Source organism: Micromys minutus, assembly GCF_963924665.1.
Source record: "Micromys minutus genome assembly, chromosome: 6".
In the NCBI taxonomy this organism is placed as follows: domain Eukaryota; kingdom Metazoa; phylum Chordata; class Mammalia; order Rodentia; family Muridae; genus Micromys; species Micromys minutus.
Window position 1 is genome coordinate 29,347,323 of NC_137975.1, and position 220,447 is coordinate 29,567,769.

Consider the following 220,447-nt stretch of genomic DNA (forward strand, 5'->3'; position numbering starts at 1 on the left):
AAATTTGATTTGCAAATTACAGAATCAGGATTGCTTTGTAATTACCACTTCAACACTTCCATAGAGATTTTTTTTCAACCAATAAATTACTTCTCATTGAAAGGGTAGATTTTGGCATAAACATATATCTGTTTCCAGTGGTTACACATCTGCATTATTGGTATCTAATCTTGTACCTGCAATTGAGGCATCGTTCTATGTCTATTTTGGAGCATCCTGAAGCTTAACAGCGAACATATAGTTCCTCGCTTGGATTCCTACAGAGAAGACTCTCACTAGCGTCTAAGCAGCACGTTTGGAGTGTGCCGTTTCCGGGCAAGACAGGGTAAGACACGATCATTCAGAAAACCGCAGACAGGCTGACAGATGGAGAAACGACTCTCCGGCACTGAAGTTTCTAGGACTTACAACAAAAGCAGGGATATGGCATTCACTTGTCAACTCAGTGGTGAGTACTGAGATCATCCTCGAAATTTGGACGCTAACATTATGAGTGATTTTGAATCAAAACACCTAAAATTGCTGGCATCTAAAATATCACAGGAAGAAATAGAGAAAGGAGAAAAAAATAAGGAAATGAGTTGTGTTTTTTTTTTTTTTTAAAGAGCCACCGTATGCTTTAATGTGTGGTGTCAAATGTAATTTAACACTTAACACAGTTTGTCTTTAACAGGGGCCTGGCTTAATGCAAAATGATTGACAGTCTCTCCCTATTTCATCCATTGTGATGTTCTTCAATTGCCCGTGCGTCTCCTAATCAAAAGATGAGTACTACACCACCTTTGGATATCAAAGGCAAAGGTTTCCATAGCTATTACTGAATCAAAGAACTATTCTTTGAAGAACCTAAGGTGAAACACTGAAAAATCCTTCTGGGAGGCAGATGGAAAATGCCACGTGTGTTCCCCGCCCCCACCTCCCCACATCCTGTGCCATCCATCAAAAGACTAATGAAAACACAGGTCCACATGCACTTGCTACGAGCATTCATTTCTGCTATTATTTCTCTGCGTTGTCTGTGTGGTCGCTGGTCTTCCTCACGTGGAGTAGAGCAGGACTAAGGGAAACTGCCAGGGTCTGATTAATGAGTCAGGTGAGCAAGTGACCCCTGAAACACTTTCATTTCAATATGCCTTTTATGCTAAGGAGCCAGGCCAGTGTGTGAGAAGCATCCTCACAGAAGAGCTAAAGGCACATCACACATGGATAATGGCGAGATTCCCTGCATTGCAGCCTCTGCTATCTGTGGCCATAATGTCACTGGATGAAAGTTATTTAATTACTTGGTTCTGGAAGCCCAAGCTTTTTTTGATTCAAAAGAAGACATGCATAAAGCCTAGTGGGAATTAAGGTAATTAACACATACTCTGTTATTCTAAAGCTCAATCCCGTGAAACTAAATGATTATAAAATTCACATCAGAAATGACTCAACAATTTTTTTTAACCAGAGCCAATAAACAGTCTGTTTCCTTTCTTTAAAATTGTTATTATTTTTTTTTTTTAGATAGCATCTACCCATCTGAAAACAGAAGTTGTTAGCTTGCTCTGTGGATTTAACATCTGGTAGCATTTTCATCTTTTGCAAACTAGTAAAATGTTATAGTATTTTTGACAGTGGGAGGTTCAGTGCCAGGAGAAATTTTATCAGTACAAAGAGACTACAAAATGAGTTTCTTACTGGGCCACAGGGTTTCTTAATCCTTATCTTAGAGCATAAAACACTCACTGTAGGGAAGGGGCTGTTTGCTTGTAATTTCTCTAGGAGTTAATTTAGGGAGAGGCTCATGGCAAAGAATGGAGTATAACTATTCCCATTTACCGTGTTAATGCAGAGAATGAAATCTGCTGTTTTAAGGCTTTGGCTATTGAACAACTTTATGAGCACTGCTACTTTTCTGGAATCCCTTCACCCTCTTATTCAATCAATACATAGATCTTCTAATGGATCGCATTTATCATTCATTGATTTAATTTTAAAACAATGTTACTTTTATCACTAAGCAATATTCAAAGACAATCACAGTAAATAGCACCAGTAAGTTTTTTTTTTTTGTGTGTGTAGAAAATGAAAACCTGTCGGGACCACCGAGTCAAGCTCATTCCCGGGGCTCAATAATGTATCCTGCAGATGAAAACTGTTCTAACAATGGCGGAGCTGGGCAGCGAGCCAGTGAGCGGCCAGAAGTCCAGTTTGGGGTGTAGCGACCTTGAAGTCACATCCTTCTACTTTCTCATTTGTAAAACTGAGCAACTGAGATGTGAAAACAAGATAATTTAATAAAGAGCACATAGCATACACTGATCCTCAGTAAATGCTCATTCTGTAGGTGGCACTGTATAAAGTTTCAAGAGGAAGGACTTTTAAAATATCAACTTCCTCGGATAGACAGATGGCCCACTAGTTACAGTGCCCACTATGAAAGCATTCAGACCTGAGTTTAAATTTCTAGAACCCATACTGGAGGCAGGGGGCTGGGCACAGTGACACGTGCCTTTAACTTCAGCAAATGGGGTCTTTGTGACAGTCACTACTAAAATTCACTCATCAGCTAACTTAAGCCAATTGATGCTTCAGGATCGGTGACAAAAATACTCCAAGGACACATGAAAATGCTCCAAGGTCACATGCTCCACTGTGTCTGAAGCAGCCTTATTTATAAAAGCCAGAAGCTGGAAACAACCCAGATGTCCCTCAACAGAGAAATGTATAAAAAATAAAATGTGGTACATTTACACAATGGAGTACTGTTCAGCTATTAAAAACAATGACTTCATGAAATTCGCAGGCAAATGGATGGAACTAGAAAATATCATCCAGAGTGAGGTACCCAGTCACAAAAGAACACACATGGTATGTGCTCACTGATAAGTGGATATTAGTCACAAAGAAGCTCAGAAGACCCGCAATACAACTCAGACCAGATGAAACCCAAGAAGAAAGAAGATCACACCAAAGTGTGGATGCTATAGTCCTGCTCAGAAGGGGAAAGAAAATAATCTCCAGAAGTAGAGGGAGAGAGGGATCTGGGAGGGAGAGGGGAGGGGAGGGGGAAAGGGGGGCCAGTTCAGATATGGGAGGGGTTGGGGAAGAAGTACAGAGGGTCAGAAATTTGAAAATAGGTTTGTAGCAGTGGGGAAGGGGGAACTGAGGGAAGCCACTAAAATGTCCCAGATGCCAGTGACCCAAGAAGTTCCCGGGACCCAACAGGAAAAACATTAGCCAAAATAACAAATAAATTGGAGATAGAAAATGTAGAGACCATATCCAGTGGCTAATTACAGACCCTCGTTGAGGGATGGGGCCGTCCACCTCAAAAAGATAAATCCAGAATCTCTCCTGTCAAACAGAAATGAAATACAGGGAGAAAGAGTGGAGCAGAAACTGAAGGAAAGGCCATCCAGAGACTGCTACACTTAGGGATCTATCCCATCTGCAGACACTAAACCCAGGCAACATTGCAGGTGCCAAGAAGTGCTTGCTGACAGGAGCCTGGTATAGCTGGTCCCTGAGAGGCTCTGCCAGAGCTGGACCAAGACAGATGTGGATTCTCACAGCCAAACATCGGACTGAGAGCTGGGACCCCAATGGAGAAGTTAGGGCAAGGACTGTAGGAGCTGAAGCGGTTTGCAACCCCATAGGAAGAACAATATCAATCAACCAAAAGTCCCAAAGCTCCCAGGGAGTAAACCACCAACCAAAGAGTATACAAGAAACCCATGGCTCCAACCACATATGTAGCAGCGAATGGTGTTATCTGGCATCACTGGGAGGGGAACTCCTTGGTCCTGTGGTGACTTCAATTCCCAGGATAGGGGAATGCTAGGGTACTGAGGCAGGAGGGGGTGGGCTGGTGGGGAGTCAACCTCATAGAGGCAGGGGATAGATTGGAGGGGATGGGAGCTGTGAAGGGGGAACTTGGAAAGGGGATAACATTTGAAATGTAAATGAATAAAATAACAAAAAAAAAATGAAACACACACACAGGATCTCAGCCTCTTTATAGATTTTTTGAGCAAAAAGATGGTAGGTATACAAGCACAAAGTAAGTAAATATTTGAGCATGGGTATATAATATAACAGAAGAAACAAAAGTCTCCTTGGTTTTGGATGCCTCTGTATTCAAATAAATTATTAATCAAGAGCATCAATTACTTGATAATAAGTAAGCATAGATTACTTATCCAAGGACAAGAAGGGTCAGGCCCAGTATGTGTTACAAGTAAGGAGCTACAATTAGGCCTGACTCATCTGCTGTGTGATAGAAATAACTCATCCATCGATTAAAGAAAAAGAGAAGGGGAAAGGAAAGGAGGAAAAGGAAGAAGACGAGAAAGAAAAAAAGAGAAAGAGTTGGCATCTTTTCAACTAAGCAGAAATTATTAAAGTCTTGGAAAAAAAAAGAGTGGTGTCGCACATTCAGCATGTCCCCTCTAGTTCCCACATGAAAATACTCACCTACTTAGGTCTCAGGCACACATCAAAGAATAGCTTCCATTCCATTGTTATTATACTTGCTCACATTGTCAGAGGGTTCTTTGTTTACTGTGTTACTGTAGGAGAGTGCTGACACACCCCAATTCCCCCTACTCCCAAGAGAAGTGTCTGAGCTCTCCTCAGGTCTGTCTGAATGCCTTCTAAGTCAAAGATGTACTTCCAAATCTTTTCCTTAAGGCTCTATCAAATTAGAGCACCTAAGACATCGACAAACAATGAGACTTATTTTTTTAATGAAAAGATATCTGAATTTGCCCACCAACAGTATGTGTGCATTGCTACAGTTTTGTACACCATAGTTAAAGATGCATTTTAAATAAAGTGAAACACTCAAAAATACACAGTTATGTCTGGCAATAAAGAAGAAGGTAGTAGTGAGTGAAGCATCCACTTCAGAATCACAGCATTAAGGCAAAGAATAGAAGTAATATTTTGTTTTACTTCAGAACACCGCTATGAGACAGTACTGTGGCTTGAGCCTAAAGCTTTATCAAATCCAGAAATCTATGATGACAAATCCCTTCCATGTCACATTAATAGGAATAAAACTTCATTCCCTGATTGCATAATGCAAGATAGAAAGTATTGTCTTTCAAGCCTCGAGCAGGAAGAAAAGTCTACAAAACTTTGTTTATTCCGGAAAATTAAGAAGATCCTGTACTTCTATTGTTTTGTTGTTATTTGAGTATGTGCAGGAATGAGTGTGTGTGCGTGTATGTGTGCATGTGTGTGTGTGCATGTGTGTGTGTGCATGTGTGTATGTGCATGTATGTGTGCATGTACATGTGTGTATGTGTGCTTGTGTGCATGTGTGTGTGTTTGCAGGTTCATGAATGTACATGAAGCCCAGAGAACACAATCTTAAGGTATGGTTCTTCAGGCATAGACCACTTGTTAAAAACAAAACAGAGTTTCTCACTGGCCCACAGCTTAACAAATTTGCCACACTGACTAGCATTTACCATATCCAGTTGTTAGAGCACATGTTTATGTCTCTGGAGGTAAGTAATTTCTAGAATACACTTTAGTATGTGGAACATTTATGTGTCTGTTTTATATACTTACTCAAGCCTCTGGGGTCTGCCTGTGGTTTCCGGGAATTAAACTGAGGTCCTTCTATTTGCAAGGCAAGCACTACCAACCGGTCTCCAACCGAGCTATCTCACCAGAAAGCCCACTGGTGTGCTTTCTCAAGAATTCTGTCTTACACAAGAAAAAAAAAAAAGAGTTCCCTTGTTTCGGCTCTGCCTTGTGTGGATGGGTCACTCTGAGAGAGCTGTCTCACCCAGCAAAGATTCCATAGCTTGCAACGTGCTTAGACTCAGCTCAGATTAGCTCTTTTGTTAAATAAATCTTTGGAGTTACATAGGTAAGTGAAAATGTTTGTATTGTGGATGATAATTGAAATATATTGGCTGGCTCCCATGTGTCAAGTGATGAAAGAAATCCCTTTTGCTGAATGAGCTTACTTAATACTTTCAATAAATTTTGGTGGTGCATACCAGGTGAGAAAACTGAGGTTAGAGAAATTAAATCACTCCCCCAAGGTCTTGTCACTGATACACAGTGACACTGAGACCTGACCTGGGCCATCTGGCTCCAGAAGCACTCTTCTTAATTAGAACCCTTCAAACCGCTCCTCTAAACACAGGAAGGAAATCTCATCATGAAAGCACTGTGGGAACTGGTTAATGATAAACATCAAATGAGTTCCGAACGCAGCTGATTTTTAAATTAATCAACATGGAGAAGAGCATCTTATAGTGTCTTTAACTCAAAGGGGATGTGTGCGTGTGGGTTTAATTTTTCAAAGACCACCAATTTGAGTCCAGAATATATATATTCAAACTCTTGCACTTTCAATATTGATTTGCACCACTATAAACAGAGGCAAAGAAAATAATCGCATGGGTTAACCATGACCTAATTACGTTACTTTGCTCCCTGCAGAAACTTTCCATCTTAATTATCAGCTTCTCACTGGACTCTAGACAAGCCCATCTATCCTTATTTATCATCACAATACACACTTATAAATCCACTGATAACAGCAGCACGTATTGGAATCTATTGCATTCCATACACAACACACTAGCCCGAGGCTTCCCAAATTGTGTGAAGATTAAAAATGGTCCACGTACTGTAATTGCATATGCCAAGAACACAGTCCTCGCCAAACAAGTAAGTTGGTACAATTAGTTGCTGACCAGGTTTGCTTTTAACTGCAGAATTTCACAGGGCGATTAATATCATTGCTGGTATGTATACTGAGCCACTCCAAGAAGGAGATTTAGCAAAGTGGCCTTTCCCAGATTTATTTGGCCTTGCAGACTTCAATTGTTAGAGCACACATTTAGCCTCCTGAAGGTAAGTGATTTCTAGGATACATTTTAGTACATGGGACTTTAATGCATCTGTTTTAAATATAGCTTTTAAGGCTAAATACCACCATCCTTGTTATGCCACTGAAACTAATGCTAGAAATATGTAAAGTTTTCCTGAGATTGCGACTATGATGTGGCTGTGGATTTGAACTCAGTCCATCACAGAGCAAACTGTTCTGCCCATTCCTTTAGCAACATTTTCCTAAAAGAGCACATTCTAGCCCGGTGTGGTGCCCAATACCAGCACTTCTGGAGACAGTGGCAAGCAGATCTATGTGAGTTCAAGGCTAGCCGGGTCTACATAGTCAGTTCCAGGCCATGCAGGGCTATATAGTGAGACCCTGTTTCAAAAATAAAAGACAGGCTTCCTGAAGACTCCCAGCCCTCTGTTCCCTGCACTTCTTACCTGGAGCATAAAGCTCCACATTGGGATGCAAAGAAGAGAAGAAGCTCTGAGTGGTGACCTTGATGTTCTATCTGCTTCCACTTCGTGCCCCACTTAGACAGGTAAAATTATCCCACTGGTTTGACATTTGATCCTGAGATGAAGGATTCTGGGTAAAGGAAAGTCTGGGTCCACCAAATGATGCATACCAAACTCCCTTTCAAAGATCCAGTACTCCTGAGAAGCGTCCAAGCACACACATAAATTTCCTTCCCAGAAAGGGGGTCTCTGGACATCAGTGTCCCACGGTCAGAGCAGTCTCATTCATTAGGAGGCCTCAGTGACCCGGTATGTAAACTCCATTTCTTTTGAGTGTAGAACCCAAGATGTGCTGAGTTCTGTTGGTGGTGGTGACAGTGATGGTTGGTCGGTCAGTCAGTCTGTCTGTCCATCTGTCTGTTTTGTTTTGTTTCAGTTTAACAAAAGCTAAAGTCATCTGGGAAGAGGGGAACTGGATTGATGAATTGCCTCCAAAGGATTGCCTGTAGATGAATCTGTGGGGCAACTTTTTGATGAATGGTCATGGGAGGTCCCAGCTTACTATGGGTGGTGCCACCCCAAGGAACATTGTCCTGGTAAGGGTGAGAAAGCTGGCTGAGCAAGCCATGAGGATAACACCAGTTGAGCAGATTCCTCTGTGATCTCCCATTCAGTCTCTGCCTGCAGATTCCTGCTTTGGTTCCTGGGCTGTTGTCCATCGGTGACAGACAATGACCTGAGACTTATGGACTGAAAGAAACCCTTTCCTCCCAAGGTATTTAGGTCCTGAAGTTTTATCACAGAATCAGAAGGCAAAGTAGGTGTATACATTTTTATCCCTCTGAATATAGTATTTACTGTTAAATGGAAGCCTTCCTCTTTTTTACTGTGTTAATAAATGGGCTATTTCATACAGGTATAAAACTCACATAATTATGCCATTGCTGTATGTTTAAACTTTTCTCACTTCTACAGCTTCTATATTATCTAACATAATAATCACACACATTTGTTGGGCTTGCATTGTGTCAGATGATCCAACTCTCCTCCAAGCTCAGAAACAACTCCACTAGGTGTGCAAAAAAAAGAATTCTGGGTAGATTAGTCCAGGATTAAGCATAACTGTGAAATGGCTAATATTTATCTTTTTTACTCAATTCTATGATTCTTTAGGATTGTTTAACTCAAAAGTGAGGGTGGTGTGAGGTTTATTAAAGTTTGCACAAACTTAAAACTTTAAGTCTGGGGCAATTGGTGGGTGATGAAGTGTACCCTGGTTCTCACTCAAGATAAGTGAAGCCCCGGGAACATTAGATGAGATGGTTAGAAGCCTCCCAGTCTCCTGAGAAATCAGGCCCCTTCTCATGGCCATAATCACTACCCCGCCCCCCCATAAAGTGTTTTCGGCCACACCCCAAGTCCCTCATTTGCAGGTGAAAATGTGACCACAAGTCACTCAAGAAGCAGGACCACACCCCCAAATGTGTAAACAAGGTTTTCCCAAGCCCTCAGGCTAAGCCAATAGGAAGCACCTGTTGTCAGAGTCTGAACCATTTCAAAAACTGTATACATATGGAGGTTTGCTCAAGAGTAAGGTGGGTATGAAAGAATCAGTCTGCCATCTGAAAGCTACTGTTATAAGAGCTGTTAACACTGCCATTTGGGAAGAAATTTTCTCTCCCAAAGCTTCTTGCACCCCTTGCCAGAGCCTCAGCTCTGCACCTCCTAGCAGCAGCAGAAATGGGGACAAGCCTGACCCAGCATGGAAGCGGCAGAATCAGTTCCTCCTTTCCTGTTCAGTGCTTCTCCCCTTTGCCAGAACCCGAGCACCCAGCCGTACCCAGCAGCGGAGGCAGCAGAGGCGGCAAAAGCCACTCACATCTTTGACCAGAGATCTCTGTGTGGGGCATCACGCACTGAGCCCTGACCAGAGTCCCACATTTAAGCACAGTGCTCCCCCAGTGAAGCAACCTCATGATCACTTCTATTCATACAAGTAACTCTATTCATCTCAGGCAAAGGTACTATGGCCCAGAATTATGCCCAGTTTGCACCGTTCACTCAGCGTTTGTTCATCCACCACAGCACTCTCTCGTGTTGCCACTTGTGGATTTACTTTAGTGAAATAGATGTAGTTCTTTCCAAACTGCAAGTTAACCAAAGCCAGACCTTAAACATTATGTCATAAAGTCAGTATTTTTCTTGTTTCATGACATCATCATTTAGAGAGGTGGCATTTCTTATTTTCAACTCTGATCTGCCCTGAGCTTCTGAAATTTTGACAGTAAAGTCTTTTGGACTTAGACGGCCAGTGAAGGCTGGGAAAACATTCACGTGGCCAAACTAACTAAGCACATATCCGTTTCCAAACTGCTTGTTTGGGGGTTATCATTGAAAGAGACAGGGTTTGCAGCACAGCACAAGAACAGAAAGCAGAGAGCCTACGCTGGCTTCGTAGTAAGCACACAAAACATTTCCTAAAACGGAAAACAAAAACAAAAACAAAAAAACAAAAAAACCATATGAAGCTGTTTAATTAAGTTGTTAGCAATTTAAAACACCAGTTTGTGAGGACACATCCTGAGATCGCAGGTATCCCTGAAGCTGAGGAATGGCTTTAATGTTTGGCAAAATCTGAGTCCACAGTTTTCTATCAGTCTTTAGCTGCTCTTTAGTGTCATATTTCTCCTTCTCTGTGTCGAAGATCTCGCCCTCCTGATACCTGGGCTCATGCAGCTGCTTCTTCTTGAAGTAAGCGTCAGTCAGGTGTTTGGGGATTTTAACCTCTCTGATACCGACTTTTGTAGAGGTGGCGATGACAAACTTCTGGTGTGTTCTGCGCAGAGGAATGAGGGCAAGAGGTCCAGTCACTTTGTGCGCAGCACTTCACACTTTACTGGACTCCTATGTGCACAGCGCCCAATCAAGTGCCTGGAACTGAGGGACGGGCAGCTTTTTCTAGCCACCAGCATTAGTCCCCTATATGACTCAAAGCTGATAAATGGGACTAAAGTGAAACTTACTGGGTTTTGTTGTTGGGTTTTTGTGTTTGTTTGTTTTGTTTTCTGTTTCTGTCAGGTTACGAGAGATTACAAACAAGCAAACAAACAAACAAACAAGTCAGTGAACCTGCTCCAGTGGATGGAAAGGACTAACAACTGGACTCACTCCCAGTTTGATGAAGCCAACAGGCTATGTTCTGGACCATTTGCTAACGTTAGTGTTAAAATGGCAATGTTAGCTGGGGGAGGGAATGGGAAGTACAAAGAGAAGTCAGAGAGGTTCTCACAGTCCCCACAAAAGGCTCTGCATTTTACTAATAGATTCTCTACTATCAAGCATGGGGAGAGCTTTAGCAATAAAGTCCCATGCAAATATAAGTGCTTGCTATCTGATGATTATTATCTTCATCTACCTGAGGAAACACGAAAGCTGCTAATGACAATCCAAGTCTAATTATGTACCTAGTGTGCCCTCAATTTGAGATTACTTGCATTATGTTAAACACTATACAGACGAGGAGAGAGCACATTCCTCTCAAGAATCTGCCTAAGCCACATAAACCTGAAGAATAAAACAAAGGTTTATATTGGTGGGTGCTCAGACAAATAAAAACCGGGATGTTTAATATGAAAGTAAAAAAAATACTGTTTCTTCCAGGGAACAGACTTCCTTGGTAAGAAATGAATAGATGGGAGCAAGGGTGGAGTGGGCAGTACATGAGTTTTTGTTTTCAATGAGATTTGGAAAGATGGCATCGGTCTCCTGGTTGTTCTACAGCAACAGATCCAGTTACGGCTAACAAGACAAGAAACAGCATATTATACTAAGCTTCTACTTGTATGAGTTGATTGGAAAAAATGGGGAGGGGGAACCTCAAACATAATCCAAATAGTAAAAGGACAGGACAAGTCAGAGAGCTAAAATGAGAGACATGATTCCTAGGTGGAATAATAGAAATACATGTTTTCCAAGGAGACGGTAAGCTACTAAAGAATATGAACATATTGCAGTGTTGCATTTACTGTGAAGTTTAGCTCTTGGCTTGTGGAGCCCTTTTAAATTTTGGCTGGGGTATCAAACAGCTTTCACATTCCATAACAAAACATCTGACACATAAATGGGTCAGTAGAGGAAAGCCTTACTTCGGTCCCGGGTCATTGGGGATTTCATCTGTGGTCCTTTGGCTCTATTGTTTTTCGAACTTGGCTGCCTCAGGACAGAATGGCTAAAAAAGCTACCCACCCCATGGCATTCTAGGAAGCACAGAAGGAGAAGAAACAGAGAAGAAGACAGAGATATTAGGGAGGGAGAAAGAGAACCAAGTCCTAGTATTGTTATTCAAAGGAATACCCAGACTGCTTTTCTTCCAACTCAGCCCTGTCTCCTAAAGGTTGCACCACCTTCCAATTGTAAGCCAGTTTGGCAACAAAGTAGAACCAGTCATGACATAAAGTAGCCAAAAAAGGATCCCTGTGGTGCTGTAAGTTTTTAGAGATCACAAAATTAACTATCCTGACTGGATTCCATTACAATTAAGGTCTTCTTCCACCTGGGTTTGGCTTCTTTAAACTTTTGCCTACATTCTAGGTATTGTGAGGTGCCTGTCAGCATATATACATTATACTTAAGGAGAACTAAGATGATAAATTTAATTTGGAGTGTCATCAATCTGGAGCAAATCACCATGACAGAAATCCCACCATAGCATATGCAGGGAGATATTTTTTTTAATATCAATTTTCCCACAATTGGATGGGAGTAATAAGGAATTGGATAAGAAGAAAAAGAATTCTGAGGGAAGCCAGGCAGCCAGGGGTAGTGGCTGAGATTTGAGGATGGTCATTAATTCAGTACCAACAGGAAAACACAGTGAGTTCCAGCTTAAGTTGCAGTGTAAGATCTTGTCTCAAACAAAGATGGCAGGAGGGAAAAGAGTAACTCTGAAAAAATATAGAAATTAGCAACACACAGAACAACAGTGAATACTTAGGCACAGATAGATTGCCCGAGGAAGTCACCTAAGATCCAGATTCAGCTGGCAAAGGCTTTGTATGGTTTTCTAAATAACAGAGAAGTCACCATGGTACCCTGTTAGTGGAACATGCAAGAAACCAACTGCTGGCATAAAAAATATTAACAGAATGAACTTACAGGGTTAATACTGTCACAAGTGACTCAGTCACCTCCTTTGTTCGGTTTCTCCACACATCTGTTTTCACATATGCATTCAAATTACAGTTTGTCAACAAAATCACTTCATATTCTATCTTACAGGAGATGTCTGCCCTGTGTTTACAATGCTCCATTCTTTCCCCAAAATGAGAAGCACCACACAGCTGTTGTATCATTACTACCTTTACCAATTAGTATGGTTGATGTTTATATGCAGGTGAGGACAGGCACAAGATAAAGCAAGGCCTGTGATTATACAGAGAAAAAATAAGGCAGGCACAGAGATTTTGGAAGTCAGGAGAGATAGGAGAAGGAAGAGAAGAGATGGAGGATGAGTCAGGCCCATGTAGCTTTAATTAGCCACAGATATCTATGAATATCCTATAAGGGATGGATTATTACTGGACACATTATCTTATCTAGGTGGGTTGATTAGATCAATATCAATTGGCAGTAAGTTTACTGTGTGGATGTTTTGTAGAATGAGAATTTACTGATATAAATCTGATCAATAAATTACAAGCTTCTAGAGTTTTGGTTTTGCCAGGTTACTGGAATTGCGATAATAACTTCAGGGGACAGATGCTGGAAATGTGAGCTGAGTTTGCAGCAGAGAGCCAGCCAGGAGAGGGCGGCCACTGTGTGAGGCTAGCCATGGAGGTGGAGAAACCCCCAGGGACAGTGAGTAGCTGGGGTAGCATGGCATGGTGCTTTAGAGCCACGTGCCCCTTTTCTAATATTTACTGCTACACATTAATCCCTGTATTCATTTATAACCACACCGGAAATTCTAATTCATAAAGACTAGATTATAAAACCAACATTTTTACATAAAGTGAAAATAATGAGGAAAGGGAAGAAAAATTGCAAACAAATGTGAGTAACAGATGTGTCAGAAAAAGAAAGTCTAGAAATAGGTTTGTTTTTATAGTTGGTCCTGATTTTTTTGTTTGTTTGTTTGCAATATATGGCTCCTTTCTTTAAAGTCTATTCTATTCTTTCCTTGTCTGCAAGAAAATATTAGTTGACCTTGGGTCTTTGCCTGATGGAGTGATCCAAGGATCATTACAATGGGTCAGTTCCTCTTTTGCCAGCCTTGTGGTGATTGTTGTGGGTTTTGTCCCTCCACATGTATGATGACAGATAGAGCTGCTGAGAGCTCCCTCAAGAGTTCCATGAGCTCAGGACACTGTCCTCTCAGAGCCCACTCTGTAAGGCAGCTCAGCCTTTTCTAGATAGTCACGTGGAATCAACAGGACTCATTTTCATCTACTGGGTGCTTAGAGCTGCAAATGTCCAGGGGACCATTTTTCAAATTCATAAAATAACCGATGCATCTTGTACTAGAAATGTTCCCCTCTCTGAAGACTAAGAACTCTAAATCAGCAGAATTAGAGCATCTTTCCATCTTCCACATGGAAGCTTTATCAGTAGCTTTATACAGCGGATAGTTAGCTCATCCACTGTGGTATCTGCTCTTTGCAAAGCTCACAAAAAGGGCCCAGAAAGATGACTCAGCAAGTAAGAGCTTTGGTCTTTAATCCTGCCAACCTGAGTTTTATTCCCAGAACTCATGGTAAAAGAAAAAACTGATTTCCAAATGTCATCCTCAGACTTCTACATGGATACACATTTAGACATACACAATGTAATAAGAAGAGGAGGAGGAAGAAGAAGAAAAAGAAGGGGAGGAGAAGAAAGAAGAGGAGGAGCACATTTTTAAAAATCCAAAACAGAACTTTGTAGGTTATAAGTAGTGCAAAAGACAAAAAAACTGTTCACTTTGAAGAGGATATTTTAGTAGCTCTGGAATATTCAATTCTGAGAAAGCTCACTGGGGCATCAGATTCCTGAACGTCGACAGGATTCCACCTTGTCCTTCACATGAATCTGACTAAGTCATTCAATAACGTTGCTACTTCCCACTCATAAAAGCCAGCCTACATAATGGCAGTGAGTGGACTGCTTGATGTTTTGTGGAATACCATAAGTTTGTATGGTTTTTCAGTTACTTCAGTGTATATTGGACATAGAATCAATCACTCTTTTTTTTTAAAATGACTTTATTTTGCAAAACAAAGATAAATGTAAAGATTTTAAACATTTTTTGCTTAAAATTATACATTTTTGTCAGTACTGTTTTTTCAGACATTAAAATAAATTTTACATAAAACCATGTGAATATGTTTTTTAGTCAGTACTTGATTTTTTTCAAGGGCTTGACAGTATGCATTGAAAACGTACTAGTTGCAATAAGCGTAAAGTACATGCAAAACAAAACGCAACATGGAAATAGTCAAAGTCTTCTTGTTTTGTGAATATATGTATATTTTTTGTTTTCTTTATTTCTTGGACTTCATACAGTCTGTGAGTTGTTTCTGGGGGAGTGCAAGCCTCTGGGGATAGCATCCCACTATCAGTGACTGCATATTATGTCTGTTCTTTTGTGACTGGGTTATCTCACTCAGGATGATCTTCTCTAGATGCAGCCATTTTCTTAAGAATTTGGTTAAGTCATTGTTTCTGGTGGCTGAGTAGTATTCCATTGTGTATATGTACCACAATTTTTGTATCGATTCGTCTTCTGAAGGACATCTGGGTTCCTTCCAGCTTCTGGCTATTATAAATAGAGCTGCTATGAACATTGTGGTGCATATATCTTTGTTGTGTATTAAAGTGTCTCTGGGGTATATGCCCAGAAGTGGAATAGCTGGGTCTTCAGGTAGTACTATATTCAATTTTCTGAGGTATCGCAAGACAGATTTCCAGAGTGGTTGTATTAGCTTGCAACCCCACCAACAGTGGAGAAGTGTTCCTATTTCTCCACAGCCTCGCCAGCATCTGCTGTCATCTGAGTTTTGGATCTTGGCCAATCTGACTGGTGTGAGGTGGAATCTTAGGGTTGTTTTGATTTGCATTTCCCTGATGGCTAAGGATGTCGAGCACTTCCTCAGATGTTTCTCGGCCATTCCGTGTTCCTCAACTGAAAATGATTTGTTTAGCTCTGTACCCCATTTTTTAATAGGGTTATTTGATTCTCTGGTGTCTAGCTTTTTGAGTTCCTTGTACACCTTGGATATTAGGCCTCTATCTGATGTGGTGTTGGTAAAGATCTTTTCCCATTCTGTTGGTTGCCGTTTTGTTTTCTTGACGATGTCCTTAGCCTTACAGAAACTTGGCAATCTCATTAAGTCCCATTTGTTAATCTTTGACCTTAGAGCTTGAGCCATTGGTGTTTTGTTCAGGAAATTTTCTCCTGTCCCTATGTGTTCTAAGGTTTTCCCTACTTTCTCATCTAATAGTTCCAGTGTATCTGGTTTAATGTGGAGATCTTTAATCCACTTACACTTGAGCTTTGTACAAGGAGATAAGAACGGGTCTATTTTCATTCTTTTGCATGTTGAGTGCCAGTTGGACCAGCACCATTTGTTGAATAGGCTGTCCTTTTTCCATTGACCGTTTACTGCTCCTTTGTCAAAAATCAGGTGACCATATACATGAGGGCTCATTTCTGGATCTTCTATTCTATTCCATTGATCCACATGTCTATTTCTGTACCAGTACCATGCAGTTTTCAGCACAATTGCCTTGTAATATAGCTTGAGGTCAGGGATAGTGATTCCCGCAGATGTTTTTTTGTTGTTGAGGATGGATTTCACTATTCTAGGTCTTTTGTTATTCCATATGAAATTGCACATTGATCTTTCCAATTCCATGAAGAACTGGGTTGGAATTTTGATGGGGATTGCATTGAATCTCTAGATTGCTTTTGGTAGGATGGCCATTTTTAAGATGTTGATCTTTCCAATCCATGAGCATGGGAGATCTTTCCATTTTCTGAGATCCTCCTCAATTTCTTTCTTTAGAGGTTTGAAGTTCTTGTCATACAGGTCCTTCACTTCCTTAGTTAGAGTCACACCAAGGTATTTCATAGTTTTTGTAACTATTGTGAAGGGTACCATTTCCCTAATTTCTTTCTCCACATGTTTGTCCTTTGAGTATAGGAAGGCTACTGATTTGTTTGAGTTAATTTTGTATCCGGCCACTTTGCTGAACTTGTTTATCAGCTGTAGGAGTTCTCTGGTGGAATTTTTGGGGTCACTCAAGTACACTATCATGTCATCGGCAAAGAGTGATGTTTTTATCTCTTCCTTTCCGATTTGTATCCCCTTGATCTCCTTTTGCTGTCTAATTGCTCCAGCCAGGACTTCCAGTACTATGTTGAATAGGTAGGGAGAGAGTGGGCAGCCTTGTCGAGTCCCTGATTTTAGTGGGATTGCTTCAAGTTTCTCGCCATTAAGTTTGATGTTGGCTGTTGGTTTGCTGTATATTGCTTTTATTATGTTGAAATATGGGCCTTGGATTCCTGTTCTTTCCAGGACTTTTAACATGAAGGGTTGTTGGATTTTGTCGAATGCTTTCTCAGTGTCTAGTGAGATGACCATGTGATTTTGGTCTTTAAGTTTGTTTATATGGTGGATTACATTGATGGATTTCCTTATGTTAAACCATCCCTGCATCCCAGGGATGAAGCCTACTTGGTCATGATGAATGATGGTTTTGATGTGTTCTTGGATTCGGTTTGCAAGGATTTTGTTGAGTATTTTTGCATCAATGTTCATAAGTGAGATTGGTCTGAAGTTCTCTTTCCTTGTAGGGTCTTTGTGTGGCTTAGGTACGAGGGTTATTGTAGCCTCAAAAAATGAGTTGAGTAATATTCCATCTGATTCTATCTTTTGGTATAGTTTGGCGAATATTGGTGTTATATCCCCAATAAATGTCTGATAAAATTCTGCACTGAGCCCGTCTGGACCTGGGCTTTTATGCAGGAATAACCTTCAGATCTCACTCTCTACTAGCTCAACAAAAGACCACAAAATATGTAAAAGTAGAAGCCAACATTGGAAAATTTCTTACAGTCATTAAGTACATACATATGTTGAAGAGCAGAATTCAGCTCAAAAGTCAGTTAGGCAAATGAATTTCCTATTTGATGACAAAAGGCACACAGTTAAGTAGGCCTGATAAATGTTTTATTTTGTGAAAATTACACAAATTTTAGCATTTGGTATATAAGCAAAATAACAGATCTACCATTGGTCCAATCTGCCAGTAAATAGAGTAGACTCTTCCTTTTTTCCTTTCTTCCTTTTTTCTTCCTTTTCCTTTCTTTCTTCCTGTGTGCTTTGTTTACCCTTTCCAACACTGGATAAACATAAAGCATGTTTTATTTTGTTTTGTCCTTCAGGGAGCAATCATAGCCTTGCTTTAAAAAGGTTTGGTTTGTCTCAGGCTTTGATCTCAAGCAAGTAAGATTTAAGCAAATTTGACTAGCTTTATGGATGGGATTAAGCAAGTTTTTCCATTAAAGTGTTTCCCATGCTTCCTCACAGATAAACAGTTATTCAATATATGTGTGCCTTAAAAAATGTCTTAGTTCATAAACACTCAACAACCAAAGAAACTGTGCTATTCAAAGTATAAATGTTGGGTCATTGAGAGCCAATAGACAGGGAAAAGTCAAAGATAAAAAGAAGAAAACTTAAGATAATTTAAAAAATGCTTTGGGGTAAAGGGAGAATGATTTAATGAGGGGTTGCTTGTTAAATCAGATAAGAGGGGACTAAAGTCAAGAGGTTACTTCGAAGAGCATGGGTCAGGAAAGGGTTCTTTCAAAGGTATTCATCCTTCAGGACCAGGTGACATTTAAAGCTCCTTTTCTCCTTGGGGGTGGAGGGGAGACTTCTTGCGGTGCAATGTGACCTAACTTAAAGGAGGGATCTTGAACAGAAGGGAAATGTACAAAGAAGGAGAGGAGCACAGAGAGGAAAGATGGGGGAAGCTCTGTAGCTTGGGATAAAATAGAATAAATCATGAAGCTAAGAGGCAACCCCAAAAGTAAGAGACCCTACAAATCACTGAATGACCTGCTGCAGTGGGTGGGCAGACAGAACCAACGTATCGCTTATCTTCTTAAAAGCAAAACCAAAACAACAAAAAACCCAACATTCAAAAAACATTGTCTTTGGGAAGGAGTGGAGCGTTATGCGCATCTGCTGGGCCATGCCAAATGAAGTTAGAGGACAACCCTGGGTCATTGCTTCTCTCTCTTAACTATGTATAAACTGAACATGAAACCCAAGTCATTAGGCCTGGAAGCAGGGGCCTTTACTGCTGAGCCTTGTCACCTGACCTGTCTTTTTTTTTTTTTTTAAATGCTATAAGGGCCACTAACATCCCCAACTAATGGATATATTCTAAAGAGTACATCAGCCACAAGAGACAGACAGTCCTTTGAGGATATGCTAAGGGGGGGGGGGCACCACAGCCACCGCTGTCTGCCATTCTACCCAGGTATCTTGTGCTCATAAATAGATGCTTGAAGACAGAAGGATCTGAGCTGTGTGCTCTCCATTCTAGGGGATATGGTGCTGAAGGTACTTTTCTTTCCTCTCAGGGCAACACCAAGAAATTGACTGACAGGACCTGAGAGACTACAAAAAGAGAAGATTAATACCCACTTTTCTAGTTGGATGTCGCCTTTGTGATTATTTCACTACTCTGTTTGCATGCCTATTTGAACAAAGAAGAACTAAAAAAGGAAGGAGAAAGAGAGGGGTCCTTGGAGGCAAAGAAGAGGTCAACTGTAGTATAAAGGGTGTCAGGGTCTTGCAGGACGTCCACCAGAGAAACCTTCAAACAGATCTCTGCATCAGAGGACTGTGTGGTAGAAACTAGGGAAGGGTGGAGGTGAAGTTAGAACCAATCTCCAACACTGAATCATTCTTCCTTGCTTCCTTGGGGACCCGAGAAAGGAATGGCATTTCAATGTTTGTCACCAGAAGCATGTTTCCCATTAAACCAGTGAAACAAAAGCCTTCAAATCTGAGGAGACTAACGTTACAGTGGGTTGTTTTGGATTTTCTAAGGTAGAATATTACAGTAAGATGAATGAATGTTTGTGTTCCTGCAGAGTTCATAGTTGGCAGCCTAATTCTGAATATGCCTGCATTAGGAGGTGTCCCCTTTGGAGGTAATTAGGTCCTAAGGTTCTCGCAGGAATATACTTAATGTCTATAAGGAGAGAAGGTGAAGGCCATGTACTTTGGCTCCTTTCTTTCTACCATTTGAAGATGGAATTAGAAGCCAGCTTTTTCTACACACGTCACATACCAGTTTTGGTCTTGGATATTTCAGTCCCCAGAGTATGAGACATAAATGAATTAGGTATGGCAGAAATAAATGAATATGAGTGTAGCAGCCCAAACCGACAGCTCAGGCATTGTACCCAGAATCCCTGAAGATCATTTTATGTCTTAGTTATTTATGCTGATTGATTGATTGATTGTTACTGAAACTGCACACACATGCAAACACACATAAGTACGTGTTTACATGCCAGTGGAGGTCAGAGAACCACATAAGGGATTGAGTTCTCTCCTTCCACCATGAGCAGTCTGGGGATCAAACTCATATCTTGGGTCTTTCTCACTGGCTTTATGCTGCCCTCCTCTAGTTAAAAATATGCTAGGATGTAGTTAATGGATGTGGGGATATATTAAGTTTGGGGCGAATATAATGTAGTTATTTGATTCTCAATCACTCCTAGCCATAGTGATGTGATTTCTAGCCCACTAGAACAGAGGAGGTAATTTCATGAACACTTCTAACACCCAGTCCATGGATTCATCTGGTGCTACGGCATGAAGGCACAGGCTGAAAAGTACATCACATTCCAAATGCATTCTGAACCCTCCTCATGGTCACAATTAAGTAGTATAAGAAACATAAATTCAAAAGCTTTGAACCTATAAACTTTCCCCAGAATATAATCCATATTTGAAGAAAAATGGTTATCTTAAAATTTAGTAGGTATGAGTGAAAGTAAGTTATAACTCTAAAGAAAGCTTTTCTTACTAGCAAAAACAGAAAGATAAATCATTTTCTATAGAGAATGAGGAAAAAAAAGAAGTCGAACATATAGGGAAGGCAATTTCTAAATCTGTGTCATATGACTGATTATATGTTTTCTAACTCTGCTTCACATTTGCTATCTGTTGGAATCGTTTCTTTTGTTTGCTTGGTTATATTTAATGTGTGTATTTTTGTTTTGTTTTGTTTTGTTGGAAAGGATTTCACTGGGAAGCCAGGCTGTTTAACTCATAGGAACCCAAGCTGGTCTTAAAATAGTCTTAACAATTCTTGGCATTTCAGGCTAGTGACACCATACCTAGCCTTCACATCATTTTATATTATAATTTGTGATTTCTTTTCTATTTCAAATGAGTACTTATGTTCATAACTGACTTGTTTCTTTAAATAAGGACGCCCAAACTGTTCCAGCGTGCTGCTTCATTAAAATGTACATGGCACTTGCATGTATGTCCCCCAAAGGCCTTGGTGGCCAATTATTGTAGAGGAAAAAGAAGTATCACCCAGGAGGTCAGCACCATGAGTCACTGGGGACATGGATGCTGCTTCTCTGCCCCTATTCCGTGTCACACATCCAGGCTTTGTAAGAAGGGCACATCCTCAAACCAGCTCTGTTTTCCTCTTTCATAAGGAGCAGGTGTGGGGAAAGAAGGAAAAGAATCTTCACATCTTTCCTTCTTGACATATTTACTATCTCCAGACTGACCCTTAACTAAGAAATGAATTGCCTTTGCAATTAGTTAGGCTTTGACCCACATTAGTAGAACAACTGGAATAGAAAGATGAGAGAAATTCAAATTACATGAGTGAAATTGGGGGAAGGGTTCAAAAGAGAGGCGAGCTGAGGATCATAACATTTCTAGCTATGAAGATGGCAAGAATGTCAGTAATTTCCAGTGCCAGACAGAGGAAAGGCAGTAGGGTACACGTGGAAAGGTTCATGACTTTCTTCCATTCAACTCCCTTTCAATGATGAGTCTTGCCAACTTGTCTGTATCATTAGCTCTTTGTCACTCCCCAAGATTAATCTTCGTTTATTAAGCATACACCTCAGTGAGTTGTGCTTTGAGACTAATAAGAAAACATCCTCCAGAGAGAGCGAGCTCTCAGACACCAGCTGCATGAGCTGAGGCATAGAGGTTCCACGGAAACACTGGAAGATTTGTCCAAGTCGTTAGGTCCACGGTTTGAGGACACCTGTGTCCATCTCCTCTCAGAAGGAAATGCTGCGGTCATTTTGGCAGTTGGTAAAAAGGCAAATCCATAACTATGTCCTTTCCACCACCCAAATTCTACACCACAGAGGAGGCTGATCAAAAAACTACTTTGGTCTAGTAAATAGTTGGAAACTCAGTCACGTTCATCGGCGTGGAGAGTTGAAAAAGACTGTATGAATGAGTAATGTTTAGCTAACCTCCCAAGAAGGGTGTGATGCTTTGGTATAGCCTAAAGGCCAACTTTCTCTACTCAGCTGGAAATTCAAACCAGCCCCATCAAGCTTCGATCATGATGTCCTGTTCAGTGACTGCTCTTGTCTCACTTTTGCCAGAATGGAATTCAAGCATTTTTAAGGCTCCTGAAATCTCTTACCACCAAGATGTTTATTTACCCCCTGAAAAATAAAAACAAAGGACACAAATTTGAGGACTCTATATAAAGTTTTGAATTTTAACTCTATTGGTCAACATTCTCCAATGAAAGAGGGAGGGAAGAATGCACATGCACACAGACACACAGACAGACAGACAGACAGACAGACACACACACACACACACACACACACACACACACACATACACACACATATCACTATCATCTCACACAATTATGAAAGCTAAGATGTACCATGACCTGTCATCCACAAAGCAGAGAATCAGAAAAAAAAAAAAAAAAAAAAAAAACTAGTTTCATTATTGTGCTTCTGAGGAAGCAAGAACATTGCTACAGTTCAAACCAGAAAGGGGAAGGCCATCTCACCCCACCTCTACATTCTTGTCAGGCCTTCAGCTAATTGGATGATGCTCTCTACAATAGTGACAACAGAGTACCTTGATTTTAACACCAGTTACTCCCAGAATGATTCCCACAAATGTTTCCAGAAGTAATGTTCCGTCACCAATCTGGACATTCTTAGTTCAGTTACATGGACACATTCAAATGAACTATAACATAAATCTCGTTCTACTATGATACAGGCTATTGCTAGGAAACGTGGATTGAGGCAAAGAATGATGTGTGTGTGTGTGTGTGTGTGTGAATGATAGAGATGCTATTTAATCTGCAAATCAACAAGGATTAGCTAAAAGAGTATTCATTTCAGCAAAATTCATTGTTGATATAATTTCAAAACTTAGGTACAAATATATCTCAAATTCTAATTGTTCAAGCAAATAAGAATGAGGTGTGTTTAATTGGCATCATGCAATTCAACTAAACCTGCTATCAGTTTATTAATTTTCTGGTTCCTAATAACTGGTATAGCTAACACTAAGTGGGAACGAACATCTAGATGGCTAACCTTGTTTGCCAGCTTTATCGTATCTAATATCCACCCAGAGACATGACTCTGGGTAAGTCTGAGAGGGGATTTCTTGAAAGGACAGTTCAGGAGGGAACACCTTTCCCCAGAGTACTATCTCCAGCCTTTTTGCTGGAATAGCTGGAGAGAGCAGCTATTCGGGGGCTACTTCTACTGTTCTTCACTGACATTAAAAGCCAGCTCCTTCAGGATTTCAATGTGAACTGAAGGCCAATGGCACTCAAGGGATCCTTCTCTCTTCAGTGTTAAATTAGGACAGTGAGACACCAAGATTCAGGGGCTAAGAAGCTCATAGCTTCTCAGCCTCTGCTGTGTACAGATAGCAAGTGTTGCACTACTCAACCCATATGTATAAGCCAATCTGGTGGGTCCTTTTAATTATATGTATTTGTATATACTATATTTTTATAATAACACTTTCATTCTATCTGTTCTAGTCACCTAGAGAACATGATTGACATTCTCAAAACAGAATATGGTCTAGTTGTCCTGACTAATACACTAGACTGTCTTAAAGAAATAAAGTAAAACACACCATCACTTTGTTCTAAAATGAGACTCCACTTTACTGAAGGCAGACATTTTGCCTGTTTGTTGAGAGAATTGGAATCCCAAAATATCCACACAGCAACATTATCTTCCCCTTGGTGCAGCCATTATGCCTCTTCTTATTGGTTGTGGGTCCCACATACACTAAACATCCCTCTGTTTATCCTCTGGGATCACTACCAGGAGACAAATGTGAACAGCTAGAGAGATATGATTATGGTCTTTCTGTATAGCTAGAATCATGTCCACACTGACTTTCAAGAGTACATATTGTTATTCTAGAACTTCTATATATTTCATGTTACACAGTAAGGAGTCTAAGGGTAAGAAGGAGGCTCCTATTTATAAGACCTAGTTTGAAAGTTCGCACATTTCAAACTTTGTCAGTCACAAGACTGATTCAATGATTCAGCCATATTTTGCCCTCACAGTGAAACTGAAATAAATATTTTTATTCCTCTCCAAGAAGCAAGCATACCCTTAAAGAGCTGACAGGAGTAGCATATAGGCAGCTGAGAATGAGAGACCATCTGTCTGATTATAAAACCCATGCTCTGCTGGCACTCCATCGGGATGTATAGATGGTAACTATATTTTGAGAGTTCTGTTAACCACTTCAATTAGTGTGCCATTTAATATGTCAAAGGTAACCAAAAAAGAAGGCCCAAAAAAATGTATTGATGTCACATTAAGGAAAAAATAGGGGCAACTTCCTCTTGGATTAGGCTGACCAAGGACGGTCCTAAATTTAAATTCTCTCCCCGTGGTTTCTTTCTCTTGTCTGTGGTTACTGGAGTGTCTATTGTATACCTGTTTTCTGTCTCTGACCTGTCTATCTGTCTCTGTTGCCTGTTATGTTATGTTCCTGTCCCTAAAAAAAAGAGTTTTTACTAAGTTTCTTGAATAGCATAGAAAACACATATTGGAAAGGAAACAAGGGAATTTTATCAGAAATCTTTAATAGAGTTTTACAGTGGAAGAAGTTACTTTACTGACCCAGAATAACACTCAAAACCACAGACAGATGTTCTCAGCTTATATCTACATGTTGATTCTAGTACTTATGGTGGATATTTGTTTTGTTTAAAAGACACTTTCAACCCATTGGCTACTTTAAGCAAATGATTACAACACACACATGCATTATTCTGGAGCAGGGGCATAAAAGAGTATGTGATTAACATGAAAGCTATGCATTTATCTTAGGTTGTAAACACTGATTACACAGGAAATCCAAGGGATAGTAAGGATGGTTACATAATTCCCTTAATGGCAGATTAAACTTAAAACTGAGTGCACCATAGATAGAGGGTTCGGTAAAGGGTTTTAAATGATCTCAAGGAATATTTTTAACTTGGTTGTGAAATCCTGAAATTTTTTTTAGTCCTTTTGATGTCAAGAAGGTATTTTCAGAAAAATATATCATCACAAATTAACTGTTTGCTGTTCTAATTAATTAAAGTCCTACAATGACTCTGAACTACAAAAGTTTTTCTTTAACTTCCTGTTTGAACCAGTACACAAAGTTCAAAGGGTTCTGAGAGCACCTTCAGCATCTCCCAATCATTACAGAATGCACATAAATTACTTTAAAGGCATTATAGATCTCCAAAGACACGCGCATTGATTACGTGTCAGAAATGAAATATTGCATCTCAACTTCGTAGGCTTTAGAGAAGAAATGGGGACAATAATTGAGAGATCTGAGAAGTGCAGTTTACAATGCTTCAATTCTCGGGCCCCACCAATTGTTATTAACAATTTTAAATACATGATTTGGATCCATGGACTGGATTTTATACCGCATTGTGCCATCTTCTGATGATGTCTGAAGAAATCAGATTGTGTTTATGAACCAAAGAATATCTATCAGTAAGCTTTCTCCTTGTAAAATCCACTTGCCGTGGTAAGGAATCTAATCTTCAGTGGAACATTTTGCAACCCCCCTTGATCTCATCTTGAAATAAAAAGATTCTGTATAGATTCCTATGCTGAAAACAATGTAATTATCAATAAAGTGAGGTTGACTTGGGCTCATGGGTAGAGCCCATAGAATGCCAGCAGCCAGCATGGTACTTCAGATGTAAACGGGCAAAAGAATCAGAGAAGAAATCGCTGCCAGCCCAGCTTCCTGCCTAATAATACTTACTCAACTTCCCTGTTCAGAGACACATAGACAGAACTCAGTGGTCTCTAGGCAGCAGGTGATCCGTAAATTCCCTTGTCTGTCTGGATCTGCTCCGAGGGCCTCCTATTGAGTTCTGCAACATTGCTGTTGCACAATTTCCTCTACGACTTCTTAGCCCTTCAAAGGATAAGGAAATCAATAACGTTTCTTCTGTTTGTTTACTGCCACTTGGCATACAGTCCCTTCAAATCCTCTCCATGCGGGCAATAACAGCTGAGGGAGGGCAGACAGGTAGAAAAGCATTTCTTTCTCTAGGAGCTTCATTATGTCTTCCCTATTCCCTGTGGCTGAGTACAGGGTGATTTAGCAACACAGCACAGTGAGAGGGATGTCATGATGGGCTCTGACATTGCCTGCCTGGGAGGAAGCAAGGGCCAGAATCACCATGATCGCAGATCATGCAAGAGAGAAGGCGGACAGGCGCCTCAACAATGGGACTTGTTTGCCAACAAATCTTTGGCTCTTTAAATTTAGAGATAACAAGTCTAGCAACGATGCTCAAGTGTTGTCAGGTTAGGCAAACAAATAAACCATCATTTTTGACTGTTGCTGAAGAGGCTCTGAGCCGATGGCTCTCGGAAGTATTCCTGTGAATAAAGCCACCCTTGAAAGCAGTGTGCTTACACAACCTATCCTCTTGCTCTAATGGGTTATGCGTTAAGCTTAAGTCCCATTTTGTGTTTTAACAAGAAATGTTAAAGTCTGACCTCTGAATAATTTTTCTTTGAAGACAATTGGCTAACATGCACATAGCTTCAGTACATATAGAAAAGACGAGGCATCAGTTCCTCTGCCCCAGAAAATCTTCACATAGAGGGAGATTTTTCTTTCTGAGTACAGCTGTTGCATGTAAAATATCTCTTGCTGTCTTCAGGGTCGGCAGCTAGTATATAGCTCTTGACAAGGACTTAGTTATTATTTCGTCCCTTTTTAAACTGAGAACCATATTGTTCTAGAATACACTGCTCTTTGGGGGAAACTTGCTCTTGGCTGGAAGGCAAAGCAGGTATTAATAGTTTAGTACTGTCAAAGGTCAGGTCAAGGACATGTAGCAGGGTCTGCTATGGTTTTTTTCCTCCCTACAGCTCATGATTACAACTCCATGGTGCCTTAGGTCAAATAGGCAGAGAGTGTCTTCACTTTGCCTGCTCAACAGAGGAAGGAAGTTAAGAGAAAACAGCTCTTAGTGACAAAAGGTATGTCAGAGCCACAAACGAACATTAAAATCTCAGTGATTAAATCAGAGCAATAAAGACATGGTACAGTTGGTGTGCACCACGGATACAGTGGAAAGCCCCATTCTAAAATAAAAGGTTAGAAAAGGGAAAAGAGAACCCAGAATGGCTGCAGCCTGAAGATACAGGAGTAGTACATCCATATTTAACCACCCGAGCACGAAGATACCCAATCCAGAGCTCACAGCTGTGAGGCTTGCTGCAGTTAGCAATTCGGACCATCTTTAATTCCAAAGCAAATGTTACTGTGCAAATATGCAACAGCCAAGGGTGATTTAGCAGAGAGCCATGACAATGACCACAGAGATGTAAATTGGTCATATGGGTGGCCTTTCACAGTCTGGTCAGAAAATATGCAGGGGAAACTTAAATACATCTGTTCTACAGGCTTCACAAGACTTCGAGGCAGTGTTTAAAAAGAGGATTTCATTTCTCTTTTTTTCCTTCCTCTCCGCACCCGCGTGTGTGTGTGTGTGTGTGTGTGTGTGTGTGTGTGTGTGTGTTTTGCTGTTATTGTTTTGTTTTCTTCATTTTTTCTTTTATTGAAAATAGAACTATTATCTATTTATTTATTTGTTTGTTTGCTTGCTTGTTGATTTTAGCGTTTCTCTGTGTAATGCTGGGAGTCCTGAAACTTTCTCAGAAGACTCGGATGGCCTCAGACTTGGAGAGAACTGCCGGCCTCTGCCTCCTGGCTGCCAGAATTAAATAGCAGAATTACCGCTGCCCAGCTAAGATAGGTTATTTTCTTTTCTTACGTGTTATATTCGAATTATAGTTTCCTCGCCCTCTACTCTCTCCAGCTCTAACCCTCCCCTCCAGATCTCCTTTCTACCTCTCACTAGGAAGGGAGAGACTTCTAAGAGGTAAAAGCCAAACACCACTGACAAAATAAAATATAGTAAGATGAAGCAAAAATGATCATATTGATGGCTGGACATTGCAACCCAACAGGAGGAATAGAGTCCCAAGAGCAGGCCTAAGAGTCAGAGATCCACTCATTCATGCAATCAGGAGTCCTGTAAAAATATCAAGCTAATATACATGTGGTGTAATACATATGTAGAGGTCGGGTGTAGACCTGTTCTTGATGCTTCAGTCTCTGTGAGCTCATATATGCCTTGCTTAGTTGACTCGGAGGGATTTGTTCTCTGGAAATCCTCCATTCCCTATGGCATTTATCATCTCTCCACCTGGAGTTCTCTGGGCTTTGATGAAGGCTTCAATGGAGACCTCCAGTTTAGACTTTCTCTCACATAACATGTAGCTTTGGGTCTTGGCACCTGTTCCCATCTGCTGTGAGGGGAAGCTTTTCTGATGATAACTGGATAAAGCATTGATCTGTGGGTATAGCAGAATATCATTAGGAATTATTTTATTGATTTCTTGCTTTTAGACCAGTAGTGTTTGGTTTTACCTTAGATCTCTGGGCTATGTAGTCTCTGGGACTTGGTTACCCAAGCAGTGTCAGGTACGGTTTCCTTCTCACAGAGTGGGCCTTAGATCAACTTAGATATTGGTTGGCTACCTCCACATGTTTTGTGTCACCCTTACCTTAGAATATTTTGCAAGCAGGACAGACTGTAGGTCAAAAGTTTTGTGGCTGGGTTGGTGTCCACCTTCTGGCACCAAAGGGACTAAACATAGAGATGAGGACTCCATGTAGGCACAAGCTTAACCACTCTATATTCATGAAGTTGTGTGGGTGTTTTCTTCAGTGATGAAGCATCCCACTATTAGTTTACAGAGAACAGCCTTTTGTCAGCTTGGGTTGTTCCCGTTAAACCTTCTTGACCAATAGTTCATTCGAATACACTTTAGACCCTCTACTGGAAGCCTAGGCTGGTTACAAGAGAAGGCCAGTTGAGACTCCATATGCCCCAACACTAAGGGTCCTCATTAAGGTCACCTTCATAGACTCCAACAAGTTTCCACTGCATGAAGTTTCTACACAACACCCTGAACTTCCAGATTTTGTCCTACACATACTCCCTCTCCAACCATCTCCTCCCAACCTGATCTCCCTCTCCTCACCCCCACACTAGTCAGCCCATAAAATTTATTTTATCGGCCCGCCAAGAGATCTAGGCACCCATCCCAAACTGCACTAGATTTACAAATGTCAGAGAGTGCCTTGCTAACAAAGACAGTAACCAACTTCAAGCCAAGTCTTCCTCCAAGACAATGACATTTCTTCTTGGTGAATTTTGCCAGCAACCAACACCAAGGTCTGTGCTCTTCCCCAGATCTATAAATATTTGTTCCTCCTCTTCTTCTTCCTCTTCATCTTCTTCGTTTCTCCTCCTCATCCTCACCTTTCCTCCTTCTCCCTCTTCTTTAACTACTTTGGCATCACTGAAATTATTCTTAAGAGTTCGGTTATTCCAAAATTGTGGATACTAAAATGTAAAATTAGACCAAATGTTTACAAAAGAGTTTTAGTCATTACAGAAAGAAGTGTTGTACAGCTTTTAATAGCTTCACTGGAAAATTCCCAGATTTGTTATTCTAGTGGAAGCCAAAATATAACAACTATTCTGATGAGAATAGTAAATGAGAAATCAACATCTTGAGTCTATCCATGGGCCACAGAGTAAGTTCCTAGGTTTTCAGGTTTAAATGCTAGCATGCTGAATTAATAAAGTAGCAACTGAGAAACTGAGGAACTCTAGCTTCTACTTAGAAAAATATCTCTCTTTTCCAGAAAAACCAGTCAATACTGGTTCAGAAAGCATTATCCTTTGAGGTTCTATTGTTTCAGGACCTGAGGCTGATGTCTGCTCCTATTTTTTTTTTTCATTTGATGACCGTGACTCCTTCCTGTAGGCTAAAGATATGGTAGAGTAACAATGAACAGAAATAGAAATATGTCCAACAAAACAAGAAATTCTGGGGAGAATGACCGTCATTCCTCTGGAGATGATGGTGGAGCTCAGCATTATTTAGAAGTAGCTGGTGAGGTTTGGTGATGAAAACTATTGAGACATGGGAGTGAAGAGATGGTTTAGTAGTTAAAAGTACTTACTCACTTGCACTCCAGCAAACACACACTCACACAGATGATTTAGAATATTACAGATGAATTCTTTGTAAACAATGAATAAGTCATTTTACACAGTCTATTTTTTTAACTTAACTACTATTTGGTAAAATTTTCAAGATACAGATTTCTAAATCCTTTCATCCTTGCCTGCCAATTAAATTAAGATTGAGGACATCAGGCTGGGGAGAAGTGAACTGATTACCTAGCTGTGCCCAGTCTTGGCCTGGAAACCTTATAAGCATAGAGCCTCTGCAGCTGAAAAGAGTAAGAGAAATGGCAGGAATATTCTGGCTCCTCCTACTTCTTCTGGCTTTCAAAATGGAGGAAGGGGCCAGGAACTACGGGGAGCCTCTAAGAATGAAGGAATACAAAGAAATGCATCCTCCTGTTCAGCTTCTAGAAGGAGCACAAACAACCTAACCTCTGAGATTCCTGCAGAAATTCTTAAAACATCAAGGAAATAAGTTTATATCTTCTGGTTACTCTAGCAACAAAGAAAATGTCGGGGTATTACAGTGTGTTGTCCTGGGCCAGCGCCGGGTTAAATACTACAATTACAACAGTGCCTTTAGTAGAAATAGCTCTGATCCTATTGAGGCGATCAGTCTAAAAATTAGAGATGCTGAAGCTGATGAAATCTGTCTTACAGATGAGCTCAAGATCTGAACTGAGCCTCTTGGCAAATCACTTACCATTTTCCGTATCATCTGTGAATCATCAAGGTCCACTTAGGTCTCAGGTTTATTCCTCTCTGCTGAACATGAAGACCGCTTAATTTTTATATCATTTTGGGGATGGGTAGTCTTTTGTAGAGAATTGTTCATTTATATTATGTTCTTTGAGACTGGATATTATTTCTTGAAAGCCGCTACCCAACTCTGACTCTAATTTTGCCCATCAGACACACCTCCAGGTACTGCCAATGATGAGAGAGCAATAGAACCTTACTGACTGAAAAGTGCAGGCTTATATAGCTAGTGATTCGTGTGAATTAAAATCATATAAAAACATACCTACCTCTAGACATGTAACGTTTCCATTTTTATTATTGACATCATGAAGCAAAAGTCTTCCATTTGTAGAGCACAGGGGAGTCTGATCCTAGGAAATTGTGTCCCTTACTGATTGCAATGCGGCACACACGGAGCTATTACTGCACTGACCACGTTCCCTCTCTTAGCTAGAATTAGACATTAAAACTCCTTACCTCTAAAAATTCTAAGTAGTATTTTATCAGTCACTCCCCCAAAATAATTGAATGGGAAACATTCTAGATAAATCTAAGGATAGCTATATGTGAGGAAAAGCAGGCAAATCTAATAGAAAGCCCAAAATTACTTAAGAGGTACATCATCAGGAGTGAGACCTGAACATTTCACAAGACAGTAGGTTCAGAGAGACTTAGAAAAATGATAAAACTTAGCTCTCCAGCCAAAATACTGTTGGTATAATCCATTTATCACTCCTAGAGTATAAGATGTGGGAGGTACATGACATGCCACGTTAATTCTTATAAATTTTCCTAGAAAATAGTCCTAATAGAGGGAAGTGTTCTGCGGAGAAGAAAGGAGGAAAGAGGGAATTCCTAAAACACGACTGAGTTATAGATCACTTTCCTTATTTCTGAGATCAACATTAACTTTTATTTGTAACACACAATGGTAGTGGTTTTGAACAATGGCTTGTGTTTGATCTTTTAAATGAAGTCTTACTTTTAAATCTCTGGGTTTTTATAAAAGGAGTAACATACCTGAAAACAAACGGTGGCGTCCTATAAACTTCAAAGCTGGTTTAAAGCTCTAAAGACCCGCGGCGTACATGAAAGAACACAGGAGGCAGAGATAGTGCATCTCCGAAGGCAGACTGTGTAGTGTTCCCGGAACACCCCAGAGGAAGGAACCCTGGCTCTCTCAGTGGGTGAATATACTTAGAGAAAGGATGCTATGTAGAAAGCAGGCAAAGTATTCCCATGTGACATCCGCGTAACCAAGGGGGTTGGCAATAGGTTTGGTGTGCAGATCTGCTACCGTTTGGAGTGGTTTGCAGTTAACATTAGCAGAAACAAAAATGCTTGTTTTTTCATATATTAAAGAATTCAGCATCACAGACTAATAACTAAGCAGCAGTTAACTTTTCAAAAATTAGACCTTTTTACATATTTACCACCAAATACTCAGAGAGCACGGTTTCTCTAAGAATGTGGGCCAAATTTAAGCCTGCTCTTTTTTTTTATTTTATTTATTTGCATTTCAAATGTTTTGCCCCTCCCCAGTTAAACTCTTTTCCCCTTCCTCATGCCCCTGCTTCTATGAGGGTGCTCCCCCTCTACCCACCCCTTCCTGCCTCACCCATCTCAAAAAGATTAGTCCAGAATTGATCCTGTCAAAAGGAAATGTAGGGACAAAGAGTGAAGCAGAGGCTGTCCCACCTAGGGACCCATCCCATCTGCAGACACCAAACTCAGTCATTATCACTGAAGCCTGCTCATATTACATAGATGATTGCTGTATAATACATTTCAGGAAAAAAATATGTTTTGACATTTATGGTTTCTCTTCCAGAGAGTAAATATGTTCGAAATGCATTATTTTTAGGTTCCTATAATGATCTGTGTCATCTAATGTATAGAAAGGCCAGATCTTAGGCAGTTCCCTATATACAGACATGCACAGGGATACCTAGGAAGATTGCATGCTCTTTTCTTTTTTTGCCTGTGGGAGGTAGAAATTTGATTTACCAAGCTAGTGGACAGGTTGGCAATTGAAATAAAACTGCTCCCTGCCTCTCAAAATGTTAGGCATAAGGGTTGTTTCTACTGATTGGCTATCCCTGGAGAGAAGTAAAGAGAAGAGGGAGAAAACGCTGTGCCCAGATGCACCTGAGCTAGCTGTAGGATCAATGGTCAGTATCAGCGGGGCTCTACTTAATGAAGCTTACCCCAGTGTCACAGCCTCGCTGACAACAGTGGGTAGTGCGGAGGCCCGGTGTAGAGGAAGCAGAATCTATTGGAAGACAAAATAATTGCTTCATTTTGCGGTACAAAGATATAAATCTGATTTTCTGTGTACATGAGAGCAAGCTTTAAATCCTTAACTGGAAGAGAGCCTCACATGGAGCAGGGTAAAACATGACAGAGATGGGGCAAGAAGGCAGACTCTCAAAGCACCAGGAGAAACCCTAATGGGGCTTTTCTGTAGGGAATCAGTGACTGTGTGGGACAGCAGTACCCCCAAAAGCATGCTATCTTGGTTACCCGGGGTTGGGGAGGGGAAGTTGTTTTCATTTGTGGTTTCTTTTTTCTATGATAGTGTTTTGACGAATCAACAGAAGGAGGGAACAAACCCCACAGATGTGATTTACACCTAATTTGTCTCCTTAGTGCCTCGTTATTATTTGGTGGAGAAGCGCCTCAACAGGAACCCCCTCCCAAATGGGCTGTATTTGGCATATATTTGAGAGTCATAGGGGAACCGGAAGTGACAAGCAGGCCTAACTCAACATCCACACCTTGTTCAAATGTCCTTGGATTTCTGTACCTGCCTTGGTTCTGGCGAGCACAGTCACATGTTTCGAGGGTTAAAATGGAGCTGCAGTTTCTCTGGGACACTGAAATAATGCAGCCTAAAAATGAAGCCACTCATACCTGGGGGCTTTGTACATACATAATGAGCTCTCTAGCACTGACTGCCTGAAGTCCAGACCTGGTAAAGTGCATTGTGTTTGCTTGGTGACAATGGGATGACTCGGTACCCCACTGGACACCTGCAGATTGTTAGCACGGATTTGATTAGCTTTGAAGAGGACCTGGCAGGGAAAATGTGCAGCGGAGAAAGTCACTTGCCCTGCAAGCCTTGGTGGAAAGACTGAGTTCTAAGAGATGCTTTCCCAAATTGTATTTCAGGAGCCTCAAGGCCAGTCAGCCCTTTATCACCCACATCCTTTCCATTTGATCTGATTGTTTATAGTGATGAGGACTGAACTCAGAACTGTGCACATCCTAGACAAGTGTCCCACCACTGAGCTGCATCCCAGCTCCTCAAACTTTCTGAAAGAATGCATTCTTCTCTCAACATCACCATATGTTTTCAAGATCTCTTTTTTCCTTATTTTTTTTCCACCCACTGATTTGCTACTCAGGTGCTTATTTTGATCATCTCCTGGACGGGATGTCATCTTCACCCACTGTTATCAGACTGTGTGTCGTCGAACCTGTCAGTAATTTGAGTTTCTTCTGTCTATTCATGTTAAGGATTTGGAGAATCTTCACAACTACTTGGAATATTCTTGACAGTTTCTAAAAGATGAACGTAGGGGCTGTGCCTAAGCATCCTGCCTGGCGGGTAGGAAGGTCTAGCGAATGCAAGTTTAATAATTTGAAACGTGCTCCATTTTTCTATCTCCTTGGGTACCCTGGAAGAAGTCTCTATGATGCTAAATAAATTTTTTGCTGAGCTTTCTTCTAAGTCTCTCTTCCTGCCCCATTATTTAGCCACCATTTCTCTATCTCTCGGCCATTCATGGATCAAGATCTTCTTACCCACTGTGTTGGGTTTGAATGAAAATGCCCCCCATAGATTCACTGGGAGTGGCACTGTTTGGCTTTGTTAGAGTAGGTGTGTCACTGGTTTGGGTTCTGAGGTTTCAGAATGCCCCCCATAGATTCACTGGGAGTGGCACTGTTTGGCTTTGTTAGAGTAGGTGTGGTTTTGTTGGGTGTGGGCTTTGAGGTTTCGGATGCTCAAGCCAAGCCCAGTGTTCCATTTTTGATTCCTTCTGTCCGCCAATCTACATATAAAACTCGCAGCTACTTCTCCAGCACCATGTCTGCCCACATGCTTCTCACCATGACGATAATGGACTAAACCACTGAACTGTAAGCGAGTCCCAATTAAATGTTTGCCTTTATAAGAGTCGCTGTGCTCACAGTGTCTCTTTATAGCAATAGAAGCTCTAAGACACCCACTAATCACGAAGCTGGCTTGTTTGACTTTCCTTTTGCTGGATGCCTTCATCCGAAAACTACCAATGAGAGAGTGGGAATATCAAAGAAAATAAATGCCTCCTCTGGATTAGACTTCATCTGTGTGTCTGGAGAGAAGGGAGTATAGGCCGCAGCGTACCTGTGGAGGTCAGAGGACAACTTGAAGGAACCTGTTCTTTTCGACCATATGGGTTCCAGGGATGGAATTCGAATTCTGATTGGTTGATGGGCAACTTTCATTGCTGACCCATCTCACTCACCCCTGCCCTTTGCTTCTTAAAGGCGATTCTGAATCTTCTCAGCTCTCTTAAAGTCAACAACAGATGACAAAGTAGCCTGAAAGGTGGTCCTGAAGAACTAGAGTAGCGCTTGACTTTTTCAGCTAACTGGGGAGACCCCTTTCTCCTAGACCCCTGGGAACTCAATTACTGAGTAGAGGGGACAGCACTGGTATTTTGACTGAAACATTGAGAAATATAAATAAGTAAAGGATGTAAACACTCAGCAAATTACTCATAGGCACTCAAGACACTGCAAGTGTGCTGCAAACCCTGAAGATAGAACTGGGGTGATAACAGCGATCCTGCTGACAGCAAGCTGGTACACAGACATTAAATAATGGCCAATGGTTTCTTAGGTTACAGGGGTGCTGTGCCTTAAGGGAGGCACGCTGCACAGTGAAAGAGCGCATTGCAGTGGTTAGAAATGTCAGCAAAGGGCAAGTTCACAAAGAGAATGTGGTAAGTCTTGTTTTAGATAACTTGATAAGTTCAAGGCACACAGGAATAAATTTTGTTTTTATTTTTGGATCTAGAACTCATAAAACTGTGAAAATGGAGACAGATCTATTTAGTTGTTTCGCTCCATTTCCATTCTCAAAAGCTTCATTATGAAAACAGCCCAGTTTCAACTGCCTGTGTAGGTTTTGATCTGGGTGTGATGAAAGGTTACATCTCCTTCTGATGGGCAGATATTCAGATGTTCCTATCTGTCTTCTGCAGTTAAATACACAAAGGGCATTTTATTTCCCACTTTCAATGTTTCATTCATTCATCTATTTATCCACCAAAATAAGTAACTGTCTCTGTGCCAGACACTTAAGTGATCTCCAGTTCAGCAGGACAAAATTTGCAAAGCCACCAATTCCACCCATCTCCTGGTTCTTTCTCTGCCCTGGTCCATGCACTTCCTCTATTTCAGCAATGAGCCTTCCAATTGCCCTTCACTGAAAGCCTCCATTTAGCCAAATGTCTTTTTAATGTAAAGAAACCATGCCCTTCCTACTGACTTACTTTTAGACAGAGGGTGATAGCCAGGAGACAGTACAAATGTGAGCCTTCCTCGTGGGCTGCCCTTGCATTGACCTCACATCCTTTTGTCCCCTGTTAGTGGGGACACTACAGTGACCACCCATTTCACCCAATAAAATCTTCATCTTCTGACTTCAGATCCTGGGCTAGATCCAGATGACTACCCAGGATTTCCCTGCAGTGGATGTTTGTGGACAATAATCATGCAGGCTGGGCATTTGGGGGAGTAGGTGCCCTGAAACCAGAACAGTGTAGGACAGAACAACATAAAATGCTTCTTAGTATGTATGGCAGGCCTGAACAATCTGGTCTAAAAATCCCTAACAAGCTTGAGTTTCAGATTTTCTCCATGGCCATGAAGTGCATAAATGCCCTTTTACTGTCTTCTCTTCTGTGCCTGTGGCAATCCCACTCTTTTGATATAAGAGCCAGCCCCAAATAGATCACCTGCATGCAGCTTCACGTCTGAAAACAGTTTTTGAGCAGGGGTGCCCAGGACAAGGCCTCTCTGAGACTCATGCATATGTTTCAATATCAATTATGAAAGACTGATTCAAAAGCATGATGCATACGTTAAAGAGGTAGTAAGAGACAATCAATGATGTCAGGGATGCCAGCATAAGAGTGTGTAGTGACATCACTTCCATGGGATGGACCAGGAAGGTCTATTGAAGAGGGAACCTTGTACTAGTAGCAGTGAGAGATTAAGAACTAGCTGTGGCAGACTGTGTGGACAAAAAAAGAAACTTACCTTCGGGCAAAGGAGTGCGTGCAAGGTCCCTGTGGCAGGTGAGGGCTGTGTGTTCTGAAAATGGAGCTAAGTGCAGTGGAGTCCAGAGAGATGAGAAAACAACCAGGCACCCACTTGTTTTTCCACAAGAGAAGACACGGGGTACAGGAGCTTGCATTTTGTAGCTGATTAATTAACATGTTAGGATTTTAAGGAGAAAAAGGTGGAATCATGGGATGTTTATTACGAATAGATCATGGTGCCTATTGCATGGAAAACGTTAGAAGGCTAAGACTTGGGGCAGGTGACAGCCATTTCGACTTGGAGAGCTCTTAAGGGGAGAAATAAGGGAAGCGAAGGCATCTACTCCCTTGCAGACTTTGAAATCAAGAGCTGGTACACTCTGGAGACTGGATGAGAGCATCTGCAGTTGGAGATGAAGATTGCGTCTTCTCCCTGCTATGGAATAGCTGAATCTACCTTAAGTGGGACATACACTGAGGATATTATTTTCAAAAAGCCTGGGTTTCCGTATTTAAGAGACATTGAGCATAAAGTGTTTCTTATGCCAGGATTCACTTCCAAACATTTGCATCTTGGTTGGCACTGCTGAACAGGAGTGAGGGGGAGGGGCTCTGCAGAGAGCCAAACTCAAACATCCATAGGACTTGAAACATAAAACAGCAGGAGTTTATGATTTAGCTAACGTGCAGCATCATCTGTGACGCTAAACTTTATTCACATGTACAACGTATTTTCATTTCTAATTTAGCATATAGATAAAATTCTCTTATAGAAAAGAACAAAATAATAAAAAAACACTGAAAAATTCTAATGTCACAAACGAGAGTTGCGGTCTTAATATTTTCTGCACGTTAACAGATTGTTAAGTGAATACAGTATTTGCTGGCAAGGCATCTAGCTGCATATTTGAAAGCTCATGGAGAGAAGCCATTTGCAGGATCCCACCTGGGAAATTTACCAACCTGGCTTCATACTTCTGCATATATTTGCATGGTTGGGTAGCAGGTATATTTTTATTTAAATGTTTTCAAACATTTCCTCCTTTTTCCATTCCTTGCCTTTCTCTTAAACAAGCAATAACTTCATTTCTCCTCCTTGGAGACATATGAGGTTGTCGTGCTGGACAGGATTTAAAACCCAAGAGATGTGAGAGAAGGGTGGAGGAGGGACAGAGGAGATGGGGAAGCCAGCAAGCCTGATGCTGAAGAGAAATACCATCGGTAAGAGGAAAAGAACAAGGGTTGATGCAGCCACTGACATGAAAGTTCAGATCTAAGGGGAATATGGAAGTCTGTGGTAGGTGATTAGAGACAAAGGCTTTGATATAATCTGGTAACTTTTTTAAAGGATAGGTACAAAAATAGATATGGTTATGTGTATATGCAAGGGTGCACTCAGAGAAAGGAAAAGAAGCAGAGGGAAGAAGGGAGGAGACGGACACAGAGTGAGATAGAGAAAGAGAGAGGAGTGAAGAGGGAAGGGGAGGGAGAGGAGAGGAAGGAGAAAGACCGGCAGACAGAGGTCTTCTAGCTTTGCCATCCCAGTAGAGTTGAGGACATCTACATCTTTTAAATATCTCCTTTCCCTCTATTTGTTCAAATGTATTGTCCATAAGATGAAGGTTTAGTGAGCTATGTATAGGTGTGAAGATTGCACATGCAGGTGTGCATGTTCAGGTTAAATCCAACTCATCCTTTCCATGCACCTCCCACAAATGCCTCACAAGCAGCAACAGCGTTTGCTCCACCTCCAGGCCAAGCCTTTTCAGCTTTGGTGCACGGGAGAGAACACACAGAACCTTTTCTCGGTCACTTCCCTGAATTATCCCACGTTCTACTCCTGCTATGCAAATGGCAGTGTTTGCTGTGTTTAAGGCCGAATACTAATTATTGTGTCCATAGCGTGTTTTCCCATCATTCATGTGTTGAGCACCTATGCTGATCCATATCATAGCTACGATGAGCAGTGCCACAAGGAACACGGGCGTGCATGGTGGTGTTCTCTCTGGTGTGCATGATGCTGTTCTCTCTGGTGTGCATGGTGGTGTTCTCTGTTGTGCATGGTGGTGTTCTCTGATGTACATGGTGGTGTTCTCTCTGTTGTGCATGATGGTGTTCTCTCTGGTGTGCATGGTGCTGTTCTCTCTGGTGTGCATGGTGGTGTTCTCTCTGGTGTGCATGGTGCTGTTCTCTCTGTTGTGTATGGTGGTGTTCTCTAGTGTGCATGGTGGTGTTCTCTCTGTTGTGCATGTTGTGTACTCGGGTGTGCTGGTTCAAATCCTTGGCTGTATAGCTAATAAAGAAAGGGAATAAAATCCTGGATTATGCAATTGGTGTGTTTTTGTTTTCTCTAGTGGCCATACTAATATAATTTAATTTAATATAGTTTAATTGACATTCTAATTACTTCCAAAGGAATTCGTCTTCATGAAGTTGCCTTGCAGTGACCTGGTATTACACTGTAGTATTGGGCTGTATTCTCCAGATAGCCCAAGTATGTGTGTGTATGTGTGTGTGTGTGTGTATGTGTGTGTGTGTGTGTGTGTGTGTGTGTGTGTGTGTTTGGACATTACTGTTTCTTCTGTGGAAATAAAGTGTATTGAGATCATTTTTACATTGCACTAGGTGGGAGAGTTTATTGTTGTTGTTGTCTCCTCTGAGTTCTTTACATATTCTGGATATTTCTTTCTTCCAGGTAAAGAGTTGGCAAGCATTTCCACCTGTTCTGGGTATGGTCCCTTCATACTGTTGATAATTTCCCCTGCCCTGCAGTCTTTAGCTTGATGCCATCACATTTTTCAGTTCTTGCTTCTGTTTCCTATGTCTGCGTACCTGTTTAGAAAATGAACACCTTCTTGAGGCTCTTCAATCCTTCTCCTAACTCTTCCACAGGGGTCCCAGACCTCCATCCAATGTTTGTAGGTACCTTCATCTGTCTCACTCAGCTGCTGGGTACAGCCTCTTAGGGTGCTGCCATTTTAAGCTCTTGTCTACAAACACAACAAACCATCACTAATAGATGGCAACCCCAGAGGAAGACCAACTAGGTCAACTAACCTGGATCTCCTAGAGATTCAACCACCAACAAAAGAGCATACATTGGCTGGTCCTTGGCCCCAGCACATTTGTAATAGAAGACTGTCATGTTAGGCCTCTGTGAGGAAGGATGTGTCTAGTACTGCAAAAGACTTCATCAGGGTGGGAGAATATGGAGAGATAGGTGCTGCCTTCTCAAAGGCAAAGGGGAATGGGGAAGGAGCCCCTACGAGGGGAGACAGGAAGGGGGGGGGTCAACATTTGGACCGTAAATAAATAAATAAATAAATTTAATTAAAAGAAAAGAAAATGAATACCTTAAACTCTTTCCTTTCTTCTAGTTTTACAGGACTGAAACACGGGTTAGCAGGTCTTGTACTGAAGTATTTGGTTAACTTGAAGTTCATCTTGTATATGATGAAAGATAGCAGACAAGATTCAGTTCTCTGTATGTGGACATCCATTTGTTAGTGAGACAATCATTTGGGCCAAAGTGTTAAGAAACAGCTCAGAATAGCTGTTTGGGATTATTCATGGGTTCCCCATTCCCTTTTCTGTCTGGTTCTTTGGAGAATATAGTTGGTATTTTGATGGAGACACAATTTACTATATAGATTACTTTAGATGGTACATTTATTTTGACAACATTTATCATTACAACCCGGGGGGGGGGGAGTATTGATAAGCATTGATACTTCTGTTTTGCTCATCGGTGTTCAAGAATTCTTTTACATCATTAGTTTAATTTATTTCTAGAGTTTAAGTTTTTGTTGTACTCTATTGTAGATTAAATTGTGTGTATTATTGCTCCTAAAATAGCAGTTCTCAATCTATGGATCACAAGCCCTTTGGAAGTCAAATGACCCTTTCACTGGGGTCACAAATCAAATATCCTGCATATCAGATACTTACATTATTATTCACAACAGTAGCTAAATCACAGTTATGAAATACCAATGAAATCATTTTATGATTGGTGGTCACTAGAATATGAGGAACTGTATTAAAGGGTTGCAGCATTAGGAAGGTTGAGAACTACTGTCCTAAACAGTGATTCTGATATTTAGAAAAGGTTCTGTTTGCCCTATGTTGACTTTGTGTCATGTTACTGTACTGAATTTATCATTGCTAAAAGTTTTTGTCGGTGTCCTTAGGTTTATAACATCATGTTTATAAATGTTTATAAAATCATTTGTCAACAGAAATGACTTGACTTTGTTCCTTATTTTTATGTGCTTTGCTTAATTGCTTTGACTGAAGGTTCTAGTGCTTGGACAAGTTGACAGTCTCACGGCAGTGGATGCCTTCATGTTGTAACTAAATAGGAAGATGCAATCATTTTCAGTTCTGCTTCAGGTCATGGTTCTGTACAGTTGCTTTACTTAATCTGTTTAATGTTGAAAAGTATTTCTTTTGTACCTCATTTGTCTAGTTTTTTAAATCACATGCCATGTTGTTTTATTTAAATATTTTGCATCTCTTGAGATAATGTTTCACTTCATTCTTTGGATGGAATGTGTTACATTTATTGCTTGCAGCCCTGGGGTAAAACCAACTTCATCAGTATATACGATCTTTTTTTTTTTTTTTTGTACTGTTGAATTTGATGTGTTGATGTCTCTGAGCTGTCATTTTATAGCGTTTCTTCTCCCTATCTTGCTTGACCTTCTCTTCCTCTTTCTCCTTCTCCTCCTCTTCTTCCTCCTCCTCTTCTATGCAACCACTGTCTTTTCCTCTCTTTTCCTTCATTTCCCTCTTTCTTTTAAATATGATCTTTTTGTGAACAACTTTATTTTAAAAAACAAAGATAAAAGAACAAATTTTAAGCATTTTTGCATAAAAGTATATGAATACATTTTTTGTCAGTGCTTGGCTTTTTTTTTATTCAAAGGTTTGATAGTGTGCATTAAGATCTTACTAGTTACAATGAGCAAAAAGTACATGTAAACCAGGATGTAACCCGGAATTAGTCAAAGTTTTCTTGGTGTGTAAGGATTGTGCATAATGTTTTTTGTTTTGTTTTGTTTTGTTTTTTCTTGAACTTCACGCAGTCTGAGAGTTGTTTCTGGGGTGTTCAGAGCTTTCTGGGGTTAGTATCCCATTATCAGTGACTGCATATTGTGTCTGTTCATTCACTCAACAGTGTGTTTTTTTGTCTCCATGAATTTTTATGATTTATAAGGGTAATTTTGCTTTACTTTAAAACATTATGATAAAATGTTATGATTTACAAGTATTTGTGCTTTATGTTGACTGAATACTTTTGATAACGTGATCATCATGCAGAATGTTTTATCTCAACACCATTTTCTAAAAACAGTTTCTACTTGCTTTGCATTTGCCTTTGCTTGGAGTATCACTTCCCCCATTTTACTTTCACTGAGCCTTTAATTTTGAAGTGAATTTCTTGTGGGCAGCGTATTTCCAGGTCTTGTGGCTTTGTTTATGAAGTACATTTATATTGTATCTTTTGGAGACTTATGCTGCTTGTCTGTTCATTGTTTCTAATTTGTTTTGTTAAAAGGTTTTAGCTGTCCTAGACTGGCCTCCAATTCACTATTGAGCTGAGGATGACCTTAAACTTGGGATCTCCCTGCCTCTACCTGCCAAGTGCTGAGCTCTTATACAAGACTTTGTGCATGATAGGCAAGCTTATTACCACTTAAGTCACACCTCCAGCTTATCTGTCTTTATGTTTCAGTTAAATAATTTACTTTGTTATTCAGGATTATTATTGCTAGGTAAAGGCATTCCTGACAGTTGATTTTTCTGCTAGTGGTTTTGAATAGTTCTTAAATTTTATTTCCCTCTTGTTTGTCTCCATAGTTTGATAGCATATTTCATTTGTCAGGTTTGAGTATTTTCTATTCATCTTTTGTGTATCTGCAGTTCTAGGAAGATTTATTATTTTAGTTTTTAGGGTACTTCATGAAAGGAGTTAATTTTCTTTCACTTCTTTCAGCCTGTTTTGTAATGTGGGTGGTCAAAAATGTCCTCCATTTTTGGCTCATCTTAGTCTGCCTTTAGAGCTCCTCCTTTTCTGGAGGATGAATGTTCTGGGCATTATTTTCTTGGCTGTGATGTATCATCCCAATTCTCTGTAGCTTCTAGAACTGTTGTTTGTTTGGTTTTTGTTTTTGTTTTTTCCTGTTACTTGAGTGGGGATTTTGTTTAAAGTGACCTGATAGTTTTCTCTTTTAGATTTCCTTGCTGAATTGAGATCTTGCCTTATAGTTCAAGCTGGATTAAATCTCATGATCCATCTGCCTCTGAATTCTAAATACTTAGGTTATAACCATACACTGCCATCACGTGCAGATTTTAAAATTCCTTTTCTTATCTTTTATGTGGTTTCAGGATATTATGCTATATTGTGAGTCTTTTCTGCTCTGACCTAAGTCTCCAAGCCTATATGTCCACGTCTTTCCTAATAGTGGTTAATCTCTACTATTATCTCATTGAATAAGTTTTCTATTTATGATTAACTTTTACTCCCTTGCCTTTCAATATTCCAAACTTGTGGACATTTGTTCTACTTCTTTAAAAGAAAGAAACAAGGACAGGAACGACGAGTGGACTGAGAGGAAACACTAGAGAGAAACTGTGGAAAGAACTAAGATCAGAACTGAGAGGCCGAGTGCCCAGGGAAGAGAGGTGGAGTAGAAAGAGGGGCTCCTGCAAGCAGGCTGCTGCTCCAGCACTAAGTGTGGTTGGAGAGATGCTAATTGAGGATAGAAAGGATAGTGAAAATCACCTGCTGAATCTCAGGTCAGGAAGCCTTTCTGCAGGTTGAGGGTTGACTAAAGGACTGGAGATATGCTAGAAAGGAAGGCTGAGGGGTCAGTGGGAAAGCTAAGTTGGATCTGTACCAAGAGGCTGCATCTCCAGGGAATGTCAATAAAGTTGAAGGAAAGTCCCCTGCAGGGAGGCTGCAACAGAACCTTGAATAACTCTAGACAGACGAGACAGAAAGGGTTAGGGGTCTTTTGGTCCACACCAAGAGGTAGAGTCCTCAGGGAGTGGATTCCTTTGTTTTTACTGCTGTGTCTCTACATTGATATCTGCATCTATGGTGATATGACTTCACCACCTTTATTATGGAACTCTGTGAGAGAGCACTTTGCTTCTGAAGTGATCAGTTTTCATGAAGCTGGATCTCCACCTGTGTAGGAACACAGTGCAATCTCTATGTTGCTTCTTTGCCTTTGAGGACAGTGGGTACTATGTTGGGATCAAGTAGACTCTGTTTGTAGGGTAGACACTCTAGCAGTTAAGGAATATATAGTATACACACACACACACACACACACACACACTCACAGAGGTGAGCAGGTGTGATTAATTGGGATCATTATGCAGTTATGTACAGCTCTGAGTGAGGTTCCACTCCCTGTAAGGAACTACACATGCATGCACACGTGCACACGCGCGCACACACACACACACATATATATATTTACATATATATTTTTACATATATATATCTCTATATACATACTAGATATATACTACAGATATATGTATATACTACACATATATAGTATATAATACACATATATGCTAATAGAGATACTAATGGAGATTCCTGTTGATGCTAGCTGTGTAACAAGCAAGGGCCTATCACGCTGTTAGAAGTGTTAATAGTAAATTCTCTGAGGCAATTGGCTTCTGGGTAGTCAGTCATGTTGACACAAACCGAGGCCCTTACAGTGGCCACAGCACCTCTTTATGGTATTCACTTGTAGTCTTGGCTACAGTGCGTGATCCAATGAGCAGGGAGGGAAATGTAGGCAGTGTTTGGGAAGTGTGAACATGAAAGCACTAAAGAACCATGGTAACCCTTTCCTCTGGTTCTCTGGTCGTGCCTGACAGGGTGGAACCTCAGCAGAGCTGCACACAACTGTGTAATGCTCCCCACTAACCACGCCTGCCTGTCTGTAGAGTGAAAGCTGCGATCTGCTCTCCCCAAACCAGCTTCAGCTAAAAGGCTGGTCCGAGGCTGCGTGAGTCTAGGACACGGCTACGTGCAAACCAAATTGCTTTCAGCTCACCTCCAGCTCTGCATGCATGGGAACGGCAAGCAACCAGAATCAGTTTGGCTCAAGGTCACTTCCACAAGTCCTCATGGGTACAGAGATTACAGGGTGGTCAACCTCACAAACTATGGTCACAGAGTCTGTGGAGTCCCTGTGATGGCCATATGCACAAGTTTATGACCCGCTTCTGTAGTTGGAGTTCCCATTTCAAGGTGGTCCTCGGGTGTTCTTTAGACACAGCAGGTTATTACACTGATCTTACCCGTCAACTGTCAACTCAATGCAGCAACACTAAAGACTAAAAATTCATCACTTTGGTTGCTAGCAGCCACACTGACAGTCGCTGGCCTCTCACCCCTGCCAAGATCTCTGGATCTTTCCATGACCCTCTGTCATGCTGTTTGCCAGGGTTCTACTGCCACCACCGGTCACCTTGCAGGTTATGGATTTGCCTTTGTTTGAAGTGGGGATGGTGGGGATGCTGTTGCTGGAGACGGACAAGGATCAAGAGGAGGAAGATGAGGAAGAGGAGGGAGGGGTGCTATACACTCACTCTACATATAACCCTCACTCCAACACATGTCCATGTCCGTGTTTCTAAGTGCTAACTCTCCAAAACAGCAAACTGGGGAATTTTCTTTTTTAATGACTGAGAAAAAGAAAGAAAGAAAGAAGAAAGAAAGAAAGAAAGAAAGAAAGAAAGAAGGGAGGAAGGAAGGAAGAAAGAAAAAAACAAAGAAAGAAAGAAAGAAAGAAAGAAAGAAAGAAAGAAAGAAAGAAAGAAAAACAGAAAGAAAAACAGAAATGGAAACAGGGATGGTTCAGCAATTAAAGGTCCTTATGTCAGACCTAGTAATTTGAGTTTAGTCCCAAGATCTATACAGAAGCACAGCATTGAATCCTACAAATAGACCTCTGACTCCTACATGTACACAGTGGTACACAGATAAATGTAAAATAAAAATTAAGTGACTGAGAGTCAGATTATTCTCCTACTCTAGAGATGGGGAAAAGCTGTACTATAGACTTGTAGCCTCTGTCTGCCAGGAAACAACGAGTTGCTTACAAACTGGGGGTGGGGGTTAGGGGAATGGGGAGAATTAACCATGAACCAGCAGAAGCCAGCCTGTGACTCCCCTACTAACTAAAGAGAAATGTATGCATTCAATTAACGCTGAGAGTGGCAAATTAAAACCAGTAAGGTTTGGGCAGATGGTGGCAAAAAGCTATGCTGCAAACAACCTATGTTCTGTTCCCAGCATCCATGTTAGCAATTTACAACTGCCTGTATGTCCAGATTCAGGGATTCTGATGCCTTTGGCCTCAGCAGTCATCTGCTTTCAAATACCCTCACAGACACATATACATAACTATAAATTTTTTTAAAAAAACCAAAAACACATTGAACAAAAAAAATGAGGAAAGTGGGATTTAGTTTCATTGAGCAGAATGTCAACTACTAAATGTAAACATGGTGGAATTGGGGAGTCACTGTCTCCAATCACAGTAATTTTTAGAACAGGGAAGAAGGATGAATGGGTGTTAAAAACTAGATTTCTAGAAAACACCATATTTATGTACTCTCAACATGTCCGCTACATACCATTAAGTACTACAAAAAAAATAACTTGAGAGTTAAGGTCAGCTACTGCACTGGACGATGGAAATTGACATCACCAGCAATGGACAAATTGACAGTCTCACTTCATGGCATGTTGCCCCAAGATAAACTCAGCGTCACTTCTGTGATGTAACCGCCAGAAAGTAATCATGAGGAAATGCCAGACTATCCCAAGTTGAAGGGCATTGCACACAATAACTGGTTTGTACTTTTCAAAACTGTCAAGGTCATGAAAGAGAAAGAATATGCCAAGGGACCCGTTCAGACTGAAAGTGTATGAAAATGTGACAATTAGGCACATTTGATTCTTCTTTAATCCTGAGCTAACATATGGGATTAGACTATTATTTGTAAGGCAGGGTTTTACTGAGAGGCTAATTTACTAATTATGGCTCTGTGATGAGGTAGGAATGGCCCTCTGCCTTTTAGGAAACACTAATTGCATCATGGGTACCACTCTGAGTTGGTCTAAGGATGAACACTTAGGAAGAGACAAGGCTATACCAAGTGTGGTGTACTAATACTGAAGGAGACACTGCAGAGGAACAATGTATAGATGTCTCTCTTTTCACTTGAACACAGGAGTGGACAGCAGCTTACTTCCTATTGTCCCCACCCACCTCCAAGTTCATCAGAATGTATTACAGTAATACACATGTTACCACAGCTTCACTTTCTAAAGTAGAACCACACCTCTATAAGCCTGGGACGAGGGCAAGAAGTACTGTGAGCTCAGAGGAAAGATTGAGAATCAGTACTATTCCTATATAGTACTATATAGATCAGAATGGTTGCCAAATAATTAAAATACTTTATACAAACATCATCCATAGGGTTGTCACCCCACCAAATTCTTGGGCCACTGTGTACTATGGCTCAGTAAATATCTTCATAAGACCATTATAGAGGGCTCACTAGGTGTAGTTGGGCTTATCTTGGTAGAACAGACCCTGGAATTTGAGATTGGCATGTAAAATCATAAGAAGTATACATATTAATGGATTACCACGATTACCCTTATATACATACACACTGCACAGTTTAGATTAGGGTAAACATTTTTATCCTGTCTGACTCATTGTTTCTTTGTGGAGAAACCTTTAAAATACCCCTAGCTTTTGGGAAAGTACAGTACATTGCAGGCATTACTATAACACAGCTCATGTAACTACAGCAGTAAGTAGAAAAGATCTACATCTTCAGTAGGACCACTAGAACTTTCTGAGTTTATTGACCTCTCTACTGCTGATACACAGCTCTATTTGTACTGTTGGAAACTGTCAGTTTATTTTGTCCTTTGTTTGATTCTAGTTGCTAATATTTTTGCTCATCAATGTGAGGTCACCCACCTATGAATGACTCCCAATCTCCGAGTTTACAGTTTGTATTTTAATTGGATCAGTGGTTAGACATCTGTATACTGGATATAGGGGCACTCTCTGGTCAAATGTGACTTTTCCTTGAATCTTGACATATTTGAAACTGTAAAATGATTGTCATTAGTACATTAATTATATATAAACAGGATACTGCTAGCTCTTTCTTTTAAGTATATAAAAACATGCTCGCCATTAATCACATCAGAAAATACAAATCAGCACCACAATGAATTGTCATATTACCAAACTTCGGGTGCTATTTTTCTAAATTGAGAAGGATGTAGAAGGCAAAAGATCATACATTGGTTAATCATACCCAGTTCTTTCTTCTCCATTTTTTCCATCTTAGGTGCACACACATTTACAGTCCCCCAATAATAATGAATATTCTAGCTGCAAGAGAACCTGTGAGAAGGAGCATGGGCTGCTCCTAGCTCTTCTTCATCAGTAAACACTAACTGGCCAATTCAATCCCACGCATCCTTATTACTCTAGCAAAGTCCTTTGTCCCCTTGATTCTATTTTTGCACCTTGTGAGTCCAGAAAGTCCTTCATTTCCCGTAGGTCTTCCCATTTGCCAATGGGGTTTCTCAGACTAAGTCCTAAAGGTCTGTGGCATTGCTTGTAATGTCTGGTTTTCATCAGTAATTTTAACTTGTGTCTTTTACTAAAGCATATTGATTTTAGGCACTAGTGAGGTTACTGTGTTTCTGTAAATGAACACAATGTGCATTGATCTTAACCAGTTGCTCTTCTCCTTTTCTCTGTAACAGGGAACCACCATGCTATGCTAATGGTATGCACTCTAACTCATTTAACCAAATGATTAATGACACTGAGTGTATTTTCATTTATTTACTGCCTACACCTTCTTTGTTTTTGAAAACATATTTACTTGGATAATGTGTACTTGTAAAATTAGGATTACTCGTGTTTTGTTACCTTTCCACTTCTTGACATATTTAGTCTTAGCTCCTCTGATGATGTGATGCCAAGTGTTTGCATTATGAATTTTGTGTTTTCATTCCTTGATCGCTTGCCTTGCTATATAGGAATGTTGTTTTATTTTGTTATTATTTTTAAATCACCAGCTTTTTTAAAGTTTTGTTTCATGTCTTGTAGTTTGGAAGTTCCTCTACAACTGCCTTTGATTGCTCTTGTCATTCTTTGCTTAGTCAGTTTGCATCCTACACTTAACTCACTGGCTGATTTTAAGGTGATTCCTCTATAAGGTAAGAAATAGGAGTCAAGTTTTCAACAAATTTAGATTCCAGGGTCCTCCCCCACCCAGCATCATTTATTGATGCTTTTCTCTCCCAGTCAATGGCCTGGATATGTAGAGTCATTTCTTGGTTGTCTATTTGAGGCTATTAGTTTATTTGTGTTTCCCTACTTTTTTGTTTGTTTGTTTGTTTGTTTTGCTATGTTTATATAGTGTGTCTTGAAATCAGGTCTTCAATGTATTCAGCCTGTTTTTTTTTAATGTGTGTGTGGGTGTTTATTTTTGTATGTGTCCATGCCTAGTGCCCATCAAGGCCAGAGTACAGTTTTGAATGCCCTGGAACTGGAGATATAGGAGTTGTAATATACTATTTAGATCCTGAGCATCTTAACTCTGGTCTTCTAGAAGAGCAGCTAATAATCTTGATTACTGAGTTATCGCTAGCCCCCAGCCATTTTTTTATTAAAGGTTATTCTCTCTCTCTCTCTCTCTCTCTCTCTCTCTCTCTCTCTCTCTCTCTCTCTCTCTCTCTCTCTCTCTCTCTCTCTCTCTCTGTGTGTGTGTGTGTGTGTGTGTGTGTGTGTGTGTGTGTGATGGAAGGCTTTACTCTAAGAAGACACTGTTACACAATAGGGAACCTGCACAAAATCTGCATGCTCACACACACACACACACACACACACACACACACACAGACACACACACACACACACAAACGTGAAAGGGAAGAGACTAGATAGGAAGGAGAGAGCAGGAGTTGGATGGGGATAAAAGATAATAGGATTCACACAAGAAATTGTCAAAATAAGGACAATTGTTTTAAGAAAACAGAAAAATAGCATTTTTAATACATAAAAGGAAATAATAATCCAAGTAAGAAAAAAACCTCCAGAATGAACACACATATTTGCCAACTCTTGATTTGAAAATAGTGTTAATACTCAAATATGTTCCATACTTCAAACACATAAGTGCAAGAAATCCTCATAGAAAAAGCAGAATATAATCTAAATTGATGTTTCTCAAAAACTATAATAAGTGCTCGCTTTGGCAGCACATATACTAAAATTGGAACGATACAGAGAAGATTAGCATGGCCCCTGCGCAAGGATGACACACAAATTCGTGAAGCGTTCCATATTTTTAAGGATAATAGGAATAGAAGAGGGAGAAGAGTATCAACTAAGAGGCACAGTAAATATCTTCAACAAAATCATAGAAGAAAACTTCCCTACCCTCAAGAATGAGATGACCACGAGCATAAAAGAAGCCTTCAGAACTCCAAATAGGTTGGACCAGAAAAGAAATACCTCCCGACACATAATAGTAAAAACATCAAGTGCCCAAAGTAAAGAAAGAATACTAAAAGCAGTAAGGGAAAAAGGTCAGGTAACATATAAAGGCAGACCAATCAGACTCACACCCGATTTCTCAACAGAGACTATGAAAGCTAGAAGAGCCCGGACAGACATCATGCACTCCTTAAGAGAGCACAAGTGCCAGCCCAAGCTGCTATACCCAGCAAAACTATCAATCACCATCGATGAAGTGACAAAGATATTTCAAGACAAATCAAAATTCACACAATATCTGACCACAAACCCAGCACTACAACGAATTATAGGTGGAAAACCCAATACAATGCGGGAAAAGACAGCCTAGTAAAAACAAGAAAGCTCCTAAACAAGAAAACTAAAAGAAGAAAAAAACACAGACACAACTCAACCCAAAAAAGCAATAATGGCAGGAAACAGAAAGAACTATTCCTTGATATCTATTAACATAAATGGTCTCAACTCCCCAATAAAGAGACATAGACTATCAGACTGGATACATAAACAAAATCCAGCCTTTTGCTGCATACAGGAAACTAATCTCAGAGACAGAGACAGACACTATCTCAGAGTAAAACGGTGGGAAAAAAAACTTCCAAGCAAACAGCTCCAAGAAGCAAGCTGGAGTGGCTATTCTAATATCAAATAAAGTAAATTTCCAACCAAAAGTTATCACAAAAGATAAGGAAGGACACTTTTTACTCATTACCAGGGAAATCTGTCAGGAGGAACTCTCAATCCTTAACATATATGCTCCAAATAAAAAATCACCCACATTCATATAAGAAACCCTACTAAAGCTCAAAAAATACATTTCACCCCACACAATAATAGTGGGAGACTTTAATACCCCACTCTCACCAATGGACAGATCAGGGAAACAGAAACTGAACAAGGACACTGCAAAACTAGCAGAGACTTTGAACCAACTAGAATTAATAGATATATACAGAACACACTATCCTAAAGTAAAAGAATACACCTTCTTCTCACCACCCCATGGCACCTTCTCGAAAATTGACCACATAATTGGACACAGAACGAGCCTCCATCGATATAAGAAGATTAAAATTCTCCCATGCATCCTCTCAGATCACCATGGTCTACGGCTGGTCTTTAACAACAACAAAGACAACAAAAAGCCCACACACACATGGAAAGTAAACAACGCTCTATTAAAGGATAGCAGGGTCAAAGAAGAAATAAAGAAAGAAATTAAGGATTTTCTAGAATTCAACGAAAACGAAAACACAACATACCCAAACCTATGGGATGCAATGAAAGCAGTAATGAGAGGAAAACTCATAGCCCTAAGTGCTTCCAAAAGGAAGCTGGAGAGAGCTCATATCAGCAACCTGACAGCACAGCTAAAAGCCCTAGAACAAAAGGAAGCAGATATACCCAAAAAGAGTAGACAGCAAGAAATAATCAAAATCAGGGCAGAAATAGACCAAATAGAAACAAAAAGAACCATTGAAAAAATCAACAAAACAAAGAGTTGGTTCTTTGAGAAAATCAACAAGATTGATAAACCCCTAGCCAGACTAACTAGAGGGCAAAGAGAGAGTATTCAAATTAACAAAATCAGAAAGGAAAGTGGTGACATAACAACTGAAACTGAGGAAATTCAAGAAATCATCAGATCCTACTACAAAAACTTATACTCCACAAAATTGGAAATTCTGGAGGAAATGGACAAATTCCTAGACAGATACAAGGTCCCAAAGTTAAACCAGGACCAAGTAAACCATCTAAATAACCCTATAACACCTAAAAAAAATAGAAGAAGTCATCAAAAGCCTCCCAACCAAAAAAAAGCCCAGGTCCAGACGGGTTCAGTGCAGAATTTTATCAGACATTTATTGGGGATATAACACCAATACTCTCCAAACTATTCCAAAAGATAGAATCAGATGGAATACTACCCAACTCATTTTTTGAGGCTACATAACCCTCCTACCTAAACTACACAAAGACCCTACAAGGAAAGAGAAGTTCAGACCAATCTCACTTATGAACATTGTCGCAAAAATACTCAACAAAATCCTTGCAAACCGAATCCAAGAACACATCAAAACAATCATTCATCATGACCAAGTAGGCTTCATCCCTGGGAGGCAGGGATGGTTTAATATAAGGAAATCCATCAACGTAATCCACCATATAAACAAACTCAAAGTCCAAAATCACATGGTCATCTCACTAGACGCTGAGAAAGCATTCGACAAAATCCAACACCCCTTCATGTTAAAAGTCTTGGAAAGAACAGGAATCCAAGGTCCATACCTAAACATAATAAAAGCAATATACAGCAAACCAACAGCCAACATCAAACTTAACGGTGGGAAACATGAAGCAATCCCACTAAAATCAGGGACTCGACAAGGCTGCCCACTCTCCCCCTACCTATTCAACATAGTACTAGAAGTCCTAGCCGGAGCAATTAGACAGGAAAAGGAGATCAAGGGGATACAAATCAGAAAGGAAGAGATAAAAACATCACTCTTTGCCGATGACATGATAGTGTACTTGAGTGACCCCAAAAATTTCACCAGAGAACTCCTACAGCTGATAAACAATTTCAGCAAAGTGGCTGGATACAAAATTAACTCAAACAAATCAGTAGCCTTCCTATACTCAAAGGACAAACATGTGGAGAAAGAAATTAGGGAAAAGGTACCCTTCATAATCGTCACAAAAACTATAAAATACCTTGGCGTGACTCTAACTAAGCAAGTGAAGAACCTATATGACAAGAACTTCAAACCTCTAAAGAAAGAAATTGAGGAGGATCTCAGAAAATGGAAAGATCTCCCATGCTCATGGATTGGAAAAATCAACATCTTAAAAATGGCCATCCTACCAAAAGCAATCTACAGATTCAATGCAATCCCCATCAAAATTCCAACCCAGTTCTTCATGGAATTGGAAAGATCAATGTGCAATTTCATATGGAACAACAAAACACCTAGAACAGCGAAATCCATCCTCAACAACAAAAAAACATCTGCAAGAATCACTATCCCTGACCTCAAGCTATATTACAAGGCAATTTTGCTGAAAACTGCATGGTACTGGTACAGAAATAGGCATGTGGATCAATGGAATAGAATAGAAGATCCAGAAATGAGCCCTCATGTATTTGGTCACCTGATTTTTGACAAAGGAGCAGTAAACATTCAATGGAAAAAGGACAGCCTATTCAACAAATGGTGCTGGTCCAACTGGCACTCAACATGCAAAAGAATGAAAATAGACCCGTTCTTATCTCCTTGTACAAAGCTCAAGTGTAAGTGGATTAAAGATCTCCACATTAAACCAGATACACTGAAACTATTAGATGAGAAAGTAGGGAAAACCTTAGAACACATAGGCACAGGAGAAAATTTCCTGAAAAAAACACCAATGGCTCAAGCTCTAAGGTCAAAGATTAACAAATGGGACTTAATGAGATTGCAAAGTTTCTGTAAGGCTAAGGACATCGTCAAGAAAACAAAACAGCAACCAACAGAATGGGAAAAGATCTTTACCAACACCACATCAGATAGAGGCCTAATATCCAAGGTGTACAAGGAACTCAAAAAGCTAGACACCAGAGAATCAAATAACCCTATTAAAAAATGGGGTACAGAGCTAAACAAAACGTTTTCAGTTGAGGAATATGGAATGGCCGAGAAACATCTGAGGAAGTGCTCGACATCCTTAGCCATCAGGGAAATGCAAATCAAAACAACCCTGAGATTCCACCTCATGCCAGTCAGATTGGCCAAGATCCAAAACTCAGATGACAGCAGATGCTGGTGAGGCTGCGGAGAAAGAGGAACACTTCTCCACTGTTGGTGGGGTTGCAAGCTAATACCACCACTCTGGAAATCTGTCTGGCGATACCTCAGAAAATTGGATATAGTACTATCTGAAGACCCAGCTATTCCACTTCTGGGCATATACCCCAGAGACACTTTAATACACAACAAATATATATGCACCACAATGTTCATAGCGGCTCTATTTATAATAGCCAGAAGCTGGAAGGAACCCAGATGTCCCTCAGAAGATGAATGGATACAAAAATTGTGGTACATATACACAATGGAATACTACTCAGCCACCAGAAACAATGACTTAACCAAATTCTTAAGAAAATGGCTGCATCTAGAGAATATCATCCTGAGTGAGATAACCCAGTCACAAAAGAACAGACATAATATGCAGTCACTGATAGTGGGATGCTAACCTCAGAGGCTTGCATTCCCCCAGAAACAACTCACAGACTGTATGAAGTCCAAGAAATAAAGAAATCATAACAAAACAAAAAAAATATTTACAAAACAAGAAAACTTTAACTATTTCCATGTTACATTTTGTTTTACATGTACTTTAGCTCATTGTAACTATTAAGTTTTCAAGGCATACTATCAAACCTTGAAAAAAATCAAGTACTGACTAAAAAATATATTCATATAGTTTTATGTAAAAATTATGTTAAAATCTGAAAAAAAAGTACTGACAAAAATGTATAATTTTAAGCAAAAAATGTTTAAAATTTGTACATTTATCCTTGTTTTGTAAAATAAAGTTGTTTTATTAAAAAAACTATAATAAACACTAATGTTCATTTTATTATGATAACTGCTTAATCTAATTAGCTAACGGGGAAATATATTTCAAGAGCACCGTGAGATAACAGCTTATGACAGTTTGAATGGCTATTTAAGATTTATTTCCAGTTGCGTTACGTATGTGCATGTCAGTGTGCACATATGAAGAAACCGGAGGAGTCGGACTCGCTGACACTGCAGGCAGTTTTGAGCTTCACCTCTTGGGTGTTGGTGCTTGAAGTGGAGCTCAGGTCATTTGAAAGAGCAATCCGAGATATTCTTAATTGCTTAACCATCGCTTCAGTGTCTAAAATGGCAATTATATATTAAAAACAACAACCTACAAAAATTGTACACGGAAGATATGCAGGAAAAGGAAGTGTCACCTGTTATAAAAGGCGCTATGAATTAGAAGGGAGGGATAATTCGGTGGGTCAGGGTTCATCCTGCTTCTGCAGAGGACCCAAGTTCAGTTCCCAGAATGCATTAGCAGGCAAGCTCACAACGAACTGCAGCTCCATCTTTGGGGCATCTAATATACCCACAGGCTCCTACAGTTGTATGTACATATCCTACCACACCAAAATAATTAAAGACAAATAAATCTTTAAAATTAGCACCACTACCATAAAAAATGTAAGGAGGATTCTCAAACAACTAAAAACATGTCAGTTGGTACAAAAAAATTACTCCTAGGAATCTTAAAGCTGCATGAAACAATAGCCAACATCATACTAAATGGGGAGAACAGATAAAACCTTTTCCCTGGCATCATGAACATAACAAGAGCAGCACAGTCATGACTCATGTGCTATACATTATTAGAAGCTGTAGACAGAGCAAATTGGCAGAAAGATGGCATCATATACACAGCAGCACATAATTCCGTACATAGAAATACTTAAAGACTACCCCAAAAGGCAGTTAAAATGTAAACAAATTCCATAAGATGGGAAGGTTGTAACAGGTAAAAATAGCAACACTTATATATGCCACCATCAAATTTTTTTAAACCAGGAAATTCTTTCCAGATTGAGAAATCACCAAGAGGGGAAAGGAATTCCACAAGGAAAATTACACCGTGTTTATTAAATAAAATGAAGAAGTCACAATAGAGGGAAGGATCTATCTTTCTAGTTTCACTTATCTTGCTATGAAATAAACCAAACAACAAACAAAAACAAAACCCGAAGAACCCACCCTCACCGAAAACAGCTCAGGAAAGTCTCATTCCAGCTCACAGTCCTCTGTCAGCCCGTCAGTGCGGACACTTCAGGACCTCAGGTCCTCGGCTAGTCACACCACATCCTTACTTGAGAGCAGAGAGAAATAAATAGAGCATGCCTAGTGCTCAGCTAGGTCTCCCCCTTCTTATATAGTCTAGATCCCTAAACCCGGGAATAGTGTCACCCACTTTCAAGCTGGGTCTTCCTACACCAATTAAGCAAACAACAACAACAACAAATAAGACCCCCCAGACATGCCCACACGCCAATCTGATATAGATAATCCTTCAATGAGACTTTTGTCAGATCTGTGGCTGTTGTGTCAAAATGACAAATGAAACTACCACAACTATAAATTCATAAATTAAAATACATCTTAAGATGCCCCAACTACTACAGTGATATGTCTGTGTGATCCCCATTAAAGTACCAATGACATTCTTTACTAGAACTAGAGAAATCTTAAAATTCATACAGAAGTGTGTGTGTGTGTGTGTGTGTGTGTGTGTGTGTGTTTGTGTGTATGTGTGTGTGTGTACATGCAGATCTTGTACAGGTTCCCTCTTGTGTAACAGTGTCTTCTGAGAGTAAAGCCATCTTGGAGAGAAACTTCTTAAGACAGATACTAAAAGGAAAGCAAAATAACAGGGCATTTTAGGACAGATGTTTACAAGGAGGCAAAAGAATGGGGAATTCTAGGGATTAGACACTCCAGCCAGCCAGAAAGTCCATTAAGATAGGAAGGAAACAACACAAAATAGCTTTAGAAAGTCCCTGAAACTGATCAGATTTACTAGTCCCTTCCTTATGAGCCTTAAAAGCAGGAATATTTTGGAGATGTATCTTTTAGGACTGGGTTCCATTACTCTGCATTTTGAGCTATTGTGGTTTTCTGTTTTGGTCTCTGTTGCAAAGAGAAGTTTCCTTGATAAAGGGTGAAGACTATCTCTATCTGTGGGTATAAAGAACAGATATTTGTAGATTGTTGTTAGGAATCATTGTTATGGTGTCTTAGAAGAGTTGTTGTAGATTTTCCTCCACTATGACTTCACTAGCACTGTGTAGTAAAGAAGGCTTCTAGTAGAAGCTAGGTTTTCAGTACCAGGCATGCTTTCCCTCTTAATGAGCAGATCTTAAGTTCAATTAGAGAGAGAGTGATTACAACCAAGGTACGCATGCTACTACTTCACCCTTTGGGTTATCATGCCATATTGGTCATTGATGTGGTTCATTCACAGGCATCATAGCTGAGCCCAAATGTTGGCTGCTGGTTGCCTCTGTTGGAATATTGCATGACACCTTCTGGTACCAGGGAGGGGGCATTTCAGGACTGTTCCAGCTAAGGGATATTTGGGCCCTGTGTCTGAAATGCATGATAGCTTCAGCAATTATGTTTCTCCTTTAGGGTTTTGGCAAGGGCTACAGAAATGGGCTTGGATAACCCCAGCCAACAACTCAAATGAGAGATTTTTATGTCTAGTATTGGGAGTTTTGTTGGGTGATTTTTAGCTCTTGAAGGGAGCACAATCTGTCTGGTGATGAAAGAAGCTAATTAAAAAATATATATGGAGCTCAATACATTATCGGGTTTTATATAAATACTTATATAATTCCTTGTGACTTTTTTACACATCATTATTGTTATTTTACATGACATCTTTCCCTAATATATTTACCTCTTTCCCTTCCCCCAAAGACCTCAGCCTTTCCCATTTTCCCTATCAGACCACCTATGTCCTGCTAGTCCATTTTACCCCTGTCCCTGTTTCTTAGATTTTTACCCCCTCCCTATCCCTAAGGAACCTCCCATTTCCCTGATCAGATAGCTTGTGTCTTGTGACTCATTGCCTATTGCACCTCACCTCCCACCACTATCCTAGCAATGGATTCATTTTACTTTCTTGGTTTCTTTAGGTACTACAAGTTATTTACTTATATCTGAGGACTTGTGGCTAGGAGCCTCCAATAGGGAGGACAGGCTACATTTGTCTTTCTGGACTGGGATTCCCTCACACAATATGACTTTTTTTCAGGTTATATTCATTTACCAGCAAAGTTTATGATTTTTCTTTATAGCTTAATAGTGTGTGTGTATGTGTGTGTGTGTGTGTGTGTGTGTGTGTCTGTGTGTAATAGGATGCTGAGTTGTTTTTATATAAGCCAAGGACATAGACAGGTCACATGGTAGGTTGATTGATTTATACATCTTTTTTTTTGAGAATTCTTCACATTGATTTCGATAGTGGCTGGATCAGTTTTCAGTCCCACAGGTAGTGAAAGAGGATTCCTTTTTCCCACATCAACTCCTGAGCTTGTCAGTTGTCTCATTAATCTTTGCCATTCAGTCTGTGGAGAGGTAAAATCTCCATTTGTTTACTTATGTATGTATTGATTAACTGACTTGATTTGCAGTTTCCTAATAGCTAAGGATGATAAACATTTTTTGAGACATTTCTCAGCCATTTTTCCCTTTTTTGTTGAGAATTTTCTATTGAAGTCACAGGCCATATTTTTAAAAGGATATTTGTACTTTGACTCTTAGGTTTTTGAGTAATTTTTGTCTTTTGGGTATAACCCTCCATCAGAAGTATGGTTGACAAAGACTCCCATTCTATGGGCTGCTTCTTTACCCACTCATTTCTTAAACTTTTAGTTTCATTAAGTCCCACTTTGTCAGTTTTTAACCTGAATTCTTGGGCAAATGAAGTCCTAATCAGGAAGTATTTTCCCACACTTATAAGATGTAGGGTATTGTCTATGTTTTCTTTTAGGAGTCTCAGTGTTGCAAGTTCAGAACTTAAATCCATTTGGAGTCAGTTTTTGCACAAGGTCATAGATAGGGGTCTAAGTTCATTCTTCTGCATGAGAACATTCAGTTTTCTCAGCACCATTCTTTCAAGATACTTTCTTTGCTCCAGGTTGTTTTTGACATCCTTGTAATATTAAGTGGCTGAAGTTACATGTGTTCATGTTTAGATATTCAATTTATTCTATTGGTTTAAATGTGTGTTTTGTGATAATACCATATTGTATTTTTTTATTTTGGCTCTTTAATTTATCATAAGATCTGGAATTGGAATCCTTCCTGAATTATTTTTTCTTTTCTAAGAATTGTTTTGGTTATTTGGGTCTTTGTAGTTACATATGAACTTTAAGGTTTTTCTATTTCTGTAAAGAATGAAACCGGGTCTGACTGGAATTGCTATGAGTCTGTAAATAGTACAATGTCATTTTCCCAGTGTTAATTCCATCAGTCCACCAGCATGGAATGTATTTTCATTGTCTAGTCCCCATCTCTTTATTCAGAGGTTTAAAGTTTTGATTCTAGAGATCCCTCGTTTCCTTGGGTAAGTTTATCCCTAAATATTTTATTTTTATTTGAGGCTATTGTGAAGGGAGTGTGTCCATAATTTCTTCCTCTGCATGGTCATGGTTGGTGTATTTTAAAAAGGCTATTGATATGTGCAAATTGATTGTGGATCCTGCCACATTGCTGAGTTTATCTTTTCTATAAGTTTTCTGGTAGAATTTTGGGATTTCTAGTGAATACTACTATGTCATCTGGAAATAAGGATAGTTTGATAACTTATTTCCCTACCAGTATCCCTTAAATTTCCTTCTCTTTTCTTATTGCACTGAGGATAGTGGACATCCCTGTTTCATTCCTGGCATAGAGGCATTGCTTAAAGCTTTTCTCCATTTATGGTGGTTGTGATTTCCTTTTATATATCTTCTTTTTCATTTTTATTGGTTATTTTATTTATTTACATTTCAAATGTTATCCCCCTTCCTAGTTTCCCCTCCAAAATCCCCCTATCCCTGCTTCTATGAGGGAGATCCCATATCAGCCCATCTACTCGTACCTCAGTGTCCTAGCATTTCCTTTCCCTGGGTAATCAAACTTCCACAGGACCAATGGATCCCCTCCCAGTGATGCCAAATAAGGCTATCCTCTGCTATACATGCAGCAGGAACCATGGGTTTCTGCCACGTGGACTCTTTGGTTGGTGGTTTATTTCCTGGTAGCTTTGAGGGGTCTGGTCGGTTGATATTGTTCTTTCTATGGGGTTGCAAACCTCTTCAGCTCATTTAGTCCCTACTCTAACTTCTCCATTGGGGTCCCTGTGCTCAATCCGATGTTTCCTGCATATATTTGCATCTGTATTGGTCAGGCTCTGGCAAAGCCTCCCAGGGGACAGCTATGCCAGACTCCTGTCAGCAAGCACTTCTTGACACCAGCAACAGTGTCTGGGTTTGGTGCCTACAGATGTGATGGATCCTCAGGTGTGGCAGTCTCCGGGTGACCTTTCCTTCAGTTTCTGCTCCATTCTTTGTTTCTCTATGTCCTTTTGACAGGAATTCTGAATTAATATTTTTGAGGTGGGTGAGTAGCCCCATCCTTTAACCAGGGGCTGTGTCTATTCACTGGATATGATGTCTACAGGTTTTATCTCCCCTTTATTGGGTATTTTGGCTAAAGTCCTCCCTGTTGGGTCCTGGAAACCTCTTGTGCCCCCTGGAATCTGGGACTTCCCCCCACTGCTATACACCTACTTTCAAATTCCTGACCTGCTGTACTTCTCCCCCCTCTCCATCCATCTCTGAACCGAGCTCCCTCTTTTCCTCCCCTTCCTCCCTCCCAGATCCCCCTCTCCCTCTGCTTCCCGAGATTATTTTCTTGCCCCTTTTGAGTAGGACTGTAGCATCCACACTTTGGTGCGATCTTTCTTCTTGGGTTTCATATGGTCTGTGAGTTGTATTGTGGGTGTTCCGAGCTTTTTGGCTAATACCCACTTGTCAGATGAATATATACTATGTATGTACTTTTGTGACTGCATTACCTCACTCAGGATGATATTTTAAGTTCTAACCATTTGCCTAAGAATTTCATGAAGTCATTGTTTGTAACAGCTGAGTAGGACTCCATAGTGAAAATGTAACACATTTTCTGTATCCATTCCTCTGTTGAGAGACATCTGGGTTCTTTCCAGCTTCTGGCTATTATAAATAAGGCTGCTATGAACACAGGGGGTCATGTGCCTTTATTATATGTGGGAGCATCTTTGGGTATAGCCCAGGAGTGGAATAGCTGGGTCCTCAGGTAGAACTATTTCCAATTTTCTGAGGAACTTCTAGACTGATTTCCAGAGTGGTTGTACCAGCTTGCAATCCCACCAACAGTGGTGAAGTGTTCCTCTTTCTCCACATCCTCGCCAGCATCTGCTGTCACCCGAGGTTTTGATCTTAGCTATTCTGCCTGATCTTACCCTATAATTTCTCAAGTGTTATCATGAAGTCATGTTAGGTTTGGTCAAAGGCTTTTCCTGCACGTTATTGATTATATTTATTGTCTTATATCAATTGATCCACCTCTGCACTTCAGGGACAAAGCCAACTTGGTTATGGTGTATAATCCTTTTGATGCATGTCTGTATTCTGTTTAATTTTTGAGTCTGTATTCATCATAGTTATTGGTCGGCAGTTTTCTTTTGTTGCGTGTCTTTTAACTGGTTTGGGTGCTAAAATTATCCTGTTAACTAGGTCCTGCTCTATTGGTGAATGCATTTTTAAGATTTCCATTTTCTCCAAGTCTATGTAATAATTTTGAGAACACTTAATACAGGGTCATGTTCAATGTTGGAAAAATCCAAGGAAAATTATCCATTCCTGAACTTTTCCATGGAGATGTTGTTATGCTGTCTGAGTCTTGTTCATTGGACCATATGCTTTTTTAGTTCAAATTATCTAGATCTTTTTTCCCAAAACCTCCAATATTTTATCCAGCTTATTAATTTCTTATTTTATAACATTCCCTTAGTCATCCTCTATATTTTCCTGATACTAAATTCAATATCCATTTTCAATATTAATTCGTGTTTGACTTCTATATTGTTGCTTAGTTTTGCTAAAGATTTTATAATTTAATTTTTTATTATATTTACTTATTTAATGTACTGGGCAGAATGGGTAGGTGCAGACATGCCACTATATATGTTTGGAAGTGAGAAGACAAACTGGAAGTCCTGTATTTCTTTCGTTCCTGTAGATCCTGAAGATTGATCTCAGGTCATCATGTTTGGTGGGTGCACTTGACTTTCTAACTTGTCTCCCTGGATTTGATAATTTTCAGACTCCCTACTTCCAGCCCAGGTATTGTTTTCTTTTACCCAACTTTGGTTTATTATTATTTCTGATACTTGCTCTTTCTTTCCTTTAATGAATTATGTGATTAGCTTATATTTACCCCTCTTTCTCTCTGTCTCCCTCCCTTCCTCCCTCCCTCCCTCCCTCCATCCCTCCTTCTCTCCCTCCCTCCCTCCCTCCCTTCTCTCTCTCCCCCCCCCCCCCTGTGTGTGTGTGTGCATGTGCGCATGTGCATGCTATAGTACATGTGTGGAAGTCAAAAGACAAGCTCTGTGTCAGTCAGTCCTGGCCATCAACAATGTTTGAAACAAGATCTCATGGTCATAGCTTCAGACTGGGTGGCCTGCAAGATTTGGGAGAGGCTCCTTTTCCAACCCTATCTTACCATATTGATGCTGGGGTTACAGACTGGCTGCTATATCTGGTTACCATATTTACATGGGTTCTAGAAGTCTGAAAACTTATGCTTGTGTGCTAAGTGCTTTATCCACTGAGCTATCTCTTTAGCTCTATTATACCTTTATGATGATGTATGAGAAAATACAATTTTTCTTCTAAGTGAATGCATTTTGTGGGGATTGGCACTAGTTTTATAAACATTCCAGCTATAGAGGCATTTTGTTAGATTCCATATTTTGTCTTGTTGCTGTTCCATTTTCACTTGGTTTACAGGGTTTACATTTGCCTTCACATGGTATTTATTCAATATTGTATAACTCAGTCTCTACACATTTGTGTCATTTTCCAAACTTTGATTTCTTACTGACTTATAGCTTTATTATTTGTGCTATACTCCTCGGATTATGCCCCATTGAAAATAACTTGTATCTTGCATTTGTAGCCTAGAATGTTGAGTAGATGTCTGCAAGGCACATAAGGTAATTAAACTCTTCCCATGTTATTTGATCTGCATGAACTGTCCATTGATGACAGGTAGCTATCACCCCACTTCTATTGCAATGAAGCCCATGTCTCCTGTTAGATGGAATAGTGCTTGTTTTATTGACTTTGACTTCCTAACAGTTGCATGCAGACTTACAGTTCTATCTTCTTGTTAAATCAATTGTTTGATCATTCCATATTAGCCTTGTTCTTTTGTACTCTGTACTTTGTAGTTCCAGGCAACTTTGTTCAACAAAATACAGCTACTTCCATTTGATTTAGGTCTTATTTGATAGAACTACCATACTCAGTCTGTTTTTTTCTTCCAAAGTGAATCTCTGGTAGGTGGCATAGCATATTATTGGGTGTGGGACTTTTGTTTGCTCATTGATTGCAATTTCAGACATCTAGTTTCTACTGTTAAATTGGAGAATTTAGTAGATCACATTCAATGTATTCTCTTCCCCCTCCTTCATCAGCATCACTGTCATTGTCATTATGGTCACCATTGCCATTTGCATCACCATCGTCACCATCATCACCATCAGCAACACTTTTAGTGGTGTTGAAGATTAGATCCAAAGACCCGTGGGTACCAGACAAGCACTTTATACCAAGCTATGAAGTGGAAATTTCCAGTTGTGTCATGTGATAGACTCAGAATTATGTTTTGCTGAGGCAAGTAGGACTTAATGAACAATGACAGGGCTCTTGCATAGCCCTCTAATAACACTTTGTTAGTACCTGTCCGTCCTCAGTTTGTTGAGAGAGCCGTGGCAGAGAAATTCCCTTTGGTCACTCCCACTGACTTATACTGATTCGGTGGTGGCCTGGCTGCTTCTGTCAGATCATGCTGTGGCCACTGCTCCTGACTGGTGTTTGGTATCCTGACTCTATGGAACTGGACTACTCGAAATGCCCCCCACCCCCAAACTACTTCTAAATGGGACTACATGCCCTTTTCTTAGTTACCATCTTGTCTATCCTACCTTTGCACTGTGGGTTAGAAGAGGGGATTGAAGCATTTGAGAACCCTTATTAAATTAGGTTTTGGAAAAAAAAAAAAAAAAACAAACCTAAGCCTATGGAGTTATATTCTGAGCTCTCCAAGTTATTACTGGCAGGTAAAGACATCTCTGTGGTTTATTTTCTGATTATTTTGAATAATCTTATTCTTTGCACTCTTATTTTTGTCATTTGATGTTGTGATGATTATTTTGTTTTGCTTTTGTGTATCTATTCTGCTAGTGAGAAATTATTTCATAATTAGGTGATATCTTCTTTCACAACTGAATATAGAAGTCCCTTAAGACTGTTTTACAAATCTAAGCTTGGGGTCATGAACTCTCTCCATTTTTGCTGATCTTGCCATGTATCTATTTTTCTGCCATTTTATGTAGGTTAGCTTTGCTGGTATAACAATCTTCGTTACTTGGATGAAAACTCTTTGAGGACTTGGAAAATATTTTCCATGGCTATATAGTTCTGCTGAGAAACCTTTCTGCTAGTTTGAAAAGATGCTCTTAAATGTGACTCACTGTTCTGCACCAAGTTTATGGGTTTTGCTTTGTCTTATCTTTCTCACAGTAAAGTTTTTTTTTTTTTTTGTTTTTGTTTTTCTGTTTATAAATCTTTTCCAAGTGTTTCCTATTACATCATTAAATAGCTTTTCTGTGCTCATGTATTTCATTGCTGTGATGCAAAGCAAGAAGTTAATTTTGGTTTACAGTTTGAAGTTTCACAGTCCATCCTTGTGGGGAGGTTACAGTGGCAGAACAGAAGATGACTGATCATATCCCATCTGTAGTCAGGAAGCACAAAAGAAAAAAAAAAAAAAAAAAGGCTAAGCCCAATGACCCACCTCCTCTTGCAATGTCCAGCCTCCTAGAGGTTCTACAACCCTAGCAAACAGCACTAGTAGATGGGGTCTGTGTTCAAACAAAAGCCTATGGGGGGCACTCCATATTCTATCTACAACAGTATCTCAAAGTTCTTGAATTCATACTTCCACTTCTCAATTTCTTCCTTTATTCTGCTGTTCTTCCCTCTCTTCCTTTCCTCCCTTATTTCAAAAGATCCAGGTTTGTTTTTTTCTATATTTGTGTGTGTTCATAGCTGTGTATATATGTATGTGTATGCATGTGTGCCATTTCACATTTAGGTACTGACTTAAATTAAATGTCACTTCCTGTCTCAGTTGATCACTATCACAATGCTCCTCATAACTGGAAGTGGCCCTAGTAGTCCTAGAGGGATATTTAACAAACTCTTGGTGAGTGGGTGAAACCTTTCAATAGCTCTCACTCTTTACCACCTCCTGCAGACTCTCTCTCGATCTTGTTTCTTCTCAACATATCTAACTATTCAACTAATTTCTTTCACAGTTACTGTGCTTTCTTACCTGTGTTTTTCTTTCCTCATTAGTTATTCATGTTACATCCTACTCCTGCGCACCCATGCATATGGCCACCTTAAAGATCTTCCAATGTTTCACACACCAACTTCAAGGCTTAGTCTTTAGTCTCTTCACAAGCCAATGTGAAAGCTTCAAAAGCTTCCTTCTGGTTTAGCCTTCCATCTGTTCCTCTCATTGCTCCTTCCCACCCCTTATCTACCTGATCTTACTGCTAGCCCGAGGAGGCTTGGAGGTGCTTGCAGCATCACACTGGTCAGTTATGAATCCAACATAACTCTCACCAGTATGAAGGGGGCATGGTAAGTGTTGAACCCCACAAAGAAAAAACAGAGACTTGTTTCACTGGCATTTAGGATCAAGAAGAGAGAACGAGTAAGTCTCAAATGGAATCGTTTGGCTACTGTTAAGGTAGAACAGTGAAAACATTGTTATGTGGCTACTCCCCAAAAAAGAACACCGAGAGTCGGCTGAGGAAGAGTATTTGGAATTATTTTTGTAGAAAAAAAAAAAAAACAGATGAGTAGAAGCTCTATTGGAAAGAACATATCAGGGCATTTGAAAAATAAGGCTGTAGGAACGGGGATAGAGAGAAGAGATGGAGCTAAAGCCCAAGAAGACACGTGTGAATTTCATGTAATAATGGCCACATTTATCAAGCAATTGGGTGATATGCTCTGCTACACAGGGTCCTGCACATGGTGAGTCCACCTGGTTAGGATTTGCATCCCAATTTTACACTGAAAGTAAGTAAAGCCTAAGAAAATGAGGAATTTATCTACAGTGTTCTTGTGGCAGGAATGACTTCCTATGCCTCTCAACCCTGACATGGGAAATAATTTGAGTCCCAAGCTACAAAATCTGAACTCTAAATGAACAGTACAGGCTTTCCCATTCTCAGAAGGCAATCACATTTATCTGTCTAAAGAACACCAGGAAGTTCTTCTGATCATTTGAGGGACTTCTGAAATGATTTTCTATTTTGATTTTCTTTTTTAAATCAACCTCACCAATGTGTGATGCCTCAGCTGTGCCCGTAAAGACGTTAGAAAAGTCAGTACAAGGCATATATGTTTCAATGAATACAAAGGGCTAGTTGAAAATTTTTTAATAGTTTAAATATTGTAATGTGGTAAAAATGACTTCTGTTAGCAATTATGAACACACACCCATACTTACATAGTAAAACCAATGCTTCTTTTAATATAAGTCATGGGCTGTAAAGTCAGTCAATTAACAATTAACTTGTAAAATCAAATTTACCCTCCTAAGATCTTCTGTCTTCCAGTTGGCAGGCAGGGAAGCGATCCTCATTTAGGAGAACAGTATATATATACATATATATATATATATATGTATATATGTGTGTATATATATGTATCTATGTATATATATGCATATACATATATAGTATGTGTATATGTGTGTATATATGCTTGAGATTCTGATAGCAGCCCACTGCAGCAACTGACAAGGAAGGGAACATGTTGATTTAGATTTTAAATTCTAAAGATTCAAAGCAGGAAAATGAATATCCCTTTCTTAAGGTTTGGATGCCTTTTATTCAAGGACAGAGAGGGAAACACTGAAGAGACTAGTGAGCTGTGTTTGATGATATAATGCACACTCAAAACCACACATAAAAACCCAAAGCCTCCAGAGAGGTTGTCATTCTTGACTGTCTCACTGTTTGGGTTTCTTCAAGATTGCAAAGTTCTGGAAGCTTGTAAGCACTGTTTCTGCAGGTTCTGCACCAAGTGCAGCAATGGAGTGCGAGAGGGAGGGAGCCTGACAGATGCTCAAACTTACAGTACTTCTCTTTTATTTTCATATATTTATATTAAGATACTGTACAGTTTCTCAAGCTAATAACAGAATCCTTTCTGCATGTATATATAAAGCATACCAAAATAAAAAGTATTTCACAAGAGAAATTCTCATCTTACAGTACTATGGGAGTCAGAGGCGAAGAGGGCGCATTTGTGGGTCGTGAACAATACATTCAATTTAAAAGAATAGAACATCTGTGCCAATAACAGCTTCTTGGTTATAATAAATACAGAAGTTGGAGCAACAGCTGGCTACATGAATGGTGCTTTGTAACGGACACACTCAGGAACAGTAGAGCGCTCTCCACTTGGCGCTCGCGTCTCTAACTTTACAATCCTTGGACATTCTTGAGCACTGCAGATGAGGGTCCCCTTCATTCGCCACCCCGTGCTTCCGCATACCAACCAAACTTACGGCATGTTATCCCCTGGGCAATAGTACCAATGCTTAAATGGCTTTGAATCAGCCTCACCTTTAATTTGACCCATTACTCAAATCAATTCCAACATTTAACTTCATATAAAATTTATTCATAAACAGAAATATAAAGAGAATATTTTATTGGTGATTGTTAAGATTAGAACTTCTAATCAATTCCGTAATTATCTGCAAACTCACACTGATTTTGTTTTTGCACAGTGCATTCTTTGGAGGGAGGACGGATATGAACACTTGGACTTAATGTATTTAAAAGGCAGTGACCATCCCTGACCATTCACCTCTCCAGCTCTTTTTTTTTTTTAATTTTTATATTTTGGAGAGACAATTTTATAAAGCAAATCACTATTGATTTAGTTTTGGTTTTTTTGAGACAGGCTTTCTCCGTGTAGCCCTGGCTATCCTGGACCTCATAGAGATCCACCTGCCTCTGCCCACTCCCTGAGTGCTGAGATTAAGTGCCTGGCAGAACCCTGTGTCTTTAAAGAAGGAAAGAATCCTGTAGGCAGGGGATCCTCAGTCAGTCCAGGGACATTACAGTGGGCACGGCACAATACAAAGGGTCACCGGAAGCAGCTTTCTCCATGTCTCTGGGATGCACCCAGTTCAGCCTTCAAGACAAAACAAAAACAAAAAAACCAACCAGATTTCCTTTGTCTAAGACAGCATGAATAGCCAATTAAAAGATGAGCCAGTACTGTGAAAATTTACAAATGACTTGAAAATAACTATAAAAGACTACTTTGTGAGAAAACAAACCCGGTGCTCTGCTGGCCAGAGTACAAGCTGCCCCAGCAGCAGGATAAGCCTTCCCAGTGTCCTATCACAGCACACACCAGAGTGCAACAGCCACGGCCAGGCCACGCTGTTCTTTGGCTCCACAATTCTTTCAAGAATCTGGTTGGTGTTAAGATGAAGACATTCAGGGAAAACTTTCACTTCAGGGTTCCCTAAATAGCTCTCCTGCCTGTCCTCTTTATGCACAAATACAGTACTTCCCTCTCCAGACAGATTTGTCTTCAGTAAGGGCCAGTCTTCATGCCCTTAAACATGCTCCAAAATTATAACCCAGCCAAACGATATCAACATCCACAGGCACATTCTAACACACACCTCTTCTTCCTAACAAGATAAAACAGATGCACATACAATGGCCCAAAAGTTTTTTAAAAAAAAGTTGCAATCTAAGAAAGGTGTTGGCATACCAAATGTCTTTGAAAAAGGGAATTCTTTCTCAGAAAAAAAATCTGAAACATTTAATGGAAAAAATGCACACACACTATAAATAAGAAAGTAACTTGAATAAAAAAAATTCTGTAGGGGAACTGATCAAAACTTCAATTTGGTATATGAATAAAAATATATGCTTACATTACAGTGTATAGTTATGAGTAAAGTGTATTTAGAAAGAAATTGAACTATAGTTACTGCAAGATTATGCCAAGAATATTCTTCAAATGTACAATAAAAACACAAAGCCTTGGGCAATGTGCAACTTTAAAATGACTATCACGCCAGGCAAACAAGTCCTTAACCACTTTTTAAAATGGGTTCATTTATACCATTTAAACACAAAAAGGCTGTCAAAGACATTAAAACACAAGACTTTCTGGGCCCAACTCACATTCTGTCCTCTGTGTTTTCACATTTCATAGTTGCATTTTGAGTGTATAGACTAGAAATTTTAAATCTTTCTCAAATGTTCATGTCTGCATTTATTATAAGGATTATATTTGAAAATTATAATACTAAGAACTAAAAGCATGTACTTCAAACTTAAAAAAAAAATCAGAGAACTTCACAATCATGCCCACTACAATGTCCATTTAGTGACTTCAAAGCAAACAAGTCAAACGCTCAGGTCCTGCCTCAGGTTCCGCATCCCTCTTGACGTGTGCGGCGTACTCTTCACCGTCTGGTTAACAATTCTCAAACCTTACGCCATTAAAACCTCTTGTGCTTGTGTTCTTAATGCAATCGGAGCATCCCACAGTTGGGAGGGTGACTGAGCCTGGTAGAAAATGAAGCTCATATGAAAACTGGTTAAGGATTCAACACCCAGACAAAAGCGGGGAGGTATGATTTGCACAGAAACACTTTTAAGTTACGTAGGTTGCCGTCTTCGGGATCTTGCACAGTTTAGCTGCTTGCGGTACATGCGTGCATCCTCTTTGCCACATCATAAACGTAGGCGATGTCTGGTCGCTTCTCCGGATCTGGGTTGATGCATATGTTAACTAACTGTCTTAGCTGAAAAACAAAACAATTTGAAAATCAGCCTCCTTAATTTTGAACAGTGTAATCTTGAATAGTTAGCCGAAAGGCTTCTAGTTAACTGTAGATATGTGCACTCTGCCTGATCTAGAATTTTGGCTTTGACAAGCTTAAGTTTTCCATATAAAGTGATGGGAGTCCATGTCGATCAGATACATTTATCACAAGTCATTTTGTATAGGAAAAGTAGATAAAATTTTGTACTTTAATATTCTTTTGTCAGCATGACAAAGTATTAATGTTATTCTAATACTTAAGCATGCAAAGTAGTAAAGGTTCCCACTTTATAAGAGAGTTGAGATCTATATACTGGGGTGGGGGGGTCCCCAAAGGTTAAGACACCTTCCTTTCCAGACTCAATTCCAGTAACCTTTGTTTGGCAAATTGTATCTCTTTGTAAGAGCATATAGCATCTTTGTACTGACATCTTTTTGCTCTATACCTGCTGTCATTAGCAATACTTCGGACATTTTGAGAATGTTCTGGCATGCAGATTAGCATAGCACTTGGTGAGTTCCAAAAAGCCTGCATTTCCTCATGTCCTTCACTGCAAATATACTGGGGAGCTCTATCGGTGGAACCTGTCGGGACTGGTAAGGCTAAAACCAGGGAAATGTTATGGGAGGGCAAGAGTGGGCAGAAGGCTGGCAGGCATAGTGAAGGGGGCAAGAGACGGAGGCAGCAAGCAGCCCTGGCAAAGGAACCTTTAAAGAGTGAGGCTAGAGCTGATCATCAGGAATGCTGTCCCACTTCCAATTCATTAATTACAAATCTATCAGAATGATTAGCTTCAGCCTCATTTGGAGATCACAATGCTGGATGATGCAATGCTATATTCACGGAGCAATTTATGTTCCTTTTGAAAGACATTGCAATGGTACCGAAAGTGTTTTAATGACTTGGCAAAATGTAAGACATTTTAGTATGTTGATCTAACAGAACATATGTTGTACACAATATCCAGTTATGTGTAACACAAAAGGCTGAGGCAAGATTCCTTAAATGATGATCCTTATGTTAAAAAAGATAGCATGTCCTACCAGGTGACCAAGCTGTCAGACATTCTGTTTAGAAATAGGAATGAGAAAGGAGGGAGAACAGGAAGCAGGGGATGGTAACAAGGTTACAAAACATCATTGTAGTCAACCAAGATGATCAGTGGGTAGAGTAACAGTTTACCGGGTAACATTGCCACATCATACAAGCTAGTTTAGTTTCTGAGAGCTTCAGGGTGCTCTCTGTAGCCAATGAACAACCAGTGTCCATCCCTGATGCACTGAAGGGGAATCAACCAACAGCACAGAAAGAAAAGAACATGGCTTCAGACAACAGAGATCACAGGGGTGCTCAAAAGGGACAAGGGCTAGCAACAAGGAGAAACAGAGGTAGGGGTACCAATGGGCATCTGAGCAGGCCACCACCCAGATAACTGCTATACAGGGAGAGCTGGGAGGATTCAAGGGTAATGGTAGATGAAGGCAATACTGAATAAACTGTTTGGTCTGCTCTCCCTTTTTTATGTCCAATACTCACCAGTTAAAAAACAAAATGAAAAACTATTGCCACCGAATTTTCTTTGCCAGTGGAATTACTGACAGATTTATCACTGTCAGATCTATAAGATATGGAACTGGCAGACCTCAACATACTTACCAGTGACATTTATTATAAAACGTTTGTATGACTTAACATATTCAATCTTCCTAACAACTCTACAGGAATATTATCAATGCAGCCCAGTTTTATAAGCATCAGTGGTCTAAGATTAAAAGGCTCTAGAAGGCAGGAGGTAGATCTGAACTGAAAGGGTCTCACCTCAGGCATAGGCTTTCTAAGAAGTATGTGTTACTGTCCTAGAAAAATTCTAACTTGGTCTATAGGTTTCCCTATGACCACCTCTGACAAAGGGTGAGATAGCCTTTTGCAGGTGGAGGGCACACTGTAGGTCATTGGTTTCTCATATGATCACTAGCACTAACAGCCATTACAAGTTAGTGTTTCATAGCAATAGAAATTCTATGACCAAAAACAAAATTGGGGAGGAAGGTGGTTATTTGACTGATACTCCCACATTGTCCATTGCAAGAAGTAAAGACAGGAAGTCAAATTAGACAGGAACCTAGAGGCAGGAACTGATGGCAAGGCTATGAGGAGTTCTGCTTACTGGCTTGCTCAGCCTGCTTTCCTATAAAACCCAAGACTACTAGCCTAGTGAGGATACTATGCACAATGGGCTGGGCATTCACTCTTATGGCAGAGTTGCAGTTTGAAGTAGACAGGAGATCCACAGAAAGTCAAACAGAGTCAAGTAACATGGACACTTCGGGGCTCTCCAAGACTGAACCACCAACCAAAGAACATACATGGGCTGGACCTAACCTCCCTGCCCCAACATGTAGCAGATGTGTAGCTTAGCTTTTATGTAGGTCCCTTACAACTGGAGTGTGGGCTATCCCAAAAGCTGTTGCTTGTCTATGGGATACGTTCTCCTAGCAAGGCTGCCTTGTCAGCTTCAGTGGGAGAGGATGTGCCATCCACCCTCACATACAAGGGGAGGTAGGAGAAAGAACTGTGGGAAGCAGGTGGCCAGAATATAAAGTAAATAAAAAATATCCTTTACACAATTAAAGTACCCAACACACACACACACACACACACACACACACACACACACACATAATATGTAACGGTTCTGAAGTCACAGTTCATAGGACAATTTGGATTAAAACACAAACCAATCCATTTTTTTCTAGGATTTTGTAGATGGCATGAGAAAATCAGAGTGTCTTTTTACTAAAGACACTCTTAATTGTTGACACAAATGTGCTCATATGAATATTATGACCCAGCATGACCGTTTTAATTGCAACTTCAGTAGTCTTTTAAAAAATGACCCAACCATGAAACTAGCAGGAATGTCCTCCAAATAGAAGGTGCTTAGATTCAACTTAGAGCAATCTTGTCATTACATTATAAACTTAAATACAGAGGGCTGGAGGCACAAGACGTAGGGTATATTCACACTGGGCAGACTGGAGTTAAAATCTTAAGGGACTCTCTTTTTTTTTTTTTTTTTTTTTAATAAGCTCCAGAGAAAGGGGTATGGAAGCCCTTATATAATTTCCTCATAAAAATAAAAAGTGACACTAAGTGATCTCTCAAAGTCAGACATTAAAGATCAGAATAAGGTGATTATATGCAAGACCTTACTCAGTGTGTGCGTGTACTTTAAAGAAAAGCTGCACAGATTTTGCTGTCCAGTAGCTTGAAGCATTTTTCCTATGTCTGCCGCCTGAGTGCTGGGATTAAAGGCAAGTTCCCTGGGTATTATCTTTTAAAATGATGCTCTAGCTCCCTAGAAGGAAGCATGTTTTTCTGAAGTTCTTTAACAACCATCCAATGCTTTGCAATGACAGTAACTCCTATATTTTTAACCACACTAAAAGAAAATGGCTTTAGGATTGCTATCTCTATTGTGTTGTTGTTGTTTAGGTTTTAATTTCTAAGACCACCAGGCATTTGTTTGCTTAAATGTGTATGTCGAACCAAGACCTTTCCAGTTATCACCTCAAAGGCCAGCATCTAATTTATAACCTTGACAAAAACAAGAACAGATAATGTAAGCCAAAAGATACTTTAAGTACACAAAGCTTACTTCTTACCTTCTTTTTAAGGGCATGTTATTGTTTTAAGTACAGTATACCAGAAAGGCCAGTCCACACAAGAGCCTTTACAAAGCCATAGAAAACTGCTACATTCATGTGCTTCAGAGGAACACAGAAACATTTAAATGACTAAAAGCTAATAAAATGATTCTATATAATATTTGTAAAGTTATACATTTAATGCTTTCAAATGCAGTAGAGAAATCATTAATATATTTTGATCTATGTATTTCCAAAGAAATATCAAAGTATGCAGTCTAAAACCAGGGACATTAGAGAGAGTGTCAAGAGTCATTGTTCTCAGGGTGCTAACCCAATTACAGTTCAAGTTTAGCCACGCAGGGGTAATAACAGTCAGCTCTTTGTGTATTATTGCTTTAGGTCACCACCACTGCTCTCAATAGGACAATAAAGACTAATTCTATTGGTACTGCTTCTTTATCACCCCTATCTTAATCCCTCTGAGACCAATTATGCTCTATCAGCCTTCCAGATATGCCCAATTTCCATCTATCCAAGGACATACTTTAGAACCCCAATGTGGATCTAATACATTAAAGCCACTATATTTGGAGCTTTAGATATTTATACAAAATGACTAGGCATACCCAGCATAGACACCAAAGTGTCACTAATGATTGACCTAGGGGTAATGAGAAATGCCATCTTACACTGATGCGATGTCTGTATTTTACAATGGGAGATCATCCAGCATCTTCCCAAACTGAAAGTCTTATGGAAAGTTACATGGTTTTATAGGACCCCACAGGATCTATGAAACATAGGGCACCGTTTTGGATTCATGTCTTCAAGGAACAATTCCTCAGTGTCACTTCTGTAACCCAGGAGAATAAAGGGCATGAACGCACACAGATTACTCACAGCTTACTCCTGCACAGCAACCTTTAGTAAAGTGGCCAAAGAGCACAGAGCGGAGACTAGGAAATTTACAAAAACAATTTTTAAGAAGCATCAAATGTTCACAGTTTCTGAGATAAGACTGTATGAGAATTTAAATAATTTCATAGTAATATTCATCCAATATCTGCATACGCTATAGTAAATCTTTTCATCTCACTTGGACTATGACTACATTAATTCTAAAAAATTGTAAAGTCACTTGGCTAAATGCATCTTTCGAACCATGTGTGTAAGAAAGAATATAATGGCATTCATTTTGACATTATTATAAAGTTGTATTAGGAAAGACTTCCCAGCACCAATTTAAAGAATCCTGGCTTTTTTAAAATAATAACAACCCCTAAGTAATTCATAAAATTCTATTAGAACTTGAGAAAGTAGAATTTGATAAATAAATATTTGACTTATCAAATTCAAATGTTTTCTATTACTTACAGACTTCCACTAACTTCAGAAACGTGAGAACAAGACTCTGCCTGACATCCCCAGCTTGTTTTCCCATTTACACAAGGCATAACTTTATGAGCTCAAAACTGAGGTTATTGAAGTTACTGGACGTTTAAAGAACTTGCCTTAAAGATCTTTCTTAGGTATTCTGATGTCTAAAAGTTAGGAATTACTTGTAACATTAACTTAAAACTTGTCATCTCTAAGATTTATATATTTTTTCCCTTTGCAAACAAAGCATCACACGAGGATGCAAGAGACCTGATTACTCGGGGTGCATGCTCACTTATGAATTCAGATAACCCCTACTTTCCATAAAGTATCCCCCAGTCCTTCCTTCCGTGTCCCATGGTCCCTGAGTGGCCACAGGCCAGATGGGCATCCTGAGGCCATGAGCGCCCTCTGACATGGTAAGCTCAAGGAATTTCCGAGAAGGTGAAGAGGACAGAAGTCCACAGAAGCCCAGAACTGCCTGTGGCGAGCATCTGAGTATTTTCGGGGGCTGCCAGCTCCCTGCAGCACAAGCAGGCGGGCAGAGCACCTTCCTCGTCCACGGCTGTACATGGACACTGCTTCTGATACGCCAAGTCTACTTGATCTATATAAACTGGAACAAAGTCTCCAACTTAAGTTTCCTTGGTAAAAGTTGTCCTACTGATAAAAGGGCAGATTCTAAAAGTTGAAAAGGCAGCACTAGTTTTGTGAAAGCCAAATAAATACATCTGAGTCTCCAATAACCTATAAAATCCAAAAAAATAAAAAAATCAGTCATTTAATTAAATATTACTACAGTTTACTGTATCACAGGAAAACACTATAAACCTTGTGTTATTTTTTAAATGATCTGAAAAGTCGTGATTTGTATTTGTGTATGTGTGTGCATGCACGCAGGTCACACCACTGACATCTTTGGCCAGTTCTGATTATTTTTATGTGCGATGTCCCAAGAAGAATGAAAAGCAGCATTTACTGCCAGTTTTAACATGGGAGGGAAGCACCAGAGAGCAGTGCAGTGCCCAGGAAAGGATAGCAAACACAGCCCTGTTCTGCAGACACTTCTCTAGTTTGCCAGAAAGGAAGGGGAGAACATTCTGCTGTAAAAAGACAACGAAAATAACAGAACAGGGTAAAAGCAAATCTGGCTGCAGCTTTGAGGTAAAAGCTTACCGCTCAGTGCCAACCAGTTCTGCGTGGATACACCCGTCAGGTCCACGCCGCAGAGGATAATTTTAGGAGATGCAGTTCCAACAATCTATTTTTAAAACAAACTTTTCTGTCTGCCAGCTAAAGGTCAGAGAACTGTAAAACTGAGCAGCATTTAATATAAAACAAGAGACTATAATCTGAGAAGTGATTAATCGATTCTGATTTATAAACTGTAGTTTGGCTTCTTTGGTTATAAAGAGCAATATTAAGACTCACGAAGTCAGTAAGCGTTCCAAAATATAACTAGTACATACACTCTGTATCTTACTCATACTGTAAATTTAACACTGCCGAGCTGGGCCTGGTGGCTCGGGCCTCTGATCCCACTTGAGGGTTTAAGTCAGGGGAACCACCAAGCCAACACAACTGGTGCTACAGTGTGATTTTAAACTCAGCCTACAGAACTTAGATTTTTTATCTCAATTAAAAATAAAAAAGGGCCAGGCACATATCTGAATAAAGTGTCTGCCTAGCAGACATGAGGCCCGGTGGTCTAATACCTAGTGTTACCCAAGCAAAATGACTAAGCAATATCCACCATGCAATGAATGCATATCTACTGTTCTAACAACAGTCCACTCGAATAAAAAAAACAATAACCATCTTTTCAAGGCTTTCAGGTGTCTAATATTTTTTCTTCTCAAAGTACTGCTATTAAGTCTGCTTTCTGGGACCAAGATTATCCCATTTTCATTATATCTGTGAACCCTTTATTTGACATTCAGAACTTTTTTTTTTAACATCTAGATATTCAAGTTATTTTTTCCCCTGTGTCTAAAGAGACAACTAACAGAACAAATACATGGTTTTGTTGACGGTTCCAGTGTCTCTTCAAGAAATTGAGCACAGGGACAAAGTGTGTGTCATTTCCTAGTAAATGCCCTGGAAGTCTCATAGTTGATGGTGCTTATGTAAAAGAACGAGAAGAAAACCCATACCTGATACCATTGGGAAATCTTGTGCCTCTCTTGACAATTCTTTTGAGATATTTCTGTTATTCAGTTATTATTAAGCCATTAATTTTGTTTTTAATATCAACTCCATTCCTTCCATCAACCCATCACCCAACGTTTAAAATCCATAAGGTTTAGACAAGAGCAGAGTTGCTATAGATGCTGACGTTGCAGAGATGAAGGTGCATATGCCAAGGAGCAGCTATCATGGGCCATGACTGCCAAGGGGAGGTGAGGGAGAGCAGAGGCAGAGGAAACGCTACAGAAGGCGGCCAGCTGGCAACGCGAAAACAGCATCTTGTAAAACATGAAAACTAACACTCACCATGAAGGGACAGAAGATGTGGCCATGACCACTGAGTTTTAGGTAAGCTCAGACTAAGCAGGAACTTGACTTATGGTTCCTAATAAATCGCAAATGTACAGAAAGGACTTGCTTTGTCATACCCCACTTGACAGATGAAACTGAGAGCAATCTTAGGGAAGGTGACTGCTTTCAAGTACAGTAAGTCTCTACTCACATATGGATGAGGGTGTTCTAGGGATGAAAAAGACTAAGGAATACCAAATTTACATAGAACAAAATCATAATATATACCTTTTCTGAGAGCCACCGTGCATCGCTGAAACATTTTAATCTAGAACCTACATTATGTGTACATAAACACCATACTTCAGAAGGAAGGATTGGATTACATACTTATATACCAAAGCATATTGCTTTGATTTTTAGTGTTAAACTGTATTTATCTTGTAGGACATAACGTGGGGAAAATTCCCAGTTTTTAAGCTCTTGAATTATTTTAAATGTAAACTGTATTTAGACGTCTTGTTATTTTTCTTACCACTCCTACTGCTGAGGTATGCTGGCAAGTAACGCTTGAAGAAGTGTTCCTCTTTCATCCTTTGTGGGCAGGAAACTTAACAGTGGACCAATGTCTAAGTAGATCAACATTCTCAAAGTTATCTGTTTTCATTTTCTCTTCCAGAAACCCACGTTTTAACTATTAAAGACACAGGTATTATCTGAGTCACTAGGACAAGTACCTTCTCATGGTCCCTATTCTCTGCTACCCTAACGAATACCAATTTAGATTTTTGAACCATTAAACAGCCTTCATAATAAGCACTGGAGGGGTCACTAATGTCATTATGGCAGCACTAAATATGTTTAGGATTCACAAATTCGGAATAATTATTCTATCAACAAATTTAGTTCCTCGCTAAGGAGAGAAACACTTATTAAGAGCGCCAGCACTTCAAAGTCTTGTAGAACTCTTCGTTCCTGTTTGGATTAAAGCAACGCTGTTTTACAGACTGCATGCTTCTCAGCATAATTTTCAAGTTTGCTTCTTAAGAATTATTTTCCATGTTTACCAAGGCATTCCACCCTCCCATTTCATCAGGGCATGACAAAGGCTTTCCCATTACTAGAAACTGCACTGTCTCTTTTGGAAGGTGCACCACATAACATGATTTGCTTTACAGCTCCTTTTGGAACTGGTAACTGTGCAGAGTGAAGTAAACGGTGAGATCTATTTTCCTTTCCCAACTTGAAGACCTTCTATCTGGGCCAGACTTTGATATTTGCCCCTTGGCTGAGAAGCCGCATATCCAACTTCACACTTAGCTGCAGTGAAGTAGCCCTGCAGGCAGGCCGACTTCAACGAACCACTAGTGGTATCATCATTAAAATCCTGCTGAAGGTCACCATGGTAACCGCCTGCTGAGGCTTCGCGGCTGCACTCGGCATCTCCTAATCAGCTACCATGTGAAATGCAAATTCAGACAGTCTGAAAATTAGTCAAGAAGAATAGGGGATGAGGATGCAGATCCGTGAAATATTCATGTGCTTCACGGAGAAAAGAAGGCAGCCTGAATGACACAACAAAGAACTGCGCCTGACATTCTTGCTATCGCTTTGCATTATTGTTCGCGAGCTACTGTTTCTCTAGGCCTACAGTCCTGAAGTTGGTTTTGTGAAAGGCCATATATTTATATCCCGTACCCCAAATAGTAATTAAAAGTGGCTAACATAAGACCATTAGCATCAAATGAAGATAATACTTTAAATCATCACCATGGCTTCCTAAGTGTATATTCTAATTATCTAAATGCAATGCCAGGAAGCAAAAAAATGTAAGCATCACTCCTTATCGGCATCAAACTATTAGATGAATATGTACTAATTATATTCTGGGAGCACAAATGATTTACATGGAATAACAAAAAAATCTTTACAGATGTTTATTATTCACACTGTATGAACTCAGATTTCCTTGTATAATACTAAAACCAGATGCTGTTCATTTCACAATAGAAAGTATTACAAGATTACTTAATATGTGAACACTGTGACTGTTCTCCATTTTTCCTTTGCTCCTTTCTATTTTCCTGGGGCAAAACTAGCTATTGCTCATGAGACGGAGATGTCCAAGACTTTTGTGCTCTCATAGGTAGGTCCCAGGTGAGACGTCCCAAGGGAGCCTGTAAGCTCATCTTAGTTGTCCCGAGACACTGCTACTCTGTACGCCCCTCAAACAATGGTGATGTTTTAGGATAAAGTGGAGGATAGTGTGTAATGAAGAACTGGATGCTGGGTAAGTGCCAAAACAACTCATTTCAGCGCACTAGCAAGGCACACGGGATTCAGATCTCAAAGCCTTTGAAAACTGCCAGTCCCATTCAAAGTATTTTATAAACAGGTCCAGCATGGTAAACACCTACCCAGAGGAATGTCGCCGAAACAGTGAAGGGGTGATAGGACAGGCATTGCCCAAGGAGTAAGAAAAAAAAAGGTTCAGAGACAAGTGGCTGAGAGGGACATTTTTCAGATTTGGAAAACACCAGGAGCCAAGTTCTACCAAAGTAAGTTCTTATTGTTTTCTTGGTTTGACTAAGGACTCAGCCTGTCACAAGAGGACGAGGAACTAGTGCTGGGTCAGAATGCTTGCATCCGATGGGTACCCTTCACATCAGGAAAGCCAACTATTTATGGTTCTCCCACGCCTCATGGTGAGTTTGCAGAGTTAATCTAACAGCAAGACTCAGAAGATGTGAAGAATCAAAGCGCCCGCTCCGCCACCTGGACCATCCATCTGCATTTCTGAGTAAAGTAAAATCACTTAGTAAAGCATGTCGACAAAATGAACCAATGCATGGGCCGAAGAGTCCTTACCTCCTCCGAATAGTGGTCTGAGGGGAGAGGTGGGTAGTCACACTGCTCTATCTTCTTACACAGAGAGTACAGATTCATCTTGTCGCCATAGAAAGGACTCTGCAGTGCGGCCATCTGCAAAACACTCACAGTGAAACTGATGTATGTACCAAGTAACTCTAAAGGTAACTGCACCACTACAGGGAACTGAGGTGGGATATGATTATGAAATACTTCGAATAAAATTATATGAGCATTTTGATTTTTATGATTACCCTTTTCTGAGCATTAAGTATGAAAATTATTAATTTTGTTTTTTTTTGGGAAACATTTAAAATTTCTTAAGACATACAGCTAGCATGACTCAAACAATGAATAAAAATACTAAGAAATGGAAGCTATTGTGTGTGTGTGTGTGTGTGTGTGTGTGTGTGTGTGTGTGTGTGTGCAGTCATGCTTCATCACAAAACAGCTATCATGTGGTATGGCTCAACTATGTAATGGTCAAAGAGAAAGCTGATGTCAAACTGAATTAAATATGTCAAGGACTTAGGGAATAGAATGTATGTCATTTCATTATACATAGTATATGCTTTTAAAAAGATTTATTTTGTGAAAGAAAAGACATTTTTTATATTTCATAACGTCTCAGAAACATGTTTAAAAAAATCCATAAGTCCTAGATACAGCTCAAGGTATCCAAAGGCGATTTTTTTTTTTTTTTTTTTTTTTTTTTTTTTTTTTTTTTTTTTTAATGCAGAGGGGAAGAAAAAAAACATGACTTAGAGGATGATCCACTATAAAAGAGACATTACTGAATTCCAATGTATTTTAAGACAAGGTTTCAACTTGACATTTAAAAGCGCAAGCAGCTACTTGGTAAGCAAGGTTACAAACTAAAAATTCAATTTAAAATGTTCGCATCCTGTTCAAAACCTTCTAAGTCTCTGAGCCGCAGCCGCAAGAATACAACGCGGAGTGCCGAACTGCCCCAAAGTCAGTCACCCTTTTCTACATGTGCTAATAAGTTTGATTTTGGAAGGACAATGTGTACATTCCGCAGACAGGCAGAGTGTGTGTGGAACACGCTGGCCCATGCTGTGCTACTCAGTGGTCTGTGGGGACAGGACAAGCTGAAAATGGCTCTCATCTGTCTTCTGAGCAATAGGCTGAGCTTTTAACTCCTTCAGAGCCTCAGCCAGGAAGGGGACAGGATTAGGAATCCTGCCTAGAAAACAACTACACACAGTTTTACCTCAGTCACATTTCCCATAAAACCCACACACTCACACAGAATCACCTTGATGAGAGTTGTCCCACAAGGCAACATAAAGTAAATAACAATTTGAATGCCCTAAACACACAACACCGGGCAAGATTTTCTTAGAAGATTCACCATCATAAGCAACGTTTACATTTAAAATGTAAGGACACTATACGGTAAAATGGAATGTTTAAAAAAAAAAAACAAAACGCCACCTTAAAAATACACTGTCGATATGAACTAGCATCTCTCCACCTTTCTAAGACCTTAAGTAAATGGACAATCCATTTTCTATCATATGATAGAAGTTCATTATATTACTTTTGTCTCAATACTGCAGAGCGTTAAAAAAAATCTGAATGTCCCCTAAGGAGTTAAAGAGGAATAGTATATTTTCATGCATCTCCTGCTTTGACAGATGAAAAATGTCAACTGTCCTGTTTTTATTTTCAAGCTTTTGCACTATTCATCTGGTTCATTAGTGCATCTCGGCGCTGCCCCTGACAGCTGCTCGCCCTCTCCTCCCAGCAGCTGAATTTTTCAGGCTAATTTGATCCTCCACACTGAGACGATCGTGAGAATGATTGACTCGCTCCCTGACCTCCAGGGTCTGACTTTCCTCATTAGTATTCTGGGGGTGTGGGAGGGACGAAAGCCCACTGTCTGTCTCCGGGCCTGGTGGCAGCTCTCTTTTTTTTTGAACTGTAAGCCACCAACCTACAACCCTGTAAGGATGCGATGGCCGCACTGAACAATAAAGGAAATGTGTAAAACCTACTTTTTCATGTAAAGGTCCCTGTACCAATGCATAGCATCTTGATTTTAATTAGTAAAGCCTACTTTGTTGCATATCAATTAAAACCGAACTCCTAGGTTTTTTTTTTTTTTTCCAAAGGTTTTGGGTATATTTGAAAGTCTAATTTCCAGTTTAAAGTATGTTCTGAAAAGGGACTTCCTTCTCCTTCACTGTCAACGGTAGTTTCTTGGTAGATTGTGATGGAAAGAACATCTATCTGATGCTCCACACAGTTCTGAGAAGCAAAATGACACCAAGGATAAACGAGGAGGCATGGAGTATGACTGATTAAATGTTTTGTGAAAGTTGCCAAGTCCCACGAGGAGGGTTCGAAAAATGCAGTGAGATGGACCCTAGCAAGAACATGGTGAAGGCTTGGAATTAGCAAGACATGTGTTCCTCTGGGACGTGGGATGGTCAAATAAAGAACTCTTATTTTGGTGTTCATATATAAAAATGGATCCTGTCTCTCAAAGGCATTTATACAATGTGGATAACTGTTTCAGCTCTGATACGAGATTGTTAAGTCTTGAAAGAACCAATAAACTTCTTCCTCTAACACTACCCCAGCCACTACCTCACCTCAGCCTTTCTCCTGCCACTGTTTCACTCTATCCCATGATGTGGAACCCACTTCCTACCTTCTTACACACTGCTTAAAGGGAAAATATTCCTTTGATTTCAGATTAGGGTCTGAACTACTGTAATGCTACCTAGCCAGGTTAAAAAAAAAAATCACTTTAAAAAAAACACAGGAAGTGATTAGCTAAAAAAAAAATATTGTGAAGCCAATTCTTACCAATATTGCCCTCCCAAAATCAGCAAAATCCAGAGTGAGCCCAGGCCTCCTGCTAGCCCTGGGCACGTTAGGGTACACAAACAGACTGGGCCTCTCATGGGCCCGTAGACACACAGCCGCACGTGCACTGCTGCATCACTAATTATAATATTTCAGAGTCAGAGTGTGCTCATGCAAGAACACTGTGACATCCCTGAGCAGTCCTTTAGTCATCAGAGAAAGCACAAAACCAGAAAGGCCAGTTTCCCGAAATGAAGGAATCTGAAATCAGCAAAACTACAAAAGATCAATACGCATTTCACAAAGCACATCGAGGAGCTACTACCAAGTAAATGAGGCACAATCATCGAGGAGGACACTGGGTCAGGAGAACAAAACAGAAACTTCAGATTCCTTCTTGAAACACAGAAACGACTCTATGCACTGTGTTTCTTCAGTCCGGGAAAGCTTTCTTAGATGCTCACTGGTTTATAATTAGCATCTTAGACTCTGTATTTTCCTGATGTACAATTAAAATTCTATCCTAGGAGTCTAGCTTGGGATACTGTCAATGCCGTTGCCTTGAAGGATGGTGAAAACTACACTAGCTAGGCACCCTTTTCTACAGCTACAAGACTGCCTCTCAGTATTAATGGAGAACCTGTCTACGGGACACTAACCCCTATGCTAAAAACAGAGACTGAACCCAAGTGCTAACCTGCAAGGCTAAGCTATTTGGAAGTAATCCTTAAAGCTGGATTTCACTGTATAAATAGAAACAACATACTGATAAAGACTTAAATACTGTTGTGTCTTACATCTATGACGTTATTCTTCTGCAACACATTAAAAAATTCACCTATTTACCTCTCTTCTCCCTCCCTCCCTCTCTTCCTCCCTCACTCTCTTCCTCCCTCCCTCCCTCTCTCCCTCCCTCCCCCTCTCCCTCTCTTTCTCTCTCTCTCTCTCTCTCTCTCTCTCTCTCTCTCTCTCTCTCTCTCGTGTATATACATATGATAAGCAGAACAGCATTTTATTAAAACAAGAATTATAAAGTTCTTGTCAAAATGATATGTGAAAATATATTAGAAAAATAAGTATGTTGGGGCTTATAATAAGCCATTACCTGATGAATTAATTCATCTTGACAACAACAACAACAACAACAAAAAAAGACTGACTACAAAATATCATCCAGAATAAGTGAGAACTCTAACACTGCATATAAAATATTTGTGAACTGTATCAATGTATAGAATTTATCCACAGTGCCTACCTCATACAGCAGACAGCCAAGCGACCAGATGTCAGACTTGAAGTTGTATCCGTTTTCATGTATTCTCTCTGGAGACATGTAGTAAGGTGTGCCCACTGAAAAGACAGATCCAATAAAACTAGGACCAGAAAATGAAGATACAGCTACCTGAAGAAATTAAAAGCTGATTTGAGGGGGTAAAAGCAAGGTGGGGGAGGGCATGTGGTATGTGGGAGAGGTTGTAGGGAAGAATTGGAAGGGAAAAATAATGTTACTGATAATGGCATTTTAATTTTAAAGGCAAATAAAAATATTGAAAAATTAAACACAAAATTTTTAATTGAATAAAGAAAGTTAGCAAAATGTTGTTACACTCACCAGTATTTTTTTTCTGAGAATACTGTTTATTTCACCTTACTATATAAAAGAGTAGTGATCTTAATATCTATACTACAATAAAACAGTGGTGGTTTAAACTCATCATAGTCTCCCTGGATCAATCCAAGGGGCACATATGGAGGAAAACTAGGGTTTTGTTGTTGTTTTGTTTTCCAGAGAAAGTTATGCAAAGTCTTCACAAGAGTTCTTTTCTCTTTTCAATATGGCTTCTCTACTGCAAATAACTCACCATAATAATATTTGAAGCTAAATGTTAGATAAGATCCATGAAGGGTATACAGAAACACTGCATGCTCAACCTACAACAGCAGCCCTGAGGACACAGTCCTGGCTCCTGACACCTGGGATCAAACTGCTGATGCTGTGCTTAGCTACTGTGGAGGGAACAGAGGGACTGTCACACGTCAGACACTGTCCTTACCTAAAATCGGGGTCTTAGCACTAATGCCAAAGGACCCAAATTCCTGCTCTTACAAAGACTTTTAAAGATTATCTGGATACTTTTTGGTTTTGTTTTAAAGTACATTTTTCCTCTTTTCTGGTTATATTTTTAGAATACTTACATTATTTTTAAGAGAACAAAATCATTGGAATTATGCTTCATAGAGTAAGAACATTTAAGTGACTTTCAAAGTGAATACCTTTACTTTCAAATATCTCAACCATTGTTAGCTTGCAGCTCTTCGGTGATCAGCAAATCAAGGTCTGCACTTGGTTTCGCTAATCTTATTGACCAAAGGCAATACAATACACTTTGTTATTGACCTGCAATACACCACTGCTCGCGCAGAAGGGATATTTTCTAGTTTTCTATTACTTAAGAAGCGAAACAACACAAAACTAGGTATTTGCTATAAATCTTAAAGAGATAATTCACAGTACTGGATAGGGGACTTCAATCAGAAACACTATTAAGAGTCACACCAATAATGAAAGCACGGCCCTTGGAAGAAGTCAGCAACAGAATGAGGCTATGTCCTAAGATCTGTGTGTGGTACCTCAACTGTGCTAAGTAGGGAGGCATCACAGTTTTACCCAGAACAGAATCCATCTTCAGTGAACGGCCAGCCCTTACCAGCATGGATCTAAGAGTCAAGCACGTACACAAGTGGACAAGTGAATCTGATGAAGCAGGAAAATCAAATTTCAAAGGAAATCTGAACTACTCAGAGATAAAAACAAGGGGGAAACCCTTAAGAAATCAGTTAATTGTAGCTTGTACCTTGGGGGCAAGTTTGCATATTTCAGTAGTGTTGAAAGGAAGGAGCTGTTCAGGGTCTGTGTGTGTGTGTGTGTGTGTGTGTGTGTGTGTGTGTGTGTGTGTGTGTAGGAGGGAACATAGCTTCAAAATGTCATTACTGCAGGAAATTGACACAAGCCTTTAACGTTCGCAGCTCACACCACCTTCTCATAGTTTGCATAAGCAATCCCAATTACTGGCTAGACATACACGCTTCCTCTGCTGAAGGAAGGCTGGTGGGTGTAGTTGCAATAATGAGAGAGCTCCTCACAGGCTTCTGGTTACAGGAGGTAAAGTGAGAGACTGGCAGGGAGGGATGCAGAAAGAGGATTCCTGAAAACCACAGGGGGCAGCTAGAAACACCAAGCTTGAAGGTTCAGAGTTTACCCAAAGCAAAGGTAATTTTAACCAGGAGCTCTGGGAGGCCTGCTGATACATTAGGGGTTTGAAGTGTGAAAGACTGAAGACAGGGAAGAGGAAGAACAAATGCTAACACTTTACAGAGATTAGCCTCAGCCCTGCATAACACCTTAACCACAACACCAGCCTGCTCACCGCTCTCTGACAGCACCCCACAAGAGAAGGGTACACAGAAAGATAAAATGAGGAGCTCCAAACTACACTTTAAATTCAGTGTAGAGGTGCACCCTCTTTAGCACTGCTGCTGGGGGTCAGTGTGAAGTCGCTGATCTGGCGCTATAGTTTTAAGTGAAACGCTGGTTCTCCATCTAAACAATGAGCATCTTCAATGTTTCTGCATGTTTTATCACAAAGGCTTCCTGAGAATATATTGCAGCACAAACCCAAGCATGTTTACTACCCACCTCCTTCATGGCACATTTCCAACAGTCAGGATAGGGGTTTGCCTTCTGCAATATTGACAAATGGGCAAATGCATAATTCCTGATGACCAGAGGCCCAAGAGGAAGCTTCCAGAGTGCCTCTCTGACACGTTCCCTAATGTGCCCCTCTGCTCTGGACCCACCTGTACTGCTGGCTGAGCTGAGCAAAGATGTTCCTCCCCATCGCATCAGAGACACCCTTACTCCTCTCTCAAACAGAACTATGCTTTTAAGGGCTTAGGAGCATCTGCAGTGCATTTACATCCACTGCTATGTTTTCAACATTTCAACTTAATGGAGGCATAATCATTTCCTAAAATCCCTTCCTTAAACTCCAGAGCAGCTGGTTTTGTGTGGTGACTGTTGTGACTTTTTAAGCATCTGTACCAGGAAAGAGAACAGTGGAACAAGAGGACCAGATATCCAAACTCATCACGCAGACTGTGACAGATGGGGGCGCCCGAGGCAGCATGGTACACAGCTCTCCTTATCTTTCAAGAACTGATGGTTATGGGTACGATGAGGCTGCACAACCTCCTGACATGACCAACAGTGGGTTAGGGACGGAGGGTTTTCGTTTTTCAAGTGAAAAAGCTTGGCTTCAGAAGAAAACTGCCAACAACCGAAACGGCTATCTGACCTTTCTTTAATCTATCCAAATACTGACAAATGGGCAAATGCATAATTCCTGATGACCAGAGGCCCAAGAGGGAGCTTCCAGAGTGCCTCTCAGAAACGCTTTCCTGACAGGAGCTGACCTAGCTGTGAGTGTTGCACATGGTAATTACTTCACAAAAAGTAAACACACCTTAAAATTCACCCTGAATGAAGTGACTAGTTTTTTAGAAGTTCCACAGTAAGCTCAAGTAAGCCAACAACTCTCTCTGTCAAGGTGCAATCCCGGAAGCTGTAACTAATGTGGGGACATTTCTTTACAAGGAGCTATAATACAGAACATTTTCAATAGCTTAGCCAAAGACTTTGCATGTTAATCTCTGCAGTCTTGGAAAACAGAGAAAATCTGGCATAAGGAAAGATACTTTATTATATGATCGGATGCTGGATTCCATCTCTGTGCTTTTAATCAAGGAGGCAACAGAGACGTGGTCAGAAGCTGGGAATGTGTTTCATCCTTTGCCTCCGGTTATACACTTTTCATCTATTTATCTAGTGTTGTGTGTGCATGTGTGTGCACATGTGGAAGTCCGAAGAGAACTTGAAGGAACTCATTTTCTTCTCCCACCATGTTGAGTCTTGGGCCTGAAGTCAGACTGGCAGGCTTGGCTGCAAACATGCGTAACCACGGAGGTATGTGGGCTAGTGCCCCACAGGCCTACTTTCATTTCTTTTCTTAGCTGAGAGAAGGGATAGTTTTTAAAATGAGCTATCTCTGAGACACGGGCTACTCTTTAATTCAACAGCACTTCTTAACAAAAAAAATTTTTTTTGATCCATATGGAAAATTATATGCAAGAAACCAATATGGTGCTTTTTAGAACTGTTCTTTAGGTCAGCCAGATGAGAACGTTCCGAGAGAAATAAGCCAACGCAGCCCAGAAATGATGCTGCTTTTTCTCCAGAGTCAGAATAAACTGCAGAAGACAATGCCTTGAACGGTCTTTGCTGGGAAAACTAAAAAGACACAGGTCACCTTATCCATAGTTTGATTCAAACACACAAATGAAAGACAAAGCATTGATTTCCATTTTCTTTCTTTGTGGTTATGAATCAGCCGGAAATGCTGCTGGCAGACAAAACAGAAAGACAGCAAATTTATTTCATTATCATGAGTATAATCTGAGGTCAACATGAGATCAATATTTCTTCCGTCAAAGACACGCAGAAATATAGTCTGTCATCTGCGAGGTGTTCTTGATGACACTCTCGGTACCACCGAAGGAAGATGCGGTGGACTTCACTGCTTCCCTGTCCTGGACACTGCACTGTGTGTCCAGGATCCAGAGTCACTATGTGTGTTGATTGGCTTAACAAATGTTCAGGTGCTACCTGTGGCGCACACTGTTCTAGGCCTGCGAGACAGGAATAGACAGAGCAGCTCCTTACATCTGTGGGGCCACAGGAGAGCCGCACAGGGCTTGTTCCAGGGAGCTGTCTGAGAAGCTGTGCTTCAATCAGTCCCGAGGCCTGCCAGATCAGGCAAGTTGCCAAAGACAGAAGACTCACCCTGGCAGCCTGGAATTCAAGGCTATTTAGCAGACAGTTACTTCATTAAACTGACGACTGTGAACCGTGACTGAAAATGCTTATACCTCCCCAAACCACAAAAGCAGAGAGAAACAGGCAGGAGAGGCTAGAAATGCAGAGGGCTGCACGTGTACATTGCACTCTGATACAGCATTGAGGTTGTTTTAAATAAACACTTGTTATGGTGGCTGAGAGGTTAAATGTGCACAGCTTAAAACAGATAATAGCTTCTTCCCGGAGCAATTACTTAAGTCAACAAAGGACGGAAAGTTTAAAATAAGCCAGTGGAGGTGGTCTCAAGGACTGGCAGAACATATGCTGCCTCTACACTCCAAGCCGCCCCGGACAATGTGAGGTGCACAGCCAAGATGGACCCGTGGAGAGGAGCCAAGAAAGGTGTGGGGACAACAAGCGCGTGACCACAGGTGGCACCTGGCACCAGACAGGAACCTGTGTTAATGCCTTCTTCAGAGACACTAATTTTCTGAGCTGAAGTCTGAGGATGCATCACTCTTGGGAATAGTGTGGGGAACACGAATGGTAAACTCAAGAGACACCGGTGCGAAATTCTGGTACCGAGCCTGAATGGCAGGCGTGCGTTTACTCCGCCCATAACATCACAGAGCCAGAGAGTTGCTCGTCCCCTTTCAAAAGAAAAATGTGAGTTCAGACTGTCCTGTGGCACAACACAACAACACAATTTCTCCCTGGGGGGGGGGGGTCAAGTATTTGTCTGGCATAGACACCAACATTGGTGCAGTCAAGCTAGGTCTAAAATCTGTTTCATTTTAGGATATAGAACAAACAGGTACGCCAACTAAATTCACACTGTGCGTGCAGAAAACCCCTATCCTTCCTCTTCTCGGGGCACTATTAAAGCATGCACAACCTCATGCAAACGTCAGTGCACCGCACACCTCTGCGTTTCCAGGGCAGCAGGCCAGCAGAGCACTCTGGGTAGGTATGTCTTAGTAAGTACACTTTCTTAAGCAGCAGATAATGGCCTCAACTACATATACCAGAGCATGCAGAGTGGTGAAATTGTGTCTCGGATTAATTTTCTTAATTGGGCTTTTCACCTGTTGCTTTTTTCTCTTTTTTTACAGCCAAGAGCATGGAAGGGTACGTTCCCGAGAAGCATATCTGCTGGTGAAGTGAGAAGGCCCCCATGGCCTGAATAAACTTCTGGGAATAACTTTTTCACATTTTCACAAACCTTCCTCACTTCACCCTCTTCCCGAAAAAGAACAGAAAAGGGGTAAAAAAAAAAAAAAAAAAAAAAAAAGAAAAAGAAAAAAAAGAACACCACTCCATTTCAATAATAAAATTAAAACTATTAAACCATTTTCCCCCTAAGAGCCCTGTCTTTTACAATGGCTTGATGGACAGAACGCTGACACTGTGACCCTTCCTCGGTGTCACACTTGTTTGTACTATGAAGCTGGCAAAGGGCACTTTGCAGATGTAACGTTACACATGTTATAATACAGATTAGATCACCGTAGATGATCCGGAAGAGGCACAAGAGAACGGGAGAGATTCCAAATGTGGGAAGGCTCATATCATGGCGAGGGAATAGATCCCATTTCTAGAAGGGGGTAATAGCCTTTAACCACTAGGCAGTAAAGAGAAAGGGACCATGGTTGTTAACAGCATCCAAAAGCGGAGTTCTGCCAGGAACCTAAGTAGACACAAAACAGATGGTGACCTACAGCCTGCAGGAGCCTTGCAGGTAACACAAAGGTAGCTCACTGAGATAACCCTGGGCATGGACCTGTGAAACTGCAACATAGACAGTTCTATTGCTTTACTCCACTACGTTTGCAGTGGTTTGTGAAGGCAATCACAAGAAATCCTGCATTCTGAGGTTGAGTGAGAATTCAATTGCATGCGCGGAGGACACACTCTGCAAGACCCACAGGAGGCACCGTGAGGAGCACAGCAAACCATACAGGGCTTAGACCTGTGTGATGTCTTAGAGCTCACTGGATCCTTCTGTGGTTTCCTTGGTTTGGTTTGGTTTGGTGGTGGTGGGGAAGGTGGAAGAGTCAGAGAAGCTAATATACTCACTGAGGAAGAGAAAAAACTACAGTTTTCCTTGACTCAAGTGAGCTTCTCTTTGGCCATTCACTGACATGAATCTAAGTAATTATCAGTATTTCAGTAATTGGTGAACTGTAGAAAAACAGTTACCAGACTATGTGATGGTTAGTGCAGACTTTTTAAAGCTTGACAAGTAAAAATGTTAATTTTAACTGGGTAGATTGCTCAAACATAGTGATCTGCATAAGGGATAACTAAAGATCCCGAGAGTCATCTCCAGGGCCAATCCTCAGGGGAACCACAGCAAACCTCGATGCTCAGAGTATCCTTGTTTAGAAAGATGAAAATTCCTTAACGCCACACATGTCTTCATTCACAACTATCCCCATTTAAAAAGTTCATTATTAGTTGTCTAGAAGCTTCAATGATGCTTCGAAAACTAATACAGCACAAATATGAGACCAAGCGAGGCACCTTCCCTTTATCTCTGGGCATTATTCCTGGGCTCTGCGCGTCCGGTTTGTTAAGATGAGGCAGGGGACTTGTCCTGGATGGTGAATGTGAGCGAACTATACGTGTCACTGTCAAGCGGAAGGCTTTAGTTAGAGACCCAGTGACTGATCTTCATTCTCTTCCTCACCAGCAATCCCCAAACCAAAAAACAATGCAGGATTGGGGCTGCCTGAAATTCTGTTAGTGTGTGGATGTGCCTGTGTGTGTGTGTGTGTGTTGGCCGGGGAGCAGTAGAACTCCAAAGACCAAGTGCAGGCTTCACAGTACTCTGGGGTGACAAGAGATTCAAAATATTCCTGGGTGGCAAGAGATACAAAATTTTAATGCAAAAATGTTTTGCTCTTCAAAATAAACTCACCCATACTATCACATTTAGTTCAACTCACCCTATTATGCAAAACCTGTCCAGAGCCCCAGCTCCCAGCTTTGTTTCAATTTCCCAATTCTGGAAGAGACATGAGTAAATCAGGAGTGAGAAAGCAAACTATGTACCAGAATAGACTCGCAGGCAATGCCACAGCAGACTAGCCTAGGCAATTCCAGATTGAATCGACAGCCAGAAAACCATAAAATACGCAAGAAAAATGCCACTAAATGCTGTTGTAATGGAAAAGTAAATCTCTGTGAGAATTAATTCCAAACAAGGAAGCGGACGACCTACGCACCACGTTGTGAACAGCCCCGTCCAGCCCTCTTGTGTTTCCCTCGGTACCAGAACGGACACCCTCAGGAGTCTCTACAGACTGTTAGGAAGACCCACCGGCAGCAGCTCAGGGCTAAACTATGTTGGACCAACTGAACCGACCCTCTGGAGTATGTCAGGAGAACATTTCCAAGAGGAAAAGTGAGAACAAGGTGCACATGAGAGGAGCATAAACCCTAGAGAGCTGGACACATGGTTTATGAACGGCGGGCCAGGAAACTCATCAATGAATTGTGAAATCAATGCACCAGTTTGCCATCAGCATTGTTTCCAAATGAATCACAAGGTCAGAAGACTCCGCTCTTTGTGGTACAAAACATAGTTACGTATGTCTCAGCATACTTGATTCCAGCCCCGAGGGATCACGATTCGGTGGGGGTTACCCTTAAGTAATCTGAAAGCCACTGACCTAGTCAATCAGAAAGCTGGATCAAGAGAGAGTTGTGTCTTCACCATAAATTTTTAAGGATGTGAATTGATAGCAGGTTTCCCAACATCTGTGACATCTGAGAGGTGGACAAACAATATGAAAGGAAACAAGGCAAACTTCACAGGGACAAGTATACCACTCTGCAGTCTCCCTAGATACAGACATATCTCTCAAGCCATACCAATGTCAGAACACAAAATCAAAGTCCTAAAGTCACCTATGAAACAGAGGGGCAAGAAGATTGAACCTAGAGATCAGTCCACATTGCAGATCACAACAGAGACCAACCATCTTCCTGGTCCATAGACACTCAGAAAGGGAAAAATCCCAGCATATGGCAAAACTGCAATCAGCTGTGTAGACAACTCCAGACATGCTTGACCTGAATGAAGCCAAGGAAGGATACTGATGGGTGCTATCTTCAACTCAGAGCATGCTGTTCTGTTCATTAAAATCTTGTAAAAACTTGCCGGGGCAATACAGTAGGATTCACTACAATGTGAAGGCTCCTAAATCTGGCCCTGCCCCTCCCTTCCCCTGCTCCAGCAAACGGGAGCTCATCTTAAGGCTAAACACTCACTGCTCAGGCTGTGTGACAGAACCCTCTTTCTGATCCTTTGCCTGACTGGCCAGCTCCACTTGTTAACTATTCCCTTCCCTCTTCTGAGCACCTCAATCCATAATACTACTTCCTCAGTGTTGGGTAAGTGTCCCAAAGACAAACACTTGTCTAATTCCTGCAGCCCAGTATAGAATCATACAGCTAAATGCCGATGCCAAGCAGAGTGGGGGTAACACTGAAAGGCTTCTGAAAGCACAACCAAAAAAGTCAGTTCAAATTCAACCAGAAATGAAACCGAGGAGGATTTTCTAGTACCCCTTGCCCTCCATGTGGAAGCACAAGACATCCCCTGCAGCCTTGGTTCTAAATGTTCAAGCCAATAACGTCCCTGTGGTCACCTCTGCCAACTGGAGTGCTGCTGTAGTTTTGGTTCTGGACCCTCAAGTTGTAAGTCTAGAACATGAGTTCCAGAAGTGTTAAGGCATGGGCAAAAGTGCTCTGGAGCTGTGAACGCACAAACCCAGTAGTATCTAGGATACTATGGCATTTCCCATGCTCAGAACAAAGCAGAGGTAGGGGAGGCCAAAGTTAAGGAGGGAAAATAGAGTCAATCATAAGAAGAGGGTGTTAGGACCAGTGAACTCCAGAAGACCCCAAATGCTGGACCAAGGACAGGGAGGACCATCCTCTAGCAGCAAAGAAACATCAAACCTGGAAGTAACACAGAAAGGAACTGAAAGTAAATGCACTCAAGTGGGAATGGCTGAGATGATTGAGAAGAGGGTAAGAAGCAAACAGGACCATTTCCCTAGCCCATAATTATAAAGTGGTTAGAGAGTTATAGCTTCGCATGGGGTAGAGGAGGATGATGCCTATGGCTGGGCCAGGCAAGGCACATCAAGAGTGAGGCCCCAGGTTTGGCTGTTGTCTCACAGGAACTAAATGAATCTAGGACCCCCCACATCAGAATCTGGACTTGCCATTGCTAACCTCTGTATCCAAGGAAGCATTAACAGCACTAATCTGCTGTCATATTTTCAGAACGGGTTGTGAGTTTCCTCTGTGCTTGTGTGTGCTCCAGAAAGGTGTGAAGGAAGCACACAGCTCACTGCATGCTGAGTAGTTACAGAGCTGGAGTTTATACAAAGCTTCCAGGTGAAGACAGGTGAAAGACCACAGGCTAGCCGATCTCGTCTACACATTAAAAAAGAAAGGATTCCAGGAGGGTGTTCTGATTTCTCAATAAATGTGTGTATCTTGGGGGGTGGGGGTAGAGATGCTATGTGTATGGATGTCTTCCAAAATCTGAGAGCTTTGCGTTTATAAACTGAATCTCTAAAAACAAAACAAAACAAAAAATAAGTTTCTCGACAAAGTGAAATGAAATTCAGCTCCAGCACAGATTCCACTGCCTTACTCAGATAATTTCCATTGCTCTTTTTCTCTTCCTGTTGACTCTGCTGTATTTTTATGAGCAAAATGAATTCATATAGGTGGCCATATATTTAATTACTTCTCATGCTCAACAATTAGAGGTCAACACATCTGTTTATAATGATAAATGTATGTAACCAAGCAGAGTAATAATTCTCCAGACGTAGGAAATAGGGCCAACCTGCCATTAAACAACAGAAATGTGTCAGCATTCTATTCTTGTTCTATTGTCTCTATTATATACATATTTTTGGTAGCAGAGACGATCCTTGATTCTTTTGGTCCAATGATTATTGACAAGCTGAAGTTCAAACTTTAACAGGTAACTCAGCAGAAACGTGAATTGCACACCATCAGAATCTTCACTGTACACAAAAGATCAGCAATAATAAAAGAATGTTTTAAAAAATTAAGACCTCTCCCTTCCCCCCAAGGATGAAAAACAAAATTACCGAAGAAACTGGTTCATGACAGAGTCACCATCAAAGAGCGTTGTTTTCCTCCCTCCTTGGCTGTAGTTTAGAAGTGTCTACCATCAAAGAGCGTTGTTTTCCTCCCTCCTTGGCTGTAGTTTAGAAGTGTCCTGGATTCACTACACTCATGGTATCAGCATGTGCATACATAACATGACCCTAAAGGAGCTGATTTGGTAAATCCTTACTGAATCCTTAGTCTATTAAAATTCTCTTTATTCTCCATATCAGATCATTTAGACTGACACATTACCCAATTCTGGAGAGGCACTTCTGCTTGTAATCCCTACGTAGAACTTTTGTAAAGAGTAGAACTCCACTTCCGATTGTTCAGATTTGGATTTCAAGTTAATCGTTAGTTTGGTAGAACTAAAACAGCATTTAAACCAGACACATGTGTGTACAAGCACTTGCAATTGGTGTGCACACACACGCACTTACAGACTAGTGTTTCCAGCAATCAGATGAGGGGCACACAGTGGCGGTGTCTTTAGTATGAAGGGCCACGGCGTCTTCCTAGAAATTGCCTACCACACCCTAGGGTAAAAATTGTAACTTCCCAAAATAAAACTTTGTCAAAGTGTTAACGCCAAACTACTGATTCCTTATGAAGTTTCAGTTCAAAATCTTATATCTGGAAAAGGCAGTGTATTTATATATCCATAAGTGTGAAGTGTGATGGTAATTATTCCAGGACATCAGTGTGGAGCCGTATGTTCTCCATAACTAACAAAGTGAAATTCAGGGAAGTGTCAGCATTCCTACCACACTGTCCATCAAGCCAAAGTCTCTTCTTGAAACAAGATATTAATAAATAATAAATTCAAAGGCACACTGACTCTCAGGAACAATGCCAGAAGCAAAAGCCTGTAGATGTCTATAGTCCGTTGTTATCTGGATGCTTGTTTAACTGTTTGGTTATTTAGTTTAAATCCCTGGTCTTCAATAGCCCACTTAATAGCTCCTTGTCTCACATCTAGAGACTGCTTTCAAAGAATTAAAGACTTTCAAGGAAATTATGACAGCAAATATAGATACAACTAAATTAAGGCCAACTTAATTTTGTTTCTTTATTTAAAAAAAAAATCACCATTTCCTGTGTCTTATATGCACAAGAGAAAAGAAAGTGACTTGGAGAGCCTTGAAACAGTCCACTTTTAACATAATTTAAAAAGCATTTCTTCTAGGAATTTCTATTGTTTCTGATCCAAAAGGATTTTCTTCCCATTGCTGATGCAATGGTAGTAATGCAATGGTGGTTGGTAGGTACAGCAATTGTATTTTAGGTACAAAGGACATCAAAATAATGCCAACTCTAAAATGAATCAACTGTGGGTATTTCTTCCATTCTACAAAAAAGACAATATTTTTTTCTACCCATTCACTATGAACCATTTTTAGGTTTTCTCTCTTATACTTATCACAGATATATGCCCACTGAATAAATAAACATGTATGAATTATTACCTCTGGCTTTTTAAAAAAATATTCAGTGAAGACTTCTTCCAAAATGCAGTTTTTCATTAGCTTATCTCACGGTCATTACAAGTAAGATAAAAGGAGCTAGCTCTCTGTGTCAAGAACAAACACCAGGCGTATCAGCATTATTTAAAACACCAGCATGAACAACAAAACCTCAGGGCCTGCTGCTTGAGTTCAAATAATCAGAAGTACCCAAGCATCACGTAAAAGGTACCAGGGCACGGTGCGCACCCGACAGGAGCGGCTGATTACAAAGACTGCAATTTATGCAAATCCTGTAGCTGGCATACCTGTTTTAAACCATGACCAACAGGATCACCAACGTGACTGACTGAAATGGTGAAATTGTGTCTCTTACCTAAAGAATGTGCAGCTGTGGTTTTGGAGCTGAAAAACCGACCAAGTCCAAGGTCTCCGAGTTTTACTACCCCGGTCGCTGTGATGAACACATTGGCTGGTTTTATATCTGTGAATAAACGAAGAGATCAGGTGGAGATGCCGTCAGTTTGAGACTCTGAAGGGCACATGAAATTTCCTTCTGTGGAAGGATTCAAAGTGCCTATTAAATATGAAAGTCTGAACTGTGAACCACTCACTGTATTTTGAATCATTTTCATATAATTCAAACTTCCCAGTTAATATTCCAAAGAATATGGATGAAAATTTAGGACACAAAATAGACTTAAGCCCATTTATAACCTTTTTAAATAATAGCCTATTGCAAAGTAATTGGTATGTTTACACAAGTTATAATATCATAGCTTAACAATATTATACACACTGTATTTATTGGATGCCTTTAGAAATCGTAATTCCTTAAATAAATTGCTTCAGAATTTCTGACACCGTCAAATCAGTGGATCAGCCACTTAATGACTGACTGCAACATCTCTGCCCAACAACTGGACCTAATGAAGAATCCAGTAAGGACTGAGGATGGACACGGAAACCTTCTGAGAGCTGTGTACTTGTGTGAAGGAGACACAACAAACCCTTTTCCTTACACACATGCGCAGCTGTCCCGTAGCCCCGCTTTATTCACCCGTAGAACCAGCAAGGCATTTAGAGAAGTTGTGCAAAGCATAATTTTCATTATTTATAATCAAGTACGGCTTTACTTTAACACTTACAGTCCCACTAAATTATAATTTAGACATAGATTATCAAAAGCTGTAATGCTGTGGGTTACATGGAAGCTATTTTTTAGATGCTTGGCAGCGTACACCATGTAAGAGGATGCTGAGGGCGGCCAGGGCTTGCCTTACCTCTATGCATGACTCTCCGAGAATGCATGTGGTCCAGTGCACTGCAGAGCTGAACAAAGTATTTCCAAACAGTTCTCTCGGGAATTAGCCTCTTTTGTTTCTTAAAGTGCTGTTTAAAATATTTTTTTAAAAAATTAGTGATTCTGAAAATTCAGATTTCTTAAAGCCGAATTTCAGCATTGAGAAAGCAGGAAGTCAGAAAAATATCAACTTTTATTTTTCTTAAAGTATAGTTTTCTATACTAAGATGGCTTCAGAAATTTCACTTGACACAATAGCTTCCATTTCTTCCTGTTTATCCTTAAGCTATGGGACGCTATTATTTAAAAAAATACATCTATCTACAATGACTTATCTCACACTTCATTTCAAGAAAGACTGGCTTTTCAAACATGAAGACACATTAAAAGTAGAGTCGCTGAAACACCATTCTTGCCGAGTATGTGGCTCAGCTGATAAAGTGTGCGTCTATCTCACATGGAGCTGTCGTTTCCAGCGCCAGCACCACAAAAACCAGGCGTGCCTGTCACCCTAGCATTGGTGAGACAGAAACCGGTGGGACAAAAGCGCAAACCCAGCACTTGGGAGGTAGGTAGGTGCCAGAGGCCGGAAGGGCAAGTTTCTCCTCGGCTAGATTAGGTGTTTGTAGCCAGCCTAGCTCACAGGACTTTATCTTAAAAACTAGCAACAAAAAAACTGCTTCAGGCAAATGTCTTCAGTCTAGAATTGCATTTAAATTCCCAGCTACACTGGTGACTTGGAATACCACAATTTACTGAAAATTAAGTACCAGTATAAAAGTTTTTCTGAGTGCATTCGCTGAGCATTACAAGGCGAACCTGTCCTATGAAATTACATTCTGGAGAGTCAGATTGTCAGAGGGAAGCTGAAGCCGAAAATATCAACAGGCTGTAGGAGGGAGTGGTCCAGAGACTGATAGGGAAATTGCTAAACACAACCAGAAGCCCACGGCTACAGAGCAAGTCCATTTTCCTCTCTCAAGTTCTTTAGTAGACCACAAAAGCAGCAATACCAAGAACCAAGCTATCAGCCCCCGCTCGATACTCTGCATATAAAAATCATTTTTAAAACAAAAGCACAGTGGGTTTCCTACTGAAGAGTCTTATAAACTCCCAACAAGAAGAAACAGTGCCTTTAAACAGCTTTTTCTACAAAGCTTTCAAAAACATCTTAACTCTGTGAAGCCTATGTACTAACATGTCAAATTTTAAACCTGCTTTTTAGTGTATTTGAAAGCCACATTTAGAAAAGTTCAACCAATTAATTTTTTGGTATTGAATGCAAAGAAACTACATTTGAGGAAGTGAAAAGTCAGCCCCTGTGAGCAACACCTGTGGCCAGCTGAGGGCTGCTCAGAAGGCAAAGCTACAGGGCAAACACTGGACCCTTTCTCCATGGCAACAACCAACGCCTCCTTCCATTGTGCCCTCTGGCTCCACCGGATAGAGGAAGAAAAAAAAAGTCTTTTAAGCAAGCAAGCAAAGAAAAAAGGGTGAGAATACTAGGCGAACTTTTCCTACACGGTTGAAAATCAATTATTATTATTATTATTATTATTATTATTATTATTATTATTATTATTATTATTATTATTGCAATTTCATGAGCAATCAAATCAGTAACCTATTCTAAATTCTCAGGTAATAGTAAAAGTATAGCACTGTCTTTCTAAACATGGGAAAATGTCCATATTGGGTTTCAATGGGAAGGTTTTCTTTTATGGCAGACTGTGTCAACATCAGTTTCTACTGGAAGGGGACAATCCTGAAAATTCAGTCCTTCGCACACAGTTTTCCCTGAGCCTTGGAAATGATCAGAGCAGCCTGTGCACGCACTCCCTTATGCCACACTAACACATCAGAGGACTGAGGCGTACGGAAAGATGGCGCCAGGTCTCTTCCTTCAAAACTACACTGTGTCATAAAGACATTAGAACATGGGGGACAATTTAATGTTTAACCGAGTCTTAAATTCGTCACAACCACAATCAACTTAGCAGTTTATTATTTTAAACAATTTAAACAACTGAGACTGTAATATAATTACCTCATTTCCCTGTTCCCTTTCCTCCCTCCAAACACTCCCATGTATCCCACCCAATCCCCCTCCCCTTTTTTCAAATTCATGGCCTCTTTTTCTTTAAGTATTGTAATTGGTGGTAGTGGTGGTGTGTGTGTGTGTATTTTTAAGTCTTATTGCTAAAAGGGACAGTGAAAAACACTGGCCACAAAATGCACATTAGGGCAGAGACCTGACTGTTTGCATATATTCTTCTCAGACACCGTTTCTTATAACAAATTAAAAATGACGAAAAAAAAAAAAAAACCTGGCAACCATTTCCTGTCTACCTGGCAAACCTTAGGAATCTCACGGAAGAACAACATGAATTTGACCATCGGGCAACAAAGTCTGACTATACGACGGGTCTGCCTCAGTTTCTAAACTGTCTACTTCAAGGCTTGTGCTGGTCAAGCAGTCTTCAAATGGAGGGCTTCTGCTGTTTAAGGAACCAGCAGCTATAGTGTTGGAAACCTGTCTTTCTCATGGTGGCACTGTTGCCTGCCTCCTAAGAGGGTGAAGAGCCAAGCTTCAAAACCCTGACTTCTTTTTAATACTGTAAGGTTTACGTCAGCAGTGCTCAACTAACTCAGATTTGCACGCCTCTTTAAAACAGTAATTTTTAAAGCATTGCTTTTTAAAACTCCTACTCTCTGAACCCAAGCTATCCCTGTGATAATACTTAATTCTGTATTATCAAGCACCTAATTCGAACATGTAAGATTTAAAATTAAACATGCATAAACAATTAATATAAAGAAAGTTTCAAAAATTAGTATCAAAGTATTTACATGAAAAGTTATTTGTTGTGGCACATTTACCATGTTCATGCTATGGAACAGAATGTCTTTAAAACCCAAATAAAATATTTAAAGGTCTGACAACAAAAGTTGGTACTGAGGTTTAATGGATTGCTTGGATATAATTTTAGTATGGGTTTACTGTTTTTATAAGGAATGCTCACCTTGGAATACTATATGTATATCCCATCCACATCAACAACATTCGTTTTCACTCAGTAGAAAAACCAGATGTAACACAAAGCTAGTTACAAACACAAACATGAGATTGCTTTATCGCTGAAGTGATGTACTGGTGTGAGACAGGCTTACACAAGCAGCCCCCGGTCAGATTTTAAGAAAATGCATCCTAACAGACACCTTTGTTTTTCACTGAAAAGTATCCTACAATCTGAATGCTCAACACTAAACCCAGGCATAAATGGGCCCTGGCTAGCTCAGTACTATTCTTTGAACTCAGAAACCTTGGCTCCTGCCTTCTGGACACAGGAGCCCCAGGTACATCGCTTATGTCTCAGCCCCTATCTATAGCATCTTCAAGAAAATTCTCAAAAAGATTCAGTGAAAGTACCCAGCCTACATTCCTATCAGAGAAGGAAAAAATGACCCTTATTTGAAGCAGGTATGACTGTCATGTCATATAGCAATACTTAAGCCAGTAGTTGTGCATACTAATCTTTAAGAAGAACAAAACGTCACAAGGAAATACCTGGTGTTCTCAGAGGCAGTGTCATGGATGTGTATTCATGTTGGTTCTGTATCAATCACTTGCTTTAAGGACCCTTTACTGTTACCTCCAAGTGTTTCAACTGTTTTTTTTTTGGGGGGGGGGTCAAGGGGTCCCAAAATTACGTAGCTTCTTACTAGAACCTACATAAAGCAACTTTTAAAAATATACTAAGGTTAAATAGTAAAAACAACATCAAAGAGTGAACTGTGTTAGGTATAAGCAAGCGCTTCCTACTTGGAATGTTTAAATGTTCCTCTAACAATGCATTCCTGTCTCCAGAGCAGAACTGATTCTGAGGTTTGCCAATAACTATCCGTGTGACCTTAAGTCAGTCAGCAATGATGGCTGGTTTCCCTGCTACATTAGACAGAATTTGGGTGTAATATAAAAGTTCCCTGCACCTCTAAATACTGTCTATGGCTCAACAATTTCAGTAGCAAATAACACATAAATGTCTATTTGGCACATTTTCACACTTAAAAAACAGGTAAGTTTACAGTTCTGTCATATCCTTCAAACCTTGGGTTAGTAATAATGCAAAAAACAGGCTGGCAGATCCTTACATGGTCACTTAATATATACACAGTCACATGTGAGGTGTCGGCAGGTAGAGTCCTCTGCTGGCAACTTGTAATTAGGTCAAATATGTACCATCCGCAGGGATGTTAGATCTCCAGACACTTTGTAATTATAATGCATATATTTTTATAAGACAACACTTTGCAGTTATTATTGCCAAGAACTGAAGGCAGAGATGGGCTGGAGAAAGGACAAATTGTCTCCAAAATTGTCCCTGGCTATTTAAGTGCAACTTCTATTGGTTTTTCAAAGGAAACGTTTTCTTCTTAAGATGCAAAAAGGAACGGCCAGACTCAGATGTACAACCACCTGCTATACACATGTGTGTGAGAATTTCATGTGTAAAACCCCTATGAACTGGAGTTTCAGTCTTACTCTAATTTGCAGAGTGCAGAGACTCTTACTCGCTCACAGTGGCCAGGAAAAGACTCAGACACTCTGAGCTGATTTCCAAGATGTAAAGCACAACAGGAGACCACTGACCATGCCCATGGCATCTTGTGATTTACTCACTTTGCAAAATGTTTTCTAGCCAAGTCACAATGTCCTTCCATCTATACTCCATGTTCTAAACACAAGTATATAAGCACAGGGAAAATTTATTTATCATATATTTAAAAAAAATCAGTGAAAAATTAAACATGGGGAAAGGTTCCTGTGCTGCAGGTGAGCAACTCTTAGGAGAAGCATCTGTTGCTAAGGTAGTTGAGAGTGCTTCTAAGCAGCTCAGAGGTTTCCCGTATTGCATAGAGTATTCTAGGTAACGTCAGATTTTTAAAAACAGAAGCTGGGTATGGTGGCACACTCTCAGAATGCCAGGAGCTGGTAAGCAGAACCAGGAGGATCAGGAATTAGGGATCACCTCCCAGTCACACAGCAAAGCCACAGGAAGCCCCATCTTTAGATAGATAAATTATATCTTTCATATTTTTTAAAAAGTAAAGCGAAAGTTAATCTCCAAGATGACATAGAGGATCACAAAAATAAACAAAAATATTTATCATTGTTAATATTAGACCAGGCAACAGTAAGATACAAAGGTGATTTAATTTTTATGTGGATAAAGAAATACACAGGAGATGTAAGACTGCAAGTCAACAAAAACCTAAACAAAACAACTTAAGAAGTTTAAAACTGAAGAGTCAGTAGCCTCAGCTCTTCCGGTTCCTAGGAATGCTAGTAATTTGCAAAGGTGACTGTCATCCAGTGCCACACCTCCCAACGCTAGGAGCCATAAACTTGGAAAGTCACCCTTTCCCACGTACACACAGTTCAGAATTTACAGGCAACATTTTAGTCACATCACAGACAACACAACAGTCTTTATGACAGATCACTTTCGATGTAAAGAAATCCTGAAGTTCTGTAGCATTTTGCTATCAAACCACACAGTTATAAGACAATTCAAAAAATAATTCACATGTAATGTTGCTCTGTAAAAATCCTTTACAGCAATACTGTATCCAATAATAATTTATATGGCATGTGCACACAGGATAACCGCAAGGCTACGTTTGGGATCACTGGCAGGGTTTGGTTGTCTGATAGAGCCGACAGCCTGAAATGGAAGCGTGGATGGATGTCTTGCACATAATAAATCAGCCTAGCAGAGGGAGATTATGCTACTGGCAACACTTTATTATTTTAAGTGGGCGGAGGTCATGAATGTAAAAGACATTTCAAAATGACTTCATTTCCAATACAACCTTTACATTGGATCAGTAGAAGTGTATTTTGATGTAACACAATAACCCAAACAAGGAAGTAAACATGTTCTCCAATTTCTATTCTTACTGGCTAGGGTGGTGCCTGTAACCCAGAATTTGAGGCTGTGACAGCTCAAGGTCACCTTGGGCTACGCAGTACAATGCTGGTAAATTGTCCATGCTGTAGTGAGCGAACCCACACCCATCTGCATAAGGTCTATAGTATTGGAATTTCGGATATGAATGTAAGTAGTAATAAAGGAGACCATGAGGTTGGGAAGATGGTCTGGGGAGTCCTGGGTGAGCTGGGAAGGTGTAGCAGCAGCATAGCTCAGACTATTCTGTATACATGGATGAAATCATCAAATAAATAAAACTATGATTTCAACCAGTTTTACATGAATGAATAAAAGAAATATTGTTGCCAGATTACATGTTATTATATGACAGAATTACTTAGTGCAGATGTAATTAAGCTTCCAAACCAGTTGACTTTTGAGTTAAGCCAGAGGGACATTATTCTGGACTGACTTCACATAGTCTGCCAAGCCCTAACAAGAGGTCAAAGAATCACAACCAGAAAGATGTTTCTCCTGGCCTAGTCTTTGAAAAGGCCACATGATAGAAAAATGCAAGGACCTATCCAACTGAGTATGGCTGCCAGTCAACAGCAGTGACTTTAATCACATGCCTACAAGCAACAAAATTCCCTCACAGGGAGTGAACCAGACACACATGCAAAAGGCACAGAAACAACAGAAATACAAAGTCAATGAGCCAAGAATACAATGTGTCTAAAAAGCATAAGAAATACAGAAAAAGAAGCCTTAATTAATTACTTGGAATAATGACACACTCCAGTCTTAAGAGATTAATTCATTTGAATTATATGCATTGCATACTTCATTGAAAACATTAAAACAGTATGCATCTCATTCTATTTGTTAGCAGACAGACTTCTGAGCTTCCCTCAAAGAGATTAATTACATTAATTAAAAGAATTAATTACATGAGGTTATATTTTGTTGTACTGTACTAACAATATAGATTTAAAACATATAATTATACATGCTTATATTTTTCTATTTGCATCGAACTGACCTTCAAATATGCATTTATTTATATATTTTCAAATGTACAAATTATTATTTGTACGTAGAACTGCTCAATGAAGTATATTTTGTAAAAGTACCTATGAAAATTTCAAATGGACTGTAGTGATACCATTGACCAGCAGACATAAACACAACTCTGTTCAGATATTTAGCATAGTCTTGTTCCCTCACACCTAAGTCTGAATGTCTGTATCTTCTGAGATTTCAACACTGAAACAAGCATACAGGGCTCACTACAATGGAACATACTATAGTTCCTTTTCATCCAAAATACTGTGACTCAACTGAACTCAAACTCTTTTCTAAAACTGCTTTATTTTAGAGTTGTGATCACTGTTAATGAAGAAACCTATGATTAAAAAAAAAAAAAAAAAAAAAAAAAAAAAAGGAAAGAAAAGAAACCATCCCAGACTTTCTTTTATCCTCAAACTCATCTGGGAAGTATTTCATCTGACCACAGCCTCAGGTACTCCTCTGTCACTAATTAGAGAAAGACTGAATATTTCAACCATAAATTGCTTAATTATATTTGTCAGTCTGCTCTAAACCAATTAATTATTTACTTGTAAGAATCTTTGATGCAACGCTATCCAGAGGTTCAGCTCTGGAATAAAGACCAGGAGCTATACGTCGGTTTCTAACCCAATTAGGCTGAAGACTTGAGAGTCAAACGCACGCTGTGGAGCCGTGTGGTGATTTGCAGCATGGCTCACACAATGCAGGCCTTCCCGGCTTCCCTTTATGAAGTGGTAGGCCGCTATCCCGTGCTTTCACAAAAAAAGCAGCTTCTCTGTCAGTATCCTTGTACAATGTTTATGAAATCAGGGTGTTTAGAAAAGATCTTTGGAATTTTGGATCTCCACCCATTACCCACTTCTTCAACTGCTGCATCAGAAGGCTCTTCTGTCATTCGGCCCATCGCTCAGTAATGAGCATGTCTTGATGAGACCTGGGTATAGAGTCGGCCGCGCATGTCAAGTACTGGCCCCAGAAACAGAGAACAGTAGCCAAGGTAATAAATAGAACCAATTGCTGTGTACGGTGTGGAGTTCCTGATATCACCCAGGCACCTATCTAACAGAGGATAGCCCGGTGAAGAAAGAGGATTCAGTTTCTGCTCATCAAGAGAGCATTAAGTCTCAGGCAATATCAATAAAAGAATCACAATTGGATTGCATTCCTATATGCTGGGGAAACCTGGCACCCCAGGAAAATAAACATGTATGTCCGAAGACATTCAACACAAAAGCACCTTTGAGGTCAAAAGCAAAGGCTTGGGAAACTGGTATGTACCCACAGAGCTCAAGGATAAAGAGAGAGAAATTTGATCAGGAAGGAAGAAGGGTATCTATAGCAGAAGGAAATGCACACAAGACTGAGGACAAAGAACGTGAGATGGTCAAGGAATGAACGGCCCACGTGCAGAGAGGATGGGAAAAGCAGAAGCTCTCTCTGCTCCACTGTGGACACTTAAGTGACCATCCTAGATCAGGTGCTATTCCAGGACATGGACGCTGACCAGGCCAACTGGGATTCTTCCCTCAGAAAGCTCATCTCCCTAACCAAACAGGCTGCTAAGCTATGCAATGTCCATCCTCATTAAGAAATCCTTGAAGGATTGATTGGAAACAGAGGCTTTTCCTATTCTCCCGTGCTACCTAAGGACTGATTAAGAAATACAGATTTATAGAATGGATCCTGGGGGCAGCATGGGGGGGGATATTAAAAAGATCTCAATCTGTGAAAGAGGGATTTTGGCTAATTTCCAACTCTAGAAAGAAAAGGGACAATGGAACTAGACAGGAAGAGAAATCAGAAAAACACAGGGGGGAAAAAGGTAAGACTGTGTGACAAACTGAAATAGGTCAGAGAGAATGTGGTCAGAGAAGAGCTTTGGTCTCTGGTACGCTCTCATGCCGAGTGTCTGCTTACAATCGTATAGGAACGGTCTACAGAAGATCATCAGTCTGTTTGCAGGCACAAGAGAATAACTGAGCCCAGAAGCATCCATGACATGATCCACAGTCGGTAAAACTCAAAAGCCTGTTTTAAACGTAAAATTGCAGGAGGATAGGCTGTCTGGGTAGAGGATTTAACAGGTACAATCTCAGCACTAGGGAGGTAGCAAGGACTAAGAGTTCAAGAGCAGACTCTGCTACATAGTGAGTTTCAGGCCAGCCTGCTATATAAGACTTCACCTCAACCAACCAACCAACCAACCAACCAACCAACCAACCAACCAACGAACCAACAAGCAACGCCACACTACCAAAGGCAAGGGTGAGAGACTGGCTCAGTAAACAAGAGGTTAGCAGTCAACAAAACCATTTAGCACTCGGAGAGCCAAGGAGCACTTCACAAAGTAACAACAAAGAAGGTCCAAATGTTACTGGGTGATCGAGAATCAGAGCTGGAGACAGTGGCTTACTGGAAACGCAGGCAGAAGTGAGGCTAGTAAAAGCTGATCACTCTGACTCTCACAGTTCATGCCAAATGGAGGACTCTCTTTGCTTTTCTGCACTGTACTTACTAACCACCATCTGGCAAACCACAGACTTGACTTACTTATTATTTTCTTTGTCTTCCCCACCAGAAAACAGATTTCTTGAATGAGCGAATTAATAAGAAATATGTGAATAGGCCTGTATGTAGATATAGACATGTAAGTGAATATAGAAACAAAAATATTTAAATGGTAAACCCAGATGAAACCCAGAAGATGCACAACAGCTCTAGCTTGACTGGAAGTAATAAGACCTAAGCTGAGAAAGCAGAGAAAGAAAGGATAGAGACCCAGGTAGAGGGAGGGATAACCCTCACTCCTGTGGAACAGGAAGTGAGTGGGGTTGGTGGGGGAGCAGAAGGAAAGCAGGGTGCCACACACAGGTTGTCATGGCAGGCCAGTGGGAAAGTGAAGGTGTAATCACTTCTGTATGAGGACTATAGTCGCTGTGAAATGGGAAGGTAGACTTTGGGTAACGAAAAGCTGGGTTAGGTAGAATAACACTCGTGAGTCTTAAAGGGATTTAAAAAAGAATTGGGTATGTATGGAGCACCTAAAGGAATAAAAATAAATGTACTCCCCCCCCCCGTGTGTGTGTGTGTGTGTGTGTGTGTGTGTGTGTGTGTATGAGAGAGAGAGAGAGAGAGAGAGTGTGTGTGTGAGAGAGAGAGAGGGAGGGAGAGAGAGAGAGAGAGAGGGAGGGAGGGAGAGAGAGAGAGAGAGAGAGAGAGAGAGAGAGAGAGAGAGAGAGAGAGAGAGAGATATTCACTCTAATAACAACATTATAAGACAATTTACGGATATGGTAACTCTGGTTCAATGGCTGAAGAATAAGTCCAGGTCTTACAGCACCCCTTTTATACCCCTTTTATTGCCATCAAAGTTTTCCAATCTCACATCAGCTGTCCTGATGAAAACCATGCCTCCTTTATATACATTATTGCAACAGAAGTCACATAATTCTCTATGAGGATTGGTTGAAAAACTGTCTTTTGTGGTACATATTGAAGTCTAAGAAGGTATACGCCATATTCCTGGCATGCACTAATGACCAAGGAAAAAATGGAGATGGTTCTTTGCTTCGAAAACAAAAAGAGCTATAAAATGGCATAAAGTATTCAGATGAGTAAGGTGACTTAAAATGTGAATATCCTGTTTCTCGGCATTATTAAATAAATGTATTTATAAATGTAAACGAGATAATGGAAACAGACGGGCGTAGGGTTGTAACATGCTATGCCAGGCTTCAGACTTGAACTTTCTCTTCTTCTCTAAGAAAGTAGAATAATAATTACATTGTCAGTTGCCCAGTATATACATGTATCTTTGAACTAAATCTGTATCTAGATAGAAAACAATATGGAGGTTTTATGCACATAGAGTTGGTGATTACCTCTTGAAAATGTTGATGAATGCAAACTAGAGAAACAGAATAGAAGCCAGGCAGGCCTTTTGTATTTAAGACAGGACATAATCACAAAACAAAGCATGGAGGGTGGGGGGTGGGGAAATATAACTAGGTGTACTACTGAAGAGCATTGATCTGTAAAAAAGACACCTTCAAGTCAGATCATCCAAAGATATCCATTCCCCTAAAAACAACAAAGCGATTTGGTCAAGTCTCAAATAATATACTGGAAAACAAAACAACAACAAGAAAACCACACACACACACACACACACACACACACAGGATACCCAGGATTTAAAGTGATCCACTAGGAAATGACTTTAGCTATTCAAAATTTGTTACAGCTCTTATGCCAAAGATATCTGACAATATGCCTTTCAGGTTTAGAACTAGAAACCTCAAAGGACCTAGGAACCCTCACCAAGAAGGACTCATACCTCAACTAGACAGACACTGCCAGAACCTACAAGAAGGCAAGCATCATCCAAATCCTACACTCTAATACAAAGGAGAAGGGACAGAAGCACTACAATTTTACCAAAGTACATAAAGTTGTCATGCTCAAAAAGTTATAATGAGTTGATTAATCCCCTCTAAACAGTCTGCTGTTTCATACACATCTGCAAACTTTGGTCAGAAGCCTCAAGAGAACACTGCAGGGCCGTACCCATCGGTCTACAGAAGTACTGCCTATTCCACACAGAATCCCGCTGTTCTGAACCTACCTTAAAGACAAAGCTTCACTCTCTCTCCTTCCCATCCCACCGCCAGGTAAGTCATTAAAACAAACAAAAAGCTTGCACCTCAAAGTTCAAATAGTTTTATTTTATATATGTTTCAGTCCTTCATAAAGACAGCCTTTCTTTGCAGAAGTCTAGGTGGTCCACTACAATTGGACACAGAACACATCCTGATTTCTTTTTAAAGCTATGCCTATAAAATTTTATTGCTCTTTAACTTGCAAAGAAATCCTTTGGCAGCTGGCAGCGTAAGGATGTGGTGAAAAGTCCCGAAACAGAAAATCAGATAACCGGATGGAAGTAAGTGATTCACTTCAACTCCAGTGCTGGGCCAGCTCCCATAGCATAATGGCATTACCTTAACGTTTATTTTCCTGTGCTGGGAATGAATTCTGCTTTGCTTTATACAGAGCTCTTATAACTAGAAAACTCTAGCCAACTGCTCATCTTACAGGTAAGGGAACCGTAAGAGTGTGAGTGATACAAGTTAAGAGGCTGACACTGAAACCCTCTCAGGAGCTTAATTCCCTCTCAGGAGTTCTTAACTACACAGCCCATTGCTTAGAAAAAAAAACAGTGATGAGCTATGAGCTGTGAAGCCCTTTTGGGGAGCAGATGGTCAAGTACCTGCACCCGATGTTCCAACAATCTTTAAGGGCTCCTTTAAAGGGAATCACATGACAACTGTACCTAACAGACCTGTCACAAACTACCAGGTCTGCTATTTCCCAGCAATGGTACTCGGGCTCCTAAAGTGGTACGTTTACTTCTCAAGATCCTTGTGAGGATTAAAGGAACATGTTTGGAACTCTCCTTCCACAAAGTAGCTACAGATTATTAGTGATTTACCGGAATCTACATGCCCAAAGAAAGGCTCAGTGTACAAGCTGAGACTATCCAGACCACTCACAAAAATAGAAGTTGAAACACAAGCTGTCAGGAAACCACCACCTCGGGTCCATCTATATCTTTGCTATGTTAGCAGTCTTCACCGAGGGCACCCCAGATCCCTAACTCCTAACCTTATCCCGCTACCAGTCTCTGTCAAGATGGAGGTGACTACCTCCTTGGCTACAGAAGGCTCTAACTACCTTTGTTTTTCTCCTTTGGTTGGTTTGCTTTGGTTCCTCAGTAACAGAGGCTTAGCAGGGCACAGCCAGTGGATTACAGACTACATATCGGAGCCTGTCTTGTAAATATGTCCGTGAAACCACATTCCAGTCAAGGGACCGAGTCTCAATGTGAAACATGATTGTAAAAGCTGGATAAATGGACTTGATCACTACAGTATCCCTGTGGATTATAGTTTGGAGAGAGTGGTACAGAGAAGTAATGTGCGCAAGGATAAGCAGGCTTTTAACTTGCTGTCATTCCGTGGTTTCTATCACTACAAATGAACATAAACCCAACCCATACGTTTCTAAGAAAGAACTCTAAACAGCTTTTCAGTCAGAGATCCAAATTCTTCTCTGATGAGTCTTCTCTGAAAGGGCTCAGGCTGCTCTTGGGTTTCTTTCCTTTCTGTGTGCATCAATGGGTGTGTGCATGTGTGTGTACCAATGGGTGTGTGCATGTGTGTGCACATGCACATGGGATGTGTGTTTGTGCATATACTTGAACTGCATGTATGGGAAGAAGCCAGAGGCCAACTATTCAGCTCTCGGGCTAGTCAGTGAGTTCCGGGGATCACTCTGTCTCCATCCCCAATTGTACCCAACTTTTTACATGGGTTTGAGAGACCTGATCTCAGCTCCTCATCCCTGTATGGAAAGAACTCTCAACAACTGGACCATGTTTCCAGCCTTGGCTTTCTTTGTTTCCTTCTTCACCTGAGATCCAAAGACAAAGGACCAAGGATACTATCCTCAGAGTAAGAAGAGGAAAACTTATAACTTCAGAAGACAAATCTCCAAGCCCATTTCCATAGTGATTTGGGTGCACTTATAAATGTAAGCTAACTAGAGTTAACTCTGCTGTGTAGGGCAGCTTCATAACCATTAGTATCCTGGTCAGCTTTAAAGTAGCTTCCAACAGCCATGTATTTCATAGGCAAGTCTGTCAGAAAAGCAAATGAGCAAACTTACCTTTATCATTCGGGAGAGGTCACCAGCGTCTGCCAACTCCAAAACTATGTTCAGCTCATTATCTTCGATGAATGATGCATAATATTTAATTACATTTGGATGGTTGAGTTGCTAAGGAAAAAAGAGTAGAAAGCAATCATTTTAATTCAGCAACTCATTCTTAAATTACAAATATCTTGAGAGCCTATTTTTTATGGTCAACATTGAAATGCATAATTATTCAAAGTAAAACTAGATATAAATAAATGTTAATATTTAATAATTTATTAGATATAATAGTGTACTCAAGATTTTTTTAACTACTGCTGTGATTAGTAGGCATATAAGGCAATAAGTAAATGGAAAAACTGAATTACTAATTGCTCAAAATTATAACCTTTAAAATGAGGCTGTCGAACAAAAACATTAAACTGCAAAGCTATCTTCTTTATACTCCTTCTTTTATACAAGAGCTGATCCTTTACAGCTAGACTGCTCTAAACCACAATTATCATTTACTATATGAGATTATATTATATATATATATACACATATATATAGACACATATATGCACTGTCTAAATATAGTTTTTACATGGAGAAATATGGAATGTATCTATGTGAGTTGACTAAAACCATCCCTAATGGGAGAAAAAAATCTTATTTTGAAGAAAAATATGCAGCAAGCCATACACATTTACACGTTTTATGTTCAGACTTTAAACAAGTTAACACTAGACATAACCTCTTAAGAAAAGATTCTCATCAATTATAGGTGATTTTCTTTGTACTTGGAGGGTTTTCTTCCATGATGTCCCTAATATGCTATTTCTACTTTTGAACATTGTATGAGTGTGTATGTGTGCGCATGCCCACGTGTGCACATGTGACTTTGTGTACAATGTGTGTGAGTGTGTGCGAGTGTGTGAACTCATTGCATGTGTGGAAGTGTGTGTGCCTGTGTATTTAAAATAGTTACTTCAAATGAGTGGGAAAACATAGTTTTGAAATACTTTGGTTAAAACTGATACATTTCAAGAACATACACACAGGCATAAAATAGCAAGGGTTCCCTGTTCTTTAAAGAGAAGCTCTTGCTTTGTAGCCTGGAACCTGGGTTCTGCCTGCCTTAGCCTCCCAGGTACTGGGATCACAAGTGTGGGTCATCATGGAAGCTACACATAGGCCATTCTGTAAAAGAACAGCACTACCAAGAAAACATCATCCAGGTGACTGGAACCTTATCATACCTGCAGGGGGACAAGGAACTAAAATGTTCATTTCTGACATACACTCTCGATTCACTTTGTCTAAATCTCTAACCATGATTTAGAAATGTTTATAAACATGGAGCATGTGGGCTCGCCCAGGCTCTTAGTATGGCGTATATTGACAGGACAGCAATGTGCATGGGTGTCACAGTGAAATAGGTTTGGATAGAATGCTCTAGGAAAAGCTTCTCCAGTGTTTTGAGAGAGTTGACTCTGCATACTATTCTGATTCACCTATTTTATCTTAAGTCAAAATCACAATCTCTAAAATACACATGCTCCAACATGTGCACTGTTATTTGGAACCAATGTGTCACCGAGTAAGCCTTAAAAGTTGTTTTACTTGGAAACATAACATTTTGATAAGTCATTTTTATCAACACCTACAGAAATATTTTAAAATGATCCATAGGTCATTATTTACCTTAAGGAGATCTATTTCTTTGATACAATCAGCACGTGCTTTCGCATCCATTAAATCAAATATCTAAAAATGAAGTTTAGAATTATTTAGTAAAATAGGAACCTACATTTTCAGGCTAACATGTAAATTCTTTATAATAATCTCTCTCTCCCTTCCATCTACACACACACACACACACACACACACACTACTCATACAAATGAAAATTTTATTTGCATTTATTAACTGTAAAGGTCCAAAGGAACTTTATCTTATGAGAACTCAAAACAACAAAAACCTTAGATGCTTTCCCTCCAAAGACCAGCAACTTTGGTACTGGCCCTCACATGCTCAGATATCCAGGATGAAGGTGATGATCAACAGGATAATGCAGTGATAATCAGTAGTGTACACTGAACAGTTAACATGTACTGAGTATATTTCACAAACCATCTAATTCCCATCCAAGCCTTACAAAGATAAGAGTACCCCACGCTGTAGTTGAAGAAAAGGACGCTTGTAAAACTTGTGAGACTGACAAAGGGTCACATGACTCATCAGCCCGGCAAGCAGCATTTGCCGTGAATTATTTCACTAGCAGCCTAGCTCCAAAGCCATGTTGGTACAGTCAGTTCTAATTGGTCTAACCTGTATTCTTGCCAGGGGGTGATGTGGGAGGGAGGGGCAAAAAGATGTTCCTAAACCTTTGAAAATAAGAAATCTCAAGGTTCTATGTAAAAAACAATCTTTTTTTTTTCAAATCTTAGTTCTTATACTGCAAGCTGATTAAAGCTAATTCATACAACACTATTTTAATGAATGCTATTTTTTTAGTCGACAACTGACCTACTACTTCAGTCAGGTAGATGTGTAGGTTGGAGTAGTGAGGTAATCCGAATCTTTGTAATTAGGAAAAGGAGGCTGAACACCTCATATATATATATTTTAATATATATATATTAAATATATATATATTAATATATATATATTTAATATATATATATTAAACAGCAGTGGCTCAAGGTTAAGGGCTTGAGGCTAGATAATGGGTAACAAGATCCATAGCAGGTGCAGATTCTGAATGTTCTAGAGCACACACTGAAGGACAAAAACTACAACACAATAACCGACTTTACATTTTATTTTAAAGAGAAACTAAAAGAGGTGTTTGTAGCCCCCCCCCCCAAAAAAAAGACAATAATTATGCTCGTCTGATAACTACATATGGCACACATGTAGTCGATTATCAATGTACACTATAAGGATTTATAATTATGTCCCCATTTAAAAGACAGTAAAAATCGAACTGAGGATGTTAACTCAATATGTAAGACAAGCATAGCATCCATAAATCTACTCAACTAAGTAACAGAAGCCTGGCCCCTTCCATGTACTGGAGTGACTCATTCAGTTTTTACAGTTAACATAGAGGCTGGGAAAGAGCAGGAGGCAGAGGGAAGGGGGCGAGTGGGGGGGTGGAAGGGATTTGCCTGTGGTTAAGTCACTCTCAATATGAAGTTAAGCAGAGAAGGAATAGGTTGGCTACAAGTGAGCACCAAAGTCAGAGATGAAAACAAAAACAACCATTGTTAAAATGTATCCAGTGTCACCTAGGAAGAAAAGAGAAACCTGATACACTGTCAAGTTTGAGGTAATCTTCAACAATGGTTTTAAGCCAGTCTGGGAAACATTAGGCCCTGTCATATTTATAGATCGCCAGATGAGCACCAAGAGAAATGACTAATTCTTGCCTAGTGATTAATACTGACACTGTTCTTAGAACTGCTGGTCACAGAACTTGCTATAACTGAGCCTTATGAGTGGTATGTTGGGGAAACTGCCCACGAGAAGAGAAAGGAGAATGGCAACCTCAGTGCTTAAAGAAATGAGAACTCACAAACGAAGAGACACAGGAATAATCCGAATAACCAGTGCCTGTGAGATGGAAGAATGTTTTAGTAATAAATGCCTGGGAGTGAGAAGCATAAGAACCTTTGAAAATCATACACAGACCTGTACACAGGCTCCATGGAAATAATTAATATTCAGCTCAAATTATGTTTCAGCCAATGTAGAACTGTGAAGAGTTTTATTTTTAACTGACTCTTCAACAATATCAAAAATTGTTCTTTAAACCGACTCTTCAACAATATCAAAAATTGTTCTTTAAACTCTGGGGGAAAATACTCATCCCTGGCGCATTTAATGTGACAACACTTTCTGAACCAAAATATATTTACAAATAGATTTAACTGAAAATGTGCATCTTATCTTTCTTTAGTCAACATGTCAAGACAAAAAGTAAAGGCTGAATCTTTGGAATAAGTCATTCCCAGCACAGACTCAAAGCTGCCTGGCGATTTAATGAGCAAGGAAAAACAGAAAACAGAAAAAGATATGAGTTTTTGTAAAAAGAAAAAAAAAAACACTTTACATAACATGTACAGGGTGGGCCTCGGGAGGCATTTATTTTCAATCCAAAGTTTCTCTGCGCTTCAAAACTTATTTTATTCTTGGTAAAAGTAGAAGTTATTATTTGTTATATTATGTGGAATAGCTGATACATTTGTGGTATTCTTTGAATAATTTTTAAAAGAGTTTATCTCTCCAAATTACTCATCAAAAGTTAATCATCTTCCAAAAGATTCATTTGTGTAACTTAATAGAAACATCGCTTTAAAAACATGCATTAAACTACTATGAAATCACACGTAGAATGTAGTAAAGATGCATACACACTCACATATATACACATGTACACAGTATATGCATATGTATATATACATATATGTATGTGTGTGTATATATACATATATATTATATATTGAGCTAATATATACATATGTATGCACATGCACCTTGCTTTAAATCTCCCTCATACAAATCATCTCTTGGCTCCTTCTATTTTGAAGGACATGAATAAATGAAGTAGCTTGTCCCTGAACTGAGTAGCCTGTCTTCCCTGTGATAAATCCTCACTCCTTCAGCCCTCACACATAACCACACCTCAGCTGTTCTCTATGTTTTGCCCCCAACTAACTCTAATGTCAGGAGAGGCTTGCACTCCTTATTCAAGCTACCCAATGGTGAGCCAGTACCCTCAACCTTTACTGGCTGGGGATGTGGGGAAGGAGAGCCTTAATCAGGGAGCTCTGGTGGGTGGAGGCACTGAGCACAGTGGGTTGGGACAAGCTCTCCTCTGCTGGAAACCCAACACCCACTTCCCACTCTCTCCCTTCTTCTCTTCACATGCTCACCAACATGGCCAGAGCAGGACTTAAGACACAGGGTTCCAGATGCTGCTCCTGGATTCCATAGGATCAGCCACATGATGGAGCACACCTATACACCTGGTTGTGTCCACAGCTATTCCATAAGTTCTGAGATCAGTCGTCAGTGGGTGCCCTCTAACTTAACAGGCTTGTCTGACAGGGTAGCCTGACTTGCAGTACATCAGTAAGCTCTTCTTGGGTTTCCTTTGTTGTTTTCTTTGTTTTGTTATTGCTGTTGTTGCTTTTCAAGACAGGAGTTCTCTGTGCAGTCCCAACTATCCTGAACTCACGCTTTAGACCAGGCTGGCCTCAAACTCAGAACTCTACCTGCCTCTGCCTCTGCCTCCTGAGTGCTGGGACTAAAGTTATGCAACACTACCATATGGCTAGGGTTTCTTTTAAATTATTAAACTGGAAAAATATTTCATAAAATTAGAAACACAGCAAGCTTTACTTGGGGATAGGTTTGTTTACTCTTTAGGATGCAGCCTGATGGAAGTACACAACTGTGGAGGTATACAGCTGTGTGGAGGTGTGCAGCTGTGTAGAGGTCCGCAGCTGTGTAGAGGTCTGTAGATGTATACAGGTGGGCAGCTGTGTACTAGTGTGCAGCTGTGAACAGGTGTGCAGCTATGTAGAAGGTGAAGATCTGTGTATTTGTGTACAGCTGTGTAGAAATGTGCAGCTGTGTAGAGATGTGCAGCTGTGTACAGGTGTACAGATGTACACAGCTGTGCAGATGTACACAGGTGTGCAGCTATGTACAGGTGTGCAGATGTACACAGGTATGCAGCTATGTACATGTGTGCAGATGTATACAGATGTGCATCTGTGTACTAGTGTGCAGTTATGTGGAGGTGTGCAGCTGTGTACAGGCGTGCAGATGTATAGAGGTACATAGAAAGCTGTGAGAATGGGTACAGAAGGGACAGGAAAACCTAAACTTTTAACTGTGAGGACCAGCTGAGTTTTAAGGAGCTTCTGGGAACTAGAGTAACAGTTTCTCTGAAGATATCAGATGACAAATATATCAATTTAAACAAACTGGAAGGTGGGACAGTTAGCAGTGACCATAAAATATGGTGGAGAGATGTGCTGCTTGGCATAAATGCATGACAGCTGTGACTAAATAGGGAACATAGCCACACCCCTATTGATGTGAGGAGCTTCTGATACTGTGGTTAAAATATACTTATTAGAATTGTAAGGAATATTCTTCCAAAGAAAAGTTGCAAATTCCCAAGAAGTAACCTGAGCCCTCTAGGATGAGGAACCAGAAAATGACTAAAAGTGAACAAACAAAGCCTTGAAGATGGACACAAATGAGAATGCAGATTAGAAAGACAAAGAGGGACTATAGCGTGATAGCATCCACTTTATAATGTGTCACAATAAATGACCAGGAGCTAGAGACATAAGATCTTACAGGGTAAGATCACTGGCTGCTCTTATAGGGTCCTGAGTATCCTTAAAATCCAGTATTCAGCTCTTCTCAAATGTTTTGAATATTTATTTGGAAGTCTTCACAGAAGAGCCTCACTGGATAGCAATGCTCTTTTGTTGTAAGGAGAGCAGATGACTTTTTTTAAAAAATGAAGAACAGTGGTTTTCCTTGTTCAGCACAAGAGTAATCCTTCATAGAACTCAATAACATGTCTGACATGCAAATAAATTTCTCCTTGCAAAGCCTTTAAGGTCTGGCCCCTAATCAGATGAGCTGGGCACCGTTTACAGCATCATTTGCCTCTTCAGTACAAAGCCATGTTTAAGCCAGGAGACAGCACAGTACCACCCATTAAAGAAGTGGAAAGATTAAGCAAACTGATAGCCCCCCACAGCACCTAGGATACAATGCAACTCAGGGGCAGCCAGAAGCAGACATCAGAGGCTGGACAGAAATGCTACTGTGCGCACTCGGTCATCCTCCACAGCACAGAGGCAGCTCAGAGACTGCTGTAAGACTCTACAAAGCTTTGACTTCTTACCAACAGCGCAGCCTCCTTCTTTCTTCCTATTTCCAATAACAAGGTTCTCTAATTAAAAACTAATCACAGGAGAGAACTCGAACCCTGGTCCTTTTCTATTTTTACTGTCAGTGAAAACCGAAAAGAGAGCCAAGGAAAACCCTGAATTCTCTCCCTTAGCCTCCACCACCTTTGGCGAATGGTGAGGTCTTCTCTCCAGTGAGGTGCTGAGGGGGTGATTTGTTAACTACATCTCGAGAACAGTAACTAAGGATCTGTAGAGAATCCTTATTTGTCTGCTTCTCAAATTCCTCTTCCCATTTATAGCCTGGCTTAAGCTCCAGCAGCTCAAACTGACATCTCACCTCTGCAAAGTCTTATTTAACATGAGGCTGTGCCACAGGGTTTAACATGCAACTGTTTTTAAGCACTCTTTGCATGTGGTAGTCAGACATATAGTGGAACTTTAATAGAGTTTTAATATGAATTAAAGTCTTTAGTAGAGGAATAATCTTCCCCCAAGTCATGTGTTTCCTAAACACGGACATCTTTATTCTAGATTGTTTTCACTTACCTAACCCAGGCTGATCTCAAACTCAAAGCCACCCTCTTGCCTCAACCTTATGCTGCCAAGAAAAAAAATGAACTAGTCCAACTTTGGAAAACAACCCAGAATTAACGTATGGTGCACAACCATGCTCACGGACCACCTTTTCAACTTTTAGGCACAAATGAAAAAAAAAAGTTTTTGCATATGCATACTAGTAAAAACATACAACAATATCATGCAAGTGTTGGACCAGCAAATAACTGTAAGCAACCTCAACACAGCCACTAAATTTATAATATAGATACCTTTGAAGAATGAGTAAAAGGCATTAAAAATATGAAAAAAAATATTTTAATGTTAAATTCATAAGCTGTGCACTGGGCTTTAAGGACATTATAAATAGATGTTTATAATCTAAACATATGCCACATGGTTCTTTCATTTAAAATTTTTTTAAACGCTGGGGATCAAACATACTGTCTCACACATTCTAGGTAAGCACTCTCGTCCTCTGAGCTATCTACGCCCAGCCCTAACATTTCCTTCCATCTTGAAATATGAATGACAACCTGGCTTCCGTAATGGCTATGACGAGCTTGTAGATCGCATGAAAGGGAGAAGACTAAGTGCTTTCCAGGCTGAGGATCACCATTAGGACAAACTAAAGTTGGCGAGGATCTGGAAAGCGGGCATGCCTGGCGGATAATTATCCGTGCATGTTCAGTGGAACTAGAACACTAGGGTTAGGGCCAGGCTTAGAAGAGGAGCTGAAAGATGACCCACAAGTTTGGAAGGAAGAAAACTGGCCAACCAAGGTAAGAAAGCACCACCATCATTCTCCCGGCCACGGGGAACGTGGCTGGCCTGCCTCACTGACTGCATGTGTGTTATAAACCAATCACTTCTTTTGGTACCAAATAGAAGCAGAGCTTCAGTTGAGACATTCTGTCCAGTGAGTGACAATTCTGCTCTCCCTCTTAAGCACTGCCCCCACCCCCAGTCATCCTTGGTTATGGGGAAAGAGCTGTGAGCATTTTCAAGTCTGAGAGTAATGTTAAAACGGAACATTAATGTTGAGGTTTGGTCTACTGTTATATATAGTAATGTTAATTCTATACACAAAGGCCTACAAGTGACTTCTCCTGTTTACAAGCTTTAGTTGTGCAAACCTTGTTGCTTGATTTAAAACTATTGGTTAAAATAAAATTGGCCACAGCCAGTTGCTGGAGGAATTAGAGGTAGGAGGTTTGGAGTGACCTGGTTGGAGGAGAGACTAGGGGAGAAGGAGAGAAAGAACGGGAGATAGGAGGGGAGAGGAACCATAAGCACACGGCCAGGAGAAACAGCAAGAATCTGGGGTACACTGCTGGGGAGACAGCCAGGCCAGCAGTTAGAAGAGCAGATTAGTGGTGACCCCCCCCCCACCCAGTAATTGTCAAGCTAAATAAAATAACCATAGTCTGAGTCTCATCTATTTGTAAGCTAGCTGTGGATAAGCATAAAGTGTCTGTACTACACATTAATTTCTATGTATTAGAGCCACATATATACAGTGAGAAGTGGACAGATCTAGCTTGGACCTTGTGCAAACATGATATGGAAAACTTAATTTCTACCCTTGTATTACCTTCAAAATAAGTGTTTAAAAATGCAATTGTCTTTCTTAGGATTCTCAAACCATAGTTCCATGACCCAAATCATTCCAGAGATTGTTTTCCTATCTAATTTTTAGACACTACAATTTCACATTAATTTACACAGTTAAAAATCATCTTACCTGCACTTTTTTTAAAGCTACTGGAACTTCATCCAGGAGACAGGACGCTCTATAAACTTCACTAAACTGTCCACGTCCAATTTTCTTTTCTATTCGGAAGTTGGCTAAAGTATTGTAGCCCATATCTGGTCGTAATGCCTTCTGTAATTAAAAATAATACAAAAAGAGTTTCAATCACAAAACATACATAAAGGCATATGAATTATGGATATGAAGATGTGATGTACATGGTATATACTGCCTACAGTAAAGTTGCAAACATCCCACGCCAACGATATTTTAGTTTCTTGAAAATAGAGAAGGCAACTGAAGATGAAACTTCAGTCCTGGGGAATCTTATACTATAGGAGTTGTGGAGGGCAGGTACTAAAATGAAATATAGATAGATAGATAGATAGATAGATAGATAGATAGATAGATAGACAGACAGACAGACAGGCAGGCAGGCAGGCAGACAGAGATTTTATATGTATATATATTTTATTTATATGTATATATTTTATATAGATAGATAGTAGATAAATAGATAGATAGATAGATAGATAGATAGATAGATAGATAGATAGATAGATAGACAGACAGACAGACAGGCAGGCAGACAGAGATTTTATATGTATATATATTTTATTTATATGTATATATTTTAGATAGATAGATAGATAGATAGATAGATAGATAGATAGATAGATAGATAGACAGACAGGCAGGCAGACAGAGATTTTATATGTATATATATATTATTTATATGTATATATTTTAGATAGATAGATAGATAGATAGATAGATAGATAGATAGATAGATAGATAGATAGATAGATATTATTTAAATCCCAGCACTTGGAAGGCAGAGGCAGGCAGATCCCTGAGTTTGAGGTCAGCCTGGACTACAGAGTAACAGTCAAGGCTACACAGAGACACGCTGACCCAATAAGAAGAAAACAAACAGAAGAATGAAAAGGCTGAAAAAAAATAGTAAATCGAGGAAAAAGAAGACAGAGGAGGAGAAGGACTTTGATATTTTAGATAAGAATTTTCGGTAACTTGACTTTAGGTCACATACTATAGGTCAGACTCAACCAATCTTGGATTTCTCTGGTCCTTGTCCTCTTCAAAGAGTCTGAGTTGAAATGGACACTGTTCCCCCAGCCAAACACACACACACACACACACACACACACACACACACACACACACACATACACACACACACACACACTTAATCACCTATTCCAATCTGTCTACTAATACATACAACAATTTTTAAACTCCTGACACTACTTCAACTTCTGGAAAACTAATGAACTAGCTGAATTTGTAAATAAATGAATTAATAATGGCAGGCCGTTTACCATTACACTATTATATATATTATCTTTGTTAAAGAAACTGTTTCATTCTTTTCTCATTGGACATTTTAAAGTTTTTTTTTTTACACACTACATTTTGATCACACTCTTCCCCCCACCCCCATCCTCACAGATTCACCCTATGCTCACCCAACATGATGTTCTACTTTCTCATCCTCATAAAACCAACCCAAACCAAAATCTCCAAAGACAAGACCACCACCAAACCATAACAACTACAGAAGTGTCACATACAGAATAACCATGAAATCCATTTTGTGTTGGCCAACCACTCTGAGGCTGCCCTGGAATGTGGCTCATCTCACTGAAGAAAACAGATTGCCCCTCTCCTAGCAGCCATTCACCTAGTAACCTCTTGGTTAGAGGTAAAATAATTCTAAACTTTTTTTTTTCTTTTACTGCTAATCAGTCCAAAAGCAGAACCATCAGAGATTGTTTCTGCTCTCAAACAGCTTGCTGAAAATGTGATGAGAGAGACAACCAAGATTTTAGGCAGACAAAATGTAACTATTATCATCACTCCTTTGTGGATTGGCTCTACAGCGATAGGCGCTAACACAGCTAGGGACTCAGTAATCTGAACAATTAGTTACAATAAAGCTAAGCCTTAGTGGAACACCTGCTGCCTTCAGATGTTGTCATTCCTCCATAGTCATGGGCATCTGGCTTTGATAACTCCACCCATATATAACACAACATGGTCTGTTTAGTAATGGTCTGCCCTTTGGGGCAGTGAAAGAGCTTCTTATTTGGGAGTTATATAAGACTCCTAGATTACTGGGTAAGTCCATTCTCCCACCCATCTCACACCTTGCTGTAACTATGACCTAAGGTCTGGAAAATGCAGCATTCCAGTGGGCCTGCCTAGTCACCCTCAAATGAACTGAACAGTGCAGACATATTAATGCATCCAAAGATGGCACCCATTCATAAACAAACTGCACCCAACTCCAACCCTTGTGCTGTCAAATGAACTGTGGGTAAGGCTGATAATGCCATGTCCTGGGCTTGACATATGAGCAGTACAGCAACTCCTAGCCTGGTCCACCCTATCTTGTTAATTGCATCTCATTTATTATACTGAAGGAAACTGTAAATGCCTCCTATGGAATTCCATGACGTTAAACCACTCTTTCTCAAAATGAGGTAGAGGATAATTTGCTAACTGTACATTACTCTTACTGAAAACCTCACTCTTCTTTTTTTAAACACCATTTTTGGCCCGGGGTGATAGCTCGTTAGGTAAAAATGCTTGCAATGGATCCAACTGGGCTCCCAGTTGATCCCAGGAACCTATATGGTGAACAGAAAGAGCAGATAGCCTCAGGTTGCCCTCTGACCTCTGCAAGTGCCCTGTGGCAAGAACACTCACATACATACAAGATAAATTTGAAGTGTAATAAAATATTGTCTTAAAACATATAACGCAAAACATAAAATCTACACATTCATTTGACCAAAGACCGTAGGATAAATCGTTATGATAATAAAAGAAATAATAGCAGTATCTACTAAAATCACAGAAGCTCCACTGTAGTACTTACTCCTTAACAGTCCCTACACATGAGGGGTTTATAACTCCTCTAATTCACTTTCATGACAACCAATTGCAGTTCTTATCAAGACAAACCTGCAGGACCTGATTCCCATCACACAGCTCATACTATGCTGCCCTGAGCACCAAAAAAGCGCCTACAATGAGACACCACACTATGCAACTCCACCCAATAATTCAAGATATTTCTGATTTCATGTATATTGAAATTGTCTTTTAAAAAGACTTTAAAAGTCTACTGTAAGAAAATATATACAAATCAAAGTTAGAAATTTGTCAGACTGCTCCGTTTTGAATTTTTATTGTAATCCCTGATTTTAAAATGTCATTTAAGACAACATGGCACATATTTTACTATGGAAATAGGTAAAAGTATCAATTTCAGATACAGTGGATGGATATCAATGTTTTTAAAACCTCTAAGCTTTTAAAAAGCCTCATTAGAAGAGGGTATTTCAATTGTCGTTTCTTTCCTGATACCAGTTTTTTAAGTTACTGACGAGGGTACTCTTCTAAGACTTTTGACGCCTTCCCCTGCACACGTGCTGTATGAGCTAACTTCCCATAAACACGACATTGTAATTAGGGTCTCACTAGTGCCACCCCTAGTGAACTGAATGTTAAAGACCTATTAGTGCATGCGTGTGGTGTGCGTGTACATGCATGTGCACACGGACAATCTGCAGCATCCAAGAAACACAGTTTCCTCTTTCGTACACACAGAACCCATTCGTTCACTTGATGTAATATTGCCAATCTCAACTTCGAAGTACAGCTTCATTACCAGAACTTCACCCTCTAATCCATATACTTTAAATCTGGCTGGCAAGTCTAGCTTCTGTCTGCACAATAACTTGACAAATATTAGCATGAATTGCTAAGGCAGTGTGACAACCACATGCTGAGAGCAAAGTCTCACTAATGTGTTTTGGCATGCAGGTTTGTAATCACACATTTACATATGCAATGACCTACATTTGCATGTCAGATCACACACTGTCTTGGTTTATTAAGACTGGGCACCTCCCTGCGCTTGGCGGCCAGAGTGGCGAGAGAGGGCCAGAGGGCGGTGTTTTTTGGCAGTTGAGGGATGACCTGCCACCAAGGATTAGGCTGATACGGCCTGAGCATTAGACACTTCATTAGACGTAATCTGTTTAACAGTGGGCAGTGTATGTAAACTTCACAGCCCATTTGCCGCACCTTTCTCCCCCCATGGCCTTTCTTCAAAGGGCAGTGCGGGTGAGTGACAGCCTGTCTCATCCGCTCCCATGTCTTGTCACGGAGTGAAGATGTGGAGAGCTGATGTGAGAAGGGACATAGCTGCACATCGACAGCTACCCCTGGGTCTCACTCCCTCGCCGAGAATTGTATAGAAATAAACTTGTGTGTGATGCGGTCCCCTCCAGGAGGCCGTCAGACAGGTTGGCATTGCACTCTGGTTGTGGTCACATGACAATGCATTCAGTGCCATGCTTTATTCTGATGAATTAAATGCCACTGCCAATCAGATCATATTATTGCTTTAAAAAAGGATATTAAGCGAGTCCCACTAAAGGGCTGTTTTTAGGAGCTATCTCCTTCTTGCACGACGTTCAACTACCCGTCTCAACAAGCTAAACGAATGGGCAAGTAGGATATATGTATCCTGTACATGTGTGCATGTTAAGTTGTACTAGGGGTAACAATAAAACTGAAACCAGCAGGAACTGGAAGCAGGTGAAAGCGCTTGCACTGACTGCTGCTGGTTTAGAATGAAAATGGACTCTCCCTCCCTTCTAAGGTAGAGAAAATGGCACCGGAGTGGCATCCACTTCAAAGGCCTTCCACTTTGACCAGGGTAAACTACAGGATGCCTTATATGGGAGAGACCTTTTAAAGTCACCTGTGCATCCTGGCCAGGGGCCCCACGCACCAGCTGCACATAAGCTCTGGCCTCCCTGTGGTGGTGTGCTTGCCTGTTCCCACCCCTTCTGAATAACTTCTTCACATGTGGCAAACCACAGCTGTCTCTGCTCCTTAACTCCATCCTTAACCTCTGTGAGATAACTGCCCTCAGCTCTTTCAGGCAGCCTTATTTCCTGGGTCCTAAATAGAGCAGCCAGCCATCTTGACAGCAGCCATTCAGTTCCAGAAAGAATTAGCTCTACAAACTCAGGCCCTACAATAAATTCCAGATCAGCGGTTCCCAACCTGTGGGCGCTGGTCCCTTTGGAGGAAGGGACCACACATCAGATATCTTGCATACCGTATCTACACTATGATACATAACTAACAAGTAACAATTATGAAGTAGCAATGGAATACATTTATGGTGGGGGTTCACTGCAATAATGTCTTAAAGGGTCACAGCATTAGCAAGGTTGAGATCACACTGGTCTTTGGTTGTTTGTTTAAACACATGTGCTTTTCCCACTATACACGCATTTTTCAAAATTGAAGACCAAAACCAAGTTCTTAGTTTATCACCAGAGGCTAGGTAGGAGAAAAATATTTACTAAGAGAAGGTTCTGGGAAATGCTGAGTGACATTTCGGGGCATTAATGGAGACTTTAACGGTGGTCCCTGTTGGGGTGATGTGAGAAACACTGAACACTACATTTCAAACCAACCTTGCTGGAAAGTCTGGCTAACCACAGACTCCACCGTGTTTTCACAGAACTCACTGGGAAGGGTTCTGGAGTTGGTAGCAGGGCCTAAGCTCAAATCCTAGCTTCTGTTTTCATTCTAAGCCCACGTTCATCTCAGCTCAATTGCATTTAACTTGCAGGACCTGGAATCATCTGGAAGGGAATCTCAATGAGAAACATCTGGGTGCTGCCGTACTCTGGGCACTCCTATAAGAGCTTATCTTAGCTGGGTTAACTGAGGCAGGGCATCCCACTCTGACTGAACAGCATCACATAATAGGCTGGACCCTGGGATGAATAATAAGGCAAATAAATGGGGGATCAACAAAATATGGCAATTTCTTAACTGTAGAAACCATGTGACTATCTCCTTCCAGTCCCTGACATAACGGGCTGCCACCTGGAACTGTGAATGAAATAATCCCTCTGTCCCTGAAGTTGCTCTTGACAGAGTATTTTATCATTGCACCAGAAAAGAAACCAAGACAGCAAGTCGCCCGGATCTGTTTCCCACTTCTTGTTGAAGAGGCAAGATCCACCCTCAAAGTACTGCACGTGGATGAGTGACCAAACACGGGGCACACAGAGCAGGAGCCAGCATCTCACCAAGGCCAGAATCATTTGAGACTCCCCAGGAGAATGAGCAGGAAGAAAACACAGCCCCTCTCTCGCACTGCTGTGCGTTCACAGACCCTTGTGACCTCGTGCACGGTAGCTGTCAAGATGACCTCCTTCCCCTAGGAAAGTGGAGTCCATCTGTCCCCATGCTTCATATATGCCAATGGTGTTCAGAGCATCTCCTAGTTCAGTGCTGGGTCTTACAACCAGAAGATTCATTACCAGGTATTCTACCCTGATTGATGAATGAAAACAGCCACACCCCTTAGATACAAGACTACATGGATGGCAACGCAGAACACGTAACTGTAGTCATTCTCCCCGAAATCCGTTTGACACTTGCCGTGATGAAGCTTCCAGTACATAAAAATGTATAAAACTTTGGTGGTTATATGGTTGGAGACTTCGTGTGCCGGGTAGTATTTTCAAACATTCATTTTCGGAAGAAACTTAAGCTATAATTACCATGAGTAACGCATCCACCCCTATATAAAGTGCTTCTTAATATCACTTTATTCCTAAGCAACAGCCACAACTCCTTACTTATTTGGCAAAGTGAAACCTGACTTGGAAGCACTTACGAGTATTATTTTTATTGTAACTTATTAATTGTACTCCCTTTCCCTCTCTCCCCAGTATATGGTGTGTGTGTGTGTGTGTGTGTGTGTGTGTGTGTATGTGTGTGTGTGTGTGTGTGTGTGTGTGTGTGTGTGTACATTTACTCAGAGGCTATCCTCTGAAAGAATTCTTAGATCCCAGAAAGTCATAAAAAAAATCATATTCGGCAACTATGAGATGAAACTCTCGAGTGAACGGTACTTTTCACATGTTAAATATTCTGAGCTCTTGTTGAGGCATGTCTTGCTGATTCGAAACACTCGTTTAATAATCTTGTTAACGACAGTAATTACAATGGTCTTCCCTACTTACGCTGTGTTTCCTTCACAAGGATACTTTTCACTTCTGAAATAAAATGTATTCTGTAGTTCACTGGCTCTTTTTAAATAATAATTTCATACGATTAAATTAATTTCTCTAATTTGCTCTAAAATTTGAAGGCAAGAACATGTACTGAGCAATAGCTAATCCAGGGAAACATAATGATAATTCTCTGTGGAGAAATCAGAAGAGTCACAGCACGGACTCAATAAACTCCCTAGAGAGAAAATTAGGTCCTGATATTCCTTGAGGTATTAGCAATGATCTACCACACAAGCCAGTACTAATTGCAATAGTTAACACCATTAATAAGGTTTTTATCATTATTGCAAACTCCTCTTATTGATTCTTGCTTTACTACTTGCCTAAAGCAATGGATTGGTTTAGATTTTATATTAATGCTGTCAAGTATCCTGTAAACTGACAAAAAGAGCAAAACCCTGAAAGTCCACCATTTTCCTTTGTGGCAATCTATGCCACCATCTGTCACTGGTCTGTTTTTCTTTAAAGGCACACTGCTTACCTCTAAACCACACAAGTAGGAACACCTCTTCTGACATGGCGAACAAACTCTGATATATATTATTTCCCAGAGACCTCAGTAGAAACCAGAAGAGGAAAATAAAATGCCATGAACACTAGTGGTGCCCAACTATTTGTGATTCTTCTTATTTGAAAAAGTGTCTCCCTCCAATTTCTTTATGTCAAAAGCAACCCATCCCTAAAGTCTTCTAGTAAAATAGACTTGACATCTGGTTTTAAAGGTATGCCATTTCTTACTCTGTAGAGTTTGAAATTTAAAGAAGAAATGTACCAAAGAACAGGGAAATGACTGACAGGTACATCCAACATACAACTTAATGTTCTAAGACCTGGCATTTGCAGTGTATGAGCATTATCAATTCTATTACCCTTTATAGTAATTACTATATCCTACATGACTGAATGAAAAATACTGCATCTCTCCCAAGTTATCACAAGCAGGATAATTAAAGCCATTGGCACCATCTCCCCTACTTTACCAGCTACCGTTGATAAAACTAAACAGAAGGAAAAGCCCATAATACAAGCAAATTCAGAACAAAGCAGACTGTCTTTAATATTGCTCATTTATCCCACAATACAAGCAAATTCAGAACAAAGCAGACTGTCTTTAATATTGCTCATTTATCCCACAGATGTTGAACAATGAAGAAGCGGTAATACTGTGACATTAGAAACCCAGCACATACGTGGCAGCTTTTGATGTTTACTCTGTACATTAACACACTATGCAAGGAAACAATAACCTGGGTGCATCTGCCTTACAGTACACAATCGAGGGACCATTCTGCTGAGATTAAAAGACAGAGAAGGAGTCTAGAGGCCGAATTCAGTAGCAGGGGACTAGGTAAGCATGTGGTGGATCAGGGTCTGATCCGCGGCACCGGAAAACAAAACAAAAAGACTAAGTTTGATATGTTCGAGAAACATAGAACTGTGCATCAGAGCTATGACGGAGCTGCAAGGAGCAAGGGGAAAGGGAGAAGCATGGATAATATCCCTGTAAGTTTTGCCTGACAAGAATGTTGGATTTGGGTTTTAATCGTGGGAGCACTATGCTGTGTTCTAGGACACTGTGTAGATGCCTAGAGGAGGCTTTGTGGGAAAGGACCTGGGAAGCAGGAGGAGTCTGGGAAGGAGTATGGGCAGAAAGAGATGGACTAGGCCTGGCAGTCAGCAAGATGAAGGGTAGGTGGAATCAGGAGGAGCCAAGGGATCTGCCAGCCCAGAGGACCAAGAAGCAGAAAGACACCAATCGTACTGATTTGGGGTTGAGAACACTATGGGCAGGAATCATGTTTACTGAGATAAACTCGGCTACTTGAGAAACGGTGTGTATATAAGATTGATCATAAAAATGTAATGAAGGAAAATGTTCGCTCTAGCAAAAAAAGCAACAAACAGATGGCAGTAGTCTGTGGGCCAAGACAGTTACTGACACATGCTATAATCCCAGCGTGTAGACAGTGACATGGACAGTGGAAGCAAGATGGTCCGCTTCAGCTACGCAACAAGTTTGAGGATAGCCTCGACTCCATGACACACTGCATCAATAAACAAACAACCTGACAAATTTTTCCAAGATGTTAATATGTGTGTTTCGTCTACAAGCTGGTATGTGCATTGTGTGAGTATCTGGTGCCCATAAAGGCCAGAAGAAGGTGCTTGGCATTACAAATAGCTGTGAGCTACCATGAAGGCGCTGAGAACTGAGCTGTGTCTTCTGTGGGAGCAGCACGTAGTCATCTCTCCAGCCCCAAGATGAGGACTGTTGACAGCTATCACTGTGATTTAACATCAATACCATCAGTCACCCAAGGTTAACTATTGCTAAGCAATAGACAGACAGAAAGCTGCATTTCAACTCTGCAAAATAAGACTATTCTAATTTATTGACAAGGACACTTAAGTGAAAGAACATAAACTTAATCCTGGACAGCTCTCCATCAGTGCTCACAATACACACCCACAGGGAACAGTCTCTACTTCCTTCTAGTTTCTAACTACAAAATCAAACCACTCAGACTTGGGGGAGATGCAGAGATCACGCCTGGACCTTTTATCGTTGTTTGATAAGGGATCCTTCTCGACAGCTCTGGTGACCCTGTAGCTCAAGCTGAGCCGGACATTTCAGTCCTGTTTCAGCCTCCTGTGAGTATATACACAAGCACCACCAAGTACCGTGCTATTGACTTCTAACAAACCAATCCACACATGACACGTTGTTTTTCAGACTTCCTACCACAGGGAGATTCCAATTATTCTAGAAAGACATCAACTACTGAAGAGAAATTTTAAGTCCAATGTGACCATTGCAACAAGAGCTAATTAGTAAACCATATGCAAATTATGGGTCTTATAAAAAAACTGTATCTATTTTGTTGGGAAAAGTAACTTTATCGATCAAATAAATACATAGCTCTAAAAAATTCTGGGATATTCTTAAGCATCAAAATTGTCCTCAAATATACAGAGATTTCACTGCAGCGATTATTAAAATCATAATTCTGAACTTGGCTGGATAGTCTGATGACTACCAGTCTTATCCTTACCCACATCACTCTGAATGACTTCAAACTCCAAGAGATCAGACAAGAGAAGCTCAACCTCTAAAAGTCTCCCACACTTCTCAAAGCATGCCCTTTGAAATACGAGGAATGTTTACTCCTAAGTATGTAAACATGAGTTATCAATCAAAAATCAAAGAGAGTTCAATCACATTTTCAATATGTTGAAATCATCTTTCATTTGATGGACTTCTTAATATTGTATCACTGAGTACAATAGCTCTAAGCACTGAAACCCATATAATGTAACACTTCGGCACATACTGAACTGAAGAGGTTAAAAATGAAACTTTCCATTAGTGATAATTATCCATGCAATGAGCACATGCTAATTGCCTATCATCTTTCATTCATTAATATCAAATATGATATATAATGAAAACAAGCCAGGCCTTACCAAGCCTGTAATTCCAGCTATGTGGCAGGCTGAGACAGGAGGTTTTTGAAATTCAAGGCATGCCTATAGAGTGAGGTGAGGGCCAGCCTGGGCTGGTTAGTGAATGCCTGTATCTGAATGAAATATTCATAAAGGGCTGGACCTGTTACACAGTAATTCAGTATTTGCCTAGCATATGTAAGGCGTGTGATTCAATCCCTAGCACAAGTATGGAGTTTAAGAGATAAGACAGGACAAGAACTATATAAAGTGTGTGTGTGTGTGTGTGTGTGTGTGTGTGTGTATGTGTGTGTGTGTGTGTGTGTGTGTGTGAGAAGCATACTATCTTTATTGCAATGATCTTTTTATCTTATGAATTATCTAGGTCCACTCTTATAAGACTTCTGGAATCTCTGTTATGATATCATAGATTCACAGTAATATAAAATGTAAGAGCTACACTCGCTAGACCCCATCAGTGAGCACATATCCTTACAAACCACCTGAACCCTCACACTGGAGAGAAGAGAAAACATAGGTTTCACAATATGGTTGAATCAAAGTCCATAGCTGGCAAAGGCCAAGATGCATCGGAGAAGGAAAAGGTGACCACAGATCTGCAAAGTCGTATACAAATGCAGAACTCACTCCAAGCCACAGAACCCAGAAGGAGTATGACAATGTACGGTTTTAAAAGTGGATTCTTACTGGACAGAAGCAACTAGAAGTAATGAAGTGCCTGTGCTCAAGAAAGATCATAGTACTAAAAACAAAAACATTAAATATAGAGAATGTGAGAAGTTGGATATATCATTCAGGAAATTCTGAAGATAACTATAATATATAATCTATATAAAACATGATTTAAAGGTGACATTTGAAAAGAAAAAAAGATGGGCTGATTTGGAACCAAGCTTGTATTTGTTTTAAAAAATATGTATTGATTTACTACTGTGTCTACCATAAAACTAGTAACACAGTTTACAGTCTAAAACAAGAAAATCAAAGAGCAAAGTTGACAATGATAAAACAATAGATTTTATAGAAAAAAATATGAGAACAGAGGTGTATTCGATGGTTAGGAAGGTTCAGTTTCACTTCATGCTTAAAGAAGGTCACACAAATACAAACACACACAACCACTTCCAATATACGGGGAATGAACAAATGGGAAATTACATCTCGGACAAGCACAACTTTACACTGGTTATTGAATGCTGTGCGGAAGAGATGGAACAGGGCAAGACCACAGAGGAGGCTGTTTCAATACAACAGAGCCTCTGGCCCGGTGGAGGGAATGGAAGCAGTAAGAAATCTCCCAATTTAAAAGTGTTTTAAATATGATAAATCAAACATAATGAGCGAAAAAGGAAGAAGCCAGCGATGATCCAGCTGCAGCCGCAAGAAGGACGGACTGGCCACAACTGGTTTCCACACGGGAGAGGTAAGGCGGGTAGGACAGTCCCACCGTGGGAAGGCCGTTGGGCATATGAATTTGGGAGAAGCAGGATTCCGGGCTCAGATGATTCCGGGAGTCATGTTTGTGAAACGTGAAAACGGAATGGATAATGGGTAATGAATACAAATGGGCACAGAAGAGATGTAAGAAGTAAGCCCTAGGGAATCCATTATTAAGATGGCTGAAGATGAGGACAGAGGGTAACGGGAGGCCAGTAAAACCAGAGGGGAAAACAGATGTATGCAAGCCAGGAGAAAGAAGGGTTTCGAGCACTAGAGGATAATCAATTATTTTCCCGTGTAGGTAGCAAGATGGAGCAGCTCACATGGCCCAAAGGGGAGGAGCTTACACCCTGTAAATTGGAGGAAAGGAAGATGGAGACTTGAGTATAAACATCACTTTCTAGAAAAGTCTCAACTGAGTAGGGGGTAGTACAGGATCTAACTCTACCGAGCATTCTGCCAGGTGAAGGCAGTTCCGTAGGTTCATCCCCAAACTACAGGCAGACGACCTTGAGGCAGACCACCAGAGCACAGATGCTACCTAAGAAATGTGAGAGTGTTCAGGACCTGTCAGCTGAGAGTGAGGTCAGGGGATGATTTAGAGTTGTAGCAAAGAAGAACAAAAAAACAGGGACCGTTAGGAAGATGGATAGAATCTTCCAGACTAAGTCTGTGATCAGGGAGAAGCCTCAGGCTTTACTCAAGGATCAGACCACAATGCTCGATTACAGCCAGCAAAACTGTAGTCAAGGCTAACTTATTCTGTGTCTATATCCATAAAACCTGCACGAAGTGAGCACTTAGAAAAAAATGACATCACCTAAATTGCTATAAAGACTTCCCGACCTATAAGCTCTTTTCCATGCCTATTACAAATACCTTCACAGCACAAATTTATCAAAGCGAGCAGAATAAACCTTACTGCTCGGGGAATAACTGGCAGATAAGCTAAAGAGAAAAAAAAAAAAAAAAAAGGCAGTGCACTGATTGTGAGCAAACCCTGTTGCGTTACTGTGAGCCACCAGGGGGCTACCTTCCTCCTGCCCAGTCTTCAGCTCCTGGGCATGTAGCAAGGGGCCCCTGACCTCCAGCATCCTGCTCACTTTATACACTCAAAATCCCTAGTGGATACTAGTTGGTGCTGCCAGGAAGCATAAAACGATGGCTAGCTCACATTGGGGCTAAGAAGACTCTAAAATAGTGCCGTCATAGTCTGCAAACTGTCAAAGCACAGACAGTTCTTTACATACAGTTCTGGTGTATGTTTCCTTTCGCAAACAGCCCAGATATTGCAATATTTCAAATTATTTTTAAAAAGCAGAAATCTCCAGAACTCAAGCTTCTAATAATTACTAAAAATCAATATTCTTAGAACTTCTTAGAACTGCACTCTGTGATCGCTGATGTATAATGTTAGAATTAAAAAGTAGACATGCAGCATGACCCTTCTCGTTTAAAAAAATCTACGCATGAGAACAGTCATAAGCTGTCATAAACCTCTGCCAAAGTGTAAATATAAAACTCCACTATTCAAGAGTAATCTTTTACTTTTTCTGTCCCCTGCCTTTTATAGACTCTGTATTAGAGGAGGAAAATCTGCTGTCATACAAGAGGCTTGAGCAATGAAATCCAGAAGAATCAAGTGAAATGTGCATTCACTGTTCTCTAGACGGTAGTGCTTACTACCAAGGGAGGAGGAGAGAGAAAGCTAAAAAAAAAAAAAAAAAAAAAAAAAAAAAAAAAAAAAAAATGTTGCCTTAACGTCACAAGAGCAGCAGTAATGTAAAACATAAATAAATAAAAACACATAGGTTCCATATTCTAAACCTTAAGTACAGAGGGACTGATTCTGCACTAAAATGAGGGCACACATCCCAGGCTGTGTGTGCTCTTATAGGCACCTCTCAAACAAGGAAGGGAGGAGCCATGCTAAGAACGTACACAGCTCATCACTCCAGAGGGACTGGAGTCTGACACACAGAGGGTGCGGGCTTCTTTAGATTTCTGTTTGTGTCCACACTTCCATTAGCATTACAAAAGTGAAGGAGTCACTGGGCTAACCATATGTTTCCATATCACCCCCATTATTCAGTCCAATGGTGTGGAACAAAACAAAGGAAGGTTGTCAACCCTAAGCCCAGACTGTCCTTCCCTGTCTTTTAAAATGCTACGCAGAGCAGGAACATTTCCCAAAGACTTAATAAGCAATAACGCCTATAAGCTCTTGTCAGGTAATCTTTCTTGCGCTGTCTCACACCATCGGTCTGAAGGCAGAGAGGAGGAAAAAGGAAAGCTCCTCCCTTCCCCCCATATGCCACAAGGCAGCCAAAGCCGGGGATGACACTTGCCGATTTCCCACAGGGAAAGCAGTCCACCCACACAGGAGCAACAGCAGGAAGCAGAGACTAAAGGACCGGTGTGAAAAGAAATGCAGAACCGGCTCTAGGATTTTGAAATTTAGACTGTGTGGCTGCCTAGTGTCTCATAAGAAACCGATTACTTTCATTTCTGCCTCCTACTGCCGGCCGACCTTTCCTGGTTGGCAAGTCAGTAGGAGGCCAAAAAAAAGGGGGGGAGGGGGTTTCTTTGAAGCACAGGACCAGTCAAAACTGTGAACTTCAAAATCACAACATGAACTCCCTAATTTTTAGAGGTGTTCTTTTATATTGTCTTTGCTAGGAACGGTGCGTTATGGAATAATGGTGTCTCAGCGTCCATCCTCCTACACGCTGGCATTGAATTAGGTACAGCCAATACCATTTGCTTATAACAATCTTGATCGTGTAACTGAAGACCATTGCCAAGTTACAGAAAGACTTGATAAAGCCAATCCTGAAAGCAAGTGTCCTTCCTCTAAATGGTTTTTCTCAATACGGAAAACTCAAGGACAGAGAGCAAAGCAACACAAAGTATCCTGAGAACGAAGCAAACACGCTCCTTTTCAGGACATCCTGACTGGCTTCAACTCGGTATCTAACTGAGCCGCAGTACTTGTAAAACTAAGAGTTCAACGGTGTCCAAAGTAATGTATCCTTTCCCACAAGGTTTTAGCCTAATAAAGAGAGCTAAGGAAAATGCCTATACTGACAAACAAAACAAAGATAACAAAGACTCGGGAAACCCCAGAAGAGAGATTGAGATCAGCCATCAAGTTTCCGGGGAAGACCGGAAGATCCGACAGGCCCTATAGCCATGCTGACGCTTTAGCCGGTCCCGGAAGAATGGATCAAAATTTAAAAACTAGAGATCAGGAGGGAGGGTAGGACATAGATGACTTCACGGAAGCAGAAAAAGAGTTTTCTGGAGGCTCCGTGTCTGAGCTGAAGAGAACTGGGAGAAGCCAACAGATGCACCGAAGCAAATGAAACCACAGACCAAGCAGGTGTGGAGACCAACCTGGGCACTGCGCATGCTCGCCTTGAGAGCCAGCGCGCACTTCTCGGGGAAGCCGGAGCGGACACTGCCACAAACCCACTCCGCTTCAGACTTCACTGGTAAGTCCTCTCGGGTCCTCAACACTGAGAACCTCTGAGTAAAACCGCGGTCAGGCCAGTGGAAGGCCAGTGAGGACTGCTGTTGAAGACCTCTCCATAGGCGGAGAAGTGCCTGTATGAAGGACGGTAGCGACCATGAGGTACCACGTCGGAAAGTGGAGATCACGACTGTAACCATCCACTGCCTATGGGGCTTTGCCAGCTGCCGTAACAACAAATGCAGGGAAACTCCAAGTTGAATTTTAATTTGACATTGTTTTACAAAAACGCCCTTTCTACTTCATTTTACACTATAAGATATAAGGAATAACATTAAAAAAAAAAATACTTCCAGCCAGAGAGGGAAAGAGAGAAAGACAGAGAGAATGACAGAGTGAGAGAGAGAATGAGAGAGAATGAAAGGAGGAATGAATGAATGAATAATGAAAGTCAGAGCAGCTAGCCAAAGCAGAAGAGGGTATAAAATGCAGAGACACTCCCAAACGCTGCCCCCCCCCGCCCCGCCCAGACTAGCAGTAACCCTCAAAGCTAAGACATCGATGAGATGAAATTATGAGGAAGAGCTGGCCTCCTGTCCTGTTTTATATGAGGATGAAGCATTGGGAAGCACATAGAAGCCAGTAACTCTGACTACAACTTGGAAATCCAAAACGAACACTTGGCCGCTCCTTTACGGCAGCCGTGAATTTACCCCACGCGTTTAACAGCGAGAGACACTTATCCCTGCTTAATTAAATTACCTGTGGCTGGAACTGAGGAACAGGTGGCCCTTGCATTCCTTGTGATTGCTCATCCATCCTGACTCAACTGGGACTTCAGGATCCTGCAAAACGGAAACGTTGAAATTTAAATAACGAAATCATTACCAATTCACACCACTTCCACAGGCCCGACACGTGCGGAAACACGATAGATTCCTGCAACGCTTCCGAACGGCTCACTGACACTTCTACTTCCATTCCTGCTAAACCCAGGCTGTTTAGTTCACATAACCATACACCGGCATGCCGTTTCCACTCCTCCAGGCAAGCCGACCAAGGACAGCCCTTAGCATGCTTGAGAGAAGAGTAATAGCACTGGAAGCTCCCCAGACTCAGCCTCAATGCGCGGCAACCCTAAAATGTATCTATTCTTTACATTCTAAAATTGCTTTTCTATATCAAATCTTTTATTCATTTATTTTAAATTTCACTTTAGAATATCCTTTAAAGTAAGGCAAAAAATATTCTGGATATAGGTCATTTGTACTGAAAATTCAATCTTCAGACACATGCGTTGTCTAAAACCTTCTCAGTGGTAAACAGAAATTCATTTTAATGCAGTCTAGATAATCAATCTTGTCTCTGATGAATAAGCTATTTATGAATCAGTTCCCTATTGTTAGTTCCCCTTTCTATTTATTGAATTTAGACTGCTGTCTGAAAAAAAATATATATATTATAATATATTTTAATTATGTTATATAATTATAATATATTATACATATTAGTATATTATATATATATAATAAAAATGGTTTTTCTTATGAATGCCCAATTGTGCTCTTTTCAAACAGTGCCCTTCACCATGCCACAATGCCACTCTCTCATCTCCATCTTGTGTCAAGCAACTCTGTACACAGAGACATACTCTGTATTCACAGGGATATGTCAGTTCAGAATACATGTAGATATTTCTTGGCATTATTCCTTGAATACAGCATCATAAGCTCACAGAGTGTATGAGAAGACATGTGTAGGTTATATGAAGCTATATAATGGCTTGAAATACACACGCCCTAATTTATATAAGGTTTCCTAGAGTACCATCAGATTATGGTACCCGTGGCAAATCCGAAGATCCTGAAACCAATTATCCACCCGTGCCAAGGGGACCATATCTGTTTTAGCTTCCCTTTCCTTTCTGTTGAGAGACCTGTTTGTCTATGCTTAAACCTCCTGTCAATGGGCATCTGAACTACAGTGTATTAGGTCCAGAGCTACTGCCATATGTAATACAAAACACAGTACTAACTAGCAACGCTTTATAATAAAATAATTGGGGTGCAGGAGAGACAGGGTCTCTCTACATAGCCTTGGCTGTTCTGGAACTAGCTATATAGACCAGGCTGACCTTGAACTCACCTCCCTCTGCTCCAGAATGATGGGATCAAAGGTGTGTGTCACCATACCTGGCTTACTAAACAATCTTGATAATCAGGCATGATGATGCACACTCGTGGACCATACCACTTGGGAAGCCTGAGGCAGGAGGATCACTATGAGTTCCAAGTCAGACAGGGCTACATAGTGAGAATTGGTCTCAAAGCATATAAAAATAAAAGTCCTTATTCTGCTTACATATTTAACTTTAATATTAATTTCAGAATATGTCTGATTCCATTTCAAGTTTTCGAGATTCAATTCTGTAGTTGAAAATAAGAAACAAGCCAGGCAGTGGTGGTATACACCTTTAATCCTAGCACTTGGAAGCAGAGGCAGGTGGATTTCTGTGAGTTCGAGGCCAGCCTGGACTACAAAAATACCAAGGAAATAATAATTAAGTCTACAAACTTATGAACATAGAATATTTAATTTCTTGCAAAACTGGTTTTCAGTTTCAATACACTGGTATTTAATATCTTTCTCCACATTATTTCCTCTCTTATGTTTTTATTACATTGTAAAAGCTGAAGATTTTCATTGTTTTCAGAATTTATTCCATATGCTAAAAATGATCATATTGAAATAGATTCTTGCCTTATTGCAATAGCAGCCCCTCTAGTCCAATGAACAAAAATAGAAGAAAACATCCTTTTCAGTCCCTCATCTCAGAGGAAAGACATTAATAGTTTCAATGATGTCTGAGCATTACATGAAATGTTAGCTGTTTCATTTTTATTTCCTGTGTATACATATTTTGCATGTACACCACATGTGTACAGTACCTGTGTAAGCCAGAATTCCCTGAGACAGGAGTTACAGATGGGGCTGATCTGCTATGAGGAAGCCGGGGACTGAACTCAGGTCCTCTCAAAGAGCAGCCAACGCTCTTACCCACGGAATCATCTCTCCAGCCCAAAACTGCTCATTTTTACTATCTGCCTTGATCTATTTGTTTCATGATGTAATTATTTTTAATGTTGGCTTTGAGTTCACATACTAGTACTTGAAGAGGAAAAGAGAGAAGAGAGAAAAGAAGGTAAAGATGAAACCCAACACTGAAACCAACATTTCACATTTGGTGTCCACAGATGGTTTCTTAAGCCATCCCACAAAGAAACTCTCCTTGGTCAAAGAGCTCTATGAAACATTTGTTTGTAATATTAAACCGTCTCTGAGAGTCACAGAAAAAAACCCAACCACTGCTTTTTTTGTTTTTAATTTGAGGCTACTGAATCCTGAAAAGTATTATGTGAAATTTTTATTATCCCACAGCCTGACTGATCCAGTAATACACTGAGAAATACTGTTAAGTCACAATAAAGTATTACCATACACACGGATACCTGGCACTACCCATGTAAATACAAGTAGGAGAGAATGAAGCCAAGGAAAAAGGACCTTAGAACAACTCTGAAAAACATAAAGGAAGCCAATCAGAGAGTCTTCAGTTGAAAATGAAAATCTACAGGATATATTAAGCTCCAGCCAAAAGCACAAATGCCATGTCATTTTCTTTCCTGAGCTATGACATGGCTCACTGCGTCACTGAGTACCTGGTCTTTGTATAAGGCTGTTCCTGTGAGCAGGATGCGCATGTACCACATCAAGCCTATGGAGATCAGGGAACAACCTTGGGTGTGGTTCTCACTTAGGATATCGTTTGAGACAAGGTGGTTACGAAGGTACTTAGCCCTCTCAGCCACTGGTCACTGTCTCTTTCTGTCTCTCCCTCTGTCTCTGTCTCTCTCTTGTCTCCCCCCCCCATCACTCCCCCCTCTCCCCTCTCTTGCTGTTAGGGCTCTGGGGTTACCTGAGTTCTGGGTTTCTAAATTCAGGCCTTCACACTTGTGCAGCAAGTGTTTTTCACACTTAGCCTTCTCACCACTATTTCGTCTTCTAACTAATCCTGCATGACTGAAGCAAAACACGTCTAATATGTGAAATGTGTTTAATGTACATTTGATCTTCTAGACTACAAAGTCCATTTCAAATACTTGGCTCAATGTCTGAAATAAACAGGCAGCTGGGTGGATATTTAGTCAATCATTACATATGTACTTGTTACAAAGACATCATGTGATTATTGATCCTAATGAAGCATAAAGTTAATAATGAAAAAAAATTATCAAACTCAACTAATTTATCATTAATCTTTAAGCCAAAATGGGAAATGCTGTTACTAGAAGACCCTGGTTGACACTGAAAATGATGAACTGGAATAAGTAACAGGTTGAAATGAGAGCCAGAGAAAGAAAAGAACACATCAAAATACAAAACAAACCAAAACGCAGCACACTGTGCATGGAATTTCAAACTCAGATTTGAAATTCAAACTCAGTAATGGGTGATTACTGTCAGAGCAAAGGTTGGCTTCAAGGAAGAAGGAAGTTCACCATCAAGCTAGGCTGTGGTAGCACAGGGTAGCACAGGTCTTTAATCTCAGCACTAAGGAGAGGGAGGAGCAGGAGGACCTCCAGTATGGTCTACATAGTGTCTCAGACTAGCCAAGGCTCCACAGTAAGACTCGGTTTTCAACAAATAAAGAGCTCACCCTCTTTGAAAGACACTATAACAAGCAAAAAGGCTAGTTCACAGGCAACGAAAAACCCCTATGAAAGAAAGGATGACGTTCAGAAATGCCTCATGCAACGTAACAGCATTGCACACTTCTAAGTCCTCCACGTTTGTGTTTAATAAAGGTATGGTCTCTGGTTTGAAGCTCTCAGTAAATCTGTGGACTCTGAATATTATGCAAATGTGATCACAGTCAAATTTATATCTTTATGGTGATGCCCTTCCTAATCTCTGAGCTATAAATGGCTATGGCCAGGTGCCCTGCGTGACATGTCCACCATGGACTCTGTCTTCCACGTCCATCTTTCCTGTGTTCACACACACTAGTGTCGCTCACTCCAGCCCCACAAGTTACAAATATTTGTATCTCCTGACTTGACTGTCTGAAGATCCTAAAAGCAATGTGTGTATATAGATTACTATCTGCCTGTATTCTACATACTGAAATTTAAAAAAAGTGTTAAATATGTGCTAACTTATTTATAAATTATTCTACTTACATAAGATACACTGTATTTAAACATAATGTATTTTTATAAAAAAATGCTACATTTTTCAGAACCTTAGTCACAAGCTCAGCGTTTAGCTGTGCAAAGGTCTCTGATACCCACACAGATGTGGCTTCTGCACTAAATCAGGTGATGTGTTATTTATCTAAACAGTACTTAAAACCTAAACAATATGCAACTGGCTTTCCATAATAATTGCTTAATAATTGTGGTTGAAAAGAGAGAAGCATTCAACAGTCATTTTCTATTGGTCCTGGTAGTCACCTGTGATACAACATCAAACCTGACAGGCAATAAACTCGGGGTTAAACTACATCATGGATTCTGCACTCTAATCAATGAACTTCCACTCTCTGAAAATCCAGTTGTCCACCTTGCCCTCTGACACATAGATTTTTGTAATACTGGACATCTGAAACATTTTAAATCGCTGAGTTAGAGGGCTTTTCAGTGGCAAACATTCCTTTATGCTTAATAATTAAGATTAAAAAGATAAATAGCACCAACTAATTTAAAAAAGGGTTCATTCATCTTTAAATACCAGTATATTGTTACAATGATGAACATAAGTTTTCCAGTATTCTCACTAAAAGTTTGAATTTCAGTTGGGTGTGGTGGCACACACCTTTACTTGTAACACAGGGGAGACAGAGGCAGGTGTATCTCTGAGTTTTAGGTCAGCCTGATCTAGAGTGAGATCTAGGACACCCAGAGCTATGTAGAGAGATCCTGTTTCCAAAGTAACAGTAGTAGTGGTGGTAATAATAAATAATTAATAATAACAATAATAATTGAATCTTATTATTGGTACAAGTTAAGTTAGTAATTTGCCTTCATAATAACTTTCAAGAAAATATTTACAAAAATTTCTCAGGCTAATCACAGCTGTCAATCATTCCTCACCCCCCCAAAAAAAAAAAAGCGCTCCAAGAAAAGCAGCTGTGCCACCTGGTCACCTGTTCCTCAAACACCTGCAAGAACATCCTTCCTGGAGGCTGTGATCCCATCAAGTAGTGTTTTAAAGCTTTGTCTCATCACAGTGCATACTCAAAGGCATGCGGTCGAAGCTTGAGATTCGATAATACTCTCACCTTCACTTCATTTCCGTCAGTTTCTGCGGGGTACTGTGTTAGATCTCGAACCCAAGACAAATGTTCTTATTAAGCATATTAAAGCAGACCTAGGCAGCCAGGTTCTCCCAGCATCCCTCAGTCCCCACCTGTTACTAGTTAGGCTAACATAGTCTGCCCTCAGCTCTCCAGCCCAGGGCCTGGGCTGCCCTCCCCCAGCTGCTGTTCCTTATATAATCCAGATATTTGGTTACCTGGCCCTTCACTCTCCGGACTCCCTTCCTCCCCTTCTCTTTGAATTGCTCAGGTCAGCGCCATGTTCACGCTGGACTCTCCCAGAAGTCTCTGCTTTTGGCTGTGCTCTCCTCATATCTAAAAAAGCCCTTTTCCTCCACATAATCTAGGAGCAGTCACGTTCTTCCTTTATCGTTTCTTTTTTTCATTCAATTTGGAGCAGGAGGGGTGGGCTCATCTCTGGCAAGTAAATGTTCCAGTATGAGACACATCCCCGGCCAAAATCAAGAACAGTTTCAAGTAAAGCCTACATTTACAAAATAAGAGCTTACAGCCATGTAACAGATAAAGGACACAAAAAGCAGGGCATTTTGCCACTGAGCTGATAATGTCTTTTTAATAAAAATTATCTGATCATGAGAACCACATAAGAGAATCTCAAGGAACTGACCATATATATCTTCTGTCCACAGACAGAGTGTTCAACATGTTGGCAAGGGGTGCCCAGTCAAAAATCTAAAAGCCAAAGCTGGAGAGATGGCTCAGTGGTTAGAGTCCTTGCTACACAATCACAGGAGCTGGAGTTCAGACCCAGTTCCCATACAAGCCTAGTGTCTCCTGCATGGCTGGCGCTCAAGCACAAAGTCAGAAGACCAGAGGATCTCTGGGACTTGCTGCCTTCCATCCCAGCTGAGAAAAAACAACCCTTCATTCAAATAGAGATCCTGAATCAAAGGAAGAGGTAGAATGTCAGACACTAGGAGACGTGAAGCCCTCTTCTGACCCCGATGCACATGCAAAGGTAAAGGTACACGTATGTATACACACACACACACACACACACACACACACACACACACACGTTTGCACGAACGTACACAAATAAAACCCTATTTTAAAATCTCAAATCTATCCAGCTATCTCTCTCATTACTTTATCCTGTTTCCCCCCCATACGGAACCTGCCGTGATTAGTATTTTATCTCCAAGGTGTGTCTCTGTTTGCCTGCCTGACCCTCAACAGCTTGGCCCTACCCATCTAGCCACTTTCCACGAACGCTGAAATCCCTCTGTCCCCGAGATCTACTGATGAATTTCTGGCATCCGAGCCTCTTGTTTACTATCCTCTGGGTCCAGAATCTCCGAATACTTGGCTCCACACCAAGCGTACTCTAGCCAAGGTTCCACGGGATCCCTTTCCCTCCTGTGCATTTCTCGTATCCTGGATACTCAATTTCTGCACAGCCCTTTTAAGAATCTGTACTGCTACCCCTATGTTTGTTTACTACGGATCATGTCTATCACAATGCAAACAGCAAGAGCACTGCCATTTTGTTTCTTACTAGATTTCTCAGCTATTAACGGACATTCTGTGAGCATGGTCGTGTCTAGTGAAAGCGGAACGGTAATGTGGACCACAGCACAGATGTTGGCTTTCCTGCAAGGCTTATCATTCCGTGTCTGGGACTTGTAAATGATTAGATTTGGCTGGGAGTAGAAAAAAAGACTTACAATTGATTGCAAGATATTTGCTAGGAGGAGAGAGCATATGGTAGTGCCACCAACCAAGTAACAGATGGGAAGTAGAAGCAGGTGGGTGTCAGAAGAGCACAGAACTGGATGAGAACAATACAGGAAGACCATTCTGTGAATGGCTAGGAGAAAGCTCCTGTACAGAAAGCTCTGTATAGAGTCTGTGGAGAATCAGAAGCCAATATATTGTCTTGCAGTTTTCAAAAGCACTCCTGTTTGTTACTGGCTAAAACTTTCTTCTGTGGTTGAAAACAAGCCTTGATGTGCACTGAAGCTCCCTGGAAAAGCCATATCTGTGTAGATTACACAGACTGATTAGACCTTCTGACTGTCCAGAGTTAATATTGAAGACGATCACTCACTTCTGTCACAAAGTGACATGTCACCTAACACACCTTCGTCTGTCATGTAAAACCCTTAAATGTACTTACACTTCTTTTACCAACCCCAAGCTGTCTGGAGGTAATAGCGAAAACCTATAATAGAGTTTCCTCCTGCTTTGTTTCAATCCGACTACCACCTGTCTCCACCAATGTCCTGGTGACGAAAGCAGTGACTTACAACTGTCATTATTCTGTAGTTCACAGAAACACTTGTGCCATAAGACATGTCATTGGGGTCAACCTGAGTTTACGGTCCAGGCAGATGGCCGCCCATCATTCATTGGGGGAGGAAAAAAAATCCTAAAAGACCTTAGGTCCGATTTTAGATATGACCTTATCAAAATTATTAAGGAAAACATAATACATTATAAAGCAATATGGTTTCCTTCAGTGAAAATGTAACCATCTTACTGCCAATACTAAAAGAAATTTGTATCATTCCTTAAAATATTACTTTGTTCCCATAGTTAATCAATATACCAACTATACACAAACTCAAGCCCTGTGACCTTTACTAGCAAATTACATCTCACAGGAACAACTAATCACTACACTCGCTCTGGTGGAAGTCCTAAGTGACCCTCTATGTACCCACAGAGAATATCATGTTTTCAAAGGTTCTACTGTACACTGACAGAAATAAAATAAACCAATATATGTTCCAACTTGGTTAACAGAATTCTTGGCTAGTTACAAAATACATTCTTACATTATAGAATTTTTTTAAAGAAGAAACCTTGAAAATATATTTTTCAAAATATTTAATGAAATTCACTTCTAACAATGACAATATAATATCCCAATCGATACCCTGCCTCCTGATTCCCTGCTCACAGCCTCTTCCCCAACCCCCATCCTTTTCTATGATAGGGTAGAGCCCCCATTCACCTGAGATCCCCTTCCCTGACACATTAAGTCTCTGCAGAGCTAGGCACATCCTCTCCCACTAAAGCCAGACAAGGCAGCCTAGTTAGTAGAAGGTATTCCCCAGAAAGCAACGGCTTTGGAGTTAGCCCCAACTCCAGTTGTTGGGAGACCAACATGAAGACCAGGCTGAAAGTAAATCAATTTTAACAACAATGGTTGCCCATGGAGTCTATACCTAAAAAGCACTGGCTCCTATTTTCAAATATATTTTTTCATGATCCAATCACACAGCTTCCCAATGCAGTATAAACTGTTCATAGAGAATGTGCATGGGGCTCTGAAGAGAGGTTTCAGGTGTACAGGCTGTTTTTTCCTGAATTCGAATGGGTTGAAAGTACATTATCCAAACTTAAGTTTCCTTTTCTGAAATGAAATTTCCCTCTTTGATCTTTGAGGTAATGAAATGGTTGGTACCCCTTCATGATGAGTACTATGCTTACATGCCCAAATAGTCTATAAGAACATTACAAAGTCATTTTTAATATAATAAGACAACTATCATGAGGAATGAAATATGGAACCAAAGAGGAACAACTCTGCTGAAACAACTCTACACACTTCCCCCATCTAAAAGAGAGTTATTGATCTAGCTAGGTAAGTACACATGCGTGCACACACATGTACACGAATGCACATAAGTGTCAAGGGACATAATGGGAACTTTAGGGTGGCTGATACTTGGCAAAGCCTGAATATTTAAATTCAGTTCTAAATGTTTTTCTTGGCCCCAAGTCACCATTCAACAGGAATATTCTGACCTCACCCTGCTGTCTCCCTTTAAGTGACTGAGTCATCCAGGATTTCCCATAATGAACAAGTGACACATCCGTATCAGCCAAGGCAGAGAGTAATTGCTCAGAGTCAATAAACCCATTCATACATTTCTGTGACAATAAGTCTTTAAGAGGTGCTGGGATGACTACTGGACATTTGAAGAGAATGACGGATGTTTCTAGACCATCCCAGCCTTAAGATTTATGGTTAAGATTAATAATTTATCGACAAACTTGGCTCTCAAAGCCATTCTCCTTTTAAAGGAATTGGTGCTCTGTAGAAAAAGCAAAACAAAACAGGTAGTTCCAGAGCTCAGGCTGGGAAAGTACAAGCTGAGCTTGAAACATCATGTCCCAGAAATCAAAGCTGTGATCCAAGAACAATGGGGACATGTCAAAGAAATATGTAAGTCAGCTTGAAGGGACGGGACAGCATTTGTCTGGCCACACTCAGACATCTGAGTAGCACACTGTGGTCCCCTAAAGTGAAAGAAGAACCGAGGTCCAAAAGGACAACAGAGTGCCATCCATCTATCAAAGAGACAACAATGGGATTTCAAAGTCATTCACTAGTGTAGAGCAAAGGAGGGTCAAAGAAGACCCGGTTCCTCTCCTTACATATGCATCACCTTTAGCTAAATGCATCATTTTATAGGGACGGTTCTTATCAAGAAATGGATTTACAGCTCTAGGACTATGACACATCACAAATAAATGTCTCATTAGAAGAGCCCAAACACCAAGGCTTAGAACTGCAGGATCAGTGTTAGTCGTTGCTGGGCGGGAGGTCTGAGATTAGACTGTGGTCCTGCTTCCAGGGCAAACAACCACTGCTCTGTAATATTGACCCTGGAGTCTCCTGCTGTCCACTGGAGAAGTCTTCTGTGAGCACTCAGCAGAGTACTACGTTACACATGTTACACACGCCAATCCTAGAATAAGACATCACAGCTCCAGAAAAGCCACGAACTTCAAAACATGTGCCTCTTGTTGGATTCCAAAGCCATATTTTTTTTATAAAAGAGTATAACATTCTAATTTGCTCTCAACCTAACTGACACAAATACATATCTATATCTATAAGAAATAAAATATACTATTGTTAATAGAAAATATATTGATATAGTGATGCAAACTGGTATGTTACAAAACTCACAGGTAATATACACATCAGTGTAGTTACTATCTCACCTTTCAAAAAGAAATATAATAAATATATTTTCAAATTTTGTGTGTTATTGAGTACTATTAATCTCTCAACTCTGCTCTAAAAAACTAAATCAACAACCGAGTTTTAAATTATGTACAAGAATCTATATTACCAAAGTATTTAAATAAAACAAAAACAATTGGTAGGAACATAAAGGTTGGCTAAATTAAAAGAAGGGTCTCACAAGATTACTTGTGGCCAATCCTGACAACTTGAGTTGGATCCTCAGAACTTACATGGTAGAAGAAGAGAATCAAGTTCCAAAAGTTGTTCTCTGACCTCTACACCACACACAAATACACACACACACACACACACACACACACACACACACATTTTAAATAAATAATTTTAAAATTCAACAAATACAGAAAATTGAAAACTAAAACTGAAAACTAAAACACTTACTCATACCTACTGTGTCTTTAAAATGGAACCAGGATAATATGAAGTGATAAATTAAGACTCAAGAGGAATTTTTTTCTGTTATGTGAACGATACTACACATATGAAACTTTAGTTAACTACTTAATTGAACAGTTTAAACTATTTACCTATATATATACATATATATACATATATATATATATATATGCCAATATATAAGCCAAATAGAAGCAGAAAATTACCTATCCTACCTTGCCAAAATATATGTGGAACAAGGTTAGGATAGTAAGGTTTACAAAGTTCTTGAGGGGGCTAAATGTAGCAAATTAGCATTTGTTAATGTATCTAATGTGAATTTATTCAACAGGCCTAAATATGCTATAACACATGACCATATTAAATCAAAACTACCATTTGCCCTCATGTGTAAAATGACCATAATATTGTTTGTGTGTGTTTGTGTGTGTGTGTGTGTGTACGGGAACATTTTACTTCCATAATGACAAAGATGATCATCCAGACTAAACCTCTGAGGACAGTCAGTTAGACTGTGAATGCATGAATGCACCACGACACAGTTAAACATCAAAGGACAAGGATGTAAGGGATGGAAGGGAACCAAGGAGAGCTCACCTAAGCATGTTTCCCATTGAGTGCTGTGTTGACAGCCCAGAGACGGCTGAAGTGCTAAGAGGTGCAGCTTTTCTTCTGGCCTTTTAGGAACAGAGCACACCGAACTGAACAGAGGGCTACAGTGAGAGAGAGCCTCAGCACATGGGTGGAGACCTGGAGACTGGATAGCCTCAACTCTCATAGAGTTCTAAGCATTCACAGTCCGTTCAGATCTGGAATGAGGGGTCCCTGGGAACTACTGCCCTAAGACACCTGGCAAAAAGAACTGAAAACCTCTATGATTTCCCACTAGGAGCATCCAGCACGTGATAAAACATAACCAGAGACTTATGCAGTTAAGAACCCATAAACAAAACCAACAGATATAATATCCAAAATAAAATAAAGTGTTCTCAGTAGAAAGCAAAGCTGGAATAAATATTCCTATTAAAATGCGGACCAAAAAGAAAAGTAAAAATCAGCATATTTGTTTTTATTTTTAATATTATGCTTTCTACACATCTGACACACACAGTCAGTGGCATCAACATCAGATTCAAGGAGCCGTTACCATCCAGTTTCCTTTCACACTCAGGTCCTCCCCGAACCCTGGTGACTGATCATCCGCACTGTGTCTCTGTAGTCATGCCTTTTCTAGGGCGTTGTATACACGCAGCCTCTTTAGTACGGTTCATCCCCCGACAGCAAGCAGGCTATTCATTCCGATTGCTGAGCACCACACCACTGCATGGATGTGCACACAGTGCTTGCCTACACCTCAAATGACCGGCATCTTCATCCTTGCTGGTCCCAGGGAATCATGAGTAAGGATATTATACACATTCATATACAGTATAACTTCAATTCACTTGGGCAGATAGCCAGAAATGAGACTAATACTTGATTCACTAATGATGTATCTTTAAGAGGTCGACTCTGTTATAGATATAAAACGGAGATACAGTGTCTGCCCTGCCTGATTGCATGCCTTCTGCAGCCTCGGCAACGTGCAGTTCATCCATTAAGTCTTTAAGATCATTCCAAACGATTGGGAGATGTATTCTGGCCAATTCATCAAATGAAGAAGGAAGCAAAGGACAGGCGTTGTAAGTCTTTCAATTTTATAGAAAAGTCTATGCTATCTCGTGCTAGGCTAACCTTTCTTTTTTGAACTAAATCTTTACAGAGTGGCTGCTGTCCTTGAAAAATGTCCCATTAAGTTACCTCCTGAGGAAGGACTCTACAGTAAACACTGTGGTAAGGCTGCTCTGGACTGAAGCCTCGTGAGATGAAATCAAATTATGGTACTGATAAGACTAAGGGCTTTATTGAGGCTGATGGTTTTATTATGTTTCCTGCTGACACCTGCTGGTTCAACTTTACCTTCCTCTTAATATAGATGGGAATTCAGAGACCCCCATAAACAGAACCCTCAGGTTGATTCATTAAGAAACCACTGACCCAAACTCTCTTCCCAGCCCTGCTGGCTTTCACTGAACCATGTTACCACGGTGACCACCACCTCACCTTCCTGTGCTTTACCCAATAATACACACTCAACATTTCCCATTTCAGCTGTCTCATTTAACTATGAGACCTGACCCTGAAACCAAAGTTACACTTTTAAATTTAAACTGTAAAAGCCAGCATGCAATGCTAACAGAATTTTAAAGTGGGGAGGATGGGTTTTTTTTTAATATTATGCAGCATGACCTTCTAAATGTGTTTTTAGCAAAGTCCATATCCTATAGTAGGAAAGCTTTGAATGAAGATAATGCGGTCCTACTAAGTTCTCCTATGGTAGTAAGCTGTGAAAGATGATGTGGTCCTATTAAGCCCTCCAAGTTTTACTCCCAACTTTCCATCCTCCTTAACCTCAACATATTAAAACATAATATGAAAGGGAGTGAACTGTCATCTTCCTCCAAGTTTCTGGTTCATGATCCAAATGTAAATGACAAGCTATTATTTTAAGTGATGCCTTTTTAAGGGGAGCTGGAGTAGCTCCATGGAACACACTCTCACCAGCTCTCTAGTTTGACAAACCCAAGTGAACCCTGGGAGCAAGTTGACAAGGTCCGAAAGGAGTAACTCAAACACTTAGACCTTTGAACTAAGAATATATAAGAGGAAACAGCTGAAATAAAAACACTTAGCCATGGCGTGAGTGAACATGTTCCCTAACTATAGTCTACTGCTCACGTAAATGAATAAAGTTATGTAATAATAAATCATTCTGAGCAAAAATAATACTGAGCACATCCTATATCGGGAGACCTTAAGCTGGCTAGCTTTCAGAATGACAGAAGGTTTTTCATTTCTTTTTGTTTTCTTTTCAAAAATGTATCTTTTTGGTCTGCCCATTCTCCTCTCTGCATTGACTGAATGAAGTGTCAAGTGGAGCAGATATTTCTCTCTTTTAAAAATGAACACACATAAACAGATGCATGCTGCTGGAAGGTAACAGGTATAAGATCGACACAGTATGTTAATTTAATAGGTCGCAGGCTTTGTCTATTTTAAGCTTGGCTCTGTGCGCCCAGATGCAATCCCTTGGCAATGGCTGAAACGGCCCCTTGTGCTTGGCCCCACTAATAAAGCTGTTTCAGATGCAGGCCAGGAACATGAGAGTGGCAGCTCATGCCCGGGACCTTTCTGAATCTGACTTGAAGCCACATAAAAATAAGCCATGGACATTGCTGGATGGTTTAGTGGAAGCCAGGCAAGAGGGGAAGCAGGCCAGAGGCAGGCAGGAGCCTGGGCTGTCCTCAGGACATCTCTTTCATATCCACATAAATGACTCTTGTGCACTTCTTGCCAGTACTTTTTATAATAGTGAAAGTCAGCCTTACTTCAAAGCCATATAAAACCTGATTTATTCCCCCAACATATAATATTTGGGCTTGTCATATCTGGATCTGGATCTGCCTTTTTGAATAACAAATATACACATTTAAACTACTGAAGTTTTCAAAACAAAAATCAAGGACTCGAGCATCTGCCATCTTAAGAGACATGGCGTGCAAATAGGATGAGAGTTCGGCAAAAGACAGCAATGTGCCATGTTCCCATGCTCAGAGCTATCCCTCATGTCACCAAAGCGCCCAAAAGAATGCTGCTTTTCGGAAAAAGACCCCACAAGAGAAAATAAGAATGCTAAGAGAAATAAAAGAAAGCCCAATGATATAAATGTTGCGGTAAATGAAACAGACATAACCTCTTATTCCGACCTAGTGCCAGCACCATTAGGACCACATGGCACTGGAGGGTATCTTTATCTCAGAGGCTCCACACTCCCCCCAAGTACTCTCAGACCCAGGCTGCTCACCAGCCATCTCCCAGCTGTCTCCCTGCCAGCCGAGAACCTTGCTCATGTTCCCCATAGCCCAGTAAAATCATGACTCAGCAATCAATTTATTGAACAGATTTATATGTTAAATTCTCAATCCACAATGCATCCACACAATAAGCTTACAACCATTTGACAAAGATGTAAATCACCCACCTAGATAAAAACAAATTGGCCCATAGAAACCCCTAGAAATAATTGTATTTACCTATGGCCAGTTAAGACCACCTGGACCTAGAACCTCCTCCACCGGCTCCATCTTGATTCTCTCTCCTCTTCTTCTCCATCTCCTCCTCTTCCTCTCCTTTCCTTCTCATCCAATGATAGGCTCCTGAACCTGTCTTGTTGTATAATGACATCATCCTAAATATCAACAACTGGCCTTCTCTGGAATAGCTCAAAGAAATGCCTGTCTCTGAGTTCCAAGTATTAGGAAGCCCATGCTATGCCTAGATTTTACTCCTATTATTTCTGTGGGCTGTGTCTTACGCTCTCTACCCTACTTCTTCACTGGTTAGGGAGTGTGCTGTGTATTCAATATTACTTAGTCCTCACAATCCCTATTCAATATATGGGAATGAGCCACCAACATCATAAGTAGCACTGAGTCAAGACACAATCGCCTGCTCTTCTTTGCTAAAGATAACAAAGGCCTGACAGACTTAAGTCATGGTATCTCCTGCACCTGAGATCCTAAGTATTTTTACAATGTAACAGAGAGATCTAAATTGTGAGTGAGTGAGTGTGTGTGTGTGTGTGTGTGTGTGTGTGAGAGAGAGAGAGAGAGAGAGAGAGAGAGAGAGAGAGAGAGAGAGAGAGAGAGAGAGAGAGAGGGAGAGAGACTAATGAATATAGAAGTACGACTAAGTCAGGTGTCATTCCTTGGATCCCATCCAACTTGGTTTGGGTGTTTTGTTTTTTTGGGTTTTTTTTTTGGTTTTTTTTTTTTTTAAGACCAGGTTTCTCTCCTTGACCTTGGGCTCACCAATTAGTCCAGTCTAACTAGCTAGCAGGCTACAGGGATTACAGTTGTGCCCCATTACACCTTGTCTGTTTTGTTTGTTCTACTTAAACTGTCCTAAGGATCTTGTGCTTCCATAGCAAGGACCTTAATGATTTCATTCACTGCCTTCATTTTACAATGCATTTTTCTGCAACAAACAAGTCCGACAAAAACCTTCAGCGTTGCTGAAGGTGCACGTGGAAGACAGTTTTGAGGAACAGGCCTAAGAGACCAACAAGCTTGTGATGCTGAGACTTGACAAGTGAAACACTATACTTGAAAAACTGGAGACATTTGGTTATCACCTCTCTCAGTCTCTTACAATTTCTACTGATACTTTCCAATCACAAAGACTTTAGAAATTACCAACACATGAGAGGAAGAGAATTCAGGCAAACTTGCTGAAGATTTGACTCTACTCTCAATCAGATGCCAAATCCAGCTTCAACAGAGAAGTGTCAAGGCCTTTTCCCATCTGTTTACCTTGACTGCCCTGTCCCTGTCCACAGAAATTCCAGAAAGAGACCTGGGAGCTTGGCCACTGTCCTGGCTTCTGGCATTAGGGCAATGGAACAAGGAGAGGCTGGAAGCTGAACCTCACCTACCTGAGACGCTGCACACACAGCATTACATAGGTGCTTCCAACCCAAAAATAACAGCTTCGGCAGTAAGGAGTTTCCACACTAGACCTCAGATGTTCCTCGGTGACTGACAAAGGCCTGCTGAAGTGAGGGGAGTGCCCAACCAGACCTCCCCAATACTCCTCCTGAACAAAGACTGGGTCACATTGATTTTTTTTTCCAGATTCCCGACAACACCTACAACAGCATTAAAACTTTAATATGATGAATGATGTCTGTGAGCGTTCAAAGTCTAAGCCAGTGGAACTAATGTGGAACTCTAGTGAGGCTGAGCCTATGTCTGAGTTATTTCTGGTTTGGAAACAGACGTGGCAAAGTACCTCTGACTTTTTAAGACACAGCCAAAAAGAGTCAGCAGACTTGATGCCCTAAGATGAATGATTATAATAAACTGTCCTCAGACATGAAACCCTAGCTTGGTGCTAAATCCAACCCACAGGGCTCTGACTGCCACACACTTATACTAAAGGCATTTGCTGAACAAAGGGCTCCCCAATGGGACAGCGTTCAGCCAGAGTTTATATCACATACCAGTCTCAACATGCGCTGTAGCAATAAGAGTTTGATGAGACTTACACAGTGCAGTGTGAGATGGCACACCCCCCTCTTTACACTCTTTACTTATACTCAAATCTTCAGAGTGTATCTTTGTGTCACGTGGACTATTAGACCGTCCCAGGATCAGCTTCCAGAGAGAGAAGGAAATGAACATGAGTGAGCCATAATTTTTTTTTAATCATGAAGGCAAAAAGGAGAGGATTTTACTAATGAATCCTATAAAGATGTTTTGGTGGTCCTTAAAAGAGCCACGTGGTAAACACTGGAAGCGTCACGGGCATCTCATGGTCTCTTTGCAACTGCTCAATCCTATCATGGTAAAGTAGTCACTGACAACATTTAAAGGGCCAGTGATAAAAGCAATAGCTCCACTCTATACCTCTAGATTTCAACTGAAATTAATAAAAACAGGTCTACAAGAACGGAATACAAATCCATTCAATCTACACTAAAGCAAAGCTAAAGTATTTTGTGACCATCTAATGACTCTGGGAATTTGTCATTCATGCTTCTGTTGTCCTTTCCCCAACCCCAACACACAGAACTACAACTCTAAGAAATCCACCAGTAACGAAACTAAGGATAATATTTCATGCCTCACATGGTACAAGAACTTCTCCCTACCCAAAATTCTCTGGATCTCAACCACTCGATGCGAAAAAACAAATTTTTTCTTCTCCAGAGAAAAGGCATTACCAAGCCTGAAGCAATCCAGAAAGCCAGAGAGAACACAGCGGCTAAGGACTGGAAAAGAAATGGTCACAGGCTCATGGTATACAAGACAGAACTGGAATGTAGCTTGGTAACAATTCAAGAAGGACTGGGTAAATACTGAAGACCCCAGAGACAGACCAACCCTCTTGTAGTCAAAGTGAAAGCTGGTAGCTCAATCAGAACAAAAAAAAAAAAAACTGACTCTAGAAAAGTGGGTACAATATCCACAGCCTCTGTATGTTTTCATGGACAATGTCTGGTATACAAAAACAAACAAAAAGCCTGCCCAAGAAATAAGTAATATCAGGGGAAGGGGAATAATTCCACAAATGAACTAGATTTTGTAATAAAAAACTTTAACTACAGATTAATACCTTGTGTAAACTAGATGAATGTCCAGAGAGAAAGCTCATGAGGCCTTAATCCTAGACAAAGAACTACAGGCAACTAAGGAATGCTGGGAAAGGAACCAAGTTCTTGCCCAGGGAGGAGCACACCAGCAGGAAATCCAATACCAAACAGTCAGACCTGAAAACATGCATACACAGAAACAAAAAGCATTATATGGACTAAAAGAAACTGAAGGAAAAAAGAGTTGTATTTACAAATTTAGTAATACACTCAAAAAATTAAAAAGTATGTATTTAAAAAAAGAACAAGGCTAGTATCCACAATATAATAAAAAGTCCAGATTCAACACTGATTCTAAATGAGTAGAAATGTATGGAAATCTCTAGGTGTCTATGAACAGAGCAAGAACATCTAGCAAAGTATAAAGGGGGAACACAAAATGAGTTGATTTTGAAAGCATAAGGGACAGAAAGGAACAGAGAACAGTGGGAACACTACCAAAGGAATACGGATACAAACTTATGTGAACTAGGTCAGCAGCAGTGTAAAAACATAGTGAACCAAAAGCTCAAAGAACAAGGAAATAATATTACATCTTTCTAAACTTAAGTTGGTAAAACAAATCTTACATACTGAACCCCAAAACTGTTTAACCATTAAAGAGAAACACTATGTAGACAGTAGCCAAAGAAAAACTAATATAATTTCACAAAGGAGCTATTAGGACTTATATATAATAAAATTAAAAGAGTAGAGGAATCATTCACAAAAATAAAAGGAATGCTTCAAAGGACAGCACAATTCTACACGAGTAATACAGCAAAAATACATAAAGCAAAACAAAAAGACAAAAAAAGAAAAAGAAAAAGACAATTCGACAACTAAAGGCTGGACTGAGGTAGATACTAAAAATGGCAATAATTAGAAAAATAAGAAAAAAAAAATACAAAAGCAAGTCTCAGTACTGAAAGAACTACACCCATAAAAGTGCCCACCCAACAGCACTAAGTCAGCCTCCAGGCACCAAGCCGGAGACACACACTTCCCACCATGCAGCACAGGATGCTGCAGCGCGCTCACACTGGAGTTTCCTGTCAAGGCAATTGCACTGAATGACTATCCCGTGTCATGCTACGTAGGTCCTGGCTGCTTGCATCAACCTAAGAGGATCTTGAAGAGCTGGTCTGGCTCCAGATGTCCCTACCAGAGGCTGAGGCCTCTGTTGCAACCACACAGCCATTCAAGTTCCTCAGACTCACCCTGATTTCTTCCTTCCCAGAAGCACTGTGCAATGAATGGTACGTACGGAAATCTCCATCTCAGAGTGAGTGACTTGGGAAACACAGCTCGTTTCAGTTGCTGCTATAAGTAATCGAAAGTCAATTCAAAAATGGGAGTTTGCAGCTAAATCTGTTGATGGGCATTAGGGGACAGCTACTCCCAATCACTGATAGAGTCAAAATATGGGTAGACTGTAATAAAGTATAATTCTTTTGTCAGCTGACAAAAATCTAGAGGCACCTGGGAAGTCTTAGAGAGGGACTGTTTAGACCAAGTTGGCCTTTGGACATGTCTTTGTGTTAATAGAAATGGAAGCCATTACCTACCTAGGCGTGGGATCCTGGGCTGTTTAATGTTTAAGATCAGAGAGAGAAAGCGGATAGCAAGCATGTGCGCATACACTGCTCTCTGCTCCAAGTTCCTGCGGTCATGGTGACATAAGGGAACGTTACTTGCAATTGTGAGCCTTTCTTTCCTAAACTGGTCTGGTTAGGATATTGGACCACGGCAACAGGAACCAAACTCAGACCTTGTATCCTTTACCATTGCACAGGATACCGAACCAGTGGAAATTCACTGGGAGAGGGAAGAGAGTCTGAGTAGCAGTACTAACAGAGGTTATCAGCTATTGAGGGAGACATGATAAACTAGAGAGACAGAGTTACAAACGGAAAACAATATGGGGCATATGGAAAAACAAACAAAACAACAAAACAAACAAACAAAGGAAACACAGCCTTCTGAAGGACACAGAGAGAGCTATTCATTTTCTGTTGTGAGAAGTCAGGAAGACCCAAAGATGATGTCCAGAACTTAAACTTTAGGTCAGCAAATGAACAAGGGGTTGGAAAAACCTCAACACACACACTTCAGTGTCCTAGTTTCTTTTCCTGTTGCTGTGAAAAAAAAAAAAATACTTACAAAGGCAACTTAAGAGAGATAGGCTTTATTTGGGTTCAGTTTGAAGCTTCGGTCCATCGTAACAGGAGAGTCAAGGTGTCAAAAGCTTGAAGCAACTGATAGTTTGACATCTGGAGTCAGAAGCAGACAAAAAAAATGCAGGCAGGCTACTGCTCAGGTCACTCTCCCTACTCTTACTCAGTGCAGGATCTTCTGACTAGGGAATGACACCATCCACAGTGGACAAGTCTTCCTACCTCAATTAATGTTATCAAGATTACTACACAGAAATCACTTTAGTCTCCCAAGCAATCTTAGATTGTATCACATTAACAACTACAACTAGTCATCATACCTGACAAGCCTGCTATTTTGAGGTTAAATTCCAACTAGGAACAATCAAGACTCTCAGAAATGTACGAATCAAGAAGCTTGAAATCCCAAAACCAGAAATCACTTAAAACCCTGTGACTCTAGAAAAGGTTCCTCTTCCTTCCACTGATGAAAACATGAAGCTGCTATCTCGAAAGACTACCCAAACCTTCCCTCCTAGCTATCAAATCAATACCTAGGATCAAAGGAAGGAGGTCACGACCCAAACGTGATGCAAGGAACAGCCTGGCCACAATCTACACACTCATCAGCTTGGTAGTTCCATGGGTATGCTTGCTTTACATAAGTTTCTTGAGTTAGACACCTAAATGCAGTAAAGTATAAAGTATGTTAACATTTCAATAACTTTTTGAATTATTTTCTGTGGATGGGAATTCTAATTCTATGTGCTCCACATGCATGCCTAATGCCCATGGAGATCAGAAAAAAATATCAGGTCACCTGTGACTGAAGTTACAGACAGTTGTGGGCCACCATGCAGGGGGTGGGAATCTAGCTGGGTCCTCTGAAAGATCAGCCAGTGCTGTTAACTGCTGAGCTATCTGGCTTGCCCCCTTCAATAACTTTTTAAAAGGTAATTATATTCAATTTATATTTCCAAAGAAAGGGGCTTTATAAAGAAACTTCTGCAGCATATTGTCATATTTTATTGTATGTATAACTCTCTGGCCAATTAACACAACAACTATCCTTTATTAAAACCGTTAACTGAAAAGAACCGATAGAAAAACCAAACTCAACTACAGAACCTCCTTAATACCTGCCTAGCAAGTCAGTATATTTAATCACTGCATAAACCAAATGTAAATCCAAATTGATACCTTTATAGATTAGTGTGGGCAAATACCTTACATATGAGCATGTATTAATCAAACTCTCACAACCATTTTCATATATTTCTTCACTGACCAAAGGTAACTCAGAAATTATCTTGGGTGATAAAGGATGTATAGTTTAAAACAAAACCTCTCCCAGCGTCAGGGGCTCATTTACTATACCCAAAAGAAAGAGCTTGCTCAAGTTACTCAGAGTACCCATGGTCACGGTGGTATACCCTGTCTAGAGACTAACCCACACCCTACCACAGCCTTTCCCTTTGGTGTCTCCACTACAGAGGGTGTTTGACTGTCTGTTACAACTACAGTGGACCATGTAGTCTCCAACGGTTGAGACATAAGCAAAACTCCCTTGTCCTGATTAAAGCTTTTCCTCTCTCCTACATACTTCAAGCTGAAGAAGGCTTTTTTTCTTTTTCATGAGAAAAAAAAAAAAAAAGCCAAGAAATCACGTTGATTCCACTTGTGACTACAGTGAATAAACGCTATCGATGAAAATCTGGGTGAATGAGCAGCTATGGACTCCAGGTTCCTAGATGCACGAGTAAAAACCACTGGAGTCAGCCACTGACCGTCTGAAGGTAAATGTGCTCCTTAAAAGTGTCACAGAGCTGGTAAATGGGAGAAGCGGGATTTGAAGCTAGGTCTTCCTCCAGAGCATCAAATTGCATATCTTTTCTATGAAGGTTTATTCCAAACCATGTAATACATGGATGCATCCACCCAAGTGCTTATTCTGAAACCAGATGGCTATGACACACAGGAAAAGCGAGAGGACTCGTCACTCAAGAACGCTTTCTCTCACAGCTTAAGCTTGTGCCAACCCTTCCCTGATCTCTATGCACAGCTGTTTGGACGTTAGTCTACAAGCAAGGACACCCCTGGAAGCTTCTCAGAAGCATTTTGCCTTAGCATTAAGAACCATGAAAACTCTGAAGTTTCTATAAACATGTATATACCACTGGAAATGTTTGAAGAGCCAACCAAAACTTCTACACATTTTTTACCTATCTCCAGGAGCACACAACTTAAAACCAAATTAATAGTTATACCTGATCCATTTTTAAATAAAATATAAGCATTTGGAGAAATGAATTACAAAAAAAATAGAAAATTCTGTATCTAGTATAAGCATTTGTTTCTATAATACCAAGGTAAGTGGCTCAACTACTTCTAAGCCGGTACACACAATCTTCATTTAATTGTAACCATTTCTTGAAAGCAATTATGCTCTTCAAATTTCTATTAGTTACAGCCTACACGTTTTTAAAAGTTCGTCTTCTAAGGTTCTAGTAGCTTTTTGGGTATAATTCTAAATATAAGACTGCTATACAAAGAAATAATTGCTTTAAGCTACTAGGCCCACATAACTGACAGTCTTAAAAGCAAACCTGCCTTCATCTTAAAAGGCTTGTCCGTGGGTCATGAGATGTTTGTCCCTAGGCTAAGAAGCTGTACACCGTCTGTTCCCTGGAAAGAGCTTTCTACCCAAAGCTATAAATACTGGGGAAGAAAGGGTCATATGGAGAGAATGACCTAACTAACCATTGTCTGACCACTGTGCTTTCTTCTCAGTAGTTCCCGGCTTGCTCTTCAGAGTTGGAGACAATCCTTATTCCTTTTAACTGAGAACTTACAAATGCTCACACTCCTTCACTCACTGTTCTACGTAAGTGTCAAGCTACAGCATCAGCACAGACAACTGGGCTCTGACCGCAAACCCAAACAGAAGGCCAAGGGCTATTCTAACTCATCTCCCACTTGCTTCTTCTGTGTCACAACAAGGACAGGAAAATCTTACCTCAAGCTTATCTCCAAACTCTGTGGCAAGCCACCTACGAATGGAACTAAACACGAACAAGGGTATGTTTCCTCTGACAGGATTTTGCGAACTCTGCAGAGTAATAAGGACTGCAATTCTTAGCAGTACACAAGTGCTACTCATGCCCTCTCCTTCTCAGTTAGGCACGTTTGGTTCAGGGTGCGGGAAGCAAACAACACAGAGCTGAGGTCTGTTCCATCACTTCGAGGTCAAACCTGCAACGTGTACCACTTAACCTTCCAAATGCACCAAATTCCTTCTCTGAAAAATCCTCAGGATGACACAAAGTCCTGACCTACTTCACCAGGCAGTGATTCAGTGACATTAATTACCAAATGTCTTATTACCACTAAGCGTAGAACTCAGATGCAATATTACCATACTGTTTCCTGTTCACTATTCAGGAAAAAATTATGCCTACTATATTTTGGGTGTTTATATTATTAATAGCATCAGGAAAGCCAAAAGCTCCAGTAATGGCCTCACACAGCATGCCAAACTCCGAGATCTAACCTTACTCTCCACCTGGGCCCTTTCTGAGAAATAATGACACAGCCCAGGGACTGTGGACTAGCATCACTAAGATGTTCTCATTCCAAGGGTAGAGGAGACAGGTTTGTGGGGTGCTTTCAACAAGAGAGGTGAACTCTGTATTCCTCTGCTCTACCCCAACTCAGTTCAAGCACAGCTACCAGTCAGGCCCTGGTGGATAAAAGTAACAGCTCCTAGGAAGAGGCTGATCCTTCTGTGCTTGCAACAACTGTTACCCTGATCTACTGAGCTACAGTTGTCACCGATGAAGGTCTAGCAAACCAAAGTGCTAAGACTGTGAATAAGCCAAATACACTAAGTAAGAATACCTATGGCACCACCATGATTATTGCCAACAGCCATCTCTTGGTCCTTCGGGTACCAGAAGATCAGAGTCAGTTATCTGCAAGTGGCTGAGGTTTCCAAGACAGACTTCCGGACAAAGACAGGTAGGACTGACTTCTGTTATGTGCACAGATGCTGAGCTCTGGAAGAGTCCCCCTTAGGAGTGACTTGAATGCACTATGTCAGTGATAACATGCTGACCCGTAGACTCGAGAAACAGGTGGGCATTTAAGAGCAAATGCTGGTTCACGTGGTAGCCCTGGGGAGCTCACTGATCTTGACAAGTTACAGTGACAACCTATTCAAGTCAAATTCTTCAGCATCAGAGAGGCTACCCTGAGACAGTAAGGAAAAAATCATTTTCCAGCTCCTTGTACTGAGATGGACTATTTGAGTATTAAAATGGCTAGGGCATATTATCAGAGCAAATCTGTTTCCTACAGAACTGAAATGTTTCTGTGGCAATGGAGCTCATGCCTCAGAATAAACAAGGAGGAGCTGATCATCGCTTTGGAGGGTCTAAACGCCTTTGCACAAGCTCCATAGGTAATAACTTAATATAGGTAATAACTTAAATGACATCCTGGCTTAACAGGAGAGGTATGAACTAAAACCACCAGTCGGATGAAACCATTCACACAGCACATAAGAAAAGGCCCTAAAGAATCATCTGATATAAAACAGGCTGTCACTTTGGTTTGAAGAGTCCAGAATCCTAAGGAACATGGCTGACATGACACTGTCATCTGACCTCATTTTATTGATAAGACTTCATTGTGTACTCTATGAAGTAAATTAAATTAATTTGGTATTAGCAGCTGTACTGGCTGGTTTTGTGTCAACTTGACACAGGCTGGAGTTATCACAGAGAAAGGAGCCTCAGTTGAGGAAATGCCTCCATGAGATCCAGCTGTAAGGCATTTTCTCAACTAGTGATCAAGGAGGAAGGGCCCAGCCCATTGTGGGTGGTGCCATCCCTGGGCTGGTGGACCTGGGTTCTATAAGAAAGCAGGCTGAACAAGCCAGGGAAGCAAGCCAGTAAGTGACATCCCTTCATGGCCTCTGCATCAGCTCCTGCTTCCTGACCTGCTTGAGTTTCAGTCCTGACTTCCTTTGGTGATGAACAGCGATATGGAAGTGTAAGCTGAATAAACTCTTTCCTCCCCAACTTGCTTCTTGGTCATGATGTTTTGTGCAGGAATAGAAACCCTGACTAAAACAGCATCTGACCATATACCTAGTTCAAGTCATTGATGGGGATGGGATAGTCTCTGGGAACATTTAGTTACACTGAGAATATGCATGGCAAAGAGTAGACCACTGGCATAGCTGTCCTGCTCTCCCCCCTCCCACCATTCCTGTACATCCTCACCAAGACTGCCAAACCTCTCTGGTACCCTGGAGCCATTTCCATACCTTCTTATGCCGATATGTAAATGTCTGCCACAGAAACTAGATTTCTACTGTGAGAAACCTGATGCTGGTGTGGCAAACTAACACCACTTCAAAATGTCAAGCTCTCAGCCTTGGGTTCTTCCCCTGTGAGCAACTCAGCTGAAGTTACTCACCTATGCAGGCCTGGCTTCTCTCATCCCTTGGTAGGGCTCAGGGCCTGCAAAGCATGGTGATGCTTGTGCTGTTGATTCATAAACATCTCTCCAGCCTGCCCGTTTGCTCTGTCCGCTCTTTAAGGTATCAGTCCTCCTTCCCAGCCCAGAAACCCACAAAACACCACAGAAACAGCAATGTGTTCTGTACACTGTCTCCAGGAGTTACAGGCTTTAAAGGAAATTACCATAGTAATAACAAAGTCAACAATCCTGAATGTTTACTTTGCAGGGTTTAGTTGTGTTCTGCCAAACATTTCAGGTACTCAGTGTGTCCTAACATTGCCCTACCTAGTTCATCTTAAGTAAACTCATCATTAGAGAGAAGACAAAGCCATAGGAAAGGTCCCTGCAGTTGCTGAACCATAGCCCATTCTGTGTCCATCTTAATGAAGAAAATGACCTGTAAGGTCAGAAAGATGGGACTGTTCGGGCACCTTTGTTGGCCCAACACCTTGAGTCTGATCCCTGCTGTGCGGGTGGTGGAAGAAAAGAGCTGATACCCACCAAGGCCTCTGACACCATGGCATGATTCATTGGCTGAACTTTTCAGTTGTGGTGTTTCACTATCTACCAACTAGGACAGCTTTGGAAAATGGAAATGAAAAGTAATCGTGAAGACAACCAGCGGCCGATCATCTATCAAAATGAATGAGTCCTTCCCTTATGTATGTGTGCATTGTGTGAGTGCAGGCACACACACACACACACACACACACACACACACACACACACACACACAAAATGTGTTTCATTTTGGGCTTATGCAAGTGCAATGAAACTACTAATAACATAAACTTTCTCCTTGGTCCCTTTTTTCCAACATTATTCCTTCAACACCTTGTAGTTAATATTAAACCTCTACCACACAATGTGTAGAAAAACATGATTTAAGTCATACTAGGTGAGGAGGGATCTTCTAGGTGACATATTACAGCATAAGTGTGTGGTCTCCATTTTTAAAAATATGCAGAAGAATTAATTTATACTTCACAGTGTGGTGCTTGCAGGCATGCTCTGTCCTTGGGGCACTTCCATTAGCGTGAAAAAAGTTTCCAGAATATTTTTAATGTTTAAATCAGTTTGGGCATAATTAAGAAGAAGCGAATGAGAAAAACAAAAGGAGAAATCTCTTTGAGCTCTGCTCCTTTCCTACCTACAGTAGCAAGCTCAGTAGGCATCTTAAAGCCAAATCTGTGAAAAGCAGCAGTGATGTTCCATCCTCAGCAGCGTGAGATTTTTTTTAAGAAACAAAGGCAGCTATGGTGTTGGCCTGAGCATCCGACTTCTTTAAACATATATATATGGTTGCTGTGAAGACTTAGCTGTCCTAAAAACACCTGTGTCCTGCCTGCAAGATGTACTAATGCAGTGGTGGCACAGGGCCTGCGGGAGTAACCAGACACTGATCTGACCTAAGGCCACTGCACCAGATGGTACCCATACCTGACGCTGCATGAGTGAGCAGACTGACCAAGAGCACAGCCCAGGGACCTAGGGTAAAACCCAAAAAAGGTAGCAATAAAGTGACTGCTAATGACATTCTGTTATAGCCAGTGCCCTGCTGAGCCACGCTCAGGAAAGTTTCCTCCTGCAGCAAATGAGAACAAACACAAAGGCCCACAGCTACATAATGTGCAGAGATAGACCTGGAAGACTCCTAGATGAGCTGCCTCCACCAAATCCCTCCCCTCAGGGCTCAGGGCACCCTGCAGACAAGGAGGAGGGGGAAGAGTATAAAAGCTGAAGGAGATGGAAAACCCAAGGAACCCAGGCCTTCTAAACACAGCAGGGCCCATGCACAGTAGAGCTCTAAACACTGGAGGTACCTTGAGCTCACAGACACTGAGGCAAGCTTGCTCAGGGCCTGCAGGGATCTGACCAGATGGGGTCCTCGAGCTGACAGGAGAAGTGGACACATGCCTCCAACCCTACGAAAGAAGCTATAGCTCTGCCTGATCGCCACTTGTAAAGGAGAGCTTAGTTTTCTCCAAGACAATCTCTCTGGGGAAACAAACTACTTTCAAGTGTGGGCCCCATGCCCCATGTTAGCAATAGATGCCAATAGAAAACAAACTCAACTACATCTCAGGAGGTTCCGTGTTTCATAATGTGTCGGGAATTTTTCTTCTTCTCCTTGTTTACCCTAAAGTTCCTTTGCATTTATGTTATAGCTTCGAGTTCAGTGTCTTTACAGGATCCCTGAAATTTGGAATGAGTGGGTCTCTGTATCTCTGTTGGTCTCCTCTGTTTTTTCCAGGGGCCTATACTGGCTGGTTTTGTGTCAACCTGACACAAGCTGGAGTTATCACAGAGAAAGGAGCCTCAGTTGAGGAAATGCCTCCATGAGATCCAGCTGTAAGGCATTTTCTCAACTAGTGATCAAGGAGGGAGGGCCCAGCCCATTGTGGGTGGTGCCATCCCTGGGCTGGTTGTCCTGGGTTCTATAAGAAAGCAATCTGAACAAGCCAGGGGAAGCAAGCCAGTAAGTGACATCCCTCCATGGCCTCTGCATCAGCTCCTGCTTCCTGACCTACTTGAGTTCCAGTCCTGACTTCCTCTGGTGATGAACAGCGATATGGAAGTGAAAGCTGAATAAACCCTTCCCTTCCCAACTTGCTTCTTGGTCATGATGTTTGTACAGGAATAGAAACCCTGACTAAGACAAGGTCTTTTCCTTCTCCTTGTTCACCATGGTGGTTCTGCTGTGTGTACTGCACTTTTTAATATCAGTAAAATGGCTTTAAATGTAAGGCAATTTTCATTTAGAGTTCTTAAGTTAATTGTTAGCTACAGGTCTTCTGGTTCTTTAAAAGATCTAGGAAAACAGGAACCAGTGAATATGTAGGTAGTACAATTATTTTAAATGGAAACTATATCCTAAATTGTCTAAGAATAGCAAAGCAAAAATCTGTCTCTGTGTTACGGAGGCTGACAAGAAATAAATGAAGCCAAACAACTGAAGAGAGTAAAAAATCGTGTATTATCTATTTCAAAAGAAGGTGCTCATTCAGAGTTACAGCCAATTACTATAAATCATGTCCAATACCTGAGTCAGTAGACACCAGGCTCCAATCACTTAGAGGTGATCAATAAATCAAGGCAAAGCCTGGCATGTTCCTTGGAATACTGTCAGAAAATAATGAATATTAAAGAGCAAAAATAATGCATTTTTAGTCTAAACTCTAACATATATGCATCTCATTATAAAAATCACCTTTTATTAAGTAGGCATTAGGAAAAAACATAATTCACTATTTAATAATCACTGTTATTAAGTAAGCATCAAACTTTTAAGCAGCACAGGTTGTTCCACTATATGTAATTTCCAAGGTGGGTCTCTATACCCTAATGCCCATTTGTGACACTGTTTAAGATAAAATGGAATAAAGAAAAACTTTCTTGTGACTGGTGGACCACTGTTGGGGCTCCAAATGGCATTAGACCAGTGAGCACACAGAGATTGTCATGCTAAGGCTGTGGTACCAACACTGCTATCGCCATAGGCACGCAGTAAACAGGCAGGTGTTTGCTGAGTGGATTAAAATGGAAGCCTACAGAATCCCACTTTGCCTCAGTGACCCTGAAAAACATTGCTGAAGACTGTCTGTAAACGGTACCTTGCACTCAAACAAGAACAGAGGGAGACCTGCCAAGTGACTAGCACTGGTCTGGGACAGCATTACCTATAAACTGCTCATCACTATAACTCAAAGGGCATCAAATGTAATACATAGAGGACATGAACTGTAGTTAACTGCCTCCAGTTGTTCTAGAATTGCTGCTTCTACTGTAGAATTCCTTTGTTTGGTGGGTATTCACTGCATGCTGCTGGCTTTCATAAATGAGATTTTTTTCAACTATAGCATGTGTGTGGACCACATATACTCTAACACACATACACTGTCTTTCTCCCGTATAACACTGTCTCGTTTAACATCTTTCAATATTGTCCACGATCTTTAAAATAAAATCTAAATTCTTTAACCTAGTGTTACAGGCCCTTATTCGGGCAGGTTTTCATTCTGAAAATACCTCCATATTGGCCACTGAGAAGAGAATGAACAGTCTCATATCCAACCACCATTGCCAAAAAAAAAAACAAAAACAAAAACAAAAAAAACAAAAAGGTCAATTTCTGAGCTTCAGAAATCTTAATATAACTTACCAAAACAGCTCTTTTCAATGCTAGGGACAAATGTGTATAGTCCCACAAGGGTTTCAGACAAGGACCCCCACCTCCTCTACTGCTCCATGCCATGACGGACTGTCACACTAAGGCCTTTTCCAGACTGTTACCAAGAGGGATTATGACAACGGCGTCTGCAGTAGAGCCCTCAGATTCTCCCATAATGCCTGGCACAGTGCTTTTTCCACAATTAGCCTTCCTGGAACACAATAAGCTACTGTGGGTTACCAACTGTGTTATGTTTTGTTCAAGGAGTCTGTGAATGCTGTAAACAGGGAGTTGGCATGAGACAAGAAGCGCAGTTAACAGTTCCTAAAATCTGGAAAGCAGAGGGAGGCAACGTTCAAAGCATAAACTTAAAATCCCAGCAATGCCTTCTTTCAGATTACTTCATTATTGGTAATATTTGCTGAAATTAAATGCCTCAGGCCTGGCAAAAAGAATGACTCAGAAAAACAATTTCAAACTTTGACCTCAAATCCATGGAATTAGTCTATAATTGGAAAGCAAATATGTAAAATAATCAGTCTCTCTCCTCCCTTTTCCTTTTTTATTAAGCATGTACATCCATCCTATGTGACCACGTCACAGCCTATCAGATTAAAACAGGCTTTTCTACCTAGATACACAGGCCAAAACAGGGCTACCTGTTCCTCAGCATAAGAGTTAAACAAAAGAGGAAAACTCCATAAATGGTAGTGAAAGGCTAATGTACGTGAACATATAAGTTTGTAAATGAGAGTTATCATTGCATGCATCTCTAATTCTTCTGGAATTTAGTCTTCCAGTTAAAACCTCGATACACAGAACTTTCTAGAAGCCGATCGTTCTGACAGTCGCTACTGACCTGCCGCATCTGTTCACCTTTCAATCATTTCACTCCATTTCTATAAGAAGAGATTAACCTGAAGAACACCCACCTACATTTTGCTCAACATATAAAATGTAAAAAGCCATTTTAAATGCATACTTATTACTTTTACGTTAGGAGAAAAACCGTGTTGCTAAAGCATAACAGTACTTGATTAACTGACAAAGTTTAATGAGTTTTCTACATCAACCTCTAATCCTTACCTGTCCTTTTAAGTGAAGTGTCTGTTTTTCCTAGAACTTAATTCTTTATAGTACACACTGAAAGCAAATGCCCCAACCCTGGCAGCAAGAATATGAGTCAGAAAGACTGACATTTTAAATGTTAGTAAATTACATTTTCAATGTAAATGATGGGTTAGTCTGTGGGCAAAATAAATTCTTAAGTGATTGTTTCTCATGCCAGGCAGTGAGTGAGACTAAGAGTCCTGCAAACTTGGGAGTTTCCAGTCTCACATTTGCAGCTGTTCTACTCCTTCACAACCCTGGTGTAACTCATAAAGGAACATTCATGGGGGAGAAGGCAGGAGTTGAGACAGGGCACAGACTCCAACAAGTTTACTGAGGGTTTTCTCTTTCAGATGTCTTGACCATTCTCTCAGAACCTGAGCTATCTAGGTATCAACTGAAGCTACTGGACAGTGTGGCGTGGCCTCCAGTCCTTTCTAGTCGCTAAATTCCACCCAAGTTTAATTTCTTCATGAATAATAACTCTTGTCACACCAATTCAGTTGATTGACATTTTGAGTCAGGCTGGGTTGTGGAGGTGCTACGGGTTAATTACCACCTAGAGTGCAGCCCTAAAAGCGATGTGTGGTTAATTCCAAAGGTACCCCTCTATTAGATTTTTCTGTGAAAAAAAAATTATTGATTAATTTGAAATATAAGATGTCATGAAGAATAAAATTTTCTATTTGCTTAGTACAACACACTAAGCATAGATGGTTGATCTCACAAAAAGAGTTTTAACTCCTGCTAGCTTTTTTTTCTAAACAATTTAAAGGTAACTCTAAAATTTCAAGTTATAATTAGTTATCTCAACAAACAAGGGCAGTACAATATATTTAAAGTTACTGAGCAAAGGGCGAAAAACAGATTCTCAGTGGAAACACTTGTCCCCTGCACCAATGCTCCTCCTCACTTAGCATGAAGTCCATCTCTAGGGATGTAGATTTGAGCATCACCTCATACACTTGTCCAGACAGTTTTCCTACTGTAAGTCAACATTGAAAATGTGTGCACCCCAAGCCTAGTGTTAATTCACACTTCAATTTTCAGTAAATGGCTACAACGATGTAATTCCTTTGCCACGGCTGTTCCCTATGAATTAAAAGAATTAACTTCTTCTTGAGCGTACCCCAGGTATATTCTCATCGTGAGTCTTCAATAAACAAAACAAACAAGGAAAACCATTATCTTCTGATTACCTCCCTGTATGATTATAATCTGGCTATAATAATCAAAGAAGGGTTACAAAGTCATAATTACCAGCAGAAAATGTATCCAAGGAGGAGGAAATGTGTTAAGTGATAACAATATTGTTACCTCTGACCTTGAGTTTATAGCAGCTGAGCCTATGAGGCTTAGGAGGTCCCTGGGCCTGACTCAGTGCCTTTCCCACTCCCATGCAATCCTGGGGCAGACTGCTATGAAAGGAAAGGAAATTCATCCAACTGTGCTCATGGTCTCAGGGACCTACAGTGAGAACGGGCCTCGGTGTACATTCGGGAATAAATCAGAATAATAATGTGAGCATCAAGACACAAATTATGGCATGTCTGAAGGACTGACAGGTTTGCTCGAGAATGTAAAGACTTTCAGATAGTAAAGCCAAGACTAGTTTTGAACTAAAAACCATACTGAAACTACACAAAAGGTTTACAAACTCTTTGTTCATATGTATTTGTCCAGCAAAAATACACTGATTGTTTTATACTTTTCACAATTTTCCACAGGTGGTTTCTGAAAACATCACCACGGGAAATAATTCAAGATAAGAAACTCAGAGGAGAGAAGCCACAATCTTTCTCTTTCTCTCTCTCACCCTCTCTCTCTCACACACACATACACACACTCTCTCTCCCTCCCTCCCTCCCTCCCTCTCTATCACACACACACACATACACACACTCACACACACACACACACACACACACACACACACTAATAATAATAATAATAATAATAATAACAATAATAAAGCGAAGGAAAGTAAGCCCACAGAGATGGAATTAGCTGAGCCAAGCCCCCCGGAAGCCCCTTCCTGGTGGGAACAACTGCAGAAGTCTGCATATGAACATTTTTCTCAAACTCTTCAAAGCCACAGGTCAAGGGTAGGGTTTCAAGAACTATTCAACGGCGCCAAGACCACAGACATTTGTGTTTAGTTCAAAACTGAACCACATCCTGGAAAGTTCCAGGCCAGGCTCAGGTCCCCAATCCCTTTATTTTCCTGTACAGCCACTTCTCCTCTGTGAAGCTGCCCTCGGCATCCTGTATCCTGAGGGGCATACTCCTTCATCGACCCAGGATCTTCAGAAGTATCTAGTCACTTAAGGATTATGCCATTATGTTCGTCAAGAATTCAACACTTGTTAGATCACAAACCAAACATAACAGCCTATCCTAAAGAGCATCTATTTCAATTCTGAAAAGCTATGTTTTACAATGAAGAAAAATGCACAGGAAAAAAAAATACATTTTTTTCCAAAGCCTATCTTAATCTTAAAATTCCATGAGACTCTATTACAAATAATGTTTTCACTTAAATAGCTAGACCAATGAAGTCCTAAGGTTCCTTATTAGAACGAGTAAGGAGCCAAACTATAGCAATTAAGAGTACAGAGCTGACGGGTGAGAGGTGCACACCTTTAACCCAAGAACCCAGGAGGCAGAGCCAGGATTTCAGTTTGATTTTACAACAGATTTGTAAATTCATATTCATGTTTTCCAAAGCCTGCGTTTGGAAAGCCCAACCTCCTATGATTTGTTAACTGGCATTTCATAACCAAAATACAAAAGGGCAGCATCCATGTCAAATGAGTCTGAAAGATACAGAGCTAGCATGTTCCTAAATATGCTACAGTGCACTGGACTGTGCCCAAAGATGGCTAATGCATCTTTTTCCAAACTGCTCTGGCTATAAATTTCTCTTCAGTCTAGATTACTGCTTTGGGGAAGCCCGGGAGTCTAGTGCACACAGCTTGGTGAATATAAGATCAAAATGTTTTCTTTGGGTCCTAACTCTGGCAGGTTTTAGTACAACAACTCAACAGCAAGGATTGGAAGCTCCCTATTCCGTCACTATAAAAATCTGAAGCACAATTTAAAATCCAAGCTTTAGAGACCTAATTGTGAAGGCAGCTCAGACTTCTTCCCTTATTCCGGTGATCGAAATATTACTTTAATGATTCCAGGTATTGCAGTGCTTCTCAGGGTGCTGAGCGATTTATAAAGCAGGACTTCAGCCTTGTCCAATGACTCTCCTCATTAATTCTACTTTAGAATTCACACTGCTGCTCCTCTGTCTTTTCTGTTGTCTGTTCCTTATAGATCTTGGCCTACTTCTTTATCTTTCCTCCCTGGCTTGATTGCTTCCAAGAGGATGTCTCCTGAATTCACCCAGCTGAGGTCTGTTTGTTACTTTAAATGGTTAACAAGTCCATCACTCCACAGCGATGTTTTATTTACACTGTGTCTTCCGGTATCACCCCCTGTACACACTATTTTTATCTCCTGCCACGGGGACCATGGCTTCTTGCTTCGATCGGATGAAGCTTTAAAACGCAGGCACATAGCCCAGCCTCCTTATTAGACATTCTGCTAACAGTGATGGCAAGCTCTCTGCCAGCCTCCTGCAGCACTGCTGCCCATTTTGGAGGCTGTGGAGCACGGCTGCACAGGGGCTAAGGAACTGACCCTAAGGCTCTTCCCTGTCCCCTAATACTCAATTCCTAGTAGTCAGATTAAGAGCCTTCTAAGCACAACCTATCTGTTTCTGGCATTGTGGGGCATTTCTGGTCCGGCAGAGCGTCTGTGGAGTCTTCTGCATCTGCATTTATCCCATGTTCCTCCTCAGAGCATCTCCAGTTCAGAGGTCTCCAGTTCCCAACTACCTCTGAGAAATTTTAGTCCTGCACTAGTACACTTCTGAGAAACTTCCAAAAGTTCATGTGGGACATACATCTTTCTAATCCTTGCAAATGTAAACATATCACGCTACTGACATCATATCCAGAAAATATTTTGGTTGTACAAATAATTCTCTTAACCACCGCTCTGTCTTCTTCAGACAATTGAAGTGACAACTGTTCCATTACTTTTGACATTTGTGATAATAAAAGAGGACACTTTGATCCCTTCAATTTCTTGAGGCAGAGTCTGGCTCTAGTAACGTGGTTTCATTAATCACCAGTTTAGAAAACACATGTGCAGCTCACGTACTCCATACTCGCCGCAATAAGTGATGAGCCCGGGGAAGCTAAGATGGAGAGTATGATGAGGAAATGCTTGTATCTATTTTATCATTTCTATACAAAATGCACCTTTTGCTCCATAATCAATAAACAAGGCTGCTGATTCTTTTGCTCGGGTTTCCTTTAACGGTAAGTCCCTTGATTATTTAAATCAATAGTCATGCATTTTCAGTGGCAAGGACCCTGCCTCCTACATGCTGATGAGCTCAAACCTGTAGCTCCACACTACCATTTGGAACGGCTGTGTCTATTCATCCAACGGCCCAAGAACAGGATGTCTAAAGTCTTCAACACTCTAAAGCCATTCCATCTCATATTCCTTTTAGTGACTGCACTGCTACCTCGGCAACCCAGATAATTCTCTGGGATACAGCAACCCTATTACTTATGCCCTTACCTTCATAGACAATCCTAACTAGTACTAGTTCAACCTCTCAAGTCTCTCTCCCCCTCCCCCCCTCCTCTCCTCCCCCTCCTCTCTCAAGTCTCTCTCCCCCTCCCCCCTCCTCTCCTCCCTCCCCCCCCCAACTCAGACCACGTCATTCTTGTCAGTACTGCCGCCTGTTCATAAATCATCCTGGTTTGGGTAATCATTCCTACTCTATGTGCTCATTAAATATACACAATGTCTTTATCAGTATCCTTTCCCAACAGAAATACTACACTCTGGCCCTAATGCACCATTTATATATTCCTTCAAATACCAGGTTACTTCAAACCGACATTCTGTTGTGGTAAATATTAAAAAGAGAATAAACCCGCACTAGAGCCAGCATCATCGAACCATATGGCATTATTGGGTTTACTCATCTCGGCAGCAGCCAGTTCCAGGGGCGGCCGCCCTCTTGGCTAGTCTTTTTCCCGGCTGTCTCTCCGCCAGCCAGAACTCTGCTCACATTCCCTACACCCGCCCCCTGGTCCCAGCAGCTCTGCCCTACTGAGGACTCTGACACAGTTGTACCAATGCTACTGAATGAGCCTTTCTAACTAGCCAACTGCCACAGTCAACTTCATTTCTTCCCAGATAACCCTTTGTGCTTGTTTGTGTTTGTGTTACTGTGATACAAGACTAAGCAAAAGCAGCTTGGGAAGGGAAGGGTTTATTGGGCTTTAGTTACAATCCGTCAAGGGAACCCAAGACAGACCTGAAGGCGAGAACTAAAGCAGAGACCACAGAGGAAACTTGTCCATTGGCTTGTTCTTCATGGCCACTTTAGTCTGTTTCCTTTTATACACCTTGGGAGCACCAGCCCAGGCTGGCACCGCCTATATTAATAGAAGTGGGCCCTCCTCTATCAAACATTAATCAAGAATCAAGAAAATGCCCCCGGAAGACTTGCTCAGAGGCCAATATGATAGGGTCATTTTTCTCTAGTGCAGTTTCCTCTTCTCGGATGGCTCCAGCTAGCATCAAGTGGACAAAAAAAAAAAAAAAAAAAAAAAAAAAATCTTACGAGCACACTTCCTGTTACCATCTACTTTAACGACTTAGTCATCTGTCCATCTGAGGTCGGTCCATCTACTAAACATCTGAGAAGAACTTCTTAGAAGCTGGATGTTTATTCCTCATTTGTATACCTTCAGTACACAAACTCCAATAAATATTTGAATAAACAAAGTCGGAAGAAAAAAAAGTGATTATAAAGACTACTGGCCTACTGGTCAGGACACTGAGTGCAAACTCACACAGGCATCTAGCTTGGGGTGATGACAAGGGGGCTGCCTCCTTCTCAGTTGTTCCTCATTAAAGGAAAGTGCATTATGTCCAGGTGCAGTGTCCAAGCAAGATCCCGAATCTTCATCTCAGGAGCAACAAACACAAGCTACCGTGCCAAAGACCACCGGCTGAGTCAGGGATGATCCTCCAAAGGGTGGGAGGGCACTGTTTCTCCTGCTGTACTTTCACAGCTTGTAAGAATGTGAAAGACAACATCCCTACTTGGATCTTTAAAGAAGTTTATCATATATATATATATATATATATATATATATATATATATATATATATATTCAGACAGACAGATATCTGGTAGACTTTGTCAGTTTAGGTTAACTGTAGACAAAGGCCACTCATCTGACTCCTATGACAACCATTTGCTCACACAGCAACAACTAAAGCCTGTTATTCTTGCTAATTGTCACAGCAAACACACTGACATAAAGAGTTCAGATGAACGTGCTAGTTTGCTTCATATTGCAAAACCAACACCATGACCCAGAGCAGCATGGTAAGGAAAGAGTTATATAACTTACAGGTTATACGCCATCAAAAGAAGTTAGGAACTTGGAGGCAGGAACTGAAACAAGCTTCAGCCCACCCCATCCAGCTGCCTTTCTCAGGACCACCTGCCTAAGATAGCACCTCCCACATCCAAAATCAATCATTAACTAATTAAGAAAGTGCCCCAGAGACAAATCATCAAAAGACAATCAGATGGAGGCAAGTTCTCAAATGTGGCTCTCCCTTCCTAGATGATTCTACCTTATGTCAAGTTAGACATATGTGTGTGTGTGCGCGCACACACACACACACACACACACACAAAACCCAACTAGCATAATAAATAACTTAAACCCATCTCCAAATCTGATTATTAAAAATATTCTACCGAGTTTATTGAGTTCTCTTAAAATACAGTTGACATGGCCCTATGGAATGCAGGCAAATAATTTAGAGACACTTGGCTTCGTATGAATTATATATTATAAAGCCATTTTTCCAACAATCTTTGGTCTGAAACAAGCACTAACAGAAAAATTAGCAAAAGGGCAGAAAACACGTCTGTCTAAATAAAGACAAAACAATGTTTCTGAATTACAAATGTTACGATCTATACTTGTGAGTTGCTTAACTGCCTATAATTATTAATTTAACAATTTTTGCTTGCCTTCTGATAACCCACAGTTCATTTTGCTTTACACGCTACAGTTTACTAGAATGCATAAAGTAAACCCTGTCTCATAAATTCATTGTATGCTCCTAAAACCTGGATAAAGAATCAGGCCCTGGCTAAGAAGACAAGCTAGAACACAGGGTTTCTACTGCTCTCTTCAGGGAATGTTTTCATCAACATTCTTAGGACCTGAGTCACAGCCACTGTCTATTTAATGAATAATTAGGTTAGTGGGACATAATCAAAGTTTACCCAAACAAAAGGCCACTTTGTTACTTTTTTCTACCAAACTTCAAGCTTTGTCTATCCCACAACAGGTAAACACACACAGGAAAGGTATAGTAATTACAGCTTTTTGTTCTCTTTTTTAACTAAGCATATCCCCAGTGCAAATTAAGACTAAAAGAGAAAATGCAGAGCATGTACTCATGGTGAACACAGCTGACTTCAAAGAAAACTGCAAACACAAGTAGATATCACACTGAGACCCCTAATTACACAAACTATTCTTTGAATAGCTGTGTGTGTGCATGTGTGCATGTGTGTGTGTGTGTGTGTGTGCTTTCGCTGGAGACCAGAAGAGGGCATCAGATCCCACAGATCTATAGTTCCAGGCAGCCATGAACCTCATGACCTTCAATCCCATCCTGGAAAAGGGGCTGTCAACCTCTGAGCATCTCTCCGGCCCCATAGCAAGCGCTGTTAACTTATCTATAAACTCATGGTCATACAGTACAATTTAAACTTTACTTCCTGAGAAAATAAGTTCAAGTGTTCTCATATCATTCTTTATCCTTCAGATCTGACTATAGATGACAGAAGGTTAGCTCAGGAGCTGCTGAAAGCCTGCTTCCCCAGAACATCGGTCAAATTATCTTATTGCTCACCTCCATCATTTGCAATTGCACTGTTGTTTCTCTGGGCAAAGTTCTGAAAATAAGGCCAAACTGCAAGTGTGTACCTTTAAACGCACACAGGCATACAGAGGTAAGACACATTTTCTCCAGAAACCCTGACTACCTGAAGGAACAACATTTCTGATGCAATTGGTTGAAGCTGTTCTATTACATTACAGGCTTGAGAGAAGTCAACCCAAAACTTGGAAATCTTGTTGTAGTCGAATACTGTTTCATTCTTAATTGAATTTATTTACAATTTCACACATAAGTACTGTATTTACATCATTTCTACCCTTCCAACTCTTCTGTGACCTATACAGGGATTCAGAATGGAATTACAAAGTTGGTATCCAGTTAAATTATTATCTGAGCTTTCTGAATTTAATGGAAACTGTTGCTCTGACAATAGAAAACTAAAGGGTCAGAAAGATGGCATGGACTAAGAGTTTAAAAACAAAGATTTACTAAGGACAGAAATGACAGTATTCGGGTGCATAAAAGAAAGCACCTTACCTTTTTTTTTTCCTTTTTTTAAAATTGAACATCTTTATTTTAAAAAACAAAGATAAATGTACAGATTTTAAGCATTTTTGCATAAAAGTATATGAATACATTTTTGTCAGTACTTGATTTTTTAAAGGTTTGATAGTATGCATTAAAATCTTACTAGTTACAATGAACATAAAGTACATGTAAAACAAGATGTAACCTAGAAATAGTCAGCTTTTTTGATGTGCAAAGATTAAGCATAATGGCTTTTCATTTTCTTTTTCTTTTTCTTTTTTTTTTTTTTTTTTTTCGTTTTTTTTTTTTTTTTTTTTTTTGGCCTTTGTATTTCTTGAACTTCTTATAGTCTGTAAGTTGTTTCTGGGGTGTTCAGAGCTTCCTAGGGTTAGTATCCAATGATTAGTGACTGCATATTATGTTCTTTTGTGATTGGGTTATCTCACTCAGGATGATATTCTCTAGATGCATCCATTTTCTTAAGAATTTCATAAAGTCATTGTTTCTGATAGCTGAGTAGTACTCCATTGTGTAAATATACCACAATTTTTGTATCCATTCATCTACTGAAAGACATCTGGGTTCTTTCCAGCTTCTGGCTATTATAAATAGAGCTGCTATGAATATTGTGGTGCATGCATCTTTGTTGTATGTTGGAGCGTCTCTGGGGTATATGCCCAGAAGTGGAATAACTGGGTCTTCAGGTAGTACTATGTCCAATTTTCTGAGGAATTGCCAGACTGATTTCCAGAGTGGTTGTACCAGTTTACAACCCCACCAACAGTGGAGAAGGGTTCCTGTTTCTCTTCATCCTCACCAGCATCTGCTGTCATCTGAATTTTTGATCTTAGCCATTCAGGTTGGTGTGAGGTGGAATCTCAGGATTGTTTTGATTGAAAGCACCTTACCTTATACAATGTACTGAAATCTGGTAAGAGTTACCATTTAGTTGTCCCTAGCATTCATGAAAACTGATTTACCTTTCAACAAAACTGTTCTTTTAAATGAGCTCGGATGGAAAGGGCCTGGAACACATTTCCTCTACACGTGGTCCATCACTGCCCCTCTATGATACTGAAACCTGCTAGTTCTGGACCATGCCCTCTGCTAAGCTCAGAAGTCATCTCACTGACTGCCTACGAGTATCACTTGGCTCTCAGCTATCCAACAAACACCCCCAGAAATAGTATCTTTCTCCACACACCTACAGAACTTTTTATTTATTCATAATATGTTTAATAGATCATCTTCAAGTTAAATAAATCTGACCTGTGGTCCTGTTTTAACCTATGGCCTAATTCCAGGAACTTAGTCACTTTCTATCTTACTCATAGAAATACCTAATATATCTAATCACCAACCTAACTAATGTCTCTTTTGACCCGGTATCCTTTCTTGTATCAAACCCAAGTCTCATGTATGTAATCCTAGTTCCTAGCTCACCCCAGCTCTCCTGTCATGGTCCCTGAGCACCTTGACAGCGAGCACTCAGACTTTCGCCTGATTCACAGCTTACAATCTTTCCCATCTTACAATGTGTGCACTGCAGGAGCATGTGTCTGCCATCCATCCTTGCCTTCCCTGAAACCAGTTGCTCAACTGTTCTGGACATCTGGTCTCTCAATGATAGGACCTGCCCAACCCCCCTGCTCCTTAGAGTCTCTGGGAAACAGGCATCTGCCATTCCCTGAAAGGCCAGTTCTGACAAGAATGGTACCGGGCTGTATCGGAAACACAAAAGTGCACAGGACATGATTCACACCTTCCAGAAACCGACATTCCAGGAAAGAAAGCGAGACAAGCCTATCTGCAGTAAGGGAGCCCTCTAGGCCAGAAGCAGAGAAGCAGATACCTCTACAGTTTCCTCATAAAACTGGGCAGAGGTTTAAAAGATGAAGATGACTTTGATAACTAGAAGGCATAGCTGAGGTGCGGGAAGCGTGAAGACAGAACAAACAAAGGAAAGTACAAGCCAACTTATCCAAAAAGGGATATGTTGTCAGGTTGATTAAAAACAAGGGAACACAGAAACAAATCAAAAGAGATAGGTCAGGGTGTGTAGACAGGTCAGTACAGATAGGTCAGTATATGTAGATGCAGTATAAATAAGACAGTTTATGTAGATAAGTTGGTATGTATAGACAGGTCAGTATAGATAGGTCAGTGTATGTAGATAAGTCAGTATGTATAGACAGGTCAGTATAGATAGGTCAGTGTATGTAGATTCAGTATAGATAGGTCAGTTATGTAGATGAGTCAGTATGTATAGACAGGTCAGTATAGACAGGTCAGTATAGATAGGTCAGTATAGATAGGTTAGTGTATGTAGATAAGTCAGAATATATAGACAGGTCAGTATAGATAGGTCAGTGTATGTAGATAAGTCAGTGTATATATAGACAGGTCAGTATAGATAGGTCAGTGTATGTAGATTCAGTATAGATAGGTCAGTTATGGAGATGAGTCAGTATGTATAGACAGGTCAGTATAGACAGGTCAGTATTGTAGACAGGTCAGTATATGTAAATAGGTCAGTTTATGTAGAAATGGACTTCTCACTGAAAATAAGTGAGCCAGGCAATCCTATACAATGCTAATGGTTAATTCACTCTTACATTCTATACATAAAGCTAAGATGTAAGAAGCAGAAAGCTGGAAATGTGCTTCCATCTGGAACATAGTCTTGCAGACTCACTGTGTAGCGTAAATATGACAGTCGGACCCCAAGTGAAGCACCTCCTGAGATTTCTGAGAAATAAGCTTAGCACTGGCAGAAGAGGAACAGGCTATTCCGGCCATGGGTTAACTAAAATTGTCTGTCCTTGCATAAACAACCAACAAGCGCCGACGTTACCAGCAACTTTTTTTAAATCTGCAATCAATAATCATGCAAAGGTAAATCATAATGTGTTATTTCCCACCTTAATCCCAAACTAGAGGAATGCTAGTCACCCAGGGCACACACCACATGCTTCCAGTTTTGTGATTCAGAGTCAGCTGCATGACAGAACAGCAAGGAAAGTTACTCACCTGTCTTCCTTTCTCCTATCTGCTCTGTGGTACCCTCCCTTTCTTTGTAATTTTTTTTATTGGATATTCTCTGCATTTACATTTCCGATGTTATCCCCTTTCCCCAATCCCATTCCCCCTTCCCCTCCCAGTGCCTCCATGAAGATGTTCCCTCTCCTAACCTCCCTCTCCCACTCAGCACCTTGGCGTTCCCCTACACTGGGAAAACAAGCCTTCCCTGAACCAAAGGCCTCTCACCACATTGACTCCAGAGAATGCTATCCTCTGCTGCATATGCACTTAGAGCCATGGGTCTCTCCATGCGAACTCATTGGTTGGTGTTTTAGTCCCTGGGAACTGTAGTGGGTTTGATTCGCTAATTATTTTGTTCTTCCCATGGGGTTATAAACCCTTTTAGCTCCTTCAGTCCTTTCTCCAGCTCCTTCATTAGGGTTCCCATGTTCAGTCCGATGGTTAGGTTCTCTCCCTTTTAATGGTATCTTATTTCTTCCAGGTTTACAACATGTTTCTATTTTTGTATCCATACCTCCCAAATGCCACTGTTTGGCTGGGATATTCCTCCTCTCTTCTGTTATGGCCCTTTCCTTAAATGTCACCAGTTCTATTCACTTCCGCCACTCGGACAAGCTCTAAGTTTCTCTGGGAATGGAAGGCTAAAGAACGAAAGGATAAGAATCAAGGAAAAGGAAGAAACAAAGGCCATCAGAATTACAGAACGAGATGACAGAGGCCAGGAGACTCCAGAGGTCCCATGCCCTGTCCCTGGCAAACAGGGCTCCAGAAAAGTTCACCCTGTTTTGAAACCTGCTTTAGCAGCAAACTGTGTGCAGCCAACTGGTTCATCCTTTGAACATTTTCAAAACATGCATGCAAAACAGCCTGCAAGGTTTCCAAGGCAGAAAGTGTGGAACTTCACTGACCGCGTGCAGAATCCTAGAATGAGGCCCTGCCCACTGGAGGAGCACAGGAGACAGATGTGCTGCCGCTCTGTAACTGTATCAGTCCTCCACCTTTCAGCTCAGCCTCTTCACCCATACAGGACTCAAAAGTTACACATGCTCCCCCCAGGGCAGACCAGGAACTGGGCTTCATGGCTATACGGTTAGCTTGTACTGTCAATCCCTGCTTTAGGTGTGTGGTAAGATACTATACTGAACCCGTACTCAGTCCTCTGATAGAGCATCAGAGAAATGGTCATAAACAAAGAGGAGCTACAGCATTCATAAAGTGTATGTTTAAAACAGAAATCACTGGCAACAGCTTTCAAATGACCGAGCCAGCGTTCTTAGACCACAAACTTCGTATCCGAAAGCCTGAATCTAGACACGGGGAGGGAAGACAGAGGAAGCCCAAGTACCAGTCACATGTTATCAAAGCACCGAGTGGAAAGAAGGCAGTCATGGAAAAGATGGGGAAGAGCAAGCTACTCATCCTAATGTTCCTGACCACGCTCCAGCATGGCCAGACGTTCAAGACAGAAGACTCCGATGTAGCGAGGGTGGGAAAGCACAGGGCAGGTTTCCAGCCTCCAGAGCTACAGGAAAAAGCTCCACAGGGCAAAGCAGAGGACGTTTGCTCTTAGGTTAAAAAAATAATAATAAAATAAAATAAAATAAAAAAAGAACTCGGGAGCAGGAGCAGGAAGTTGTAAGTTTTCACACTGAGCTCCAAGCCCTGGAACCATGCAAAGTGTGGCTGCACACACAGCAGAAGCAGCTACCTAACTCTAAGGGGTGGGACAGGCTAATGCTGGCAAGGCTGTTTTTTTCTCCTTCACCTTATCTGAGGTGAAAGCGGAATGCTTCTCTGCTTTGCTCGGTTGTGGTTTAGAAAATATTTATCTTCTTTACTTAGCCATTTATAGTTAGTTTCTAAGAATGATTTCAAAACACTCGTCCATATTTTGAGCGTAGACGTTGCTCACATATGCTAGGAGCCTCTGATTGCTAGATGAAAGCTAAGCCAAGACAGGGTAGATCTCTGATAGGAATCATATCTGCAATAGGAAAGAATTCTCATTGTAATAAAAAGGAAAAGATGCTACAACAGAACATCCTCTGTTGGTGGTGTGAGGGATCCCTGCTTGAGTCATTGGCATGCTGTATTAACAATGTACATTTCCAACACAGAACAATCCTTCCGATCCCAAACTTCATAATCATCAAATCAGAACTTCTAACATAGCACTCTGAGGACCACAGCCTCAGGAAACAATTTTGAAAAGCCATACAAGTTTTTCTCAATTTTACAGTTTACAAATGAATTATGTAAATTTACAATTTACTATTTAAAGAAATCATGAGATCCCATAGAACTGATCATTTTTACTTGACAAGAACTGTCACCACACAGGGATCACACACAATGAATACACCCAACTTACTTCCTAAAAATAAATCACTGACTAAAAAAGTAAGGGAAACTTAAGCACCGTTTGGTGTTTGATACATAGCAAAAAAAGAAAAAAAAGTAGAAGAAGAATGAGGAGGAGGAGAGAAGGAGGAAAAGAGAAGAGAGAAGGAAGAAGAAGAGGAAGAAGGAAAAGGAGAAGGAGGAGGAGGAGGAGGAGGAGGAGGAGGAGGAGGAGGAGGAGGAGGAGGAGGAGGAGGAGGAGAAGAAGAAGAAGAAGAAGAAGAAGAAGAAGAAGAAGAAGAAGAAGAAGAAGAAGAAGAAGAAGAAGAAGAAGAAGAAGAAGAAGAAGAAGAAGAAGAAGAAGAAGAAGAAGAAATTAACAGTATGAGAACATGAGTGGCTATTTTAAACTTTCAATATACTAAGTAACAATGCTTAACTTTTACTAATAAAGCTATCTGACCAGACAACCTGTGAGTACCCAGTGTTGGGATTCTGTAAACCCCACCTCTCAGTTACCTAGCAACAGCCAGGTATACCCCACCCCTCAATTACCCAGCAGTGGCCAGGTATGCTCCGCCCCAGTGACCTGACACTATAAAAGGAGCTGCTTGACCCCTCCTCTCTCTCTTGGCCTCTCCTGCCCTTGTGCTCTTGCAGCCTCCCTCTTCCCTTCCCTTCCCCCTCTCTCCCACGTGCTCATGGCCGGCCTCTACTCCTCTACTCCTCTACTTCTCTCTCTCTGCCTCTACCACCCTCTTAACTCTCCCATGACCTGAATAAACTCTATTCCGTACTATACTGTTGTGTGGCTGGTCCCTCAGGGAAGGGATTCCCAACATGGACCCCTCAGAGGCATCTCCCTTGCCCTCAGGCCTCGCCGCACCTCCATGGGCCATATGCCCCCCACACTCTTCATCCTTCCCCTAACATTGGTGCCGTGACTCGGATCGTTATCCTTTCACAACATTGGTGCCCTGTGACTTTTCCTTTCATTGGTGCCCCGTCATCTTTTCCTTACACCCAGGAACACTGACTTTTCCTGTTCTCACTAGTAAGTAAGCACTCCTACCTAGAACAAGCTTTCATACTGGTCTTTTCTTCTTCCTTAAACCTATTTCAAAGTACAGACAGAGCATCAAGTCCTAATGTTTCTCTTTTTCTGCTGCAACAGGAATACTTCACAGGGTCACACTTCAGCATTCAGGTATCTGCTCACTGAATAAAGTGTTTAAGGTCTTAATATGTGTGCTGGAAAGAGGACAGTGTCACCCATCTCAGCAAATCTTTACTGAGCAAACAGGAGCCACCAACAAAACACAACAAATTTCATAATTCAGGATGAAAAGGCACACTGAGCGTATCATCAGGAGACATTACACAGGCTTCACCACTATTAGAAAGTGAAAGACAAACAAAAACACTAAGCTGTCCCATCAGGAGGAATGGGATCCAATGAGATCCAGCTGAGGAACTTGAGTCCTTGGGTTTTGGCTTATTCCCACATTCAGTGAGAAGTCTAATCTATACTTTGTCAGCTCCCTTCTCCTTCTGAACATACATGATTTAGTAAGTTAGACATTTGCAGTCCCCTCAGGGAAACTACAAAATAACAATGGGAAATGATAGACTTGGTTCCGGAACATCCATTTCACTGTTTCAGTAGAGTACTATTCCTATTATAACTGTATAAAACAATGCCCGTCTTTATCTCAAAGACACAGCCCTTCCATGAGCTTAAAATCTGGCATTATAGACAAAAGCCATAGAAATTTCAAAACCCTTCCTATAGCACGGAATCTAAGTAAAGAGTACAAATAAATACACTGTCACTAAATTTTAAGCGCTAGGAAGATTAGAGGTAGTGTGTGTTGCAAAATTCGATCCCCTGAAGAGACTCTGAGAGGACAAAGTACAATTCTATAAGAGTGAAGTCTAAGTCACAATGGAGACTCTAGAACATAGGAGATGCCAGAACATAATGTCTGCAGAGAAAATCTACAGGTATGATATAGACTAAACCCCAAAGAAGTCACAATATTACAAATGGCAGAAACCCATTGCGGAGTTATCTAAGCCCATGGATTTGAGAGGATGCTAATAAGGGACCAAGTGCTGGGTAGGGAGCTCCACAAGTTGTGGTTTGCTCTCCAGATTTCTCTTGGAGCCTTTCCTTGCTGGGCCCCATCCCTCCACACTTACTTTGCGCCATCCATTGTACACTGAATACATACAATGCCAATTTTCCATTTTGCAGGAGTTCACAGCTAAAACTCTGGACTTTTAAATAAGGCTGGAACTCTTGAGACTGAGTTAGCCTGAACTGTGAGATAGCTGTGAGTCTTCAGAATGTTGTAACCTGAATGTGAGAAGTTCCCTGTGGGTTCATGTTCGAACACTCCATCTCCAGTTTGGGAGATCACATCCTTTATGACACTGGGTCTAGCTTATAGAGGTATATCACGTGGAGAGGAAGAGTACCTTCAGAGTTAAAGCCTAGCCCTGCTTCTGTCCCCTTGTCTGTTTCCAGCACCACTAAAGCTATGAATAAGCTATATCACACACTCCTGCCAACCATGGTCAAGTCTCTCCCACGACTCTTCTGACGCTAATGACTGGAACCTCCCAAACTATGAGCCAACATAAACCTTAAGTTTAAAAAGATGTGGCTGTTAGTGTGTACTTCTATAGGAAGACAGATGAAGACATACAGAGATGCTAGCATGTGACAGAGACAGGTTAGAGTGATACATTTATTAACCAGGTAAAGATAAAGTCTGCCACCAATCCTGGATGGAGAAACAGGGAGAGGAGAAAGAGAAGGGAGCAGAGGAGAAGGGGGAAGAGGAGTAGGAGGAAGAAAAAGGAAGGCAGAGAAGAAGTCCCTAAACTGTACAGAGAAATTTGCTCTCTAATATCCATCCTTCAAAAGTGGAATAAAATCAGTCCAAGTTGTTTTATGATGCCAACCAGTTAGTATGTGATAGCAGCTCTAAGAAACTCACAAAGGCATAGAGTCCCAGGACTATATCAGTGATACCAGTTCTGTAGTGGGAATGGCTAGGGTATAGGTCTAGGACACCTAGGGTGGCAACTTCCCCCTTGATGCAGCTTCACTTTAAAAAAGAAGCCATTAAAATGCTAGCTCAAATGTGCAAAGCATTAAATTATAAATATGGAAATCACTGGGCAAAGGGAAAGAAGAAATCATGCCGAGGAAGATGCAGCTGCCAAACTGTGAGGCACCCTCATCAGACAAGGCCAGGCCAAGCCTAATCAGAAGAATCTGTTGGCTATTTCCGTCCACTGAAAGTTCCATGAATAGAGAAACGGGAGGAAAGGAAACCAGCACTGGGTGAACAGACTCTGCTACACTTACAAAGATGCTCTCATTTACAATTCAAAGCAACCTGAGGAGAGCTGGAAAAACTAAAGTCGGTGCAGTAAAAGACTACTCAATGCAGGTGATTAAATAAAAGGAGGAGGAGGAGGAGGAAGAAACTAACCTAGTACATTGGGTAGGAGTTTCTTCTCATCATGGTAAACAAAGCAAAGGGAATACATGTGCGGGAGGGTCAGATAAAGATGTTCCTTGTAGCTGAAGGTCACCGACCACAAGCTCTAAAAAGTCCCAGTTTCCACCTGGCCTCCCTGAGGACTTGCTGAGTCAAAATTCCTACAACCAAGATCCACTCCTGTCCAGGACACATTCTGCTGTGTGATTTGCAAAGGTGTTTCATTTTCCATAGCATTCCACAGCTTCTCAAGAGCTGCCCCCCCCCCCCCCAGCCAGCCCAAAATTCTTTCTTAGACTAACTAGCCCCAACCCCCGTGGCCACACGCTCCTTGACAACAGGCCCCCTTCTAGTTATTTATTATTTTCCTTTTTCATTAGACAAAGTCCCCTTTTTCTTCCCTTTTCCCCCCAGGGGTTGGCGGTGGTGTTCTGTTGCGGATGTGCTTGTTGTCTGAGCTATTCCACAGCCCGAGCTACAGTGGCATTGCCAACACCCTACCTCAGCTCCTGACCCTGTCTAGGATTCCAGACCTGCGCTTTCATTCTCCTCTTTTCACTTTTCTTTTAAAAAGTTAATAATTAAAAAGAAAAAAAAAAAAACTTACTAAATCACACAAGCTGAGAATTCCCTCTAATGGTAACAGTCATTTGAACAGTAGCTAAAATGAACACTAATTAATGAAGCATTGCTTGTGTGAAGAACATCACTACTAAAAAGCAAATAAATGGGTGGCATCGGCTCCTACCTGAGTTGCCGACAGAGGAAGCAGAACACAGCACCCACTCACACACTAGTTTCATATCACAGGATGAGTCTGGAGTCCCCAGAGGCCAAGGTTGTCTAAACCTCTACAAAGACAACTCCCATCCCCTCTCTAAGCTATTCTGAGTATTAGCTCCCTGCATCTCTGTCTCTTCCTGTAGATTATTTTCTCTAGCAAATCTTTTCTACATCTGTTCTAGTCTAGTAAATATTTTTACGCCCTTATTTTTCACAACAGGATACCAACCTATGTGGTATGGTAATGAACACATCAATAAGCAAAGTCAGGTAATGTGCAGTGGACATTATACACATGTACTAGGAATAAAAACTTTCACAGTGTACTGTTGTTGGAAACTCAATGGCTTAGAATTCATGTGTGGGCCTTAGATGTTATCGTCTATATAAATAAAGTTTTATTGAAGGACAGCTACATGCACATATATGGGTATTGTCTATGGCTGCAAAAGCAGGAGCTGTATTGAGACAATACAGCCCACAAATCCAAAAATACTGATTATGAGACTGTCTGGGGTTAGTGAACCCATCTGTACGTAAGCAGCCTGAAGTTTAAAAGTAGCTCTTAACTGCTGTGGTAACATGCAAAAAGAACTACCTCTGCTTTGATATAAAACACACATCTGTACATTTTATAAACCAGTAAGTTTTCCTCACTGGTACAATGTGGCTAGCTATTAACTCCAGCAAAGCTCCTCCTATTCAGTCATTATATACACAGTATGATGAAGTCAATTTTTTTATATAAGGATTTTAAAAAATCAATTATCCTGATCAAAAAAGGAAAGGATGTTCCTTAGCATCTGACCTCAGTCCCAACCATCACTATAAAACCATGAACGATAAAGCTCTTTAAAAGGAAAAAAAAAAAAATTGAGACATATGCAACACCATAGGAATAATCAAACTATGAGCTGGAAAATTACAAATCAGTAGTTTAGACATTTTGCAGCTATATAAATTATATAAATTTAAAAATTCTAAGCCAAGGACCATAACTCATGCATATAATTTCTGCCCTTAGGAGGCTGAGGCAGGAGTATAGCATGAGGTCGAAGCCAGCCTGAGATGAATACAAAGTAAGTTCCAGGCCAGTATGGGCTACAGTAAAACCCTACGTCAAGAAAAAGAAAATTAAACTGTAAATTATAAAATTATATCCCACAAATGAATATGCTTGAGCATAATTATATATCCAATGTTATATCAGCTATAATTAATAAAATAAATTGTAGGAGGAAGAATTAAAATGAAACAACTTCAAAAGTATAAAGAAATGGTTCTTAGAAAAATGTTGCAATATTTGTAGGACTGCATATAAAGCAATTCCAAGTAAATAATTATGACATATAGTTCCAAACTACAAATTTCACACACCTTCAGAACTACCAGTAAGTTTGTTTCTGCACTATGGTTCACATTGTGAAGTAAAAATATCTGCCCACACACTAATCAAAACTTTGAAAAGAAACAGATGAAAATGAGAACAGCTACCCTAAAAATTCTTATAATAACCAAACCGACTTTAAAAAAAAAAAAATCACTGGAATTTCACTTTATTCTATTTTTAGGAAATGCTCAATACTTAATGTTTGTAGTAAGCCAGGGCTGAGAGGCATCAACTGCGATCATCAGAAGCCTGGAATTGAGAGGGGAGTCCTAAAAGAATTACCTTTACAGAGTGTAATCGCTCTGCACTTCGGTTTATTTGAAACCGAGATGCTGGATTTTTACTTAGTAAGGACAGGCCAGTCAGTGGCTTCTGCTCCCCTCCTCCGCTACTGCGGCCATCATAAACAGGGGTTATTATCTTCTGTTTCACTAGGCTGGAGAGAAACTAAGTGTCCACGGAAGAAGGCGTTTGTGGGGAAGGAATGGCCGGAGACAGGTATTATCCATATAAATAAACTTTAGTAGTTCGGATTACAAAACAGGTCTGTTAGTCTGAAAATGCAGTCTTGACTCTTTAAAAGTGATGTTGGTCTTTCACCGTATTAAAATTGCCACGCTGACATAAAGAGCGTCTAATGCGTTTTCTTCTGTGAGTTCTTGGTTTTCAGTTTCAGATGATCTCGAGGCAAAAGCCCCAGTCAGTCGCGGACTATATTTAATTTGCTGACCAGGTTCGTTTCTTATCTACTATGGTTTCGGTGGAAGCAGTGACTTCAAGCTGGGCTCGAATCTTGAAAGTTAACAGGGGGGCACAAAGAAAACCAGGGCCCGCTCCCCTCTGGTTTTTATACAAGACTGAGCCTGTCAACCTTCTTTCCACAGGCCTGCATCCTCAGAGAAACTTGGCCTCCCTCTCCTAGTCCAGGGCAGCAGTAGGAAGTACCCGCCCTCCTGAGCTGGGGCCGGCTGTCCTCGCTGTTTATTGGCTGCGGAGGCTGTCAGTGCCCTGAAGGGCGGGGACTCCCACCTTGGAGTGTAATCTGAAGACTGCATGGTCACTAGGTCCAGATTCGCCCTCCACTCTGGCCCAGAGTCCCTGCCCCTAGGCTCTCCGCTCACCATCCACTTTTCTGCCCCTCTAAAAAGTCAAGTCTTCCCCCCACCCCCCGCCAGCCAAAGCAGAGGATGCAACGGGTTGGGATGTAAAGCAAGTTATGGACCGGATCTAGGTGAAGACGAAATAACTGCTTAGGTTGCACGCCAGTTCAATCAAGTGCACTGGCCATCACGAAATACTGCGGCCCTGAATACTAGTAAGAAATGTTACACAGCACTGCAGGCTGTATTTTTTATTCATCATTTTCAGAGTTTGTCCGGTTGGTCCCAAACTATACATTTTTGAGTGTGGGTACTAAATCCTTCTAGGATCACGTCAACATCCCATCGTCTAGAAGAGAACAGATTTATAACCCGTATATTCGGAACGTTATTCTGTAAGGCAACCTATCAAAGCGCACCGTCGCGAACGGCTGTAGGCAACGCGCCCACTGGGAAATGCAGATTCCTTGGAGGAGAAACTAAAGAGTGGCCCTAATAATACTCTATAAACCTCGGGTATCTGGTTGTTTTTACTATAACCTTTAAGATTAGCAATCTCAAAAAGGAAAATAAAGTCATTTCATCTCTAGATTGTGTTTACTATATTCAGTTCCATCACCAGAATTGTAAAGGGCACAAATGTATCTTACTCGAAAGTAAATACATTCTTAGTGTATAGCCCGGGCAAAGACTTGGGCTACTCGAGTACAGTACGTGAGTCAATAAATGCATCTCTTGAGGGTCTCCCAAGGCCTCCAGCACCAAGCGGAGGCTGCCGACATTGCTCAGCATCTTCCATGGCCTCTCTAACTTCACCTTCGCCCCATCTGTGACTCGGCTCAGCTCACACTTTGCGGCATCCCAGCCCTGGATCGGTCTCAATCGGTCCTCGACCTGGCTACCCCACACACACTCGACTCCCCGGTCCCTGAACTTCACTTTTCTAAACAGGGCAGCAGCCGAATCGGTTGAGCCAATCCGCGAGCGGTAAATAGCCAAGGTGACCAATGAGCACGGCCCGGAGGCGGGTCTTCGCTGGAGTTCCTCCTGTCGGAGCCGGGAGACCTGTTGCCGCCACCTCCGCCTCAGTGGAGCTTCCAGGAGGTCGAAGCGGCCCTAGAATCTGAGCTCCCGCAGCCAGCGGCCTGCACCGCGCTCCGCCACTTACAGACCGCCCGGCCTGTCCTCGGAGGCATGCGAGCTCGAGGCCCCAGGCGGCCCGCCGGCTTCCCGCACCGGCCCCACCCGGCCGGGCCGTGCATACTCACCGCGGCGCCGGGGCAGCTCGGTCCAGGCGGGCTTGCAGGGCTGCGGGATCCCCGGGCGATCGCCGCTGCAAGCGCCGGCTCCCACCCTGCTCGGCCGGCGCTTCCCACTGCGAGCCTAGCGGCGGCCCATCCTCCCGGCTGCGCTCCTCCTCCGGCCGCGGCTGTCAGGAGGGTAAACATCCCGGCATCCCCGAGGAGAGGGCGGGCCGCCGCAGGCCCCTCCCCGTGCCCGCACCCAGCTCGGGAGCCCACGCTGCCACTTTCCAGAGAACTGGGGTGTGCCTCGCTTACGGTCTTTGGCCCCTGCCTTCGGATCGGCGTGTTTTGATCCCATTCTTTTTTTTTTCCCCCAAGTGCTTTCAAGCTGCCTCTACACGGTGTCGGTGCAAGCAAACGAGAGCTTCCCCAGAGTCTGGCCAAGCAAATCTAGGCTTTTAGGGTCCCAGCATTGGACATGCCTCCCAGGACGCTTCCGAAAGTTGAACTAGATGGTAGGATATGCAAGATCTTTGAGATACAGGAACACTTATAAAGTGGCATTGCAGAAATAGTACCTTACATAAATTAGTTTACACGTCACATATTTGCACTATGGTTCTCTCCCTAGTGCATGGAGCTGTTGAAAAGCAAAGCTTTGATTCCTACTGTTACACTAACCGGATTTGAACTGCTGGGACAGACGGCTAGGAGGCAGTGTAGAGTCTGTAGTGCCTAGATTCTGATCATTCCGTGGCCAGTCTTTCTTGGAAGAATAGCTTTAAGGGCTCTCCTTAGAAACAGTGGAGATAAAGCAGTATGCTTGAGCACCTCATCGTTCAGAATCACTAGGTCTTTCTCTGGTTTCATTTCCCTGCCAAGGGAAATAGAGACAAAAAAAAAAAAAAAAAAAAAAAAAAAAAAAAAAAAAAAAAAAAAAAATACCGGTGTATAGCTCAAATGTGTTAAAACAATGGAAGTAGGATTTAGAAAGTTAGGGCCAGCAAGATGGCTCAGGAGTTTGATTCTCAGGACCCACATAATAGAAGAGAACTGAGTCCCCACAAGTTGTTTTTGACATCCGTAAGGCAGTGTGGCATCCCTACGGATGCAAGTGTGTGAAATATAATTAGAAAAAAAAAAACCCCGCAAACTTTAATTTTAGGAAGAAAATTAAATTTCAAGAGGTAACGTTGGTGCACGTGTTTAAAGTGTACAGATTTGCCAGATAGAGTTCTGAGATGGGGGCTCAGTGATCACCTACATACAAGAGCCCTACTTTCATAAAACTTAACTGCAGTGAGAAAGTCCAGATTACCTATTGTCTTTTATATCTATTTCATAGAGAAATAGAGCTGGGGATATGAATGCCCCTTTAAATATGGTCATCATGGAAAGTCACTTGAAATTTGGGCAAAGACCTGAAGAAGAGAGAAAAGGAGGCATGCAACTCAGGAAGCAGAATTTTTTACACGTGTGTGGACATGGGTTCACCATGTTGGAGCAACAACCAGGAAGTCAATGGTAGAATCCAACCCAATGAGCAAGGGAGAGGGGCTGATGAAATAAGGGACGAGCTACCAGAAAAGGGACAGGTGTAGAAATTTGAAGTCTTATATTTGTATTTTGAATAAAATGTAAATTCATTACAGGAGTAAGTTGAGAGAAAACAGAGCTGTGGAGAATAAAGTGTAGGATGAAGCAACTAGAAGTTTAAAAAGAGACAATAATGGTCTCCGCAAAACTTTCTGACTTGGACCAGAATGCTAGCAATACCAGACAGTAGCAAAGCCAGACAGACTTCAGATACATTTCCATAACAGGGTCAACAAGGGTTTCTGGCGTATTGAGTGTGGTGTATGAGAGGAAGATAAGATGAAGCCAATAAGTTGGCATTTGAACTCTATTTTATGGTCACATCACACCAAATCAGCCATAGGAACAATGTCACTTGGGTTGCCATGTACAGGCATAGCTTACAGAAACACTAAAGGACAGTGTCAAGATAAAATTGAACCTGGGACCAGATGCATGGGTCAGAGTTTATTCTTACTCCCTGTGACATTACCCTTTTAGAAAATGTGGATTGACAGGTAGCCCAATATAAGCACTCCACCAATTTATCTACATACAGAATAGCCCACTGATAAGCAAACACTATATTTAACAAACACTGACTGAGGGTCAAATTGGGCAGAAGTTAGCTCACACATCCTTAGTGGCTGCAAAGCCTTTATGTACAAAGAATCCCTTTGGTGTTATGTCCCTACTTGTAAAGGCTTCATGGCTACGGATAAATAGTATACAGTGTTGCAAAGCCTGGGAAAGGGGTCAAAACAGAAGACACTGCACTTTTTCTTTCTAAATTTATATCACCTTCCTTGTGGGTAGGCAAGGTTATTCCCAGGTGCCAGCAGCCAGTCTCCTGACCTGGAGCAAATGCTAATGGAAAAACAGAGAAGCCTGCCCAAGACTCCTGTGGCTCAGGACACTTCGAGCAGAAGCACCTGTAACTGCTTTTCCATTCATCTCTCCTCTGAGCTTTCTCCCCAAATGCCGCTTGAGCTTCAGGCTCCGCATTAATTATGTGCTTTTGTATGAATAACTCACTTTTTATACACAATCACCATGCAGCTCAGATATCACATATATCAGATTAACTTGGTTATAAATGGTACCTGGATATCATACTTAAAACCTCTCAGTTCAAAATCAAATCTTCAAGGTGTTTGGGTTTTTTTTTTTTTTTTCATATATATTTGTGTGCTGGCCCCATGTAAGAAGAAAAAAAATTATCAGCAGTATTTATTCTCAAAACCATCTCTCCATAAACTAACCCGAAACAGATGTTGCATACCAGTTCTGGCATAGACGTAATTTCTCCATAAGGAAAGAAACTTATGAGGGGGAAAAATGTTTCCCTGAAGAAGAATGATGAAGTAATATTAAAAATAATTCTCCTTTGAGAGAGAACCTGGCCAGTGGGGTAGACCAGAAAGGTCTGGTCTTCTTGATTCAAACATAGTACTGGTAACAGCTGTACTTAAAAAGCTACTGGCGAGACTGGCAGCCTCTCAGCTTGGCAGCTAAGTGGTGATGAGGCTTAGTCAAGCTGTTGAAATGTCTGGACAAAACTGGGCCAAGAGGAGGAAGTCAGAGTACAGACAGCCCAAGGGAGATCACTTTTCTCTGGCCCTGGCTGGTCGTCCCTGAACAGTGTCAGAGAGTAACTGTGATGCTCTGAAAGCACCCAGGAAAAATATTAGCAAGTTTCTTTCCCACACCTAATGGCTCCTTGCAATTGTTAGTGGATTATTAGCAGATGAGCTTCTGTTAAAAAACAGCTAAATCCATCTTAATTGCATCCTCACATCAAATCCCTAGAATTCAGAACTGCAGAGACAAGGCGCTTCTGTGTCCCAATTACTGAGAGTTCATGGTTAAAAACAGGCATACTGGCCATGGCTTTTCCGTGGCTAGTTTTGCAGTGGTTGTGAAACAGAGGAGATGTTTTTGAGATGCATCTTAAATAGAAGACACTGAGATATACTTGTACAAAACAGGAAGCAAGCAGTCCAAGCAGCTGCTTGTGTTTTCTGCCACAGTGTCTTTGCTCATCACAATTCCACCGAGTTTGTTTCTTTGCTCTGACACAAAAGTCAAAGGACCAGTATGCAATGGAAAAGAACAACAATGTGGGGGATATATTAAGAAGTTACACCCTCTCCTGTGGAGCAAAACTGTGAGGTCATGTCACAGTTTCCACAGCAGTGTGGCACCTCCAGCCATCAGCACAGTCTGCAAGCACTTGATATCTATACTGTCCTAGACCCAGGTTAGTTTTAGTTTTAGGTTTCTTGGTAGCAGATGCTTTCGTGTCTATCTGGAAATAAGATGTCATAGATATCCTGTCGTTTTACACAGCAAGATGGAAAGATTTCAAAGAACTGCGCTTCATTTTCCTCCTCTATCTCCATCTGCCTCTTCTTGGAAATTTCCTTCTGTGTTCTGCATTTCAGCTTTAGAACGTGCCGGATCCACCCAGGTGTAGACAGTGGGAGCTGCGGTCTCTTTCCTAACAGGATTGAAAGCAGGACAATAAGTCCTCGTGTTTACCTTTTCTACTTCCTCATACCTGCCCTGAGAGGCCTGCCTCGGGTCACATTTCCAGAGTCCTGTCCCTAACACATTCACTGAAAAGAGTGAAAGCCGACACTGTTTTCCTCTTTCCAACCCCCTTTGTTAAAATGGAAGCAATGGCTGCTTACAATGAATGTTTCCTCAATCTTCGGTTGCTCCTCTTAGTGACAGAAGTATGAAATACCTCGGTAATATTTTTCAGCAGTTCAATTGGGTGCTAATGTTCAAGCTGCTTGGAAGCCCAGAGTGTGAGTAAAATCAGATGTGGAATAGTGCCTCCATTGAATCCAAAGGTATTACTGAAAGCAGTCTCCACATGCCTTAGAACAATGAACCCAGTCAATCATAAACAGCCTCACCAGCCTTTGAAATTCTGCCTCTGAATTCACCATGGGCTGACAATCGCAACTGTGGCAATTTTTTTTCCCCTCTCTGAACTATCACTGTGTTCCAGTATTGTGTAGAATAAGAAGCTCAGAGAATGGGACTTACAAAAATAGTGTTGTTTCCAAGGTTTGAGAATTTGACATGGCATATACCATTCAAGCAGCACCGAGGCAAGCCTGGACACATCCATCAGCTGGGTAGGACAATCTGCTCTCTAAACGCATGGACGGCAAACCGTACAATGCTTCTCAAACTAACCCTATTTGGACAGAGTTATTATATTTGTCTTTCTGTTATTTACCACTGTAGAACTAGTAGGTTTATTTAAACGATAGAATTTTTAAATCTTTGAGTATATAAATAAGTTTTCATTAATCTTTTAGGTTAGCATACAACTTAATACATTTATTATGGTATTTTCATACATATGTGCCAATGTAAGTTTTTTAATATACCCCTTCCACATACTCCTCCTACACACTCTGGATAGCCCCTTCCTTGTCCAGATATTCTCTTATCACATACAGTCTGTTACCAAGACAATCATATATATATATTTCAACAACCAAACTATGTAATTACTTAACTCCTGTTTTCGTTTACCCTTTTCTCACTCAAATTAAAAGTAACAAAAATAAATTTCTTTCTGAGGATATAAATGATTAAACCATTAGTTCTTCGTTTTTTTTTAAATGAATTGAAATTAATAGATTCGTGATGCTGTGTCTATAGCTCCTATCCAAGCAGCCAGGCAGTTTTCTCTGTTCACTAGAGAGATTTAGTAGAATTAAAACTAGAGATGAACCTTGTCTAATTATGAAAGGCAATTGCATTAAGTTGTAATAATCACAACTGATTTCGTGTTACTGTTCTGTCTCAGAAGCTCTACTTCTCTCGGACACTCTCAGGACCCCTGGTTTTACTCTATTTTGTGAGTTTCTTTAGATTTCCTGATTTATGATTCCTCAAGGTTATGCAGCCATAAACAGTACAAAACTGTGTGCTAGCAATCTGCCTGTTTCTAAGCATGCAGTGGTATCATCTGTAGCTATGTGAAGATTCCATACCTCAGGTAAGATAGCTAGCTGCTCTGAATGAGTTCTAGGGGCAACAGGAGTTTAGGTTAAATTTAAGAAGAATTTTGCCTCTGGGGCTTCTTCAAAGATGACAGATTGGAATCGCATGCTAAGGTTAAAAAAAGAAAAAGACAGGAGCGAGGTGGACCATGTGCTAAGGATTGATAACAAACCAGGAGCAGGTCTTCCAGCCTGCATGAGCAAAGGCAGCCAGGCTGTTCTGAGCACAAAACGCTCACCATTCCCATCCCAAAGGCAGGGTAACAGTGAGAAAAAAAGTGTCCAGGATGATGGAGCAAGAGAAGGGAGAGTTGTAATTACAATGTAATCTCAAAATTTTAAAAATGATTTAAAAAAAAAGATATGGCCCACAGTTTGCTCTAAACTTCCAGGGTAAACAATCAAATATTCTGTTCCCATGAAACATCAGAATGGAATGCACTGGCTTGGTTTAGGTTTAACCTGCCTAGAAACTAAGCTTGCTCCCTTTACATATTAAAACTTGGTCTGTTTGCTCGCAGTTTAGCACTGGGGAAATGCTCGATTCGGTCGGTTTGCCCCTCCCCCTTCTGGGACTGGGGACATAACTCTGTTCCCATTTACCTTCACGTATTAACTATACGTTCTGCGTCTTCTAATCTTAAAGTTAATGGCTCCTACCATGTTTATTTCTGAACTGAAACTTGTAATTAATATGCAGGCTTTCATTCCTTTGGTTCTTAAATGTTTTTTTGATCTTTGATATCTCTGGCAACATGGATTCAGAAATAAGCTATGCACTAAGCCAAGTTAATGAGCACCCTATGGGGATAAGTAGACAGTCTGAAAGAGCAAAGGGGCACCAGCAGGGAGGGTTCTTTAGATGGACCAGTTCGGGCTTCTCTCTGCGAGTGTTACATGAAGTGGGCTGTGAAGTTAAGGAAGCAGCAAAGTGCCTGCCTACACTGAAGGCCAGAGGCACCACTGTTTTGTTGCCCTTCCTCCCAACTGGAAGGAAAGCAGGTGGGAGACGGTGGCCCTGGGAATGGAGTGTCTTTGTTTTGATTAACGCAGAAGCGGTCAGATCACTATTGATCGGATATGATTGTACGTGTGTTAGTTTTCCACTCCTGTAATACGTTCCTGTGATTAAGTAACTTCAAAAGAAGAAAGGCCTATTTGACTCATAGTATGGAAGGTGTCAGTCCATGACCAGTTGGTCCCCTTCCCTGAGGCCTGTAATTCATACAGTATATCATGGCCTACCCACGGGGCAGAAGATGCCAGTTCATCTGCTAGTCAGGTGAGAGAAAGAAGGAAAAAGCAGGGTCCCACTACCACCTTCAGGGCATGCCCCCAATGACCTAAAGACCTCTTACTTGACCTGATGTCTTAATGTTCCCACTGCCTCCCAATAACACAAACTGGGTATTAGACATTTAATATATGGAACTTCAGAGAGGGTAGGTATTTAAGATCCAACTATAGCAAACTTGTAAAAAAAAAAATTTCCCACAAAGAAAGATTTTAGATAATGATGTGTTTGGGGAAGAAGACATAATTTGCCCTCAGAACTGTTTATCATACTCTCTTTCCTTTTCTATCACATTGTACTGAATGTCTGTGCCTCCCTCTCTGCCTGACTTCTTTCCTTCTTCCTTCCTTGTTTCTTTCCTTTCCTCTCTCCCTTCTTCCTTGCTTTCTTCCTCCCTTTCCTTTGTCCAGCCTTCCATCTTCCTTGTTTTTTTCCTGGACACATTTACTGATTTCCTCTAAAGCACCAGGACTCCACTGAGTTCTTCACCTGCATGTCACTGTTTCCAAGACACTTTTCAACATGAATATCTGTGAGCTCTAAACACATCTCCTGTGCCATCTTACAATGAACAGAGCACGATACAGTCTTTATAAGAGAAGCAAAATGTTTTCAACAAGCACTGGAAAGATGGCCTGTGGTTACTGCAAAGCCTGAGGACCTTGGTCCCATCCCTGGCCCCCATGTGGTGAAAGGAGGATACTGACAATACAAAGTTTCCCTTTGACCTGCACATGTGCATTGGATTATGCATGCACACACACAGACACACACAAACACATACAGACACATACAGACACACATAGACACACACACACAGACACACACAAACACACAGACACATACAGACACGCATACACACACAGACACACACACAGAGACACATACAGACACATACGGACACACATACACACACAGAGGCACACAAACACACACACACAGATACACAAAGACACACAGACAGACACACACACAGATACATAAAAACACACACAGAAACACACAGACACACACATACAGACACACACAGATACACATACACAGACACACACAAAGATACACACATATAGACACACACAGAGATACACACATACAGACACACACACACACACACACACATACACACACAGATAGAAAGAGAGGGTCAGAGGCTTAGATACTATTTTTTTAAATCTAAAATTAATGAAAAATAAACAGTGAAAAAGCAAGTTAGACTAAATCCTTTTTAAAGGAGCATCTAGCGATTTGATCATTACAAATAAAGCACCTGCCACCATCGAGTAGCTTTTAATCTTAACTGTGGAATAGAATACACAGGCAAAAAGAGATTCCTGAAAAAAGAAAAGAAAATTTTCTTCCAGGTGATAGTCAGGGAACTTGGCCATAACTTCCACACTTCCTGTACAAAAAGGGGAAAGACAGAGCAAACATCAAAAAGAAGAAGAAGAAGAAGAAGAAGAAGAAGAAGAAGAAGAAGAAGAAGAAGAAGAAGAAGAAGAAGAAGAAGAAGAAGAAGAAGAAGAAGAAGAAGAAAGAAAGAAAGTAAAAGAAAAAAAGAAAAATGTAGCGATCGCCTATCTCGCTGGCAAGGAAGACTCGCCACAACAGGATCCTTCTACAGGCGTTTATTGCGGGCTTGATTGCAGTAGCGAAAGACCCCGAGCCCAGAGACCAGCCCTCCTTATATATGCTTAGGAGGACTGTGCCGCCACCTGATTGGTGCATTCTGTGCGCCCTAATTAGCATACTCAGAGTCACCATGATTCAGCAAAAACAGGCAGGCGTGCATGCGCACTTAGGTTGTTTATCTCAAAACTGGCCACCCTCCCTTCGGGCTGGGCGCCATCTTGTAATGGCGAATACAGTGGCTTCCCACAAAAAAGAAAAAGTGACTCTAACAAATTACTATATTGTCATGATCCACCCTAACTTAACAGCATGGACTTCTATTGGAATTAATAGAATTATGAACCCAGAACTTGGAGCAATTCTTAACCCAAGGCAGGGGAAGTCTGTCAAACAAAAAAGATGGTGCTCCAGAAAGAGAGCTGGGAAGGGAAGTCAAATGTCCCGCCTTGATTCAACCACACTCAGAGACAGCCTCTAATGGCCTCACCAGTCATGAGAGTGAATCCGCTGGTTCTAAATTCTAGTCTGGCAATTTAAATAAGGTTGCCATGCCTACAAGAATGGGAGTCCCACCCAGTTGTAAGTTACATACCATATCCATCCAGAGCCGACTGACATCTGCTCATGAGTATCTCCTTCTGTTGGGATGACAGAGCAGTGGGGTGGCAGGTGGGCAGGGTCTGGGTGGTGGCAAAGGGACTGGTGGTGGGCACAGGCCACCTGCTCCTCTGTGTGCTTCTACCTCTTCTATGCCTTTACTATTGCAGCCTGAGATCTATGGTGATTGGGATGGGTCAATCTACAAGAATCAGAGTGGCTGCTCCTCCTGTAGAAACAAACCAGTGGTATGTGCTTCGAAATCATCCATGAGCCATAACATGACCTTGGGGGGGGGGGTGTCTTAGTTAGGGTTTTATTGCTGTGAACAGACACCATGACCAAGGCAAGTCTTATAATTAACCACATTTAATTGGGACTGGCTTACAGGTTCAAAGGTTCAGTCCATTATCATTAAAGTGGAAACATGGCAGCATCCAGGCAGTCACAGTGCAGGAGGAGTTGAGAGTTCTACATCTTCATCCAAAGGAAGCCAGGAACAGACATCCTCAGGCAGCTAGGAGGAGTGTCTACAAGGCCATCCCCAGAGTGACAAACTTCCTTCAACAAAGCCACACAATCTAATAGTGCCACTCCCTGGGCCAAGCATATGCAAACTATCACAGAAGAATGGGATCATGGTTTTCTGTATTTTCCAAAACTCAAGGCCACAGGGAACCCTACAACCCTACAGTAATAGTTTGCACTGGGCACAAGGAGCAAACCCCAAGCAGAAAGAACTGGAATTTTTTAGTGTGTCTAAGGGCTTCCCTCCGGATGGCGTTTACTTCTGCCTCTGCTATGAGCGGCATGAACATTGGATCAGGGGTGACTTTTCTTCTTCCTTTCAGCCATCTGGGATGTGTTCCAAGTCTTAGTACCTAAGCCTGTCCTAGACGCCTGCTATGTCTATCAGGTTTCCAGAAACAGATTTGAGAGCTCTGGTTCACATCCATCGGTGGGGAAAACTCCACCAGATGATAGACATGTGGGACAGTTGGCAGAGTGTGGAGCGTAGAGCTGAATGGGAGCAGGTGGGTCCCTGGACGTGCATCTCCGTAGAGTAAGTCTGCTCAGGCCTCCCTCCTGTCACTGCCCCTTGCTTCCTGACAACCAAGATGTGAACAGCCTCTCCTGTCTTGTACTTCCTCCTGATAGTCCACCACCATCAGCTAACACCAGTGGGGTAGCTCACGATGACGGAAAGCCTCAGAAACACTGCCGAAAGCATCCCCCCACTTCCTGTTGCTTCTCAGAGGCCTTTGTCCTAGTAACAAAAATGAATATGACATTTAACACAAATTGGTACTGTGCGTGTTCAAAGAGATAAAGCGTATAAATTATCTGATCGATATTATAATTAAGGAAAAGGATGTATTACATTTCCCCCAGATAAAAACCCTTGTAGATTATTATTTCATCTTAAAAATATTTACGGGCTAATTCATGTAATGTCTCCATCTAAGAATGCTATATTGAAATATGGCCATATACTATACACAGCACAAATATTAATTTCACAGACTGATTTCTGACTATACATATGTGTGTACATATATATTTGTATGTATATGTATGTGTGTGTACATACTTACATACATACACACATCTGTTTCTTCTTCCTTTCAGCCAAATAACAGATAACCCAAATAATCTCTCTTCTTACCCTGAAAGTTCTTCAGCCAAGTCCTCTTGGTCCAGGTGATTTTTCTCACTATAGATGACGGTTATACAGTCTAAATCTTCTCATGTAAAGGACCATATATGTTGGCATCTCTCACCTTATTGTGAACGGTTTTCAGTTGCTTCACCTCCAGTCTGATATTTTCTATCTTCACTCTGGCTGTTTTTAAGCTATGCCATTGGCTATGCTCACAGAACTGTTACTCACGTGAGCTGGATGTGTGCCAGCCCCAGGACTTCAGCGCGTGCTGATGACTTCAGCAGTTTTATGTCAGTGTCCCTCAAGTTCTCCTTGTCAGGGAACTCCAGCCATCAATTGTTACATAAAGACAGTAAGACAATGAGCTCAAGTTGGAGCTATAAAATTCGAGTCAAGGATGAATATTTCACTCTATATAATGCATACCTGTGGAGTAAGATGATAGAAGCCATTTTATTAACATTTTTATGAATGTTATATATACAGGTTTAAGAGATTTTATTTATTTTTATTCTACGTGTACAGATGTTTGACTTTGTGTATGTGTCATGTCCCAAGTCATGTATGTGCAGTGTCTAAGCAGGCCAGATGGTGCCTTTGAAATACCTTGAACTGGGATTATAGGCAGTTGTGAGGCATCAAGTGTCTGCTGGAAACTGCTCCTGGCTCCTCTGCAAAAAGAGCAAATGCTTTAAACACTGAGCCATCTCCCAGCTGAGCAGAGAAAGCATCTAAAAGCAGGGAAAGAGTCCCGCCTTATAGTTCTACCATTGTGTATCTTGGGAAGATTTCTACCCACACATACATAGTCGATCCAAACACTCATAAGCCAACCAGAAAAGGTTGGAAATGTGTTACATAGTAGTCTCGGAGGTATTAAGATTGTGTAGAGTTTAGTGGACCTGACCCTGGTACTACTAGACCCAGTTTACAAACTGGCCAATTAGTTTAGGGAGAGTGGTGACATTTGTATTTCTCAAAAAATTTCCAAGTGGCATTAACGTTTAGCCCAAGATAGAACCTGTACTGCTGAATTCGCTTCGAAGTTAAAGTACCATGTAAAGTACTGTAGATGGTATAAGGGTTTGGAGTTGTAATGTTAAGTACTCTGAGGATATAAAAACAAATACATAAAGAACAAACAACAATGCAGTTCACTATTATCTGTAGGCACTGGAAAAACACATCCAAACTTTCTTGGTCCAGACACACATGCAGAAACAGCACATTGGGAAGGTATACAATTCATCCATCTAGTTTGTTTTATTATACAAAATAATCAGTGTCCTTTACTGAAGTTTCTCGACAGGAAATCTGTATTGAAAGAGAGCTTTTTGAAGGTAACAGCCCAGAATGATATAATTTCAGAGGCTGAATCTAAGGAAGATTGGAATGTGAATGTTTTCATTACCACTTAAAACGTTTGCAAACCACTATCTAGATTATTTTCCCTTCTGAGAATAGGGTCCTCCCACGAGACATGAGGAACATGGGGTTATTAGATACAAATATGGAGATTCACACATATATAATATTTTTCACTGTTAAAAGTAGTCTTAATTGCCAGGTGTATTGATGATACATCAGTAACTGCCATTGTCTGTTGGAATGGTATAGGTATGCTGTTGGCAAAACACAATTTCCCATCCTGCTGGACATGCAGTGGTAGATGTTTACATGGTAGATATTTAAGACCCTACATTCAGTATCTAGCAGCAGAAAGGAAGAAATGAAGGAATGAAGGGAGAAAGGAGGGAAGGAAGGAATACAGAAGGAAAAAAGGAAGGAAGGAAGGAAGGAAGGAAGGAAGGAAGGAAGGAAGGAAGGAAGGAAGGAAGGAAGGTAGAGGGGGGATGGAGAGAATAGAAAAAAAATGTAAAACCATAGCAATTCCAAAACCAAAGAAACTGTCAACTGTACAGTTTTGACACAGAATGGTCAAAAAGCTTCACCAACTACACTTCGGGCAGGAATCCAAAGCTCAAAATTCACAAAGAACATCATATATTAAACACTAAAATTTAAAAATATCAATCATCCTATGAGCTATTGAAATGATAATTCTCAAAAAACAAATCCAAATGGACAATAGAACATATTTAGCATCCACTGCATCAGGAAAATGCAAATTAAGTATACCTTGAGACTTCCACCTCGCCCCAGTCAGAATTAGCAGCACCAATAAATATGACAACATTGCTGGTGAGGATATGGGGAAAGACAAACCATTTTACTAATGATTTGTCTTTAGTTGCAGTGAATATTAAAAAGACGGCTTAACCTTTAATCAGCTCCTGCAGTCTCACTCGGTGAACTCTGCTCTAGTGTGGAGCAGAGCGCATGAACTCTGTCACTCAGTCCACAAGCCATCCTCTCCACGTGGTTCCCTTTCCAGGCAGTTCACTCTGCTCTCCCTGTTGCTTCTGTCCCGGGTGGATAAGACTGCCCTCGCGTGTTCCTTTCCTCCACAGCCCGGTACAAACATGACTCCAAAGTCTGGTAGCTTATCAAGCAGGTTTATATATTAAATTCTCAATCCACAAATCCTCTATACAATAAGCTTACATCCAATAGACAAAGATACAAACTGCTCTTCTATATGAGATAAAAAGACATATAGAAACCCTTAAAAATATTTATATCTACCTACTGCCAATTAAGACCACCTGGATCTAGATCCTCCTTCTCCAGCTCCATCTTGATTCCTCTCCAATCACTCTTTCTCTTCCTTTTCTGTTTTCGTAATTTTTCCCCCACCTACCTCTCTACTGTCCAATCATGTACCACCTTAACATAAATCTACAATTACTCACTGCTCATGGGACTGTACACTAGTGCTACCATTAATGACATCAGTAGCAGAGAGATCCTCATGTGTGTGTGTGTGTGTGTGTGTGTGTGTGTGTGTATTCTGCAGCCGAACACAGTAGCAGCCTTTGCTGGGTTCACAGCTCCTGTCTTCTGTGGATCCTATAAATTGTCCTACTCTAACCTCTCTCTCTCCACACTCTTTACTTTATCCCAGCACCCACATTTTGTAGACAACCCCAGATAAACCACAGGCCAAGCCTGGGCTGCCTGCAGATCTTCCCTTCTCGCTTTGTTTCCCCAGATGCAATTTTGCAGTCTACAGCAGAACATCCGTGGAAGCCTTCTCTGGCCCCTGTTCCCATTTTCTATAGATCCCACAGAACTCACCCCTCTTAACCTCCCCACCCTGACTAGTTGCCTTGTCTCAACCCATCAGCCCAATTAAGCATCCCGACTAACCCAAGGGTCATTCCTGCCAGGGCAACAAGTAGACCTAAGGCAAACCCACACCTCCCTCCCTCTCTATGTCCCCAATGGATCCCAAAGATCTCCTTCAACCTTCCTTCCCCCAAGTCACCCCAGTATTCCAGACTCAAGCACCAGCAGGCATTCTCTGTGAATATACCAGCTGAACAGGCCAGGGAAATGGGTAGCCCAACTGAAGACTTCTAGCACTGCCTCTTCTTCAAATCCTATCCCCAAATTTTATCTCTGACTCTGCAACAGCATATCTGCCGCAGTCTCCCCCAACCCCCACATGCCCCACCCACATCTTCTGTGGATCCCACAGACCTTCCCCTCCTAACCTCTCTCCTAACTTGTTGCTTTTTCCCTGCCCCCAAATTTAGCAGGAACTTCCTACTAACCCATAATACTCTTGTTAAGAAGGCAGGTGGGCTGTTTGGAGATCTTCCCCTCTCCTTCTGGTCCTCTACATCTAACCTCAAGTCTCACCCCATCTATGTAGACAAACCTCTGGGGTGACCGCTCCATCAATGTCTCCTCCCATTCCAAGTAGATCCTAGTTGAACATTCTAGTTCCTTCCCTCTTTTGAACCCCTTTAGACATCTAGTGTATCCTCTTTCGTAAGTGTCACAAAGGCATTTTTTATAGAATGCTTAGTACCCATAACTATGAAGTCCAAAGAAAAGTCCTAGCAGGCAATATATGGGCATCACACTCTCCAAAAATTCATAAGGAAAACAAAAGCCAAAAAGAAAAAAAGAAAAAAACAGAAAAACCCATCCAGTGAAGACAAATGCAGAAATCAGCACTTACCTATAATAATCCATCCCAGTCCCAAATACCTAGATGATAGTATGTAAACACAATCAATAACAGCCAAAGCAATATTTTTACACTAGAGCTCACTTTTCTACCACATCATACTGGATATACTCAAAAATAGCAAAGCATAAGAAAAAGACCCTAAAACATACTTTATGAATATGATAGTTCTTAAAGAGAAAATGAAAAACACAAAAGGACAGTAGAAAAAAATGGAAAAAACAAAAAACAAAACAATGAACAAAAAAACCTGCTCAAGACCTGAAACTAGAGTAGAATCAACAACAATAACAACAACAACAACAACAACAACAATAATAATAATAATAATAATAATAATAATAAACCAAATGAAGGAAATTCTGGAAATAAAAAAAAAATAGAAATTTGAATAGGAACTACAGAGGCAAGCTTCACCAACAGAATACAAGGATGGAAGGAAGAAACTTGGGTGCTGAAGATACAATAGAAGAAAGAGTCACATTAATCAACAAAAATTTTAAATCTAAAAATGCCTGACATAAATATCCAGTATATATGGGACACTTTGAAATGATCAAGCCCAAGAATAATAAATATAGAAGAAGGAGAAGAAACTCAGCTACTGGACCAAGAAAATGTTTCCAACAAAATCATAATTTTTTTCCAAATCTAAAGAAGGCAATGCCTATAAACATGCTAGAATCATACAGAACACCAAATAAAGTATACAAAAAACAAACTCCCCTTTGCACATATTAACCAAATGCTAAACATACAGAATTGTACCTGGCTTCTCAATTGAACCTCTAAAACCCAGAAGGGCATGGACACATGCATTGCAGGTTCTAAGAGACCACAGATGTTACCCCAAAGTTTTTCTACTATACCCAGAAAAACTTTCAATCACTGTAGATGGAAAAAAAAATTTAAAAAGCTTAAACAATAACTATCTACAAGTACAAGCCCATAGAAGGAGCAACCAAAAACCTCCAACCATATCAATGATAACATAGGGAATAAATTATCTTACAATATCAGAAGAATGAAAAGACTAAACACATACAATCACTTTCTCCACCACCACCCAAAACAACAACAAAATAACAAATCAACAACCATTGATCACTGATATATTTGAACATCAATGGTCTCAATTCTCTAGTAAAGACTCAAAGAATGAATGTGAAAAACCAGGATCTGTTCTCTTGACGCATTCAAAAAACACACATCAACATCAAAGGGTAAAGAAATGGGAAAAGATAATCTCCAAGCAAATGAATCAAGATGATTTTCTCAAAAAACCCACTCTTTGTTTCATTAATTTTTTTATACTGCTCTTTTTTTTCTATTTTATTTACTGGAATAAATATTTTTTGAAAAAAAGTCTTAGGTTCATTTGCTTAGAATATTTTTATGCCAATAAATGACAACCTGGTATAGTCATTTTAATATCTAACACAATAGACTTCAAGCCAAAGCTAGTCAAAAGAGAGAGAGAGAGAGAGAGAGGGAGAGAGAGAGAGAGAGAGAGAGAGAATTCTTCATACTCATCAAACAAAAATATCCACCAAGATGACATTTCAATTCTTAATATCTATGCCCCAAACAAAAGGGCAGCCAAGGTGGTAAAAAAAAAAAAATACTACTGCAGTTTAAATCACATATTGACCCTCACATACTGATAGTGGGAGACTTCAGTATTCAACTCTCAACAATGGACAGGTCATCCAGATAAAAACTAACAAGATAAATGATAGAACTAATAGATATTATAGGCCAAATGGACCTAACATATTTACAGAACATGTCACTTAATCACCAATGATTATACCTTCTTCTTAGCACCTCATGAAACTTTCTCCAAAATTGACCCCATATCCAAACATAAAGAAAGTCTCAACAGATACAAGAAAATTGAAGTACCCCCTCCCCCCAGTATTCCATCAGTCCATCAGGGACTAAAACTGTTTATCAATAACAGTATGAAGAAGAAGCCTACAAACTCATGAAAACTGAGCACCTCTCTATTGAATAACTAAATCAAGGCAGAAATCAATAAATTAAAGACCTTTTGGAATGCAATGAAAATAAATACCCCTCATACTCAAACTTATGAGACACAATGAAAATGTCTATAATAGGCAAGATCATAGGACTAAAATTCTTCATTTAAAAAAATGGAATGATCTCATGTTAGTACTTAACAGCACACATGAAAGCTCTACAATAAGAAGTAATCACAATCTACTCAAGAGGAGTAGAAAGCAGGAAATATTCAAAGGACTGAAATAAATAAAATAGAAACAAAGAGAACAATACAAAGAATCAAAGAGTTGGTTCTTTGTGAAAATCAACAAGATACACAAGCCCTTAGTCAAGCTAATTAAAAAGCAGAGATAGAATATCTAAATTACAAAATCAAAAAATGACAAGGGAACATAACGACAGACATGGAAGAAATCCAGAGAATCATAGGGACATACTTTAGAACCCTGTACTCCACCTAATTGCTTCCAATGGAAAGAAATGGATAGTTTTCTTAATGTGTATCACTTAGCAAAGTTAAAATCAGATAAACAATTTGAATAGATCCATCACTTCTAGTAAAATAGAAGCAATCATTAAAAGTCTCCCAAACCAAAAAAAAAAAAAAAAAAAAAAAAAAAAAAAAAGCTCAGAAACAAATGGTTTTAGTGCAATATTCGAACAAACTTTCAAAGAAAAGTTAACGCCAATGCTCCTCAAATTATTTTATGAAATAGAAAGAGAATAACAGTGCCCAGTGTATTTTATGAGGCCACACTTACCCTGATATCCAGTTGCATAAAGACCCAACAAAGAAAGAACACTACAGACTATAAAAGCAATCAAGGAAAAACCATCATTCACAATAGTCTAAAATAATTCACAGTATCATGGGGTAACTGTAACCAAGGAAGTGAAAGACTATATGATTAAAAACTTCAAGTCTCTGAAGAAAGAAACTGAAGATCTCAGAAGATGGAAAGCTCTCCTGTGCTCATAGATTCATATGATTAACATTGTAAAACTGGCCATTCTACTAAAGGAATCAACAGATACAATGCAATTCACATCAAAATTCCAAGACAATTCTTAACAGATGTTGAAAGAATAATTCTCAACTTCATGAGAGAAAAAAAAAAAAAAACCCCAGGATAGCTGAAACAATCCTGAGCAATTAAAAAATATGCTGGAGATCTCACCATTCCTGATTTTAAGTTGTAATATACAGCAGTAGTACTAAAAACTATGGTATAGGCATAGGAACAGACATCAGTAGAAGTGAATTGAAGACCCAGACAAAAATAAATCTGGACACATATGGACATCTGATTTTTGATAAGAAGCCAAAAATACACATTGGAAAAAGAAAGAATCTTCAATAAATGGGGCTAGTCAAACTGAATATCTACATGAAGAAGAATGCAAATAGATTCATTCTTATTACCTTGCACAAAATTCATGTCCAAGTGAATCAAAGACCTCAATATAAAACCAGATACACTGAACTTAACAGAAGAAAAAATGGAGAATATTCTTAAATGTATTGGCACAAGAGACAAGTTTTTGGACAGAACAATGATTGCTCAGGCACTAAGATTAACAATTTAAAAATGGTACCTCATAAAAAGGGTCTGTAAGGCCATGGACACAAATTCAGACAAAGTGGCATGCTACAGAATGGGAAAATATTTTTTTACCAACTCCACATTTAATAGAAGGCCAATGTTAATTATATATATAAAGAACTCAAGAAAGTAGATATCAAAAAAAGTTCCAATTAAAAAAATGGAGTACAGATCTAAACAGAGAATTCTCCACAGAGGAATCTCAAATGGGCAAGAAACGTGTAAAGAAACATCCTTAGTCAATGGAAAAATGCAAATTAAAACTACTTTGAGATTCCATCTTACACCTGTCAGGATAGCTAAGGTCAACAACACATGTGACAGTTCATGCTGGCAATGGATGTGGGACAATTCCCTCACTCCTAATGCTGGTGGGAGTGCAAACTTGTACAGCCACTATGGAAATCAGTATGGAGATTCCTCGGAAAGTTTGGAAGCAATCTACCTCCAGATCCACCTATACCACTCTTGAGCATACACCCAAAAGACACTTGCTCAACCATGTTCATTCACTATTGCTGTATTCATAATAGCCACAAAGTGGAAACAATCTAGGTGTCCCTCAACAGAACACGATGAAGATCATGTAATATATTTATACAATGTAGCAATAGCTGTTTAAAAAAATCAAGAAACTGTCAGACAAATGGATGGAAAAATCATCCTGAGTAAGGGAGTCCCAATCCAGGAAAATCAATATAGGATAAATGCACTTATATGTGAATATTATCCATTAAATAAATAATAACCAAGCTGCGGTCCCTGAGCAGTTAGGTATAGAGCAAGGGACTTAGATATAGAAACACATGGATTTCCCTGAGGAGAAAATAGAATAGATTTTAAAGATGGACTGGGGTTGAATAGGGACACAAGTAGTGCAATCGGGCAGAAGTGGGAAGATTGAGTTGAGGGAGAAGAAAATGTGGAGACAGTTGGAAGTGATCTAAAATATATATGAAGGCAATCTATGTGAGGCTTCCTAATAATGGGGAGATGGAGTCCCAACTGAGCATCTCTTATCAGCAAACAAGTTTTCTGTTATCAGGACTGCATTCTATTTAAGTGAGATGTTGGCCAAGAAAGTCCCAAGGAAACAACCCAAGCTGTGGCTAAGACAATGGAATGGCAGCAAACTGATAGTGGGTCCCCACTGCTGAGAACAACATCTACACCCCCTCATTAAGCACAGAGAATTTGAGCTGGTGCCTACATAAAGCCTTCACCCCTATACCTAATGAACAGTAAAGCCCATTGCTGAAGACAATACCTACAAAACTCAATGAACATGAAAAGCTCTAAGCAGTGCCTACATTTAACCTCTAACCATACTTTCTGGGGTATTTGGTCCAGGAAAGTACTCTGCAAGCTACCAAAAGAAAAACATATCCACCAGCCCAGACACAAAACCATTGACCTATAATCTCTCCTGTCTGTAAGATATGCTGGGGCAGCGATGGCACATAATTTGTGGAAGTACCTAACCAATGTCTACTCCCAGAGAAAGAATCCATACTCAGCACTGCCTACATGACCAAGAACAAGAGACTAGATAGCACTGAGACTTATGGTGAAACCAAACACTACTTATCTAAAAAGAAACTAAATATATCAATACAATGACTCTTAATGATATTCTACTATACTTCTAGATCAATGCCTTATTCAGTTATCATCAGAGAAGCTTTCTCCTGTGCTGGACAGGAAAATATGCCAAGACCCACAGCCAGACATTATGACATAAGGGTTCTTGAATCACACAGTTCTAAATGTGATTTATATTCCTAGCAGGGAAATGTAATCATAACCTAAAGTGTTCCACTGTCCAAGGGATGGGACAAATTCCCAAACATTAGGCAGACAAGTCCACTATTGTTTCAACCTAAATATTCAGTAATGGCTAAGTATCTTTTCTCTGCCCATCTAGAAGCCATATGTTACTGATTCTAGCCACCCCAACAGCTACCAAAAGATTGCAAAGCAAATCCTGAGTTCATCACTGTGGAGAGCAGCCTAAGAGACCAGAGAGTACCAAGTGAACTCCCAATGGGCAGAAGCTCCTGTGAGAGCATCAAAAGATTCTAAAGGACTCTGAACTGAACATTTTAAAAGATGGTCTCTGTTATGCATTCTCTTGGTTCTCTAATTAGTATCTGTCATGATAATAGTGCTCTTGTCTTTCCCTCTTTCCTTCCCTCCCTGCCCACCCCACACCTGGCTATGCAAATTAACCACCGAAGCACTGTTGACATTTTTTTACATTGGCACACTTGAAGGGTATTTGACTGCTGTACCCAGTGGCCTCAGTCAGCAGGAAAAACCCAGATTGGTTGTTGCTCTGGTCCCATAAAGGTAGCTAATGTTCTCTTTTCAGAGGGGAAGGGGGTGATAAGGATAGGAGGAAGAAATTGGCTAGGCAGCTCAGGATTAAATGACTGTAAAGAAAAGTAACTTTTTTATTTCTTGGGTAACAGCCACAGATCTCCCTGGGCTTCTTGGCAGCCTCGTCCTTACTAAAGACCAGGTTATGTCAAAGTGTTTGGGTTCAAGAACTCTGATCTAGTTTCCAAATCATTCTAAGGCTACCATTTCGGTGGGGCAGGGTGGGGGGTAGTGAAGAAAAAAGCAAAGGCCCATAAGACAAAACTCCTAGTCAACACAATAGGCTTTCTGGCCAGGATGAAACTTTCACATTCTAGTTAAAACAGACCACTCGTGTGGTCAAGGAACTACTGCTAAGCAGGTAAACCACACTTTAGCCCTCATTCATCATAGTAATAATTTACTGTATTAGAAATTTTAAACAGTGAAATATGCTGGCCAATTCTGAAACTGTATAATTAAAAAGGCAGGAATTATGGGGAAAATTTTTCAATGAAAGGGAGTGCAGTTTTTTCTTTTTCTATTAAAGCTGGTTAGCTGAGCAGACACTCATATTTCTTAAGCTCTTACCTTCTCCTTTGTGGTAATTAGTGAATCTCATGAGATTGTGAATGGGATAAAACAATTGTCACTTACATTAGGAATAAAATAAAAACAAAACAAAACAAAACAAAACAAACAAAAAATTCAAACAAACTGCAGTCATCCTAGCCTAGTTTGCTTGCTATACTGGTTTAGATCTTGGAACACACTTTTTAAAAAAAGCATTACTTTACTGAAGATTATGGGGGGAAAACATGGAAAGAAATGTACAGGGAACATGGGAACATGGAACACTTTCAAATGATTAAACCTTCTAATTATGGCCATAGGTGAGGGAGAAAATTCCCAAATCAATGGCACAGACCACATTTAGGCTGTTAACTTGAAGACTCAGAGACTGTCTGCCATCCCCCCAACACCAGGCATGAGACATGAGATGCTTTCTTTTGATTAGTTGGCCCGGGCTGTCCAAGAGACTCCCAAAACATGACAGGCTACTGTTACTGCCCTTGGTTGACCTCCAAAGGTGGAAGGTAAGTCCTTATTATGAAAACACCATGCAATTCAGACACAGGGCCCAGAGGCTCCTGATCTGGAATGAACCTGAGTTCCCCCTCCCAGAGACCTGGCTTGCCATGGTACCACGTGTCATCATGCACACTTGCAAAGAAGGGAAGCAACCAACAGTTCTGTGCACTATGATGCCTGTGCGCTACAACAGTGACCGGCATAGCACAGCAACTTTAAGGGTGGTCGAAGTGGTACGTGTAGTTAGTGGCACCTGACACCGGTATACTTGGACTTTAGATCTGTTCAACCTGAGCAAAACTGTGCCTGGTACTAAAAACAGCCAACAACCCGGGACTAGTGACCTGATGAATCTTGGAGGAGAACCTATAACCACCACTTTATTAAACCAACACAATTCCTATCTACGTCCTAATTATTTGACTTTATACCCCTCCCCAGATAAGCAGAGTCTTTACCACTCCTTAAAGCAACTTCTCTTTGCAAAAGACAGAGGCTACAACAGAAACCCACAACTAATTAAAATAAAGACTTGTGGAGCCCAGACCCAACTGGTACTTCTACAGCACAAATCCTGCACCTAAGACTCAGGGATCACAGAGGAAGAAGAGAGGGAAGGATTGTAACAGCCAGAGTAATCAGAAGTAGGCTGTGATTCCTGGGAAGGTTCATAAAGTCTCAGCAACAGGACCACCTAAATGAGATAAACAAGATCAACAATAGACATGCTGGAGTGGACGGCCTCAACCCTACACAAAGAACTATGATCAACTAAGGAATGCTGAGAGTGGGAGAAAGAGTTTTCACCGGAGGAGAGCACATCACCTGGTCCTCTGGTACCAACTGGGCAGTCAGCCCTAAAAACATACATACATGTAACATTTTACAGACTGATTAGATTGTACTTGTGTAGTTAAGAAAATATATGTGCATTATATATAGGTGGATATTTATATATACATATACACCATATACACATATACATACATATATATATACAGCAATAATTAATTTAAAAAAAGAGGCCATGAAGAGGTATAGCAATGGGTCAGAGAGAGGAGTAGGAAGGGGAAAAGGATGTAATTGTATTTTAATCTCAAAAAGTAAAAATAAAAAAAAATTACAAACTAAAAAGAGAGACTTGTCTTGCTGAACTTACTTGTATTTTTCAAATTACACACACATACACACACACACACACACACACACAAACACACGTTTTTTCTATTATTGAATTGTTCTATATTGTTTAATTCATACAAAAAAGTTACTACTCAACAGGGAAATGCTAGTTACAGCACATTGAAATATTACCTGACATTAGAATAAATTATTTTTAAAATTTAAAAGATGAATTCCCATAAGTATTGGTGAGATTCTGAAAAGGGCATCCGTGCATACTATTGTCAGGAATGCAAATTAATGCAGTCTATTTGGAAAATAAGTTTCAAAACAGGAGGAGGAGAAGGAGGAAGAGAAAAAAAAAAACAGGATGTGTAATAGATAACTCTTGATTTACTTCTGCATGTATTTCTCCAGACACGTCCTTTCCTCTCTCTATCTGATATTTATTCAAATAAGCCGCTGAGGCAATTTTGGAGTCTTTTAGATAGATGACCTGAAGGTCTACCTCAACTGCCACACCTCACAGAGCCACTGCTTTTCCAATTGTCTATTGGAAAATCCTCAGAGGGGAGAAGGATGGGAACAGGAGGTAGAAACCACTGCTAGCTCAGGGTGGGAACACCAGAGTAGAAACACCCTTAGTTCTCAGGCAGAAGGGAACCCTGGTCTTTTACTTCCCCCTTGGTGAGCACATCTGTCTAAAGGCTATAAGTAAGGAGAAGAACTCCATTCAGTCCAGAGACATGCCTTCTGATGGAACTAGATTTCTAAATTTGGTGAAAATAGTGTGTGTGTGTGTGTGTGTGTGTGTGTGTGTGTGTGTGTGTGTGTGTATTTATGTATTTATAATATACAGTATACAATATACAACTTACAACATATGACACATGACTGGGCACATGTCACACAACATATGATATATGACATATGACATTTAACATATAACAAATATAATATATATATGTGTGTGTGTGTGTGTATGTATGTATGTATATAAGTATGTATCCTAAATATAGTCACTACAATCATATATTTTCATACAATTCCATCTCATAAATTATTTCAGAGTTACTTCTCTAAGGCAGGAAATGACATAATAGGAAAAGACCATTTAGGGAAAAATAGCTCTTTCTGGTCAAAAGAATAGAATTCTAGTCAGGTTGGATCAATGACGTGAATAAGGAATCACCCCTCAAGAAGATAGGATTACCCTAGAGGCTAGGGTCACCTTAAGCCATGCTAAGAAGATGGGCAGAATAATTATCCCTTCAATGAGATAATGTAATCTTCTTTTATTTCCCAGAATTCCTGATCCTTAATGAAGTAGCTTACAGGGCCAGAGGCATACAACTTTACAAGTCAGCTCATTTGTCTGGATTACCGAGAAAAGTGTAAATTCTTTCTTTTCTTTGTTCTCTGTCCTAACACTTTTTCAAACAGGTTGGGTTTCCTCACTTCTCCAAAGCAGGGCTCTCAGTCATGAACTTGCCTGCCACCATGTGGCTGACCTTGACAGTTTGACTCAACAGGGCTTGTCTTCCTGCTCCACACTCCTCCAGGCAAGACACACAGTTTACCTGTCCAAAGTTTTCTGAGAAAATCTAGCAAAATTGTCCTTCAGCTTCAGTGGCAGAAAAAAAAAATACAGCTACCTACTATATGACCCAGCAACACTAAGTCGAGGTGAGTTTCCAACACCATCAGATAGCAGAAAGGTTATTTGCTTCCTCTTGTTCATGCAACACCACCTACAGCAGACAAGTTGTGAGAAAACCCTACGTGCCCATCTTAAGTAGAAGCTTCTAGTTTCTTTGGAAACGTAGTTATGTCAAATGTTGGTTTGCTGGGGCACACAAGTAAAAGATGTCTTGCTAATAAAGCAAACATGTGAAAAGCTGTTTTCCTGAAGCAGACAGAGACGAAAGGATGTTTTGATATAGTAAATATGTGAAAGGACACATGATAAAGGAGTATAACTATGATCCCACAGGCAATGGGAAATCAGCACTGAGCATTGGTTTGTTTTGCTTCGCTTTGCTATCCTTGGCTAAACACATGCACATGTTGGTTCACCTTGTATAGTGCTGTTGAGCTCAACTTAGGGCAATGCCACCACTGAGAGAAACTTTCCCAAGAGGTCTCATCTATGCCAGTTGGCGAGCTTGGAGGTTTCTTCAGGATTGAATTACAGCTGGTGGTTCCTGCCTGGTGTCTTGTCCACTTTCTGAAAGGACTAGAATGCAGCTGATGAGTCGTATTTGGTGTTTGCTACAGGACTGAATTGCTGCCAAAGAAGATCGAGCTCGCCTCGAAAGAACTATTGCTGAACAGGTCCCATATCCTAATAACTTTTCTTCTCCACTACCTCTGCTGGGTGGTGGGCTGGAGAAGAGGTTGAACCTTTATTAAAAGTAAGTTGCAAGAAATATATGCCTATACCCATCTACAGAGGAATGGAGAAAACATGGTGTATATGCCCGACAGGATTTTGTCTTCCTTAGAAGGGAAAGGAGTTCTGGCCTTTGTTACAACGTGGATGAGGCTGGAAGGCACTATGTTAATGGACATACAGCAAAGATTCATGCCATTTAGCTTGTGGAATTTAGGTGAGTTCACAGATGAAAAAAATGCAAGGTGTCTTATCAGAGAAGAAGAGGAAGAAGATGTTGGTCAAAGGTTACAAAGTTCTATTAGAAAAACAAATTCTGCCAATCTGCGATACAGCATGTTAACTCTCATTAGTATTGATGAGATTGATGCATTGTATATTCAAAAATGCTAAAATATAGGCATGCGAAATGATAATATGCTAATGATTCTTGGTTGATCATTCCAAAATTAAGAGAGGTATAAAAAAAAAACATGTTTATGTCATTACACTCATTGTTTATGAATTTAAATTTAAAGCATTTGCTTGCTTAGATCCAAATACTTGATAAGATAAACTGAGAGGTGAAGTTCTCATTTGTTTTTAATCCATCTCTGAAGGATTCTGCTTAAAACTACTAAGATGCTAAACACACGGTCAGATGAAAAAGTCGGAAGTGCCTTCTGCTATGTTGGCTGCAGCACATCATCGTGGAGCTCATCTAGGAACTAACGTTCTAAACAATCTGAGGCTTTAGATGTTTAAATTTGTCTTGTCCTGGTTTAAATCTGTTTATCCAATAAACAGTTATTAAATATTTACTGCATGTTATAAAGATTCCAGGCACACACATTAGTGAATGGTACATAATGTTTTTTCCAAGTATGTTTTATATTTCCCTATGCAGATACACTTTATACAGAAGGACTGTTTTTCTCTAATATCTTCCTTCTTTGTAACATGCTTACCATGCTCTTTCCCAAATAACCACGAACACTGACACATTACCATTTTCTACTTCTAAAATGTTGCAGATTTAGCAACAGTTCAAGAAAGCTTCCTGTGTGTAGCAGCCATTACGAACCACCGGCACAATGGCTCTAGACAGAGTATCAGATTTTAGTAATTCTTGTTATCAAGCTCTTTACTTGACATCATAGCTCCCCCATTCCTCCCAACCCCTCCTCTCACCTCACCTTTCTCTCCTCCACCCCTCCTCTGCTTCTCCTCAGAAAAGGGGAGGCATCTCATGGATATCAAACAGACTTGGCACATCAAGTTGCAATAAGACTAGGTGCATCTTCTATGGAGAGTGATCTGAAGACAGGCAACGGAGTTAGAGATAGTCCCTGTTTTGCTTTAGGACTCCCACATGAAGACCCAGCTGCACAACTCTTACATATGTGCAGAGGGACTAGGTCTGTCCCATGCTTGCTCTCTGGTTGGCAGTTCAGTCACTATGAGCCCCTGTTGGCCCAGGTTAGTAGATTCTGTAGGTTTTCTTGTGGTGTCTTTTACCCCTCTGGCTCCTTCAATCTACCCTCTGATGACAGTTATGCCAGGCTGCTGTGCATAAGGATAGCAGAATATATTAATATTACCAGGGGTGGGTGCCCTCTCACGGCAGAAGTTTCAAGCTGTGCAAGTCATTGGCTCACCCTTCCCTCACACTCCGCTCTATCTTTTGCCCCTGCACACCTTGTAGACAGGACAAATTGTGAGTTTAAGATTTTGTGGCTGGGTAGAAGACTTTAGAGAAAAATAACAACAAACAAAAAAAAGTCATCCACCAGTTCAGCGTATCAAATAATTCAATCTGAACAACTTAGTATTTTAATTTTAAGTTCAGAAATAGTAAGAGTATATGCTGACACAGTGTGGTATGTGATACACACACACACACACACACACACACACACATTGGGGAGAACATATCTGATCAGTGAGCATTTCTATCACACTGCAAACCTAGTTTAGCAAATTTGAATGGCTCGCCAACAGAGCCATTCTCTTTCAACTATGGTTCGTATTTTAGAACAAAACCAAGAAACAAGGTAGTCCATCTTAAATTTCAGACGCAGCTGTCACACCCCAAGATGACACAGGCAGGAAGCCCTAGCAGGCATTTTCCCTCCTTTTCTTACAGCAAGTCAACAAGCATTTCACTGCACTAGCAAAAACCGAGTACAAAAAAATTCTAAAGTAATTATTAAGATAATCATTTCATATTTTACCTCCCCAGCCAGAGATAATATACCATCCATCATCAATGCATGACCAAGGCTAGCTGAATCTTTCTGAACCTGTAAATATATCACAGTTTCTAGCTACAAGTTCTGCATCACCCTTGTGAGTTGTTTTTCTTTCTTTCTTTTTTTAAAGATCTATTTATTTATTACATATAAATGCACTGTAGCTGTCTTCAGACACACCAGAAGAGGGCATCAGATCCCATTACAGATGGTTGTGAACCACCATGTGGTTGCTGGGATTTGAACTCAGGACCTCTGGAAGAGCAGTCAGTGCTCTTAACCCCTGAGCCATCTCTCCAGCCCGTGACTTGTTTTTCAGTGAGACAGATTTGGAGTTAGAAGAATTAATTAATTAATTAATAAGGCAAGAGAAGAGAGAAGAGGAAGGGAAGCAGAGAAGAGACACAGACGAAGTGACAGAGGTGGAACCCCATGTCTCAGTCAAGCTGAAAGCTAAACTTGATTTACAGAGGTACAGGACACCAATCCATGAGGCACACACAACTGTCTTGTGTGCCTCCCAAGGAAGTGAAGTGCTTAGAGCTCCTTATCTCCAGAGTCCTTATGTGCATCTCAATAAAAACAGTTTAAACAGTAAAGTTTGTGCTCTACAATTGAGGAAGAAAGTTAAAGGAAGTTTCTAAAATTTTTCAGGGTCATACTAACACAATTACTGAGCATTAAGGGTCCCTTTAAAAGAAAATGATTGTTTCTGGAAAATTAATTGTTATTATGTAACTTTAATAAAATTTGAAGCCAAAATCATAATTCCCAGAGTCTGGAAGCCTCCTGTGCGTTAAGCTATACTTTTTGTGTCCATGTGAACTCTGTATTTGACTGACACCTTGAAACCCAGGCAGCCTCTCAGAGAATATATACTAAAAAATACTAGAAATAATTAGGTAACCTACTAAGGTTTTTCTATGGATATTAGCTGTAGTTACAGTTAGTCAAAATAGTTAAAGGTGCAAATACTAGTTTAGTTCTTAGCAAAATTTGCTGATATATTCTGGTCTTAAGTAATGTAGGTATCTTTGCCCTAAGTCCATCCATCCAAATGACAGCACCATGGGGAGGGGGCTAGTCACACTTGCTCCCCCGAGGCAGGAAGTAATGGAAGACAACATATCTTGAGGAATGTTCCAGCAGTCATTCAGCTGGCCTTCACCACTGTCACTGAGTCATGGATTATAACCAGGTCAGAGAAGTAGTTAACACGTCATCAGAGAGTAATTTGAGCAGTGTGCTTCAGCAGGGGAGAGCGGAAACAGCATTGTTACGAGTTTATGCCGAAATGGCATTCTGAATCATAGATGAGACAATTTCAAAGAAACAACTGGGACCTATCTATTCCTCAAAGTATTTCTAGGTTCATAACCAACAAATTCTGTAGTCATAAACCGATTCAGTTACACATGAGACTATTAACATGTTTATGGTATAATGCTCAGAACATACTCTTCCATAGCCATACATGTCACATACTCTATGCTAAGCCAAAAACTTTTTCTCACTTATGATAAAAAAGCATAATCAAGCAAACTATCTATAGTCCTACATATAGCGGGTATAAGATTATCAGAGCTATAGCAAACTATAGCATAGGTAGTGTTGGGCAGAGAGGTGTAAAACAAAGGCTTTTGAAGATATGATAGAGTTGGCTGTGCAGGCATCTGGGAAAGTGTCTCTTCCCCAAGACAAACAAGTACTGCTAAGAGATGAAGGCAAGATCAGGAGTCGGGTGCCTATGAATTATGAACAATCGTTCACATTAGGAACAAAGGATAAAACTAAGAGGAGAAGGAAGAGGAAGGG

The 220,447-nt window shown here is 40.6% G+C and overlaps 1 protein-coding gene across 1 annotated transcript; it reads right to left on the reverse strand.

Annotated features, from left to right (window-relative positions):
- Nucleotides 1-67,048: 67,048 nt before the first annotated feature.
- NEK7 (NIMA related kinase 7) lies at nucleotides 67,049-191,107 on the reverse strand. The gene is made up of 10 exons (XM_080918590.1): nucleotides 190,945-191,107; nucleotides 137,730-137,812; nucleotides 121,440-121,580; nucleotides 113,898-113,960; nucleotides 112,224-112,334; nucleotides 98,477-98,585; nucleotides 97,570-97,677; nucleotides 84,907-85,001; nucleotides 80,814-80,927; nucleotides 67,049-70,419 (listed from the first exon to the last, which is right to left on the reverse strand). The coding sequence occupies exons 2-10, from the start codon at nucleotides 137,784-137,786 to the stop codon at nucleotides 70,309-70,311; spliced, it is 909 nt and encodes a 302-aa protein (XP_080774716.1). The 5' UTR covers nucleotides 137,787-137,812; nucleotides 190,945-191,107; the 3' UTR covers nucleotides 67,049-70,308.
- Between the last annotated feature and the right edge of the window lie 29,340 nt (nucleotides 191,108-220,447).

Excerpts from the sequence above, each read along its gene's own strand:
- NEK7 (XM_080918590.1), bottom strand. The coding sequence starts at position 137,786 with ATGGATGAGCAATCACAAGGAATGCAAGGGCCACCTGTTCCTCAGTTC. Across the intron at positions 85,002-97,569 it reads CACAGCTGCACATTCTTTAG|TGGGCACACCTTACTACATG; the intron begins GTAAGAGACACA and ends CTGTCTTTTCAG. Across the intron at positions 80,928-84,906 it reads TTGGCTGTCTGCTGTATGAG|ATGGCCGCACTGCAGAGTCC; the intron begins GTAGGCACTGTG and ends AGTGTTTTGCAG.